The sequence below is a fragment of the Melopsittacus undulatus genome, chromosome 10 (assembly GCF_012275295.1).
Source record: "Melopsittacus undulatus isolate bMelUnd1 chromosome 10, bMelUnd1.mat.Z, whole genome shotgun sequence".
Taxonomy (NCBI): Eukaryota; Metazoa; Chordata; class Aves; order Psittaciformes; family Psittaculidae; genus Melopsittacus; species Melopsittacus undulatus.
The window spans coordinates 5976676-6233132 of record NC_047536.1 but is presented as its reverse complement, the minus strand read 5'-3'; the positions used below and the strand labels follow the sequence as shown (position 1 = coordinate 6233132).

At 47.8% G+C, this 256457-nt stretch overlaps 4 protein-coding genes across 4 annotated transcripts; 1 reads left to right on the top strand and 3 right to left on the bottom strand.

The window, feature by feature from the left end:
• Positions 1–14839: 14839 nt before the first annotated feature.
• On the bottom strand, positions 14840–34285 carry LOC115945823 (uncharacterized). The gene is made up of 5 exons (XM_034066602.1): positions 34203–34285; positions 17971–18036; positions 17826–17881; positions 15887–15968; positions 14840–15401 (listed from the first exon to the last, which is right to left on the bottom strand). Exons 1-5 carry the CDS (start codon positions 34232–34234, stop codon positions 15299–15301), a joined length of 339 nt encoding a protein of 112 aa, XP_033922493.1. The 5' UTR covers positions 34235–34285; the 3' UTR covers positions 14840–15298.
• Positions 29980–35375, bottom strand: PURA (purine rich element binding protein A). The gene has a single exon (XM_034066601.1). It carries the CDS (start codon positions 35373–35375, stop codon positions 34428–34430), a length of 948 nt encoding a protein of 315 aa, XP_033922492.1. The 3' UTR covers positions 29980–34427.
• A 9382-nt stretch (positions 35376–44757) lies between these two features.
• NRG2 (neuregulin 2) lies at positions 44758–201229 on the top strand. Its single transcript, XM_034066958.1, has 12 exons — positions 44758–44786; positions 49097–49650; positions 142477–142648; positions 154222–154340; positions 168350–168470; positions 177617–177693; positions 188235–188258; positions 192528–192630; positions 193551–193674; positions 195159–195286; positions 197638–197862; positions 198846–201229. Exons 1-12 carry the CDS (start codon positions 44758–44760, stop codon positions 199501–199503), a joined length of 2334 nt encoding a protein of 777 aa, XP_033922849.1. The 3' UTR covers positions 199504–201229.
• A 3857-nt stretch (positions 201230–205086) lies between these two features.
• On the bottom strand, positions 205087–237062 carry PSD2 (pleckstrin and Sec7 domain containing 2). Its single transcript, XM_034066977.1, has 13 exons — positions 237046–237062; positions 233515–233724; positions 231773–231853; positions 231120–231232; positions 229216–229274; positions 221823–221912; positions 221054–221097; positions 217830–218020; positions 216647–216717; positions 209524–209681; positions 208321–208465; positions 207273–207416; positions 205087–205790 (listed from the first exon to the last, which is right to left on the bottom strand). Exons 1-13 carry the CDS (start codon positions 237060–237062, stop codon positions 205584–205586), a joined length of 1530 nt encoding a protein of 509 aa, XP_033922868.1. The 3' UTR covers positions 205087–205583.
• Positions 237063–256457: the final 19395 nt, after the last annotated feature.

The following is a 256457-nucleotide window of genomic DNA, read 5'->3' as shown; positions in this document are numbered from 1 at the left end:
GACACTTGATACTGGAATCTCCTCATTGCCCAGTTCACACCTACTTTTATCGCTCTTATTTTCCCTCCAACAGCAATTATGTGTAAATTTCTAGGTGCAGAGATCTCCATGCTGGAAACAAGTCCGGGATGTAATTAATGCCATACAGCAAGCTGGGATTTAGCTCCTACAGAAAGAAGACAAGCCAGTTCTCCCCTGGGGGGAGCAGAGGCAGTCTCCCATGACTGGGAGAGCCTTGGTATGAGCAAGGGCACATGGAGGGTATGTTCAACCAGGTTCCATTAGGTGTGGTAGCACATCTCAGGGCATAGCTGAAGGGCAGTACATGTAATGTAGTACATGTACATGTAACACCTGGAGGTGTTACACATGTAGAGGTAACGGGTTCAGGCGAGCTCCTGCATGGGCTTCACTACACTCTTGTGTGTGAATGCAGTGGGGCCAGGGAACTCCTGAGATACACTAATGGGATCCCTGGAACACATTGTCTGAGATGCTGAAAGGCAGAGTGGCTTTTGCACCTATGAAACCAGTCCCCTTTGCACTTTTATTTTGCCGGTGATTTTCTCCCTTGCTTTCTTCTGTTCCCTAATGTGACCTACCATTACTAGCAGACATGGGAAGGGAGGTGGGAATCCTGTTCACAAGGAGATCTGTGCTGCCTGGAAACTGGTTTAGCAACATTTATCTCCCCTAGCCCTCCCCACACCTGGCAGACTCAATGACTCTATAATCACAGTTTTTGTCTTTGCTATTTACTTTATTTCATTCTGATTGCCTGAAAGACACAAATCAGTGGGAAGGACTTGACCTTGCAGAGGACAAAGGCAGAAGCTGGACCTACACAGCAGGTTAAGCTGAAGAGAAAAGGCGAAATGAATGCAGAGGAACAGCAGAGTGCAAGGCGATTGCCCAGAGGAGGTTTTGTGGTTGCTTGCCCCCATTCTTGCTACCTCTTTCCACACAGTCGTTGGGTTAAACCTGTTGCAAAAGCCTTGTGAAACATGCCACTGTCTTGCAGGATGGTTATGTGAGACTGCAGGTTGCAGGAGGGCTGGGTAGTTTTGCTGGCTATTGGTTTTGGCAGAGGTGTCTGTGGGATGGAAAGGATCCATGGAAGAGACATCCTTGTCCTCTTCTCTGCATCGGTTACAGTTGAGCAAATCCCAGTTCATCCTCACACTCCCACCAGCCGCATGTTGGTTCCTATCACATGCCAGTGCCCCTGCACAAAAATATCCTTTAGGACCTTGTGGGCAGATCGAGGATCAATACAACACCTCGACGTGAAAATGCTGCCTGGGAGGATGAAGTCAGCACTCTGCGTGCTGAAATCCTAACACCTCACGGGGTAAAAGATCTTTCCCACCCATCACAGTCAATGTCAGGGGTTTCTTCTGACTTGCTTGATGAAAATTAACAGTTTAAGAGGTTAGGTCTGTAGTTTCTTTCAGGGACACAGCTGGCTTTAGAAGGTACTTGTCTGCCCTGCCAGGGGCTGTGCTCAGGCATCTGATCCAAATCAAAGGAGCTCTGCTGGATCAGGGAGTGCATGGACTGGTGCTCCAGATGCAAACCACAGTCCTGTGAGCAGCAACCCATGCTGCCAAACCCTGTGAAGTAGGTCTCTGCTATGCTGACTGGTCCAGGATGTGTCACAGCCTTCTGGCATGATGCTGTTGAGCAGATCATAGAATGATAGAATGGTTTGTGTTGGAAGGGACCTCAAAACTTATCCAGTTCGAATCCCCTGCCACAGGCAGGGACACCTTCCACTGGAGCAGCTGCTCCAAGCCCCTGTGTCCAACCTGGCCTTGAGCACTGCCAGGGATGGGGCAGCCACAGCTTCTCTGGGCACCCTGTGCCAGCGCCTCAGCACCCTCACAGGGAAGAGCTTCTGCCTAAGAGCTCAGCTCAGTCTCCCCTGTTCTGGCAGGTTAAAGCCATTTCCCCTTGTTCTGTTCATATTCACATTTCTTGTCAGCCCTTTTAGGTATTGGAAGACTGTTATAATGTCTCCTCTGTGATGATGGAATGTCCCTTCATATCTTGCCAGCATAATCTAAGTGAATCTAAGCCCTGCACTCTAAAAACTGGCTCTGAGACGGGGCTTGTTCATCTGTCCTTCCTCAGGACAGGTTCTGGTGTGCCTCTGGCTGACTTATGAAATCCTCCAACTGCTCCTTGTCTCAGTGGCCCTTTCTGGTGATGAAATGAAGCATTACTGCCAGCATCTCATTCCCCTCTTCAAAGGGCTGGGAAGCACCACATCCTAGCACAGTGCAGAAGGGTTACATTGCTCACTGTAAAGATAGTCCTGAAGTTGATCTGCTCTTCTGCTCTCATGACCCTGGGCTCTGTGTCCTTCCCAAGCTGCTGTCTGGTGCTGGTCTCTGCACTCTATGACACTCATTGCCTTTTGATCTCTGCCTGCTTCGTGCTCACCTCTCACTCCCACCCAGTAAAGTAAGATTTATGCTGTAAGATAAGATATGAAGCATGTTATATTTGGGTATGTGAAAATAAAACATGATCAAGTGTCAGGCTGATCATTAATGGAAAGACAGCAGATGACTTGGCAAGGCCCTAGGCTCAAGGATCTCCATATGAAGGTGCCAACTGCAGGGCAACTAGAGCCACAGCTCTTCTACTGCACCAGGGCAAGAGGGGCACGGGATGTACCTCAAACACGATTGCTCCCTGCACTCCAGTGTGGCTGGTAGAAGTAGACTGTTTTGCTGTGCCTCAGTTTTCCTATCTGCAAGAAAAGGCTGAACCCAGTTCACCCCTGAAAGTGTGGATTTCAACTCACCATTGTTTGAAAATGACGTGAAGAAACTCAAGGCTGGTGCTGTTGAAGAGACAACATCATTTGTACAGGACAAAGCTCGCAGCAGGGAGCAGGACTGAGTTCCAAAGGCAGATGTGGTCACTTTGCTCTCCAGCTCCAAGGGCTGTCACTGAGGGGTTTGGGCAGACAGACCCTGGTTGCTTTCATGGGGATGATTTAGTCAATTGCTCCTACGGCCATCAGAGCTGAGGAATGATAAGGAAATACCATTACCTCTTTGATGGAGTGCTCCGCAGGAGCTGAGGCAAGGTACACTCCAGTTCTGCTGACTCTGCTTCACAGGTGTTAAAGCCCCAGGAAACCAAGACTGAGCAGCCACAAGCCAACAACAATACATCATTCCTGGGCTGGCCTGACTGTGATTCAGCAGGAGAGATCGATGGAAGCTTGGCAGAGTAGATGTGAGCTGCGGAAAGCTTACCTCTGCTTAGGCCACAGGGCCCCTGGGAGTGTTCTTCAGGAGCCCTGAGCAATGCTGGAGTCTTGAGGGATGCCAGAGCCCTGTATGGGGCTGCAGGGAGGCTGGAGCAGCAGCACTGCAAGCCTCAGATGCAAGAGTGGAGAAGGCATGGAAAGTGACCTATGCAGAGCCAGAGCAGCTCCCAGCTGGATAGCCAGGGGAATTCACCTGTGGACCTCTCGTATTTGCAGTACCTGCTGCCCACAATGCTGATGCTCTGCAGAACAGGAGGTCAGGCAGCAAATGCCATAATGTAGGGGGGAATTGTCCCTGAGAGGTGCTGTTTTAAGAGGGGCCTCACAGATGAGATGACCCATTCTTGCTGTAGCCCAGGCTCTCATGGCAGGGTCACATGGATCCTGGCCTCTAAAGGGGCAGGATTTTCATCTCCCATCAGGATCCGCTGATGGGATGCTGGCCCCTGCACAGGTAAGAGGCTGCACGCAGAGCCCTGCTGTTTTTGAGGCTGTTAGGGCAGACCAGCACTGCTCTTACTATAAACAAGATCTGCCAAGCTGAACTGGTGCAGAAGAGCTTCAAAGCAGCCATAAATCAGCCTCAGAGCAGCCACAGCTAGGTATGAACCCTCGCACAAACCTCTGCTGCCTCCTTGCACTGTAGAAGTGAGGAGTAGGGGCTGGAGATGACCCAATCCCTGCTCTGAAGAGACCTACCTGTGGGGACATTTAGTGCATTACTCAGGCGTAACCATGGCAGGAGTCTGGGTCAAACACGGTCTCTCTGGACCTTGATTTTGTGCAGTGTTTCTCTATCTGAAGCTGGAATGATGATGGGTTTTGGCTCTGGTCCTGGAAGAACCGGGTACAACACATACCTGGAGCACAGACCTCTGCCCAAGGGCTCTAAGCATTGTCTGTGTGAATTGCTTCAAGCCCTGTGCCCGGTGCTGGAAGCTCCCTAGGCCACCAACCAAAGGGGTTTGACTCGAGCAATATCAAACTTCACAGAACAGCCAGGTCATACCCACCTACAGCCCTTCAGCTGGCACTGCCCCATGGCCGACCCTGACACAGGACCTGCTGTAACAGGAGCCCTGCAGAACTGTACCCTGGTGCTGGAGGGGCCCTGCCTTCGCACTTGTGCATCTCATTCACACACTATTTATACTCCATGGGTCAGCACATAGCTGCTGCTCTCTATTAATAAAGGGCTATGCCAGCCCCCTTGGAGTCAGGTCGTCTGTTGCTGTGGACTGACCTTGCTTCCAGGTGTTTCAGCAGCAGCTTGAGGGCATAGGGAAAGCTTCTGTCTTTGTGCGTGTTCTGGTTTGCTTCTGACATTGTCTCTCTCTCCCAGCAGTGGACCCAGGTCATTCCAACCTTGTCTGTGCTGGAGGGACATGGCATGACAACTGCTGCACTTGAACTCCACTTTTCTGGTGTGAACAGCACCATTGCTATGTTGCCACAGAGCTCAGACCAGGAAAACCTCTTGCTGCTTAAGATGCTGGCACAGAAAGGTGATGGAGGGAGGGAGTTGAAGACTGAAATCCCTCTGGGAAGTACTGTGAGAAGCAGCTGAGCTGCTAAAAACCCCAGTTTTAGAACAGGCTCCATCTGAATGACATTCAATGCCGGATGAGCCTGTTCAGGTGTGAAGGGATTGACTGCCCCTGAGCAGCACAGAGTGTATTCACTCCAGTTGTGTGGCCTGGGTGTCTGGCCTCTCCTCTCCAAAAGAGCAGGCTGGGAAAGGACTTATTTCATTCACCTACTGTGGGAGTCCCTCTCCCTGCTCATGGCTCCCCCCTGATGGGACCCTGTGCTTCCCAGGCCATTTAGGGTGTCCCGTCCCCACTTCTGACACAAGTCTGGGAGGTTTCCTGCAGGAAGCCTGACTTGTGCAGCTCCATTCCTTGTTCTTACACCTGCATTTCTCTCTACTAAGATGCTTTACCCTTCACAGTGCCTGTCCTGTGTTGCACAGTCCCTTGTCTCACCTGAATTAATGAGATGGCTTTTAAGTCCTTAAACCTGTGCAGGGAGAGAGGGTGCATCAGCTAAAGCCAGCAATAGCAGCAAAGACCTTTATGGTGAAGATCTGTCTCCAGTAGCAAAGGGAACTGGAGTGAGGGTTTGTACCAGAGTCCCTCCAAGGTGTCTGATGTATATTGATTAGTGGAAATGGCAAAATCCTTCCTCCTCTGGTAGCAGGAGGCTTTTCATAGGGACATGGTCACAGGCACACATGGACTGGCACAGCCACAGGGATGTAGCTTCACAGGGTCCCCAGGCCTGCCTAGAGTGTCCCCACTACTCTGCACAGCAAGCCAAGCCCTGCAGCTCATTACAGGAGGTTTTGGACTGTCCTTCCAGGGGGACTGATGCAGATTTGTGTTTGCTCTTGCCTCTCAGTAGTCCTGACATTAAAACACTCAAAGAGAAAGCAAACCCTGGCTCCTCTCTTGCAGGACATGCGTAAGCCCTCGGCCACATCCAGGGGCCTGTTTGTGATGTCCTGGAGCCCCAAACCCAAGCACAGCTTTGGTTAAACCTTTTGCTTGTGGTTTATTGAGCTCATGAAGTCTGCACTGCCACAGGGAAACTCGGAGAGTACTGCAGGGCTGGGTAGGTCAGTTTTTAGTTGTTCTGTGCATGCTGTGAGCTCTCCTCCCAGCTGTGTGTGCCAATGGCCACAGCGGTGCAGGTGTCCTTGCACGCATGATACTAAGCAGCGTCTGCAATAGGAGCTGGAGCCATTGGCATAGCTCAGTGCACAGCCTTGTAGCTGCCACCGGCAGCATCCCCGTGTTGTACCGGGTTCCTCTCACCCATCGAGCCCTGTGGCTCCACCGCCGAGCTGTCTCTGGCAGCTCAGCTTCCGAAGGGGCTCAGGTCCGCAGCCTCCCGGTGTCACAGAGCCCCTCCTGCCCCTGCTGCCGCAGCCGGGAGCCATGGGGATGGGAGGGACAGGCTGGTGGTGCAGCGCAGTGCACTGGCGCCCTCTAACGGCACAGCTCTGTATGTTCAGGGGGTGCCCGGACGGCTACAGCGGTCATAGAAACAGAACCCCAGACTGGTTTGGGTTGGAAGGGACCTTAAAGCTCCTCCAGCTCCAACCCCTGCCACAGGCAGGGACACCTTCCACTGGAGCAGCTGCTCCAAGCCCCTGTGACCAACCTGGCCTTGAACACTGCCAGGGATGGGGCAGCCACAGCTTCCCTGGGCAGACTTTGCCTCACAGTAAAGAACTTCTTCCTTATATCTGATCTAAACTTCCCCTGTTTAAGTTTGAACCCGTTACCCCTTGTTCTATCACTACAGTCCCTAATGAAGAATCCCTCCCCAGCATCCTTACAGGCCCCCTTCAGACAGTGAAAGCTGCTCTGAGGTCTCCACACAGTCCTGTCTTTGCACGGGAGGTGCTCCAGTCCCCTGATCATCCTTATGGCCTCCTCTGGACTTGTTCCAACAGCTCCTGTCTGCCATGCTGGTGCTGACTGGTGCTCTTCTCACAGCTCTCTTCGAGGCTTCAGTGGGGCATTGCTTCTGCTGGATGTCAGCAAAGATGATGATCCCATCCCTCTCAGCCCCAGCTGTGCTTGTCCTTGCATATCTGGAATGAGAGAGCTGATGAGCCTGCTGCTGGGCTGTGTAACCACAGCTTTAGGCCAAGCTGTTCGTCTAGGTTAACTCAGGAGGCCCCTTTAATCTGACTTGTCCTGATGTGGAGACACCAGGAGAGTTTGGAGCTTGGTTCCTGCAGGCTCCAATCTCTTCTTCCCAGCCCATTTTGGGACAAAACCAGAGAGTGTGTGGCTCAAATGGGGTCTCTCAAATTCGTCCCAAACAGTACTGAGCCTAATGAGAAATAAGAGCAATAGGCAAGATTGCAACCCTGGACTTCAGGAGAGCTAGCTTTGGCCTCTTCAGGGACCTTCTTGGAAGAATCCTATGGGAATGAGCCCACGAGGGAAGAAGAGTCCAAGACAGCAGGTTAATATTCAAGGATCACTTCCTCTGGGCTCAAGAACAGTGCATCCCCTTGGGTAAGAAATCAAACAAAGGGGACAGAAGTCCTGCATGGATAGGAAGAGGATGTGGTAGAGGTTGGGAGGGAGAGGAGTGGGATAGGAGGGTAAGGAAAGGGGTTAAGATAGAGATGGGAAGAAAAAGGGGATGGGAAAGGGGATGGGAAGGAGTCAACTCTTGATAGAGAAGCACAGGTTCAGACAGCAGCTTGCAGTAGCCCAGCCACATTGGACACAAGCAGCCTTGAAAAGCACTGAATGTCTTTCTCCTCTGTTGTTATCCCAAGGGCTGTGCTGCTCAGGCAGCCAACTGTACCAGCAGGAGTTTAGTTTACATTCAGTTCCTAATGGTCTGGGTGGCCTGAAAACTTGAGCAGCAAATTGTGACTGCTTGAGACTGAATAGAAATCCCCACAATGGATGTGCACTGCAGTGTGGCACTGGGGTTGAGTCACTGCAATCACACTTAGGGAGTGACACTGCAGTGGGTTGAGAGCTTCGTTCCAGGAGCACTGTGTTTCTCCTGAATTACAGAGGTTTTTTAGGCTGGTTTATGAGACATTGCCCCATGTCAAAAGGTACAGAGAAATGGAAGGAGTGGTAGCTGATGTACAACAGTTTAACAATTAAAAGAGGAGTTAAAACCAGCATTGATTTTTACAGTGACAGCATTAGGTGCTCTGGGAGGGACATGTGGGGGTGAGCAGAGGAAACCATAGCAAAACCCAGGGATGTGGGACAGTGGAGTTGTGCCCTGGCATGGAGTGATGTAAGTAACCTGGGCAGAAGGGACACACAGGGAAGGAGTCTCCATGAGGGATGGGAGTCCCACGAGTGTCCCCTCCTCAGCTTCTTGCTGGAGAGAACGCCTGCAGAGGGTAGCAGTCAAGGAAGATGCATCACCCATAGCTTGCAGTGGGAGTCCTGGGAAGTGAAACTCCATCTTCTGATTGTCTTCCAGTAGCTTTATTTGACCTTTCTATCAAGGCACATGCTGCCGGGGTGCAGCTCACATGTGGTGGGAAGTGGAGAAGCTGGTGGGTCACTGGGAAGTGGCTGCAGCCCCATGGGCTCCTCCGCTTCAGAGCAAGAGGGAGCCCCTGGGACGCTGCATCCCACTGGCATGGGGGTGGCAGATGTGGGGTCCATGGGATCCCAGACTGGGGATTATTCCCCCTTAGACTTGCTGTTATTTGCAGTTCTATCCCTCTCAGGCGGCAGAGCACAGACAGTGTGTGTCCCTTGCCAGGGGAGCTGGGATGTCCTCATGGTTAATAATGCCTGTTCCTTGTGTAAGTTACTGGTCAGGCTGGATTTTGATCCCACTGTGGCACAGAACATGTTTTCTGTTACATCCCCCTTTCCCCCACAGTGGTCAAAGCTGTCGTGCAGGCATCTTTTGTGCTTTTATCTAAATCAAAATTAAAGGCTCCTTAAGACATGTAGTAGAAATTAAATAGAACAGTGATGTGCAAGAGGAGCTTTGGGGAAAGCACTGTTATAAAACCTGGCTCCCTGCAGTGTCTCTGAGGGCTTGTACTGCAGCTGAGCTCTCACTGCAGTCTCCATGCTGGAGGAGCAAGTTTAGGTTTTGCTCTCCTGCTTGGCCATCACTTTTCACTCCATTACCCTGATACCTCCTACATCCTGAGCCTTACTGAAATGGGCTGAAATGTTTGTTAGTGGGGAAGGAGCAGGGCTGGAAGGGAGGTACCACCGAGAGCATCCTCAGCTGAGGCAGCTCTGCTGCAGGATGGAGCTGTGGAGGATGAGCCAGCACGTGAGCACCAAACTAGGCCAAGTGCTCTGCTCCCAGGGCTGTCCTGGCCCCGAGCAGGAGCAGAATCAGGGACACGCTGATGAAGCTGCTGCAGACGCTGGCAGTGAAGTGGGACATGGAGTGCTCCGGGTGCACGGGGGCTTAGGAGAGCAGGAGCTGTCCTGCCACTGGTGCAGATATCCCAGCAAGATCCCAGGGGGATTTGGGCTGAAAGACGATGGGGAACCCCAGCAATGACATAGGGAATTACCACCAGAGGGCACTTAGATACTGCTCTTGCTGAACAAATGGTGTTTCCTAGCAAGAGGCCAGCTCTGGATTGCCTGACAATGCACATCCAAGCCTGACTCATCGCTGGCACAGAGAGCAAAGGAAAGCACTCACAAGGCATTAGAGAAATCATGCATAGATGGGAATTCACTAGCAAGATGCAGGGGATTGAGCTTTTCTTCCAGACTTCTTTAGAGAGGTCTGCCTGGTCCCTTAAGTGAGCAGCACATCATTAGACTGACCTGTGTGGTACCCAGCGGGCCTGGCACAGAGGAAAGGACACCTCCATCCTGCTCACAATGAAGATGTTCTGTCCGCTATCCCTAGTGCTGAGGATACAAGAGTCACAGACCCAGCAGGAATCTTGCTGTCATGCTCACCTGGGTGCATCAGTGCCCTGCTTTTTATTCCAGAGCTGGGCAGGGGTAGAATTATTATCATTCTTCTAGGAGAAATAGCAGGGAATGGGTAAGGAAGGAATTGGGTAGGATTTCAAACCCAATTCTGAGAGCTCCTTAATACCCATGAGGATGTGGGTGCCAAAGGAAGTCTGCAGGTGTGAGGACAGCCATATACCGCAGGTGAAATGTACTGCAGGGGTGACATAGGAAAACTTCCACCCTTGTTCAGAGCAAGGCACAGCACCCTGTTCATCACCAGCATGTCCCAGGGAGGCACCCTGGGGCTCAGCAGTGGGGTGTGATGGTTTGCTGGGGTCACAGGGCAGCTGCAGGTCTTGATGCCATGTGTGAAGATCTGCTCTGGGCACAGAGTATTGCGAGGACCAAAGAATCAGAAACTGACAGTGCTACAGGTGTAGGGGATGGGTATGTGAAGGGAGTGTGGTCTCTAGAGGTAAAAAGGGGAGGCCCTGTGGGTCCCATCCATGGGGCTCTCCCACCAAGGCCTGCCAAGCAAATGCCCTCGTTACCCCAGCTATTGGCTTTACCAGGACTAGGCCCCTTCATGCTCTTAGGTTTGGCTGATTACTTGCAATTAGCACTAATTACTGTCTCTTTTGACAGTGCCTTGTCTCTAAATCCCTGTGTCCTGTCCATGACATATCACACTGTGTGTTGGGCTTCATTGTGTCCTGAGGCACCTCTATCAGCCTTGGCAGCAAAGCCAGAGGGTTATTGTCGGGCTGCAATCTGTGGAGGGGCTGCCTGTAGGGGCTTCAGCTTTGGGGGCACCTCAGCTTTCTGAGGGCTCCATGATACCTTTTACTGTGTAAAGCTGTGGTGCTGCATTTGCTCTGCTGCTGCCAGAGAGTTCTGGCTCTTCTCCAGGACCAGGGTACCCAGAGTGATGTTACATGGTCTCCTTGACTGCTGGGGACAGAGTGGGACTGTGGGGCACTGCAGGGCACTGCTGGGGTGGCAGTGAGAGGTCGAAGATGGTGTTAGATGTTGCCACCAGCACTGCCACATCTAATGGCTGTGTGCCTGCAGGATGGGATAGGAAATCCCTCCCAGTCCCCAGAAAGCCATGGCTGGGATGCAGAGGCCATGCCAGGAATCTGTGTGTTCTAGCACTGTGCGCACGTGAACAGGGACACCATGGTGCAAGGTGGCATGCCTGGCTGTGACAGCAGCAGGACTCAAAGAGACATGTCCTGGCTCCAAACAGGGTCCTTCTCTGAGACTTCCCGGTGCTGTTGCCATCTGTAGCTCACCTTTCCCACCTATACTTTGCTATTGCTCAAATGATGGTGCTTCAGAAGCTTCTTTAGGTCTATTAATCTTTAGCACCTGGCAGAGTCACAGGTTTTTAAATCCCAAAAGGTCATTGAATAATTATTTGCTATTGCTGTACCCACTGTTACCAATCCTACCACAGAGAAATAGAGGCTTGCTGAGAAATCATCAAGCTGTGGGCTAAACTAAGGGAAGCCCACCACAGAAAATGTAGGAATTAAGGGCACTTAGTGCTATGGGGCACCATGAGGACTGGGAGGAGAAGCGTGGCCAGAGGACATCACAGCAGGGCACAGGGATTCCCTATGTCCCTACTGCTCTCCATGATGGGAGTCACAGCTCTTCCTGCATGTGTTACTTTTAGTGTTAAGATCCTCTAACACCAGGGACTGTTTGCTCTTGGGGTACAGCAGCTCCTGTTCTTAGGGGAGCCCAGCAACCATGTCAGGGCACACACTGCTCTTGCTGCCATCAGGAGGAATGATGGTGCTTTTCCATGGCCATTCCTGAAAGAAATACTTGGGCAGATTCTTCCCATGACCAAGGTGAATATCCTCAACTGGAAACACTCTGTGGGATGCAATGTGCAGTGAAGGTTATAGCTGCAGTTAGCTCGTCTCACCCGGCCGGGCAGGGAGATAGGGCCTGGGGGATCTCCAGCTTTCAGCTTTAGTGCAGTTCAGTTCTTGTGGTTGCTCCTCCGTGGGCAGCCACAGGTTCAGGCTAGATCAGGAGACACCTCCGGGAGGGAGGGCAAGGGGAGGTAAAGGGAAACCAAGTGTCTGCTGTACAGGCAGTAGCGCTGGGCAGGGCTCTGCTGTTCAGAACCAGCCCCATCCTCTTTCCCTCTGTTCACTGCTCTCTCAGGACACCCTTGCTGGGGGTCAAGCTGTTCTAGGCACCCATAGGTACTGAGTGCTCATTGTCAGTGCTAACAGGAGACACAACAGCTTCCCAGGAGCAGGCGGCTGCCTATAAACACCTTGATCAAACCTGCAGAGCAGCCAGAGGTGTTTGTGCATCAGCTCATCAGGAGGTGCAGAGCAGCTGCTCACCAAGAGTCACATCACCTCCCTCCTTCCACCTTCCTTCCACCTTCCTCCTGGCCCCACAGTGGACATCACCATCCCTCTCTGCCATGGCTTTTGATTCTCAGGCCCACTGAAGCACTGGGTGAATTATGAAATGAGATACAGTAGGAGATAAGCCTCTCCCACCCCTCCTGTGGGTGGCTTCAAATGATCAGGTTGGTTTCCCATCTGAACAACTATTTGATGCTACCATCAGTATTACTTCTCCCTTTTAAGCTCCTCTCTTTCCCCACTTTTAGCACTTCCATATGTTAAACTCGGAGAAACGAATCTGGGGTGAAATAATTCAAATTATGTCTTTACAGTTACCGTGCTCTGCTGGGTTGAAAGGCTGAAGGGAGAAAGGGTTTGGACATGGATCAAGTTCATGTCTATGCCTCCTCATTCCAATTATACATTTCTTGAAATCAAGAGCAGCCTCTACTCCCAACACCTCCATGGCAGTGCTGGGGAGCTTTCAGTTGGCTTTCAAGTCACCTTTCCATGCAAGCAGCCGTAGTGGTGACAGCAAAAGTACTTGCTCTGGTTTCCTATGCCAGAAAATGCCTCCCTGCGGCACTTCTTTCTTCTGGAGTAACCCACTTCAGCCGATGTCCAGAAAAGACAGCAGGTTCTCAGCAATGCCAAGCAAGCCAGTGTGGAAGGAATTGCCTTGTTTGGAAGCCATCACGTGAAGCAAAGCTGACTCAAGATGCTCTGTATCTGAGTTACTGGAGTGTCGCCCCATCAGTTACAAACAAATGGCACCGATTACTGAAAGCATCAATTCATAATCATTGTTCTTGTCCAATGCTTCAGTTTGCGTTTTAAGCACTGAAATGAAAAGAGTCAGCAGAGCAGCAGGATCAGAGCTGCAGGCACATCCCTGAGTGGGTCAGTTAGTCCACCTTGTCCTTTCCCAGCCCCATATTAAAGCATTGTTGAAGCTTGAGCATTGTTGAGGCTCAGCAGTGGGTTGAATAATTTCCTACACTATGGTTCCTACTTCCTGATGCTAAAAAGACACTGTGGGGGCTGGGATGGGAAATAAAGCTAATGAGGGAATATCTTCTTCCAAAATAAGGCTTTGCATGGCTCGGCAAGGTGCAGAGCTTCTGTTTCAGCTTCTTCTCAAGCACCAACCATTGGCTAGGGCTGGGAGGCATCAACATGGAGAAACATCTATCCCAAGTAAGTTCTTGATGTAACTCAGATAAGCATAGCTATTTTATCAGTGTGTTCAATTCAGAAAGCAAATTACTAGCAACATACTGCTCAGAACCACGTGCTTGCTCTTACAGTAGGAGATGATGCATATAAATACTCTATTCAGAAGAATAAGCAAGGGCAGAATTATTTGCAGTGAAAGCAGCATGGTGTGCAGTGTGCTGTGATCGGTGAGGTGAACGGCTTGGGGACAGCAGGGGCTGCACTGCAGGGCCAGGGATAGATACCTTAGGGTTTCCCAAGCAGTGAGGGTGAGAGGAGTGGGAAGCAGGAGCAGTTGGACTGGGGACACTGGCTGCGTGCACAGAGCAGGGTCTGGGCTCAACACTCCCCAGCAGCTTGGGGGGGTGGTGGTGGTGTGGGAATCCTGCCCTGAACGTGAAGTGTGAAATCCATGTCCAAAAATATTCCAAATGGTGCATAATGTAAGCATTTGTCGGGTTTCTAACCAGGCACTGAGCACTGAGAGCATTAAATTAAACATTAGGTGACTTGGCATGCTGTACCAGAACGCCTGGGAAATGAGGAATGCAGGATAGATTGCATTATTTATAGTTTCGTTTTTTCCCTAGTTTGAACGCCTCTGAAGGAACGAGCGTATGCAATGCTTAGAGGGGGACACAGTGTGGCCAGACCCTGCACTTGCAACGACTGCCTGCTATTCCTGCCTGGTCTTTTTCCATGGATTTCTCCATCCAGCCTCTCACTAACTGCACTCCTGCTGCTTTCCTCCCACGGCCAGAAGCTCCACAAGCCAGGCTGGAGCCCCAGTGCAGAACATCACCTACTCCATCCTCCACCCCGGAGCAGCAGAGTGCTTCAGGAGCTGTACAACCAGCTCCCACCTTGGGGAGCAGCCCCAGTGCTCTGGCTCTCAGAGGGGTGGAAACCCCCTGACTTCACCTTCAGCCTCGATGATGATCCAGAGCACTCGTCCGCTTCAGCTCCTCGTGACTGCCCGTGGACACGAGGGCCTTGAGCAAGGTCATGGGGCTGGGAGCACGGGGCTTTCCTGCAGCCTTGTGACAGCAGAAAGCACGACCAAGCAATGCTGGAACTGGGTTTGACAACTTGTTACCTTGAAGGATGATGTTTTACCTCTATCCCAGCACTTTCTGCTATAAAATATATATCTATCTATATGCATGCACCAGGACTCTGATGGGTGAAAACTGCAGCTAAGCAGTTCCATCTGCCGCAGGGCTTCCAGCTCAGAGCATCCTTCTCTGTCTCAGCACTGCAAGCAGTTGTCTGGAATATGAAGGGGCAGTCTCATGGCGTGGAGGGGGTTGCAGAACATTAGCTAGCACTCCTGCCAGACCTCACCGGGAGAAGCCCACTCTGCATCTTCCTCAGAACCTCGTTTAACCCACAAAGATGCACTGAGAGAAAAAAAATGCTTTGGGAGATTTTAAAGAACAGCATGAACTGAAAAAGCAGCTGCCGAAATTAATTTCCAGCATTAAAAATCAGCACTGATGAGAGCCATCTTAGATCAAATAATTTATTTAGTAATTCCATGTAAACACTTCAGATTTACTAGCAAATACAATGCTTGCTGTTCTTTTAAATAGATCATTCAAAAAATAAGAATCTAGTATTAATGGCAGGTTGACTAGAGATCTCCATACTACTGTACAATAAGGAATTGGTTTTCTAATGGATTTAACATCGTGATTTTTCTTGTTCTGCATCTGCTTTACACAAAGCCCAAAGGACACACGTTTGAACTGCTCCCTGACGATGCCACTGCGGACCGGGGTGTTTTGGGGAAGGTTCGCAGGCAAATCCTCCCATCCTGGCATTGGTATAAGCTGATGTGAGGGTGGGATGGCAGAACTTGCGTGAACACTGTTCACAAACACACACCTTTTCAGTCAGAAAACAGAGAAATGAACGGTGGAGAACTTCTCTTTGGGATGTATAAAAGCAACGAACTCCATCGTTGGCATTTACTTATCAACACAGCAGTACACATACACGTATCCACAGTCTCGGAAAAGCATCCTATGAGCTGGAGAGAGCAGTGGTTCTGAGGCTTGGTACACCAGTGCACTAAAACCAAAAGAATGATACCTTCTTACATAGTCAAATGAAAAATAAATATCTTTATTGTCTGCCTACTTTATTTCAGTTTTTCAAATAAATTTTAAATAAATCTGTACAAAGTATACTGTTACAGTATATATTTGTAAGTTAACTGAAAGGCCTAAGTGTAACAACACTACAATAAAGCAGTATAGATTGGCACATCTCTAATAAAGATTAACTTTTACACTCCAAAAATACCAGCTCCCGTGAAAAACCTTATATAATTTTGGTATTTTTTATGCAAAACATATTACAGTCCAATTCTGCCCTGCCTTAAAGAGAAAATAACTCCTAATGGTTCTTTGCAGAGAACGTGAACATCTTTATGCTGTTAAAGGGACACCATCAGAGTAAAAGAGAGAGAGAGAGAATGAAAGAAATAAAAAAAGGTAAAAACTTTGGTCAAAAATTGGCAGGTTTGAGACTTGGTGCTCATGTACCCATCTCACCGAGCGCTGGCTGCAGTTGGTGCCGCGGTGGCAGGACCTCTGGAGCCTCCTCGTAACAGGGATGCAAAGTGCTGCAGGAATGCTTCCAGCCAAAGAGCCAAACAAGAAAAGGATATTTTCTTTTACCCCTTGCAATTAGGAAAGCATTAACACACATGCACGGGGGCCAGTTTTGCTTCCCCTCCCCTCCAAAACCCCGAGAATCTACAATTGATCTGAGAGTGTCCCTTTGCTCAAAATAAAGACTTCCGTACTGTATAGACCAGATATTGAAGCAAACTCGTTCACAGGGTGAAAGAGCCACATTTCCAAATTCAAGTTTTCAAGTCCAACCACAGTTGTTAAGATTCCCGAGCTCTTGGAACCTCCTAATATCTCGTTAAAGAATTCCAAACTGGGAATTGGGGGATGAATACAGATTAAGAGCAAGTTTTCTCTCTTAATCTTTCCAGGGATAGATTAAATCAATGTTTACATGCTGAAAGTTAATCTTACATTAGAATGTAATGCAATATTGGCTGCAACATAAACCTATAAATAAATCAACTACCATAGATTAAACTCTGTTAAATATTTCTAAGTTAATAAAATATTGACAGTATTATAAAATTACAGTATTTACAATAAGAAAAAATCTAGACTAATATATACCTTTAACAGATCTCTTCTCCAATTTGGGATTGTAATGGAATTATGTATATATGAACAATGTATTAGAAAGTTGCATTGCAATTATCTTTTTTTCCATTAGAGCTAGAGAGGGTGATCTATCACTGCCTTGGACAAAAAAAAAGAGTAAGTGACTTCTGATGGTGGGGTGGAGCTTTTGAGTACCAAACTGGTAACAGGAGTCCTCCGCAAGACGTCTGAAGATAAGGTAGGACCAGCCTCAATTGCTCAGATTAAAGTTGTGTTACAGAACTGCCAGCAATCAGAACCACCCAGGCTGCAAAAGGGGAGGAAAGGTAGTGTTCAGCTCAAAGTGCACAGCTGGAAGGGCTCCCATCACTCTGGACTCCAACTAAGGCTGCAGGAGCTTCAGCCTGCATCTGAAACCTGCAAACCCCTCAGCTTTGGTGGTCATTAAGAGGAAAACAGACACTGGTGCTCCTTAAAGGGACATAGTTAGGTTGCAGCTAGGCCGAAAGAGCTCTCACCAACCACATACGATACAACCAGAGTAGGCGTTTGAGATCCTCTTTGGCTTGCTTTGTTGGGAGGTTGCATTTTGGAAGAAGGTTTTATTTGGGGTTTCTTTGGCATTTTGCTTACTTGGGAGAACAAAAATCGGCTGGGACCATGCAGACAACTCATTTTCTATCCCTCACCAGTTTCTATGTTTCTGGAGTATCAGCACAAGGTTCTTGTGTTTGGGTCGCAAACACTTGCACAGAAATACAGGAGGCTTCATGCTCCCAAGGGGATTTGTCTGGGAATAACCAAAACTGACAAAATGACCTAAAGTGCTTCCTGTCATTAAAAGTGCAGCTGCTTCTGGGGTCTCAGACACCTAGCAATGTCCTTTTAAGGATCAGACCTTGCACTTGCCCTTTCTCCCAGCCTTGGAGGAAGGGTTTACAACAAGTTCAGGAAGGGCAATGTTCAAACTCTCTCCCTCCTCCCCAAATACACTCTGCAGTAAATCAGAAAAAAATGGGGGGGGGGGGGTAAAATGATTTTTCCAACTCCTTTCCCACCCTTCCCTCCCCCAGTCCTGCTCCCTGCAAACCAGCAATGGCATTTCTCAGTGTATATTTTGGGATAACTTATTTCCTCAGCCCCAAGCCTGAAGATGCTTGTGAGAGACCTACCCACAGGCTTCAGAGAGGTGTTTCTACCTTTGTGGGGGTTCTACCCATTCCCGCAGCTGGGAACACCTCTGTCCTTCAAAGCAGGCTTTAAAATGGTAAAAGAATTTGTAAACTCAGGTCTACGTTACCAACAGAAGGCTCTAGGTCCTGCGGGCTCCATTCCCGGAGATGCAGAGCAGGAAAACTAGAAAGAAAACTTGGTACCTTTCAATCACCTGCCAGGTTGTACTGTGGGGGGGAGTGGGGAACGAGAGAGACAAAATGACAACTGACCTTATAAACAAAGGTATGTTTAGGGCTTCTGGTTTCAGGAATAAACCGATATTTACTGGTAAAAGTCTGCCAAAAAACAAAAACAGAAACACAGGATTACTGGTAAATATTGGTTTATATGGAGAAGTTTAAGAGAAAGAAAAGAAGTCATCATGCTCATGTTCTCCACGTGCTCCTGGGCAGTAGCCAAGAACTGCCCCACAGCATCCCTACACTCAGCAGCATCCTTGGCACCCAGACACCTCAAACCAGAAGCCTTGTGTTGAGGGGAAAGTTGTGTTTATTTCCTTTACTCTTCTTAAACTATGTGATTTTTTCTGGATCCCCCCCACCCTCCTCCTCCTCCAGACTGGTCCTATGGGGGTTTGGCTCAGGAGATGGAAAGTCTTCTTCTGAAACCACTTGGAAATGAATTTGTACATAATATGGTACCTCATCACCAAGGCTGCTGGTGCCTGAGCCTTGTCCCTCCCTGAGATACCATAAAATATACAAGACTGAGTGTATATTTTAAATAAAGCATTTTCTTGTAAGTGGCATAAACCCATTCATTTTATTTACATGCTTATTTATTTCCAAAAATAGAGTTGGTCCACATTGGACAAGAGAAATCAAGAAGCCATACAGTAGAAGAGTTAAAAGTCCAACATTTAACCAAAGTACAATGAAATTCCAGAACTCTGTGGCTGACTTGAACCACAGAAACATACACATGAGCCACACAGACATTTGTACATAGAGCATTATATTACCAATAATATTTGCAAACATGAGGTCAAGATGGCTAAAAACCCAGCAGAACCAAAGCAGGGGTCATGGCTGAACAGAAGCGGGTGGTGATCGGCGGTCACTACCACAGGTAACACCGCCCTCCAGAGGTTTTGCTTCACTTTTTTGTGGTTTTAATTTAACTGAGAAGAAAGTCCTAATTTTTCTGCCCTGGGGATCACAATTGAGGACACAGTGAAATCCAGCCACATGGAGCTCCCTAAACGCACACTGAGCAGCCGGGCAATCTGTGGGCACCATCACCCATGGAGATCTTGTACCCAAGAAGATGCAAGGAGCACCAAAGAGCCCTGGGGCTGGCTGTGCTGGAGCTGAGCTCTGCTTGGGGGACAAAATCCCAGCCTAAAACCGGCTGGGTCTGAGGCCGAAGCAGGGTAAATCTGCAGGGCAGGAGCCCTGTTCCGTCCGCCCAGACAGACTGACCCTGCCTGCTGCTGCCTGGCCTTAAAGATCACCTGGAAAAGAAAAAGTAGGTATTTATACCCTTGTGGGGTGCTCTGGGGTAACTGGAAAGGGTCTGAATGGGGTAAGGATTTCCCTCCCTTGCCATGGGCAAATTTTGGCATTAGTAATTCCAGTCCCATCTAGTTTTTCTGGAAGACCACAAATAATCCAGCCTGAACAGACCTATGGTGTCTTAGAAGATGTCACACCAGACATGGGGGAAGTGAATTGTTTAACTGTTTTAAATTAAAAATAATAATAATAAAAATGCTCAGAGGCCTGATTAACAGTAGAAGGAATTAAAAAAAAGGAAAAGATACATTTTCTGTGCAGTATGGCCTGGTTTGTCTATTGCCTCACTGAGATAATTCTCAGTGTCTCCAAAGGATGGAAAAATAGATTTAAATCTGTATGTTCTCCTGCAGAAAATTACAGCAAGTAAAAAGGGGGGGAGACAGTTGTAGCACTCCTGGTACTTCCACAAACAACCCCTTCTATGGGGTAGAACTGCACTAAAAGGGTATAAATGAATTTTCCTTTTTCAAGTCATCTTTGACACTCACAATATGAAGCCTAGTCCAATGTGAATGCTAGTATAGAGCTAATTTACAGAATACCAACAATAATTATCTGTACCTAACAGGATTTAAAGGCAAGTATACTCAATACATTTAGAAAATAAATACTATTACCAAAATGCCGGACCTTTGACAGCAGTTAGAACAGAAGCAGCCGTGCAGTTTGCTATGTGGACGGACAGCCTTTAGCACAAGTCGCTAATATCATCTGAGCCTGTAACAGACAACTTTATCTTCTGATTTGTCTCCTAGAATGTTTCTAATCTCAGATACGAAATACATTTTAAAAAAGATATGGGCCTGATCCCGTGCAGTTGGGTAAGTACAACGCTCCCCAATGAAACTCAAAGCCCAAATTCCTAAAGAGAGAGCACAAGAGGTTTTGTTCTTACATCAAATAGCTATCATGCAAGCATACCACGACGTTTTGATATTAAGTACTTCAAAGTCAGCTGGTACAATTTAACTAGAAGTGAGCAATCTCATTAAATTGGTATTTCTAAGGGGAGGGGACAAAGGTTGCATCAGTGACAAGCACCAGATTACCGAGGGAAAGGAGCACAGAGGCACCGCGAGGGTCTGATGAACCGTGTCACGGGAGAGTTCATGCACCGCAGCTTCTCAGACCTCAGCACCTACTGCTCTAATACACTTATTTTCTATGGCAGTTTATAAACCTCCACCTCATTTGCTTTTGCTACCCAGACTTTGATATTCTTCCTGAATGAGCAAATCACTTAAAGCCTAGCAATATTGTTGGAGCATTACAAATTGCCTTTTCCCCCCTGCCCATTGTCTTGCATTTGCCAGAGCTTGCACCTACTGCTGCATGCTCCCAGTACCAGACCTCATCATGATCTTCTCAACTTTCCAGTCATGGCCAGGCTGAAGTCACTTCTTTCATAGAAGTACAGGATGGTTTAGGTTGGAAGGGACCTTAAAGTCCACCTAGTTCCAACACCCTGCCATGGGCAGGGACACCTTCCACTAGAGCAGGTTGCTCCAAGCCCCGTCCAACCTGGCCTTGAACACTGCCAGGGATGGGGCAATTTCAATTGCTAGTTCTTTTATCTAAACACTAAGTCTAACTGAAAGCCTTGAGGTGGCTGAAGTTAACCTGCTCCCCTTGCAAAATCCAATGACTTATCAAAGCACTTACTCTTTGGTACCATAACCTACTAAAGACAGGGAAGGTGGGAGAAGTGAGTGTATTTGCCATGACTTCTAGACTTTTAAGGAGCCTAAAACCAAGCTAGAGCAGCAAAGGGTTGCTCTAGCTCACACCACTTAGCCATGGGTCCTTCTAGGTCTCTTGGGAAGAGAGATAACAGGTCTGCATGCACACATACACATGGACACTAATCCCTCAAGACCAGTGCCAAAATGAGACCTGAAGATGCTGACCAGTACTCTCTCCCTGCTCTTTCCCTTTCTGCCCATTGCCAAACACAAAACCTTTTAGGTTTTTCCTGATAAAACTAAAAGAAAACAGAACATATACCCCACATCATCTGTTGAGGAATGCTCTGGGATCTGGCAGACCTGCAAGTCAAGCTCAGGGTAGGAATCTGAACGGGAAGGTGTCACGTTCAAGCAGGAATCTAGATGCCATGCTACCCAGTATTGTGGGCTTGTTTCTCCTCTGTGGGCAATCGGACTTTGAGTCCTGGACCTAGATGGGCTCACCAGAAAAGTTCAGTGAAAATCAACCCTTCTCCACATGGCATCTTTGGTTTTAATGAATCGGTGGTTTCAACAGGAAACTCATTTGCTCAAAGGTTGAAGACCTACTCAAGATGCAGACCTGAAACCTTCAATCACCATCTCCAACTAGACTTCTGTCTACCTTTTACTGCCCAAGTGATCAACATCAGCTGCAAACAGAGAAGGACTCCATAGTATTACACTTCTCATGACCAGCATAATTTTTGAGTACCTTCTGGGGAAGACTTGATAAAACCTTTTAAATCAACCAAATAAAGATCAGTTGATTCTCTACCTCTGACTGTTTGTCAACACATTCAAAGATTCTGTTAGATTACTCAGAAAACAAGATTGATCATAGAATCACAGAATGGTTTGGGTTGGAAGGGACCTTCAAAGACCATACAGTCCAACCACCTTTCTTTACAGAAAGCATGTTGCTTTCAACCTATCACATACTGAAGAGTTAGAGCACTCCAGTTTCTCCTTCTCAAACCAGAGTGCTGGGTTGCTGATCTGCAATTCCCAGTGCCCTGTTTAATACTTTAATTAAAAAAATACTAATCTGACATTAGGATGTTAGCTACTTATGGAGAACTCCATAGTTTTTCTATGATAAAGCTAGTTTTAAACAGCCCTATTTTTGCTAGTACTGTTAGCATTTCAGTCTCAAGCTCTTTTACAATTCCTAGGTACATCTGTTGCTTTTCCACTTAAATTCGCTACTTTGCTCCAGCTTCTCTGCCTCAAACACTAGAGTTTATAGGGAGGTTCCTTATCTTTACCATCCAAAAGGACAAGGTGAAGCATAGGCAGGCTCTCAAACATGCCCTGTGCTCCAGAATGACATGGATAAGTCATTTAAGTACTATGAAGCAGTGCTGAAAATTAACTGTGCCTTCAGTCTCGCACATTCAAGGTTTTGTCCCCAGCCTTCTCTCTTACACACTTAAGGCAGCGTTTGCCCCCTTAAGACCCAGGCTCTTCAAAGCCCCTCTTAAACTGCTTAATGTCCAGTTCACAGGCTGCCTGCCACACAGCATTGCTTTTTCAGTCCACTGCAAGAGATGGACTTCTGTCTTTTGATGGAGTCTTGCTGGACTCCAGAAGTCCCTTCCTTTATAACTGATTTCTACTTCAGCTTTGCCTAACTGAAGCTATCTGTAAACTTTCCAGGTATCTATGGGGCTGCCTTGACAAGTCTAAGACTCTGTTTTTCTGATCTTTTCCCCTGCAATGTCTTATAACACAAGACTCATTTTTAGACCAACACCTTCCACCCCGAGGATGCTGAACCTGTAATTGTACTGTGGTCACTGACTGCTATTAAATGACTCAACAGTAATTATATCTCAAACCAGTTTTAGTCCTAAATCAAGGCTAAGACTATACCAGGCTGGTACAAGAAATGATCCCTCAAGTAAATCAAGATGCTTGTTCACCAAAATGTTAGCCAGCTTCTTCCTGAACAATCTGGCCAGATAGCATAGACATAATTGAATTTACTTGTTCATACAGGTTTATGAAGACACATGAGCCTCATTTTCTCCTCAGCCCCATAACCTTCTTCTTGTCTGGAATAGAAAATTTCCTAATACCTCCATGTCATTAAAATATGAGATTTATATCCAACATAAATTTGGCTGTGTGGTTGCCACTACTCCAATGTCCTCTCAGGTTTTACAGCAACCTGTCAGATATAGTGTTCCTTCACACCTTTATGACCTAGAGTGCCTATTTGGTATAGTTTGATGGCAGATAATGAAGTATCTTACTGATTTTCATCACACCCCCCCTCTTGTTTCAATCACACCAGCTATGCCAAGGTCATTCTACACCATTGAGTAGCCTACAACTACTTTTGTTTCATGTTTCCATACTGGTATACAGATACTTTAAGTGTTTGAACCACAAGCCCTGTTCTTATCCCAATCTGCAGCCCAGCAGCTGATTGTCCCTTCCAGTTGTACCCAACTCTGCTCTCAGCCTTCTTGTATCCTGTGCTGAGAAGCTGCTCCTTGTCCTTCAGGAGAAACAGACACACCGTTTGTTCCTGCACTCCCGTTTGGTACCTTCGCCTTCAGGAAAAGTTACCACTATGCCCTAAATTCTGTCTTCTTCCAGGCACCCAAATACCCAAGTATCCCAGCTTCAAGGATGACAGCCCAGCACTCTGGTATCATCCAGGATCTACTTGTCCACTCAACAGGAAACTCATCACAAGGACCTCCCAATCATCGGGAGCAGAGCCTGTATTTCCCAAAGCCAAATTCTTTGCCATCCTAATCTCTCAGAGCTACCGCCCCAGCTTCTGGAGGCATCTCCAACAGAGAGAACAACTCCTCAAGCAAGGCTTTAGCATTAAATTATATATTGCCCCTTTAATCCCGCCCAGTTGTGAGTCAAGTTTCCACAAATAAAAGGCAAGGCAGCCAGCGCCGAGGTGTGGATGGACCACAACCACCCGAGAAGAGATGATTTAATACCATCTCTTCTTTACCAGCTCAGCAACTTTAGCCTCAAGACACTTTCTGGAGCTTGGAGCACCTCCATTTGTTGCACTGTATTTTATCAGAACATAATCACTCGTAAAGTGTGTCCTCTCTGCACTCCTGTCTGCAGTTCCTAGTGCAATTAAGCCAATATTCTTTGATTCCCACAATCAAGCTAGGATCTTTACTTTATGACCACATAAAGTCTATCTTTAAACTAAAAATAGACTTAACAGATTCTTTTCTTTTAATTACTTTAAACCACCAATTAGAGACTTTCACTGGACAAGATAAGTTATATATAGCCACACAGAAGCCTGCAAGGACTCATTTACCAGGGCTTTTATTGACAGTTGCTTCTCAGAAGCCAACTTCTTTTAAAGATCGAATGAGCCTCTGAACATGGCAATGTCAAAAGATCCATCCACAAACCAAACTGTCTGCATGTATGAAAGCAGAGATGACATCTACATGAATTCTGAACTCAGAATTATTAATGCTAGAAAATAATTTAAAGCCTCTAGTTCCTATTTTGCTCAGAGACTTGCCTGCTTGCCCTTCAGCAGCCCCTGGCAATGGTGATCCTACTGCCATTTATTATTTAAATAACACAGTATCTTTAATAAAAGGAAATTTTGACCCCATTTATAACTCTGCACCTGACAAGACACCAGCTCCTTCACCTCTGCTGCTGCTCACATAACTTTATTCTTAAATTGCTCTGCCCACAGAGCTCCTGATGAGCCAATGTTATGTTGCCAGCTCTCCTCAGCATCACTCGAGTGGGAGGTTTAAACACCGTATCTCACTAAACCCTTTATCCATGCTTCCTTAGCCCCAGAATTTCTTGAAGTATCAACAGACCAACAAGCTTTCACAGTTCATCTACAATGAGACAGCTGGACCTGCTTCTGCTAGACCAATGCATTAGAGGTGGCCCACTGCCCACCTCTTGATCCCCAAGTTAGTTTTGAGGACCAGCTGATGCCATTGTGCTGATGAACACTCCCAAGGAGCTGCTGGTTTAAGCTCCTCTGCCCATACTAAATACTTGAGCAAACTGCAAGCCCAGGCAAGTTCTAAACCTCAGGAGACCATAGGTAATAAACCCAGCAACTAGCATTGTGCTCACAAACTGACGTGCAACCAGGACAGAGCATGGAGAAACAAAGCATACTGCATAGTAAGACAGCGCAGCAAGGCCAACCTGAGGGAGAGACATTCAAACCAAAGCAATGAACCTTCAAATATCAGGGCTGCTGCAAGATGTCCTATCCAGACAGGTCCTGGCCAAGATGTGCAGATGCTGTCCTGCACTCTGGCACATGCCTTTCTACCCAGAGTTAGAAGAACAAAACCTACTCCAGTCTTTAACCGGGGTTAATACAGCAACTGAAGGGCACTCTGGATGTGATGAGCACCCAGTGACTTGAGCTCAAGGTGCACATCAAGACATTCACTAGCAAAGTTAAAAACTGCCACTGCTCATCTTCTCCACCCCCAACTCCCAGCAACATAAATTACCCAAGAATATATCTGATAGAGACATAGCTCCTCCAAACACTGCATGAAGCCTACAGCTCCATCTTGGCACAGCTGATGACACAGAGGACCAGAAAACATGCCCATGGGGAGCAACCCTGCTGCAGAGACCCCACAGCTCACATGTCCTCACCTGCCAGCTCCGAAGCCTGTGGTGCCTCTGCTGGCCAACCCTAGAGCATCAGTCCAGTGGAGTGATGAGAGCCCAGGCTTGGCTCCCAGACCTTCCTGCAAGCCTGACAGTGCCATCTCACAGTCCAAACTGCTGACATGTGTCAGTGAGACACGATCTCCTGCAACAAGAGCTCATCCATGGGGCTGCCGCTCAGTCTCTGCGCCATGCCCAGTATAAAATCCAGACTCACTGGGGTCAACATGGTCACATTTGCCATTTGCAAGCCACTTTTATGAGCAGCTCTCTATAGAAATCAACATGCTGACCAGGATGACAGCTCAGCATCTAGAGGTTTTTCCCTTAAAAGCGGTCTAATCTCTCCAGGCATGCACTTTGGCTTCCTGGCAGCACGCAGCAGACCAGATCCTCCAAGGTCTCACAAGGCAAGAGGGACATACCCTTCCATGCTGCAGATGTAACTCCACACCTCTCACCTCTCCAGTCTACAAAAGAAAGAATGAAGCTTTTCTTTGCTTCCTGCATATTTCAAGATAGTGTTTCAAGAAAAAAACCCTTCTGTACCACAGCCAGGAAGGCTCAGCTCAAACTCCCACTGCCAGTGTTGCAGCAAGTCCTCTTTTCACTTCAGTCTCCTTTGTGAAAGAGACTCCTAAGGAAAGGTTAAGGTGCGTATTTTTGCAAAGCTAATGATAAGATGGACAGCAACCCAACTGATGACCAGCAAAGTCAAGGAATTATCTGAATTAAGACCAAGTTACCTACTGGCGAGATACAGAAGATGCCCATTCAAAGCAAGCACTCTCCCAGCTGATGGATGATCCAGAAAGGAGCAGAAGTATGCCATGTCTCGTGAACCTAAGCCTCAAGATAAGGAGGTGCAAAACCTGCCAGGCACCTCCACAGGCAGTTCTCCTGCTTTATCCAGGGCTACATCTACATGAGCAACTGGCATGGCCAGAGTCAAGCTCGACAGCAAAGGAGTCACACTCAGGACCTGACAGTCACATTATCTGTGTTTTGGGGATTGTACTTTCCCATTGCTTGGTCTGACCTAATGCCAGCTGTTGGCAGAGCTTGTCTTTAGGTTTATTTAAACCACAAACAAATCAGGCCATGTGCTCTAAGACAGCTCCACAGTAAAGCCAAGGTACATCACACAGAGACAGGACAGCACTCAGCAACTGAAGCTCACTCCTGATGTGAGCTGCAAAGCTACCGGAGACACCACCTCAGCCCCAGAGATGTATGGTGCAGGTCATGGGCACCCAAAATGAGACAATATCCAAATGCAGGCAAACCCTACAGCCAGACTGAGCTGACCTTCACCTTGGCTGGACATGGTGTCGTCCACAGCAAAAGGCTCAGGACCACATCCCCTCTCCAGGCAAAGGAGAGCCAGCAGTACTGATCTGCAAAGGGACAGTGATGTTTGCGGACATCCAGACATTTGCTGTGCCTTGTTTTAATCAGCCAACACTCAAAAGACAGACAGCAAGGCCATAAGCCCTATACCTTTACCTTTTTCCCCTTAATTTCCAGCTGACACTCTTCCATGAAAACATGCCTTGTTCCTCACTGTATAACTTCAACTTTCCTCCTTCAGTGATGTTTTCCCTCAAAGAGGCTACACAACTATTTACTACCTTTACAGTAACATGCTCTGACTCTCCCAATACATGTCTGTTTGTCTGGCTTCAGCCATGTACAGACACCATATTGCAGAGATGGAACCAGCAGAGATGGGACCAGGAGGGCTGCCCCAGCAGAGGAGCTCAGCCCCACAGCCCCTGGGATCAGCTGCATGACCCCCTATGGCTTCCTATGGCAAAAGTGCTGCGAGAGCTGCTGTCATCTGGCTCTGATGGGCTTCTCCACACCAACTACCACTCACCCTGAACACCAGTCCAGATGCTGCACCACCCAAAGAGCAGCCAAGGCACCCCTCAGCTGCCCACCCTCCTGTCCTGCTCTGACAGCTTCTTCCTATGCTTCAGACAGACAGCACCTCCTCTGCTGTGATTGCTGGGAGCTTCTACCCCAGGACAAACTTCTTTTACCAGGCTTGGTACGCCCCTGAGTCTGCTGGCTCAGGAGATGTCTCTGTTAGAGGGATGGCACCAAACCCATTCATCCTTTCTCCTCCAAGGTACTCCTCCAGCAGCAGCTTTTATGCCATCCAAATTGCAATATAATATCCAATGTACCATTGAGAAGTAACTCTGTGAACCCCTAAAAGTGGATGATTTGGTGTTTACTTCTCTCTGCTATCTTCAGTCTTGCATGGACAACCAATCCACAGCCCAGTAAAGCCTCATAGCCCACAAGTGGGATGCACTGCAGACCCCTGGGTAGGCTGACTTTCCCCCAGACTCTACTGCTGCTAAAACACGGTCCCACTGGGGACCAAAATGCATTGAAAAGAAGTTAAAAAGAAAGACAGGAGGCTAAGAGAAACTCCCAAAGCAGACCCGAGATCACCTGGCATGAGAGATATGGGAACAAGGATGCAGCACAGCTGATGGGAGCAGAGCAGGCAGCCCGACTCTGGCAGAGGAACTCCAGCTGCCACATGGAGGAGCATCCTTCCTGTGCCATCAGACCATCACCATCACAAGAGATCCCACTTAGACAAAAAGTGCCATGAACTTCAGGTCCAAAGATTAGGCTCTGGTTAAAATAGGCTTTTTAAAAAGGTTATAATTTTGAAAGTCCATTTGGATTAACCTTAACTAGCTTAACTATATATATTATTAACTATATATATATGTATCTCCTCGCCACGTTCACAACCCACACACAGCATTCTGTGGTGCCAGCGAGCTGCATCACGTGCAAGTGAGCGGAGTAAAAGGTACCACAGGCTTGGAAAAAAGCTCTGGGATGAAATTATCCTCCATTGTTGCAAGTGGCAACGGCAGAAGGAATCAAGAATAAAAATGGAACTCTCTTGTTTACCTTGTCGGCTTTGTCAAAACATTTTGACAATGCTTTGCATGCACCCGCTTCTCTGTTCTGCTACCAGAAATTCAGATCCTTTCACCTAGCTTCATATGTTACAGAAGAAAGCCGAGGAGAGTCAAACTTGTAGGGAGAGAAGTGCATGCGCAAAAATCTACAAAGCCCAGCACGAGATCTTAAAACTACACCAGACTCCTCTTCGAGAGAGTCCAAACACCCACATGGACAGTGACCCTTCAGTTACACAAACCGAGCTGTAACAAAGAACAGGCAGCCAGCGAAGAAGGATAGTAAAATAAAAGGGAAGTTTGGGTAAGCGTGACAAAAAGCAAAGGGAAGAGGGGGGAGAGAAAAAAAAGAAGAAAAAAAAAGGTGCAAATCAGTATTTTAAATTTGTGACTAAAAATAAACCCATTCTTGACAGAGTCGATTTAGCAGAGAAACTGCAGTGCTTTAGGAAGAGCCATGCCTCCCAGCAAGCAATCCCAGCCAGCAAGAAGCAGGTTTCTGAATGAGCAAACTGCACACTTAGGGAAAAGCTTGCTCTCACTGCCTTTCAACACACCTATGAGAGACTCGCTTCCTATCCGCTGGACCAGCAAAACCCAGGAAACTGGTTGGTCCTACAAAACACTTTGAGCTTTCGTGTTTCACAAGAGCCCCCTCCAAATGGAAATCTGTTTTAGCATTCTTGTACATTAATGTCATGATTCTCCAGTTGTAGCTCCCACAACTTCTGCCACGGACAAGTCAATCAGATTTGGTATATGCCCTGGAAGGGGAAATGGGAGGTCTGGTTTTAAAGCAAACAAAAAAGAGTTGTGCCAGTGCTCTGCAAGGTGTTGGATCCGACCTCGGTGGATCTGCTGAAGTCTTCAAACCAAAACATTTGATGATTTAAAGGTAAAAAAACCAGTTTAACCTATTGAACTTAAAGAAGGAAGTGGCAAACCTTTTAGGAAGAGAAATAACGTGTACAGGTGCAAAAACGTGATGTGCTGTAGTTCACCACCTTAGGAGTAATCAGAGTTTTGCTTGGTTTGGGTTTGGTTTTCTTAAGCACTTCCCAAAGGGTGGCTCGAGACTTTATGGGCACCAAGGTGGAAGCATGAAGTGAAGACATGCCAAAAACATCAGGTTTTCATAACCCCTTCTTGAAACAGTGCACCGTGCTTCTGGTAAAAACGCATATCTACCAAATCTCCACTGACCGCGGGCCGCTTGCCTACACAACATCAATTTGCAGCCTCAAAGCTGACTTTTTTGCCTTCTCCTTCCACCCACCTCCCCAATTTTTGTTCCTTGGGAGACATACAGCGCCACTGCATTAGAACGTACAAGAAATGAAAACAGTGAGTACGACTGATATAGATCCATTGACTTTTTATTACAAATGTAGTTGATCACTTGGCTTCAAAAAAGTTTAAATCAACCCCTGTTTTCTGTACGCCAGTACAAAGTAAAATCTATTTTACAAATTAAATACCTAAAAATTTGACAAAAATATTAAAGTTTGATGGAAAAAACAGTTATAAAAATCTTAAATCCCCCTTTAAGAAGGTAAGAGATAACATCCCCTCCCAACCCCCACAGTCCTGTTATACAATATTAATAATAATTTTTCTTTTTAGAATAGGTAGGTATATCTTGCTGTTAGCATACAAGTCACTCTAATAGCTTTATCTGTATATACTCCAGTTAGTGCATGAATGTCATCTGATTGAATATAATCAACTATCTTTAACTGATCCCTAATTTACATTTCATAGCTTGCATAGTTTGAAGGGACAAAGGTTATACTACAGCTAATCATAAAAAAAGGTGGTTACAGTGCTATTTGTAAAGGCAACAAAGTAATTGCTCCCCCCCCAAATAAAAGAAGATACCAGTCGGCTCTGGGCAGGGGTTCAAGTCACCGGCCGCTCTCTCCCTGCTGCACAGGACCACCTCTGCCTCGCATCCTGCCCACAAGGGCAGCCCCTCTGCACCTCACCACGGTCCCATGGCAGGTTGCGAACCGCGTTCCCACCGAGCACATTTCAACCCCTGCGAGGGATACGCAAGAAAGTGACACTGTCAAGTATTTATTTTGTCTTTTTTTTTTCTTTTTCCCGTTTTCCTGTTTTTATCAATTAGAATTTTCCAAAGAAGCTCTCCTGTCTGTTAGGGATACACCATGCTGGAAGCCCAGCATCCTGCCTGTTACCCCACTGCTGAGCTGCTGACCATGGGCATGAGACCCCTGGCCCCAGCACCAGGATGGGTCCCAAGAGGGAGCATGATGAAGAAGCAGGAACCAACAGGAGCTCATTTTGGTTCTTTATTATTTCAGTTCTCAGAGACAGAGCAATTTTCCTCTTTTTTTTTTGTTTTTTATTTTTTTTAACAACAACCAAAAAATACTTTAAATTCGGAGGACATTTCTCCATTAGCACAAAACCACTTACAGGGTGGTTGTATTTCAACTGTAAATTACTTGACAGTGTCCTTTTAACTTAAAAAAATAAAATAAAATAATGTCAGTATTGCAATGAATTTCAAGTTTTCTTGCACGTAGTCATTATAAAGTAGTTTTTATCATGCTCTTGGACCTATTCTACAAGACATTTAAAAGCATATCAGCAAGGAAAATATAAGGCATACTTCTCAGGAATTAGGTATCTTGGCACATTTGAGCATACTGTCTTATTTTAAAACAACACATATGATCAAATATACCTTTCTTCTTCTAACATTAAACAGGGTTTTCTGTACTTTGTTTTAAATACTGATATATCAGAGCCTTGGTAAAGTACCGAGCACCTCTGGGAAAAACAAATAAAAATACGAAAAAAAATCAAACCAAAACGAAAACCAGGAGCGAAATCCCACAAACCTTTACAGTCATTTTGTCTTTCAATTAGCATCATTCATCAAGTCCTAGAACATACATAATGTGCATTGAAAGAAGTAACAAAAAAACCCCTATGAAACACGCAGAAGAAACCCAAAACGACACAAAAACTGACCACGAGTTCTCAGACACTGTTCACAGAACTGTCAGGGGCTGTACTGATGGGACTGGTTGGACTGGAACCACGCGTCCCCTGCGCTGCTCGAGTCAGCCGGATCCCGGGCAGGATCCGGGCGGCACGGGTCAGAAGACCCCTCGTTGGCCATAGGAAGCTACAGGAGGACACTCGCTGCGCTCTCATCGCCTCCCGCTACTCATTGCTGGGCACACACCGCGGCGGCGTGGAACTAAGAGCACCGGCCCGTGTCCGTCTGCAGCGCAACAACTTTAGGGAGGGCAGTGAACAGCAAGACCGAGACAATCAATCAGTCAAGTAGCAAAACCAAAGCAATTCATGTCCTAACTACGTCTAGCAGCATGGAGAATGCAGTCCTGCACACATCACAGTTGAAATACAATAACCGATAGAACTGCCCATCCAGAGCCTCCGATTCAAAAGCAGGTTATCAGACAAATGTTTACATGTAATTGAGAACCATGTCAAATGTCACATTACGCACTCCAAAAGCTTATTTTACTACTGGGAAAGAGGAAAGTGCACATTAAAGCAATATTAAACATTTCCAGTGATTGTTTAAAAGAAACAGAAACACCTCGCTACCGGCAGCTTATAGTTAACTTTCTGTGAACACCAACAGCAAAACTTCTGTCAAGGGAAATAATGCAGGGTACAATGGAGACAGCTTGTTTGGACACTTACAGTACATCTCAAAAGGAAAAAGAGAAAGGGAATTATAAATTCAAATGGGAATAAAAGACAGCAGGAAATAAATTTCCTTATAACAAACTTCTTTCTTTTTGTTTTTCTCCCCACCCTTCCAACACTCCATCCTTGACCACCAGTAAAGCAGTGCAGCCGCCAGGTCTACCAGAGTCCAAAACCATTAAAAACGACTGCATCCCAAAAAAACTTTTGAATGGACCAAGATCCTAGTTTCTCTGAAACGCTGTCTACTGCATTCCAGCCAAGAAAAGGAAATAAAAGAAAATGAAAAAGAAAGAAAAAAAAGTTTTGTTTTCACTGTTTAAGGCATCTTTTTATAACATTTTTCTCTTCACTCATAACGATGATAGTCATGCAGCACTTTAATGATAAAAATATATTACTATTTTACTATACAGCAGCAAGTTAGTCAATTAAGCACACCGACTTTTTTAAAAGAAAAAAAAAGAAACAAAAACAACAAAAAAGAACAACCTGTAGAAGTCTATTATTATTATCATCATCATTATTATTACAAACAATTTCAATTTGGAGAACACACCTGGACAGCTCAGTGTTCTGACACATCTGCCTTTCCCTACCCTAGGCTTCGAGCAGAGCCCGCAAGCACGCATGGAGCTGCTGGGATAGGGGAGGGGAGGGCACAGTCAAGGCTCGCCAGGTATGTAGCCAGTAATAACTAGCACCAGAGCTACATGGAAATCCGTTACAGACACACACCGGCTTGGCTCCCACTTTCAAAACCCCGTGGCTCAGTGGGGTTACTCTGCGATGGCACCGCTCTGATTTCCACCAGCCTGCAGAAGTTAACGGCACTGGCAGGGGGGTCCCAGCATGGGTTCGGACCTCACACCACATTAGGAGATAAGAGACAGTGCTCGTGCCAGTGGCAACACAGAAAGACTTGCTACCTGCTGCCCAAAGACAGGTCGACTGGAAACCGCTGCACATCAGGTTAAGTACTTTTAAGTACACAGAATAAAAAAAATATATATTATGAACAATACAAGTACATCTCATATACACAGCAATGACAATAGGCCTACTCAGCTGTAAACCAAACAGGTGCAGAAAAAAATTAGTACGGGAGGAAATCCTTTCCTTTTTTTTTCTCTCTCTCTCTTTTTTGCCTTTTTTTCTTTTCCTTTTTTTTTTTTTTTTTACTATTTGAATAACTTTGGTTCAAACGTAAAAATCACAAGTTAGCAAATTTCATTTAAATGCCTTTTTTAATAATTTTTCTTCATGTTCACAGAAGTTTCACTGACCATTTTTATATGTTTAAGGTCCAGATGCAATGCATATTGTATAAAAGAGAGCACTTATTGTTTACCTTGCATGAATTAAACCTACGTACCTTTTAACTCTACAAACTTCTGCATAACATTTAGACAAAGCTCAGACACACAGCATGCCTAGCCCTCATATATATATACACATCTCTAATCACAGGTATATAGGGTGTCAAATATACTATAGTAACCTCCATGTAAGGTTCGAAATTTGGTAACAAAATGAGAAGAAAAAACTAAAAATATTATTTTACGTGTTCTAAAATATCTCTTTTTTTTTGTGCTAAAGTCAAATGTTAGCTCAACATGAAAAGGACTTTTTTTTATATAATTCAGCAATATTATAATCTTGACCATTTTTGCAAACACTTTTAATAATAATAGCTTAAACGTGTACAAAAGTTCTCGGTTAATTAGGGAAATAAACACTCAGTTCTTTATATTTTTAATCAAGTAGGAAACACAGTTCATATATAATGTTATTACTTTTTTTGACTCTTTTTTTGTGTGTTTTGTTTTGTAATTTTTTTTGTTTTTGTTTTGTTTTAGCAGCTGCTTACTGTTTGATACGGTGGGTAAAGTGGAGGAACATCCAGCGATGGGTGGCGGGTCGGAGGCGCTGCTGCCGGGCGGCGGGCGGGGGGCGCCGGGCGGGCGGCGCTGCCGGGGGGGGCTCCGGGCCGAGGGGAGGGCTTCTCGCCGCCGCCCCCCCCCCGCCCTCCCGCCGCCCCCCGCCCGCCCTCCCGCCGGCGGCGGGGCCAGTCCTCGTCCCGGGGGGCGGGCGGTCAGTCCTCCTCGGGCTCCTCGGCCTGCAGCAGGGCGCCGGGCGGCCCGGCAGCGGCGGCGGCGGCCTCGGCCTCGGGGGGCGGCTCGGCCCCGGCGCCCGCGGGGGGGGCGGCGGCGGCGGCGGCTCGCTTGTCCCGCTGCTTCTCCTGGATCTTCTTCATCTCGTCCGAGTACTTGCAGAAGGTGTGGCCGAACTTGGCCCAGACCTTGTAGGGGACGGTGATGGAGTTGCGGTATGTGGGCTTCACCTCGCTCACCCGCATGAAGACACCGTACTTGTTGGAACCCACGTCGAAGAAGAAGCGCTTGTTGTCCACAGTCAAGGAGGTGCCCTCGGGCAGCTCGGCCGGCTCCTCCTCCACCCCGTAGTCGTCGATGAGCTTGGCCAGGGCGTCGCGGAACTCGATGAGGCCCTGGGCCGGCAGGGCGATGGTCTGGCCCTGCGTGGAGCCCAGCCCCGGGCCGCGGTTGACGGTCTGGCGGACGCGGAGGAAGCGCCCGCGCTGGTTCTCCTTCAGATCCATGTAGTACTTGCGGTTCTCCCGCACCAGGAACTCGCTCTTGAGCGCCCGCCGGGGCTCGTCGGCCGCCTGCGCCAGCTCGGGGGGCTGGCTGGGCCCCAGCTGGGCGTAGTGCTCGATGAAGTCGCCCAGGTAGTCGCGGAACTCGACGGCCACCGACATGGAGAGGGTCAGGCGGCTCTTGTTGCCTCCCGCCCCCACCTCAGCGATCTTGAGGAAGCGGCCCTTGGCGTTCTGCTTCACGTCCAGGTAGAAGCGCTTGTTCTGGATGTCCACCCGCTTGGAGGCCAGCTCCTGCGTCTCATGCTGCAGGCCGCCGCCCGGGCCCCCGCCGCCGCCGCCGCCGCCCGAGCCCGGCCCCCCGGCGCCCACCGCGCCCCCGCCGCCGCCGCCGCCCTGCTCGCTGCCGCTGTCTCTGTCCGCCATGATGCCGCCGCCCGCCGCCGCCGCCGCCGCCGCTCGGCCTCGGCCGCCGCCGCTTCTCTCCCGGCGCCCCCCCCGCGCCGCCGCCCGCGCCGCCGCCTCCGCCGCCGCCTCCTCCTCCTCCTCCTCCTCGGCCGCCCCCGGCCGCCGCCCGCCGCCGCCGCCGCTCCGCCCGCCGCCGCCGCCGCTGCTGCAACAGCCCCCGCGGCCACCAGCCGGCCGCTCTCGCGAGATCTGCGGGAGCGAGGAGAGGGCGCGGGAAGGCGGCAGAGAGCGGCCCCCGCCGCCGGCCGCCCCGCCGAGCCGGGCAGCAGCGCCGCGCTCCGCCACCGCCACCGGCACCCGTGTCAGCGGCGGCGCCAGCGCCTCCCCCCTCCCGAGCTCCTTCGGGAGCGGTGCTCCCGGAGGAAACCGCACGGGAGATCGGGAGCGGTGGGGTCCGCAGCCCGCCCATCCCCGTGCAGCGGTGCCCGTGCCGGGGCAGCGCTCACATCGGGGTACCGGCTGGGAGCGTGGAGTGGGACGTGTATTTATTGGTGGCTGATAATTAAATACATTAATACATCCCCGGGGGGACCGGGAGCGCCGGACCTGCCGGAGCGGGGCGGGCATGGGGAGCGGGGTTAAAGGGACAGGTGCCGGCGGGCATCAGCATCACCTCGCAGGTCCCCCCAGTATTCCCTCGCAGCGACCAGTTGGCTTTTTATCCAAATGCTGCTCTCCGGCGGTTTGGACATATGTGAACTTCCTATTGCCAAACCCCGGATCCCAAAACCTGGATCCCAAGCCAGTGCCACCTGAAATGAGGATACTTCCTCTCGTCGTTGTGGGCCACCGAGCAAACGGGGTTTGGCTGAAAGCCCCTTCCCGGCCTGCTTCCTGGCCTGCTGCTCCCAGGACACCGGGTGCAGACTTGCGTGAAAGGCACCGATTTACCTCGAGCATCCCAAACTCGTGCAGGCACTACACAAGGCAGTCCTGCTGCCAGGCAGGTTTAGTGGTGGCCCGTGGAGGGCTCTGCACATTCATCCGGGAGAAAGACTTACACATCTCAGTGCCTTAGGTGTTGCTTAGGTATCATGGGAGGGACCCCCAGTCTGCCCCATCGTTATGATTGAAGCCTTGGTTATTATTGATTCCATGGGTAATAAAGGAAGCAAAGCATCTTTTTTTCCACCCGGAAGCCATGTTTCGGCGCTCCAGTGGGTTGCAGCTTGCAAGCTGTCAGCAGCTATATGTTGTCTGATAGAAATGCTCCAAACACCTGGGACACACTCTGCTTTTTTGTCTTTCATCTCACTCGGGCACAAGACCTCTCCCGGTGGGTCCCCGGTGTGAGAAAGGTGCAGCCAGGGCTGAGGGCTGGTGCTCTTGCAGTCCCTCACTCTTGATTTCATGCTGAAGACAAATGACATTAAAGCACCTTAACTGCAGCCTCTTGCTGACACCAGCAAGTATCCTTATGGAGCCCAGACCACTGCCTTATTTATACAGTAGAGCTGGGAAACGCGTAACTGCTGAGAAAGTGCATTTGGGAAAAAGCTGGCCCTTAGGAAGCACTGACTGGTCTGGCTCTGACTGCAGTGGGGTGAGGATTGCTGGTGGTGATGATGCTGGTCATGGGCAGCCAGCAGCAGAGGTTATCGCTCCCCTCCACAGCAATAACACAGGCCAGTGTTGCTAATTTCAGAAGGGGTGCACACCAGGTGAATGCTGGTGATTCCAGAAACAGACCTGCCAACATTTCACCTTTGGTGGAATAGTGCTGGTGGGACCCTACTTGTCCAGCATAATGCTGTATAGCAGCTACCCAATACCATGGGTTTGAGTCTGAATTTGGCTTGAATACAAGCATTTACTTATTTAGGTAAACAGAACAAGGCAAAAAATGCATTTTTTTCTTCCCAATAGGTAAAATCTTTTTCAATAGGCATATCCTGGGAATCTGGGCATGACTGTACTGCAATATTGGTCTGCTCAGTGCCAAAATTAGCTCATGTGGACAAGGGAAGCCTGGGATGACTGCTTGAATGAGGTGAGGGGCAAAACAGGATGGATGAAGGCAATGGACAAATTCAGGAGCCAATGGAATCTTTTCATACCTTGTACAGGTATAGCCAAAGGCTGGATAGGGATCTTGCAGGGACCTCCTGGGTCACACACTGCCCTCCCTTGCTTTTGCAGTCATATCAATACATCCCACATGTTTAGCAGGCTTCATACTAGGCTTCTTCTGTGGGTTCTTCTGAAACCCCTCCCAGACCTCTTTGCTCTGAAAATCAGGAATGTTTTCATCCCTAGCCTACATCTATCAAAGTCTTTCCAGCTTTCAGCTTGAAGCTTTCACAAGGTTTTCTAATGCTTTCTCCCCTTCCATGTGTCTCTCAGTAGCAATTATATCCCCTTCAGCCCTTGTTCTGGTAGTCTAAGTTTATCATAAGATAAATTCTCCTTTCTTTGACTGCTCTAGTCATCCTTTATCACACCAGTCTCAGTTCCTCTGAAAGACAAGGGAGAAGGTTTTCAGGGTAATGGCTGGGATTTCAGGCTTAGGATCAATGGACTTTTGTTTAGGAATCCAGTTTGGAAGGCTTTTAAGAACATATCTGATCGTCACAGTGAGCATCTCAGAGTTTGGAGCTCAAGCCTGTTATTCAGCTCCAAAACAACAACTGCTGACTCCAGGAACTTGTATGAACATTTATAATCACAGGAGGGAATCTAAGAGCCATTCAAACAACAGATACAATTAGTAACGAAAGTGGCCGGGATGCAATTGTTATTGTGCAAGTCAAAGAGAAGGCTGTCACACATGGAGGATGCTGCCAAGAAAGATGCATTCAAGTTGCAGAGCCATTCTTCTCCCATCTGCTGTCCGAATTCTCCTGCAGTCTCTCCAGATCTCTTCAGGCTAGTTGGGCGATCTGAGTTTAGACTTGCCATGGGACACAGCTTTTTGCCAGGATGTGTTAGATCTTTGCCTTGGTCCCGTTCTTGTTCAGTGCTCCCACCATGGAAAAGGGATTATATTTTGGTTCAGAGTGTTTCCTGAGTGATGATGGAGGTTAGGGCAACAAGGCAAAGCAAAGTTGTCATTACCATGTCTTGGAGCCAGAGAAATTAGAAGGCAGTTACAGCAGTGTGGAGATGTCTGAAGCTGTACAAAGGCTTAGACCAGCCCCCAAACTGGAGTGTGTAATCGGATGGTGAAATCTTCCTTTGCTTTCCATCTGAGTCCTCTTCAGAGCATGCCTTTGGAGAAGGGAGTCCAGCATGGCTTGTGCACTGTCTGTGGGGCATCGGCTGCCCCGTGAACAAGCCCCATAGTGTGCAGTGAACAAGAAACTAGCACATCACATCTGTAAGTCATTTACGAAGATGGGAACGATGAGCTGTGCACACAATAGAGTTGCTATTAGGCCTGTCGATCCTAATTAAAAAAATACTTCTCAATGAAAATTATTTATAAAAAGAAATCACAGTGACCCTAAATCAAATTATTTGTGAATGGTTTTTAGTCTCCCAGATCAGTTAAAACTCCTGTGTTAGTCACTGGATGTCATCCAAACTACATGCTGAATGAACAACATGTCTGCCAAATTCCATTTTTTTTCACCCTCGCCCAGTTTGGCACAGGACAGTTAAAGTCATTTTTATGAATATCTTTCAGAACTTCAAGCAACTGTGAAATAACAATGGAAGAGCTTGGCCACGGTTAACTACAGCCCTCCAGTTGTAACCGCCTCTCTCCAAAGAAGTCACTTCGGTTCCTTTGATGCTCCAGTTGAGCACTGAGGCTGCCTGCAGGGAGCCTGGCTTCCATATCTTCAGCAGTGGGGCACAGCTGGATCTAGGCTGACCTTGGGTACAGCCTAGATCCAAGGGTTTGTGTCTTTCTGGCCACCTGCTATAGACTGATATCCTGAGGACATATCAGCCATTCCCTTGTCCACAACAGCAGTTCCCATGCTGTACAGATGCTTCTTTTGCTTGCTCTTCAGGAAGAAAACAAGAGGAAAAAAAGGGAATCAGTGACTGCACAATGGTAGAACAAGTTCTTGCTTCTTGTGTCTGCAAAGATAAAGTGCTAATTCTTGTAAGCACCACATGAAATCCCATCCAAGTGAATTAAGTTTGGAACTGTTTTCATGATGGCTTGTTCCAATTATGCAGAGTGTTTTCTCTTTTCCCTTGACTGGCCTGCAAGTCTCCCTGCTACCCTTTTCTCAGCAAGCTGGCTTCCCCTTCATCAGTTCTTTCTCTTTTTGGCCATGGAAAACTCTGTGGTGTCATCACCTTCAGGGAGTGAGGATCCTGGCCAGTTCTTGGTTCTCCAGCTCCCCACATAATCCAGTGGTGCTGGCTGCTGTTTTGTTGAAAGCTAGCAACAAATGGCCACCAAATTCTAATCTTGCTGGTGTTCAGTGACAAAGATTTACAAAGCCAGGGCTCTCTGCTCCTTGCCTTCTAAGGAAGAGTAAGGAGTAGAGCCCAGCATCATGTACAGTAGTTAGCAAAGGTTATGCAACCCCTAAAAGTTACAGTGCCCTGGTCTAACACCAGAGACCTATCCCCAGATGGACTGGGCTACACTCACCCTGCTTTATAGCAGCTTACCTCCCAGATCCAGCTGGCTTGCTTTTCTCTAGTTGAAGCAGTGCAATGCCTGTTGCTGCCCTTTGCTCTTCCCATGCCCAAGGCTTTGGCTGGGAAGGTCCAGGAGAATGGGCATAGCTGGCTTTGGGGGAGAGCTGGCTCTGGCTCCTGGTGCACTACTTGGCCTTTTATTAGGATGAGGACACTCCTGTATTTTTGCTGTACGATTCACACTGTCCTCATGCTGCCTTTCTGGTTTCTCCAGAGCTGTGCTCCAATGGTCTTGGGATGCTGTTCCTACAGCCATGACTCAAGGTCCTTGACTTGTATAGCTGTGCAGCAAACCAACTGAGAGTCTTACTCTTCTTTCTGGGCTTATGGAGATGCTGGGGTCTGTGGGCTGTGAATCCATCCTCATCCACCCAGCTTCTTGCAGACTGGTGATTCTTTCCCACTGCTTTAAACCACATTTCCTTAAGAAGCATGGAAGGATGTTGGCAATTCCCAAATCATGGACTAGATATTATACAATCCTTTGAAATGATTTTGTGTGTCCTGGGGTCCAAATAGCCTTCTGCAGCATACAGACACCCTGCTGAGAGACATGCAAACCCATCATCTCACCCATCATTTCTTACCACTTTAATCTCAGAATGGTACCCAGGTGCCAGCCCAAAACTACTGATCACTTAGGGTTTCTTTCCCCCAATTTTTCTGTCTGCAGTGTTGTCTCAGTGGGAGCATTAACTTGTCACATGTGACAGAAGCTTCCTGTATCAGTTCATGACCCCACGTCCTTGCTCTTCTGTGTCCAGAGCAGGAAGGGACACCAAGGTGGCACATTTTATTTTGTAAGAACAGCTCGTGGATGAGCTTGTTTTTCAGCTTTCTGCCTGTGTGAGTGGAATTAGACAGGTGGCTGCCCTGTGAAGACTTCTGCCTCCTGGCCCATGGTCTGCTGCTGGTAAAGCCATCTCTTCAGGCTCTTTATTGCTGAACCTGTTGGATGCTTTGAGACAACCGGTGCTGGAGGACTGGTGTAGCTCTGCCACAGCTCCCGGTCAGAGCTGCCATGATTCATCATGGCCAGGGAGGTGTGTGGAAAGGACCTTTGTGCCCTGTGGCTTACAGCAGCCAAACTCCCCATGGGGCTACCTCATCCACCAGGAACACTGAAAAATAGATTTGTCCTTTTGGCGCTCTGTGACTGTAACGAATGTTCCAGGCACCATCTCTGCAGTGAGTTTGTGGTTTCATTGCTAACACTTTCCAGCCCTTATTACCTTATCCCAAGCAGTGGGGTGTTTCCAGTTCAGGAGTCAGTCTTCCTCATGAAGACTGCTGTCTCCACACACTGTTCCCCATTGTCCCACTGAGAAACTGCCTCTCCCAGCTCCTAGCCAGCATGTGTCCAATGTGATGCTGCTCTTGAGCAGGTAGAGAAGTAGAGGTTACAACCCTGGGAGGTCCAAAGCTGAGACAGGGCTGCCTCCCCACTTCCATCCCTCCTCACTTTTCAGCAGTGTGCTTGTATACACAGAAAATGCAGAAGCAAGCTGTCAATAAAGGCCATCATCTGGGGCCAATGTTGGTGCCATTGTCCAGGTCGTGCTGCTGTCCCGATCAGCAGCCCATCCATCCCTCATCCAATGTCTTCTCAAAGTACCAGACAAAACATTCCCTTAGGGCAGCTGGGATTTATGAGGGTACAGCAAGTACCTCCTCAAGTCCTTTACTACATGCAGCCCTGTTCACAGGGAGCAAGGTTGCTTATGGGGCTGGGGCAAACAGTTTTGAACTGAGATTTATTTTTGCAGTTTTCAGGAAAATAATGCTTTGGATTTTTTGTTTGGTTGTTTGGTTGTTTGTTTTTGTTGTGGTTTTTTTTTTTTGTCTTCCAAACCAGCACTTTAGCAGTTCTTCCCCCAGGTTCAACCAGGAGGGATGTTGCACAAATCTACAGGAGCACTGGGATCCACAGCACCACAACCCTCTCTGCAGAGGCCATGCAAAGTATGCTGTGAAACAGGATGCTAGTCCCAAAGGCTTTCTTTTTCCTTTTAAAACTATGACTTTTAATACAACTTTTTCTTTCCTGTGTAGCTTAGGGATATGCCCCTTGTGACATGCTCCACCAAGGAGACTTTGGCTCTGTTGCCTCTGTACCTGCCCTCCAGGGAGTTTTTGGCCACCATTAATTCACCCTTAGCATCCTCTCAGCCAGAATAAATTAGATCACCTCCATTATCCCCCTCTCTTAGTCCCTGTGTCCCCAGCCCAGCGAGCATGTATGTGTGTTCCTTTATTCCCAGCATTTCATGACAGGATAGAGTAGGCAATGACAGCATCACCTGGCCAGGTAAGCGGTACTGATGCTTGTACAGCATCACTCCTGCAGCAAGCAGAGACTCCCAAGGAAGCACCTCTCTTGGCAAAGCTGGCTGGGCAGCTTTCCCAGGCGATGAATTTTGGATGAGGAAACACAAATTGTTGTCCCTGACTTGCAGGGTTAATCTGTGTGTGGTGCTGCTGCCTATGTCCTCATCCTCGGCTCCAGCCAGGACGTGCACAGCAAAGGGCTGAGGAGGGAGCTACAGACCGGGAAAGAGCCCGTGGCCGTCGCTCCATGAATGTGTTGGGGAATGTCGTCAAGTGCCTGTGGAGGGAGGCTCTGGCACATGCACGTGTGTGCCCACGGATCACAGCAGATGAGCTGCTCTATTTGTAACCTCCCACTGCTGTTGAACAGACTTTGCAGGGAGGAGAGGGAGCTGAAAAGTGAAACTTGAGGCTCAGATGCTTGGAGGGGCTTAGGAGCCTGATTCAGCCCATCACTCCCCAGCACAGCAGCAGCTCATGCACCTCTTGGGCCGTAGTTTGCTTTCAAGCTCAGCACAGAGTGAGGCTTCCATGCTCCACCTTGGAGCCGAAACAATATTCATTAACTCATTGAGAAAAGGAGACATAAGGACACAGTTAAACTGCAGAGTGCAGGATTACACTGTGATATGAAGCAAAGAAAGAAAGAGGGAGGAGAAGGAAAAGCAATTTGGTCTTTGTTTTTTAATTTGCATCCCTTTTCCTGTGTGAGGACAGTGGCAGTGTCATGGTGTGCCCTGTGGGTAGGATCCAGCTACCTGGGTATCACAGCAAGGAGGGTGCATTCAGGACATTACTATCTAAAAGCCTGATGTCCTGGCTGGATAGTCCAAGGACTCCAGCAGACTCCAATGACTCCAGCGTGCCCTGGGAAGTGCAGGATGAGAGGATGGTATGCCAGGAACAATCAGATCTCATCTCCAGATTTTCCTGCCCCTTCCATGCACAGCCCACCTCTCTCCCAAACCCAGCTCTCCTTCCAAAGGGCAAGACGGCAAGCTGAGGAATGAGGCTCCAACACCCCTTCAGTCCTTCTGGCTTCCTGCCCAAATTGCTAATAAAAAAGCCACTTTCATCAAGTCTTTTTCCTAATGCAAAAACTTTTCCATAAGGAACTGGTCCTGAATTCACCAACTGGTGGTGTACACTGGTGTAAATGTGGTAGTTATTTAATACACGGGGTGGGTGTAAGGAGGTTATGCAGACAGAAGGGAAAAGAGGGAGAAATATCAGAAGCTGGCAGAAAAATCCAGTTCTAGGGGAGAGTCTGTGGTGGTGGCCTGGAGACTAGGGACTGTAGTGCCCAGGAGCTGAAGATGCACCCTCGTGCATCCCTGGCAGTGTTCAAGGCCAGGTTGGACACAGGGGCTTGGAGCAGCTGCTCCAGTGGAAGGTGTCCCTGTCTGTGGCAGGGGTTGGAACCGGGTGAGCTTTAAGTTCCCTTCCAACCCAAACCAGTCTGGGATTCTTTGCAGGGAGAACAGACAAGAAGTGGTGTCTCCTGTCCATAAGCTTTCTACTGGTGTCTGTATCTGTCTGTCTCACAAGAGGAGTCCTCTGGCCTGGAGAGTGGGCAGTGATGGCATGGCAATTGCTCTTCAGAGGCAGGCTCCCCTCTGTCTCCTCCATCCTGAGTGGTATGAAACCCCCCCAGAACTGGAGCTGCTGATAAATGTATTACATGCAGATGTACATATCTAAGAAACATAGTGTGTGAGAGGCACAGTGAGCTCAGGCTGCATAGGCATGCCATCAGGATGATCAAGAGGCTAAGTGAGGGTGCTAAGGTATGGACTGAAACATCTGATTAGAAAGTTGGGAGGAAAAAGACAAGGCTGAATTGTTTATATTTTGTTTTCATTCATCATTCCTACTGGTGTGGGTGGACAAGGAGTGAATGAGTTTCTCGTGGAGGGCAGCAAATAAGAAACACATAATTCCTCAACAGATAAGTGGGTTTTTAATTCCTTGCACTTAGGTTAATATGACACAAAGAGGCTTCAGGGAACCCTAATAGCTTCTCTGCCCTGGGAAACCATGTGCTCTTGACTTTCCTTCCCCTGGATTGCCATATGCCAAGAGAGAGCAGGTTTCTTGGGATAGGTTTCATCCCTCTAGTGAAGCACTGGGTTGTCTTCCAACAGCAAAGGTGCCCAGCTTTTCTTTGGACTCTTGAGTATCTCACAGCAAGCCAGTAGGACAATATTGTCAGAGCTCAGGGCAGGAGGGGTAGCCTCAGCAGGCCTCTATGCCATTATGGTCTCTTTCCGGGAGAGGCAGCACTGGTGACTACAGCTACATCCCTTGGTTCTGCCTTTCCCAGCTGGCACTGGTCCAGGAGGTGACATTTATAGGCAAGAGATATGAGAGCAGAGCAGGGAAGGGGTAAACTGAGGAAACCACTGAGACCATGGCATCACTGCTGGTGGGGGACTCCTGGTACGGGTCTTGCTTTCCTTTTCTGCTTGTTGGAGCCTATGACAGGCCAGTGGAATAGGTTTCAGAGGTCTCTCTCCATCCTAGTCCTTATCTACCTGGAAGGACTGCCAGATATGGTTTATTTTGATCATGGTCCTGCTTAGTCAGTCTGCAGATGCCGTTTTAGAAGAGCTTTAGGGTTTTCTGAGGTGGGAGGGATGCTGGGATCCTTTATGGCATCTCTTGGGACACTACCCTTTGTGACGTCTGTCACCAGGCAGAGCTCTGTGCCAGGAACTCATTTGGCAGAGAGAAAGAGACCTGAGAAGTGATTTGTCTTGCAAGCAACCCTGTGAAATTGGAGGAGCAAAACTAAAGGAGGTGAATGAAAAACCAGCCCCTGCAGCAGTCGTCTGAGGGGTATAAACCTCTTGAGGTCCTCCAGGCAGGGTGGAATCTGGGCTGAGCTCAGATGCTCCATCTTCCTTTCATGGTCCAAATATGACGGGTTTTCACAGCAGGGAGGTAGGGGAGAAACAGGCTTTGGAGAAATTAAAGCAGCCAGGGGATGAAACAGTTGTTTTCTGGAATAATGGCTCCTCATGAAGGATCCCAGCTGGTGCCTGAATGCAGAATGAGCTGACTTTGCCGGTTGACAAAGAGAAAATGTGGAAGATGAAGAAATAAAATCCCAGAAGGGAAGTAGTATGGATGGGCCAGAGACACAACTATTCAAGAACTGCATTGAGATGGTTTGGTGCAGAAAGGTCTGGCTTCTGGTTGATGACAGACACAAAGCCTCTTTACTGAAAGGCACAGTGGATTTTGCAGAATAGAAGCTGGAAAGTGTTTAAATTTGCCACAGTTTTGACCATCCTTACCCAGGGTGAAAATTTGAGAACATGTCAGCCTTGAGCCTAAGCAAGGATGATGTCAGATAACAACCATAGTGATGGGGCTGGAGAAGACTGAGACCAAATGCATAGCAGAAGAGGTCACAAAAATGTGAGAACTGGTGAGTCACAGTGAAATGGGGATAAGGGTCTCAACTCTGATGAGCAGATATGAGAGCTGCAGGAAATATATCAAGAAGCAAAGAGTGAGATTTAAGAAGTTCTATTTGGCAAAATGGTTGTGTAGCCCAAAGGTTTTTGTTCATCTGCCCATGCAGATAGAATCAGTGCAACAGGGCACAACGCTTGAGCCCCAACACTGTTGCACATCTGAGATCTTTCTAGAAAGCTTTGAAAGGAGAGGTGGCGGATGTGTCATCCCTGGAGACAGGCTGGACATGGTCCTGAGCAACCTGATCTAGTTGAAGATGTCCCTCATTGCAGGAGGGTTGGACTGGATGAGCTTTGAAGGTCTCTTCCAACCCAAACTACGATTCTGTGGTGATACAAAAGAAGACTCTGTCCTGATCACTGCCTATGCCACTAGGCAGTGCTAAGCCTGGGAGGGAGATATTAGGGAAGGATGTGACTCAGTATCATCAGCTATTGGGCATGCTAGATGTAAGCCATCACTCTTCCCTGTGCACTTTCCTATCAACAAAACCACAGCACCTCCTGCCTGGCTTTGCTGCCCTCACAGGGTAATGGCCAGCCTTGTCCCTGCACACTTTGGGCTGTCTCCCTGTGCATTCCCAGCATCCCCCAGGAAACACAGCCTCCAGTCCTGGAGGATGAATTAGGACCTTCTCCCTCCAGCTGTCTCTTTGGGACCCATAGTGAACTCAAGCATGACTTGCAGGTGAGCATAAACCACCTGAAAGCAGGATATTGAAGAAGTTCTTTGGCCCCTCACTGGTCTTCACCCTAATAAACAGAACCTATCCTAGAGCCCACAAAACCTGCTGTATAAGCAGGGCATGACAGGCAATGTGAGGGAAGGGATCCCTCTCTTCTATGTGGCATTTGGAAATCCCAGCTGGAGGTTGGGTTGAGTTGGGATTTTCCAGCTAGAAAGACATTGACAGACTAGAATGAGAGCTGCAGAGGTCAGGGGATGGGGGCTAGGAGATCTGGGAAAAGCCTCATTGAGCTGGCTTTGTTCAGCTTGGAAAGAAGGAGGTCTTGGAGCTGCTGGTGGCCACCTCAGAGAGGTGGTAGAGGGGCAAAGCCTCTTAGATGGAGGTGGGCAAGACATGACAGGCACAAGCTGAAGCACAGGAATTTCCCTTAAAGAGAAACATTTTTCACCATGAAGGTGGTCAAAATTGGAAGTTCACCAGGGAGGTTCAAGCCTGTGTTAGGTATGACCTAGAGTGACCTACCCCAGCTGGCCCTGCTATGAGCAGGGGCTTGGACCACACACCTCCTGAGGTTCCTTGTCAACCTCAGTTAACGTGTTACTCTGAACAGCATCAAGTCTTTGCAAGGCGGTTGAAGTGTATGTTCTTTAGGCTTCATTCTCTCAAACCAGTGTTCAGATTGGGCTGGTAACTGCACCCAGGGCCTCGCCTTATTAATTTCATATGCCAAAATACCCAAGGACCTACAGAAAATAATGATTTTCCATTTATATGGGAGAAGCAGCAGGGAATGGTAAAAGAAATTCAAGCATCTCTGGTGATGAAGACTAGTTATCTTCACAAGAGCTAGGCTGAACAGAAGGAAAAATACTGCTACAAAGAGATGTGGTCAGTGCTTTTTTATGAGGCCAAGTGTCCTCGACTCCAAAATGCCTCAAAGAAACTCCTCACTTTTCAGAATTGCCCCATAGGCTTCACAGGTGTTTTGTGATGAATTTCTCTCAGTGACTGAACCACTGTGGTCCCACTGGGTTTTCAGCCTGCAAGCAGGGAGAGGACAAGGATTAGCAACTCAAATGCCTGGGAATGCTTCTGGTGAGGGGCAGGGTAGAGTAGGAGAGCTCCAGATCCAGTCATGCTGTCCAGTATCTCCTTCCCTCTGAGGCAGAACCTGTGTTGCTGTCTGAGCTGTGTTAAGGAGAGGGGAATTTCCACAAGGATTTGTGTCAAAAGCAGAGGGATGTCTGGTGGTTTCCCTGCTCCTCCAAGCAGCTTCCTGAATCCGAAAGACTGTCCTTCCATCTGCCACTGGAAACACTCCTGGTCCCTTCTGCCTCCACCTGTGTTCCTCTGCAGTTTTGCACTGTCACCAAACAGGGTAAGAGAGAAAGCTTTCAAAAACATCTGAAAGCAGCCACAGAGAATCAGTCAGTGAGAGAAGAAGCACACAAGAAATGCTCCCCAACCCTTGCCATTAACACACTGTGCTGCTTCTGAAGCAACACGGTCCTGCAATGGCAGAACTGCTCAGAGAGCTGTTATCCCCCTTGGAGAGGAGGAAGAGCAGCTGGCTGGCAGCACCTGTGCTGGGCACAGAGCTCTGCTCCCTTCCCATTTTTCCTTATGATTCTGGCTGCACTATGTTAAATGGATCCTGCCTTCTGTGTTCCTCTGCTCTCCCTGATGCACTCCAAGAGCTGGTGCTTTTGGGGTGTGCTGAGGGATTCTCTTGAGGCTGTAAAGCCACTGGGGCAGGAGCCTTGTCCCTGCTCCAGGCTGTGTCCCAATCCTCTGCCTCAGGCTGAGCCCGGCCTTCTGCCTCCAGGTCACCTCCACCGCGGTGGGACTATGGCTGCTCTCTGCCAAGGCAAATCCTGTGCAACAACAACTGTGAAGTCCTCTGCTGCTAATTTAGCATCTCAGATCCCTTCCACACCGTAGCATCTGGGCAGTGAGGCTTTGTGAGTACAGATGCTTCAGGATCAGCTTGGAAAATACACTGAAATAAGCCACTTTTTGGAGATTAAACTGACTCCTCCTGGAAACCACTGCAGGGGAAGAGCACTTGTTTATTAAAAAGAGACAGCAGACATAGGGCATGAAAGGAGGCTTTGTCTCCTCAGCTATTACCTTACTCCATTTGTCTCTGTGTTAATGTCTTCTCTTCAGGTGCAGAGGGAATCTCAGGCACAAATCTCCCCGCTCCATAAAAACATCGGGAAAATAGGTACCCTCCCCCCCCCCCCAATCCTGATTCCTGGGCCCTGCAAATCACGCACCTGCAGCCGCCCCCAAAAGCGTGCATCTTTGATGGCATCTTGGGCAAGCGACTGGGGGCTTGGCAAGGGGCTGGCTCCACGGCTGAGATGGAGACAGCACCATCTGCCTCCATTCCCGGGACCCCCAACCCTGCAGGAGGCGGGATGCAGGGATGCAGGGATCCCCTCTGCTGCAGCGGGCATCCCCGAGGCAGGGGGAGTCCCGGCCGGGAAATCACCGTTTTAGGGGGCGGGTGGGGGTCAGCATCCCGGAGGAAGGGGCGGCGGTGAGCGCATCCCACCTCCCTCACTCGGAGGAGGATCCGCTCCGCGTCGTGCCGCTCCGCGTCGTGCCGCTCCGCTCCGCCCCGCCGCGCCCGCCGCGCCGCAGCCCCGCAGCCCGGCCGCCGCAGGGCCGGCGGGGAGCGAGCGGTAGCCGGCGGCATGAGGCGCGACCCGGCGCCCGGCTTCTCCATGCTGCTCTTCGGCGTTTCCCTCGCCTGCTACTCGCCCAGCCTCAAGTCGGTGCAGGACCAGGCGTACACGGCGGCGGTGGTGCTGGAGGGCAAGGTGCAGTCCGTGGGCCCCCCCGCCGGCGGCGGCAATGACAGCCGCGGAGCCGCCGGTCCTGCCGGGGGGGTTTTGGTCAAGGTTCTCGACCTGTGGCCCCTCAACAGCGGCGGGCTGCAGCGGGAGCAGCTCATCAGCGTGGGCTCCAAGGCGCCCTGCTTCAAAGTGAAGCGCAACCACCGCTACATCTTCTTCCTGGAGCCCACCGAGGAGCCGCTCGTTTTCCGCACCGCCTTCGCCCCGCTCGACACCAGCGGCAAGAACCTCAAGCGGGACGTGGCGCGGATTCTCTGCGCCGACTGCGGTACGGGCCTCGCCGCGGCTGCGGGGGGCGGCGGCCGGGGGACGCGGGGGAGCGGCGGCGAGGAGCGGCAGCGGGGCGACGGGTCCGTACCCCCGGGGCTGAAGGGGGGTGCCCAGTGAGCACCCCCCGCTTCACCGCCGGCCGGCACCGGGAGCCGAGCCTGCACCGGGAGCCGATGCGCTCCACCGGGCCCGGCCACCACGGCCGAGCTCCTTCCCCCGAGCTCCCGGCTCAAGGTCCTGCCCCGGCCCCCCGGCGCTGTGCCAGTAGCGCAGCCCCGAGTCCCGGGGACGGGCCCTCAGCCTCGCTGCCTCTGCGCCCGGGGCCGCCGGCTGTCCTTCGGGCGGTAGCGCGCTGGAGCCCTGGTTCTCGGCGCTTTTCCAGCGCCCTCCGCCCCGGGTGCCGTTTTCCCTGGTTCGCCCGGGTGAGGGCAGGCGCCTCCAGGTCGGGAGAGCCGGTACCGGCGTGCGGTGGTGGCTCCGTTCGCTCTGCGCGCATCGGTGCTGCCTGATGCGCTCCCCGCCCCGGGGCATGTTTACTGATGAGGAGAGGGGCCGTTTTGCGGGTTGCAGGACCTGGGGCTGATGCTGGCTCTCGAGGTGTGCCCTAAGTGCCGGGAAGTTTTGCCTCCTTCAAAATAACGGCCTCGCGGTGTGAAGTTGGGTTTCTTTTGTTCCTTCAGCGCGTTTAGATGTCTCCTGACAACGCACTGGCGCTGCTCTCCTGTTGTGTGCATGCTGTGTTCTGAGCCTCCACCACCTCCGTGAACGCGGTTATGAAATGATTTCCACCGGGAAGCGTTACTCTTTTTGTGCCTGGATTTCCCGTGCTGTCCTCTGGCAGGGCGAATACCTGCGATGGGCTGGGCTGTGGGGGACCAGGCAAAGACAATGACTGCATTTTCCCAGGGGTAGGATCTGAGCTGACAGAAATGCCAGGCTGGCCCTTGGTCCAGCTTGAACGCTCAGATACTGTGTCACAGAATCCGGAGAAGGCCGGTGTTAACCCGGGCACTTCCAAGTGCTGCACCATGCCATCAGAAATGGATTTGAATCTCTTGTTTTCAGTGGATTATGAGCATATGCCCCATCCCTGGCAGTGTTCAAGGCCAGGTTGGATGAGGCTTGGAGCAAGCTGCTCTAGTGGAAGGTGTCCCTGCCCATGGCACGGGGTTGGAGCTGGATGAGCTTTAAGGTCTCTTCCAACCCAAACCAGCCTGGGATTCTGGGATTCTATGATATACAGGGCATATCTCCAGGGAATCCAGGTCCCCCACTCAATGTCAGCATGCTGTACTTCCTCATGACGTTAATTGGCCTTTTGCCTCATTAAAAGCAAAGGGCCTCATCAAGTTATACTTAGCTCTGTAATGAACACACGTGTGTTGTAATTGTTGTGTTAGTAACTAGGTGTTTCTGGGATGAATACTTTGCCATTGGGACTGCTGATCCCACATTTTGAAAGCCGGACCTGTCTCTTCTAGTTATCCAAAAGATAAATTTAGAAGATATGTTTCCTGGGAGAAAGGTGGAACCTTGCATATCATAATATGTTGTTGAGGAAAATGGACTTGGACTGCATATGAGAAAACTAATTTGAGAGAAACTAATTTCATGTGCATCTGTATGTGGGGCATCGTGGACATAAGAGAATTTAGTGAAGTAGCTGTTGCAGAGTTACAAAAAGGGAAAATGGGGGAATTTGTTGGTTCTGTGGTCTCATCATCTGATGAAACCACAGCAAAAGGCACGTGGCTTTTATTGTTTGAGTTTCTTCAAGCAAGGATTCTGAACTTGCACATCTCTGAGCAGCAGGGTACGACTTTAAGAGGAACAGAGGCTGCTCCGTTGCTTCCTGGACCAGGCCCAAAGTGTTAACATGTAGGCTGATGTAACAACAAGTTAAGGGATGTCATTGTGCCTGTGACACCTGCTTGGAGCTGATGCTTTTGTCTCTGTATTTTTGATGGTCTGAGGATGGTTCTGGGCTGAGAGGCTCTTGCAGGTTGTTGGGAGCATTGTCTCAGCAGGGCTCTGTGGCAGATTGCAGAAGGAAAATAAGAGCTGGTGGTTGGGAACTGTCATAACTGTGGTTTGGTTCAGTGATGAAGATGAAACGGGAGCCTCAGCCTGCTGAACTTGTGGTTCCCTGAGCACTCCGTGCTCTTGGTTCAGCTGGGAGGTTACTGCTGAAGGTGACATTCCTGGCAGGAAGTTCTGATTCACAGCACCCAAGCCAATGGAAAGGTAGACTGGGAAACCAGGCCATGGTTGTCTTCTTGCTCCTTTGGTTCTGCTGGGAGGGGAGATCTGGAGGGGTGCAGGTGGCTGAGTACAACTCCAGAGTTGGGAGGGGGTGAAGTGTGCAGGCATGATGTGCACTCTGAAGCACAGCCAGGCTGCAGCCTTGTAAGGGATATTATGAAGCCAGGGGACCAGATGCTGGGTGGACTTCTGGGTGGGTGGAGAGGGACCTCATAGCTCTGATCACTCCAGTGCCCCCACTCCCAAAGATGGAGGCCTTTCAGGACCATCTTCTCCCTACTCTGGCTCTGTGCCTGGGTCTGTTTTCAGTGATTCATCCCCTTCTCACAGGCTAAGATGCTGTGTGTCCTCTGCTCTCACTGCTTGCTGAGTCCAGGATGCGTTGCAGGATTAGGTCTGTGATCAGAGCATCTCTGTGTCTGTCTCTCCAAGGAACAGTTTCTGCTGCTTGCACAGCTTCTTTGGAGGAGAGAAAGAGGGTGGTGATGCTCTGCATGGGATCCAGACCCTCGCTGGGCAGAGTTTGGAAGGCTGGAGGAGAGGGCAGGGCAGCATGGGAAGTGGGATGCAGAACAGGAAAACCAGTCTGTGCAGCTGGCCTATGCTGGTACCGCCTGGACCACTTTGTGTCTGTGCCCCCGTGCTGAGATCCAGGCAGGAAGATTCCCACTTTGGCCAGCCCACTGCTGCTGTGGAGGCTTGGGAGCCTGGAACTTCCCTACCTGCCACCTCCCGAGGCACCTCTGCTCAGCCATGGCATCCTGCTGGCACACAGGGAGCATCTGGGCCCTGGGACTAGGATCCTGTGGGTCTCACCTCCCACTTGCCCATCTTAAAACCTCTTCTGCACTGGGAGTATTACTGTTTTTTTTCTTACTGTTATATAATGATGCCTGTTATTGCTTCTCCTCCTGTCTCTTTTCTTTACATCTTTTAGCTCCCTAATTTTGGATTGTCTTTTATCTCTTGTGCCTACATGCACAGATCAAGGTGGAAGAAACAAGTCCAAGACATGGTGCTGACTCTCACTGGTGGGGTGGCTGTGTGATATCTGGTATCCCTGCTGGGGATCCTCCTGATTTGAGTCCAGAAAGGGAGTTATGGTCCTGACCCTCCTGGTCTTTAAAAGTTGCTTGTATCATCATCTGCTTTCTGTGAGTCAATGCTTCCTGTGTGGAACATATACTTGCACATGTTTTGTATACAGGAGGGGCTCTCAGTGGTGTGGATTTAACCTCTTTAGGCTTTGGTTTCTGCTTTCACAGAGGAGCAAATATCTTCTTGCCTCCATATGCAGGAAGTTGCAAAGTAGCTTTAATTAGAGCTTGTGCATCTCCTGGAGCACCTCACCAAAAACACTGTGCAGTTCCAGGATGAAGAATGCGACCTGCCTGTAAGATTAGCTAAGCTTAGACTGGGCATGTAATCTGCTAGTGGCAGATCCCTGGGAGGATTTGCAGGCAGAGGACCTGTTGTTGCAGCAGGTACTTCTTGGGAGATGAGGTGTTGGGGTTTGTTTCAGTCAGAAAGTGCTGTGCTCTTGGTGGGATCTAAGAAGATGCTGAGGCTGTGGCATTGGACCTAGTGACCATGAGATACTGGGGCTTGTTTATCTGTTGATTCTGGGAGGGAGACTGCTTACAGCTGGCCTGTGAGGGGGGGAGGGATGCCTGATTTGAAGTGCCCACTGGAAAATACAGCCCTCTGGAAGACAGTGTAGGTGTTGCTGCCTGAAATAGTGCTGGCAACTTTGGACCGGCAGCTCATGCAGAAATATCCCTCTCCACTGCCCTACACATCACCGGGCTTGCTCCAAGCCAGGCAGGCACAGGAGAAGGGTGTGTGTGAGCTTCAGCCACCCATGCTGGTGCTCTCCCTTCATCCCAGGACAGCTGTGGAGCAGGGAGCAGCAAAGCTGGGTTTTCTCATGTGCCACCCTGCTAATTGGAGATGTCTGAAGCTATTTCTCACCACCTTCAGAAAATCACACTTCTTTAGGTTCACAGAAGAGTGAAAACTGGCTTCCTTCTTGCCTTCAGTTCCTGCAGATGGGGAGCGAGTGGTCACTTTGCTTCAGAAAGCTTACACATCTGTACCTGAAACAACAGAGGTTGTCCACTCCGAGGCACGTGCTGTGCATGGAGCAAAGCCTGGCTAATTTCTCAGTTCCCCCTTTCAGCAATGTTTGACTAAATAAAGCATCTCCCCAAGGATCTCTATGAGTAAGAGGAGATGAAAAAGGCTTCTGTGTGATCCCAGCAGTGCTGATTTTTATATATAGGGACTCCCCATGCACTGTCTCTGGACAGCAGCTGCTACTCGGTCGCTGTCTTTGTGTTCTGTTAGTTAATAACCCTTAGATATGGGGTCTAAAGCATAATGCCCTTTCCAAATTAGAGGCAACACCTTGGCTTAGATTTAGATCTGGATCAGAAATTGGCACATGCTTGGGAGCATGGAGGCAATAAACAATGACAGGCAAAAAGGGAGCCACATTCTTCCACAGCTGAGCTCCACACCTAGTTTGGGCTGTGTTAAGGCAAAATGCACAATGGTCACTAGGGCCTTAAGCCTTAAAGCAGGCTCAGGGGAGACCTTATAACAGTCTTCCAGTACCTAAAGGGGACTGTAAAGAAATCTGGAGAGGGACTTTTTAGAAGGGCCTATAGGGATAGGGCAAGGGGGACTGTCTTTACACTGACAGATGGATGATTGAGATGAGATATTAGGAAGAAGTTCTTTATTATAAGGGTATAGTGAGGCCCTGGCACAGGTTGCCCAGAGATGCTGTGTTTGCCCCCATCTACTGCAAAGTCCTGCAAGGGATCACCTTTAATTTGGGCTGAGGATGCCTCTCCCAGCAAGATCCAATGGGTTTGCCAGTTCCCATGAGCAGTGTGGCATCCCATGAGGAGCAGCTGCTGCTTTGCAGGTTTAAGGTACTGGATGCTGGTGCTGGAGTTGCCTTGTCTCCATTTCCCCTCCTGAGTTATGGTGTGACACTGCTGAGAGCTGATGAGAGCTGTACTGCCTGGGAGCAGCGTGTAGGCTTCCCCAGTGAGCTGTGATGACCTTTGTCAGGCAAGAGTGTGGATGCAAGGAGCAGGGCAGAGGTGAGTGGTGTGTGCTTGGCTAGGAGGAACTGCAGGAGGTTGATTCTTGGTGGGCATCATGTCTGCAAGGCTGAGAGCCTGTGGTCATCTGGTCATCTGAGAAATCCTCACTGCAGAGGAGCTCGAGTGATGAAGTGCTGGGAAGTGATAAAGAGCCTCCTCTGAGCCAGGAGGTGCTGGGGATGTCTGGTAGCTTCTGTCAGTCCTCCTGCGCCCACTGGGTGCAGCAGCATGGTCAGTGCTGGTGGGAAGCTAGGCTGCGGGTAGCAAAGTGCCAGTAGGTCCTGTCTGATCCAAGGAGACTGCTGGGACGCTAGCACATCCCAAACTGCTGCACCCGTCTTTCATGTCCATGACTTCAGAGGGTCTGCCCTGCTCCCAGGGCAGGGGGGTGGGTGGGTGGTGGTGCTCTCTGCTCTATGCCGTGGTCTGTCCGGTGCAGATGGTGGAGGAGCTCAGGCGGGCGCATGCGGCGTGGGGAGCCCTGGAGGAAGCTCATCTCCCTGGCAACTTTGGCAGCCAGGCATCTGCTCGCCTACTGAACGGGGTGTGCAGCAGCCGAGCCCTAAAGGGTGCCAGCACCTCTCACTTGTCTTCTCAGGTCTGGGGGGGGTGTGGACAGGTCTGCCAGCTGCCAGAGGTTGTGGGGACAGAGCATTGGGTCTGCAAGGGTAGGCTAAAGATCAAAAGGAAGATGAATCACTGCTGCTCCTTCTCTGCCAAATGACCATGCTCCCAGGGCTGGCCTGCTGCAGCTCGGTGCTGGTTGTGTGCTGCAAAGCCAGACAGGTCAGTGAAAATGGCTTTCCTTTAATCCCCACCGTCCAGCTCCATTGTGGTTAGGAGGGTGACGGGTGTGGAGGACAAAAATGTTCCCCAGAGCATGAGGTACTATAGGGAAGCAGATGATTTGCAGCTTAAACAAAATGATTTGTGTAACTCCAGGAAGGGAAGCCTGGGATGTGGTCAGGTAGTGGGGGATCACCTCTGTGCTCTGAGGGTCTGGGGAGAAGTTCTGTATGGAAGTTGCAGCAGACAGCACTGAAGCTGCTCAGGGAAGGAGAGTTCATGTTAGGGAATTGAAAGGAAATGAGAAAATAAGAGATTTGGTGTGTCAGAGGGGGACATGAGATGCTGCCTTGGAGACACAGGGCACTGGTGGTCAGCTGAGCAGAGGTTTCTTGCCTCTGCTTTAGGGTCAATCAGCTCTTGACGTTGCTGGCTGATTGCCTGTGCCAGGGAATCCTCTACCATCTTCTTGTCTTGGCGTCTTTACCCCAAGCAATTGCTTCCCCAAGGTATCTCTGCAGTCCAAATCATGATCAAAGGGTGACCTCCTAGAAGGGATCCCCAACATGAATCAAGGTTTGGAACTGGGCTGGGCCTCATGTTGGTAGCATGGACTGAGCATGGTGCTGGTGTGGCACCTTGAATGGGCTGATGGGAAGAAGTTGTGTGCAAAAAGAGGCCAGAAGATGGCAATAGTCCTGGCAAGGAACAGCAAACGAGAGGTATCTGCCCTTCTGCAAAGGATTTATCCCCTTGTCCCTTGTAACCTTGCCTGGAGCTGACTGAGAGCTATCAGTAGAGAGAGTGTTTCAACAGAAGTTGAGCAGACACCCAGAGAAGGGAGTCCACCCAGACACCCATCAGAAGTGACCCTGGTAGAGGTGACCTCCACGCAGGCAGCAAGGTAGCCTGCTCAGAGGATCTGAGACTAGCAACTCTATGGGTACTCAAGTCTGTTCCCACTCTGTTGTCTGATATTGTAGCCCAGAGACCAGGTGCTTCTGCTCACAGCATCTTTCCCTGGTCTGGGCAGTGCTTCAAGGTCTCTGGGCTGGGGTTGGTGGCCACAGTGGTTCTCACTGGTCCCTCCACCTGCCTCATTCCCCATTTGCAGCAGGACAGTGCTATTCTTTCCTGTATTCCTGACACCGTTTGCTGGCCCATGGAGGGCAACTGAGTTTATCCTTTCAGGCTGGAGTGTGTGTCCTGGTTTTGCAGGAACACTTGATAATTGGTGGCCTCCTGGAGGAGAGCTGGCTCCTGTCGCTGGGCACATCTCTGTGGGGTGGGACACATGCTCAGTGAATGGGGATGTGTCATGCTCTTGACACTGCCCAGCTCCCACCCTGCAGACCCCCACTCTCATCCTGTCCTCATGTGAGGGTATTGTCCTTTGTGCTATCGAGGAAGTTGAGGATTCTGGGAAAGCCTTCCCAATGGCAGCAGGTGTTGGAAATGAGCCTGTGGGATCTATGGGTGGGAGCTGGGCCCTGGGGCTGATGGAGAGCAGATCTTGGATGTGACGGTTTTCTAGGGCAGGTCTGGATGGGCAGTGCAGTGTGTGGTGGCTTGTGAAAACGCTGGGGAGGATGGGAAGGTTTTGCAGAGGCTGTGGAAGGACATGCTGTACTACTTAGTGGGAGAGCTAGTCAGGTCCTGCCAATTTGGGGTCAGAAGGCAGGTATTTGCATTCATTATAATCAATCACTGCTCATCCACTTTTCATAATGGCTTGCTAGTGCTGAAGTGCTGTTCAGGATCCTCTCGGTGGTCTCAGGACAGGCAGATGGCTTGGCAGGAGGGTGGGCACTGGAATTAGGTCTTCGTTCTGGGCTGTCTCAAAGTTGGCAGCAATGCACCAGCCCTGGCTGCTGCACTTGCTGGAGCCTGTCCCCATCAGACCCCGGCTCCCTGCTGCGGCACAGCTTTAGCTGTGTAGGGTGGGCTGCACTGATGAGGTCAGGATCAGTCATGGCCTCTGTTAACATAATGTGGGCTTTCCCAGCATGCAGAGGTGTGTGTATATAACACATTCATTAGCCCTGGGAGTATGGCATGAAGTATGAGAGGGCTGTCAGGATGCCTTGCTTGAGAGCTGGATCTTCCTGATGAGATATTGCCTAGTAACTGCAATGATGGGAACTGGTGCCTCTGGGCCCTGTCTTGACCCCCTTGTCTGGGTGTTCCCATCTTCCCATTTCCACCCCTCTGGTCTTCCTCAGCTTCCCTTCTGCATGGCTTGGTACAGAAGAGAGAGGGAGTGGGAACTTCCAGGCTCCTCTAGGCTGCTGTCAGCCTCAAGCCAGGCTGGTGGTTGCTGCTGGTAGTCCAGTCATCAGCAAGTGGAGCCCAAGTCATCAGCATCTCTGAGATGATCCCTGTGTCCCTGCTGAGAGAAGGAGCTGTCTGCTCCTCCTGGCTGCTGGGCTGTTTCTTGTGCTGCTGGCCCTGTGATCAGATGGGAGCTGCCTGGTGAGACTGGTACAACCTTGGGCAGTTGCACATGTATGTCCTGTGCTGGAATGACGTGGATATGCCTGTCCTGGTGGGATCTGGTGTGGTGGGATGTTATCTGCTGGCTTTAAAGAGACCTGGAAACCCTTTCTTACAGTGCTGGAGAGCCTGAGTCCCACAGACACGTCCCCAGATCTGCAGAGCTGAGGCAGCAAGAAGAAGCTGGAGGAGTTTCCCTGCCAGGTCCTTCCTGCAGCTCATGGCTTGACTTGGCACACTTCATATACATGGCAGGAAGAGGCAGTGCACATCCCAGCCCTGCTCCTCTAGCCTCTGGCAGTGCTTCTGGGTCCCAAGCAGATGAGACAGACGTCAAATGGGTGTCCCACCACCCCAGTGCTGCCCTGATCTTGAACACTCCCAGAGAGATGCCTTGATGCCAGGAAATGGGGATGCAGCTGGTGTGGAGGTCTGTGGTATGGAGGGGTCTCTCTTCTCTGTCACACTTTCTTCCTAGGTTGGTGATTTAATCTGGTCTTCCTGGCATAGGGGGCACAGAGTCTGGGTCTGTAGGGTCTGTAGGATGACTGCTGTTTCTTGGATGCTCAGCTGCAGCAGCAACTGGAGGCCATGGCAAAAGCTGTGGGAGCCCCAGACCTGATGATGCCCTAGAGCCCAAATGGCCTCACAGGCAAGGAGGGGAAAACCTAGAGGAGATGAGGTGTTCTGGTGGGTTTGGGGGATCAGATGCAGGTGAGATACTGGAAAAGACCTGAGGTTTTGGGGCACTGGAGAGGATATAGCAGCAGAGGTAGGATGATTTGGATGGAAACTAGGAATTCTTCTCTACCTACAAGCACTAAGGTGATGGGAAGCAGCAGGAATGAGGTAACTCAAAGAAGGTCCCTTTTTACACACTTCCTTACTGCAGGGTCTGCTGGAGCCACAGGGAAGAAGGATCCCAGAGGCCATGCCTGTGTGTACAGTGTGGTTGGGGTGCACTTGCTGGTTTTGCATTTCCCCAGGTGCCTCATTGCCAGGAGTGGGGAGAGGCACTGTATGAAGCTGAGGCAGTGCTGTGGTTATAGCCCTGTCATGGTTTAAACCCAAATTGCACAGCTCATTCACTCACTCCCCCCCTTGCTCCCCCAACTCCCGGAGAGTTAGGAAGGAGAATCCAAAGAATGTAGCCCCCATGGGTTGAGATAAGAACGGTTTAATAACTAAGGTATAACACAAATCACTACTGCTACTACTACTACAAATAATAATGATAAAGCAAATAACAAGTGAAGAGAATACAACACCTCACCAGCCACCAACCCGTAACTCACCCCACCCTGCCCGACCGAGCATGGACCGATACCTCCTCCATCCCCCAGAGCTCCAGCCCTTCCGGGTCTCTCCCAGTTACATCCTGGGTATGACGTGCTATGGTATGGAATACCTCTTTGGCTAGCCTCGGTCAGGTGTCCTGCCTGTTGTTCCTCCCAGCCTCCCTCCTACCTGGCAGAGCATGAGGCTCAGAAAAGGCCTTGGACAAACCAAACATTTGAGCAGTAACTCAAAACATACTTGCTATCAGCAACTGTTCTCAGCCTGAAAGTCAAACCACAGCACTGCACCAGCTACCAAGAAGGAGAAAAATGACTGCTACTGCTGAACCCAGGACAAGCCCCAAGAGTCTGTTGCTCTGCAGGGAGGCAATGACATGTTCCCTTTCTATCGATCCTTAATTCCTCTGTGGATCCTGATCTCCATTGCCTGAAACATGCTCCAGAGGAGTTTTGTGGAGTATCTAAACTCACTTCTAGCATCCAGGCATTCAGCATACAAAGCCAGCTACATGGGTTGGTTTGAGCCCTGTCCTTGTACTGCTGTGCTGGGTGCATGCACTGTAGAGAGGTGTGTGTGGCTTCACGCTCTAGAGGGAACCGATGAAGGCAAGGGGGCTGTGCTTGGAGATTTGATTCAGCTCCCATCTGTGCCACTGACTGTAGGAAAGCTGCTTAGCATCCCCACACTGTGATTCCCTGCCTGGCAAGCAGGAAGGATGCTGCTTTGCATGCTTTGCTAGGGAGCAGGTAGTGTGCTGGGTTCGTATCAGTGTATCAGTGTCTGTAATCAGCAGAAATGGTGACAAAACCCTTCTTTCCAGCGCCTTCCGCTGATAGACCTCAATGGCAAGGGACCTGCCTGGTACTGGGCAGCAGCATGTGGAATCTCCTTTGGTGGCTGTCTAACTCTGAACATTTCCCAGCCAAGCTCCACTTACAGCAAAGGTGTTAGATCCAGAGACATAAACCTGTGGTCCCCAGACCTGCCTTTGGTCTGCAGTGCCATGCTCCATCTGCACTAGGGAGCTGTGACATGTGAAGAGATGATTTCTGTCAGTTCATTGACATGCAAGCTTGTGACATCCAGGCTGTTTTTCTGGTGCTCACAACCAGCTGGGTGTGCTGGGGGCAAGCACAGATCCCCAAGGGCACTCGATGCTGCATGATGGTGTGGAGAGAGGGTTTCCCAAGATGTTAGTAGGCTGAGCAGCTTTGTGGTTCACGCTCTGATGGAAGGATGCTCGAGTGAGTGAGCAGCTGGTCTGATGCTTACAAACTTCTTCAAATCTACAGCTGCTGCACTGAGCTGGGAGATCAGGGTTGTGTTTTGTGGCTTGAAATGACCCTGAGAGTGGCCATCAGGCCCATTCCCCAGCTCCTGGGGATGCTGCATGTCAGTGAATGTGACTGGAGGTGATGCAAACCCAGACAGGCAGGATCTGTGTGCATGTTTACTTCTGCAGACTCTTCCTGGTGAGAGGAAAGACAACTGCACTCTCTGCCTGTGCTGAGACAGCTAATCTGGGAGCCCTCCTGCCTCGGGTTGCAGACGGTTGCAGGCCTCTCCTTCCTTCCCAGGCACTGCAGCCTGAATTGCCTTCTGCTTTATGAGATCAGAGCAAAAGCACAGAGACCAGAGCAGTCACACCAGGGCAGTGCAGGTGCAAGGAACAGGAGGAAATCCTGTTGATATACCTATAGAAAAGCCAACTTAATTTACTAAGAAAGCCCGTGCTGTCACTGTCATCAGACTGGGAACTGTGGATAAAGCTATGGACATTGCTGGAAGGAGGCTCCACATGGTTCTTTGAGCAAGGAGAGAAAATACCTTTCCATGGTGAACTTTGAAACTGGCTGATGGGACGAGCAAACCTCGTATTTAGATATTAGTTGATCCAGGAGAGGAGCTGGTAACTGCCAAATCATAAAGATGTGAAGAAGCTTGTTCAGCCTGGAGAAGACTTAGGAAAGACATTATAACAGTTTTTCAATACCTAAAAGGGTGTCGTGGTTTAGAGAGCTATAGAAGGGGTTTTGACAAGGGCCTGTAGGGGCAGGACAAGGAGGAATGGCTTTCCTCCTTCCTGTGATTCTAAGGTTCTGACTTCAGAATGGCAGATAAGCACATTGGAAGGTGCCATTAGGCCTTTTGAAACCTTTCTGCTGGGAGAATGGCTCTGGTTTTCCTGCAGTGGCTGGTGCCACGGCAGCCCTGTGTGGCTGCAGGACTGCAGCTGCCTATTGCTGTTTTGGGTATTGGTTGGCTGCATGGGATGTGATTGTGAGATGCTGGTGCTGAGCGCTACCACCTTTGCCTGCAGGAGCTCCTGCGGCTGGAGGAGCTCCTCGAGTTATGGTGCTGGGCAGCTCTGCAGCTTGAGAGAGGTCTTGTTCTGTCCTTTGCTCCTGGCACACAGGGACATGTATGGCTGTGTGTGCTCTGGTGTGGGTAGGGGTCTGAGACAGGTCACTCAGCCCCTGTCCCTGCACAGATCCCTTCAGGGCTTGTGTCTGGGAGGAGGGATGCTGAGGCTTTGTGGATAGGGCTGATCTCCATCTGTGATGTTCCCTTGTGTTGCACAAGATTTACCAACAGCTTCATGTGAACCTGCTGGGAAGGGATTCAGTGTTCCTTTTCCCATCATCTCTTTTGTAATTCAGTGCCCTTTCCCATTACTCTGCCTTCAGGGAGTTTCCCACCCCTCGCGCTTGCATGGGGATCGGGCTGTGTCCCAAAGCCAAGAGAACAGCACTAGCCCTTTTCCTTCTCTGGGCAGGCAATAAAGTGCTTGGCACTTCCCTTCCCATGGAATGCCAGGTTAAACCTGACCTGAAGCACAGCACAGATGAGCTCTGCCAAGCCTCTGATTCTGGCCCAAAGAAGCCACAGAGTGCTCTAACTCAAGTATTTATTAAGCAGGCTGGTCCAGGGGCCTTTCCGGAGGTTCCAGCAGAGCTGCTCTCTGTCTCCCTTGGGCTGAGGGTGTGAGGAGCAGGGTCAGTGATGCCCCATCAGGCAGCAGCTCCTGCAGCTCTATTGCCTGTCGTTTCCAGAGGCTCAGATCCCCTGACACTGCACCCTAGCAGCCAGATTTGAGGTTAGAGTGGTCCTGGGAGAGCCATGCCCTGGGCTCCTCCTATTAAAAACTAAGCTTAGCAACCTGCCAGGCAAATGATGTTCCCAGGAGAGTTGTCAGATGGGTGGGAAGGGGGTGAGTGTGGAGCCTGTGGGAAACGCACCCATGTTCCTGCAGCAGAAACCTGCCCAGCAGTGGGGACTGGAGGTTTGGAGATCTTTGCTGTAACAGAAACATGCATTCCAGCAAGTGAGGCTAAGAACAGGATTGTATATGAAGCAGTTTTATGCTGGGTTAAACTCCTCTTTTGTTGAGAGTAGGGCAATGACATACATGGGGGCAAACTCTGGCTGCAGTATCTCAGGGAATCCCCCCTCGTTGGATTCCTACTTTCATGGCAGATATTCTTCAAGATAATGGAATTTTTTCTCTCCTCTGTGTAATGGATGACACGGGAAACTCTTCTGCAAGGAAATAATTCTGCCTGTCACAGTGGCTTTCACTTGGCAGTGTTGAATTTCCTTCCATGCTGCTCTGTCTTTCTCTTTTCCCCTTCTCCTCTCCTCCCTCCCACATACACTCTTCTCTATTGTACATCCTCAGCTTTCAGAGCAGTAATTGCAGCTGAGCTAAGAAAACCCGAACATGTTTTTAATGATGGCTTTGGCTCCTTTTTCTGCAGTATTCTCTGAGACTGCACCCTGTTTAAAAACCTGGAGGTGTTTCAATGACCTTTTTTAACATTTAGACCAATTTTTAAAGGAAATTTCCTGAAATTCAGTATTCAGATAAGAAGTGGGAATATGCAATTGTCTGGTGACATGAAATATACAGAATGTGCAGGCCAGACCTAAGTCCTGGGAAGGACTCACAGCATCCCTTCTGGTGCTAGGGAGGGGGGTGTACTTAATGGGAGAAATACCTTTGGGACAACCTGGGGAACAGAGAAGCCACTGCCAGGTACAACTCAACAATGCTGCACAACTGCTATTCTGCCTCGAGCAGTCTTGCTTAGGGCAAAGTGGAGGACCCTTATTCAGCCTGGAGAAGGGTCCAGGGAGACCTTAGAGCAGCTCCACTGCCTAAAGGGGCTACAGGAAACCTGGAGAGAGGCTTTGGACAAGGGCCTGTAGGGACAGGACAAGGGGAATGGCTTTAACCTGCCAGAGGGGAGACTGAGATGAGCTCTTAGGCAGAAGCTCTTCCCTGTGAGGGTGCTGAGGCGCTGGCACAGGGTGCCCAGAGAAGCTGTGGCTGCCCCATCCCTGGCAGTGTTCAAGGCCAGGTTGGACACACGGGCTTGGAGCAAACTGCTCCAGTGGAAGGTGTCCCTGCCTGTGGCAGCGGCTGGAACTGGATGAGCTTTAAGGTTCCTTCCAACCCAAACCATTCTATAAATCTATGATTCTACATAGGGTACTGCACTGAGACACTCAGCAGCATGTGTGCTGTGTGCCAGAAGCTGCATGCTGCATGTGTGGTTGTTTACAGCAGAGACACAAGGCAGCTTTGCCACTACCTGTTCCTAAACCATTTGTAGTTCCACCTGGCTGCTTACCCAGCCTGCAGTGAGGCAGAAACCGTGCCTCCTGCCTGTGGATGCTGGGATATTTCCCTCCCCTCCCCCTGCAATCAGATGCTTGCAGAGCAAAGCTTGCAGCAAGCCAAGTATCACTTGCACTTCATCAGACGTGGGTGTCTATAAAAAGCCTCTCTGGGGTTGCAATTGGGTGGGTTGGCTGAGCCACGTGGTCTCTCGTAAGGCCTGTGTTGCTGAGCAAGTGGCATCCCACTTATTTTTGGCACTAATAGTCTTTAGTTAATACATAAATTCAGCTTAAATTCTGGATGGAAGATAAATCCCAAGTGGAGGCTCTGCTAATAAGACGACAGACGCTTTGGGGAGCCTGGGACACCTGGCAGCGGAGTGCTCGTGGCTGCTGAGATGTGAGAGCAGCAACGTGCGCAGGCACAAGGTCCTTAAAAGTTACCATGAGTTGTATGACCACATTACAGAGACATTAGACAGATGGCCAAGGCCAGCTCTAGCTGGAACTGCTGGAGCTGAACTCATTGCCGCCAATGCCCCAGTGAGATGGCCAGTCCCATGCTGGCATGGTGAGAAAAGAGAGTTGAAGCATCAGTTTAGGTCTAACAACTGCAAAGCACTATCCTCGGACAGCCTGCCTAAAGGCAAGGCTGGTCTCAGGTCTTCTGTTCTGCTTCTTTCTTGCTAACTCACTGTCACCCCATAGTGCTTCCCCACATCCTGTTTCATCCCAGAGAACTCCAGATTTGGGTGTGCTGAGGGCTGCATCTGAATGCCTACATCTTTTCACTGCATATGTTCCTGTGAGCCTGGTTGGGGATACCCATCCATGGTGGCCGAGCCATGGAGAGTGTGAGACACTGGAGCTCTGAGCTCAGGCTTTGCTCTAAGGGTTGGTGCTGTTACCTGAAGGAGGGTCTGGCTGGGAGAAGAGATCCCAGCAGCCTCTCAGAGGGTTCTGTGGCACCACACTCTCCAGTGCTGTGCCATGGGAAGGTGTCCTGGTAACCAGGCAACGAACCCTATGGATAACGGATAGATGAGGTCCTGCTTGCCACCTCTTGACATGGTCTTCACTGGGTTCTCAAGAATTTCAGCTCTTCCCAGAGTTGGTAAGGGATTGGAGGTTAGCCAGGGTTTAGAAGAACACCAGTTCATCCCAGTCTGTCCTCTGCCATGCCTCACCTTAAGCATAAGGTCTGGCCCTGCGTGCTCAACGTATTAACCCTTGTCAGGCAGCAGGCAGAATTTTAAAGTCATTTAGGCTTTAGATCTTTCTGAGGAAGTTCAGGTCTCTCAGTCATAGTCAGAACCAATGGTACAGCACCAGCCTCATAAAGCAGGGATAGTCTGAGGTAATTTCTTCACTCAGGTTCCTTGCTGTGGATTTCCATTAGACCCTGCTTCTTTCCTCTGCAGTTCCCACCCAAAAGAGTGTCAAGGAAAGGCTCAGTTGTTTTGCTTTTGTGGGCAGTGTTTTGCAGTCGCATTGTTTTCCTGTGTTCTTGTTACAGGGAAGAGGGGACTCATTCTGGAGCCTCTTGGAGCTGTATTTGTTGCTGTAGTGAAAGCCCTGGCTAGCGTTATCAGTGGGTATCCCTGACTCACAACACAAGGTAGTGAAGTCTCAGCTGCAGTCTGTGGGTAAGCTGTAACAACCCTGAGGCTCTGTGTCGGAGCTGTAGGTGGATGCAGCTACACTTCTCCTCTCTGATCCCCCACGTCTGTGTATCTGTGTTCTCATCTGGGACCTGCCTTGGAGACACATCGTGCTGCGGTGGAAGCTGCAGCATGAGATGAGGTGGGTGAGGCCATGTGATGCTGCTGTCTTGGAGCAGGGGCCTTGGGGCAGGAACTGTGTGTATGTCCATGTGTTTGTGCCAGAGGCTTCCTTTGGAGACAGCAACGATCAGTGCAGGAGATTGGTAGGGAGGAGAAATCCCAGCGTCTTCCTATCCAGTATCCAGCAAATAACCTCTTGGGATTGGTCGTTGCTAAGTGCGGGGCTGTCCAATGAGTGAAGAGTGGTCCAGGCATGGGCCGGGACATCCCGGCTGAGACTTGCAGTGGGGCTGTGGCTATGTCCAGAGTGGATAAGCCATGGCAAAAGAGAGCAATACACTGGAATAAGCATTTCATATGCAGTGGTGAGTCCCAGCTGCCTGAGGCTGCAGAGATTCAGCCCTGCTCAAGGGCTGTGTCCCAGCCCTCTCCCTCAGCTGCTTCTTCCCTCAATACTTCCCCACTGTCCTTCTGGCCATTTGGTATTTCAGGTGCCTCCTGAGGGCCCCTGAACATAGGCCTCATGTGCCTTGAGCCATTGTCCTGCATGATGCCTGTGCTCATCAGGAAAGCTACCTGCCTCTATTCTGCACCAAGCAGGGGGGACCTGAGAGTGAGCCAGTGCTCAACAGCAAAAGCCCAACAACAACTGTCTCAGTGAAACAGCAGTTTTAATAAGACAGAATAAGTAGTATATATATATATATATATATATGTATAGTGAGTAGATCTTAAGTCCCTTCAGATGCTGGGCAGCCTGTGTTTGCACAGCAGCATCAGATAGACCCAGGACAGGTTTATCCCATGGCTCAGAGCAGATTGCATCCATGGAGAGAAGCTCTCCCCTTTGGTCATTAGAGACATTCTATGTCTTAAAGGAAAACAGCTGTATTACTAGAGGACGCTAGAGGACATTCCCACGGGAAGTCCTTGCTGTGGCTTGGGAAAGGCAGGGCTCCTCCGCTGCAATGAGCCGGTGGAGCTTTCCTTGTGGTGCAGGGATGTGTGCAACCTGGCCCAGCCTGAAGAACACCCTGCATCCAGCACAGTGCAGGTGTGAGGGTACTTGGGTTGCAGATGGATCACTAACTCCTCGTGGCACAGCTGTCTCCTGGTCAGTGTCAGTCCACTCCTGCTGCTGAAGCACTCCTGAAATGTGGGGTACCTTCCTCCAAGTGCCCCTGGTTGCCCTATTGGTGCTGCAGGCTCCAGCCCAATGTGATCCTCTGTTTGCCCATCATCAAACTTGGGGCTTGCCACATAGCTTGGGCTTATCCTGGCCTCAGCCTCAGCACCACAGTTATGTAATGCAGAGGTGGAACCCATGGGGTCTGTGTCCCATGTCCCAGCTGCTGAGCTGTGATGCACTGGCATCATTCCCTCATGCACAATAAGGGATGGAGTGGGGAAGGCTTAAAACCTGCTGTTGGGTGGAAAACCTTTCCTTGCTGCTATCCCCAGGCGTGTGGTGGTCATGTGGTCTGCTCTGAGCACTGAGAATGTCTCTGCTCTGCTTCCTGCTGCTTTTCAGGCAGGATCTTTGGGAGGAGATCACAAGATAGGAGGGAAGAGGACAGCACATGTGAGGAAGTAGCAGAAAGAGGAGTGTAGGAGAGCTGGTGGAGACATGGGGGGAAAAGACATGTGAACCCTTTGATTATCTTATTTATGCAAATGATTCCCCCTGATCCCACAGAATGATCAGCCAGGCAGTGGCTCCCCTCAAGGTCCTGAAGCAAAGGTTCCCTTGGAGGAAGGGCTGAAGCCACTGCAGTCCTAGTGTGCTTCTGGGCATCTTTGGCCAAGCATAGTGCAAAAGGTCCTTTGCTTCTCCATGCAGGCTCCACTGAAGACTTGTGTCCAGCACAGACTCTGACAAAGCTCCAAGGTGACAGAGCAATTTGTCAGTTGCCTTGTCAGATGCTGAGGTGTTGTTCCACTGAGTAAGGATTTTAGGCTGCGATGTACATTCAGATACACATTTAAGTGCCAGTTCCAGCTGGCTGTTGTTTTCCTGCTGTTGCGAGGGATGGGCTGACCTGGGTTTTAGTTGATCTACTGATATTTTTAATGCTTTATTTGTGGGAGATAGCACAGAGGCAAGAATGGGCTGCCCAGTTCCTTGTTTCTCTTGTCTGCAGCGCATGTGGTTCACAGCACTGTGGGAAGATGGGGAAAGCTTGGCTCTCTTTTCCCACTGGGTGCTGGACATCTCTTGCCAAGGCTCATCTCTAGATCCCTTGGCTGCATTGCTGTGAGGTTGTTCTCTGTCACAGATACCAACATGCAGCCTGTTTCTATGCTATTGAACACAACCACTGAAAAAGGGTTACTTATAGGGAAGCTCTTGAACTGTGACCAGGCACTGTTTTATCCCAGATAAAACAGTGTCAAGTAGTCTGTATCAGCATGAAAGTGCAGATGCTCCTGTTATCCTCATGCAGTTTAATATACTGATATTGCTATATTGTTGTGTCTGGTTTTCAAGAGATCCCCGCTAATAGCAGCAGCAAGACTCCATGGTGCTCAGTGATGTAACACCTCAGCCTTAGGACTTGGGTGAACATTATTTAATGGTCAACCTTTGCTGTCCTGTTGTGCTTGTAATCCAGCAAACCCCCCAGGACCCAGAAGTATTCTTCAGGAAGGCAGGGGCAGCCCACAGTGGGATGGCTGTCTCAGAAGGAGCGTTTATCAAACTGTGCTCTTCTAATCCTATCATAGGACATGATGGGTGCTGGGAAGGAGCAGCAGCCTCTACCACCACCACTCTTCTGAGCTTCCTGGGAGAGATGTGGGAAGGCTGTGGAAACTTCAGACTGGGTCTGCTCACTGCTCTTCATGTCACAGGGCTGCAGGAGGTTGGGAAGCCATGGCAGGTCAAGGTGCATAGAAGGGTTTTCATAAGATGACTCCTCTATGGTGAAGGCCTTCAGAGTCCTTCCCTTCAGGAGAAGCATTCCTGGGAGGGACCAAGCTCTGCCAGTGGTCTCTGCAGAAGCAACAGTTTGCTGTGGCCAAGGCAAAACAAGAGCCTAAACTTGCTTTTGGTGGTGCTACAAACTGCCCCCGGGCAGGAGCTGGCTCTCCATTGCGTTCAACAAGCTCTTTGGAGCTCACAACTGGAACATGCTGTCCTAGAAAACTGTGTGTGTTAGTCCCAGAGTCTCAAAGGCTCTCACTACCATACAGTGACATCCAGTCACAGGAAAGTGGGACAGGAGAGACCTAGTGACAGCTCTGACGTGGTGCCAGCTTGGCTGAGGAGGAAGTGACGAAGTCAGCCAGATCCCATGGAGTTGCTGGTCTGAGCCTGACATGGCTTTTCCCCATGGGCTTGGAAAAACATGGGAGGGAAACCAAGATACAGAGGATGTTAGGTATCTTCTAACAAAGTAACTCTAAACATAGACCTTTCCTTGGCAGCAACCAATGCATTACATTTGTGTTGTTTAATTAGGTACTTAAAAACTTTTTACATTCAGATGAGCTCTTAGGCAGAAGCTCTTCCCTGTGAGGGTGCTGAGGTGCTGGCACAGGGTGCCCAGAGAAGCTGTGGCTGCCCCATCCCTGGCAGTGTTCAAGGCCAGGTTGGACACAGGGGCTTGGAGCAGCTGCTCCAGTCGAAGGTGTCCCTGCCCGTGGCAGGGGTCGGAGTTGGATGAGCTTTAAGGTCCCTTCCAACCCAAACCGGTCTGTGATCCTATGCCTAAAATTTTTGCAGATCCTAATTAAGGACCTGTTAAGTGAAAGCATCACCCATGTCTTAATGAAGGTTAATAGGCAGCAACCATTACTAATGGTGGGCCATGATGGTCTTACTAAATGATCCACATCAGCTCTAACCTCCTTAGTGTGCAGCCTGTTCTTGTCACAGCACTGTGGATAAATCTCCCTGTGCTGAGATACTCTGCTGCAACACAGCTACCACTTTGCATTGAAAGGGACTCTTACATTAAAATATAATTAGAAATAATAATGCGTTCCCTTGCGTTTGTTTCTAATGGCACAGCTGATGAGTTGAAGTCAGGCAATGTTTAGAAATCAAGTGCACTTGTCCTTGTTTTCATTCCAGCCTCTGGTACTCCCTCATCTTCCAGTTCGGAGGAGGTGAGAGAAGCTGTCAGCTTTGGTGCTGTCCTGTTGGCTCCCTGCTGGTTCCTGGCTTCTGCAGAGCTGGCTGGGCATGCTGGTGCGGGATCTCCTGAGGCCCCACTTGCATCTAAAGAAACCAGACTGGGATGTAGGAGCAGCCTGGGAACAAGTCTGGGATCATTTACAAGTCCTGTTCTTACTCTGCAAGTTGAAACAACTGGGATACATTTAGGTTGTTATATACATCCCTAACTCCTCTGGTTATTAAAGGATTATTTAAATTTTACAAATAAAAGCAGCCCTTCAGCAATTTGGATGGTGTATTTATGCACAGTACTGTTCATTCCATCACTTTTAGCCCAGCTCTACTTTGGCAGAGCCGACACCAAGAAACCAAGGCTTTCGTTTTGGTTTGCCACAGAAAATGGCTGGACATCTAGATCTCTGTTTTGTGGTCATGCCTGGGTACACTCTCATGTGCAGACACCAGAAATATATATCTATTTTAATAATCATAAGCTATGTCTCCAGGGAAAGCTGCTGACACTTTCCTTCTAAAACTGTGTTTTTTGTTCCTTGTGTGATTCCTTGCTGCAACTTCCGGTTGATTTCTTGTATACCTACCATACAAAGTGGTCTTTTCTGTCTTGATCAGGGTGCAGAGATATCCCTGCAGTGTTGCTAATGAGTGGCTTGATAAAAGACAGTGCTCAGATAAGTTATGGCAACAGTGGGTCTGGGCACTTCTGACAAGGCTGTAGTGACAGAGAATGGCTTGAACCTGCCCGAGGGGAGACTGAGATGAGCTCTTAGGCAGAAGCTGTTCCCTGTGAGGGTGCTGAGGCGCTGGCACAGGGTGCCCAGAGAAGCTGTGGCTGCCCCATCCCTGGCAGTGTTCAAGGCCAGGTTGGACACAGGGGCTTGGAGCAACTGCTCCAGTGGAAGGTGTCCCTGCCTGTGGCAGGTGTTGGAACTGGATGAGCTTCAAGGTCCCTTCCAACCCAAACTATCCTGTGGTTCTATGGTCTGCTGTATCTTTCACAGAGGCCTTGAAGGAAGGCTGTCAAAAGGTCTCAGCTAACTGGAACTGTTTCTCCTGATGCTGGTGCTCTGTTCCAGATGTGTCCCAGTGAATGGGCTCCATCCTCCTTTCCCATCCCTGCTGGCAGTCCCTCTGTCAGAGTTCCCCTGCTCTGGCTGCTCAGCATAGTCAGGAATTGCCTGGGTTTCAGGCAGCAGGATGTGGCAGCTTTCCCTGCCCTTTTCCTGCCCAGAGTTGCCAGACACGGAGCAGATGGTTTTATCCACACCCAGACAAGGCTCTGTCTACTGGGCTGACATGGGATGCAGAAGAGATGTGTGAGCAGTTACACATTCCCCCTGCTTTCCCACTGCTGTACTGTGGCTACTTGAGACTTCTGAGGAATGAAGAGAGTGGTCAACCTGGGGGATGGCCGAACACATGGAGCCCCTTGGTCCTAGTCCAGGTCTGTGGAGGCCAAGTTCCATCAGAGGAAGAAGAGGGCTCAGCTGTTGTGTATGGGGACTCTTTTTGCAGGGGTTGCCAGTTACGCACTGACTGTGGTGTTCGCCAGCTTCCAAGGGAGGAAGCAATTTGTGTCATCTCACAGCGGGCTTCTTTAAATCTCGGCCTGATTAAGCAGTGGCAATATGGGCTGCCTGATATAAAGAGCCTTCCCTGAAAAGGGCCGATTGTTAGTGCAGAAATAGCCTGTTTGTTTGCATTGCCCTGCAGTTGGAGGCTGGTGGCACATGAAATCAGCAGGTTCTGACTCCAGCTGAGTGGGAATCTGGATATGAATAGTGTCCATCAGCTACTGGCGTTGGTTTTGGTACAGATTGTCTGTTTGCTGTACACCTGGGAAAGCTGTGTTTGAATACTCAGGATCCCTCAAGATGTCTGAGGGACTTTGGGAATATCCACTGGGCTTTTGACCTCTTGTCTGTCCTTGAAAAAGCAGCATTTTTGCTTTCCATGGTGAGGCTATGGGCTACCCACGGAGTGCACAGAGGGATGCTGAGGCTTGCAGGGTGGCATTGCTATAGGAAGAGGAGGTGGTGTGGCAGGTCCTTGGAACAGTTTCTGCTGGATTCATGTGCTAGATTTTAGACACGTTTGTGAATGCAGCCAGTGGTTTTCCATCAGCACAGTTGCCAAGAGCTGTATCAGGGTAGGTCTAGAAAGGGAGTTTGATACTCAGACATCTCATGAAAAATTGCTGTGTGTGGTTACGTCAGTTATTTATTCACTGCATAGAGATAAAAGCTTTTTTGATAGAGTGCAGTCATCTTAGCTTGTGGCTGTTGTTTTTCGTAGTTTTTTGTGTATTTTGGGGATCTAATTAATTACAGGGAGTGACTGATGCTGGGGAAAAAAAACAACATTTCAAGTTGAACTGCAGTTTTCTTCATGTTTCTTTGCCTTATTTGCCTTCCCAAGAAGCAGTGAGCTGGGACATACCAGGGTAGCAGGTCCTCAGTATTTAACAGGCAAGAATAAAATATGGTGAACTGCAAGCTGTCCAAGGTAGTGTGTTTGTGCTGATATACAGGCAAACATTGGTGCTTTTTGGATTTGTGGAGCAGAGAGCTATTAAGGAGGTGTGAAGGCCAGATACTCTGCTGCCCATCTGGAGGTGGTCTACTCTTCATTTGAGGGTTCCCAGGACTGCGGAGAGAAAGGTGAGACAGTCTGGCACCCTGGTTGATGCTGGTTAAAAGTAACATTAAACTTGGAGGTATTTATATGCAACTTCTGTTTGAAAAGCTTTTAAGGAGGTAAGGAGGGAATGCTCACTCCCTGTTGAAAGGTAGGAGTCAGAATGTGTCCTCTTGAGCAGTGCTGTTGGCCTTTGCCACGCTGCCTCCCACTGCTGGGGAAGAGCACTGCTCTTGGCAGGTTCCCATGTACAGGGCAGGTACAGATGTGTTCTGGCTTTGGCTGGGATAGAGTTGCTTTTCTTTCTAGCAGTGGGTGCTGTGTTTTGAATTCAGTATGCAAATAGTACTGATAACACACCGGTGTTTTAGTGGTGCTTACCCTGATAGAGGACTTTTCAGTCTCTCATCCTCTGCCAGTGAGAAGGGGCACAAGAAACCTGTAAGGAGCAGAGACAGGACACCTGACCCAAACTAGCCAAAGGGGCATTCCATACTGCAGCATGGTATGCCCAATATATATACAGGGGGGAGTCACCCAGAAGGGCAGATTGCCGCTCAGGTTGGGCTGGGCATCATTCAGCGAGTGGTGAGCGATCATGTTGTGCATCACTTGTGCTTCATGGGTTTTCTTATTCTCTCTCTTTTTCCTCATTGTTATATTTTGCATTATCTCAGTTATTGAACTGTTCTTAACTCAACTCATGCATTTTACCTTTTTCTGATTCTCCTCCTCATCACATGGGGTGGGCAGGGACTGAGTGACCTGCTGCCTGGTACTTAGTTGTTGGTTGGGTTAAACCACAGCAAGCTGCCTGAGCTTCCTCCAGTGGTGGGAACAGAGTTTCAGTATCTACTACCAAGGGATTTTGTTCTATGAACAGTGCTTGACTCTCATCCCACATGATGAAGAGTAGCTGAAGTCCACAGTGCTTGTGGCTAACCACTTACTCTCTATCCCAGCTATTTGTCTTGCCTCCATGATAAGCATTGCCCTGGACTGCTAGGGCAAGTCTGAGAAGACTGAGAAGTCCTCAGTTTCCATGGAGGGGTCTAGTTTTGAGACTCAAAGTTATTTTGTTGTAGGGTCTAGGATCTAGAGCCACTGTCTGGCAGGTGAGAAGCTCTTTGTCCTCTCTAGTCATGTTGGGGTTACCGGCTTCATTTCTCAAGACCCTTAAAGCCTCTCTAGAGTCAGCTGGCAATGTTAATACCTTTCTTGGGATTTAGATGATGATGTATCTTGCTGAGGGACCCTTTCCTAATGCAGATGCCAGCTGTCACATGTTGAGGAAAGCAGGACTTACCTGAGTGTTCAGCAGGTTTACCTGGCTGGGAGGTAGTGTAAAGCCACTCTGGCTTCATGCATTTAGCATCATGGGGACAGGCTTTGCCTCATCAGGGGTTTGATAGCTGTGATCATTTGGGCTGTGCAGAATCCAACAGGTCTGACTATCCCTGGGTTCTTCTAGGATCCGATAATCCCACCTGCAGACACACTTCTCCACAGTCTTCTCCCCTCTCCTGGTAACAGTGTTGGCCCTGCTAAGTTCATGTCTCTGTCTCCTCCTTCCTTCCCCATTCCTTCCCCACACTGTGCTGATCATTCTCTGCTGTGCTGAGCCTGGCTGCCTGCCCCAATCTCTGCAGATTGCCACCACTAGCATGTCCTGACAGGTTGGCAACATCTGCAAAACGAAAACATCATCTACCACGTGTTTCAGTTTTGCCACCAAATTTTGACAGAGCCAAGAGCCTGGAACTGCTTCTGCTGCCCTGCAAGTGCTCAGTGACCCAGGGGGGACCAAGCCAAGTCTCCTTTGCAGTTCTGAAGCTATTCTGTCTCTTATGTAAGTGCTCTTTAAATAATGATCTGGTCCTAAGCACCTAGAGCAGCTCAAACGGAGAGTGATGTTTGCCCCCATCTTTTTCTTTATTTCAGGCTGTGGTGCTCTGGGAGGAAAGGGCAGCTCTTGGAGGACACTAGTCATATGGAAGCCTTTTGCACCACCACAGCTCACTTGATTATGTTGATCCCAGATTCTGCTGGTTTTAAAATAGGCAATAGTCAGATGTGTGAGAGCAGAGGAGGTGAGTCCATGGGAAGAGGACAGCCTTCAGTTTATGTGCTTGGGGACCAGCAGGGGTTTCACTGGGATCCTGCACGGGTTCTGCTGTAGGTGAGAAGGGAATGTCCTAGGGAGCAGGGGCTCAGGAGGCTGGGACCTGTGGAGATGTCATTTTCCTTTCTGGACATACCTGAGCTGCTCAGCTGGCTTTGTACTGTGTTCATGTTTGGAGAGATATGCCCAGCCCATTAGCTTGGCTAGGACTTGGATTGTACTGATGGCTTCTTAATGACAGGACTGTGTTAGTTCCTTCCTCCCTGTTGCCTTGTACCATGTGGCCATCTCTTTCTGAATGTATTTCCTCTCTCCCCATTTGTCTCATGGCAGAAGTGTTTGGGATCCAGCCTAGTGAGATCCTCACCATGATGGGCCTGATTTTCTAGCCTCAGCCTTTGCCTTGATTTCAGGATGGATCATGAGGATAATAGAGCATCTTGCAGCTGATTGAATTTTTGCAGGGATTTGAGTTCCCTGGAAAAACTCCCTGGAGAGACGCTCAGCTTAATCATGATTAAGGCCAACAAAAATCTGGTAGCTGATCCTCTGAGCGAAGAGGGGCTGTGTTTGACCAGGAGATGAACCTGGGGCATCTATTGGAAACCAATAGGTTTTTTGGGCCCTACTTGGTCTGTTTTCACTGTCTGGGCTGTACTACACTTCCCCTTCATCTGGGGAAGGCTCCATCTGTTTCACAAAGTGTCATGGTTTTCTCTTTAATACCCTAAGGATTGTTTTCAGGCTGAGAATGTGTGAGGAAGGAAGAGGCTGAGGATGCAGATGGAATGGAGGAAAATGCCGAGTGATTAAACGGCTGTAGATGAGTGGAGATACGGCTTAAGAGATTGAAGGTTGCCTGCTGGGTGGAGAGATGGAAGGAGAGATTGCATTCATGTGCACCAGGATTGCAAATCCACTCCCTCCCCCCACGTTACATTGCACTTGTTACTCATTTTTAGGATTCTCATATGTGAACTTTCACGTAGCTCTGTACTGCACCTCTCTGGTCCTGTCTGCTCTTTCCATCTCTCAGAACTTCTGCTCTGATTTTGAGGAGAAAGCCTATAAAATAAAACTCATGCAGTCACACAAGCTGTTTGCTATGCCTGTGTTTCCTTTGGCTGAGGTGTCTGTGATGTGTTCTTGTACATGCATGACTGCGTTGGAGTTACTGTGCACAGATGAGGGATAATTCACAGGCAGCTGTGCAGATAAAAGGAAATGCATCTAGCATCAGTGTGTACCTTGGAAGATGTAATATTCTGGGGGGGTTTCTTGAAACAACTTCTTATTAGAGTGGCTCTGATGCTTTCTGGACACTACAGCTCATGGGCAGAAACTCTGGATCTCTGATCAGGTTTCTCTGTGCTCACTCCATGCAGGATGGACACTGCAGTCAATTCCTCTGTCCCTCCCATGGCAGTGCTTTAAACAACCTCCAGGACCCAGGATGAGGAATGGTGGGAGCAGAGCTGGCAGGACATGATGCTGTGTGAGGTCCCAGGCATGAAACTGGTGGCTGCTGGAGGCAGGTATATCTGTCCTGGCTGGGAAAGGTCCTGCTGCCACCCAGGTCCCGGGAATGTGTGGCCCCTGAGCCTTCCCTGTCCCCCACTAGGTGGCACTGGGAGCCCTGCTACGGTGTCCCGGTCCCCCCAGCCACACAGCCTGGCCAGCCCCTGCACCTCCCCGGTGCCAACGCAGCACCCATGGCTCTTCTGGAACTGGAGCAGTTGCAAACCATCTCCTTTCCACTGGGAGCTAGTGTCTCTCACATAGTGCCTGTTGCCCTAGGAGCTAGTGCTTTACACATTAGACAAGGATCTGTGCCTCACACAGTGATCTGGCCACATTGGGAGTTGTTGCATTGCATGCATCACATCAGGAACTGGTGCACTGTGAGAGAGTCCTGCATCATCAGGAGTCACTGCATCACAATGTCCTGCTGGGACCTGGTGCATCACCAGCAGGCTTTGCCCTGCTGGGAGTTGCACTACATGTGTCCTGATGGGAGCTGGTGCAGCACACATGCTCTGGTGAGACTCCTACAAATTGGCTCTGCCTTGCTGGGATATGGTGTGTTTTGCATCTATTCTGATGGTACCTGGTACCTTGCACATTGGCTCTGCACTGTCAGGAGTTGTGTTTCCTGTGTCCTGCTGGGAGTTGGTGTGCCACTGAGAGTCTTGGCATTGCACATTCCTGTTGGGAATCAGACTTCCTTGTATCCAGCTGAAGCTGGTGCATCTTATGGGGCTCAGTTGCACTCAGTGCTGCTGGGGGTCAGTTCATCACATGCATCTTGCTGGCAGTCAGGGCATCAGTGAGGAGCTGGTGCATCTCACATTAGCCCTGGCTGGCTGGAGTCAGTGTGTCACATGTGTCCTGCTGGGAGCTAATGGGTCCCACGTGTCCCTCCAGAAGTGTGTGCATGCCCTAGAGCTGTGTCCTGCTAGGAGCCAGAGCAGGGTATGCTTGACCTTTCCTCATTAGAAGTCAGGACTCTCACATGTCCTGCTGAGAGCTCGTGTGTGCGAGGACTGTTTCTTGCTCTGCTGCTCTGCCTTGCTAGGACTCAGCTATCACATGCTTTCCCTGTCACTATAGCAGCCAGCACATGGCACACAGTGTCCCCTCCTCATTTGGTCTCCTCTCACCTAGTCCAGTAGATGTGATCTCCTGCTCCCATGATGAGTATCAAGTACACCTGGCTACACTTTGCTCTGCTCAAGACTTCCTACCTGCAGTGGGCAGAGGGATGCTACAGCACTGTGATGGGTTTAATTAATTAATTTTAAACATCTGTTGTAGTGAGAATTGAATGGCATTAAATAAGCCCACCTAGCATTCCCTTATCCTTTGCTGCAGTTCCCAGGAGTGGTTGTGGGTAATAGAAGTGTCTCCCTCCCTGTCTCTGTGCTCTCTGGTCTGTCATGCAAGCCTTGCTGCCCCAGCCTTTGAGGTCCTCTTCACCTCCATTGGAGCTGTGGTCGGAATGGCTGTTGGTGGCACAGAGCTGCTGGTTTCTGCCTTGTCTGCTCAGTGGGGGGTGCACAGCAAAGTGAGGTCCTGGTTATGCTGTAAGGAGGGACTCAGTGGGACAGACCTGCTCAATCCAGGGTTGTTCACAGTGCTTGGTGGGGTTTTGTGGTGCTGTTATCCCCCTGTGTGTGTGCTGTTCCCTTACAGCTTCCCAGGCTCCATGCCTCAGGGCTGTGGGACCTTCCCACAGATTCATCCTCTTCAGCTACCTATTTGTTTCTTATTTATTGGAAAGCAGGTCTGAAGGCCTTGTTCAGAGCTGTTCTGCTGCCTGCATCAGGGCTTATAGAAGTGAAGTGGTTGTAGTCTTTGTGTACGTGCTTCTCCTGTTCAGCTGGAGCCTTAGGTCTTCATCTGTGCTGATAGTCTAGAATTAGTAGACAATCAATGGTTATAACTCCATCTTCCCTTCATTTGTTTCCTTTGCCCAGCTCAGTTTGCTTTATCCATGAAGGTGTCATATCTGGCTTTATTTCTAGTTTACAGTGACTGAACTTGGGTTTATCAACCTTCTGCTGTCCCTGGAATGAGTGCAGGGGCTGGAATGTGGCTTGAGCTGTGGCTGTTCTGTTGCGTAGCTGCTTCTAGTTCTAGAACTTGCCTTTATTTGATCAGCGGCTGCCAATGGCAACGTGCACATGGGATGACCCTGCCCGGGTGATCACAGCACCCAGTGCTTTTACCTTGCGGTCACACTCAGCTCAGACTAGACTTTAACTGAGGACCAGTGAAGCTCTGCAGATCCTGTTAGCAGCCTCTTGAGTTTGGAGAGACCTGTGCTTGCAGAGCAGCAGCCTCGGAGAGAGCAGCTAAGGTAGGTTCAGCTATGCCAAAGCCATGAGAGATAAACTATAAGTGACAGAGGGTTGGTCCTGTGTGAAAACGTTGCCTGTTGTGCCTAAGCCCAAGTATTGAAGTAGTGCTGTGAGCAGTGGCCAGGCTGCTTAAATGTGCGCAGGTTGTCACTAGAGGGAGCAGAGTGTGGGTTTTCTTAATCTTGTAAAAATGACACGATGCAGACTCAGCTGCTGGAGCGTTTTGGCAGGAGGGATGTAGGAGAGAAGCTGCAGTCTCTTTGGCTTCATAAACATAGGTGTTTAACTGCAAGGGAATCTCTTGTCCTGCTCAGCCAGTGAGGTCTGGGGGGAGAGGGAGGAGCTGAATACCTTAAAGAGATCAGCTTGCTAAGCAGGAATTATGTTCTTGACTCTCCTTTTGGCTCTTGGTAGTGCAAAGGTTTGAAAATGGACAGGGCTCTGCCTTGTGCAGGCACTGTATGCTCTGCAGGGGAGAGGGAGATGGCTGGAATGGAAGAGATGTTGGACTTGATTGGCTTTGCTGCTACTGAAATTAACTGGGCTTTCTCTGTCTATGATGGGCCTGGTTTGAGGCACGCAGCTGCTGGAGAGCTCATTCAAAAGCTCTGTTATCCAGACTCTGGTACCATTACCACTTGCATGGTTGGACTGAGTAGTGCTAAGTTGCATCTCTGTTCCATGCTGTGCTGCAGTGGACACGCTCAGAGGTACCCCTCCAGGCCTAGAATCTAAACACAAGATGAGGAGCAAGGGAATAGAGACAATGCAAGGAAACAAAGAGACCATAATGGTATCCTGCCTTGCCTTGAATTGGATAATTCCCCTATGACTAGTTGGTGGGCAGTGGATTACTCAGTGGGAGGAAAGGGGTCTGGAGTCAGTCCTGTGAACTTCGTTCCCTCATTTGTAAAATGATGTTGTGAACATCTGGCTCACACATGGAGTGTGACACTTGGCTCACAGAGGCATATAAATGTTTTCAGATCCTTGAATGGCTGTTGATGAAATGCGAAGGATCATCATTAATGAAGCCTGCAATAACACTGACGGAGCGTTTGTGTTTGCTGCAATTTGTAACTATGTTCTAACACTTGTTAACGAATGCTATTGTGGGTTGCAATGTGACCAAGAACACTTGAGGATAAACATGACCAAGTGGCTGTTCCTGGTTTGTGCTATTTATCACTGCAGGTGTTGAAACATACCATGTTGTGCAGCAAGTCTTTAAATGGGTGAACAGGGTAAGAGGGGAGTCTTAGCTACCACTACTTCCTTTGTGGTTTTTCCATCTGCTCCACTTACATAGCAAACATAGGCAAATGCCACAGTTTACTGGTATAAGAAGATATGTCATGATGCGAAGCTAAATATCCATGTGACATCAGAAAAATTTATCTGATGGGGTGGAGGTTGGTTTTAGACAGCATGGCTTAAAGTAACAAAGCTCTTCCCCATCAAGAAACCTAGGTGAGGACTTGAAGTAGTAAATGTTCATACGTAAACCAAAGTTGGAGAGAGAGAACTGAGAATAATTAAGCAAAGGCCCAAATGGATGGGCAAGGAGCTCATAACTGAACTCAGACATATAAAGGGGGTATACAAGAAGTGAAAGCAGGGGTAAGTGACCTAGGAGAAGTGTAGTATTGCTGTCTGGTCTTGCAGGGATAGGATGACCTGGAGTTGAATATGGTGAGGACTGTGAAGGGTGACAAGAAAAGATTTTGCAAATATACAAACAGCAAAAAGGCTGGGGAAATGTGACCTGTCCTGAATGGTGCTGAGGACCTGGTAATCAAACATAGGGAGAAGGCTGAGATACTTGGAGCCTTCTTTGCTTTGCTCTAAACAAAGCCCCCTTTTCTACTGTAAGAGCTATCAAACACTGGCACAAGTTGCCAAAAGGGGATGTGGAGTCATCTTCTATGGAGATATTTAAAACCCATGTCCCCCACCCCCCACCATGCCTATCAGTGTGCATGGGCTCCTGTGCAGGCTGTGACCCACAATACCTTCTAGATCCTTCTCTGCCCCTTCTGTGCCTGTGGGGCTGACTGCCCTGCTGAGCTCTGGCATGGTGTATTCACACTGACTCAGTTGTTTATTTCTTTTCTGACTGCATCTCCCAAGTTCTCAAGATTGGTTTGAATCCAAAGCCTGTCCTGTGATATACTGGCAACCTCTTCTGTGCTGGCATCATCTGCATGATGGATAAACCTGATTCTTTTTTCATTATCTGGCTCTAAGTAAAAAAGCTAATTAGGATTGACCCAAATGCCATTTCTGTGAATTCTCACTTGATGCATCTTCCATCAGACAATAAGCCATTTATGACTACCCTTTGAATATACTTTTTCTAGATGTTCTCCCATCATAGAGTCATTTGAAGCTCTCTTAACTTGCTTAGGAGGCTATTGGCAAGCAAATATCAAAAGTCTAACATCAGGAAGTGATCTCTCTTTCTCTGCATCTACAAAGGTCTTTTGCCTGGCTGTTTAGGGAAGCTGGGTTGGGCTGAAGAGGTTGTGTTAGTTCCTACACCTTTCCTTGCTTGCCTCCAGTACTTAATGGTAATGAAAACTAAGCTACTGGGTCTGTAATTTCCCATATTTTATTTTCTCCCATTTGTAAAACATCACTTCTTTTGCCCTCTCTGCAGCCTTCTGAGGGTATTTGATTCTATCTGGAGACCAGAACCCAGCAACCTACCCTGAGAGAAGGCTTAACAGGCATATCTCTTTGGAAACCCTCCATATAGAAAAGTACTCCTTAACTCTGCTCTTGTCTTACCAGGGGGTTAAATTTTATCCTTTCATATTTGGTAATAGCAGCGCTGCATCAGCTGCTGCTTTTCTCTCACACTGACCTTTGTGACCTTCAGCATGTAGCCAAGACAACTGACAGCTTTCAGGCTCTTAGTGGTGGATGTGCCATGTCTCCCTCTTAGAACTGATGGCTTAGAACAGTTTCTTGTCCTCACTGTTCCTGCAGAAGCTACTGTCTTGGCTTTTCAGCTTTGTCCTGTGCTGGTGAGATTGCTTTTACCTGCTCCCAGTGATAATCCAATCTAGCCTCAGTTCCTCCTTCTGAAGGCCACAAGAACATCACGGTTCAGCTACGCTGGTCCCTTCCCTTTCTTCCAGCCCTCTCCCTGGCAGCAACAGGGATTGCTCAGAGCCAGCTTCAGGAAACTAGCAGATCTGTTGCTGCTCTTTGTTTCTGTAGTTCAGCCTTCCAAGATATTCTTACCACAGCTCAGACTCTGGTGCTTTGACTTTCTGAACTCAGCATTTCAACCTTTCTGAAGACTTCCCAACCCTTTTGGGTCAGTCACCCTCACCCATGTCACCTGAAGACTTCCCAACCCTTTTGGGTCAGTCACCCTCACCCATGTCACCTGCCCTGTTCTCCCCAGTTTTTTCACACTGAATCACTCCTGAGAGTAAAACTATCACTTGCTGCCCTGTTCCTGTTCTCAGTATGTTCTGGTTTGCCCTTTTGTCCCTAGAGTTGCCTCTCTGCACTGCTGGGGCTTTCTGTAGCTCTGAGTTTTCAATTCTCCTTGCACCCTGTGTCCTTGAAACACACATTGTTGTTTGTCCTTCTGGAACAGGCTGATACTTTCCTGCCTTCAGTTTCAGTTCTCCCAGACAATCTGTTGCACCTAGTAAATCATAATTCTGGTGGTTTATAAAGCCTTCCTGTTTATTTTAAGCTAGCATCTCCAGGGCATTTGGCAAACTGATGCAGGGTTCCTTGTGCTCTTCATATGGCAACTGTGACTTAGCTCTATTAGCCTCTTCCTGGATACTGTTGTCTTGACCTGTTGTACTTCTGTAGTCACCCCTGCAAAATTACCAGGCTCTTTGAGAAAGAAGGTTTTTGATCTCTTTTTGTCTCCCACTTGAATATGGGATGCTGAAAGCTTTCTCCTTCCTGGTTTTACCCTGTGACATGTGGAGGCCAGCTCTATAGCTGATACACATCACAGAGCAAAGATGACCTTGCAAGTGTTCATTCCTATAGTATTGCTGGATCTTCCAGAAGCATGGTCAAAGTCGACAAAAATACGGTCCGTTTCCTGTGTTGATGAGATGACCCACAGGGTACTTTGGGCTCTTTGTATGCATCTTTTTACCACCCAAGAGGCTGTTGACATCTAGTTTGTGTCACTGAAGGCTTCTTAGGGTCCTAACTGAGCTGGAGATTGCAGAGCACTTGACGTGGAGATGTTTGGACCATGTAGCACAAGTACCTATTACCCCTGGCTGGCATGGAAGGGCTGTGGTGAAACCCTTTAGTTTGGAAATCTTTCTAAAGGCTTTTTTTGCACTGGTGCTCTTGTTTTACAGTCAGAGTAATGAGTATCGGGCTGGAATGAAATGGTGTGCAGCTCTGTAGGATAAGCAAAGACATTAGCTATTCTGCTGGTGTTAGTGGATCAGAAAGACTGCTTTATTATATGGGGAATGAGACAATCTTGTGCTGAAGGGCTGGATGAAATCTTTTGCTTTCTCCTGCCTCTATAGTTTTCTTTGAAAACCTGCTGGTGCTCAGCTGGGCCAGACCAGGATACACTGTGAGAGGATATCCAGGCCAATATCCTAGATGCAGTAGTGATTATAGGGCACCTGGTAATTTGCATTGTGAATACAGTGGAGACTGAAATAGTGGTGTGGACCCTTGTGCTATCAGGATGCTATTACATGCAGTTCTTGTGTGCCAGCAACTCATTTTGGCAGTCCAATATCCATTACCATAGGAAAAGACACACAGGAGCTGAAGCTGACTGTCCCAATATATCCATCTTCCTGCCACTACCTTGCTTTTGTGAGAGCTTTCCTTCCCTTGAAGTTCTTCTGCAGATCTTGTCTACTTGGTGTTGAGTTTCCTCTTACTTTATGATCACTCAGTATCATTCTTCCTTCTAGTATTCCAAGCAAGTTTCAAAGTATGCCCATTTTGCTTGCTATGATAACTCAATCCAGTATATTTTCCTTTAGAGCATTTTCCCCTTCAGGTGCCGCTTTGGCTGCATACAGTCACTAGCTTCATGGGTATATAGCTTCATGTAATGATGACAATGAATGTGTGAAAAAAGGACTAGTATTTTAGTGTTGGTGTAAGCAATGAGCAATTGTTTGGCTCTCAAGACTGTTAGGAGATGTAAAGTGCTGTTCTACAAGCCATAGAAGTCTACATAGAAAAAACTGCTCAAGGCCAGAGAGGAGACTATATCTGATGGAAAGAGACCACTGGCCTGTAAAGCCCAAGCTGGAATACAATAAAACAGGCACTCCCCAGCATGTCTCCAGCTCTTCACACTGTGTACTTAAGAGCAGATGCTCTTTGAGGCACATCTTGAGCCTGAGGGGTTAATATGTTAATGTGAGCTACCTTAAAGTATTATGCAGGGCAACACAGTCAGCTCTGCTCCTGATGTACATAACCATAGACCTGAGACTGGAGCACCTTCCCTTCAGTCAGACACAGGGATTGCTGGTACCAGTTACGTTATAAACTAATCTTGGCAGTTGGCCATAAAACTGCTTCTTTCAGTGAGACTCAGAGGCGTCTGGTGTCAGCCTGACACAAACCATTTGACCAGGGAAAGGCCCCTCTCCTGGTGGGATTGCAGAAGGGCTGATGCTGTTAGCAAAGGTAGAAGTACAGAGAGGGGCTCATAACCCTGCTCTAATAAATATTAAATGGCTGTTATCAGGACTGGCATTTGCTTTGTGGCCCCAGCTTTTTAGCCTGCTTTGGTGGTTATCCACTGAAGGCAACAGGTTTATCAGCAAGTTCAAGCATGTTTGGACTGCAAGGTCTCTCCTGGTGTCTGGCACGTGAAATTATCCTAATCTGCCTTTAATATCCCACTCTGTACTCAGGGTGCCATGACATGCAATCTCTGCACCTCTGGTTTGGGTTAGGAGCTGCTCACAAAGGGCTTTAATCCTCTCTCCATCTCTGTAAACACCACAGCATTCTTATTTTACCCCACCAATGCAAAAGCTTGGCAGGGTGCTGGAGCCTGTGGCAGAAGAAACTGGAGCAGCTTTCCTGGGAAGCAGGGCAGGCCATGCTTGTATGGTGACCAGCAGTCCAGCAGCGAGCATGGTGGTTGTTCATCCCTGTGCTGCCCAGGCTGCCATTCAGTGCTGGTGGCAGATATATGTGGAGCTGTGTCCCTTCAGCCTGAAGGCTCTGTATGCCTTTGTGTTTTTAATGCAGGAGGGTGGGTCACCAAGGAGGTGGGGGATCTCCATCATTGGAGATACCTGAGTAATTGGTGCAGGAGGGTGCAACAAAACCATTGCAATGGTGAGGAATTAGAATTAAGTGAGCAGTTCATAGAATCACAGACTTATAGAATAGTTTGTGCTGATAGGAACTTTAAAGCCCATCCAGTTCCAACCCCTGCCACGGGCAGGGACACCTTCCACTAGAGCAGCTTGCTTCAAGCCCCATCCAACCTGGCCTTGAACACTGTCAGGGATGTTGTAACAATCTTCTCTCAAATGGGTTCTTCATCCTTGAATCACTGTGTGTTTGTGGATGATAGCAGCTTTGCCAGGGGAGAAAGTGGAGGATCAACCTTCTGATCTCTTGGCTTTCACAAGATGAGTGCACACTCTGCTCAGGTGGTTAATATAACTGTGTGCTTCCAGGGAGTTCAACTTCACTTCCCATATCTGAACCAGGAATTAAGAACAGGGTGGTAATTGTTGCTGGTTCACCTCATTTCAGCAGACTTAGGAAGCCAGGGGAAGAACATAATCTATTCGATAAGACTTTTTTTCTCCCCTCTGGCTTGCTGGCACAGGAAGCCAAAACAAACCAGTTTGGAAAGAGGCAACGTGTTGTCTTAAAGAATCGAATCCCAGAATCCCACCAAAGCTAACAGGTTGATAATAAAGCTTCCTGTCTGAATGGGTTTGTTCTTGTCTAGTAGGACACCTGGAAAGTATTTTTGTTGTTTTTCCTTCTTCCCTCTGTCAAGTACATTTGTTTCTCTCCATCTTGGGGTGTGAAGCTCTAGGAATGCTTGGGAGAACTTTCCCCCTGCTGTGAATGCAATAGTGGCCATTTCCATCTTGGAGCTGCTGCTGGACTTGCTCTGTTGAGGGGATCAGTGGCTCCTAGGATACTTCACCAGAAACAAATGCTTCCAGATAGGGTCAGTAGCCCACTAGAAACAGACTGAGCCAGTTAAGAAATGATGCTGTTCAGTTTGGATAATTACAGCAGGTCATTAGGGAACAATAGGAGTGAAAAGCACAGATTAAGCCACTGCTGTTTCTACTGTATATACCTGAATATACAGTATATTTGGGGGGGGCATATAACGGTGCCACAGGGACTTGGGTGGAAAAGACATTTCAGACTGGCTGGGGGCAGCAGAAAACTTAGCACTTCTCAGATCCAGACTGGTCTGAGCCCAACAAAGGGTTATTTGGAGCTGGTAAGATTCTCTTCTCCCAAGACTGTCAGACTTTACCATTGCTGTTTATTCCAGGAGTCAAACTCAAGCTGTATGAAGGATTACAGATACAGTTATGTGGCTGTTCAGCTGTACATCCATTCCCAGTCTGGTAAAACAGTGTCATATGCCTACAAAGCTGGTTGTCACCGTGCTCTGAGTATTTGCTTTAGTCCTCTCTTGCCACCTTCTCTGCTGCAGCATGCTCTGGATCATGATTATGTGTTTGGGGATGTGAGAAGGGGCTTTGGGTCTTGTGACTTTCCCTGGGGTAAAACCTAAACTGTGTGGACTAAAGAAGGCTGTGGTTGTCTTGAACTGAAAACTGCAGGACCAGCATTAAGCCCTCCAGCAAGCCTTTTTGCAAGGAAGCTTAGGTTTATCCCAAGCTAAAATAGAGTTCAGCTGTTATATGTGAGAAACACAGCCAGAGGCCTGAGGAACATGTTAATATATGCTTTGATTGATGATATTGGTGCTTAGGTAAAAAACTTGGGGATGTAGGCTGCTGTGTGCTTCAACCCTACCAGCTCACCTTTATGCAAGACCCATGTACCTGCAATGGTGTAAAACACTATGGTGTCCTTAGTCCCTGTTTCCAGACCTGTCTTTCATTTCTGGCTCCTGTATCCAAGATCTTGGAGGAGAGCACCTATCTGTTTGCATGATGTGTTGATGTGCTGTTTCCAGGAGACCTTCCAAGAGACAGAATCATAGGCTTATGGAATGGTTTGTATTGGAAGGGACGTTAAAGCTCATCCAGTTCCAGTGCCCTGCCATGGGCCCGGACACCTTCCATGGAGCAGCTGCTCCAAGCCCCTGTGTCCAACCTGGCCTTGAACACTGCCAGGGATGGGACAGCCACAGCTTCTCTGGGCACCCTGTGCCAGCGCCTCAGCACCCTCACAGGGAAGAGCTTCTGCCTAAGAGCTCATCTCAGTCTCCCCTGTTCTGGCAGGTTAAAGCCGTTCCCCTTGCCCTGTCCTTACAGGCCCTTGGACAAAGCCCTTCTGCACATTTCTTGTTGGCATCTTTAGACACTGGGAGCTGCTTTAAGGTCTCCCTGGGGTTACTCTGAGTAGTAGGGTTTCTGCCTCCTTGTTAGACCTTCTGTTTCCAAAGTTGTCAGTTCCAGTTATCATCATCTCAATGTCTGTTAAGCCTTGTTTGCTGTCTGGGACTTTCTGAGCTTGTGGTGAGACACCTCCTGAGGCCAGTGCTGGCAGCCCATAGTGTTCAAGTTGCTCTTCTGTTGGAGTTCCCGGGCAGTCTGCAGGGGAGCTGTGCAGAGAATGAGTCTTAGTGCATTGGCAGAAATGTAAGTAGAAAGAAAACCATGTGCATGTTCTGAGCTGGGAGATGTCTTGGGGAGGGTCTGTTGTCTCAGATGCTGTGGCTCAGCGAGATGTATCAATTAGCACAAGAGTACACAGTTTGAAGGAGGACAGTGATAAAGCAGCACTATAGGATTTGTGCCTGTGGGCCAGCACAAAGGGCACAATTAGTTCCAGAAACTCCCAGGGCATTACAGTAAGGGGAATCTGTACTTCTCAGAGCTGGATAAATAAGTTCTACATTATCTCCTTTTGGGAGTCTTTTGCTCAGACCAGAAGAAGGCACTGCTTCCTGAACAAGTAAAGACCTTGATCAGTCTTTTATTCCAAAGCAAATCATAGGTTAGCTGGGAAGAGGCCATGTCTGTTGATTTGGAGTCTGGTACAACAGGGTGAACTGAGGCTTGGTTTGCCAGGAGGAGGAAGCACAGGGAGAAGTCACAGTAGTTTTCTAGGGCCAACTTCGATGCCAGTGAGAAGGTGATGAGAGAAAGGACACAGACTCACTCTGCAGACTCCTTGGTCCATTTTGTCCTGAGATTGTTACTTTCAATTGCTAAGAGTGTAAAAATGATATCATGGTAAAGGAATTGCAGAGCCAGAACTGCTGCCTCATGTGAAATTATTTAAGTGTATCTCATGATATATTTTTTATGTGTTGGTAATTATCACCTGAACTCAGATGGCCCTGCTTCTGCTTCCCTCTTGAGTTACTTGTTCATGCAGGAGTGCTTTTCCTGGAGGGCGTCATCAAATACATGATAAAAGCAGGAGACACTGAAGAATGTCATATACAACCTTTTAGGTTCTTCTTAATAAATGTCTTGTACACAGCGTAAAATACTTTAGCATCAGAAGCTTCCTAGAGGAAAAGATCAAGTATATTTGAACAGGCTCTGAGTCCCACTGTCCCAGGTAGAAATCTCACCAGGGGAGCTCACAGCTGCAGTGCAAGCAAGGCTGAACAAACAAATGGAGGAGGGCAAGCAGGGGAGTGTTGTAGCCACAGGGTGGATTGCACAGGTCCTTTCATATCACAATCATAGAACAGTTTATGTTGGAAGGGACCTTAAAGCTCATCCAGCTCCAGCCCCTGCTACAGGCAGGGACACCTTCCACTGGAGCAGCTGCTCCAAGCCCCTGTGTTCAACCTGGCTTTGAACACTGCCAGGGATGGGGCAGCCACAGCTTCTCTGGGCACCCTGTGCCAGCGCCTCAGCACCCTCACAGGGAAGAGCTTCTGCCTTTATATCTAACCTAAGTCTTTTCTGTTTTGGTTTGAAGCCATGACCCCTTGTCCTGTCACTGCAATCGCTGATGAAGAGTCACTCTCTGGCATCCTTACAGGCCCCCTTCAGACAGTGGAAGCTGCTCTGAGGTCTCCAAGCAGTTTCTCTTCTCCAGGCTGACCAGCCCCAAGTTTCTCAGCCTGTCTTTGTGTGGGAGACAGTAAGAGGCTGGTCAGTAGCCTTCTTTCTGAGCAGAGCTGTTGAATTCTTTCTGTTTTCTCAGAAATTGCCAGGTCCATACAGTCTCCTTCTGCACAAGCCTGGCTGTCTAGCAAGTGCACACACACAGGTGCCTTGCTCTAAAATGTTACCCAAGCTGGCTAGAGAATGCAGACATCAGAGGAGATGCTCCCATTGAGTCTAGAACCAGAAAGAAGCAGAAGACTATCCCCTTTGGGGATAGCAGGTATTCCCAGGTCTTTTAAGATGGGGTAGATGCTGTTACCTGTCCTGCAAGCCCTGTGAAGGCTCTCAGGAAGCAGGCATGGAGAGATGCTGTGATTGTGTAGGTTTCTACTGTCTAGATGGAGATCTGGCCACCAGTTCCCCAAACCATCAGCTTATTTGGGAAGAGCAATGGAGCTTGTGTGGGCTCTGCAGAGGCCACATAGACACTAGGTTAGTACTGAAGCAGGCAGCACAGTTGTGAGCTGCTCTGTGCAGTAGCAGGGTGGACTGTTTCATTCTGTTGCAGCTCTGGGCTGACAGGTTTGCACTGACCATGCTAATTTCTTTGCCATTCCAGCTGTGAGCCCAAAACAACATCTAAATGGCATCTCCCTTCCTTGCCTCTGCATCCCTCTCTCTGTGCCTGCAGATCTGTCTTGGTGCATTTTCCAGCTGGCTGCACAAGGTTGCAGTGGTTACACCAGCAGATCAGATTGCTGTGTAGGGCTGGGCGCGAGTCCCTTCACCTGTTGCTCTGACTTTGGTGTATTGTGTAGCTGATGGTGTGGGAAGAAAGTTACCCAGACAGTTGTCCAAGAAAAAGCTGTTCATGAGTGTCCTGTGGGCTCTGTATTTGAGGGATCATCTCTATAAGCTACTTCTGCAGCAGTGCATACCATGGTTGGGGTATAGGGTGCTGGCTGAATTTGGGGTGAGGAAGCTAGAGATGAATAGAGGTAGGTGCATCATCTCCAGGGAAAGCTCATAATTAACAGCAGATCCTACTGCTTTGATAAAATACAGCCTTTGCCTTCAGACACTCCAGTAGATGCCATGCCATGGTATGATTTGCAAAAGCTCTGATTTTTCTTAGTCCCTTTAAGGTATTAAATAACATCATAATGACTCAATGCAAACTTCCAGAAATGGGAGGAATGTTTACTGTTGGCTTTCCTGTAATGGTATCTGATAAGTGTTGTGAGTTCTCACCTGTAGGATGTACAGAGAGAACACCACTCCTTTGGCATCCTACACTATCTTAGAAGGTAAAAGATGGCAGGAAGGCTTTTGTCTGTGTTGCTGATTGCCTCCCAGGAGGTGAGCCTGGGTACGCCCCTTGTTTTGCTGTGTGAAGTGCCCTGAGTAGTCACTCAAGTGGTCCTTGCCCAAGTGGGCTAGTGATGCTTCAGCTCACTTCCCAGGTTTGCTCCCCTGGATGTGGGCTTTGGAGAACATGTGGAGCTGCAGAGGACGATAGGACCACAAGGTGGTTATCTGAATTTGGCCAGTAGAGCCACTTGTTAGAGTTCCCTGTGGGTGACCTCTGGGGGCTGTTAGAGGAAGACATGAGTAGGAAAAGAGACATGCTGGAAAATACTCTGAAGTAAACTGGTGCTTAGGGAAGAAGACCTCAACTGGACAGTGGGAAGCTCATGCTGTGTAGAAAGTGATGTGCCTGCAGTTTTCTCTGGTTTCTGGGCAGTAAATAGAGTCAACTGAAGTGGGCAAGCTTAGAGCTTGACTTCACAGTATGAAGAGAAAGCGAAGTCCTGGGTAGAGAAGGGCCTGGGAAAGAGCCTTCTAAGAAGAGGGGAAAACCTTGCCATGGTGAGTTGTGCTATAGAAGACAGCCAAGGTTTTGAGAAGTTCTTTTGGGAAGAGTTGCTAAGCAGAACTCATTTCCCATTTTATAATTCTGAATGTCTATCTCTTTTTTCCAATTTTAATTTTAAGCTGTCTGTATTTAAGTATCCAGGCTTTGCATCACCTCTTGCCTTAGTTTGGGCAGACACCAAGGCCTGTGCTGCTTTCATCAAATCTTCCTTTTATATCACTGTGGATGCTTTGCTTCACAGATCTCTAGACTTGTCTAGAGTCTAGAACATACCCAGAGTTCTAGAGCTTCTAGAGTCTAGAATATCTATATCCCTAGTGACCTGAAATCTGACATGCATGCTGCAGGGAAGACCTCTATTCACATCAGGGACTCACTAGCACTCTTGGGGTAACACTGAGATGGATTTTACTGCCATGCCTAATAATTTCAGTGATAGTCATTGATAGAGATTTCTCTTTGGGATGACCTGGTTCTGTTTTGCTGCTGTAGCTGCATGGATTCCTTGCCTGGGCTGCAGAGGTCCTGGCTGTCATGGTTCTGACACTGCCAACCCAGTGATAGGGAGTTCAGCAGTGCCAAGGTGCCTTGTTCCATCAGAGCAAGTGGCTGAAGCACTCTTGGAAGTCTTAACTGTGGATTAGACCTGTGGTTCTCCCCAGGATGGACCTACAGCTGTGGAAGGTCTGGGACCTGAGCAGAGATGCTGAGCAGAGTTTTGGGCCTACATCAGAGGATGTTGGTGTACCAAGCACAGCTGAGATCTGATGCAGAGCGGACTCATTTTGTGCCTAGGGCATCACATGAACCTTAATATTACAGTGCTGCAAGATGAAAGGGGCTAATCCTGCCACCCTCACTGCAGGAGCAGGATCTTGTCAGTATGGCTGTTGACCTGAAGGAAAGTTTTGCTGGTACCTCTATCTACCCTCATTTAGCACTGACCAGGCTTTTCAAGGCAGCTGTTAGAGAGGTTCTCTAACTCCTCACGAATTCCTTTTGTTCATAATCCTCTCCCAAAAGAGCCCATTAAAAAAGGAAGAAGCTACAAACAAGTAATTAGTGCTGCTGAGCAGAGGTGTTAAAAAGGTTGGGTCTAAGCTGAAGGGCTCCCATTGATACAGCAGAATTTTGTGCTGTCAACTGCTAAAAGTCTAGTACAAGATTCCCAAGCCTCTGCAGGAGTCTTAATGGCTAAGTAAAGCTGCTCATTTTCTGCACACAAATGCATTGATCTAAAGCAAGCAAGAGGCCGTGTTTTCATTAGATTATTTGGAAAATCCAGTCCTAAGCCCTTTGAGGGCTAGGAATTGATCTCATTTCTGCTCTCTGTATGCAGGTAACTGGGATAGAAGCAGAGGGACAATCTTGCAGAGGAAGGAGGCTTTGGTGTATGAATGACCAATGAGTGCATCATAGTGATAATGATGAATGCTTGTGTCTAACATCTCTGCACACCTGGATCATGTTCAGCAACATACTTCAGAGCAGTAAATGTATCTTGGCAACTTGCTTTATTTAGCTGCAGCATGCAAATGTGAGGCTGCTCCTACCTGTCACTCCTCATATGTCAGTGTGACTTTGAAGTGGCAGATTTCCCCAAGATATGAAAGTGTCAGCGTGCCATGAGCAAACAGCCCGGAGCTCAGATAGAGTTGGAGGTGGTGATTTTTCTCTGCATGTGTTTATCTTACTGCAGAGAAGCATGTTTTTACCCTGTTCAACATATGTTTTTGAAGCAGAGGTTGAATGGGATGCTTTGCGATATCCATCCTTAGACCTGCCTCTTCTATGGAGGTAACAGTTTCTGCCCCTTTTACTTCAAATCTCCTGTGTCAAAGCTTTCTTTGTATTTCAGTGTCTCCTAACAGTATTTCTTGCAGTTGTAAGTCATCACCTTTGCCAGATTCTGTGATTGAGGGTCTGACAAATGGAAGCAAAGAGATTTTTAGCCTTGATGCCCTGGCTGGAGGGGGAAAGGACCCAGACCTCCACCAGGTTTAGTCTTTGGGTGGCTTCACCCACCAGGATGGGAGCTGAAGTTCACCCAGCAGCACTGACACTCATGTTGCTAAGGTGGCTTGTACGGCAGCAGCAAGACACATGTGCTCTGCAATGTTAGCAAGGCAGGCTGGATGGGACATGCGCTTCTAGGCACAAGCTCCTGCTTGCTTCAAGGCACAGGAATGTTTCTCTGTGTGGAAATGGCCCTTCTTTGATTTTCCAGCCCTCCCCTGCTGCCTGTCACAGAGGCGGCCAGCTCCTCCAGTCTGTGTTGCTCCAAGGAGCCCGCTGGAGGAGGCAGCCCGGGTAGCTTGGCACCAAGGCAGTGGGGTTAGCAGTCGCCTTGCCAAGTGCTTTGCTTTGTCTCCATGGCTCGGGGAGGTGGTGTGATTTGTGCTCTCGGTCACTGACAGGTCTCAGCTGACAGCTCCCTCCTCCTTTTGTAAAAATTACTTGCAGAGCAGCTAGTTGAGACATGACAAAGTTTTGAAAGAGGGAATTTCGTTTCCCATACGGTTTCATGGGAAAGGTCATTGTTCCACCCCTAGTGCCACTCTGGGTAAACTAAACACACACAGCTGTGCTTGCTGCATGGGGTGAGACTGATGCTGGTTATGGATGCCAGGGAAGGGGTTGGTACCTAGAGCTGGGGAGAGCGACCTGGGGTTGGTGCTGCTGCTTTGCAGGGTGGCCTTGTGTAGCAGCTCTGGGCAGGACTGCAGCAAGACATCAGCTCTGCAGGCCATTGTGTATCTCTGGAAAGGCTCCAGGCTGTAGGCTGAATTGCACTAGGGCTGTTTGGTGCCCTGGCTGTGTGTGATGAAGACTTCACCTACTCAGTAGCTTAGTATCAGCAAAGAGTCTAGATGCTTCTCTCACCTGGTTGCTTCAGCATCACCCCTTAAGTTCTGTAAAAACATATCCATTATGAATGATTGCAACAAAAGAGAAGAAATAGGCTCATGTAATGATTCTTTACATCAGCAGATGTCAGTTAGTACAAATCAGAAAGTGCCTTCAGCTTATACATGCAAACAGTGCCACTTGTGGGGCTCTTAGAAGTCATCTGGTTCTGCTCTGTGCCACAGTAGCTCACAGTAAGCAGATCCTTGCCTTGTGCATAGCTGAAGTGGCTCCCAGAAGTCAATTTGCCATCAGTAGTGGTCACTCAGAATGACTCGGTTAGTCATGGAGTGAGTGATGGTAGAAGCTCTGGGCTAAGCAGCCATGTGGGAGGATTCCCATTCGCTAGCAGAAGTGGTCCCAGCAGCATGTATGCATGACATCTCCTGGGATGCAAGCAGGGCATCCATCCAAGGCAGCACAGAGGCTTCCAATCGAGGTGCTCTCTGGCCAGGAGGCCACTGCTACAAAGACCTCAGGGTTATGGCAGTGAAGTCTGATAACCTTGGGTCTGGGGAAGACCTGTGTTTCTTTGCTACCCTTTGAGGGAGGAGGGGATTTCTGTATCAAGTTGCTGCCTCCATTGCAAATCCCCAATGGCTGCAGTGCTCTGTGTTGGGTCTGGACTCATGCATGCTGATTTTCTTGGTGGTGGCACCAAGAATAGTCGTATTAACTCTAAAATGACTGCAGCGTGCCTGCCTGCCAAGCCCCATCCTCTAATACTTTGCTTACAAGCCTGTGGTCTCTGTGATGGTGTGGTTTTGGGCCTGTGGTGCTTTTGTGTTCATTGTGCTCAGAAGCATTTAGATTCTGTTTGGCTGGAACACGAGGAATAACATCACAGGCTCTGCTTGCGAATTTCATTAAAATGATGGTTCTCAGATGCTCATCTGTTCACCGCTGCTGCCTTCCTCTTGCTTCCAGTTGCTTGGTTGCCTTAAAAGGCAGAAGAAAATTCTCTCTGCTTTCCCAGTGGCACATTTTCCAGATAAAGTGTGCCCAGAGGGCTGTTAGCTTCCTGTGAATGAAAGCAAAGGGACCCACTCCAATAGGAAGCAGATACTCTCTGGGAAGTCCCTTTGATTCAAGAGAGGCTGACACGAGAACCAGTCACTGAATGCAAACATGTGTCTGTGCCTTTTGCATGGTTCACTCCATTGTTGAGGAGCAGAAGCTGAGATGAGCATCAAGGCTTTGACGCTTTGAGCATCAGTTCCACAGCTGGATACTAAGATGCTGTGATGAGAAATGTCATGTGTGCTTTGATCCACAGTCAGCTGAATGAAGTTATGTCTTGGTGGCTGATCCCAATCCAGATTACCCAAGGTAGTTTCTGCCTCTCAGTGCATGCAGCAGCTCAGCTTCTCTTTTGGGAAAATTCTTGTGAGGAGAGGATGAGGTGAAATGTGAACAAATTGTAGCTTGGTTCCTTAAGCAGGACTGGAGCTAAGGGATCACATTCAGTGACAGCAAATGGCATGCGTGTGAATCAGAGTGCTCTGCCCAGGATGTCAGGATTAGAAGTGTTTTTTATGCGAAGAAGATGACTCAGGTGTATTTGAACGAGCTCAAAATTGTTTTTCTTCCTTATTGAGTATAGGTGTTAAAATGTGGCATGACTTTTATGCTGTCACCCACCTGTGAGCTGTACAAGCGTGCAAACCCATACAACATTATTGTTGTCCTCACTGGAAAAGACTCTCTGGTTCTTAGAACCCCAAGGGTTGTTAGGATTCAGATGCAGGTCTGAGACTGATACTGGCTTCCTCCAGGAAGAAAAGTCTAGGTTAAGACTTCTGAGCTGAAGCAGCACAACTATGATGTCTCTGGGTTGGAAAGTCAAACATCTCCCCATTCAGAGGGGCTGCTGAGCTGCTCTGCGAGCTCTGCTGGGTGCTCTGTACTTGTGAAGCTGCTGCCATGGTGGCTAGACCTGGACAAATAAGATCAAAATCTGAGTGTCTGATTCTGTGTCTCCCCTTTCTCACTGAAGCAGCTCTGTTGAGTAAAGCCCTGGGAGGGTTCTCTGCTTTGGATGGTGGAAGAGAGTTTAGGCTGTACCAAAGGTACCAGCTCAGCTTTGCAGCACAGGTCTATGCCAGGTGTAGCTGATGCTAGCTGGGAAAGAGCAGGGCTTGACGTTGTGAACTGTGTGTTCTCCTCAAACACAACTAGTGGCCACACATGCCCACATGAACCTGGGTGCCGAGTCAAAGACCTGCTGACCGCTGCCAGCCAAGCAGAAGCAGGATGGGAGGTGGCTGGGCAGAGCTGTTGTCACTCAGGTGTGACGTTACGAGGATTATGTGGGCATCTTCGGCTCCTGCTGGGCATGTTTAGGCAGAGGGCAAAGTCAACTGAAGACAAATGGAATTCCACAAGAGTGTATAAATCACAGCACAATCCTCATAAAAAAGAGCTTGTCAGCAGTGCCCCTGGACCTGCTGCTGCATGGTTGGTGATGCTGAGGTTTAGCACTGGAAGCCTTGTGGAAGACATTGTCTTGGCGGAGTCAGTGATCTTGAACGTGCCATATACGCTTCATTGCGCCTCGTACTTGGGGCTCGGGAAGCCTGTATGTTATTAACGTAATCTGTAACTTATCATTCCTTTGGAAAGGAGAACTGTATGTGTGTCTAGGGGTGAATGCAGTGATCCTGATCAGGAGCCACTGAGCATGGAGAAGTCAGTGATCCACAACAAAGCCATCCTGAGTGACCCAGGTCTGTACTGGGCTGAGTGTCCAGCATGGCCTCCAGGCTGTACTGCAGAGATCCCATAGCTGCAGGACAGATTCTGACAGCTTCTGGTAGCAGCTCTCACTTGATACCATCAATGATGCCACCTCTGTGGCCTTGCCTTTAGCTATGCAGCAAGAAGTTCTTATGTGAACGTCCTTTCTGTTTGACAGTCTGCATGGTGAATAGAGTTCTTTTTTGGTAAGAGTACAATAGCTCAGATAACAAAAAAGGAGATTTTCTCCAGGGAGAAGATCTGTGCAGCCTTGTAGGAAAATTCATCTGGGGTCTGCCCGATGTTGCAGAAATGCAGGGCTCTCAGCATCTGAGGGATTTGCTTGCTATCAATATCTCTCTTCAATTCTATCTTACTCATGCAGCTGTTTAATTAAGGGATTTACTGTTGGGCTTCTCTTATTGAGATTAAGGAAGAGCCCTGGTCTAGTTCTCCCTCTCTCACCTCATCTGGTGCAGAACTGGTTTCGTAAAATCCCAAACAGGAACCTCATCTTTATATTTTCCTGTGTGATCTGAAATCTGTTTGTCAACAAGCTTAGGGGGTTAGCATGCACAAAGGCATTGGCAATGGCTCAGCTCTGGGTCTGGAAAGTATGTGTTAAGAGTCCTAGCTTTTCATAGGATTTGGTCGTGCAAATGGTGGAAAGAGAAACTAGGTGAGGTTGGGTGAATTTGGGCCTGATATTGCTCTTTGCATAGGGCATGCATGAACGTCATCTAGCTGGAAGAGCCTGTTAGGACCAAGTTGTGGTCCCCTGCAGGAGGGAGAGAAGATGTTTTAGCTGGCTGCTGAACTGAGTGGGAGCTTTAAAACCTGGTGGGAGGGCAGATGGGACCTTTGCTATCTCTAGGAAATTCTAATTGGAACAAGAAAGTGTCTCCGTTTCATTTAGTGAAAGGGGATGGCCTCAGGGTCTTTTTTCAAGCTGAAACCCATCTATGTCCATGGACCACCCAGCCTGCCCACTCTCCTGTCTGTACAAATCACTTGAGCCTCTTGTTGTGGTATCCAGAAATTCCACTGCCACTTACACAGCAAAAACTGTCCTGCCTCAGCTGACCAGGCTGGGGTTTTTCTCTCAGTCATTTGAACTGCAGAGTGGTCATAAACCTGCAGAGAGCTGTGATGATGATTCTGGAGGAGGTCTGATCACCAAACTCTCTCTAGCTGCTCCTTGCCCTGTCATTTACAAACTCCCTCTGTGTGCCTGGGGAAATAAGGCCGCGAGTGACATGGGTCCAAGGAAGCAGTCTCCCAGACAATACGTGATGGTCATACCTCCAACTCAGTACATGAATCAGAGTGTTTCAGACAGGCACCCTACAGTCTTTTCAGGCTCTAGAGAAATCAGCCTTCAAGACCACCTGAGTCACATTGCCTACTCAGCCCCATCTGGAGAAAAGCTTTGGGCACAGCTGCCTAGATGATGTGCTGGGGATGGAAACTTCCTGGGGCTGCTGGTGTGAGGTCCAATGCTGCTGTTGCTGGTTAGTTCGACTGGCTGGCTGCTCTGAGTGACTCTCCTGTTCGTTAGTGGTTGCATCTCTGTGGTGGCCAGATTTCTTTGTGGAGTTTGTAGGCTGCCCTACAGAGAGAAGGTACTGGCAGCACTTTTAAGCCGAACTTGATTTGATTTACACAGAGATCCAGATTGGGTCTGTAGCTGTTGGGGACTGAAAACTGATTGTGCTTCCCTCATGTGCTAAACACAGATCCTCATCCAAACTTTCTAGCTCCTCTTTTGATTTCCCTTCTACCTTCACTCAGTGCACTCATGCTTTCACTCTGGGGTGTGGATCCCAGCAGGTCTGCAACACACTTCCATTGTCAGGGCAGAAGACTTGGTAGGACTCAAGCATCCACACCCCATGCTGAAATATCACTGATGGCCTGGGACTAGGCATACCCTGCTGCCATTCCTCCCCTCCAAAGCACAGGCTAAATCCATCTTTCTTCTGCCTTGTCTGTACTGTAAGCATGTTGGATCTAAACAGCCCCACTTGAAATCAGACTTCCTTTGAAGCTAGATGCTCCCAAGTCAAACCAGTGCCCCAATAACAATATAGCTCTCCCCAGAAATTATTGCTGTGTCCTCAAGCTCTGTCCAGCAGATGTATTTCCAACCCCAGTGATCAATTAGCTTTAAATGTGTTTCTTAAGTTCAGGTTTCTGAGTCATCTTGTGTTGTAGTCAAATAGAAATCCAGGAAAGGCACCTTCTCACTGCAATGTTTAGACACATATGCTGCTCTGGGATCTGAGCAGGTGCTTAAACACAATGTGAATAGAGACTAAGGGCAGATAAAAAGGTGTTCTCAGTGGGTGCAGCCCTCAAAATCTGACCCCACATGGCAATATTTCAACTTGTACTGGTTGTTTTTATTTCTTTCTGTCGCAAAGAAATGCAATAGAAAAAACATCAGGTTTCTTCATAATTTCCTCTTCATAATGCTATTGTTAAAATTAAACCTGACAAATGGTCAGGGATAATGAAGGGGAGCTTTGCAATGGCTTGTTGCATCTGAAATTCATTAGAAGTTCTCATCTTTTTGCACAATAAAATCACCTTGGTCGCAAGGTGCTCCAAAAGAGACAAAACCCTTAAGACTTATGAGGCATGATACAGTCCTTAATTCCCAGTGTTTTTGGAGAGCTGGAAGCCATGCGATACTGGGGAAGGTAATGGTGAATTCCCTGTGCCAGTTGAAAATCATCTATTCAAACATTCCTGCTGCTGTTTGTCTGCCAGGTGGGGTGCTCCATAGGCTCTGCAGCCCTTGGCTTCATGCAGGGTGGTGAGACAGTGGGGGGAAAGGTTTTGCCGTTTTAGCACAGGGACTTGTATAACATATTCAAGTTCTTATGTGCTTCTCACCCTTTTCCCAAGTAACTGTGCTTAGAGAACAAGTGCACAAGTGCATAACCTCTAGGAAGATGCTCTGGAAGAGATCACTCTCTTTCAGGGTTGGTCTGCACTGGGGAGCAATTAGATGTGCTCTTTATTGGTCTTTATTTCATAACCTTTCCTGGGATCACTGTTTTTCAAGCTTATCCTTCTAGCATCCTGCAACTGGTGTTGCAGCAAGGAATTGTGGTGTGATTTGCAATTATCACTTTTCCTCATGTTTTTTCCCTGTTCCTGGGGTTGATGAGTTTGTGGAAGGATGGATCTTAGATCCTCATCCCAGGTGAATCTCAGCAACTCCCACAGTGCTGATTGAAAGGTGAAATCAAGTTGCATGACATTTTCTGGCAGAAAACTAGGTAGGCTTTTTTTCTTAATCTTGGCTGGAGCTAATCTTTGGCTTTGTAGGCTTAAAGCAGGAACTCAGCTTTCCAAAAGTGTTTATAAAGCACTAAATGAGCCCCACTGGGGTTTGCTTGCACTAGCCTTCCAGAATTACCCATGCCTCCTCATGGGGATTAATGGAGATGATTGAATGATGCAGTCAGTAATGGTTACAGTAGGACAATCTGGCTTAGCACCATCTGTGAGGAGACAAAGATGTAAGTCTCTGAATGCTTTTGCTAAAAGAGAAATAAATCAGCCTCTTGAATTGAGCATATGCACTTGCTGCTCTTTATTTTGTAATGCTCCATGTTTCTTTCTGTCTTCTATTCACTGATCCCAAGAGCTGAACTCAGCTTTCCACTTAGGAAAACTGTCTTGCTCTCATCCTAGATGATTAAACACATTAAACATTTGAATGTTTATTGTCAATATCTTAATATTTAACTATATAAATTGAAGTGGCCTGGCTGTCAAATGCTGAAAATGCTGGTTACAGCTACTGCAGTTCAACACCTCTAAGAACCAGGTTGTGTTGATGTATGTTAGAGTCAAATTGGCTTTAGATGCTTGGTCTGATGGAGACCAAACCCCAAGATGCTTGACCACTTTCAAGTTCTTTGGGCAGGTCTGGCAGAACTGGGAGTTGAATGCAGGCACCATGGTCCTGCTCCTCTCTGTGCTACTCCTGTGCAGTGAAGCTCTGGGGAAAGGAGGTAATGTTTACTCATGTTTAGATCTGCAGAACCCGTACACTTTTACGTAAGAATAAAATAAATACTGTTTGTTTGAACAAGGCAGAATGTCTGTTATTCCGGGAATTCTACTGGGAGGAGGGGAGTGAAAAGTGCTATGGTCAGTGTAAGTGGCTGAGGCCATTTCTTTCTATTTGTCATTGGACTGAAACACCTTGTGACACATTTTGGGATTACTTGTTTACCTGAATTAATTCCTGTAATTTGATTGTACTTTCTGATAAGGGCAGATTTGTAGATCTTCATCCTATCAGATCCCTTCTAGTGTTTTAGTGCTGGTCTGCTCATCTTAGCCTTGTCTCAGATCCTGTCCAGATGAGAGCATTAAGAAAGCAGCTGATCAAGCAATCCTTTGAGATCCATTTGTCATTGCTTCACGTTGCACAAGAATTTTGTGTAAGGGTGAATTTCCAGCACATTTTCCCCATAAAAACAGATGAAGGAGATCTTAAGCTCCAGTAATCAAAACCTTTCCCATAGAGTGAAGCAGCAAGGAAAGCCAAATTGGCTGGGGGAAAATAATGAAGTAGCTGGGCTGTGCAAGAGTCAAGTGACCATGAGCAATTTTAACCATACTTCTTCATATGTCATTTTTCTAGTCTAGGTTTCTTGGCTGAGATGCTCTGGAGATCCCCACAGTCCATTGAGAACTGATCTGGATTTGTTTGCATTACTCATTTTGCAAAGGTTCCTAAGGTAATACACCGTAACAAAGGAACTGAAAAATTACTAGTGATTTTTGGGTTGTCCTTCCCCAGCTTCAAGGGGAATCTGATTTCCATAAGTTGATGAGGCTGGAGCAGAACTCCTTCCAAAGCAGAGAGGTAGGATGGTGAATCTTTTTGGAAAGTCCAGCTCTAACACATAATGTAGACAAGGCTGACATGTGGATGAACACCTTTGCTTCTTTTTGTGGAACTGGCCACAGTGCTTGGGATGCTGATAAAACATCCCTCCCCCGTATGGTAAATGATCTCTGCTAATGGATTGCCTGCAGTTGATCTCAGCCCATGGAAACAGCTGCTTAGCACAAGGGGTTGAAGGATAAACTGGAAAGGACAGATGAGATGACAGCTTCTTACAGCCAGTACAGTGGCACTCTGGGTGCTTCTATAGATACTGAGAGGGAGTGAAGTGTAGGCAGAGAAAGGTGATTGCTCCAATCTTGTCCCGAGCTCACTGTGAGAAGGAAACCAGTAGTGCTTTGATAGGCAAGTGTGTGGAACCACCTGGGGAGCCCAACAGGGTACCAGGTTTATGTAGCATGTAGATCTGCTGAGGTCCTATTGTGTGGGTAGCTCTGAGGAGCAATGAGAAGACATTATTCGGTCATCAACATTGGTGTTTAGTTTCAGTGGGTTTGTCCTTTACTGATCACAGCTTAGTTCTCCATGGGGTGGATGTGACATCTGTGGGCAAGTGCATAATTTCATGCAGCCCTAAATGGCTCCCAAGGCCAAACTCTTTTCCTTGCTCATCTGCCTGCTTGCAGCACCATGGAAATGATAGCTATTTTCAGGCTTACAGAGATGAAGTTGGTGTCCAGGACTGCACATGGAGTACCTGTGCACCCTAGCATTCCTGGCCTCTCAAGGTAGTGCTGTTAAGGCTCATTCCCTGTTGGAGCTGCATATGAGGGCAGAGAAGGGCCAGCTGCCTCCTTGGGGCAGTGAAGCAAGTGTTAGGACTTCAGTGGAGAGACCAGATCAAGAGGAGGAGCTTTTATTGGCAGTCCTACCAGAAAGAGATGTGGGCTCAGCTTTTGAGTCGGGCATGACTGGATTGGAAATTCTGGTATATGTAAGAGCAAAAGAGCTATAAACCTAAGAGATTAGAGACATTGCAGAGATGCCAACACAGACCCAGGCCTTGTCTTGGTGTAAACTTGAGTGAATGCTAATTAGGCTAGACAGTAAAGTTGATTTAGAGGATGGGAGGGTGGGGTGGAAAGGGGCCCGCTTGTCTCGGGAAAGACAGTTTTTATGAAGACACCAGATTCCTACTTAATTACTCTCCCACACGTTTAAGGACTGGGTGTCCTGCAGAGTTTGGTGTAGCAGCAGGGTGGGAGTCGGTTGGCTAGGAGGGCAGTTGGGCATAGGAAATGCCCATTTTGCCTTAGGGACAGGCTGTTTACAAGCTGCCGGTGTTGGTGGATTGTTTCTTTAGGTCATGGCGTGCCAAGTATTGTTTAGTTTAATAGTCCTGTTAATAGGATTATATTTGCCTGGACTATTACGTGAAGAAAAATGATTCCTTCTTTGAAAGGAAAAGACACTTCAGTAGCGATGTTGCAAGACACACATCTGTCGTCAAATGCTGCTGCTAAGCTCAGATGTCTGTGGGCCAGTGCCAAGGTTTCTTCTCATGCTTTACCACTTGGACCAGGGAGGAACACACACGAGCATGCAGACTGTCAGTAGCTCTGCATGCAGGGCTGGTGCTAGGGGTGTTGAAGGTCTGCAACTCCATAGAGATGTCCTCAGGTAGGGGATATCAGATTGGCATAGCAAGGCTACAGTCCATCCAGATGGCACTGGTTGCTCAGGTAAAGCTGAGCCACCCTGCACTGGTGAGCTTTGTGCATCAGGGCTTGATTACAGTCTCTATCAGAGCTCCTTCAGGGCATGAATTTACTAGTCCTTTTGGGAGAGTCCAAGGAGCATAGCTGGGACCTTGGTGTAGTGCACAGCTCTCTAGCTTGAAGCTGCCAGTCTTGTGTTCTTTCCCCATCTCTGCCAAGAACATCTCTGGTCCTTTAGATGCTTGGCTCCACTTTTCCTCTGCTTTGCTCCTGCCACCACCCAAGCAGGGTCAGACAGCTGCTGGCAAGTGTGAATTGTGGCAACTTGACATATTGGGTAGAAAGTGCAGTTAGCAGAATTAGAGCCTGAGAGAAGTGGTTTTCAATTGTGGAGCTCTCAAAACTTGTTCCCAGTAGGACTGTAGACTGCTGAGCAGTTTAGCTGGTCAGCCATGGCGTCTGGCTTTCTGGGCTATCTGCAACAGTTCAGAAATCAAACATAGGTAATTCCCCAAGAAGCAGCTAGAAGAATAATGCATCCTGGGACTTTGACATTGGTTTATGCCTAACCTTTAGAGCCAGAGAATGTGCGGAAATCGTTACCGGGTCTTCAGCAGAGGAGAGCCATTGAGAAATGTGACTTCTCAGCATGAGGCTGACCTGTTACTGTCTCTGTTCAGGCAGGGAAATAAAAAAAACAGATAGGAAGCAATAATAATAATAAAATCCTACTGCAGGCTGCACTGTCCGGCCTTATTCTATAGAAAGGGACTGATGTGAAGCACTCTAAGGGCTGACAAGCAGCTGGTGTTTCTAGATGAGTCAGTTTGTCAGTTCCCAGAGAGGTATAGGATATGCAAATAAAGAATGAAGACATCCATGCCCTTTTTTTTTAACTGAAGGCTTTTCCTTCTGAGAACTGGAGAAGGGCAACCAGAAGGCACAGAGGGTTTTAAATCTAAGCCCATTCATCCTTCACAACTACCATGAAGAGTCTCAGATGGGATCACCACTGGGATGAGTGTTCAAACACAGCGCTGGTGGAAGAAGACCAGATGCCTGGTGTGGGCACCCAGGACTGGCTTCCACTCTTAAAAATACTGTAACTGGACTGTGGGCATAATCAAAAATACTTACGCCATGCATGAATTCTCCATCTAGGTTAACATGTGCATGGTTTCAACCTCTTCCCCACTGTCCTTCCCCACTCTGCCTGAGGCAGTGAACGAGATTGCTAGGTGGCTTGTGTTCCTCATGCCTGTGAAGGAGTGCTCCTGGCCCTGGTGGCCCTTTAGGTACTTCATTTTGCCATGTCATCCAAGAAGGTTGTGTCCTAGGCCCTTCCTACTGACACAAGTTTGTCCTGGGGATGATGTCTGGAGTGGGCTGACTTGCACTTTGGAGTGGCTAACATGGACTTTGTAATACATGTCTCTGAGCTCATCTGACCCAAGGATACTCATCATCCTTTAACTTCCCTACTGGTTTCCAGCTGCCATCCTGTGTGTCATATGGCTTTAGGTGGTAAAGGCTGTTGTGATTCAAGGTGAAAGTGCAAAGCACTCCTACACAAGATCTCCTCTCAGGAAAGTTCAATTGGGAAGCACAGGTCCTGGATGTAGGGAGCATTATGAGGGGACTCTGAGGTCTGAGTGCTGTGGTCCAGTCACCCTGTCCCAGGAAAAGCAGAGGCAGATGCTGGGGCTGAGAAAGAAGATAGACATGAAGAGTTGGTGATGTCTCCAAGACAGTGGTAGCTGGATTGTTTGTCAGATGTTTCTGAATGGAGTGCTGAGGAAAGGGAATGCCAAAGGGCTGAGGGATGCTGGAGCTGGTCTGTATGGCTCCACATACCTACCTTGATGTATGAGCTGTGTCCTGTCACCTTGTACCTCTGAACCATGGGAATCTCCTTCCTGGTTTGGGACACTGAGGGGAACACATGGGACTCTGATGTCTTGGAGCATGGTGAGGCCTTGGGTTGCCTGTGGACATTACAGACTCAGTCATCTGCACTGAATTTGCTTTTTAAATTAGAGTCTTACCTTTGGGAAACCCAAAGGACAGGACTGAGTGGTGGGGTCACTCTAAGTTTTATGCCTTAGCCGAAAAGAGAAGCAGAACATCTTGGCCATGCTCTAAACAGAGGCAGATGGGACAAGCATTTCCATTGCTTATGGATCAAATTATTCAGGCTCAAATAATTGCCAGAGAAGATCATTATCATTTCATTATGGCACAGGAGGCAGAAAAAACACTTCATTATGTTAGACCAAAGAATTGCAGACAGAGTCCTAAAGCAAAGACTGATTGGGAATGTTGGAAAGGGACAGAATTTTCTCTCCACAAGTGGGGGGAATGTATGTGATAAAAACTTGTTATTTTGCCAGAAATTCTGCCATGTCTGCTTTATAGAGGAAGATACTAATTTCTGTGTACACTTACCTGATTCAACAGAACTCTCAGATGAAGACTCTTTCATCGGGGTAAGGGGCATTCAACACCATATAAAGGTGCAATCACCTTTCAGTGTACCCTCTGAATCTTCAGTGTGCCAGTTTAAGGTCCTCACTTGTCCTTATGCAGCACTTTTCCAGTGCCTGAGCACTTGATTCATGCCTGTGGTGCATCGTAGGCTTTCACTTGAGACCCTGGCCCTTTCCCTAGGGTTCCCTCCAGCTTGCTTCAATTTTAGCTCAGCTGGAGGAGGCATATTGCAAAGGGCCTTCATCATGAAGCTTCCCTTGGGACTGAATGAGGCCACTGGAGATCAGTCAGACTTGTCAAGCGGCTCATTTTCTCTGCACTGCTACCAAAGGCTTGGTCTAAGGCAGTTTGTTGGCAAAGGCCAGACAAGGTTGGTTGGGCTCGAGGGTGCCTCCTCTGATTTCATTTGCCAGCTGTAGGTTATCATTAATGGGGCTGTGCTTGGTGTTTAGGAGAACTGCTGGGACTTGTGACCTCGCTTTGCCTAGCACACAGGCATCGTGAGCAGCAGAGATGCCAAAGCACTACGTCATATAATGCAAGTTTATATACATGAAAATGATAGCTTCAGGGGAGTCGGTGTGAGCCTGGGTAGCACAAAAGCGGATAACTATTGTGTACTTTTGCTTCTGGCTTGTCCTGAGCTCTTTTCACTGATTCACTTACCTGTGTTGGTCAGATAAAAGCCCACAGGCTTATGTGCGTGATTGCAGCAACTGTATCTTTGATTGCTGTGTGGACATAATGCAGATCATAAGGCATGACCTGCGTCAGCCTGACATTTCTTTCTGTAAACTATTCAGCAGATGTTTATAAATGTATTTGTAATCTTTAGCTGGTAAGATCATCTAAGAAACTTTTTACAAACAGGAAGGGCTATCTGGTTCTTCAGTGCATTTATTTGCAATGTATAATTCATCCAGGTGTATCTGTGAATCAACTCAAAGCCTTAGAAGCCTTAGAAGCCTAAGATACAGCCTTCAGACTTAGTTCTGAGAAGTTCCTCCTGTTAATTAACACAGCATTCCAGAAAAAATGTCTTCTCTTCTTGTGGTTTTCTATGAGAAGGATTTTTCTCAGCTTTAATATCTTCAGGGGGTAGTTACAAAAGCAGTTGGTTTGTCATTAAAAGAGGATGGAGGAATCTTGTCTGACTGAGCTGCATGTTCATGCTCCTCCATTAACTCTCTGCTGAGATCTACAACTGAGCTGACCAAATGGTGTTAAAATGGTTTTTTTTTTCATGTATTCTCCTCTTTTTTGTGAAGTCTTATCAACTTTTGGCTTACAATGAGGAAGCCAGGACAGTAAAAGGAGAGACTGCTTTATGAAATGTCTAGACTTAATGAAAGCAGAGAGCACCAGGCCTCTCATGGGAGACCCCCTTTCAGCAATATCTGGAGAAAGATGGTTAGAATTAAATTTTATAGGGAAATTTAAATTCTCCTGTGGATTACTATGACAGAGATAACCCTTAGTAACACACTTGGTCTATTGTTATGATCAACAGTTGTAGTAGTTCTTTTCCTGTTGTGCTGTGTCTGTGGCACAAGTCAAATAAACCAAAAACTGTACTGGAAATTCAAAATGGGAATTAAGCCTGACATAAGCTTCCTCTGAATATCACTGATGGTCAGACTGCCCAGAGCATCCAGCTCTGCAGTAAACCCCAATTTACTCTTGTAGAAACATCCCTTAGGTCTCCTCTGAGTCCTTTCTTTGGGTGGTTGCGCATAAGGGCAAGACTTGGGACTATTACCATGAGCTCTGGCCTGCATGGTCTGCTGCCTAACTCTCGGGAGAAAAGTACAGGACACATAGGCACTGTGTCTGGCAGAGAGGAAGAGATCAAAGATGTATTATGTATGTGCCTAATGATCACCTAAGATCATTAGAGCCTATCTCTTGCATGACCATCCCGGTATTGCTGTGCTTTGCTAATCCACTTGTGTGATGCACAGGATACAACACCTTTGCCTGTAGGTTTGCTCCCAGGGCCCTCCAAGGAAAGGAGGTTGTGTGGTGCAGAAGAAATGGAGGCATCTGTGGCATGATGGGTGAGGGATGTGAAATGAAGGAGTGGAGCAGCTGCGGGTTCACCTGATTTCATCTCTATGTGTCTGGGTGTCACTTGACATCTTCTGGCTGTGGCTTGCCAAGGGTCTATGACAGGACCACAGGTGCCTAGAGATAACTTAGGCATTGCTGTGGCAACTTCTGCACTGTGAGTCCCGATAGACAAGGTGCATGGTGTAGATGTACTCCTAGCAGGAGTGTGTTGGCCCTGTCTTGCCCAGCCCTCACAAGCTTTTCCAGAAGGGTGCATCAGTTCCTAACTGCATGGATGAGTCAGTCTCATCAGAGCTGTTCTGTGCTTCAGTCTCAGTGTGTGCTCAGGATATGGGTGTCACAGGACCAAGCTGGCTGCTTGGAGCTGGAAGGAAAATGCAAGGGAAAAGCACCAGCAAGTTGAACAGAAACTGAGGATCTCATGCTGGGAAAGGGCAGAGAGGATAGTCAGGGGCTGGGATAAGCCAGGAAAGGAAGCTGAGCAAACGGACCAAAATTAAAGACCAACCCAACTGTTACTACCAAGCCCAAGCATCCTTTTGCCCATCCTAAATGTTCCTTCACCTGCCAGTTGACCTACGGCCATTAGCCTTCCTTTAGCTCAGGGAGTCCAGACTGAGGACGTCTGGTGCTGAGCTTGTCCAGGCATGCTGGTAGCCACATCAGGCATATGAAAGCAGAGGATGGTGGTTGCATCCTAACGTGTGTGGGTTCCTTCTCTCTGAAGTGGGAATGTCCTGATCTCAGACCTCCTGCATGGTTGTGGCAGGAAACACTCTGAAGAATAGGACTTAGTTGGTGCTTAATTTTACTGACAGATGAGTTTGGGACCAGGCAGAAATCCTGCGTGATGCAAAGAGCCTGCTTATCTCCTCCGTGCAGGATGGACTGAGTAGCAAGGAGACAGCAGTACATACCTGTTGTAGAGGGCAAGATGTGTAGACCCTGCAGGCAGTCAGCATGGAACTGCACAGTTCCCTTTGCACATTGAGGTCCTGCATGGCCAAACTTCATGTATCTGAGCGCACTGTATGGGAGAGGGTCAAGAGCAAAGGCACCTTTGCTGAACTGAGGCAGCAGGGGAGCCTGAGCCAGCGCCAAGAGAGTGCTCCTGACCAGAAAGGAGGGAGCAGTTGAGAAAATGAATACAATGTTTGCAAGGACTTCAGGAATTGTTCCCTTGTTAATAGAACTGCAATTTGTGGAAATATGATGGAGGGTGAAGGCCTGCAAATACTTAGAGGAATAATGAGCATTGTAAGCAACAAGCACCACAGGGGAGTATGAGAAATAGATTGTACCAGACAGGCCATTTCTGTGTAATTACACAATTAGTGGACTGGGGAAGACAGTGGATAACCCTTCGCAGTGTGCTGTGGTGTGGCGTAGACCTTGGTGAAGACTGGAGTGCCAATTAGCTGGAATAGCTTGCAATATGGGGAAAGGATTGATGGAGGGAGGACTGGCTGTGACGAGCACTGGTGAGACAAGGGTGAAGGGGAGATGCTGCTGAGGCATATAGTCTGTGTGCTATGTAACGTGGTGGTGGTGACATGGGGGATTCAGTGTGGAAAACCCCCACACTGGATATTTGAAAGGGAGAATGCAAATGGGAGGAAGGGTCAGAGAATAAAAGGCGAGACGGAGGGTTTTGACAGTGAGCAGAAAAGGGTAATCGTGGTTATGATCTGTGAGAAACACAGCTAATACCTTTGGGCAAGAACAATCATAGGCAGAATTATGTAATGAGGAGGAGCTGTTTGGGAAGCAGCAGTTCTGAGACAGCCCTGGCTGCATGAGCAGATAACAACTTTGACACAGGCCGTAATACAAAGTGGTGCTGAGCTCTCCACTCTCGGGCACCTGCAGGAAGAGATGGCTGTAGGTGATACCTCCTTGGTATCAAGAGTTACTGAGCTGTGGCCTTGACTGTCCATTAGTGAGCAAGGCAGAGGTGAAGTGGCAGTGACTCATCGAAGAGCATGGGCTGGAGGGTGAATGGCAGGAAGCTTTCCTTGAGGCTGGAGAAGCCAAATAGAGTGGCTATGAGAAGAGGGAGTAAACTGGCGTCTGGAGATGGCTGCTCTTGTGGTTTGTGCCCTCACACCTGTACCAATGGCAGCCTGTTTGTGAGGACAAAAATAATATGGTTTTGCTGCTGCTTCTTTCCTTCTAAGAAGGGACAAGCCATTCCCCCAGGCTCTTCCGTCTCTGGATTAAAGAAGTTATGCAAAGGAAATGCTCATTGCATAGCCTTGATCCTAAGGCAACGTAGAGCAAGGCACAGATTAGCTCCCTCATGTCCCTGTGGGACAGAGAGCAGCCTAAAAGCCATGCAGGCTGATCTTACCTGGTTGAGTACCTGGTGTTGTCAATTCAGGTCTTTTCATGCTGGGAATCACTAGGGACACCCACACCCCCCACACATCCTGGAGGAATCCCCTCTGTTTTCTTAGCATCACCTGTCTGCTTGGGTCCCTGTGCAGGGAGAGTACAGTACTATTCTCAGGGCCTCCTGAGCTCCCTATTTCTTTTCTCCCATGTTCTGAGACAACAGCGGATGCTTCAATGGCCATCTTCTCCCTGCAGCAGAAGAGCAGAGCTGACAGCTGTGGCCTGGCTCCGTTGCTGTCCCCAAAGCATGTAACAGTGCAGATGGCTGTGGTGTCGGTGCCAGCAGACCCTGCCCAGGGGGATCATGATCCCAAGAGTTGCACTGGCACAGGGAGGTGACATGAAAACCAATACTCTCCCTGAATGGGCTCTTTGATTCTTTCGTGGCTAGGAAAGAGCTGATTTTCTTTGTAGCAGCTCATATGATGTGTTTTGGTGTTTTGACCAAAGCAATATTGATAACACACTAATGTTTGAAGTCTTGCTAATCAGCGTTTGTAGAGCATCAAAGTCACCTCTGATCCTCTCTGCCCCTCCAGCAAATAGACTGGGAGTGCGTGCAATAGATTGAGAGGAGACACAACCAGGCAAATGACCTGAACAAGTTGATATTCTGTACCACGTAATGTCATGTTCAGCAATGAAAGGGTTAGCCATCTTTTGCTTAGGAATTGGGTGGCCATCAGTCCGCTCGTGGGAAGTGATGACTGGTTGCCTTTGCATCAGTATTTTGTTTTGTCTCTTCTTGTTCTCATCCTTCACTTAGAAAGATGTCAATTTTTTCTAATTTTCACCCTAACCCCCAGTTTTTCTTGCTTTTATTCTTCCTTTCCTCTTTCCCCATCCCACTGGGGGTGGGACAGAATGAGCAAGTGGCTGTGTAGTCCTTTGCTGCCCACCTGGGTTAACCCACAGCATCTGCCCCATTGAATCAAATGCAGCAGATCCAATTACTCTGCTGCTTCAGGCATATTTTAACCAGGCAAATACAACACAGAACATCATCTGCCCTGCATGATGTACTTGTCCATCTGATCACACTCTCATTGCAATCAGTGATGCTGTATCTGCTGTTCTCGGTCTTTTAAGGTTCCAGAAGAGGTTTCTGGGGAAGAACCCTTTTATTTAGGTAGAGCTATATTCTCTAATTGCTTTTTTAAACATTTCTGTAAGGCAGAGTTTAGGTGTTCCAGTTGATATCCTCACAGAGCCTTTCTAAGTAGTGAGATCCAGTGGATATAATCACTGATAGGACCTTTCACCTGCACTCATAGGTGCTTGCACAGAACCAGAGGTAAGCTGGACCCATGGTGAGATGAGCCTTAGAATCCCTTTGCCTCAGGGAACCTTGTGAGCTTTTACACATCTGAGATGCCTCTCACCCAGGATCAGATCTCTAGAAACTACAAGAGCAGCTTCTGAGTATTCTTGCTCCAAGTGGTCTCAGTTTCTCGTGTCCAACCTTTCAGAAGAGAACTTGGACAGAGGAATGAGGGAACTAACATATCAAATGTGCCTTTTCTGTCCTTGGTCATGTGTCTGTGGCTTTGGATGCATTTCATCTTAGTAAAACAGCACCTGCGTCTGGGCAGCAGCCTTTAGGCTATAGATCTGAGGAACTAATGGATATATGGGTCTTGTGAGAGGGAGGGGTGATGATGGCTCAGGGGATGCACAAGTTAGAGTGATCACATGTAAGCAGTACTTCCTTTAGAATTCCCTAGGCTGTGCATGGGTCTGGCACGGTGCTTAGCCAAGGATCAGTCTTATATCCACTCAGATAAACAACTGAGGTGTTAGAGTGCCTCTCATTACAGGGTCCACATAGGCATGGGCTCTGCCTCTGCTTCCACTCCTCCAGTACAGATTGACCCTGTGTGCAGGTACAGGACCAAGGGGGAGAGGCTTTGTGCTATCACTTCTATATAAACATTCCTAAAAGCAGCCTCCTGATTTCTTTGTAGGAGGCTCTAACCTGCTGGGCCCTTCAGCACTTCAGCAGAGTTGCATCTAGAGAAAAGAAACCATAGGAATTCATGGAATTTTCCACAAATCTTCCTGGCCTTTTCTGGCCAGAGGTACTTGAAAGGCTTAGGATGTGAACAGAGGATGCTCTGTTCCTGGTTTCACGTGAAAAATGCTGTTGATTGCAGGAGGAGGGAATGGAAATAAAGAGGAAGTTTTGAACGAAATGACAGATGTCTAGCTGGTATGAAAAGTGTCCAGGAGGGTTTCAGAGACTCGGAGGGCAGCTGGCTCAGCACGGAGCTGATTCTGCTGCATCTGTAGACATGGACATGACAATTAACTGGAGCTGTCTGAGCCCAGTTACTGAGTTTGGGCTGGTTCACAGCAGGGTTGACTCTGACCAGCCTCAGAGGCTCAATTTGCAAGAAGCAAAGGATAAGTCTGTGATGTAATGCCAATCACTGAAGCCCATCAGCTGAGGCCTGTCACACAGAATCCCTCAGTGCTGCTGCTTCCAAAGCAAGGAGGAAACCTGCGTCCAAGTTCAGCACCATCGTGGCTGTGGTAGGCCAGGAGCACCCCTGGTCACGAGGTGGCTGATGTGCCTGCTGTGTGAGGGCACCCAAACATCAAAGGGCACCAGCGTGAGGCGTGCAGAGGCACCCCATAACACCCCTCATCTCAGCAATGGAACCTTGTCCCAGTTGGACCCCCATGGCACAGTTGCAAACAAGGGCTGTGGTTTATCAAAGCTGGCAGTGCCTCTGCTGTCATCAGAGTCCAAGAGATGGGCTTGCGGAATGTGTCAGGACTGCAGAGACCATCTTCAGGATGCAAATCAGTGGTGGCTTCCCTGTCTTCCTGCCTGCTTTCAGAAGCTAATCTAGCTGGGTTTCAATGAGAGTTGATAACATAAGCTCACTTCTGTAAGCAAAAATGTATATGGTTATTAGACATAACAGCTATGCGATGAATCACGTCAAGGTGGGGATTTTATTCCATAAGGATGTAAAGGAAAAGAAGCTGCAATGTGAAATATCCGACTGGGGCTGGTGGGGTCAGGTGTCTATCAATCATCCACAGAACCTGTCCCATTTTGGAGCTGTGTTTGAAGTGCAGTGGGAGATAAGGCTGGACTTTGGGAGGGTGCAGATGTGAAACATGAGCATGGCAACATGCCATGTGTGCAACAGAAGAACATCAGGTGATGTAGCTTATCCAGCCCATACTGGACAAATAAATAGCTGTACTCGTGTGGTTTTTCTGTTTTCCAACAAAGGGAAGAGCAAAGATGCAAAAGAAGGATGGTGTTTCGAGTTTAAAAATACCTTTCCTAGCTTTCCAGTTCCAGCAGGCAAACCTGTTGTTGAGCTGATGATCCAGTAAGTGCCAGCATCTTTTCTTCTGGCACAAGATGCTTGTTGTGAGGAGATAACACCAAGGACCTGTTTTTTATCCTGGCTGTGAAGGGGCTGTCTGAACAGCAGTGACAGGAAGGCTGCTTTACAATAGTTTTGCTTCAGAGAACCTGCTGGTAGGATTCTGCGTATCTCGAACTTGTGGTGGGTCAGGAGCCTGAGCTTTGCTGCTTTCACAATGCTGTAGTTTTCCTGTCAAATCTGCAGTGTTTTGTAGGAGCAGGGTCATGGAGAAATGGTGCCTAGTGGATTGCTTTGATAAGCAAAAGGAATACTGACAGGTACAGTCCTGCTGTGTTGTCTTTTATTCTACCTCTCCAGAAATAACATGCAAGTATTTCTTGCTGCCACCAATTTTGGGTCGACTCCACTGTTAAAGAGGAGCTTGACAGTTCTAGGACAGACCATGCAACATGACAGAGAGGTTCCCAGAAGCTGATGGCCACCTCCTGGCGATGGCAGTGAGAGCAGAGTTAAGCCAGTATCAAGAGCTTTTGAAAACACCACGATTTAAAATGGGCCATTGTGCTCCCAAGATTGCTGCCATAAATACAGCCTCGGAAGCTCGCGGAGCATGCGCGCCTGCCTCTGCTTCTGAAATTTGGAGGCTGGAGGAGCTGGAGTGGGCTCGCCGTCTGGGTTTCAGCGGATATCAAGTAGCACTCATAGGTCAGCGCTGGTTTTTAATCTCCATCAGGCCGGGGGATGTTGTATTAATAATTCTTTTCCAGACGCAGACCTTGCCGTTGCAAGCTACCCTGCTTTCCCCTGGCGAGTGCACTGCTCTTCTGCATGGGAGCGGTGCCTTATATCCTCCCAGACAAGAAGCCAGGATGCGATGCAGCAGTGTGACTCTTAGCTGCGGACTCCGTTCTCTACCGAGCCGACCTGGGATTTTTGTTTGAAGAAGTAATTTTACAGCTGCTGACTGCAATGGATACTGTGTGGGGGAAGAGGTAGGGAGGTTCTCCTTCACCTGATCTTGGTTCTGACCTCCTGGGCATTGATTATTAAGGAGCCCAACTTGCTAGGTTGGCATATAGGCAAATCCTAACAATGGGTAAGGACACTGCCTGGTAAACTCGCCCTGCTGCTCTCAGGGTGTTGTAAAATCAGTGTGCTGGGTTTCATGCAAGAATTAGCTGTGCTTATGGTATGGCTCTGTCTCTTAAATAATCACATGCCTCCTTTTCTTTAAGCTTAAAGCTGCACAGGAATTGTAAGACTAGAAAAAAACACAGGTTGGTATTGTTTCAGGTTATAACTCTCCGTAAGACTGTTTAAAGCAATGAGCATTAAAAACTATTTCAGAATGAAGTATGAAGTGGCTTGTGAGAGCACAGCCTTTAAAATACATGTGTCACCAGATGAGGCACCTGGGACACCAAACTGGAATATCCTTCCCATTGGTAGGTTTTATTATATCAGTATTATTAGCTCCTGTGTTTGCGTGTCGGGATTGTTCAGGAAAGAGCATATTACATACATCTGTGATGCTAAAGCTGGATCTAGAGGGGCGGATCCCTGCCCTGGATAGGGGCCAGCCAGTTGGAAAAGATATCAAGATGCATGAGATGTACACCTGCCAAGGCAAAAAATAATTTGCATATAATATTCCTCATCTGCCACAGGTGAGACTGTGATTGCTGCCAAGGTACAAAAATACACACATCCTGTATTGCTGATGCTGGTTCTTCCCATCACATGCTCCAGCCTGGTTAGGACAGTGTGGCCGAGTCAGACACTGCACTTTTGCTCCTATGACTTGGTAATTTTCATTTTGTGATGCTGAAGCTGAGCTGTGCTTTGCTGTGCAGAGTTTTCACCCTCTGAGCACTGTTCAGCGATAGGGAATCTTGGTTATTTGTTAGTGGGGAAAAAAGGTAGGGCACCATCTGAGGTGCACTTGTTAACACTAACGAATCTTCACTAAAGTCAAGCACTTTAGAAAGATGATCCCAAGAAAACACAGACTATGCCTTTAACAGGAACAAAGGCACTGATTTGCTGGAGTGGAGGACAAGCTATCGTTCAGAAATGGGATGGGGGGGGAGCAAAATTACTGCAGCCTTCATATGAAGATACCCATGACAAAGATATTTCAGATGAAAATAAAATTACAAAAGAAAAAGGAAGGAGAGAAATGTGTTTTTCATGACACATCCATTTGGGAGACATGTGCTGGCAAGGGAGCTATGGCTGGCAGTAAAACATCAAAGGCCCTCAAAACTCTGTAGATCTAACATTAAGTTATCATACTAAAGCAAGAGAACTCCATTCAGGCCTCAGTATTGATTTGGATTGCTGAATTAATCACTGGTGGTTGACATGGGGCTAGTGACCATGAAGAGTTTTCATTCATATGGGCTAGCAGATGAGATTCCTAATCATAAATAAGACACTCCTGAGGATTCAAAGGAACTGATTTCCCAAGGCTGAGGAAAACTGAATGAAGTTGATTGGGTGTTAAAGTATTCACAGGAAAATATGAGTAAGAACCGGGAGCTCTTTGAGCAGAGGCCAAGAAAGTTGAGATTTCACTCAAGAAAGAGGACAAAGTTTAGCTAATATTCATCGTAGCTTGGTAGTAATGAAAGCAACAACTGGAACCAATAATAAGGTTAACAGATTTAGAAAAGAGAAAAATAGGTAGCAATCTATGTGCAGCTGGAGTTATGGTGTGTAGACAACAAGCTGAAGACATCTGGAGGGAAATTGCCTATCAAGTACAGCTCAAGTACAGAATTAAGAGGCTCTAGAAAGATACTATCAAAGAGGACTATGGTTATGAGCCAAGTAGTGAAATAACCATATGGAAATTGTCATTCATAATGACTTAGAAGGCACTAACTGGTCAGTAATTGCTATTATCGTGCATTTGGAAAAGAAACAGAATGATGGGCTAGTACTGTACACAGAGGGTATTAAAGCAATGTATATTAGGCTCAAACACCAAATCAGCAGGCTTGGTAACTTTTATCTAATAAACTGAAAGCAAGTTTGCTTAAGTGCTCTCCAGTGCGTGCCTCTTAGCCTTTTGTAAGGCTATATACAAGTTATGCAGTGTGCTAATGTCCTCTGGAACTGCCCTTAACCTGGAAAATAAGTGTTGTAAGCTCTCCAGTGTATCTCACATGCAAGCAAAGAAGTGAGTGAGTAGCATATACCAAAAAGTCATTGCTGGCAGGCAGGCAGTAGTCTCTAGTGAGACTGTTGTCACCAGAAACCTGGAGGTGAATGAACACGCTCATAAAATTAACAAGGTGACACAGAGGCTGATGGAGCTTTAAGCATCAGTGGGAAGAAAGAAGCTGGATAATCTGAGTGGCTTGGCACTGTGGTTCTTTTGAAACAAAACGAAGCTTCACCACAGAGTGGTACTGTGAAGGAGCAAGAAATTCTGACTAGTTAGAGAGCAGGGGATAATGTCTGGCAAAGCAGGGACTTGATAGAAGCTGCAGTAGCAACACAAAAGAACAGATTTTCCTCATGAAGCCCAGTGGCTGCATGTCACTCTTGGGGGTTAAAAGGCTGGGAATGGGTGGCAGTAGGGATTTTGCTTCTGTGTTTGCCTCTGTATGCAAAAGACAATGGAATACTGCCTGGGTTTTATATTCCTAGCTTAAGTAGGATATTGCAAAACGGGACAGCCACAGATAGGATCCCTGAGCCAGAGAAAATGCTATACAGCAAGAAGCAGAAAAAAGCTTCATCTGTTTAGCTTATCAAAAAAGAAAAAGGCTGAGGGATAACTTGATTACAGTGTGTAAGTACTTCCATGGCAGAAAATAACAGTTGCTGAAGGGCTTTTTAATCTAGGGGAGAAAACAAGAGTAAGAAACAATGGCTGGACAGTGAAGCCAGAGACTACTTCAGAGCAGGCAGGCATTTTTAACAATGAGGGTGATTAACCACTGGGAGAAGATCCCAAGGGGGCTGATAGCTTGTTCATTTCTGGATGTCCATACAGCAGGCGGGAGTGCTGCTCTGGAGGATGTGCTTTACTCACGGCCCTGGACTTGGATTTGATTCATGGATAAGTGGATCAAATGCTCTAGCCAGTGCCTTATGGCTTATGGCCCCTTTGGGCCTCTGAAGCCCTTAGCTGCATCTGGGAATGATTTGGCAGAACTCTGGGGCTTTCCAGCTGGGGATCCTGATGGACTTTGGGCATGGCTTGCCCTACAGAAGGAGATTGGGCTGAGTCACTCATCACATGTTGGACCTGTGGAAAAGGGCCTTGTTAACCCCCAGGCATATGAGACATGGGCTTAATCAACCACCTAGAGCTCCCAGAGATGGAGGACAGATACGAGAATTGCAGGTAAGGGCTCTCCAGCTATTCCTAGCTTTTGGAAAGACCTCCTGAGACAGCAAAGAGTTGGGTGCAAGGGCAGGTGAAGTCACTCTTATTTATGGTGGGAACAACAGCATGAGAAGAAAGGCCAACTTAATCCCTCTGCAGGGTCAAAGCAGAGTAAGAATGGGTTGCAAGCCTCTAGCTTTTTCTTTAGACTCCACTGCTTCCCGTGTATCACTGAGATGTGAGCCTCAGCAGGTCCCCAAAACCCCTATTTCTGTGATGCTCCAGAACTTCAAAGCTTACTTGCAGCCAGAGTCAGAATCAGCAAGTGGAAAACCATCTCTAGACTTCATGTGTCCAAGACACTCTTGGGAGAGCTACTCCCACCCTGTAGCACTGCTCACCTTGTCCTTCCACTGTAACCCAGTGCATCTTTTCAGCCAACTGGGAGCAGGGAGCAAATGGTTAAAGTTTTGCTTCTCCACCCAGTGGTGGGTGTTGTCTGTGTCAGAAACAATATAAGAACAGTCGGAAGTTGCAGCTGGCAAGTAACATTTGGAGTAGCAGTCGTGGGGCATATAGATCTGGTGTGGACTGTCTTTTCCTGAGACTGTAAACACTTGTGCAGAATGTCCGAGAGCAAGAAAAAAGGGAAAGGAAAGAGCAAAAAGAACAAAGAAGGGAAAAAAGGGGAAAGAGAACCTGAACCAGGAAAAGGTACTTCCCATTTTTTAATGAATTTTACTTAAAGGAAGAAGAGAGAAGCCAGAAAGCCAGCAGGAAAGTACTTGTGGGTTGCATGAGGGTGCAAATGACAGGGAGTGTTTGCTAGGCAAGTGTGCAAATCTCTGCGTCTCATTCATATTTCATGCTGCTATAGGTCTGCTTGCCTTCTGATCTTCTCTATTTTATTTTATTCCTTTTTAAATACCCAAAGCCTCAATAATTCAGGGCAATGTACTCTCAAAAAGCAGCAGCACTTGGTTCCTGTCACGGTGATATGGTAATTGTAGGGGATTTGTGCTAATTCTTGGGGGGGTTCTGGTGTGTTGTGTTTTGACATTTGGTTGGTTGTTTTCTTGCTTTTTCCTGAGATAAATATCAAAAGCCATGATTTTGGAGGATCACAGGGGCTGTTCCTTGGGAAAGCCCATCTCCCAGAGATTAGATATAAGTTACAGTCTCTCTTTCTGAGGTAACTGCATTGAGTTGTAGTTAAAAGACACGAGGACTGTAAACCTTCACTCTCTGCTGATACACTTATTAGTGAAATCAGGCTGTTCCTTAGAGGAGATCTGACTGTTCCTTGCAAAATGAGCAAGGCAATATTTCATATGTTACCAGGATAAAATGTTTACATTGCCTTTAACTGATGAAGGTTAATTGCTGAGTAAACGGGGAGTATGGGTTGGGGCAATATGAGAACTGCCTTGGAAAGTTACAGAAGGATTGGTAATGCAGCACAGTGGTATTTCTTTCTCTGTCATGGTATCAGAGAGGGATTATCCCTGGCTGTTTCTTATCTATGGTTTATCTGGCAATGCATTTGGAGAGAGAGGCAAGTCTCTCAGACTTTGTGTTTTATCAATGCTAAGAGATGCTACAAGCTGGACCTGTCCTGGAGGAGTCTGTCAGTTTACCTCTTCACTTGCCTGGATGCAGTTCTGCTACCTGATACCATGACAGCAGTGATTGCTTTTGACCTGAACAGCTTTGTTTTGGTTTCATACGGCATCAGTGGTGGCAGGATTTGCCCCTATCCTTTTCCATGCCTTTACTCTGAATAGAAACCCACCACCCTGCAGTGCCTGGAGCTGTGGGGTGGCAGTGGGTGCTGATGCCTTGGCAGGCTCACCTCACGCATGGTCTCCTGCTTATGACATCAGAACACAGCTGTTGCTGTGGGATCTGGGAGGAGACTTTTGGGATAGCTTCAGGACAGGGAGCTTGAAACCATCAAACAGAGACAGCAGCTGCTTGAAGATGACCAGATCTGTCCAAGGGGCTCTGGAGTGTGCTGGAGCTGGGGGCTGTCTCATTGCATTTACCCTGTCTGTGTCTCAACCAAAGAAAAGAAGGGTTCTGGGTTTGGCTTGCACAGCATGAGCATGGTCCTTTTATTGCATTAATTACTAACTAGATTACTTAGATCCAGGTCACTTGTTTGTCCTGTATTGCTGCAGAGGTTGCCCGTCGTTAGCTCTGTGGGTCCATCAGAGGAAGACATTTGGTTGTCTGTGCTGCCTCTGAACGAAGTCCCACTTTGGGTTGTTTGGGATCAGTGGAATCTGTGAATACCTTTCCCATCATAGGTCAGCTTTGCTGTGTGGTTTAAGGGGCACAGCAATGCTTCCCCAAAGGGATTTTTAGAAGAGAAGAGTTCTTCCTCCAGTCACTTATAAGCAGATGCCCCAGTCCTGGCACACAGACACTCACTTCAGGCAGTGGACTCTTCAGCTTGTGGCTGGACCTCAGACTGCCTCTCTGGCATGATCTGGCTGATGCAAAATGGAGCCCTGGCATAAATCAGGTAACTTGCAGGGCACTGCAAGGGGAATTTGTGTGATTTCTTCCAGGTTGAAATATCTCCATGCAAGTGGGATGTGCTGACCCCTCTGAAACCAGGAGGCAGAAGAGAAACCTACAGAAATCTTACACAGACTCCAAGGAGGTCCAGGCAGGAACATTTGCTTGATTGGCAGCACAAGGGAGATTCAGGGGATGATAACAGTGTGGAAAGCCTCCTTCTTCACACTGCATCCCTGAGCACTCTCTGGCTCCTGAGGGTCAAACTTTGTTACCTATGATACTCTGACAGTCTTGATCTACCCTTGTGTATGAGAACTTACTCTTAAACACCCACTCCTGGTGTGCTCTGTAGAGAGCCCTGGACAGCTCTGTCATGGGATAACACTTCCTGGCTCCCAGAGGTGATCTCCCAGCCCTACCCACTGATCTGGGGAATTGCCCTGTGTAGTAAAGCTATAGACTGCCAGTGAATCAGAGCAGCAGAAAAACCTCTTGCAGGAAGAATGAGCTGAAACAGGAGTTTCAGGAAAGAGCACTGATGTGCTGAGGCAACGGCAACCTCCCCTGAGGTCTCTCAAACTTAGGGGAGGAGAAGGTTCTTCCACTGTGGCTTCTAACACAATTGTTTTGGCTTCTGTGAATATGTAAAAGAGGATTGCTGATCTCATGTGAAGTGCTAGCTTTGTCCTGAGGACGAGGGCTATCTTTAACCTAAACACATGTTTATGCCACTGTGCAGCTGACATAAAGCGAGTGCCTTGGCTAGAGATCTAGGCAGTGGAACAGCCTGTGAAGGCCTCCAGAGGGAGATGGTGTCCACTTATGAAGAAGCACCATCAGGATCCCTCTTACAGACATTTGTAACGCGCATTGGAAGGTAGACTGTCCCCCACCCAACACACATAGAAGGCACACCCTGTAGGGACTACGTGAGCTGCAGAATGTAGCAACAAACCAGCAAATACGTGTATAATACTCCCACAATGCTGGCAAAGGTCAGGTCTGGAAGTGAGCTTCCTCACTGCAAGAGGAGATGGTACTTTATCAGACAGTGGGTGGCCTGGGGCAGTCAAAGGCTTGACACTCAGGCAAGACCATGGGTATAAAGGAAGCTGCCCTTTCACACAGAAAGGTTTAGGGTAGACTTTGGAGAAGTGGAACAAATGGATTGAGAGCAGAGCAGGATGAGCACTTGCCAGGGCTATGGCAGTGGATTAGGAAGCCAGTGCACCAGCCTCATGGGGAGAGGGGCAGGAGAAGAAGAAAAAGGACTGGAGGAAACCTTGATAGTGAGGTAGGCAAGGAGGGAATTGGAAAGGGAAGGGCAATGGGACTGGGACAGGCTGCATTTCCTATGTACTTCCATGAGGTCACTTGGGGAGAGAAGACCAGGGAAATGTAAAGCATTTACTTGATCAAATTCCCCAGCAATTCCAAGCATTCTCTCTTATTTTGACTTGGCGGTAAGGAAAACATTGCGTGTGCTTAAGGGTTGTGTTGTCTGTGCTAATAACACTGGCAATGCGGGAGCGGTACCTTTCTCTTGAACTGCCTGTGGCAAATGCTAATGCTGGAGAGCTCTTTGGAGAGCATGTGAGGAGTCTCCATAGAGGGTATCATGCTTTGGTAGGAACCAGCTTGACCCCAGTTCATAGACGAGTCAGGCTTTGGTGGAAGGGTTGTGCAGAAAGGTATTACAACTGAAACTTGAGGTCTTTCAGAAGGAAGGTGCCTCTGGACACAAGCCAGTGGTGGAATTGCAGCAGTATGTTAGCCAGGATCTACCAGCCTGGGATACTTTAGGGTGCTGCCACATTAACACAGAGATGGCGAGGGATGTGGAAGTCCCTTGCAGATGCTAGGTGCAAGCTTTGTGATGGAAGCTCATGCTAGTGGACACACTCAACAGTAATGCAATCAAAACAGTTCACTGCTGCCTAAGTTACTCTGTGTGAGCTATGTCCACATTGCAGGGTGAAAGGTTTTTTCTTAGTCTTCTGTTCATAGGAAAAACTCCAGTTCTAAGGAGCTCACAGAAGCATTAACCAAAAAGTTTGTTTACCAGAGGAATAACCCACAGCGGATCTCCTGCAGTAGCAGTTTTGTTCCCTATAAACACCCAGACACACAAGGTACCAGATGTCAGCTGTGCTCCAGGATCTGTCCACATGCATGGTTTCACTAGATCATGTTCTGTGGCTAAACTCAGCCTACTGCTGCCATAGCCATGTGGCTGAGAGCACACATGCAGCCTGTTACTACGGATCAGCCAACGTGCAGTAACTTGCTCAGCATGGGAATGGGGGGGGTCTGACTCACAAGCTCCAGTGATTCATGCTGGGGTAAAGGAAAAGGTTATATGTCCCAGCTGCTTTCTGGTGTTTTTGCTGGAGCTCACTAGCTGTGCAGAAGGAAGGATGGATAAATGAGCATGCAGCTCTGTTCCTCCACTTTAAGTGGCTCATATCTCAGGTGTTAATACAAACAGAAGGTTATGGGAGAGAGACCCATCAGGGCTGAGGAATAGCCCATCTCTCCATTCAGGCAGACTAGGGGCTGGGAATTGCCAGGGCATAGAATGGATCAGAATGGTACATTAGTAAGTAATCCTACTATGGAGCTGGTGATTCAGAGCCCTTGGCATCCCATTTTCAATCCCTTTCTGCAGGTGGGTGTAAATGCCCTGGGAAAAGCAGTCTCTGGTGAGAGAAGGAACGTGTAGAGGGGCTGAGCACAGCCTGGCTGGTGGCCTTTGTAGTCATGCCTTTGGCTCACTCTCTTGCCTTGGTTAATGTTATGGGCTCTAGCTGCAAAGCCATGTTGCCATGAACAGCATGGCTCTGTCATCCTTCTACCTGTATCTGTATTGCCAGCCTCCTGCTCTGAGTGCCACTGATCTCGTGTCTTGGTTCAGCACTGAGCTCTGGTGGGACTGCAGCAGTGCTTGAACTCTGACTGGAGAAGATGGGATAAGACTAGTGTGTGGACCTACATCTCACTTCCAGAGGCAGTGAGAGGAGGGGAAAGGAGGCTTTTGTTCCCTTGATCTCTCCATTCTTTTCCCCTTTGATTCCAGTGAACACTTTCAGGTGCATGAGAAGGGTTCAGCATGGGGGTGGTATGACCATGTGCCTTCCTTAGTGCTGGGAACTTTGTTACAGTGAGGTCATTCTCTTGCGATAATCAGTGTGTGGAGCCATGTGTGGGTCATGCATGGCTCCTGGTTGGATGTGCTTGTTTTATTCTGGGAGCAAAGCTCCATAAAAACAAAGTGTCTCTTGAAGAGAACTTGAAGGATGTAAGTTCAAGAGCAGCTGTGCTTGCAGCTCATGACTAGGACTATCAATTCAGGTCATTTTCTTTGGCTGAGAAGTTGCAGGACTGCGATGCCCCAGCAAAGGCTGGCCATCCACTGTGGTCAAGCCATGGTTGGGGCTGCTTTACTGTGGTCAAGCCATGGCTGGGGCTCCTGTTCTATGCTCCAGACAGAAAGCTGTGTTTTAAACTGATGTGACCTTGAGCTGTCTCATCTCTGACAAGAGCAGTGTTATGTTGCTGCATTTTTGAGATTTTCCAAATTGCAGTAACAAACACAAGTAATAGTAGTAAAAATTAAACACTTAGGTAATTAATAACTGGTAATTAGGCTTAGCAGACTCAGTCATAATGGATTTTAGTTAGGCATGTCTGGAAGGTAAGAGCTCCTGAGTATAAGGAAGAGCTGCTTTGCAGAGAGTAGCACTAAGCCACACAAGTTTGTCTCCACGCAGTAGGGGTGATGATCAACCTTTTGTGGTTGTTTCCAGTGTTCTGGAACTTTTCTACAGCTTGTTGCATCCTTACTAACCCTGTAAACTTCTGACTACACATACATGTCAGAGCCCAGTTTTTCTTGCTGAATTTTCATGCCTGGTGAGGATGGGGAGGTGAAAGGAACCACATTTACTCTCCAAGTTTGAGACTCAGAGCATGCCAGCTCAGAAAGACTGCTACAGGTATGTGAGATGGGCAGAAAAGTGTTCTTTAGGGAAGCAGTAAAACTTCAGTTTAATTCAAAACTACACAAAACTCAGGTGGTTTAGTGGTTTGGGTTGGTTTTTTTCTGATGGTTTATTTATTTTTTTTAAACTCCAAAATTTGAAGCAGATTTCCTACATCATTGGCTCATGTTTGGAAGCCCTTCAGAGAAACATCTTTTTTTGGTGTCAGAATTTGCACATTTGCTTAATTTGAGGGTAAAATCAGGTTAAAATCCATCAGCCAGGTTCTCAGCAGATGTTTCTCTGACCTACCTCTTCTGGCTTTGTTGAGGGGTGTGTATGTGATCTCTCCCAGCTGAGCACCCAAACCTCTTGCTTTCAGCAGCTTTTTGATTTGAAGGCTGGGTCTTTATTCCCACTCCCAAAGCTGTGTGTGTGTGCATGGGTACATATGTTTGTGCTCATGTGAACTTCTTTTTCCACTTTGAAGTCCATGGCACTTTGCAGGAGTCCCCTGGTTCCTGGTGCACTCCAACCCTCTGGGGGGTGTGAGTACACAGTTTTGGCCTGCACACTACTCTGTAATTGCCTGTACTGATCCTGTTGCTCCTTGTACGCCTCTTGCACATCTCTTCCTCTACTCAAACCATTGAAAAAACACCCATGCTCTGTAGCTGTCTCTGCTTCAAAGCACCTGAGTGCTCCTGGAGAGAAGCCTCTTTGCGCTGGGGGCAAACTGGTCATGCTCCAGGAGTGGTGCATGAGCAATGTGGGCTTGTGAAGCCTTTACAGAGCAGCTAGTGTTGGCCAGATTATTGATAGCACTCCCAGATTCATGATGCGACAAGTCAGATCAGCAAGTGAGCTCAGGTCCCAGCATGGAATGGGCTATTGATGCTCTTGGGAGAAGACTGGCCAGGAAGCTGAAGTAAAGGCGCTGCCTTGAGCCTGGCCATGTCCTGTGTGTATACTGCATGGGTGTTCAGATGCCTGTCTCCTGTGCCATTTTCAAAGCTCTGGCAAGTGGGACAGGACTGGCAGAGAGCAATGCTTAGTTTGGAGCAGGCAGAGGGAGAATGCTTCAGCTGGTAGCACAGTTGTTCTGCGCAGCAGGGAAACCAGCTTCAGCTGTGCCCATGCTAACTTGCTGCTCTCTGCAGGGGAAAAGCCTCAGCTGCACTACAAAGACGAAAAGGGAAATGACCTGCCTTCCATTGCAGGGTTTGTAAGCAAGAGAAATGTTGATGGGGTTAAGAGTGGGAGACACTCCAGTGGTTACTGCTGCTGCTACATTGCTCCCGTTTGGGTAGACAATGCAAGCAAGGCTTTCTCAGACAGCAGGTCTCCAGAACCAGCCTGTACTGCTGCTATGCCTGCTCCACAGTGCAATCACTTGATGAACACAGCAGCTTGTGCAGCAGCATCAGTTCTCCATTACACAGTATCCCAGTGCTAGGCTGTGTGACTTCCGCCATGAGCAGAGCAAATTGCAGATCTCATGAATCTTGGTTGCCTGAAAATGACTGAGGTGTTAAAGTGATTCAGGTCCAGAAAGTCTTGCTAACAGGTCCTGGATCCATAGGTCAAGCTGCTGGAGCTGGGCAAGCTGGCTTTCCAAAAGGGCAGGAGCATGCCTGATTGCTGCTACCCAAGCAGCAGTTTGTTTCTCTTGCAGAGATCATGCATGTTTCATCAGCTCATTCAGGCTTTTGCCTGAAGGGCAAGGACAAGGAATGCGATGAACTCCTCTTTGGCATGGCAGTGTATTTTGCTTCACATTTGTCAATAAATGAGATTAGGTTTCTGTATTTGTGCTGAGAGTTGCGTGAGAGGCACGTTTAATGAATGCTAAAATAAACTCTCTGGCTAGCTGTTGGGTAACAAACACAGCTAAGATTTACATTGTAGAAGAGGTACGAACATTGCAGAGATGCCAGTTATATGACCAAAGAAAAGCGATTCAGCCCGAAACAGAAATTATCCTGGATCTTACCTGAAATGATGACTCAGTACAAAAAGCAGCATGTGTATAATAATATCTATGCTTCTCCTCTACTTGCAAAAACATTTCCCACTCAGTCCTTGGTTACCTCTCCCTCTTCCAGGTATGAATACCCTTTTTCCAGAATCTGAAACTTTTCCCCTAAAAACATCATCTCAGGATTATAGAAAGCAGCATGAATTACCCACTTGTGGATGTCCTTCCCATTGCCCTCTCATGATGATGGTACCACCTTTTTGTCCAGCTGGGCTAGTGAGACTGTTTAGGAATAAGGAGACCTTTCTGCTGTTTGAAATGGACACATTTACATCAAGGGAGAGATGTGATAAACTCCTGGGTAACTTGGTTCGGGACCTCCTGAAGACATGTTAGTGGGTGGACTTCAGGAGGGACATCTTGGCAAATAATGCTGGTATTTGGGGGAGATAATGGTAAAAATCTGGAGGAATGGTTGTGGATGATGGTTAAATGAGCACTTGAGTTTCCTGCAGGGGGTGGACAGTGCCCATCCTATGCTGTGACAGTGGCTTGTAGGTATCCATGCTGCACTGCAGCAGCCCATTTCTTGACAAGGCTGAGGATCTGACTCAGCTTTCCTGATTCACAGTTGTGCACTTTCAAACATGAGATGAAGAGATTTGTTGATAACCAAAGAAGAGCTGTCAAGGAAAAAGGTTGCCATGGGCGAACAGTCCTTGCCCAGCCAGCACAATGTCTGCAGTGCAGTCAGGAAAGAACATTGTTATGTGAAGACATTCTGAGCAACCTTTTCTGTTGCTTCCTTGGGTACCAGTATTGGTAAAGCAGCAGTAAAGGCATGATGCAACTTTGGGCTCTGTAGGCCTAGCACTTAGCCTGTATGTACTGGGTATAGTGCATGCTTCTGCCTCTTCAGTGCTCCTCTATCTCAGCTGATTTGTGAAGGCAGGGTCGTGGGTCCTGCTGCTGCTGCTGTAGGTGCTGCAGACCCTTCCCAGGGCAGGTGATCTCAGCTTCCACAGACCTCTCAAGCTTTAATTTCTTTCACTTCTAGCTCTTCTGCTCTCAGACTTCTAGGCATAGGACTCCTGATTCTGCAGAAAGCAGCTGCAATGCTGCTGTTATTCCTTACGGCTTTTCCTAAGCTGAATTCCAGGGAACTGCTCCTTTCTGTGGCTGAGCTTATCCATTCTACCTGCTGCTGATGGGGCTGAAGAGAAAGCAGAAGTGGCAAAGAAACGTTGTGCAATGGAAATATGTTGATAACAGCTTTCTTATCCACCTCTGTCCACATAGCATGTCTTGGGTTGGTTGTTTGAATTATTAGTGCTTCTGGAGAGGTTTCCTTGTCTATCCTATATTTAGAAAATGTGGGCAGGCCATGAATTTTAAGAACAAACCTTATGTTAACAGGGCCATTGCTCATTTCATGTGTTGTAACATTTTGTGTTGGTAATGTTTTGAGGCGGTGATTGAGAGAGATGGCATGAGTCACAGCTCTGGTTTTCTTACGGGGTTAGGTAGGTGTCTTGTTCATTTTTAGGGGGTTGGAAAGGAGAAAAAGCAGCAGTAGTAATCTAAAGCACTGACAACAGCTTTGGTTTTAGTGCCGGAACTGTGATAATCTGGTATTTCCCGTGAAGCCCCAGGTGTTGTGCTTGCTTTATTTTCTGGGTCTCTCCGATTTCTCTTGTCCTTTGTCATCGCAGGGCAAAGCTTAAACATTCACAATATGAAAGACAATAACAGGCCTCCAATACATCTCTAGGTGGATAGCTCATTACATTTAATCCAATATCACCATTTTTGAGGAGTAGCAGCCCAGTTCATGATTTCCAGGTGAGCTGAGCTGAGTGTGAGCATCTCTCTGTCCACTCCTCCATTCTCCCTCTTCTCTTTGGGGACACCAAATGCCTCTTGTACATACTTACTGTCTGCTCACACTCATGGAGAACCACACGTCTCTGAGGCTGCCCCATCTCTTCTGCCACGTGCAGGCTCAACAGCAGCCTCATTGTAATAGTCAGGGCCCTGGCCTCCAAATGTCTTGGGTGATTCCCCCAGCAGGAGTTTTATGCACTGAAGCCTCAGGGCTTGTCTGCACAGGGAGGCTCTTGCAAAACATGCTTGGCCTAGGGTGTGAATTTAAAGGGAAAGAACTATTCTGCACCAGATTCCTGCCTTAAACCCTCTTATTCTGCAGAAAAAGGCTGTTATTTGTACCATGCTGCTGGCTGGAACTGGTTGATCCACTGCACCTGACCTCAGCAACCAAAGGCTCTTGGGGGGCAGCTCTGATCTGAGCTTGGGTTCTCAGTTCTGGCTCCAGTTAGCACTGTGGAGGAGACATGGAGGTGGCAGGGAAGAGGATGGTGCCCTCAGGCTCTCTGTCTACCCAGAAAGTGGGACCACATCAGAGCAGAGCCTACTTGAGGAGTTCTTGGTACCCTCTGGAGAAGCCACCCTGAACAGGGAGGCCATAGAGACCAACCCGAGTTGACGGTCCCCCTTCCTCAGGATTGGGCTTGGATTATCTGCTCGAGTCCAAACCTGTCAGAGCAGCCTGGGACTCAACCTGATGAATTACCCTGAGTCAGCAGCCCTTCATGTTGCATTCTAAGTCCACGTGAGCTGGCTGAGTTGCTGGGGCAGTGTGCTGCAGGAGTTCTGTGTAGGTATGGGATTTTGCTGTGTAGACTGAGAATATGGTCCTCACCAAGAGCTGTCAGACTGGCCATCCTAGCTGCCATCTGTGGGCTTCATGTGCCACAGCATGAAACTTCCTGAAGCCTTCTCCTAAAACCAGCCCCTCCGGTGCTGTCTCAGCCCCACCATGACCGACCTGGGATGCTGGGTGAATGGTTCTATGGGGAGCTGACTGTGGTCCATGGGTGAACTATACCTGCTAAGCTAGGGTCAGAGGCATGGTGGTGGTCCCCAGCCTGACTCCTGGTGGTCGATGGAGGTCCCATGCACCAGTCACACTGGTGCAAGGCTGCTAGAGCTTTCTGTGTGAATCATTACAGCGTCTTTTGCAAGGTTGGTATGAGTAGGGAAGAACCTTGGCATTTAGGAGTGAGAGAAGAGACCCTGGAAACAGCTTTCACCCCACAAGAACACCATGACAGCACAGAAGGTCACATAAATGAAGCACTCTGTATCTCTACTGAGGCCAAAAGTGGAAGTCCAGACATCCCTGGCTGCTCCCGGCCAGTTTTCACTTGGTACATCTGTACTCCCTAGAAGTTGTCACTGCAGTCACTGAAGACAAGAGCATAGCAGGACTGGCAGAAAGGGAGAGACATTGATGTGAAGCATAGGCCTGCTGTCAGCTGGATTAATGATGGTAAAAATGCACGCGGGAGTTACAAGCCTCTGGGCATTAGGGTAGAAAAACAGCTCTGTCCTTGAGAGAATGCAGAAGACTTCCCTACTGGGAAGTTATTCACAAGGAGTAAGTGATACTTGCTGCCATGAAGTGGAGGTCCCTGTCTAGCAAAGAGCATGATCTAACCCAACATGGTACCTCTCTGCAGCATGGTGGTCTTTTCTGGCTGCTCTCTGTGCCTGTCACAAGTCCCCATGCATCACCGAAGCCTTCTCCTGTTCTTCACTGCTGGAGCTGCCCTGCTAACTGAGTTGGCTGCTTGAGGACTCATCAGAGCTGAAATGATTTATTCCTCAGCAGTTTATTGCAAATGAGCCATTGGAAGTCTTTCAAAAGCCATCTTATCTTGACCTAAGCTCAGCTAAATGTTTTAGCAGCATCAGCTTTACATAACAAGTTAGAGGTAGGGGAGAATTCTGGGAGGATAAAGCTTATGTTGATAAATGGTCCTTGCTGACCAGGATCTCCCCCTCAGAGTTACCTGGTTATCAGAGCATCACTAAGACAGGAATTGCAAGCAAGCTGCCCCAGAAAAATATGATGGCTTGCTTGTTTAGTCTGGGTGTCTGATAAAAGGCCAAGCTATCTGTATGAAATCAGGTAATGCTTTGCCAGTATTTAGATTGCAGAAAAGCCTCTTGATAGAGACCTAGCACTCCAAATTAATTCCAGTTGGGAGGGACAGGGGAGTATCACATGGGCCGAAAGCTGGGTGGGGAGGACCATGAACAATGGATAAGGATAAACAGCAGTGTGTCAAATTGTCAGGGGAGTGAAGGGGAGCGGAGTGTTGGGAGCGAGAGTCTTGCCAACTGCTGCCCTTTGTGGTGAGCCACTCGTAGTTAACCTCTGCTGTGGTTGCTGGGGGCTCCTGCAGGAGTGTGTGAGGGTCGTTGGGAAGTTGGATCTGTTTGTCTTTAGTTACCTGGGGAGGTGTTTGAGGGGATCCTTCAGATGGCAGAGCTGATGTGTGATTGTCTGAGGTGTCTGTTCAGCTTTTGTTTGTGTTCACAAAGACTCTCCCAGTTAATTATCTGATATTTTGACCAGACATTTATTTACTACTTAATTACAAAGGGAGGGGTGCAAGCTGAGAAATGGCATGAAAAGCATAATAGGGTAGGCTGCGTTTGACTGTGATGTTTAGTCTTTATGATCCCTTGGCTTTGGGTGAGACCCAGGTGTCCTTGCTCATTAAAAAAGCAGATGTGGGATTGGATCCTTCCTCTGTACACATTCAGGGATCCTGTAGCTGCAAACAGAAGCACTTGGTTGAGCAGGAAGGCTTTCTTCTCTTGGTGTTTTAAGCTTGGCCGTTGCATAGAGGAACTGTCGCTGCAGGGACAGACAGGGCATGAGGGTGAAGAGCCTTGCACAGTGTTGAGTACAAGTGGAAGCTCAACTTCTACATCCTGCAGCCAGGGGGAGAATGTGACCAGAGAGTGACACAGCCTTGAAGCAGCACTGAAGTATTTCTGAGCTGTTTATGACAGTGGAGCTCCTTATGCACCATCCCAAACTGGCAGAAAACCAGTATTCAGGTGCCTGTCTGAGAGGATGATTCAGGCCCTCTCGGTTTCATGATGAGAAGGCTGCCTGGAGCTCTTCAGTGAGATGTGGGAGGTAGGCAGCATCTCCAGAAATGAAAGGAAGATGAGGCTGGGGCTTAAGAGCGATGTTCAAGGTTTCAAGATCATTGGTTTTTGCAAAGGAAAGAAAAAACATGCATCTCACAGCCAAGGTGAATTGAGAGAAGGACAAAGATGAGTAATTTTGTTTGTTTGTGACTGGTGGCAGCTGGTCTGGGCAAGGAGAAGAAAACAGAAGGGGCAGTGTAAAGAACTGGAAGACAAAAGGAGGGATGAGCTTTATCTTTGGGAATAGGTGGAACATCTCTTGCACCTGGGGACCAAAAGAACCTCACAGGTCTCAATAGCTGATAATGTTGCTAGGTTCCCCATCACCTGCTAACTATTGTGCCCTTGTGCTGATGGCCTTCCTTGCAGTGACCTGGGCATTTACCCAGAGGGGATTTAGCGCTGCCTGTTGGAAAGGATGGGATCAGGTATATGCTTGAAGTTAGCCAGGTCCTGGGGCACTCTGTGGGATGCAGAGTAGATGTGTAGGTTGTTTGTGGGTCTGGATCCTGCTGAATTGGATGGATGTTGCAGGGCTGATCCCATCTTAGGGCAGGGATGTGGTCAGCTCAACTTCTGAAAGGTTATTCCAAGCTTACTCTTGTAATCCTGTGATGTGTTGTCCCCCTGAACCTTCTCTTTGGGCCTTTCAAGGTTGATTTTGTAGGTGTTGAAGATGGTAGAGGTCTAGCCAGGCTGTTCCAGGTCAACTCCTCTGCACCACTGCACCTTCTACGTGTTGATCAGAAACTAAGTCAGACACACAGGGTACTTAGACTGAAAGTTTCCTACAGAAATGTTCCCCAGCAGAGGAGTTCCCACTCTTTCCATCAGGTTTTCCATACTGTGTCTCAGACCCCTGAGCATCCGTTCCTTGGGTTTCTAGATGGTTGGTGGCATTTTCCTTAAGCTGGAGTGTCTGGACAGAGAGGCGCCTTCTTTCTTGTCTAGCTCAACTGCCTTCTTGCTTTTCCATGTCACTCTTGCATAGAGATGAGAACCATCCATGCTTATAATAGAATATGAATCCCACATTGTGCCCTGTCTTTTCTCAGGTCTTCCTTGGATCCCAAACTCCTTCCGCTTGTTGTCACTGCAGCTTGAAATTGGCATCTGTGGTGGCATCCAGAGGTCCTGGCTGCAGCATTGTTCCCCTTGTGCTATTCACAGCACAGAGTCATAACAAGAGACAGTCCCTGCCCCAAGTATATTAAGTGGGATCTTTGAGAGAGGAAATGGAAGCGCAGAGAAGGGTTGTGAATTGTCCCACTTTGCGCAACATTTCTGGGATAAAACCCAACACTATTAATAGCTTTTTGCTCAATAACCATCCTTTGTTCAGAACTCTGGTTTTCACCTTAAGTTGTTTGTGTTGTGCAGGATCTGTTGGCCAGTTTGGCTGAAGTTCCTACCTTGTGATCTACAGCTAGACATAAAGCAGGTCTAATAAACCCCCGTTAATGCTGAACTCAGAATAGTGTTTCTGCTCAGGCCACCACTATGATGCCCATTGTCTTTTCTTCACCCACATTTTGCTGCCGCATCACTGGTCTTTGTTTCTGGTTACTTGCATTCTGCAGTGTCACCTACAAGATTACTCATGTCACACCTTCCTTTGTTGCTCTTCCTCAAGTCCTTTGGTGGAGTAGCTGGAAAACCAGCAAGTTTGCTCACATTAAAACCTCAAATTTGCTTTACCTTCATTCTTACTTGTTGCCCATGAATGTTCTATAAGGTGAACTTTGTGCCAGAAATGTTTGTGGAAGCAGAAACTGATTATTAAATTTAAACAAAGAGTCACAGGAAGCAAATCTTAAAATTGCAACTGTATGTTTGTGATAATAAGAGCTCTGTCACTGCTGTCAGGGACCAGAATTGATGGAGGCCACAAAATCTCTTTATCCAACCAAAATGTGCCAGAATTGCTTGATTTTTTTTTTCTTTTAAACACAAGCCACAAACTGCTCATGAGCAATTTACAAGCCAAAAATTAGCCAGGATGGCTTTCCAGAGAATAGTTCTGGAGAATATTGCAATAAGCAGTACTCAAGTATAAAATGGGGGAAAATAAGGATAAAAAAATTAATCAGGAAGAGCTGACATCCTTGAGACTCCTGGCAGCCGTAAAGCAGTCTGGTTGGGGGACATTTCAGTGTGAGCCACCCATCGCTGCGCTTCAGTGGGGGTCCAGAGCTATTCAGAACAATGCTGGGAAGCCGCACTCTGGACAAGGCAGGAGACACGCTGTGTTAGTGTCTCCACTGGGCAGTGCCCAGAGTCCCAAATGGAATTTACAGCTAGCTGCTTCCCTGCAGCCCATGGAGGAGGGTGGCCCCTTCTCTGCAGGGCTCAGGCGCTCCGTGGGCTCGGCCAGTGCTGTCGGCCCCCTCTCTGCAGACAGTGTTCTGTCATGTGCAAAGGCTTCTGCTGGTTTTAATGGAGAGGTCAATGTGTGGGAAGAGAGCAGAACTTGGCCTGATGTGGGTCATCACTCCAGCAGCAGCAGAGACCCAGGGCATCCTGTGCATTGGGAGCTCATTACAGTATAGGGTGGTAATTCCATCCTCACTCAGTGGGGTTTGGGCACGTATGTATCTGGGTGTCTTGGAAAAGTTGTCTCAGGGATGAACTTTATTTTCTTTCCTTTTTCCTGTGTTAGGATGAAAACCAGACCTGCGGTCACTGTCTGAGGCTCTTTTGGTACCAGTGCTTTAAAGCATTTCTTGAGTTAACAGAAAAAAAACCCCAAACTTTTAATCTTTCTAATATAACATTACAGAGAACAAACAAGTATTTAATGCAAGCCCCAGGGTCTCTTGTGGGGAGATCCTGATAAAAACACAGCTTTCTGTTTTGGAAATACCCTCTGGTGGATTTGTCAAAACCCTACCAGAGACAATGGTGAACTTTCAAAGTTAAGCAGAGACATGGAAAAAAAACTCTTGTAATTAAGACTGCAAGTGGTTGGCTTTTGTCACGGAATGCTGGAGAACATGATTTTATAGGTTAAAAATCCTCCCACCTCAGTGTTAGAGACTACTAATCGAATTTAATTGTCCGGCTATTAAAGTGTTTTCTTCTTTGGATGGATGCCTGCTTTGTGTAGTGTTTCCACCTGGTTATGTATGAAACACTTGGATGTGTCTGGCCCAGGACTTCATGGAATATCAGAATGGTTGCAAGCTGGACTGTTGCATCTGGCATTAACTTGGCCTCTGCCTGCCCCAAATTAACATCTTCCTAACTGATCCCAATGTTTGCTGACTGTTCTCTACCTGACGATGTTTAGGCATGTTTAAAAACACTTGTTAAAAGTGACTTTACTCTGCTGGGGCAGAAAAAGGAGGCAGATCCTGCACTGGGATTCTGCCGATACAGGCTGGGTTTGAATGGAGCTGTGAGGTGCTGCAGGTGGTGTTTATGGTCTTCCTGACCTTAGACCTCACCTCTGGGACCTCATTCTATTTAAATACAATATATTGAGAAAGGAGGACAGGGATGTCCAGAAGTGTTGTGCTAAGAGTGAATCCCTGGTCCTTTGCTTTCGCACCTAACTTAAATGGGCAAGAGACAGATGAGCTAGACAGGGAGAGAAAGACTGACTTGCTCATGTGCCTCACACAGACTTGGTTGCATTTATGTTTGTATCCCTTGGTTTTGCAAGTGTGTCTTCTGTCCTCTTGTCACTGGGAGAACCCAGGCAGTGCACGCAGTCTCTGTTAAACTTCAGCTCCCATTTAACTGAGTGGGTTTTTCTTACCCATGTTTTTAGAAATACTCCTGTGGTTGATAGAGCTGTAGAACACTAAATAGTTTTTTCATCCCTTTTTGGAACTGGTGATGTTCCACTGATGGCCATTGTACATCAGAAATCCTTCCCCATAACCTGAAAATTGCATTTATCTTTGCCATGGCCTTAGGGGTCTGTATATGGTTTCATGTACAGATTTCATGAGAAAGTTGTAATGAAACAAGGGGGTTTGCTATCTTAGATTGTTTTATTTCCTGGGGTGAGGGTTACACTTTCCTTTGGTGATTGAAAGATAATGGATGCCACCCTGGTCTTTACCAGGATACTAGGACAAGCAATTTGTGCTTCGTGTTCAGTGGCTAAAACAAAGAATAGATGTATTTTGAAGTTTTGTATGTTCTGGGTAATCTGTTTGTTGGCTGGGTCTTGACTGGCCATCCACAGAGTATGGGTGGGCCATTTTCCTAGCTGATTGTGAAGATAGAGATAAAGCTATATTTTATGAATTGCTGTTTTCAAGGTCATGTGGAAATTGAGCAGTTCATAAAATATATCTTTGAACAAAGATATATTTGATTATAGAAAATATGATCCCAGAATCAATTTGGTATAAACAAGATGTTGCCTTTAGGGTTGAAAACACATTGTTAGAGGCATGAAGAGCAGAAATTGTCGCTGCTGTCTTTGTGTGGCTATTGTTTTTGGTTTTAATAGGAACAGAATGAATGACATTTTTCCACCAGAGCACTTATGCTCAACTATACCTCCAGGACAACTTCCTGGCCAAAAATATTCAAAACAAACAAACACAATAGCAATTCTACTCCAATTACATTGTTTGCAAACCAGCTAGTGTTCATAGAGTACTAGGTTTGGCAAATCCAAGCATTTCAGTCCTGGATTTTAATATTAGATATTTGTATGTGAATTACTTGTAGCTGTTGTGCTATTCAGGTAACTGTTGGAGTGGCCACAGGGATGGGCACCTCTAGCATCTCTTCCCAATCTGGGATAAAAGCATGCCCTAGCTGTCTTAGCTGAAAAGCCTGGATATTGAGAAGACATCCTTGCCCAGTGGCCAGATGCTCATTGATTTCACTGGAGCTGAGATTTCAGCCTAGGGCTCTGGACCAAATCATACACCAATTTAAAAACTTTCCCTTGAAAGAAGAATAACTAAATATTAAGTGTGGGAAAGAGAAAGACAGAGGAGGAGGAATTTATCAATTGCTTTTTTATGTAAGTGGAGACAGTAATTCTAAGAGGAGAGTGAACTCGTTGGCTTTGTGGAACTTTTTTCTGTGCTTTGAGCTGCCAGAGGGATCCTATAGAGGGCAAGCCTAAATCAGCAAAGCTGTTTGTGACTTTTCAGTCAGTTTTCTTTGGCTGGTGGGAATTATCATGGAAATAGTGATTGCTGTAACTCAGAGTTTTAAATATACATACTGCTGTGGATTGGTATTGTAGTCATTACTCCTCCCTGACTTAGAAGGCTTACAGAATCCTAGCTAAGGGAAAAGAACTTGTATGGTAGAGATGCTATGGGACATGAAGGGAAGAATAATGTGGTCATTCTGGCTCCAGCAAGGTTTCCAAGCTTCATTACAACCCCAAGTCTGCTGGTATCAGTCTTTTCAGAATCTTCAGACTTCCAGTCACTTGGGTCCTCTCCACATCTCTGTCTGTGAGTCAGCTGGGTGGGTGTCCTCAGCAGACCCTCTAGGACCTGGGACAGTGGCTCCTTCATCATCATACCTCATCATCATACTCCATCATATACATCATCATCATACTCCAGCTGTCAGAGTAAGGCATCTCCAGGAACACAAAGCTATGCCTCTGACTCCTGCTGGTGTACCTCTGCAGGAAGGGCACAGCAGCATGGTGCATGCTAGGCACAGAGCACATCTCCTGTGTCCTTGGAGAGCTTTGGGTTATTAAGCCTATGCCCTTGCTGAAGCCTATGCCCTTGCGGCTACTGCACAGATAGACCCATGGACATCGGAGGCAAGGCATATATGCCCCAAAGTGAGCCACGTCATCTAGTGCTTGCTTGCACAGTGGTGTCCCTACCATCACAGTTTGTAGTAAGAGAAATATGTCTGTGTGTTAATTAAAAGGCCTAGCAGTGACCATAATAGAATGCTGCCCCTTGGAAATTTAAGTTTGACATTGTGCCTTTCTTGGCAGGATGCAGAGATCTGACTGAGATGCTGCAGTGTGCGAAGTCAGAACTGTGAGAAAGTCTGACCATCCTTTTTTGCATTAACTGGAAATGCAAATCGCCTAAAGCATATTACAGATAATCTGTTCTATTTTATATTCTTAATTTGAAGCCTGTAGTTAATCCCTAGTGAGTTGTGGCAGAAGTTGATGTGGGGTGATACGTCAGTGTGACGTCAAGGTTCTCTTTGATAGGTTCTGGGCTGTGTATGGTTTGTGGAAGTTGCGTCTATCCATTGAATAAAGCTGGGGTCTGTCATATTTCAGATATGTCTTTAGTCAAATACAACCCTGTTGCCTTCAGGAACATTGTAGGTCTCAGAGGAGCTCCTGTGACCCTGCCACTAAAGAGCTGAACTCCATTCAGAGTCCCAGCTGCAGAAAGCATTTTTCAGCCTCTTTTCCATGGCCATGGAAATTCAATCTAAGTTGCCTTCTTCCTCAGTGGCTCAGAAAGACACAGAAGGATCCTGTTCTCCCAGTTCTCCAGATCCACCTACCTAATTTGCCACCTGCTGTGTGCAACACAGTGTGGAGCCGCCTCCAATGGTTGTCATTTCATCCTCTGGAGCAGGCGAAGAAGATAAGTCATGTCTACTCGTGACATCCATTGCCCAGAGGTCCCACATGTGTCTGTAGATTGTCCACTCTGGAGGATCTCCCACAGCGAGCAAGACACTACAGTGTTTGTGGCTATTAAAGAGTTCACTGAGCACCTTTTCCAAGATGACTTGCTTCTGTTTTATGCTGCCAAGGGGTTGTTTATGTATGATGCTGTGTGGGTGGGATGTGGTTTTGTTACTGTTCTGTTGTTGGACTCTGTTTGGGCACTTTGCCTGTTCATGATTAATGATGTTTTGAGTTGAGGCTTTAAGGTGCTTTCAGGCATACTTCAGGTACCAGAAGTAAAAGAGGTGTTGTTATCTTCAAGGTATTTCAATGTAATATCAAATGTAATCAGAAGTGAATTAGTTAAAGCAGCGTGTACATTAAGTGCTCTTATGGTGGATGTTCAGGCAACTTGTATGGTGTAATTTAGAGCTCAGTTTTTTAGACTTTTGTAAGCCTCTTGTCTCCATGAGATGGTGGTAACTTGGCAGTAGATGTCAGGACTGCTGTCAGAGGGCAAACCTCTCCTGCAAAGGCCTCTTAGTGAAACATAACTCTTGAAACAGATTAGGGAATTGTGAGCATTTGTTGATCCTGGCTTTAGGGTTGATTCTTACGGCTAGCTGAACTGATGTAGACTGGGATCTAGTGGTTTCCTGGATTTCATCTGACCTTGGAGTGAGCAAAAACCTGCAGAAAATCTGTATTTCTTGTTGGTCTTGGCTCTACCAGGCTGTGCTGCTGTTTCCTTTCTGCAGCACAGCATACCCTTGGCATAGTCATCTGCTAGAAGAATTGCCTGGAGAGATGCAGCCTCTTTTCTCCATCACCTCAGGCTTTTTGGGGCTGGTGGTTCTGCAACTCCGTGGAGAGGAGACTCAAATTCAGATAGAGGAGTGGTTGACAGGTGACTTGGGTGGCCTTGGTTAGGTGTTTTGGCTTGACATAAGATGTACTGGCCACATCCAAGCAGCAGTAACTCGTGTGGATGAGGCTGGGAAGCTGAGAACTGGTGGAAACATGGGAAAATGGGACCAGAACTCCAGCTGGTATACAACTGAGTCTGTTTGCCACCGATAGTATGTTATCTTGGTATGTATGAAGCTAATGACTTTGTTTCCCCATCTTGTTTGAAAAAGTACTAAACGGGCAGGAGATTAAAATGACCAAAAATGGTCAGAGCATAAAGAAAGGAACACGTTTAAAATCCTTGTGTCTGAGCTAAGCTCACTACTTTCTGAGCTACAACTCTGTGATTTAGACAGGGCAGAGATAGGAAATGGGACAACGATGAAGCTGAAAATGAACCAAAATGTAAAACTTTCTTTGACATACTCCATTAGCACTCCATGCGCCGCTTTGGTCTCTCAAGCTACTTTAGTTTACTGCTGGAGGAGGTTGAAAGGTGATTCATTCATAGTTTACAAGTACCTAAAAAGGGAAGAGGTTTCTGGCTGCTAGATGGGATTCAAATCTATCAGAGAAAAGCAGAGAGTTCTCTTGGCTGGAAGCCAAAGCCAGAGAAATTCAGGCTGGGAAAAAGGGCTGCAGTTTAAATGATACAAATACAAATCAGTGGAAGGTCTTGGGCTGGCATTAAGCAGGCTCAGCAGCAGCTAATGGCTCTGAATGAGCGTTCTGTGTCTAAGAGGTGCAGGAAGTAGAAAGAGAGACTTTCCAGCTTAGAGCAGCTGTTGCAGGAGACCAAGGCTGGGGGTGCCTTTCAACTGGAGCAGCCTGTGCATGGCTCTGGATGCTGCATCCCAGGCTTGGGGCTCTGCCTGCTCTTCCTATGCTGCCATCCAAGCACAAGCCACTCTTACAGGGCAGCAATAAGGCACACAGATGTGCTGGTGTCAGGCAGCACAGCTCTTTCTTTGTGCTCAATGCTTTTCACAGAGTCCAAAATATTTCTGGATTGGATTCCCCTTTCACTGGCTGTATTCAAGAGGGAACTACAGTCCATGAAGTGTGGCTTGTGAGCTGAGCATACAGTCCCTTTTCCTGCTGTTGTGAGACAGACAAAGACATGCAGGGAAGCATTTCTCCTTCCTTTTTCTGAGCAGGCTCAGCTGGAGGGGTGCAATGCTGGCAGAGCCCCTGCTCTGGCTGAGTGTCCACTCCATCTCTGGTATGTGTCTCTTTGGGCCTGCCTGTTGAGGAGTGTCACATAATTTATCACAGAAGCACTAGGCATGAAAGGTAAATAGGTATGAGTGAGATGTGACTCATGTTGGTAGGGAGAAATAGGGGAACACAGACCTTGGAAGGTTCCTTGGTTGTCCTTGGCCCTCTGCCTTCAATCTTCTCGAGGTTTCTGGGCTTTGCTGTGCTCTTACCAGCATTTTCTGGGCAGAGGGGCAAGACTGACACATCTTTCTCCTAAGCCATGCTACCTGCTTCATAATTCTGCAGACTGCAAACCTGGAAATAATATGAAGCAGATGCACCAGTGCCAAGGTTAGGACCTTCCTAGTATTTGAGGCACATGTATACTGTTGGCATGGTACAGGGTGACCTCAGTGCACAATAGGAACCAACCGACACACACATTCAGACAGAATAAATATTTGACAGTCTATTTCTCTATTCCCCAAAATGACCTCTATAAAAGCAAGGTCCTGTTTACCTTCCTGGCTCTCTGGGCACAGTGTTCTGAGAAGAGACAAGCCCTCTTCTCCATTCATTGCCCTGCTGCTCTTCTGGGTGACCATTTCCAGGCAAGGATCAGGAATATTGGCTTCACAAAACCCAGGACACTTTGATCTTCACAGAACTAATGAAATTTGGGCAAAACTGAGATAATTTTGTTCAGAAGTACCAAAGCACAGAGACCTGGGAAGCAGTGCAAGATGCCAATGTGAGCCTGAAGCAATCATCTGCATTTGTCCAAGCTGGTTTTTGTGCTGTTCCTACCACATTAGCACATCTGAAGCCCTCCCCGTCTTGACTGCAGCAGGCTTCAGTGTGCAAAAATACGTCAGGAAGAATATTTGATGGGGTTTATTCTTTTTCCCTTGGTGTGCTAAATATCTTTCCTTTGCACCCCTAGGTCTTGTTTGCTTCTATGCTGTGGTGCCAAAGTAGCTGCGTCAGTGAGAGACCTGGTGTGGTTGGAGCCAGAGCTGCTGTGTAAGCCACCCATGTGCTGCCAGGCACCTCTCCTCTCATGGTCTGGGTTTGCCTTTCAGTCACTGGGAGCTGTGCCCGGCCAACCCGTGTTAGCCCAGACTGTACATTTCTGTCCATATCTGGTGAATCGAGGACAGTTTAGATTTGCATGCCCTTGCACATAAACCAAACCAGTATGAGAGTCCTCAGAGCCTCCTGACACAGTAGCATACACATGATGACTGCTGTGCTTCTTATTACATATAAGATCACTTGCAGTGAAAAACTTTTAAATACAACCTGTGATGTCTTAGCTTGGCATGAAGAATGAGTGGAGACATGCAAAGGTCTATAAAATAGTGATTGCTCTAACAAAACCCATCCAGTTTCTCCTCCTTTGATCTTGCGATATGGAAGAGCAATCAGAATGCAGTAGGCAATTAAAAGATGGCTTGTGCATATTAGAGAGAGGAAATACTTTATCTGTAACACATCTTAGACAAGTAGAAATCATTGTTATGAATATTCTTCAGCCAAACCCAGCAATTTGCTATATATTTTTTAAGGTTAATGCTGAAAAGGAAAAGAGAGCTGCCAGTTGAATGAAAAATCACAAGCCTGCTAATGCTTCTTGTCAGGTTTAATATAAAGCCTGGTAGGGATTGATAAGAAGTGTTTCCCTCTCTTCCTGATGTTCCACCTGTCTGAAACACCCAGGCAAGCTCATGTGCAGAACCAGGCTTCAGACTGGAAAGCTTGACATTGCAGGTCCTAAGACCATTTTAAATAGAATCACAAAATCACAGACTGGTTTGGGTTGGAAGGGACCTTAAAGCTCATCCAGTTCCAACCTTTCTCAACCTTCATTTGTGCAGGTTTCCACTGCAGCCCCCTCAATAGCTATTGCTGTGCTGCTGATGTAGTCAAGCTGAATGACCACCCTCTTTAGCAGCAGGCATAGAACATCCATGTCATACACTACTGGGGGACTGGGGACTGCACCCCATGACCTGCCTCTGCTCCATCTGCAGTGAAACCCTCCAGCTGTGGCTGGTGTGGTGTGGGACTGGCAACTGCCTGCTGGCAGTGGTAGAGGTCATGTTGGTGTTGGTAATCATCAGCAGTGACAGGATGCAGGGAAAACAGTCTCCAAAGAGCTTGAGCCTCCTGCATCCTGGCTCTGGGCTGGTGGGAGAGCCTGGAGAGCAGAGCAAACCCCTGTGCTAGCAGGAAGACACATGGGTCCTGTCTATGTAAGGACAGCTATGGAGCAGAGGAGTCTGGAGCAAGCCAGACCTGGGGAGCTCCTCCTGTTCTCCACATGGACATTTTTACTCCATGCCTATGTGCTGGTAAAGCCTGGGGAGCTGAGCTGGTGTGCAGCCCCTCTCCAGGCATCCCAGGTCAGTGGCCAGCAGTGCTTTTGCCAAGGAGGGCGCTTTGTGGGCTTACATTGCTGTGTGCAGCCTCTGAAAGAGGCAGGTTTCACATTGTCTGGTTTCTGTTTTTGTAGCTGTCCCTCCCAAGCTGAAGAAACTGAAAAGCCCAAACGTTCATGTTGGTGAGAAGATTTCACTGAAATGTGAGGCGACTGCTGGAAACCCTCAGCCATCCTACAAGTGGTTTAAAGATGGCAAAGAGCTGAAGAAGAGCAAAGACATCCGGATCAAGTATGGGAATGGGAAGTAAGTATGCCATGGGGCTGTTCTGCCTCTGCTCACTAACTCTGTCTGGGTCTGTGGGACCATCTGGGTAGAAGTGATGCTGTGCTCTCCATGTCACAGATGAAGGATACTGTGGCACTTCCTTGGAGTCACAGGACCATGCCCAACCTATTTACCATGCCTGGGAGAGTGAGCAAGATTCCCAGTTTCCTAAGAAAGCAGCAGAAAGAGAGGAGCAAGGCACACACAGGATAGCTGTTGGGTTTGTAGATGGGGTTCTCCTCGGGTAACTGTGTCATTGGATATCTGAGGTGAGAGATAACTCTTCACCTGCTAGCTGTAGACTGGTTGCAGGCAGCTCAGGTTACCTGGGGTGAATTCTGCTTTGTTACTATGGATTTGAATGCAGAAGCTGCACAAACCCAGCAGTCACCCCACCAGCCCACAGCAGACCTGCCTAAATGTGCGAGGAATCACTGTTATCCCAAACTTAGGTGGACTCAAAGCCATCTAAACTGCAAGGATGCTAGAGCACATCATGATAGTGTCTGATTAGGACTTGTAGTCGCCATATCTCATGCAAGACCTTGTGTTGTTACACCCAGGGCAAGCTCCATCGTGGCTGCCCCCAACCTCCCCTTGAAGTGCAGCCCTCAGGTAGGTGCTCTCAGTGAGTGTCATCCTAGGGACCACCTCACTGGGGCAGAGCAAAAACACCAGGAGAAATAGGCCTCAGTGACTAGCTGTAGGCTTCTCACTTGGAACTGATTTAAGTGAATCCATGTTGATATTTTTCAAGGCCAGCTACTTACATCTGATATAGCTTAAAATAATTCCATCATTGTGACTATGCTTACATTCATACATCCTGACCCAGCCAGCAACAGTCAGCTTGCAACTACCCAAGCCCTTGGACAACTTGTTAATTCTTTGTTCACATATGTTATGTCTGAGTGTGTGAAAAATAGCTCGTCTCTTCCCATTATGGACTTCAAAGAGTATTAACTTTAAAATTAGAAGCCATTAAACAATCACTTAGATCAGTTAGTGCTGGAATGAGTCATTATCAATGGCTCTAATTTAACATTGGTCCTGTTGGCTCTGATTTCAAAGTCACATGTAGAATGGTTGATCTCCATTATAGTAACTGTAGGGTTTGTGGCTGTTCTGGAAAAGGTAGTGAGGTGGTCAGTATAAGGTTTAGGCTAGAAACACCAGGGAATCCAGAATAACTGGCTTGTTATTGATGCTGTCTGCTCTGGTAGGGCTGTCTGGGCTTGCAGGCAGCAGAGGAAGGGCAGAACTGTGCCTGTCTCTTTGCTCTGTTGTTGTCAATATTTCTGTGGGCCTTGTCAGCCCCGTGGCCTCAGTTGTTTACTGGTGGGTACTGGAGCTGCGATGCCCTGGAGTGATGTCTGCACCACCCACTGCAGCCATGCGTGGGAATCCTGCTGGTCCACCCATGTGGACACTGCATCCTGCTGGCAGGCAGTCTGTGGGACCCTGAGCTCAGTGGTGCTACGTCTCACAGGGATGTTGGGGTGCTATTTCCCTCAGAGCTAGAGAGCAATCAGCACCAGACTAAACACCCATCAAGTCTCTCTGGTGATAACAACAAGCGCCTCTTGCAGCATTTCCCTGCTGTGCTCCCAGACATTGTAGTCCCTCTTGCCTCCTGGCACCCTGTGTCCAGCGCAGAGCTGTGACAGGGTGGCATCCCACCCATGGTGGTGCAGGAGTTCATGCACTCCCTGTGTCAGGAACATAAACATATGGAAGAAGGTTGATCCTCTTTCCTCAGGACACTGCTGTCAAGTAATAATTTTGCATTTACCAGTTTCCATGGCAATGCGTTGGCTGCCAGCCTGCCGGTGACAGGCCAGAGACACACTGTGCATGCTAGAAGTGCTTCTTGCTGGCAAAATAAGCCCAAGGATAAACATTTTAAAGAAAGCTGAGCACCTGCCTCCTCCAGTGCCTGAGGCTCCCTCAGCAGCAAAGGTGTAAGCCCAAAGCCCTCACTGTTCTTCCCCCAGAATCGCAGAATCCCAGACTGGTTTGGGTTAGAAAGGACCTTGAAGCTCATCCAGCTCCAACCCCTGCCATGAGCAGGGACACCTTCCACTAGAGCAGCTTGCTCCAAGCCCCTGTGTCCAACCTGGCCTTAAACACTGCCAGGGATGGGGCAGCCACAGCTTCTCTGGGCACCCTGTGCCAGCGCCTCAGCACCCTCACAGGGAAGAGCTTCTTCCTCAGAGCTCATCTCAGTTCCCCCTCTGACAGATTAAAGCCATTCACCCTTGTCCTGCACTACATACCCTTGTAAAAGATCCCTCTTCAGGTCTCTTGCAGACCCCCTTCAGGTACTGGAGGAGCTTCCCATCACTCCCTTTGCTCCCTGCTGTCATTAAAACATGCCCTTAAGTGGAGAGCTTGCCTATGTGGGGCTGGAGCCTGGCTACAGATATTAGACTCAAGCAGTTGTTGATCTGGGACAGCTCTGTTGTCAGAATAGCAAAAAAGGTCAACCCCTTGTTGACCATTTGCCCCTTGTTGAGCAGTCAACAGTAAAGGAGCACCCTAAGCAGATCTGGATGGGTCTGTGCACACTCAGTCTGGCATCCTCATCTTTCAGGCTCTTCTCTCCATGGAGTTTGCTAGGTCCCAGTGCTTGAAAACACCTACAGGGCAGAGTCCTTACTGGCATTGGACCTGTTTCTTTCTGGTCTTGATACCATGCAGTGAACACTAAAAATTGCTCTGTGCAGGGAGTGTGAGGATCGAGGGAGCCTTCTTGGTTTTGCATATCTGTGTTAAGTATCTGAGTTTAGCAGTGGGACCCAACAGTGGATATGGGATATGGGTGTACATAATTATTTCCAGCATGTTGTTAGGAGGACGCTCCAGGGAAGGGTAAGTATCCTAAACTGTAAAACTCAGAAGGGAAGTCCTACTCTATGATGATTAATTCAAGAATAATGGGGTTTATACATCTGGCTCCACTTAGAGATAACACTGGTCTCCAGATAATCCCTGCTCTTTCTTTCAGTTCAGAGCAGAGTGGGGTTTCCAGAGGGCTGGAAATAGAGCACTGGGGAGGGGCTTCCATAGGGAAAGTACACAAAAAGCTCCACAGCATCTGGCCAGGTGTGCAGGATCCCTAGCTGTCTGCTGGAGCCAGGCAAATGAACCCAGCCAGGATGGGGAGGTGTTTTCCATACTGTTTCTCTTGGCCCAGTGAATCCCAAGCAGAGTGTCAGACCATTTGTCTGCGACTCTGAGGTCCTTCAACAACACGCAGAGGGTTAGGATGGAAGGCAAGAACAGGGTTGCCCTCTGTGACTCATTCCTGCTCTGTGCCTGTCTTTCCTCCCTGTGTGTTTAAAGAGCCTTGAGATTTCTAACTACCACCTGTGACTGAAGACTCTTCTTTGTGATCAAGTTTTCATCTGATCCCACTAGAGCAGATCTCTTTTAAAATAAGGGCAGTATATGTTTGTAAGGAGGAGAGGGGCAGTTAACTGCAGCTCAACTCTTCAGCTTCTCCATCAGTCCTCTTCCCTCTTGTGTTTTAAACTTACTGGCAAAACATCTGGTACCATCAGCCAAAGGAGTCAGGTTTGGTTTTTTTTTCGATGGAGATTTGCTGAAGGGAGGGGAACAATCCTGATTCCTCCTTTCTGAACTGCATGTTCCATCTGTAATTAGTAACAGGCAGGGGCAAGCCTGGCTTGCACAAAATGGAAACTTCTCTTTAAGGTAGAAGAAAAATTATTGGCTGGAGTTTTATCTCTGCCTCCATTTAAATAAAACACAGTTGATGGGGAACCTAGAGGAATTACCCACAAAGAATTGCCTGCAGTAGTGGAAGTACAGCACAGTGAGTGGCTCTCCGTCTGAGCTGCCAAAGCGATGCTGTTCTCTGCTGAGTGCATCTGAGACGGGACTGAGGTTGGGTTCTGACACTCCGGATGTCTGGCAAATGGTCAAATGCCAACTGTGGAGAAAGCCAGGAGAGTTTCTGCTTGTGGAGGTGTAGAGAACCTGACTCAGTTCAGGCTGTGCTCAGGGCTCAGCCCTGAGACATGTAGATTCCCAGCTGGAGTCAGAGGGGGCTCAGGAGCCTGGTAGTCTCCTCACTGTTGCTGTCCTTAAAGCCTCTTCTCTTTGTGTGCTCTTTTACCAAGGGAGATTGCTGTGGTGATGAAGTAGGCACATCATTAGATTGGAGAGGGTTGTGGCAGTTCAGTTTGGGACAGGCTGACCATATGACATCCCTTGGGAGTAGTGTCCTACTTTCAGTATCACCAGGAATCCCTATTGTTAGCCTGTAAGTGGAGCCAAGGGATACCCTCCTCTCCTGTTTCTGTACAGTAGTCCCTCAGGCGTTCCTAGCTGGGGCAGATTCATTGCTGGGGTCTTCCTTGTAATGCTCCCTGCTGTAGATTATTCCCCACCCACAATGAATGGGGCTGTGGTCTCCCCTGTACAGCTCACTGCTCTGGAATGAAGGCAAAAAAAAAGAGATCATAATGCCAAAGCAGCAGGGGAAAGAGAGTGCCAATAGAGATAAATGATTTCCTAATTAAGCCTGGAGACAAGGAGGGGCAAAGAGAGCTGTTGAAGCCTTGTGGGAGCCAGAGTGAACCCAAGCAGGCTATACCACCACTCTGGCAGGGGTCTTCAGGCTGACATTTTTAAACAAAGGAAAAGGCTCATTTGACAATGGATCTTGCAAGAGCAATTCCAGATGCCTCGAAGCTAAGACTCTTCTCAAGCACCGGTGTTGTTATAATCACCAGGGGAGCTTCTGCTTTGCTAACTCTCACGATGTCATTATAAGTCTCTGATACTTGGGATTTGGATTTAGCTGCTGAAGGCACTTTGTTGGAGGGGGCTGTGAAGGAGAGCATCTCCTTTGTTTGCCTGTCTGTTGTTTTAAAGGAGATGATGGACGTCATCTTGGCCAATGCACCTGGGACTGAACCAGGGAATTTGAGAACTGAAAGGAGAAGCAGTTGGGTCTTGAGCTAGAACAATCCACAAGCCTTGCAAGTTGGAGCTCCTAGGAGATTCAGGGAATGGGTATTTAATGAAACGTGTCTGAGTTACAGTGGCTAACAAGTTACGGTCAGATGCTGGGTTGCTTCAACTGACGGTGTGTGCAGAGTTAGAAGTGGAAGGAGTTTTATGTGCCTGCAGTGTTGTGTGGTTTTTCCAGTGATGTTGGTTGCTAAAAAAACAATGGGGAAGGATAAAATTTCTTCCTACAGACCTTAGCCCACTGTGGCTGCAGAATGTCACAGATAGGTTGAAGCACTCATTGAGACGTGAGCTGAAATCCTATTCATCCAGTGTGAGTTAAAACGCTTTGCCATGGGGAAGGAAGACTGGGGGTGAGGGCTGAGGCTGCAGGCAGCTCACCTGGGACACAGCACATTATATATCTATAAGCATGAATTTTCCAGGTTCCCCTGGAGTCCTAGGTTTGGAAGAATCTCACAAATGAAGACTGATATGCAACCTGCTCTAGTGAAAGGTGTCCCTGCCTGTGGCAGCGGGTTGGAACTGGATGAGCTTTAAGGTCCCTTACAAACCCAAACTATGCTGTGATTCTATGGTTCTATGACAACACAAGGGACCCTGCACTGACATCTGACCTGTGCATCAGCCTTAACCCTAAGCTCAGCTTTTACGTAGGTATTGATTTCACACCCTGGCAGCTGCTGCAGACTGGCCTGCCACAAAGAGCCGCAGCACACACGGGTTTGCCTCTCAACAGAGCAGTCACAAAGTCCACTCCAGGGACTTGTGTATGGTTGCATTACGCTGCCGCTCTCGCCCTACACCTCTTCCCATTGCAGGAACATCTGTGGCAACTCAGCAATGTGGCCCCAGGCTGAATTTCGGGATGGAGAGGGGTTGCACAAGTGACCCTGCTCTTTGGAGTGTACTTATTGATCTTGTTCCCTTCTGTTGACGTTGCATGACCCAGAAGGGACTCCAGCTCTCACTCTGAGACCAGTGTCAGTGTCAGCTCTACAGAGTGAGGACTGGTTGAGTCTTCAATTTAAAATCAGCCTGTCCCAAGCCTGGGCACAAAGAGACAACAGCACTGCTGAGCAGAGAAGGGGCAAATCTGCTTTTCAGGTTAGAACAGCACTTTAATGTTGGGGGACAAGGGTAGGAGACAGCAGGCAGAGGGGATCCAGGGATAGAACCCCGGTCCGGATGGACTGGCAATGGTCCTGTCCTGGGCACCTGCAAGGACTCTAACTGTGTCCCATGCCTGCTTCTCCCACAGTTCCTGCAGCTCAGACACTGAGTGGGGCAGATGATGGTGTGAGGGGAGGAAGAAGGAGGACTTCTCTGGCAGAAGGGATGGTGGCAGAGCTGCAAAGTCTGAACCTTCCTGTCCTTACCCCTCTTATGTGATTGCTTTGCTTGAGGCAATTTATTTTCCCCTTTCCCATTTGCTATTTCTGTAGCTAATTCCTAGCTAGCCAGATCATGCCCTAGAGTGCCTAGCAGCCAGCACAGAGCCACTTGTTTTCCTTAAGCACTCCAAGGCACCATTGGCTTGCCTGGCTCTGTTGTGATGCCAGCTCTGTGTAACTGCCTCCGAAGGGCAGGAAAGACATTGGGGTGGTTTCCATCTGGCTGTGCAAGGGAGAGGATGCTCCTGGCTGCCACCTCTGTCCTGCCAGACAGAGGTGCTTTTCCACAGCCATCCCCACTCTGCTTTGCATTGCAGTGATCCCTTCTACCTGATTTTATGCTGCTGTGTGCTGAGGAAGATGAATGTGATAGCCCTGCTCCAGCCAGTGGGGCTGCCTCAGATTTGATGGTTGCTGGACCCCACTTCTTACTTCAAACTGAAGAATTAGGTTTTCTGAATCTTCTTGCCAATCATTAATCTGCTCTCTCAGGGCAAATGCAGCACCGTGAAAAGTGCCAGGACAGCACATAGGCTCCAATTAAATCTTTGGCAGGAGTGTGAGCAGTAGACATTACAGCAATTATTGGCCTTTCTGTTCTCTGCAGTATTGGTGTGCTTCCTGCTACCGGCTCTGTGCAAACAGAGAGGAATGGAGTTAATAGATAACCACAGCAGTGTATTCAGTGTGTCCTTTGCAAGGGTCATGTTTGGGAATTTCCTTTTTCTGGGATCTTGGGTGTGTTTACCATGTACAGTGTCTTCATTGACAATTTAGGGGCTACATATAGCGTAGTCTTCAAATTCTTTTCATCAGCCAATTACTCGACTTTACTACTTACATGTTAGCTACCCTATTTTTAGAAGACTAATAAAATACTATAACAGTAGTAATCCTAGAGCTGTTTGTGTCCTGAATGATGCAGAAGAGGCTGAACTCACACAGGGAGTGCCAAGTTCACAGTGAAATATAGGTGTCTTGGTAGCAGCTTTTGGCAGCTGCATTCTCGCTCAGAGATGAATGGCTTTGCAAGGAGATGACCTGGGAAGACAGTCGCATTTTCACTTGGCAGTAGGTAAGGGGATGAAAATGATTCAAGCTTGACCAAAGTGGAGGTGAGAACATGACTTCTGTCATGAGCAGTTTCTCCTTGGCTGAGATGAAGTGCTTGTTTTCTTTTCCTCTGACTATACCAAAGGCCCAGCCTCACATTTAGATGAGATGTGTAAATTACAGCAGATGAGGCAACCCTTCCCAGCCAGAATTTACCAGGGTCTCTGCGTAGGTTGCAGCCAAGGGCTAATCTCCCTGCTTCCCATTGTGATCTGGTATTGACACTGCAGAGGGTGATTTACTCATTCCTCCAAACTGCCCTCTGGGGGACTCTTTTCTCATGGCCAGAAAGGTGTTTTGGGGGATCTTCTTCTGGCCAGGCTGAAGGTATCCTCATGAATTCTATCCCCCATAGCTTGCAGACAACATATTCCCCATGGCTTATTCCTCCATTGGCACTACAGGAGATAATTAGTGCGTGGCTAAGTCATATGTGCTGAGGGTCAGAAAAGACAATGAGGCAGATTTTCCCCTGGAGTAAAGAAATGTCAACAGAGTTGCACTGCAGTGAAATGATGGGATCTGTCAGTGACCCTGGCCCTTTCACTGAACAAACAGCCTGGGGTAGAGCCTTCCTCCAGAAGAATGGCATCCTCTAGCAGCAAGGCACTCTTGTGAACCAACAGTTTAGGGCTTTCCCAGGGGCTGGTGTCCCCAGGAGACACACTGCCCACAAGGGCAGCAGGAGACTTGATGCAAAACTCCTGTGCACAGCTTAATTCCTTGTATGCTGCTACTTGGTATTGCTGTAAAACCACTCCTCAGCCTTCAAATGAACAAAGTACCTGCCTGGGGGCAGCAGGAGGAAGAATACAGACTTGAAAAATGACCATTTCCTAACCAGTTTTGAGGTATTTCAGTAGCCCTTGGAGATAGTAGAATATAACAGAAACAAAGTGGTCATCTTTGCCACACACAGACCAAGGTCTAGTCTCTTTTACATCCTTCGGTTCAGTTCTTCAGTGCACAGGCATTATCCATGTGAATTAAAAGACACATGACTAATGCTATGAAACAAGTTATCTCTGGCTATTTCAGTGCTGTCTGGACAGGGAAATTGTCTTTACTGTGGCCATGCTGAATATTAAAACTAATCTTCATCTGCACCCTTCGTCTCTCTCCTCCAAGTCTGTTACTTTACATTATATAGCATTATATTATATAGTGAGGGCCACAAGTAGCTACACCATCAGTCTGGAGTGTGAAAAGCAAGGAAAATGATCGTGATTCTTTCAAGGGGATTTTGCAATCCAGGAGATCTTCAAACTGTGCTGAAAAAAATAAGCACTTTGGATAGTACAACAGTCTTGTGCATTAAACCAAATTAATCCTCTTTGGTTTCACCTTGAATCTGATATGCTATAAATGCCAACATTGCTTTTTATTCTGCTCACATTCCTCTCCAGTTCCAGGTGAAAGACCAAATGCCTCTCATTCTGTTCTTGGAGAGAAATCTGTCAAGTGTGCCCCCTTTTATTACTCTTTTGTGTTACTAATAACTTCCTGATTTCTATCTTTGGGGCTTAAACCCCTTTATCAGTAGAAGATCATGTACGCAGGTGATATTCTAATGCTGTAGTGGATTTTTCCAGTTCCTACACCTGGTGAAACATGCTGTGCGACTGAGATTGCAACACAGCCAGTTATCATTAGGGTATCTGTCCTCCAGCAGCTGAAGGCAGCGTGTTGGTTAATGCTTTCAGCTCTGCTCCAGCAGATAGCTTCAGCATGGTGTTAGAGGGTTGTATGTTCTACAGGACTTGGAGTTAGAGCTCTTCCAAACTGCTTTCAACACATGCTGCCTGCTTTTCTGCTCTGCATTGCAGCAATAGCTACCAGCCTGTCGTAGGGGTAGTTTATGAAACAGATGGTGTAGTCTGTCAGGGAGGGTTGAGACAGCTAACGGTTGGATGTGCTGGGACAGTGTTGTCAGAGTTGCATTACAGCCCAACAGAGCCAACCAGTTCATCGGGCACCCATTGTACCCTCCCAGCAAGATACATGGGAAAGCTTTAGCTCAAAGGCAGACAAATTTGAGCTACTTTACCTGGGAAGTTTATGTGAGGGCCTTAAATACTGTTGAGTTTTTCTGTTGTGGTTTGTTTTTAAGGGGGCACACGTTGCCCAATAAGTGGTAAATGCTCCATCCCCAGCAGTGTTCAAGGTCAGGTTGGACAAAGCCTTGGGCAGCATGGTCTAGTGTGAGGTATCCGTGCCCATGGCAGGGGGTTGGAACTATGTGATCGTAAGGTCCTTTCTAACACAAACCGTTCTATGAATCTATGCACAACCCAACTGTCACCAGGCAGCAACAGGTCCTGGAGGTCTATAAATTCTTCACTGTCTCTTGTTGCTTGACTCCTAAGGCACCACAGCAGTGAGGACCACAGTGCCCAGGGACTGTCACAGGTTGCTCTAAGAGAGCACAACACAGAGTCAAGGCAGCTTTGTACCACTCTGCTTCTTCAGGCTGCTGTGTTGGAACATGTTGGTCCACATAACTGGCTTGGCACAGTGGCTTGGAGGGGGAGACCTAGGGATTTAGAGATCTTTGCATACTGTCAACATTCATTTAAAAATTGCACCACATGGGGCCTAAACTTGTGCAACTGAACACTTGACCGCATCCTGTAAAACAGGGCAGAGCCCATATCCTGGGAGCTCTACCAAGCTGTCTCCAAGTGCATTTAATTTACTAATATAACTAGTGAGATGTTCATGCTGAGTCCTTGCACTATGCCTCCCCTGAGAACAGGATGTCAGGGTATTAAAAAGATGACTGTGCTTCTGTGAAGGACTTCCTATGGATGATGATTTGCAGAGCCCAAAGAAAAGTCCTTCTCAGATGACACGTTAACATTGTAAATATGTCCAAAGCTAATGATTATTTTCTACATGTCAGAGCCATAGGCCACTGGGACCTCTTTCTACACCTGGCAGTGTTTCCAAGTCTCTAAATAAAGTGACTATATGACAGAACTGAGATAAAAGCTTGGGGTAGAAAGCGGAGAGATGTTCTCATGAGAAGAGACTACAGGGTGTTTTTTGATAAGCTGGCTAACATGAAAGGAGATGTAGTAAAACAGAGGGCCTAATGTGGGAGTCCCACTGTTGGCTCATGAGTGTTACTCAGTGTGTGTTGAAGACTCCTGTAGATCTTTATTAAAGTAGGCAACAAAAGGTTTTGGCTATTAGTCAGAGAGGCATCCCAGAGAATGAGACATCTGCCATAGGTGGGTGATGCTCGTCTTCTCCATAGCACCTAAGAACTCTGCTGCTGAGCTGCTCCCTGTCCCATGTAGCATGCAGCACAGGTCGTAAGCTGACACAGGCAATCACTCCATACATCATCTGCTCTTTCTAGGTGCTTCTGACTGGTTTAATGATCGTGTGCAGTTCAGTCCCACATATCTGTAGTACATTGGAGTGTGTGTAATTGGGCGACACAAAGTGCTTCCCCTATTAGTTGACCTGGATGAAGCTACATGCTAGCTGTCCGAATCAAACCACAGGGTTTGATTTTCAGGCTGGAAAGGGATGAATCCCCTCAGACACTGTGGATGTTTGTGTTTGAGTGTGTGGCTCTCAGTGCAGTCACTGAAGCACTGGACCGCTCAGCCTCCTGGCTGAGGAAGGTGCAGAACACACAATTCCACATTTCCATCCCACAGGCAGATCCCGCTGTCCGTCAATAAAATGGCTTTTCTCTAGCATAGAAAGTCTGTGTGCTGGGATGCTGGGGCTGTTGGGCTCAACCCCTAGCAAGAGGGGGAGCAGATCTCAGACCAAACTATGGCAACATGCTAAGAGCAGTGGGTTCAAAGGGAGATGTTCATTTAGGAAATAAGGGTGGTTGTGATTCCTGGGAAGGGTCTCATCTGAATTCTGACCAGGCTTGGGTGCCTGTTCAGCTTGTGAGTTCAGGCAGGCCATCGTCTCAAGAAGGGGTGATGACCCAGGTAGTGTACCAGGGCCAGGAATGGTTATCAGTTCATGAGGGTGGTTAGCAATCTAGTAAGAAATATCTGCTGTACTTTTCAACAGAAAGATTTCCAGACTGCAGTTCAACAAGGTGAAGCTGGAAGATGCTGGGGAGTACAGCTGCGAAGCGGAGAACGTTTTAGGGAAAGACACCGCAAAAGGCAGCCTGAATGTGAAAAGTGGTAAGTGAAGAAGCCAGCAAATGTCTTGTCTGCCATTCACGCAGAAAGTGGGAGGTTCTGCACATGATCTGTCTTTTATTGTGTTTCATGCTTTTAGGATATTGAGTAAAACAGTCTTGAGAGATAAGAAAAATGCAGCTTAGCATAAATGTTTATCTTTATTATCTGTCAGTGGCAATGTGGTTAATTTACATTTTAGATAAACTTACAGTGTATGTATTTTATTAAAGGGGTAAAGAGGAAAGAAAGCTGGTGGGCTTGATGTTTTCTTTTTCTAAACGAATTTCTGAGCAGCAAAACTCACCAGAAGACAAGTAATTAAACCATAGCTTTGTGATGAGTGAAGTTGCTTCTGGTTTTCATCCTAGAATGTGTGCTCCATCTCTTAGAGCTCAGCAGATGGAGTCTGAGGTTAGGTGGTTTTATTATTATCTTGGTTATAATAATTATATTGCTTAACATGATGGTTTGGTTGCACCCTCCAGCTCAGAAAGCCTCTACAGTGGTTGCCAGAAGCCAGGAGGGTGCAACTGGGGAAGGGATGACTGTGTTCCTAAGCTCTTCCTTCTGCCATTCACAATGGGCCACTGCGGAAGCCTGGGCTCTGTGTTCCGCAGCCCTTCTCAGTGTGATCCAGTTTCTCTGTTGTGGTCTTATTAGCATCAGTCAAATACAAAGGAAGGTAGCTTTTTCTTGCTTCTTTCTGGCATTATTTTATCTATTAACCTCTGCCTCAGCAGTGTTTGAAGTCCTGAATCTTCTATTCTGTGAAGCTGCAATATCATATAGCCTCCCCCTCAGTTACTGTGCCTGTAAAAACCCAGTGCTTGCAAAGCCTGCAGAAAGGCTATCCATGTTCAGACCTCCATGCCTTCATGCTTCATGTCTATGAAGTTAGAACAGCTGCTCTGCTGTGTTTCTATCCAGTCATGGTAGGAAAGGTGTCCAGAATAAGGTAGCTGAAGCAGTGGAACTTCCTTCTTTTCTGGCTTGCACTCTGACTGTTCCACCACAATGTAAACTGTTCCTGGGGGCTACATGTGCAAATCTAATTTCCATGTGCAACATGCTCAGGCAGCATGTGCCAGCCATTAGACCCACATCTGCCTCCTCCATGCCTCCTCTTCCCAGGCACTAGTAATCCCCTTTCACGAGAGGAGGAGTGTGATTGAGCAGTGTCTGCTGCAAGACTCCCATCCTGCAAGCTATTTATGGCACCAGGGACTGCACTTCAGGCCACTACAGCTTCAATCAGCCCCATCCCACATAGAATCATAGGCTGGTTTGGGTTGGAAAGGACCTTAAGATTGTCTTTTTCCAACACCCTGCTATGGGCAGGGACACCTTCCACTAGAACAAGTTGCTCCAAGTCCTGTGCAGCCTGGCCTTGAACACTGGATGGTAATGACAGTATTTGACAGTATTGAACTCCTCCTCTGCAGGAAGGCATGCTATCTGACAAGGTCAAATTCTCTTTGCGGTCCCTTCCAACCTGGTATTGTATGATTCTATAATAGATAGCTGCTTTCACTTAGGTCACAGGGAGTATGAGGACATGCCGGAGTTGCTGGAGTTGTTGACCTGAAAAACTACCAAAGACACACAAAGATCTGTCCTGTACCTTTTCCTACTGGGAGCTGCAGGCTGCAAGGTGCTGCAGATCCAGTCAGTTGCCTGCTGCACCCTGCTGGGGCAGTGCCTTGATTAATCCACTTTCTAAGCTCCCTGCAAATCTGCCTTTGGCTTGCCACTTTCAATTGCATGCACCCCTTGCTGCTGCTGCTTCTTGCAGGTCACCTGGCAGGACAGCAGCTAACTGCTAGTGATAGTCCCTTGTAAACAAGTGATGCTGTTCACTGTAGGCTTTTGCAGCTCTGTCACCCTCTTTGCACTCTTTTTTCTCTTCCTCCTTGAGCTACCCAGAGCCAAGCAGCTTTCACCTGTGCCCAACACTTGCTGTTCTGGAGTCTCCATCTTTCCTTTCTGCTGGACCTTGATATCTTTTCTCACTTCTGCAAGCTCCCTTCTTCTGTGGTATCTTTCAGTAGAAAACTCCTCAGAGCATCTGCTTGTCCCTGAATCCACATGTGTCCTGTCTTCTGTCCCTGCCTGCATTCTTCTCCAGGCCCCTTAGCACTGATCCTGTTGTGGCTAAGCCTCAACACAGTGCTCTGCGAAGTTTTAGCAGTTTATAACAATTGATCAGAACAGATGTGCAAGCTGGCCTGCCCTTGGAGCCCTTCCCAGAAGCTCACTCCAGCTATTGCTGGTTTTAATGTTCTGGTGCTTAATATTCTGCTTCTTAAGTGCTTGCCTTTCATTTGGATCTTGGTGCATTTGCCTGTCCCGGGCAGGCTGGCTGGTACCGATGCTTTGGGACCATCTGCAGGAATTACACCTTCAGGTCTGACATTTAGCAGTATTGTTGGAGGACCTGTGATGTTGCTGTGATACAGGCATGTGAATCTAGGACTGGGATGAGGTCCTGAGCTAATACTGCATCTTGTGTATAGAGAAATGAGGTCTGCAGACTCCTCTGGGTGCCCCTGCAGAGAGGTGCCATTGCAAGAGGTAATCTGCAGCTTGAAATGAGCATTGTGGAGGAGTCCTCAAACCAACATGCCATTGCCCTCCAGGGATGCAGAGGCCAGAGAAAGAGGCTCCTGAAACCATTTGGATCCTGACTGGCCGAGAGGGGGCTCACACATGATACCTTCAGGCACATGGATATGAAGATCTGAGATGCAGTCTCTGCTGGCAAAAGTTTCTCAGGCCGATGAGGCAGTGTTGCTGTTGCAAAGTACCCTTTGCTCTCTTCCACTGCCACTTTCCAGTGTACACCAGTCTCTAAAGAGCACCATTTCCGCCATGCAGATCTGTTGTGAATCACCAAAACCCCCACACTGAAGAGAGATCTTCTGTAGAAAGAGAGTGGCTGCAGTGCAGTCACCCCTTGTCACTTAGAAAATGTCCCTCAGCCAGACCCATCACCTCATGTCTGCTCTGCAATTCTGGTATTGCCACAAAATGCCTTGCTCAGAGATAAATGCTTTTGCCTTGAAAAGCTTTGGGAGGGTGTCAGTTTCTGAGGAAATGCTTCTGGGTTTAGCCAAAACATACTGAGCTTTGGTGCTATTTTCAGATTTTTACTACTTTGAGGTAAATTAGATGCTTTATTAGAAAAATGTCTGATTTCACAGCTCTCTTCATTGAGTATTGGAGCATTAGTATCACATGGGCACAAGGGCACAGCTGAAATGTGCCTGTTTCAGGCTCTTTGTTTTTTCCTCAGAAAACTTCAAGACTCCTCCTGAGCTGACATCTTCCCCTCCCCTTTTTGTTTAACACTGCAGGAAAAAGCAAACTTGTCTGAAAGTTCTTTCTACTTCTACCTTTCCATGGAGGTCTCAGCACCCATCTGTGACAGGGAACTGCCTGCACAGTGTAGGCTCCTGGTGCTTTCTCCTTTGTGAATCTAGAGGTGGTGAGGGACTTTGATCCGGAAAGAGCTGTTGCTGCCAGCAAGCTTGAGTAGAGCTTGTGACTGTGGACCTTTGACTTCCCCAGTATCCTGGTTTATAAAGAGGAAATTGCTGGATGTGCTTGGCTCTCCTATTGTCTCAGGCCATGGGCTTCACCTGCTTCATGTACCTCCATCTCTTATACAAGCATTACATTGTGCTGTAGAACTGCACTTACATGTGGGATGGAGGCTCTTCAGATGGTCTCACCTTCTCTTTAACTCCACATTTTTCTCACTGTCATGTTCTGTGATCCCATCTTTACACTCCCATAGCCACCACAGCTAAGAAAACCTCCCACAACAATAGTTCATCACCTGCCAGGTGAATCCTGAGTCCTTTTATCATGACAGAGATCCTAATGGCATGAAGCCCTCTACAGCAAGGGGACCGATGTGCCCTGTGCCATCCCCTGCAGGGGCACTCCTTTACCTGCCTCTGATACCCACCCATCTGAGCGTCCTCTAACCAGTACTAACATGTTGACAGCCATGGCAGCCTGTGCCACCCAGCAGCACCTCCGCTTGTCCTCCCCCCTGCAATAGCTAAGCCCACCCTTCTCTGCTCAAAATAGATATTTTGTTCACTACTTTCTTACCTTAATTTCCCCAGGAACAACGAAAGCACCACAAGTCTTACCAGCCTCAGAAACTAAAATAGTTGTTATGGAAGAAGAGTGTAAGTACCTCTCCCCACTCCCCCCATATAGCTCCTTTCCCCTTACTTGCTTTGTTTTTATTACACATTTTGCATAAATGCTTTATTGCCTCCTGGAATCTTCTTTAATCACCACTTCTCTTTGATTTCTCCCAAAGCCACTGATCTTTCCCTGGATCTTTCAAAGAATATGATTTATACTGCTGGTGCCTATACTAGAGAGGGAGAGGCTGATAACTATTGCAATGGGAACTTGAAGAACATGCTTCTTAAAATTACAGCAGGTTTTTAAGTGTTCACAGCTCTTGCAATATAGTCCCTGCCCATGGCAGCGGGTTGGAACTAGGTGATCTTAAGATCCTTTCCAACCCTAACTATTCTATGATTTATTGGTACTTGTAAGGTGTGCTTTGATTTAGCAGGGATTTTTTGTTGGTTTAATTTTAAGGTTGAGTTTGTTGTTTGGGTTTTGGGTATTTTTTTGAGGATAGGTGAGAAAACCAAAGGAGGCTTTAGGAAATACAAGAAAAAGTACATGAGTGTTCTAAACATACGTCATAAGAAAATTGCAGAAACACATCTGTGTTCTGCCTTCACATTTTTTCCTAGAGTGTCCAGAAAGTAAGAACAGATTACCCCGAATGTTTCATTTGATTTAATGTAGTAGAAGTGCTTTTTAGCATTCCCTCCTATTCAGTTGTCATGAATGCAGTAGACAATGGGCACTCAAAAATACAAATCAAACCATATCTACAGGGGCATATCTAGAAGGCAGGAGCCTGATCACTGGTTTGGCTCTTCCTAGTGGAGGCACTATTCCTGTGTGTGACACTGTCTCTGTGCTGGGGAACACTGAAGAGCCCAGCAGGGTCCCCTCTAAATGAGCAGGCACCCAGAGGGCTGAGGACCATGCAGTTATTTGAGGTCTGTGCTGTGTTAACATTCCAGCTGCTCACAACCTGACCTGGCAGCACAGCTGGCTCTGACTCTGTTGATTCTGCTTTGCAGAGTTCATGGGGATGTTTCCTCCTTGGAAAGCTCAATTGTTGATGATTTTAAAGGAAATGTGATTGCAGCCACAGCAGGGACTGGCCAAGTATCTTTTAAAAGATTCTGATTAGGAAACTATACTTGTGTTGTGCTCTTATGTCGTGTTTAGCCTTCCACTGCACTGAAGGCGTCAAGCTGAGACACAACACCATTAACACAAAGACCATACTGTCCTTCCCCAGGATTTTTCCATTGTGTTCACCAGCATAGATCCATGCTGCTGACTTGCATCACATTAGATATATGCTATTTTTGATAGAAGCCAAATTTCAACAACAGAAAGGAAACTGTCAAAATACCATGTGGCTTGCACAGAACTTTCTCCTTTTGAAACACTTCTTTCCTCTGGAGGAACATCATCCTTGACTGTGGGTTTTTTTTCGTTAATGATGTGAAGAGATGGTAAAGTCTCCAGAATTAAAGCTGTAATTGACTTTTTCCCTCACATTCCTTTTTCATGATCTCTTTCAGTTGTTACCTAAATAACACATAGTCCTTCTGATTTTTATGGTTACTGATGATCTATCATAGAATTGCACATCTGTATAACATATGGGAAGGTAACGAAGATATTGTGAGGTGTGATGCTTTGGAAAGCTGGCAAATACCTCATTCTTGTCAAATTCTTGCATATCTTTTAAATATCTGTAGCCAAAAGCTTGTCTGGCACCTGTAGGTTGTCCAACCCCTCATTGTTTCACTGAAAGCCTGTAAATGATCCACTGGATTTTAAACACCACATTGAGAAAGCACCATGCAGACTTGGTGGTAGCTGCAGTTCCCTGGTAAAGGAGAGACTGCCTCTCACAGGCAGCTTGGTCATGATATTGGTCATTTCTGCTTGGCCTGTGGCTTGAGGCAGGCATCTTACCAGGTATGCTTGGCAAGGGTGTTAGACTCTACACCCCAAGAAGCTCACTGTGTTCTCCCCATGGCCCAGACAGCCCTTATGGGCAAGAGGGTAGAAGCCCATCACTCCATGCAGCCCCACGTGCCTTGCCCTCTGTAGCCGTGTTGCTCCTGGTGTATACGCTTTTAACTAGTCTTTTTCCCAGACATCCCAGCTCCTTCCTCAGTGGTTTGAGCTTCCTTTCTACCCTTGCCTTGGGGAAAAGAGTGTGATATCAAGTATTCCCCTCTGGAGCATTGTTACAGCCCTTCTTACCACCTCTGAGTGTGCTATGTTCTGAGTCACCCCTGCCTTCCTCAGTCTGAGGGCCAGATTCAGAAAGGAACTCTGGTGTCTGGGAAAGTCTTTCCATGATGCTGTGTACCACAGTCTTACACCTTCCTCTGAGTATATATTGGTTTGAGCATTGTCAGACTAGAGCAGCCCTAGAAATGCTTTCTTCAGAAAGCACTGGTGCCCAAAAGAGAAGAAATGCCTACTACTCTTATGAAGTCTTTCTGTTGAGCCCAGTAAGCATAACACAGTTGTGGTAGCCCCATACATAGTGAAAAACTATTAAATAAGACATGCTGTCTTGTGTTTGTCAGAGGCTAAGATTGTGCAGTTGGGTGGTCACAGTGGCTCAGCTCACAGGCAGAGACTTGCAGGAATGGGGTAACTTGATCACATGCAGAAAGAAACATCCTTTATGCTCATTTCAACATCCAGAGAGCTCAAAATGGTAAAGTGATCCTGTCAGTGTGCAGCTTGGAGCAGCTAAACAAGGTTTGGAGGTCTGTGGCTACAGACCTGCTTGGTAAATGGAATAGGAATTAGTGTCAAACCTTAGAAACATTTAGATGGAGGCAGAAAGGGAAGAAAGTTGAGAGCAATCTGAGACATCAGGTATATACAGGACAAAGATACTAAAATCTTATCAAAGTTTTCTTTCTAAATGGTATTTAGAGATAATGTTTGAAATCTCTTAAAAGGTCAGGTAATCTCTTTTGCTTGTTTTCTGCTGAGTTCCCCTCTAGTTTATTTCCTTGATTTTAACAAACAGCTGAAGTCTTGAGGGTAAAAAGTTATTACAGGCTGGGTGGACAAAGCATGGTTTGGGTACTGTCAAGATAGAAGAGGATCCATCAGTGATGAGCAGATGCTCTAAACCAACATGTGGATCATTGCAGCTGCTTATCCTATTCATGCCCTTTGGCTGGGTAACACTCTAGCTAATCTGGTTGAGTGCCTTTACTAATGGCACGTAAGGTGACATTGCTGGCCAGGCTACAGGCGCTCTGCAGCAGAGAGAGGTTTTGGATCAAATGAGAGATGAAAAAGGGAGAAAGAGGAGAAGAGGCAGTGCTGAGCTTTGCTGGGAACATGAGGATTGGGGGATAATGTGAGGATGAATGAAAGCTGGTCTCTTCAGATTGATTTTGGGGAGGTTTATTTCAAACTGCTGAGGATCACAAGCCCTCCCTGAAGTCCCTTTATAGGTCCTCATGGGAAGGTAGGTGAAACAGCACTTCTTTCTCCAGTTACATCTAACTTTCCACACATCAGTTTGGGTCCACAGGTTTCATAGCTGTCATCTTGGTGATAAAATTGGTGGACTTGGTGGACTAAATCTGTAAACTTATCGGTTTAGACTTATTCAGTTTCTCTCCCATTTAATACCTTCCCCAGTTCTTAGCATGGCTGGGTTGGAAATGTTTTCCTTACTGTCTTTCTCCCAGGTGAGATAGGCTTGGTGGACTTACATGAATGCAATGGCTCAATGATGTCTTTACTGTGATGTGGTTTCCAAGTCACATCTAGTTGAAGCTTGTACTTCAGGCTCAGGCAATTCTTCCAAACCTTGTCTCAAGTGCAGTCTGGTATACTTTTACTGGATAACCATGGCAGACCTGAATGTCATTCTCTGGTCTCTTAGTCAGAAGCCACTGTGCTGGAGCCAGCAATGCTACAAACATGAGCATGGTGCTGTTTTGGAGTTGAAGGGTGTCCAGCTACCTCCAAGCACAGGTAGAACAGACGGAAGTCAGTCCACCAAGGGCCATGTGGACAGACCAGTTTTCAACATTAGACTAAATATAAGTCCTGGTGTGGTCTGTGCTCAGATGATTCAAACCTCATGGCTGGAGGTGTGGTTGATAATGGAGTGGTGCCTGCATGCATGCACGCATGGGACCCTGAGGTGTACATGCTGCACATCTCGCTGTCAGGCTGCAGGGAGAGCTGTGTTTTGCCTGTCTGCTGTCAGGTTCCACACTGTGTATTTTTAAGTAGTCATCAGATCCACTACTCTAAAGACAGGGTGTTGTGACTCTAAGGCAAAGATGGGCAGTATGGAATGAAGTGTAGGATGGAAGCTTATGTCCCATGGAAGAACTGCGACTGTAAACCCAGCATTCAGAGTAGGAGCCTGTGTATCAGATCTGCTCTGTAAGAACCCATCTTGTGATCCTGGCATGTTGCTTCACTTCCTTGGCTTCAACTGTCCCACCTGCAAAAGGCTTTTTAGTTCAGTTGCCACTGACCCTGCCCCTGCAAAAGGCTTTTTAGGTTGTTGAGCAAAATCCTTCATTGGAGTATCATGTTGCTGCTATTACATTTGGTGATGGGGATTTGGGAAAAAAAGATGCTGCAGCACTAACACATGCATTCTGGGACCCTTGTGGTAGAGAAAAGCATAGGAAGTGCTGGAGAGATCAGCCTGGAAGAGCAACTAGAAGCTTTATAATAACACAGGACTTTGTCCCTGCAGTAACTTCCTGTCCTATGGAAGCAAGCAGTCCCTTGGCACTTGGAAACCTTTAAACTCCCTTCTCAGTGGAACACCTGAACAGTGCAGATGGGAGATGTGGGCAGCGCTGCCTGTGTTGTTTTGATCAGCACTATCTGATGCTCTTGAAATGAGTGTCCTGCAGTCTGGCATTTGTATTTTGGGATGAACTTCAAATCTGCAGCTATTGATCCTCATGGTCCCCTGGGAACATAATTCCAGCAGGATCTGTTTCAGTAAAATGCAGGGGTAAATATTGGGTCGTTTCCAAATGAATAAACACACAGGCGCAGAATTTTTATGAGCTCCAAGGTCCCCAGACTGTTGCCAGGTGAGCCCCAGTCTCCACAGACACTTCTGATTCTGTGTGCAGAGAGCAGTGAGCCTCTGTTCAGGTTTATTAAGAGAAGAGGGTGTCATGCCAGACGTACAGAAACCTGCCACAGGAAGAATGGTTAGGATCAGCAGCTCCTCCATGCATTAATCAGTGTAAATTGTGGATTTAGTGTGGTTCATGCCAGGATTACAGTGCTACAACTAAGGAATAGCTTGGCCAGACACCTTCTCATCCATGTTCTTCTGACAAGCTGTTGGATGAACTCGGTGGAGAGGAACCTCAGCAATTCTGTGTTTTATCAGTATGTACATGAGGCATATACAGAGCAGGCAATCTGTATACACTCTCCAACCAGCTGAGTTCATCTGTCTAACTGAATGTCTAAATATTGAGAGAATGAAGTGTCTGTACTCTATGAACCCCCCAGTCAAAGTTAGTTATAACACAAAGGAGCAGCGAACCTATCGCCGTTTCCCTGCTCTCCTCGACAGTAGCTGTAGTTTGTGAAAAACCAACTGTAATTTATAGTCCAAGCTGCATTAAGTAACTCTTTGCAGGGCGAGTATTTCACCAGATCTCAGGGAGTGGGCTGCTGAGCTGCCTGTAAAAGCTAAATGACATGCATGGTAGGAATTTTGTAAGGATCCGTGCACAATCATTAATGGCCTTTCTGTGCATATGGATTGTATGAAGGGAAGTCTGCATGGCAATGTCAGTGTCTGCGGCTCTCCTCTCTTGCCCTGTCATTGATGTTAATCCCAGATAACCTTGATGTGGGATGGAAAATAGATGCTCTGAATGACTACAGTGCTTTGAATCTCTCTTGTGTTTACGCTGCGCTATGCTCACTGTCTGGAACAGCAGCAACAAAACGTGGCTTCCGGTTGTTCTCAATCACATCCATCAAGAGGCAGCCCTATTTTCCCCATCCTCACCTCCTTACTCCCTCCTGCTTTGTTCTCAGCCCTGGGACTTTCCAGATAGGAAAGGAGCTGCTGGCTGTGCCTGTAAAGCCACTGACAGCTCAGGGAAATGAGAGGGGATGATGACTATTTTTTCTAATATAAGATCCAGGAAAAGGCAGATTTAAAATCAATAGCTGGAGATGTGTCTTTGCACACTGTGTGTGTAACACTGGAACTCTTGTCACAAATAGTGTGGATGTTACAAGATTTGTTCAAACAGCAACACATGCTCATGGAAGAGAAACCCATCAAAGGCTATTAAACGTAAAGATACGGTGGCTGACTTAGGTTGTCTCAGCAGCTCATCCTAGATGTCCAGAAGAAAATGATCATTGCATGCTTCTGCTTGTCTTCTTCCTTAAGCATTGACTGTAGGCCACTGTCAGAATCAAGACTGGGCTTCGGTTTGACCAGTACTGCACAGCTTATAGTCTTATGAAGGTCTGTATTTCATGATGCTCTCTTCTCAGGAGGGAGCTGGGCTGACTGCCTCTTTTTGTAGCCTTTGCTACATCTCTGCTGCTAACAAATGGACCATGGTAATACGAATCTGTGACTCAGCTTTAAAACACTTTGTGCTTCTTTGGGAGAAAAGGCACAGTACTTGCAGAAAACAGGATTTAAAAGATGACAACAAGATGCTGCTAGGAGAACTGATGAACCATGTATTTTTATGACAGGCATAGCTCTGTTGACAGCTTTCTTTCTAGCAGTACACAACATGCATGTTCCAAGCCCCATTCATGTTAGAATCTTTTGTATTTGTTTAAAAGGAACAGAATTGTTCATGTGAGATGAAAATCCCATGCAACCTCTAGCTGGTCAGCACTGTAATCCACTCTGGTATCACAACATCACACAGCACTGCATCTTACTGTCCACCTTTTCTGGTGGAAATGGTACCTTTTTATCTGAGGTGCTTTTTATGTGCAAGTTTCTGGCCTGTTTTTATTTCTCCTTCTCTGTTTCCCCCTTACTGTGGGAAGGCTTGCTCCAGAATCTTTTCCTGTAGGATTTATGATGTGAGACTGCCAGATGGATTGTTTTGCTTGCTAGCAACCAGTACATTTGATGGTTGTAGGGGTGACGGTTTCCTGCAGGCTGTGCTTGTTCTTCATCCATGTGCCTTTCAGTTTGCACCAGTGCTTTTGTTCATGAAGCTTCAGTGCTCCCTGATCTGATGGCACACTTGCAGCTGTAGCAGAGACCTGTTCATTGTGCAGTTATAAGGTACATCACCAAAAGCATGCACTCCAAACCAAAGCTTTACAGCTCCCACACTGAGTGCTGGCCCAGCAGCACTCAGGGACCCTTCAAAGGGACAGTGTCTGTCTCCTGTTTTCCTGTTCCCCTGCAAGTTTCACACTTCCCTGATAGGCTCCTGCTTGCTCTGTCACTGGTTTCAGCCCAGCCAACTCCAAGGGAGATGCAGGACAAGAAGGGAAGCTCCTACTGGTGTGGTAGCACAACCTGCAGCTTCCCATGAGTATGCACAGTGAAGCCCATGCACAGCCTGGCTCTGACGGCCTTTTGAAATACAGCTGCGTACTACCAGGCTTGGTTTTATCTTCATGCTCATTTTTAAAATGAGCTTTGTTGTTAAGGCTTGGTTTAAGTGGCTGGATCAAGTAATAGCTAAAGGAGAGGCCTTGCAAAGAAAGTCCAGCTGCTAGCACACCCCATTAGAGCTCTTCTGTCCTGAACCCACAGTTCCTCACTGACCTTAGAGGAAATGTGCTACAATCTCATACAGGTATAAATTACACAGACTTGTTACAAAGCCATTACGATGGCTTTGGGTTCTAGTTCGCATTAATATTATCTGAAACTGAGCACTGAATTTCCCTACTAAAGTTTGGAAGTTTTCATACTTGAAGAGTTTTTGCAAGGCCTTCTTTGGTGGCTTGGCCAAATCAGGATCTGTTCTAAAACCCAGATACACTCCAGTATGTGTACCCTGCTCTGCACATTTGGCTCCTAGCTGACTGGCATCCCCTAGGAGAGAAGCAGCTATTTGTTGTCCCAGTGCCATGTGCATTTTCAGTCTTTACTGAAGTATTTGCCCTGTCTTCTTTGCAGAGCACTTTGGGACAACTTGCTCTGCCCTGGATAGCTGTGAAAAGACAACCCCAGAGGCAATGGTTATTCAAGGCAAAGCATAGAAATAGCTCTGTTTGGTGCACAACTCTGTCTCTGTCAGACAGTGGAAGGCGTTGACTTCCCTGTGGGGACAGAAGACAATGGGGTTGGGCAATGCGTTGGTTCAAGCAAAATGAACAGTAAGCTTGGTTCTGTCTTGAGCTGTGTGCAGGTAGCAGCTTGGGCTGTGCACAGCCTGGTGAGCAAACTCCTCATTCAGAGAGGAGCGGGCTCCATGGGGTCTTACTAAAAGTAAGAGAGACAGAACACCCTTGTTTGGTTGCTATATGCCAAGCATTTCCCAAATGTGAGGCTTCACAGTGTGCTGGGAGCCCTCTTTTAGCCGTGAGTGCTGGTGCTGGGATGGAGCTTGAAGTGTGAGAACAGAGACTGTGGCCCTGGTGATGTGAGCTCCAGCCTTCTTCCTGAGACAATGGGGTGTTCAGTCTGCAGTGACTGGTCTGAAGGCACCAGCCTCTCCATGAGGTTTGTTCATGCTTTGGAAAACAGGGTTCAGGGGGGTATCTCCTCAGAAACCTTGAGTGCAGCATAAAAGGCACTGGAAAGTGGGTAGCAACCACACCACTGGAGATGTAACTGTGTTAGGATATAAGCAAGGTGGGTAGTCAGGAAGAAGAACTATCTTTAATGAGATTAAGTATTCAGTTGGAAAAAGCAGGTGCTTTTGAATGCCAGTCCCTTCTTTCAGTTGTGTGAAGATGGTTCTGCATTCCCCAAAGCTGGTCTGCTTTTGCAGCTTTTATCATTTGCTTTAACAAAAGGTTTTGCTTCTAGCCTTTGTTTTCCCATGCAGAATCTGTGTTCTGGGCTGTAAATTTGTCTGAATCGTTCAGATAGGAATTGCAGTGAAATTCTTCAGAGTCCTGTCATCTTTGTTTGTAGCTTACATGGCTGGAAAGCTTTTCTCCAGAAAGCAAGCTGGATTTGGAAAAGCCTTTGTATCCCCAGGAAACTTGCTGGCTGCCTCCCTCTTAGCATAGGCTGGGGCTGACTGACTTCTACTGCTGAACTTCTGCTTGATCTGTTGAGGCAGCCCCACTGGGGCATGATAAAGAAATGCTCAGATGCGGGGGGGAGAGTTGGAGCTGTTCTTGCTTGAGCTGGACCTGTTTCGGTTACAATGAAGGCGCTTGCTTCTGGCTTATTTCCTCCCAGAGATGTGGAGCAATGAAATGTTCCCTGTCATATCTCCGGATCTTGGTCCAGTATCATGGCACAAATCAGGCTTCAGCAGCATTTCACCATGATTCTGTGAGCCTGCAGCACATTTCTTCTTAACCTGCTGCCTGCTGGTGCAGGGTTGCATGTATGGGTAAGGGGAGGGCAAGAAGAGATGGGAAAGGGGAGCTTGTAACTACAGCTTGCCAAAAGGATGATCTTGTCCTGACATGCTGGCTGCTTAGAGGAAGGCATGTCCTCAATTCCTCACTCAGTTGGCCACTGCAGTGGGAAAGGGAAGGTCAAGTAGCAGCTCCAGGACCTGGTGAGGTGAAGGCTGGTCTAAAAGCATAGGCTAAGGTTTGTATCTCTGGGGTTTTCACTTTGGCAAGTGAACTAATTGAACATTGTCTAAGAAAACAGAATTGCCCAACAAAGGAAATAATATATCTTTTTGTGTGTGTGTTTATTTTTGTCCCTGCAGTAACCACAACTCTCTCCTCCTGGTCTGGGCATGCTAGAAAATGCAACGAAACAGCCAAGTCCTATTGTGTCAATGGTGGGGTATGCTACTACATCGAGGGGATTAATCAACTGTCTTGCAAGTAAGTGAGTGTAGTTCTTGTGTCAATATGGAAATTACTTCACTGGGGGAGAGGAAACTGCAACTGTTCGGGAATTCCTCTGGCAGTGGCAGTTTGAGCTGTACAAGTTCAGAAAGGGAGATCAAAGTGGGGAGGAGGGGTCATAGTTCCTTTTTGTGTGTGTGCTACTGTTCACTTTTCCTGACTTTTTCTCCAAGAATGTGTTTGTCTCAGCTCTTTCCTTTCCCTTTCCTCCCTTTCTCCTCTGCAGCTTCAGGGAAGGTCAGGTCCCTTTTGCTTTCCCTGAGCTAGGTCAAAGCTGACACATCCTCCCATCTGAGCTGGAGGGCTTTGCCCAGGGCATAGCCACCTCCATCCTCCATGGTTGGAGGGGTTCCTTGCTGAGATCTGCCTATGGCCTCTCCTGTCTGTGCTTTGTGGGCCCAGAATTGGGTTTAGCACATAGCTGTTCACCACACTGTGCCACTGTGGGTTGTTTATTTCTCCCTTTCAAATGTTAAAACCTGAAAAACAAACATAAAAACCCAAAACCCAACCAGGGTGACATACCAACTTATCCTTAAAACGCAATTTCATGGGGAGTTTGAAGTGGGGCTGCATAGCCTGAGAGATGTGGAATAGGATGTGAGACATTTTCACCTCTGGTTCAAACCTATCACAGCCAGCAAGCCTAATAGCATCTCACAGCTCACCCTGCAAGCCTAATGGGGACTGTGAATGACAAGTGCAGTCTGATTGTCCATGCTGGAGATGTAGGTACCTAAAGCATATTTGTATGTGCTGCTGAACTCCTGTGGAGTGAGCATGAGGTGGTGCCCTGTGTGTGCTGAGCAGATGCAGTCAGCTCCTGAGCTCACCAGGGGATCCAGGATCACTGTGCCAGCTTGGAGAAGCCCAGGGCTGACTATTTTCTCCCTGCACGGCCCAAAGACCTCTGCGTGGAGATGTACAGCCAAAGGTATTTACATTTGTATATGTATGTCAAGCTAGTACCACTGGTGCTGCATGGTGTGGTGCTCACCAGACACCTCAGGCCTTGAAGAGCACATCTGAAGAGAACCATCACCCCTTTGGAAGGGTTGTGAGCTGGGTTATGCTTAGAACAACTCCTCCCTTCTCCCAGCTCTTGTTTTGGCAGGGAGCAGTAGGAAAGGCCATGTGGAAATGCACTCTGCTGAGCTCCTGTGCTCTTACTTTCCAATGCAGGATCAGCTGTGGTGGGAAGGACATAGGATGAGCAGCATCTTCCAGTTCTGCCAGGCTTGCCCCTTCACACATGAAAAGAGACAGGTAGGACAGAAATCACATGCTGTGGTCCTCCACACTTCCCATGTGTGTGAAGCCAGAGCAGCCTTTGCACACCACAGACTTGTGTTTTAGGGTAGCTGTCTCTGCCATTGGCTTCTTGATGGCACTGTAAGTTCATCTTGCCAGATTTCCCTGTAGGAAATGTGGGAAACCTCTGTATGGTGAATCAGTCACATCCATTGTTCTGGTGTAGCTGTAGCCTTGGGAATCCCCAGCAGTTCCAGTCCTTCATGCTGGGAAGAGCCAACCCTTGAAGACCAGAGGAATGTATGAATCAGTATCTCTGCCCCTTAAGCAATGCAGTGATGCCAAAAGCATATGTCTCAAGACTATTTCTTTTGAGAAGAACTTGAATCCAAATCAAGACTTTTCAAATTGGACCAATTTCTAATTACAGCAAAAGTTACCTGAACTCCTCAGCTATGATGGTAAAGCTCCATTTTTCTTAACAAAGAATATATGTGGTAATTATCAAGTGTCTTCGGCAGACTGGCTGTTTTAACCGATGTAATTCCAGCCTTGCAACGAAACAGTCTACCTTCAAAACAGGCTGCTACGATAGCTGATGAACAGAGGGGAAGATCAGTGATGGATTCCATTAAGATTTTATGTGCCCTACAATCCAGACCTAATTATGTCATATAATTTGAAAGCCTTAATTCCTTACTTGAAATTATTTCCTTTCTGATAAGTCCCAAGGTACCAATTGCTAAAATCTGATGATAATCAAATGGGTGTGTGTGGAAGGGCAGTAAAGTGTTAACCAAAACGAGGTGCTTTGAAAGTCTGCACTGTCACTACTCATCTGCCAGAAAAGACACTTCTGTCTTAACAGGAACTCAGGGCATCCAAATGCCTTCCATACAGTACAGAAACTTCTGATCTTACTGCTTGAGGAGATATCTGGATGCTCAGTCTCCTTGAGTGTTTTTATCATCAAATCATAGACTGAAGATAAGAAATCCTGGCTTTTAAAGTTGGTGAATTTTAGAGTTTCCAGATTCTAGAAGATAATAGTTACTAAGGAATATAGAAGCATTTGAACTGGACATAGTATTTCTCATAAAATGGCTTTTCCAGTAACATAGATGATCTTGGGGAAGGCTGACAATGAATAAACAGACTTTGCATTTGTCTGCCTGCAAACTAGCAGAATGCTGCAATGTTTCACAGCTGCTTTGTTGCAGCAAGACAGGAGATCTGCTGTTGTGGTTTGCAAAAGGTACAATGGTACAAATTCTGAGGAGAAACTACCTCAGGGGAGGCAGAGTCAGGCTTTGACCTGCGTTTCTGACCTCTGTAACGTGGGAGCTAACCTTGGTGCTCCAGCCCCACCATGTCTCTGAGAGATGAGCATGGAGATCAATAGGTTCTTCTGCACACAACCTCTTCAAGTGTCTGAGAGATCAAACAAGAGCCGCATGAGCATCTAGAACTAGGAACAACATGTATGTCCATGCAATGTTCCCACTTTCCTGTTCTGATTAGAGACAGTAGGGCTTGGGATGGGGTGTCTTCTGACACCAAGTGCCAGCTTGTAGTCCTGCTTCACTGGGTGCTTAGTTTATTCTAGCACTGGGCACCCATTCATGTTACCAGCCTTTATAGTAGTGGCTATCAGAAACTTTTAGTGTTCTTTCCTACCTGTTGCCATCCTGTATCACCTTCCTGGGCTGGATTTCATGGTCTGCAGCTGCCCACAAACATCGGAGATCCTTCCTGTGCCTCTCCTTGGCACTCCGGAGCAAAATGAGCAGCTAGGTTCTCCAATGATTTCTCCTCCTGAAGTGGCTCATGCTTGATTTGGTACAGATATCCCCTGAACTGGCATGTGGCCTCTTTTTTTTAGCAGGCTTCCCAGAAATATGTTCTTCCTGGTCTTTTAAATTCTGGGGAACAAACTGTTTTCCTGTAAAGCCACTTTCTCCATCCTCTTTCAATACTCTTCAGCTGGACTTTGAATGTTTTCTTCACAGGGGAAAGCCCAAACAGACTTGCAGCTCTTCCAGAAATTGTCTTTTTTGGATTGTGTGCTTCCATAATTTTGTCCTTAATTTAAAGTAAATTCTACACATGCTAGTGTCAAAGGAAACCTGAACATGATACAATCTGTGCTGTTATCCCAACTCTGCAAACAGACCAGCTGCAAGTTAGATGGGAGAAGTGTGATTTGCCTCAGATATCCTGCAAATTGTCAGCATAAACCCAGGAAACGACTGAGCTACACACATACAGAATTCACTCAACAGTAAATTAAAAGGCTCCAGCCTCTTGTTGACAAGAAGAATTTCTCGATCCTTCTCCACACCATTTTGCTCAGATAGACCTTACGAGCTCACCTTGTTTCTCACCATGACTGTGGGGAAGTGGTGAGGCTGAGTAGAACAAATTCCAGTGTCTGCAGAAGGGATTCTCACAAGCATGTCTCGAGGTCTTCAGCTGGTCTGGGACACAGGAGAACAGTGGCTGGTTTGTTGTGTCTACCTCAGTGTAGTTCTTGGGATGGCAAGCAGCCTGGGATCTTTGGTCTGCCTTGGTCCTGCAGCCCATTGGGTTTTGGCACAACCTAGATCAGTTTGAGGCTGTTCTCATCTTTTATTCCTGGATGTCATGCAAAATTACTCCTTTTTCCAGTTAGGTCTTGGGACATGTTATCTACAGTTGGGTTTTCTCAACCAAACAAAGAAGCAAAACCAAGTCTCATCACTGCACAGTCCTTTCTGCCCACTTAAAATGCGCTTCATGGTTCATTTGTGTGGTGGATGCAGTCAAAGTGGCTGGTACCATGGGCCAGGATCTTCCTAAGCTGCATGGAATCAGAAGACATAGAGCTTTATAGAACAGCATCTGCTCTTTGTGTTGGACTAGTTGTGCTTGCAAGAGTGAGGTTGAAGGATTTACAAATGCTGACAGATAAACACTGTCTGGGTTTGAGCTGACAGCATTGCATTACATCAGAGAGTGAGGTCAGGGGCCTGGAGGACCTCAGACAAAAAGTGAAAGTCAAGGAGAGAATAACAAGCAAAACAAAGTGAAGGAGAAAAGGTCAAATAATTTTTAAACCAGTTGATGTATGCAAATCACCACTTTACAAAACTACACGTTCACCTCCCAGAAGCCTCCTCCATGTATGTTGTTTCCTGCAGGTTTTCCCAGGAGATAGGAAAGATTATTCGGAAGAGTTAGCCACATTGCCAGGCTGCCTATGCTGTCCAGAGCACCATTCAAAGGGGTAAACAGGCTGATCCTGTCCTCCCTGCAGCACAGGTTGCTCAGCTCCCCTGTAATGCCAGGAGCCACGCCACCCCTCTTGATGATAGGTCAGCACAAGCTGTACATTGCACAGACACAAGGAAATCTCTTTGTCATTGATATATAAGCAGTTCTGTGGGGAGGTGTTGCAATGTCCTTGGAAATGAAGAGCCCACAGTGTTTGAGCTAGGGGTGAAAATTTCCACATCCTGTTCCAAACCTCCTGAACTAGCCAGAACTCATTCATTGAGTCCTGCACGCTGTTTATCATGGGTAATGTGATTAGCTACCTTTTCAGGTTCAAGTAGCCCACCTATGAATCCCGTTCAATGTATCTTTTTTAGTGCACATAACTATAGCAGGCCCTTGAGCACCATCAGTGTGAAAACTGATCCTGCAACAGTGAGGCTCAGAAAAGACAACAGCACAGATCCTGCTGAGTTCTCACAGCTTGTCTGGAGCTGCACTATTGTCTTCACTGAGCTCATAGGTGGGTGCCCCTGCAGTTTGGACTCTACTGTACAGCAAACATGCCTTGATTAGCTGCTCTGGATAAGGCCTCTGAATTTATTCTGATTGCCTTCTTTTCTTCCCATCAGTGATTTTGTGGAGTTCAGCCTTTTGTGGCTCTCCAGAACGTGATCATCTGGGACTGGTCAGGGGACAATGACAGAACTGTCTTCTTTTTCAGCCCTTCACACAACTAAGCAACATGCATGAAACATTTCTTCACTTGCTATATCAGTGCATTGTGTCTTTTTTGCTGCAGCTTCTCCTTAGCCTGTTATTTTGAAGCACCTGCTCCTTCACATTCTTCTGTAACATGGATTGCATTATGAGAGCTACCAAATTTGGCACACTTTAATTAAGATCTTGGGGAGCAAAGGAAATGTGCCAACCCTTGCAAGATTTAGATCAACTGCTGGGCAGAAAGAGTGTTGCTTCCAGCAGGAAACATTATGATAATGGTGTTATTAATTAATAGTAGCAAATAACAATTAACAATGATTCTTGCTCTGCCCAGATACGGGACAAAAGGTCAAAGCTGCTCAATTTTCATAAAGAAGTGCTCTGCAAACACCACAGAAATGGGTCATTCAAACCATTTTGGTTTGTACTTTTCAAGGTGCTTTATTTGACTGATCATCTTACTGCAGATTTCTTTACCATGTAAATAAATTCATCCTGAAAGCAAGAACAGAACTTTGTGGATGTTTTTGATATGGAGTTAAAAAAAAAACAAACCAAAAAAACTTAAGCAGTTGATCAAAACTGAAAGATTTGGACATTTTCCAGCAACAACAGAATCTGGACATAAAAATCTTGTCAGTCTTGGGGTTGTCCACACAGACTAGAGAGGGGACAAGGTGCTGTCTGCAAGAGGTTGGTGCAGCCTTGTACTTCCCCAAGATGGGTCTTACAGGTCCAGCTTTGTCTGCTTCCCTTGGCCTTTGAGGAAAGACATGTTTGGCCTCCAACACACCACTGAGCTGACCAGGAAAAGGTCTTCCTTTGGAACAGTCCCATCTGTGTAGTCTCTGCAAGAGCTTTCAAAAGTAGGAGGGACCCTGTTTTGATGGGATAGCCATCCAAAAACCTCTTGACTAGGGTCAAATGTGCAGGAAGAAGGATGCCATGATCAAAGACCATCTCATGCCTCTCGAACTTGGTGAGCCTTAACTTTCAGGTATGTTTCTCAGGGCATGTGCTTGGCCACTGAAGAGCTGCCCAGAAGCCCTTACCACAGGTTGCAGATCCTGCGTGCAGAAGGGGTCCTTTCCATTGTTCTTCCTGTCCTGACAAGGAGACTCATGTGCCATGTGCACTGGAAATTTCATGTCTAGAGCCATAGTAATGAATAACAAACCATCTTCACCAGCCTACAACTATGAGACAGCTATAAAAAAGGAACCATGAGCATTGCAGCCTTTCAAAGGTCTGCTGGTCACTGTTGATGCCAGCAACTTTGTTTATGAGGAATCAGGACCCAGGGATGTCAGAGTGTTTTGACAGCTTGTATACTAGCTTGGGAGGTGACAGAAGGTGCTCGTGTTCGTGAGGGTTTATTTTCTGTTACTTTTCCCACTGCTGATTCACTAGTAGCTAAAGATGAAAAGCCTGAGTTGTCCTACACACAGACAAGACTGTTGTCTACTGCCTTCTGTCTAGCAAGATCTTCTCCCCACCCACACTAGGCTGACTGCAGCAATATGATAAAGGACTATATGGTAGCTGTCACGGCATCAAAGCTTCTTTGACATTCTTCTGTTTTGCTTTTACACTTCTCACCAGTTTCTTTCTCCAGGTTTTTATTTCCTTCCACCATTTTCACATGATTTTCAGTCTTTCCTTAATGGCATGCAGCTTCAGTCACAGTGAAGTTCCAGCCTTGGCTGACCTCTTGCAGATGTGCACCTGAGATAGTTTAAACTATTTTTAGACAAAGTGCCCTTTGTGAGGTGGATAGGACATTTGCTTCATTCAGCAGCACCAGAGACCCTTCAGAGCTCTCCCAATATATATGAAATCTCAGATCCCAGACAAATGGACAGCACATTGCAAGCTAGACTGCATACCTTTGAATATCTGTGGATAAATCCATGACTCTCCCAGTTGTGATGAATAAACTTCAAAAAAGATTGGGAAGACGCCTTCTATTTTGGATGCCTCATTCAAAACCCGATGGAATCTCTTGAAGGTTGCTCCAGAGTTGTGCTTCCCTAGGGATGTCCTTGTGAGTCTGCATCACCCAGCTGCCTCAGGTTTGTGCTCTTTGATTGCCAACAAGGCATCCTCTTCAATCCACTCCCCAGCACCAGCATCCTCTGTTTCATCGTGGGGAAGGTCAACAGGTCTCATTCATGTCTGATGGTAACCCCTTGGGCTGGGCTTTCCTTGGGAGCTGTCTGGGCTCCCTGGTACTGAAATCATGTTGCTGGTATGTCTCCCTTCCCTGTGCTCCAAAATGAATGTCCAGGAATGAGAAAAGAGGGTGAATTTTCCAAGGATATCTGCCTGACCAGGGAGTGATGTTTCCAGTTTCAAAAGTTACTTGGATACCAAAAACCTGAAGTGGATGACTGGGGAGTTTATTGAAGCCTCATGCAGAGCCATGCCTTTAAGTTGTCCCCAAGCAGTTCAGGGTGCACAAATAGTCCATCACACTCCCATATGGAAGTGTTAGCACAGGTCCCAGAAACCAAATGCTATGTAGCATGGAAAACAGGTTTAGTCTTCAGCACTGAGGGTGCACCAGCTTTTTTTCTCAGTGCAGACCTACCAAAACTGCAGTGAAAACCAGCAAGAAACCAAATTCCAAAGTCATGTCAGTCATGGAGTGTCTTGCAAAGCTTTCTTCTGTGAGAGGGACAGCAGGTGATATGTCCCTCTGAACCCTGACTTGAAGAACTGGAAAATGCATTCTTTAGGGGAAAGATGGACAGGTTTGGAGCTGTGGAGGTGATGAGGTGGAGAAGGACAGTAGATGGGATGAAGAGATTTTGCAGCTTTTTATTGGCTGTATCTTCTCCTTGGATCATGCTGGATTCAGAGCTGTGTCTTAAGCTCAGAAGAGGGAGAGTTCAGTTGGGGAGGGAGGCAGTTAAGAGACAAGCACATAAGAGCTGCAACTTTAAGAAACCTAGGGATAACTTTGATTGACTATTCAAGGAGGCCAGAAGATGTGAAGGGAGGAAGAGAGATAAGTTTCTGATGGAGAAGTGTTTGACCACCTCTGGCTGAGCTCCCATTGCCTCTCAGGCTCACCCTTTGTTGCTGGTGTGTCACAGTGCAGAGGGTGCAAGTGCTGCTGCACTGAGTGTGGTCCAGCACCTCCTGCTGCACCCCTGCCTTGTCCCCCTGCTCCCCAGACCTGGCTCAGCCTGCAGGCTGCTCTGAATAGCACATGCCTGGCAGCCCTCATCCATAGGGCACCATCTCCACCACTACAGTGTCATGCTGAGGTACAACTGGTGCCCCATGAGCTGTCGCATCTCCGTCCATCACATAACTTCAGGAATACCCTGAGACAGCCTTTCAGCTGGGCAGCAAATGAGACCTGTCAGGTTCAGCTTTCTTCTCTGTCCCTTTCTCTCTGTTAACACAGAGACTTTGCACATGCTTCCTCTCTAATGGCAACCTTTTTCCCTGGAGCATCCTGTGGGTACTTCTGGGGTAATGATGGGAAGGTGCTTGCCACACACAATGCTCACTGTCGCCTGAGCAGCTACTCACCACTCTGTGGTGCCTCTTGCCAGTCTTGTCTAGGCAGCAGCTCCAAGGAGAGCCTCTGAAAGTAGCATCCAGCCCATCTCAATCTTCCTGCCAGTGGGTGCTTCTAGCAGGTGAGAAGGAAGGAGGCAGGCAGAGGAGGAAAGAAGGGGTTTGGCTGGCTGCTTGAAGACCCAGGCCAAAGAATAGAGCTGGAATGCTGATGTTGCAGGTGCCTGGTTAAAGCAAAGTGAAGAATAAATGTGCTCATAAAGCCTTTATTTTTTCCATTCATCACAATGCACTTTTTATTTCTGACCTTAGCCTCGAGAATGGTGCCAGACATGTTCTGTGATTTCTCCCCTTTTCCCCTCCAGATGTCCAAACGGATTCTTCGGACAGAGATGTTTGGAGAAACTGCCTTTGCGATTGTACATGCCAGATCCTAAGCAAAGTATGTTTGAAGACAAAAAATACACCACACTACTTAAAACCTCCCGGGCACAGCGGTGGATGTAGAGTGATCTAGTCAGGGATGGCTCTTGGTGTCAGCTTTGGGTTAGGGTTTAGGGATGCAGGTAAGGGTGAAGGCTGAGAGCAGATGGATAGGAGTCATGGCAAGGATCAGAAGGGGCCTCAGTGTGGTCTGTTTGGGTGTCATTTTGCTATCTTGTTTCTCTCTTTCTGGTTTTCTTTCTTTCGGTAGGTGTCCAATCGAATTCACAGGAGACCGGTGTCAGCATTTCGCAATGGTCAGCTTCTCCAGTATGTCTCTTTCTACTTCTCTCTCTGCCTGGTTGTTGTAGCTCTGTGTTGTGTCCTTAAAGCAGGTTCTTCTGTTCTCCAAGAGCCCTCTTTCTGTCTTGTGCACTCCCAGCTCTGCTTGGCCGTAAGAGGAGCTGCGATCATGTCCAAGAGGAGAATCAGGGCTCATTGTTACCTCCTATTTGTTAGAATGGGTTCTGCTTTCATTTTTGATTAAACTGACTATTGCTTGCTCTTTTCATGCAAAATGCAAATAAGGCACAAGTTCATATGGTGTGCTGTGTGAGAACAGTCTGTGTGATAAGCTGTATCTGGTGGCATTACTGCCTCAAGATGGACTGTTGTGCAGTGGAAAAGAACATTTTCCCATGACTTGAGAGGGGTTGTGTGAGTCTAATTTGTACCAATTGTGGAAATCACAGCGAGGGCTGTAATGAAATATCCCCTGAGGTGAGGTTGCATTTCTGTCTCCAGAAGCTAAACCAAGCATCAGTTGCTGTTCAGGTGAGATGGTTGGAGACTGGATCCTGGAGCACACCCAAAGGTCTGGACAGGGCACATATGCACACCTGGAACCCCAGAGGTCATGTTAGTGGCTGCCACTGTCTCAGGGCTTCCCACACCTCAGTGCCACGCAGCATATGGGCTTAATCTGCTGACTGGGCATCTCAGATTATATCCCTCCCAGACACAGAAATGTTCTTTTCTCTCCTAGAGGCCTGGACAGTTTTGCATATGAATTATGTCTATCTACAGTGATTCATCCTTTAACCTCGTATTCAGTGGGTGTAAATACTATAAAGCCCTTGCACTTAGTCTTTCCCAGTATCTAGTTTTCAGTTCCTATAGGGTCTAGGTGTCCACAAATGCCTCACCTGTAGACATTCATTCCATTCAAGACAGGTAATTTTCCTGGGTCAGTATTCATACAGTGTCCCAGCATCAGTGGGACCTGGTCTGGGTAACAACTGACCTGAAAGGATGTGCAGCTAAAGGGCAGGGAATCAGACACAGTGACCCTTTGTCTGCCCTATCCTGACTCCATACTGGCTGTTTGGGCCACCACAGATGGTGGTTTTGAAGATGCTTTTTTAAAAGAGCCACAAATGAGGCTCTAATTAATGAGAACCAGACAAAAAATGCTTTTCCATGATGTCTCCTTGATTGCCACTACCCCCTCTCCCATGCTATGTAAGAAAACCTGCAGTCCTCACCCTGAACTGACAATAGCAGGCGTCACAGTAGCACATGCTAATAGCTGGTACGTGCTGGCATTAGACTTCTTCTACTAGAGAGTATACAGACAAGATGCAAATGGCCTTTGCGAGGCCCCTGGGACAGCTTGATGGTTTTGCATTGCCTTTTGTTCCAAATTGGCTTCCAAAGTTGAAACCTCCATTGATGTATTCTTTCAGACTGAAACATCCAAGTAAGCTCTTTTTAAAATGACAAAACAGGATGTTCTCTTTTGATCTTTAACCTAGTGCAAAAAGGTTTCCTTCCAGACAGCAGTGGGGTTCTTGCCCAATGAAGCTGATCAGTTTCATGAGATGGTGTCCAACAAGCTTAAACATTATTGCTACCATGCTGCAAAACCAAAATGGGTGAAAATCACTTTTATGTCAGGAAAATCACTTTTCAGAACATTAATGGCAAGAGTAATCAGCTTGTGTCTCTTCCCCAGCCTGCGGAATCCAGCTTTTTATGGGAATGAGATGTGTTTAAATTTTATTTGTGTGTTAGAGGAACAATGCCAGCTTTGAAACAGATACATGTACTTTTCCTTACCTAAATTCTGCTTTAACCACAGGATAGTAAGGTAAAAACAGCTTAACAATCCAGGGTACCTGTCTGAACTTGGATAAGCATCATCTAAGAAGATGATTCATATGTTTTTATAGCTGTTTTCACTTTCAGGTCACAGTTGGGTAACATACATAGCAGCAGCACCACAGAAAAGCATGCACTGAACTTGCTGTTCTTCTGAATAGGGGAGGCATTTCACTTGAGTCTGGACTGTGCAAATGCTTACTTTCTACTTTAATCAATAATTAGGGCACAGTAGAAGTTGCTGTTGCTCTATAATTCACTCAGTGCTTAATTCTAAATGGGTTCTGACAGGTCAAAAGCTGAAATAGATTAAATGAGGTTCAGGCATTTCCACTGAAAATAAATAGCTCTGTCCTGATTCATGTTTTGAGATCATTGCCAGCACTTGACAGATACTTAAATAGTAAATAATGACACCTTGTTTTAAATGCATTTTGGGTATTTTAGGTTTTAAAGCCTAGATTTGAGCCTTCTGATTCTTTAACATAAATATTAAATATTACAATATGACTTTCAGTAGGTACATCCCACGGCTGAGCAAGAGTCTCTGCAGAGTGAACTAAATTTAAGATGTTTTTCTGTAAAGATATGGCAGATGATTTGCTGAATTTGGGCCACAGATGGAGATGGTGCAGCATCCCAGCATCATGCCAGATGTTGTGCATCTTCCTTCTGGGAGCAGCTTCCTATCTCACTGATTTAAATCCTTATTCAGGTTTTGCTGAGGTAAAGCTCCCCATGTTCCCTAGGAGTTCAGGCTGTCTTTGTCTGGTTGATCTGGAGGTTTAATTTAATCAAATTTTCCGAAATACCTGTTACACCACTGCAAATATGAATATGAAAATCAGATGTATTTAAATAGGTTTTCTTGCATGTGATGTTTCTCTATGTTGTTGTTACAACCGTATGACCATCCAGCAACCAGTCACTGATTGTACCTGCCAGACATTCTGGATATATAGAGAGAAACTCACTAGGAATTCTATCATTGGGCTTATTACTGTATTATTGAAGACCTCCCAACCTGTCCCATCTCAGCCCTTATTAGGTGGTCGGTTCCTATCTGCTTATAAAGACTTTACATTTTATTTTGCTCACACTGTAATACAAATGTGATGGGAAATGTGCTGAAATACTGCAGAGAACAAAAACGAAGCATGCTAAAACTTATGTAAGAAAATACATGCAAGCAACATTGCTCTGGCCTAACAAGGTGCCACTTCTGAGCAGAGCTCTGATACCTGTGTCAGTTCTCTAAGCCTGCCTTTACACTAAGCCTGCATTAGTCTAAGCCACCCTGATGGTCTGTTTTCTAGCATGACTCATACCATAAAGAGATCTAAGGCAGCACATTTCTTCTGCTCAGCCCTGACGAGGTATGTGTAGACAGTTGGCTACCATCAGTCAGCAGATAGACAATAACGTGGTAAGTAGCAGCAGCAGCACAGATGAAGGGGTTGTCAACACTGGTGCATAGTAATCCCCATCCCAAAAGTATGGGCAAAGTCTCAGGGAAACTTAAAAGCTCTGTCCTGTTTCTCATAGGTCAGTTTTAGGACACAATATGACAAATGGCATTCCCACATTCATGAAACCTAAAAGCTACTTCTCCAGAGGTACTGGAGGTGATGAGTACAAACTTGTAAGTTTAGCTGCCAGATGTAACTCCCAGAGCCCTGGCACCTGCCGTCACAGATTACTGGCTGTCCATGCACTAGTGAGAACAGAAGTTGAAAACATCAGACTGTTGATCCACAGCCTGATTAATCTATAGCATTAGTACCTTGGGACCATTTTGCCTTTGCAGTCAGATCTTCGTGTCTGCTGGCATACATGGGTGAAAAGTTCAGCAATATCAGAAGAGCCAGGAACTCTAATATGAGACCCTCTAGTGGGCATTACAGGCTCAGTTGACAGTTGTCTCCTGAGTTCAGCATCAGAGGCACATGTATGGCTTGCAGTGCTTTCCAGAAAACAGAAGCATGTCCAAAATCATCCTTCCTTGTCAGAAACCTTGTTTTTAAACCTGTGCTGGCACCTGTATTTCATAGCTGCCTGTTCTACCTCTAGCTCTATCTTCTCTCTTCTACAAGGAAGTTTTCAGTCTTTGTAAAACCCTGCTGGAAGTTTACGAATAAACCACCCAGCTTTGGGCTGGTTGTAAAGGTTTTGTAAACCATGTTAGCAGCTATTTCACTCTTGGTGGTGCTGAAATACTGCAAGTTAAACATTGTGAGTGAGAACATTTATTCCTTGCCTAAGTCTGCACATTTGGATTCTTTCCACTTGCAGTTTATGGAACAATTTAGAAATTTGGGATGAATTTTTATGTTCATACTTGCCTCTTGTCTGTGGAATCTGAAATTTCATCTTAACTTTGCTATTTATTCATCTCCCAAAATAATTGTCACTGATCTGGAGGACAAATGTCATAATCATTTATCTTCTTGTTTAGTGAAACGTTTTAATTTTCTACTGTGTGACCTCATTACAGTTGAAGTCTGCAGCCTGCCTGTAAATGTCCTGGAACAGAGCTGGCATTCTTATACAATGATTTCTAGCATATTCTGCATTTTTACCCCATATTAAATTCTTGCTTTCTTTACAAATTGAATTTTAATTTGGAGATGGAGTCTTTCTACTGGCCTATTTTGGAAGCACAGAGCAGCATTTTCTGCTGTGTATTGGGAGATCAGCCTTTGTCTTCAACTTTGGGATCTCCTAAGAGTCTGCTATTTAGGCATCAAATCCCTTTCTCAAAGGGGACATAAAAAGCCCATTTTGTTGCAGGGTACTCAGTGTAGTCATCTGGAGACATGGAAGAGAAGAGCTTGAGCTGAGAAATCAGTCTTGTAGTTGCAGACTATCCGGTCAGTTCTGCTTGCAGCAGACACTGATATGAAAGCAGATCCCAAGTTCCCAGCTTGATATGTCTCCCAGGACTCTCTAACTGAAGCCATCAAAAGCTGAGTGTGATGGGTCTGGCTCCTGATCCGTTTGCTGTGTGGCACGACATTTGCCTTGCATAGGCGTTACAGATTCTTTCCAGCAACAGATGATGAGCACAGGTATTTCTGAGATGAGAATCACCATCTGTTCTTGAGCATCCACCACATTGTCAATAGCATGATGTGTGTAATGATCTCAGCAGCATGATTCCTGCCCTACCATAGCACATTTTGTGTAGATTGGACATCTGAGTCTTCCCACCAGTCATTCTTTCCAAGAAAATAGCTCTCATGGAGCTTATCTAACCAGAAAAACATGAGCTTTTTCTGCTTGCAATGTCTGTATCAGGCTCACTGGGCTGGAAACAGAATTGCATGTTCCCACAGAGGCTCACAAACTGGCTCCAGTGCTGCTGACTAAACCACTGTGGAAGCAGAGCAGTGGAGGTTTATTGGGTGAGAGGCTTCTTGTTTTTCTGAGGGATGGTCCCATTCACTCTGAAGTCACCAGCATGCAGCGGAGGAGTGTTGGTCTGTTGGTCATCACCCTGACATGTAAAAGTGACCTTATTGACAGGTAGGATTTGGACATTTGCTTCTCATACTGAGGCAAAGATCCCTGTTGGACCTTCATCCCTGTGGGATCATTTATCCAGAGGGATAAATGTACCACTTCAAGCTCTACTGGAAAGGTCTAGATCTCAATTTCAGCTTTACTGTTCATTTCAATTCACTTATTCAGCAGCAGTTTCCTGCCTGTTGTGATGTGACAACAAGTGGAAGAATACTTCTTTTTTTACCTACTTTCTGTTTCCTCCTCCACCTTTTGTTCCTCTGACCCCTGAAACAATATTTAGCAGCTTTTTAAATTCCACAAACATTCTGCAGCTTCTTTTCAATGACACGGTAACTGCTGACCACTTAATTACAGGGCAATGGCTATGCTGTGGCGTGGCTGTGTAATTACAGGGCTTTTGTGGTTTATCATAACAGGGTTATTCCTCTCCCCTCGATGGCAGAACAGGTTACCCTTTAGGATCTTCTGAAGTTAATTGCATGCTAATCCACCTCAGGTTACTAACACTCTACTGTTACGTGTCTGGACCCTTGAGGCCTACAGATTTCTCTATTTGTTTATTTTTATTATACAGTACTGGACAAGCTAAATGGCTGTGCAGTTTATGGAAAGTTTACTAACTTTCTGTACGTGGAGATCCCATGCGTGAGCATAATGTCCTTAACATGAGCATAATGTCCTCTGTCCCCAGCATCACAGGACTGTCTTGCATTGCTCCCTGTACCCCCTGGGGGAAGCCTGGAGCAGTGTACTACAAGTATTACTCTTGTCAGTACAATTTATTATCCAATAGTCTGTCTTGATGGTCTTCAGATGTTAATTCTCCACTTTGCTTCATGCCTTGGAACATGATCTGTGACCCAGAGAGCTCTCTGGAGGAATCAAGTGTGCTTGCAGGGAATAATGCATGCACTAACTAAACATCTTAACAACTTCTTGGGCAATTTCAAGTCAGTGTGAGCATGGGACCAGTTTTCACAACTGTTTACTAAGGCTTTTATCCTTCTTAATCATCCCTTAAATCTACAGTCCAGTGCAAGCCATCTTGTGTTGAGGTGTTACTCATAGAATATTATTTTAGATTAAATGTGTTTGTTCATCTTTTGAAACAGGTTATATAGAAAAACATAGATAGGGATTAAGTAAGTGTAGGACTTTGTCTTCTGTCTGACAATGAGAAAAAGAATCCACCACAAGGTTTGTGACAGTGCGTCCACAGAGAACCCACCCTACTGTAGCTGCTAAATCCAATTGGGTTTTCTCTTTCACTCCACTTCATCTGACTGTCAACCTCTGGGGGACTTGGGTGAAGGTCCATGCATCACTTGCCTCTTCAGCAAGCCCTGCTCTGAGCAGCTGGGTGGTACCAATATGGGTGATGGTGTCTGACCTGAATCCCACACAGATGTACTGCAGCTGAGATGAAGAGTGTGAAAATGAATATTTTTTGTCATATTTTTCACATTTTTCCCATTTTCCCTTCCTCACCTCTCCCATGCACGCTGCCTTTCTCTTTTGAACAGCTTTCTGTCATACATGCAGTATTTAGGTGTTTGAACAGTTCCAAACTATGGTCCAGTCTCCTGTTAGATCAGCACAGAAAAGACTATCTTACCTTTTAGGTACAAGTAATGATGTAAACACTGCAAAATAATGCATTAAAGAAGCCTGTAGGTACTGATTCCTTAACACTGATGGCTACATTAGGAAGAATGGGTTCTATTTAAGTCCAACTTTTTCAGAAAGGTTCAGCAGGCACATTTGACATGAAATTTTCCAGAAAACATCCTCACTGCAAATAGTTTAGGGATTCTGACAGCAGTTCAGGGTGCTCAGCCCTTGCTCCTTGCCATGACCAGGGAGCATGTGTGGAGTTCAGGCAGAGGCTGATGATGTGAGAAGAATAATACACCCATATCCTCAGCCTAGTGCTGCCTCACTGTAGTTTATTTGTGTGATAGCCTCTAAATTTATTGCTTCCAATGGAGTTTGTCTATGAAAGTTGGAGTACCCTGCACTTTGTCTCTACAGATGGGATTAATCCATTTAATTTTAGTTATCCCAAAGGTTCCTTCTGCCATGAGACTCAGATGCAATACACCTCCACATTGCAACCACCTCTGTCAATGTGCAGCAAATCACTGCCTGGAGGAGCTGGAGGACTTACCTAGATCTTATGCTTCCTTCTGTATAATTAAAGGTCACAGCATGGACTGTTGCTCAAAGGTTTCTAGGCATCCCCAGCAGCCAAACAGACTGCCAGTCTTACTGGGAGGGTGAGTAAAATGCAGGTTGACCGAGCTGTTGCAGGACACAATGGAGGTGCTACATGTCATGCTGAGTATCTTCTCCACATAGGAGCAAATACAACCCAAAGCTTTTAAAAATGTATTACTTTTCCTGATCAACCTCTTAAAAAGCAAAGAACACTTCTTTCAAACATGGTAGTCAGAAGTATCTCCAGACCAAAATAAAACTGTTGTCGCTAGGAGAAAATTTGATTTCTCAGACATGTTTGCTACCAAGCAGTGTACTGTTGACATAAAATAAGCACACTCTATGTGGTAAGCCACCTTTGTGAAGGTGATACCCTTCTGCTGGTTGCAGAATGATTACCCTTTGAAGCAATGTTTTACCAGAGCTGAGGTCATCTCATTAGCCTCGTGATGGTAAATTATTGACTAATTTTGAACAGACTCTTTAGAGAAGAGTCAAAGCCTCCAGATGCCAGTGTGCTCTTGAAGTGTCTCCTCTTTCACTGTCCCAGCACAGAAGGCCCATGCTGGGAAGAACTCCTGAGAAGGGAAGGGGAGAATGGCTCAATGTGTTCAGTTATGAGTAATAGAGAAGCAATGTCCATAGCTTGAAATTATAACAGCCGTGGGCATCAGATGCAGAAGCTTAGGCTGGGTAAGAATTCCTCTATCCGTAAAGCTACTGTTTTCTTCCCTACTCAGGGAAACTATAGCTAAGATCCAATGAGCCAACTGTCTGTATCTGCTCCATGGGGCTGGGGAGCCAAAAGAAACTGCAGCTGTAATGTGAGAGTGACAGTGGGAAGGTGAAAGTCCCTCAGGTTCTTCCCACCACCTCTGTTTGCATTGGCAATTCTGAGTTTGCAAAGAAAACCATGGAAGTGTTTTGAATTGCATCCATTTGTATCTGCAGACGTTGCAGTAAATCCTGGAACAGGGAGGAAATGTGGCAGTATAAGCAGTGTGTGGCTTAAGGTGGATCAATAGTGTAGCCATACTGATGAAATTTAACGTATCTTTGCATGCATTTGTCATAGTGTCAGATGAAACTCTGTGTGTGTAATGGCAGCATGACTTGGGAATAGGTCAAGGCTAGATGTGACAATCAAGAGGTTTAGGCTGAGTGTGTTCTGTCCAGTTCTCTGCTGCCCACCGCATTGTGTCCTGTCACTGCAGCTTGTACAAAGTGACTGTGAAATGCATGATTGACTTTGCCATTCCTTTTGCACAACTGTGAGATGTGAAGCAGAGACCAGCCAGGTTTTGTGGCCTTGAAATTACACAAAATTTGAACAAAACCCAACTGCAACCAACTTCCAACCCCTCAGAACCCTCAAGCATCAGCATTGATCTGAAGAGAAGAACCTGCTTTAGAAAATGTGTTTATGTGTTCCCTAACAATTAGTGCTCATTTCCCCCTGCCTAAATTCTGAACAGCATTGCAAAAGAAAGACAGTATTTCTGTGCAGCAAAAAAAAAAGCAGTTCCAATGGAAAATATAGTTAATAAATCTGGACATCTCCAAGCTGCAAATAATCTTGTGTGTATGGTGATTGGTAACAGCAATGGTAAGTACGGAGAACTTTCATGTTTATGTAAGAAAAACTGTCTTGAGTTGAGGCTTGTAGAAGGACAATTAGTAAAATTTAGGATACCTGTTCTGGATGACTGTATGTTGATTCATTATGTAAACTACTTTGCTTAGCACTGTCTCTGCAAGACAAACTGCAATCTTGTAATGAATATTAATCTGAAAGCAGATGCTCCTGTTTGTGCTTTTTTCAGCATGTTTGTTGTTTCCAAAACAATGCAGAACCACAGCAGAAGTGAAATGTGGAAGATCACAGACTTGAGGGAAACTTCCAGTGCAATTTGCACTTTTAGATCTGCAAGGGATTTGTTGCCTGCGCCAGGCGATGAGTCACTTGCAGCATCAGTGGTTCAGCTGCAGAACTGTACCATCAAGAACAGTGCTCACACAACTGACAGGCCATCAGGTGATTCACAGGCACTGCTGCCAGATGATGCTGTGCATCCGAGACCAGACTTGAGGTGATGGGCAGCAGAAATGTGCTGGCAGGTCTCAGAGCCTGTACAAATGCCCACACATCTGTCTGCCCAGCACCCTGCTTTGATGCACAGGTCCCAGGCAGAGATGGGCATGTGAAACCACACAGGGTTTATTTTGCCTGTAGAAAGTGAGTGAATGATTTGTACCAGGTTCATGCAGTTGCTGTGTATTTTGACCTCTCAGGAGTTGTTTCAGAACAAGTGTACCTTTTGTTTTTCTTTCAATTTTTTTTCCCCTGCCTAAATTGTGAATTCCATATCAGGTACTAACAAACATGGCTCATCTCAGAAGGATTCATAATTAACTAAAAGAATTCATAATTAACTTCCACTGCAATTTGTTTGGGTCTTCCTTTACATTAGATATAAGCTCTGGTGGGAATTTGAAATGCTCTGAAGCATACACTGTCTTTCGTGTAACTGCTGCTGAGCCTACAGAAAAGCTAACCTGCTGTAACTGCACAGTGTGTGTGTTTGTATATTAGAGTTCTCTGACAGACCTGTTTTTCTTTTTCTCTTTCTCTTCCTTGTCTTCTTTCTGCATTGGCAGAGCATCTTGGATTTGAATTAAAGGGTATGGACCAACCATTCATTTATTAATCAGAAGCCATTAAAAGCTGCCCACATTATATTTATGGCTTTAATGGGATGATTGAAAAATCAGCTGTTCTGTTCTCTTCCCTGGCACCAAGAGAGATGTTTGGATTAAAAAAAAACAAAACCAAAACAACAAATGAACCAAAACCAAACACAAAATCTAAATGTAAACCTGTAAAAATACACGTGTATCTTTAGCAGCACTCTTTTCTTTGTTTCAAGCGGCAGGCTGGTGGGTGTGCCAGGACTGGGATGGTATAATGGCCATACATCTCCCCATTCAACATGCTTTTGTGTATTTAACTGAAGAGCTGGAGTTTGTGACCATCCCAGAGGTTGCCAGCAGGCACCACTTGGGAATGGGCAGGCATTCCAGGAAGGTGGGGTTTAGAAAGCTCAAGGTTTCTATAGAAATTACCACCCTGGATGCACTAACCTTCACTGGATCCTATGAGGGTCAGAATGAGTTTTGCTGTTCCTTCTCCCAAAGGTTAGTGGCTTATTTTGGTTCTTGGCCAGGAGAAAATTATTCCAAGAAAGATGGCATGAGATGGGTTAGTATAGAAAACAGTGAGGTCAGTAGTGTCCCATGAGAATGGAGGGTGTCATTCTCAGCATCACAGGGGCAAGCTGATGTTTGGAAAAACATTGCAGTGTTTTAAAGGCTTTTAAAAATATCCCCTTTGGGCAATTACCTGCTCAAGTGCTCATAATTATATTGTTTTTCTTTCATTCTCCTTAGTCTGTTTTTAGAAGCACATCAAGAATCTCTTGAGTAAGCACCTGGGAAATCAGATTATTGAGGGTAGGCTTCCCTTGAGTGTACAAGCCAATCATGTGGAGGCTGGTCAAATGAGAGCAGAGAGATTTTTCGTTATCATTTAACTTTAAAACACTGACCTGGCAGTGTCAGCTGAAGCTGATCTTCACGTGCAGATGCTACAGTTCCATTTACTAGAGGTATGGGGACACCAGCCTTTCATTTCTGAATCCTAAACTGTCTTCCTGGATCCCCAGGGTGCAGGGACATGCACTAGCTGAATTTAGCTGGAGAAACTTGTCTCCTCTGTTTCTTGCGTGCCTGATCCACCAGGATGGGCAGATTCACCAGGATGGGGTGGACCCACCAGAAGGGGTTTCTATCCCCCAGCAGCTCTTCCCTGCTGCAGAAAACATTCATTTTGTAGTCAGGTGTTTCAGAGAAAGCGGTGCTGCTAATGCCAATACACTGAAATTAGCTTCAAAATTGAGGATTTTTGACATCCCTTTTTTGTTGACCTCTTGTCCTTTTCTTCATCCATTCTCAATGTCATCACAGAGCCGCACACATCCTGTTCCCAGCCTGTAGTTGTCTCTTCTCTGTCATTTGTCTGTCACTTTCATGCGTTGCTGTGACACCCATGGCTGGACTGTGATTCTGTTGGCATTATGTGGCACCACATGGTTTGTTCATAGTGTTTGCTGCTTAGAGTGATGCTGCTGCTGCTGCTGAAGTTGTGGTGTTTGTAGAACATAGAGGCACAAATGGACAAGTTCTGCTCCAGGACCTTCTCAAATACAGAATTGTAGTGTGCATTCTCTTATTTTCTGTCATTGTTGAGATGGTTTTGTGCAACAGGAAGATACTGTGTTATGGAGCTTTATCAGCTTTAATGAGATGTGAGGAACTAAGCTAAATTACTATCAGCAGGTCATTTAACTTGTAGTTTTGCAGCACAGCCTCGCACGTCACTGCTTCACATAGCAGAGCTGTCAGCTTAAGACAGAGAGGCTAAATCTGCAGTTCTGATGAACTGAAACATTCCCCGTGCAATTGAGGTGAAGGTTTGGAACAGTCAGACATGCCAGAGCCAGATGACATGATCATCACAACAGCGGCTGCGATTTGAGCCTGGGGCAAAAGATTGTGTTATTTAGCTAATAGCTTTGCTTTTTGCTTTTTCTCCCTCCTCCCTGATTCAAAGGGAACAATTTATGCTTGGAACAGAAGTCTTTGTAGCAAAAAACATAGCTGGTGAAGGACACTGCGTTTGGAAAAATTAGCTTGATGGATGAGTCCATGTGGAAACTGACCTGCTCAGGCTTTATTTTTTTGTAAAAGTAGTTTTTTCTGGGTAGTACCAAAACTCTCACCCGGTGCCATCTGTAACCAGGATATGAACCTGGCTGGTTTTCCTGACTCTGACACTCCTGCCTGAAGGAAAGAGCTGGAATCCAGGTCCCAGAGATGTGCAAGAGTGAGAAAACTTGTCTGCCATGGTTGTAGATGCCTGGAATAGGGCATCCGTGCAATGGGAACATGTCACTGGGGGAGGTGTCTCACATCAGAGTGAGCTCTTTCCCCATGCCAGCTCCACGTGGTTCCTTGTAGTAAAGCACAAGGAGTATAAGTCAGCCAGCACGCACTGCTCCTCTAGGAGCAGGTCCCAGACCATACAGGCTTTGGCTCTGAGGAGATGCTGCTAGCTGGTGAAGCTGACAGAGAGCAGCTTTCAGGCCACAGGAGACCCATGATCCACACCCTCATGAGTGTGGGAGAGTCTCAGCTGCCTGCAGTGAATGGTGGCACGTTGCCTTCCTGGAGTCCCACCAGCAGCACCCTGAGTGCCTCATGAAGCCGGAGGCCAGGGATCAAATAAAATGGATCGAAATGTGTTGTTTTATACTGAGATTTTGCAGCACAGGCATGAAGAAAGCTCTGCTGATTATGTTTTACATCTCCATGCCAGGGCTATCATTCTCAACCCTTGTTTAGCAAATCTTTCTTCATTCTCATTTTAAAAGTTAGAAAGATATAAACATTTTTCCTAGCACTTTTTTTTTTCTTTTTGAATTTCCCAAAAATGCCTTTTCCTTCCCAAAACAGAAAGGTGAAATTCATCTAAATATCCAGTTATCTGGAATGCTTCATTGCTTGCACCATGCTTTTTTGCTGAAGTCCAGGGTTTCTGACACCAGACCTGTTTCTCTTCTGGCTTTGTATTTCATTGTCTGGGGCTATCATGTAGTCCATTCAAGGATATTTAGTGTGGCATGGTCAGCACAGCAGCCATGGCATGAGTTTTATTGCCTGATCTATATGAAAAAATATTTAAGTGAATATTAAAGAAGGCACAAATCCCATTAACATTAACACATAACTATGCAGGCATCAGGACATCTCTCATAGATGTTGAACTAAAATGCTCATGGCAAGTGTGCACTGAATCCTTCTCAGTCCTCCAGCCGCAGAGCCAAATTGCTTCTGCTGATCTCATTGGAGACTGCTGGATGTTGCCGTGAAGAGCATCTGCTCTGGTGTAGCCACAGAGGAAGAGGTGCCCTTGCCATGTGATTGCTGCCTAGGTGTAGTTACCCAGCAAGCGGCATCCGAGTGTTCCCTTGAAGCCTTGATTAATGCGAACAATTACCTCACTTCAGCATGGTTTGGATTTTGATGCAAGTGACTGACTTTCCTGGTTTGAAAGGCGATCCGTGACAAATGTGGTGTTTGAGAGAAGCAGCAGCATGCTGCTTGAATCCTGCGCATGCATCTCAGTTATCTGGTGCAATGAAATTCCTAGGGCTTCATTAAAGATCCATAACAATAACCAGTTACTGTATTTTAATTGCTCCACTCCCTTTTCTTTGTCTTACACGCTATCACTTTTCCATCCTCATTCTGCTTTTGGACTGTTTTAGGATGTCCTCTTCAGCACCTACATGCTTTGGAGCCTGTTTCTTGGTGGTTTCTAGCCACACCGCAGAGCTCCAGGGCATGCAGCTGCTGCAAGGAAAAGGCATTCTAAGTCAGAGCAGAGAACCTGTGGTGGGAGAGGGCATCACAGGGCATGGGTGTATGTGGTGAGTGGGGGTTGCTCGGGGGCTTCTTTGTAGGCTATTGAGTTACTGAGAAGGGGGATCTGCTGGAAGGGAGAAGAGAGCTGTGGGGCTGTTTGAGACTAGTCACTGAGTTATGTTGTGGGCAAGGAAAGCAAGCAGTGTGTTTGAGCACAGAAGGGGTGAGTGAAAGAGGGCAAAGGTACAGAGAGGCAAAAGCAGTGAAGGTCTCCTGTGGGGTGAGCAAGGTTGGACCAGCTGGTCTCAGGTTTGAGGCAGCTATTGGAGACAGGCAGTGGATTGGCAGGAGGTCTGGCCGAGCCCTGTTCTCCATCTCACCCACACACAGTGCTGGTTCCTGTGCAGCCAGGCGCATCCCTGGTGCTGGAGCCCATTTGTCATTGTGGTTTCTTCTCTCCATTTGCAGAAGCGGAAGAGCTCTACCAGAAGAGAGTTTTAACCATCACGGGAATCTGCGTTGCCTTGCTTGTGGTGGGCATCGTCTGTGTGGTAGCTTACTGTAAAACCAAGTGAGTATGGGTGTTTAGCAGACAGCACTGGCTAGAGGTTACGGAGTGGCCGTGATCATGCTTTGTGCTTTCGTGCTTTTCACCCAAATGCTGCTTTAAGGAGATGCTGTGCTGTGGTGTTCCCAGGAAGGTCCATGAAGGAGAACAGTGAAGCCACTTAGCAGACAGTGCCTGAGCAGGATGTTTTCCTGGGACCACTTGCTTATCCCCTGAATCAGCATCATTTCCTCCAGCCAGGTGATGCTCTGTTACTGGGAAAAGCTGGTCCTTAAGACAGCAGCTCATCTCCTGACAGCAGGAGCACACTGGGCTGTTGTGCAGGGGCTGTGGGCTCAGCTATGTACATTTCAGGGACTTTCAGTTATCTTAATGGAACAAGATGCTTGGGGACATCTTTTATGGCCAGCTTTCCCTGCCTGGGCAGCACATTTTTCCCTACTTCATTTGCGCCTCACCTCAGTTCAGGGTGCTCTGGGACATGACGGGTCTTGCAGAGTGGATGCCCTGCAATAGTAGGCTTTACCACTTTGTGCTTAATGCAGGACAGGTTGAGTGCCTTGCCACCAAGGCCAAGCCAGGATTTGTATCCCATTTTCCATGTCCCTGCTTTTCTCCTCTGCTTCCAGCACCATGGTACCCCTGGCTCCACTGCCTTGTGCTGAGCCTTGTCTTGCAAGAGGAGACCTTGGACCCAGCTTTCCAAATTGCCTGTGATAAGAAATGTTCATCTTTTATGGCAGAAGCAGCAGAAGGTGGCAAACGTTGAAGGCATTGTTTCCTCTTGTTTGCAGCTTTCACAAACACCATTGAAACAAGCATGTCTGATACTTGCCTTCTCTGTCATCTGCATCTCCCAGGTGTCTCTGGGGCAGGGAGCCCCATGAGTCTTCCTTATGGATTTTTTCCTTTCTGTTTTAAAGGAAACAAAGAAAACAAATGCACAATCATTTACGTCAGAACATGTGCCCTGCCCATCAGAACAGGAGCCTTGCGAACGGGCCAAGCCATCCACGTTTGGATCCCGAGGAAATCCAAATGGCTGATGTAAGACCTTTTGTCTCCATCTCGTTGCATGTTACTGAGTTCCTGTTTTCTGCCAGGGATTTGACATGGGTGTGTGTGCTTGCACACCTGTGGGCATGTGTGTGAAGACTGAAACACTGACAAACTTGAACCAAAAGATGAGATTCTGTATAGAAACATTTCCAGAAAAGATATCTGAAGTGAAAAGCGATTTTACTTTGAAGCACAGGATGAAAATAGGGCACTTGGAACAGACTTTGATGAAGAAAATGTGATCCTGTTTTTTTGAGAGAGGTTTTCCTGATGCTGCCTGTTTGTTGAGCTATTGTGGCTTCACCCCCAGAGCATGAGCAGCAGCTCAGGGAGGGGATCCTGCCCCTCTGCTGTGCTCTGGGGAGACCCCCCCTGCAGCCCTGATCCAGCTCTGGGGCAGCAGCACAAGAGGGACCTGGAGCTGTTGGAGCGAGGCCAGAGGAGGCCATGGAGATGCTGCAAGGGCTGGAGCAGCTCTGCTCTGGAGCCAGGCTGAGAGAGCTGGGCTGGGGCAGCCTGGACAAGAGAAGGCTCCTGAAGGAGAGACCTGAGAGCAGCTCCAGTGCCTGAAGGGGCTGCAGGAAACCTGGAGAGGGGCTTGGGACAAGGGACTGTAGGGACAGGCCAAGGGGAATGGCTTGAACCTGCCAGAGGGGAGATTAAATGAGCTCTTAGGCAGAAGCTCTTCACTGTGAGGGTGCTGAGGCGCTGGCACAGGGTGCCCAGAGAAGCTGTGGCTGCCCCATCCCTGGCAGTGTTCAAGGCCAGGTTGGACACAGGGGCTTGGAGCAGCTGCTCTAGTGGAAGGTGTCTCTGCCCGTGGCAGGGGTTGGAGCTGGATGAGCTTTAAGGTCCCTTCCAACCCAAACCAGTCTGGGACTCTGTGATTCTATGATCAAATGACTACAGTGACTCAGTTACAAGCTTTGCTTGGTCACCCTTTGGATGTTAAAATTTAGCTTGCTTGAATCCCAGCCATGAAGGAAGAGGGAAAGTGGATTTCTAAAAACCACATCCCTCTGCCCCCGAGGTACTGACTCCCACAGAGATCTCAGTGTACCTGTGAAAAGCAGTGTTTGTTGGTGGATGGAGCAATATCTCAGCATAAATATTTGTCTGACACCTGGCATCTCTGTGGGACTCGAATGTCTCTGATCTCATGTGGTCGTCTTTTTGTTGGTACTCTGTCGGGTGCATAACCTCTGTGAGCAGAGATGTTTTTCTGCTCAATAGCTACATGTGGTACCACTGTCCTCTGGAGAGCCCCTTGGCTCTTCTTACCCTTCTACGGTCCCCATGACACTGTGTAAAGTGCAGGGGCAGAGCTCTAGCCTCCTTGTCTCTTTCTATGGTGTGCAAATCTATTGGGTTCACTCAGTCCTCATCTGACTGCACCAGAAATAATTAAGCCAGCCAAATTTGGCAGTGGCAGCATGGCCGAGCTGATGTGTGTGGTTCTTCGTGTTTTACAGTATATCTCTAAGAATGTTTCTGCTACTGAGCATGTGATCCGAAGGGAAACAGAGACAACCTTTTCAGGAAGTCACTCCTGCTCTCCATCTCATCACTGCTCCACAGCCACTCCAACGTCCAGCCAGAGGTGATGTATATACTGTTTTCCCCTGAACCTTCTCCCCCTCTTTGCCTTAGGATGTTATGAGACTCAAAGCCAGCAACAGCTTTTTCTTTCACCTCCCTTTCTTATTTTCACTTGCTGCTTGGCACTATGCTGGCATGCAGGCCATGGTGACACTGCTGGTCTTTGCTGGCACAGCTAGTTAGTGAGGGTGTGGAAAGGTGTGATACTTGACCTGCAGCGTGGTGCCAGCAGGAGCCTGCAGCACTGACATAACCGTGAACCAGGAGGAAATGAAGTTGTGCTTTCATGCTTTGCACAGACATGAATGGGAGGCTGCATCTAGGAAGGGTTTCGCAAGCCGGGTTTGCAGCCACACTGATACCCTCAATAATTCATTAAGCACACACCGGTTGTTTCATGCTTGATGTGTTTGGAATGTATGTGCCTTGTGGAAGGCAAAGTACACAAAACATCACAAATATTCTGGGCAGTTCCTCCAAGTTAGGGTCTGAGGTGGGAGCCACAGTTTATCACCAGGAAAAAAACCCACTCCTATGGAATTTATCACAGTCCAGAAAGTTACATCAGAATCACAACCTAGAGATCACCCTAGAGAAAGTCCTGGACTGGTTTGAATTTGGATGTTCAGGTTCTTCCTCTTACACATCTCTTGTGCTTCTTCCAGTAAGTGACAGTGTTTCCCTAGGAGAGCACTTGCCTTTGACAAGTGACTGTGGGTGCAGGGGGGTCTGTGATGTACAGATCACATTGCATTGACTTTTTATGAAGCAAAACATGTCCTGGCTTGTTTACTGCTTTAGCCCGATGTGTTTGTCTCTGTTTTCCAGGAAGCAATGAATCCTTTCAGCTAAAGCTCAAAGATAGCTCCCAGCAGGTTTCTTCAGGGTTCAGTCATTCATCAGGGATGAGCAAGTACTCTCAGGGTGCAACGTGTCAGATCAATTTCAGATATTGAACTTAGGTTTTCAGGTGAATTCCTCTGCAGAATCCTTTGGCTAGACCTCCAGCAAGCAGAAAGGGAACCAAGAATGACTTGGTGGGCTGGAAATGGCTGCCTTTGTCCACAGAAATCCTATTCCTGGTGTGTTTTCACAATTTGTATGCTGCACTCTGGCTAGGTGTGTGCAAGCTTGAGCCAGTTGCACAGAGGCCCCTGTGCCTGCAGAGCTGCACCTTGCTGGCTTCCCATGCTCACTTCAAAGCCCTGGGACCCTGGGGCCACCTCTGGGAACCTCCTGAAGATGCAAAGGTGTGTCCGGAGGGCAGCATTAACCCATCACAGCTATGGGGAGGCACCTACTTCGCATAGCCTCTGGTCCTGGCTACCTGCCACCTAATCTTCCTGAGTCAAGTGCAGCGAGCAGGTGTTTCTTGAAGTCATGCCAGAGGCAAAATACTGGCATAATCAGGCTCTGGTTTACTCAATGTGTGCCTCTAATGAGGACGCTGTTTGAAGTTATAAATGATGTGGTGGTTGCAGCCAAGCATGTGCCTGGAGCCATCAATAATTAACAAGTTCTTGGGAAGTCTTAATGAGGGCTGCTGTCCTCTGCAACCCCCCACCCCAAATCCTCTGCCAGCACAGCTCCATCTGCTGCAGTTAGGGAGCTCAGAGATTCTGCTGTAACAGACAACATATTTCTGCTATGGAGCAGGATCAGCCTGTGGCCATAGTGTGCACGTGGCCCCTTGCATCCTCACAGAACCCTTGTGAGATGTCTTCTTTGCATCAGGACATGTGGAGCTCCAAGTGCTCAGGAAGGTCTATCCAATGTATCATAGTTTTTGTTTAGCACCTTGTGTTTTGCTGCCAAAGTCTTTTATAAACCAGTGGAAACTGAACATCCTGACCTACCTTTGGGATGCTTTTCTCTGCTGATGGAGAAGCAGAGTGGGGTTTCTGTTTTTTATTGTCTCCTTTCTGGTATCATTTCTAAAGGGGCTGTCACTTGGCAATGCAGATGGCACATCTGAAGATCCTTTGCAGACTTGCCTTGGCACAGCCAGTGCATTGCTCCACACCCACAACACTTCACAAGCACGAAGCAGAATTGCCCTGGCCTCTCTCCAGAGGCTGCCCCATCCTATCAGCAGCTGTCAGGAGGTGGTGTGATAAATACCTGGAATGCACTGATTTGCCTTTAAGCTCTGATCATATCTTCAAGAAGTAGCAAAAGCAACACAAAGGCAGGGTTGGGAAGCTGGGCATCCCAGGCCAGATGTATCCTGGTGAGAGAGAGAAAGGGGATGCCAGTGCAGAGCAGAGTGTGAGCTGTACCTGCATGCAGTTCTTTGGAGAAGACCTTGGTGGGGCTTCCTTGCTCACTGTCCATTTGGGGTTTGGTCCACAGACATGAAAGCCACACCTGGAGCTTGGAGCGGACAGAGAGTCTGACTTCAGATTCCCAGTCTGGGATAATGCTGTCCTCTGTGGGAACCAGTAAATGTAACAGCCCTGCATGTGTGGAGGCACGGGCTCGCCGCGGGGCCACCTTCTGCATCGAGGACTCACGGAGGCCCATGACACAGTATCGTGACTCGGTGGATTCTCTGCGGGACTCACCACACAGCGAGAGGTCAGACCCCACTGCTTGGTGCTGCTCTGGTGCAGCACAGGAGAGCCATCCCTCTGGGCCAGACACAGATGACTGCCCAGCAGTCCTGGGGTAGCACTGGAGAAACTCCAGCTCTGGTCCTGCCAAAGAAAGCCACTGTCCCAGGATGCCACTCTGGTAGTGCAGCAAGCACTGAACCCTGCCCACATGGTGACAATGTAGGTTTGGAACACAGGGGTGCAGTCGGCAACTGATTAAGAAAACCTGGCTGAGAATACACCCCGGGCAGCTTGGTAGGCTGGCAGCTCAAGCAGGATCTGGCCCTCAGGTGTATGGGGGAGAGATGTGCATCCTCAGTGTAGTCCTGAATTGCCTGATGAGCAGGAGTACTGAATAAGCAGACACCCTCATCGGCGCTACAGAGAGGAAATGAAACGTGCTCCTTAGAAAGAGGTGATGCCGAGGGAAGGGCTGTTTGGAGAGGCTGGACCAGACCCGAGTTGCCACACTGAGGTTCTCACTAGAGTAGAAGAAAGCAGTAGATGCCTTTTAGAGACACAAGGTTAAGACACTGTTAAGCTAGAGGAAGCAATGCCCATGCTTTCCCCATGTGTGGCTTGAGCAGGGGGAGGGCATTTTGGGCAGCTTCCTCAGATGCCAGCCATGCAGCTCCAGGGGGAACAGAAAACAGCTGTCAGACAGATGAGAAGCAGGGAAGTCTGCTGGGAGATGGTAAAGGGCTTGCAGCAGCTCAGAGTGGAATTCCCAAGCACACCAAGTCCTTTGGGAGAGGCAGTCCTGGGATGCATGGTGCGCAAGCATCCACTGAAGCCAGCAGCTCATCCTCCCTCAGCACAGCAGTGCAAGGTCTCTCTGGTTCTGCAGGAGATGCTGAGCTCCAGGACCATGTGTGTTGGAGCCCACATGGGTGTTCAGCAGAGCAGAGGCTCAGCTGGAGGTTTGGGAGTTGTCTGGTGTCTAAACAGATGTGTTACTTCTCCCAGGTACGTGTCGGCACTGACCACACCAGCACGACTGTCGCCTGTTGACTTCCACTACTCAATGGCTGCGCAGGTGCCCACCTTCGAGATCACGTCCCCCAACTCAGCGCACGCTGTCTCCCTGCCACCGGCGGCCCCCATCAGCTTCCGCGTGGAGGAGCAGCAGCCCCTGCTGCGGCGGTACCAGCTCCCCTTCCAGGACACGCAGCGGTACGACAGCTACTACCAAAGGAAGACCTACCTAAACGACAGCATGGGGAGCCTGCCCTCCAGCCCCTTCCGCATCACGGAGGACGACGAGTACGAGACGACGCAGGAGTACGTCACAGCGCTAGAGCAGCCAAAGAAAACAGCCAGCAGCAACAGGCGGTGGAAAAAATCCAAACTGAACGGGCACATCCCTCACAGAGCCAGAGCCGTCCGGGACTCCTTCTCCTTGAGCAGCGCCTCTTACAGTGAGTCTGACGAGGAGCTGGTGGCCGAGAGCACGCCGTTCCTCAGCACTCAGAACAATGAGGTGGTGCACACAGGCTCGCCGCCGCTGCACCGGCCGGGTGACAGCCGGACTCACTACTCCTGCAGCAGGCACAGCGCGCCTGGGGAGAGCGGGCGCAGCAGCCTGGCGCACACGACGCCCAAACCCGACCCGGATCCTCTCTAGGCACCTCCCAGACTTGTGCGCCCACAGACATGAGCTGCACGGAGGAGGCCGAGGAGGGGAGATGAGACAAGACAAAGATAAATATTTTTATTTTATATAAAAGAAGGGGGGGGGGAAATTATAACAAATAAAATGTTTTATTTTCATTTTAGCAAAGTTGTCTTATAATAGCTAACGACAATGACTTTTTTATAAGGAATCTCTATTTATATGTAATGTCTTGATTTACAGCTTCCGAGAAAAAAAAAAAAAGTTTAAGAAAAAAAAAAGAAAACAATAAAGTTAAAAAAAAAGTGGGCCAATTTTTGACTACTTAAAAAATAGAAAAACAAAACTATCGTGGTGCCTTTTGCTGTACGCTAGTGCTGGGATTCATGCCGAGGAGTCTGTTTCAGTAGCATTTTTTAAGATCATAGATTTTTGTTTGGGAGACAACCTGTCACAAGGGCGCTCCTCCGTTGGAAGAAAACAGCCTTGCCACTTTGTCCCGTACCCTGCTATTAATGATCTTATTCTTTAAGGTATTGTTTAAACACACATCAAGGACAGGAGTGGGAGCATTACCATTATCATGTCTAATGGGGATCTGTCTTGCCCTGTAAGATACTTGTATTTTCGCTTAAATCAGAAGAAAAAAGAAACCCAACAGCACCATACTGGAATGGAGAAGTGATGCTTCTTTTGCCACACAGGTAGGAAGAGAAAACGCAGTCGTAGCAAGGAGCAGCCCTTACAGAATAGCTCTCAACCTTTGGCCGTTTCACCTGTGGGTCTCAAGTTGGGTTGGCACAGGCTTGTCAGACAAGGCAGATGCCCATATGAACATGATGAGATAATGCCCCATCACATAGGGTTGAGCCCAGCGCACTGCCCTGGCAGGCAGATGGCACGGTGTGGTGGTCCCAACAGAGCTGTGGTGCTGCACCAGTGCCATGCCAACTGCAGCATCCCCTTCACAGAGCAGTGTAGCTGCAGCGTGGTGTTGCCATAGAGCTGCTGGGGCTGTGGTGTGCCACACACTATGGTTCAGGTGATTCTGGGAGGACACACGGAGGTGGCCCCATGGCGCAGCACGGTCAAGGCTTGCCCTGGTTGCTGTGCCAGCCATCTGCCAGCCATGCTGTCTGGGGTTTGGTAGGAGCCAAAGCTCTGCTTGTCACTCCTGTGTTGGCCAGACAGGCCCCACTTGGGGCAGCCCCAGCAAGCGGATTCCTCTGTGCCATGTGTTGTAAAAACAGTTGTTACCGTCACATCTTGCCACCGGTGATGGACGTCATGTTTCCAAGCTTGGAGCAGCTCTGGCCATCGGCTCTGTGGTGCAAAGAGACAGTCCTGTGTGTCCAGGCAGCAGAGCACCCCTGTGGAAGTGCCCCTCTCTCCTCAGTTCTCTGCAGCAAACCTGTTTACATTGTAGCCTGACTTTTTTCTTTTTATATTTTTACTTCTGCATGTCCTTTGCATTTCAGATACTGTAGATTGGATGCATGGTGAAGCTGTGACTGAGAAGATAATACAACAATTGACAGTGTATTATTTCATTTAACTTTTAGCAATAAAGTAACTAAACCCTCTATTCCTCACCCATGATGGGGTCAGATAGAAAACTCTGCTAATTTGTCATAAGACGATAGTCAAAGTTTGCTCTGGATTGTCTGAATGTCAGAACTCTCGACTGTTTAACACTTGAACATTTTTTATATCATAAATAAAATAAGAAATAACAAGCTGTGGGCTGCATTAATCTCAGGCAATTTGGGGAGCAAAGGGGAGCTGGTACCACACATAGAATCACAGGCTGGTTGAGGATGGAAGGGACTTCTGGAGGTCATCTGCTCTAGTTCACCTTCTCAACCAGCTCACTCAGACAGCTGCCCAGGACTGTGCCCATCAGGTTTTGAATATCTCCAGGGATGGTGACACCACAACTATGGGAAACCTCTGCCAGTGCTTGGTAACCCTCAAAGCAAAAATGTGCGTTCTTATGTTCAGACTGAATTTCCTGGGTTTTAATTGTGTGCCCATTGCCTCTGGTCTTGGTACTGGATACTACTGAGAAGAGCCCAGCTCCTTCTTCTTCACTGCCTTCCATCAGGTATTTATACACATGGATAGCACCCCCCTCCCTGAGCCTCCTCCAGGCTGAGCAGTCCCAGCTTTCTCAGCCTCTCCCCACATAAACATATAGAGACACTGAGGTGGGTGTTCTACCCGGTGTGGACATTTGACTTGTGTGTGCTCTGGAGACAGGTTGAGAGAGCCAGGCATGTTCAGCCTGGAGAAGAGGAGGCTCCAGGGAGACCTTAGTGTGGCCTTTCAGTACTTTAAGGGGGCTTATAAGAAAGCAGGGACAGACTTTTTGGTAGTGCCTGTTGCAATAGGACAGGGGCAATGGTCTTAAACTAGGTTCAGACTAGATACATGTGGAAGAAATGTTTTTTTACAGTAAGGGTGTAGAAACACTGGTACAGGGTTCCCAGAGAGGTGAGAGATGTGCCATCCCCATCAGTGTTCAAGGCCAGATTAGATGGGGCTCAGAGCAGCCTGATCTAGTCCAACCCACGGGGGGTTGGACTAGATGAGCTTTAAAGGTCCCTTCCCACCCACACCATTCTCTAAGTCTACCTGGGGCTGGCACAGCAGCATCTGCATTACAAGAAGGCTGCAGCTCCTGCTGGGGTGCAGCACTTTGGGGTGTGCTCAGTGCTCGGTGCAGCTGATCCACACCAGGCATCACCATCACAATCTGCTCCCTGAGCCCTTTGGGAGGGAGCTGTGGGTTTGCCCAGTGGTGTCGCATGCAGAGGGATGTTTTACTGCTCAGTGGGATTTGTGATGCTTTGCACCTGCTGAGACACAGCGAGCTTTGAGCCATGGCATGATTTCTTATAGTGATTTTTTGCTCAACACGCCCCTTGATTCCCATAATGGTGTTCTATATTTGGAGGGACTTACACTACTTCAGTTTTCTCTCCAATTGCCTCTAAAGGAAGCTTGTATCTCTCTCGCTTGTATCTCTCTCTTTTTTCCCTGACTGGTTTATTTTTAGACCCCTCATTTCCATCCATGCGTATTTCTAGGGTTTGGCTGTAAACATTTTACAACAATTTTCACGGGTGGGGGCAGCCTCCTGCCAGCTCTATTCCACATGTATGATGCCTTTGCCACCCTTCCCAGAGGGGAAGGCACAGAGGGGGTGATGCAAGCAGGAGAGGAGCATCAGATCCTGGCTTTGGGATTGGAGAGCCTACAAAATGTACCTGTAAATTGAATTTGATGTCGGGTTGTGTCTGGGAGAAGGGACCTGGCAGGAAGGTCAGGCTGCACCAGCACTGCCAGGGCATGCTGTCCAAGTGCCAGCACTGCCTGCTGGAGGGGCTGGCACAGGTGGGGCTGTGCTAGGAAGTGCATTTGGGTACCTCAGTGAGAAAAAGATGTGGCTGCTTAATTCCTCTCAGATGCTGCTCTTCTCTCTTGGTGAATGGCTGAATCCTTCACCTCCAAGGAGGGAAAGAGGGAGAAGGAAAGCATTCTCTTCCTGGTCACAATCTGAGGCTTCAGGTCAAACAAGGCAATTTGGCTGCTCAACACATCTCACACGTGCACATGCATCCAGATCAGCACTTGCACATCAGGGCAAACTGCTGGTTGTCAAAAAGTGCCAGTTTAACCCTCCTAGATGCCTTGCCAAGGGCTGTTTAACACCATCTGCCACCCTTTCCGATTCCATTAGGTGGTGAGTCTCATGGCTCTGAGACCCTCTCCTGGTGCCCACAGGAGGGTTCACAAGATCCTGCTTTTCCCTGGAGCTTACTCCCAGCTGAGAATGGCTGCCTGGCACCTTCAGCATGAAGAACTGAGCTGCCCTTGGTGGTTTCTTCAAACACACTGGAGATATCACTGCCTGCTGGAGGGGGCAGTCAGAAAGGACAGGCTGAAGTACAACATATGGCCTGGTGAAGATTTGGCTTTCCCCCAGGTTTTCACAGTGTGAGTCTGGGCACCAGATGCTTCGTGTGAGTAGCAGCATCTTGGAGGTCTTCAGTGAAAGGGATGCCTGTACAGTGCCTGACACAGCAAAGCAAATGATGCCTCAGAAACAGCCATGACACTCATTTTAGTCCTGGGCTCCTCTGGGAACAGTTCCCAGGACATCTCCAGCCACCAGTGCAGATACTGGTATTTTTCTCCTCCCATGAACCTCCAAGTTGCATATGGACAGACAGATGTGGGATGCACCAGGCGGAGGGAACAGCTTCCTGAATGAGTTCCCAAAGCAGCTCATCTGTCCACACTTGCTCCATGGGTGAGCTACCCACCAAGAGCACAGGCAGGCCAGTGCTTTCGGCACCCAGGAGGATGGACAGGCTGGTACTCACTCATGGAAAGGCATTGTGATTTTCCAGCATTGTCAGTCCATAGGAACCTGATTTCCATGTGGCACTGGTGGAGGTCTGTGTCAGCCCAGCCATTCAGTGCTGTGAAGCCTGGACCAATATAGTGCATGGTGGAACTGTACTTCAGACCAGTTCTCTTTAACAACAGATTCAGCTTTATTGTTATTCTTTTTTACATGGTTATTAGTGCATCATTTCAAATAAACTATCAAACTGTACAAAGAAACAGAGATAAAAGAAGAGGTGACAAAGCTGGGCAGAGGTTTTTAGTGTCATGAACCATCATGGAAAACAGTAGTCCATAGGTTCTCAAACGTTGAAGGTCCAAATAAACCATATTTGTTTAAAAAAAGCTGCAAAATATAAACCATAAATGACTGTAATTAGCAGCTACAAGATCCTTCAAAACTGGAACTTGATTACTGTGAATGCACCTAGGGGAAAGAAAAGCAATCTGAGATAAAGGACCAAAGCAAACAGTGAAATAAATAAATAAAGTGTGGGAGGACAGTCATGGCGTGGAAATGCAGAGAAATCACTTCTAGCACAACAGTAAATCATTAGACCACAGACAGCAGAAAGGAACAGAAACACAATTCCCCGCTTAAAAGAGTATAGCATGTGCATCGCAAATGTAGGCAGTACGACAGTGATGGGCAGGTGGAATCACTCCTGCACATGAAGGTTCAGCTGGATTCGAAGCACGGCTCCGGTCGTGTCTCGAACCCCAAGTGGCAGATGCTATGGATGCTAAATAAGCAGCCACTTGGGCAGTCTGTCTGAAGGAGCAGGAACAGGAGAGTGATGTTTCACAGCAAAGCCAGGTGAGATTTCCATTCCAGTAAAAAAAGGAGGGGAAAAAAGGAAAAAGGACACATAGGCTACTGCATTTCTTAAAACATCTTGGTGGGCTGGTCAGACCCTCCACGGTCTCTTGTGTCTTCCCCAGGCAGCTAGCCTTCACTGACACACTGAGGTTAAAAACCCACATTAAAGTTTCCTTATATATATATATATATTTATTTATATATATTCATATGTATATATATTTATATATATATATATATATAAAAAAAAGGATAAGGTGATAGAGGGCACTTCAGGCCTCTCCTGCTGTGGGCAGATGATGTGCCCACACGCTGTGCTAAAGACGCCTCTCGCTTGGTCATTGAGTGGCTCATGACACTCGTGCTGTCACCCTGCTGACCGGTGCTCCTCTCATGGGAGGGACCTGCTCCCCACCATGCTGTGCCCTTCTCTGGGAGCGCTGCTGGTGCCACAGACCAACATCTCGGCTCAGTTTCCTGCACTGCCGAGCGCTGTGGACATGAACTGGAGGGGACTCCAGGGAGAGAAGGAGGAGGAGAGAGGGCTGGTGGAGAAAAGAGCAACCTGGCCCTTAGAGAACCAGCACATCCATTTGTTGTACAGGCTGTGGTAGGAGGGAAATAAAAGCCACTGGTGCTGTTGGAGATGAGGAAGAGATGGTGTGTCTATGATGCTGAAATGCCAGAGCATTGCCAGAGAGTGTCAACTAAAGCTTCTTTGATTTCTTTCACTAGAGCAATCACCGTGTCATACACGTCTATGGTTTTGCTCATGTAATTTCCTAGGTAAAATTGTGCTCATCAATCTGTTCTAGGAGCAAAACATCGTCGGTTCATCCCACTGTGCGCGCATTCCTTGTTAAGTTTTCTGCTCTAAAATGTCCTTTTCCACCTTACAGCTGATGGACATGTGCCCTTGGCTCAAGGAAGGGCTGGAATGTGTCTTCCGCAAAGCAATGTCGTCAGCTTCCACCTTAAAGAAACTGGTTTCAATCCTCTCCAGGTCATCTGTCCCAACTTTTATCTTCATGCACAGCAGGTTGATGTATGTCTCATAGCGGCTCTTCTGCAGGGAAAGAGGGTACAGAAAGCCTGGGAACAGGGACAAGCTATGACGTATGTGGAAAGCAGATGCAGTGCATGTGCTACTGTAGGAAAACCCATTCTATATCATCAGGATCCCATTATTCACACATAACAAATACTGTTTAACCACAGCACGATGCCTGGTCTACGAAAAGGCTGCAAAGAAGGATCAACACATTATTGAAAGGGTTGAGGAGAAAGGGGAAGATTATGCAAGCCTCTGCAGCTGCTTGTAGGGGTCTTGACTGCCACTCTGATTGTATAAGGTAGGTACTGATGCCAAAATGAAATTAACAGATCTACTCCTTCCTTATTTAGGAGCTCCCCTCAATTGATTCAAATACTTCTGCTTGCCATTGTTTCCATCTGGTGATCCACTTATTACTGATGAGTTCTGTCCCCATTGCTCTTCATAGAGCACACACAAAGGGAGGCATCTCATCTTTATTCCAAGGCAAGATGGGACCTCTTTTCATAGACTTGTATAACATTCCTCTTTCCCCTAACCTCTCTGAGGCAGTCTATACTCAGTTCTTTGTCTGCACAGAAAAACAAGCATTTCTAGAGCACATCTCATAAGAGAGATGAGATGAATTATGCTCTGGAAGTGCCAGCTTCTCCTTGCAGACTGAAAAGGCAGCTCAGATAGAGACTGCTCTGCAGGCATCCAAAACAAGATGTCTGTAACATGTGAGACAGCAACAAGCAACTGTTTGAAAGACTGCTACTAAGACAAGGGAACCAGCATCCAGAAACTGGCTTTGGAGAGTTAGGCTGGGTGTTATATAAAACAGTGGTACAGCCCCAGTATGAGGGAGGTGGAACACTCAGCCTGAGCTAATAGTGGCAATAATCTAAGCTGCTGCTGGAAGTAGGATTAGAGGCTTCCAGAAGTCCCTTCCCACTGACATCTTTGTGGCAGGAATCATACCTTCTGCTCACTGGAACAAAATATCCCATTTCTCCCCCATTTAAATGCTTGTTAAACATCTCAGAGAGTCTCAACTTAGCTACATGCATCCTCAAAGGGAGGGCAATCAGCTGTAATGCTGGGTTTGGCTTTATTTACAGAAATGATTGCAGCAAACCAAGATTAATTCTCCCAGGGATTCCCTGAGCTTTTCATTAATGCTGCTGAAAAAGACTGATTCACACTGAGAACTGAACCACTTTATTACTTGGGACCTGAGGAAATGTCAAGTTTCACACAGTAAAGGAAGATTTTCTTTCTCTCATCAGTTTCCCTCTCCTCTGCTTAGAGATGACAGAGGGTAGGAAATGTCTGTTATTTCTTTTTTTAGCTTCAGTGCAAAACAGTGATGCTGCTGTTGCCTCAAGACACCCATCCAGCTTGTGAGCCCTCATCCTTCTCCCTCCTTTCACAGCATCCACTCTGGAGTTCTTAGCTCTCCTCAATCAGTCAAGGTATCATTTATCACAGAAAAGATGAAAGTTCTTTTACCTCGAATATTAGGTAATGTTCTTTGAGTCTGTATTCCTCAGCCTCCTTTGACTTAAGGCTCTTCTCTACAGGATGTAATTTATGCTCTGCTAATTCGTCTGCAATCTGCTTCATTTTATTTTCATGAGACCTCAGCTGTTCCTCCTGCCGAGAGAAGCGTGTCAGGTATTAAAACACAGGAGAGCAACACCCAAGTGCACCGCCTGCCTATTGATGTCGGATCTGTCTCTGCAAGGACAGAAGCTCAGCTACCACACTGGAGCCAAAGGTGTGCAGTACATTTGCAAATATATCTGATAAGGAGCAGCTGAAACACAGGTATTTGAGTGCGATCAAACCTCAGGTGCTGCAAGTGCCAAGAGTGGATTTCTCTGGAACCTGTGTTTCTTTAGCATCATAAACACGAATTGCTCTACATCCTTTAACACCCAGACAGAACCAGCTGTGACCCGAGAACTGCTCATTCTGCTCTTTTTGCAGATAAAAGTGGACTGGACTCTCAGAAAGGCAGCATCTGGCCACATGTGGTCTAGCAAATAGGAGCTGTGCCTCTGCCCTGACATTTCAGGCTCTTCTCCCTTTTGCTAGGGACAAGTGACAGTGTGTCCCTACTTTTTGGAGGTGCTAAGGCATGTTGCGCTTTCCTTGGACAGTGCAAACAAAAGCTACTCTTTGCATGGCAGATGCCATCCAAAATAAACCAGGGCTATAACCAGCTGTTGGGCTGAGCAGCACCAGCTTCATCAGCTCCAGCAAGAGAAAGGTGCTGGGATATGATGGGTGAAGAGTAATAAGCAGGAATCAACAGCCATACGGGCATGTGTGTATGCATAGGACAGTTCTATAGCCACTGCATAGGAAGCATTGGCCAGACACCAGGATTTATCATGGTCTGTCCAAACTTCCCACTCCACTTCCCTGTTCCTGCCCTGAGCACCTGAATCAGGCAGGAGTTGGGGATGCTGCAGACAGGCACAGACTGAGCTGTGTGCTGAAGGGCTGGCTGAGCTCTGGGCACCTTTCCATCACTCCTTCACTCACACCTTACCTGGCACAGCTTGGTCATGGATGAAGGCAGGAGTGGGCGGCAGAACTTCTTCATGGAGCAGATAGCAGCTGGGAAGGCTGGGGCAGAGAAAATGGCAGCAACAAGGTTGATTCTCAGGATCCAGGAGAGCATTTCTTCCTTACTTCTGTTTATGGAGGAGGGGAGAAGAGAGAGGGGTTTTGTAAATGCTCCTGACCCAGCACCAGCCAGCTCAGAACAGCCCTGGAGCTCCACCTGCTTTCAGGAGTGCCATTGGTAGCCTTGCTTCGAAGGCATTCCTGTGCCACCCTGGGTTGTGAACAGAGGAAAACACCAGCTAACTGGCTCCTCTACAGTGCCCAAATGATTTCAGGGCTCTTGTGGGCTTCTTGAAGCCCTGGGAGGCCTCTCTTCCTCCTCAACTGATTGCATTTCCTGAGGACCTGGGGAGAGGTAGCATGGTGTTCATGACCAAGGACATCCTGCTCTTCGGAGAGTTAGAGCCACATAGCAGAGGTCCCACAGAGCAGTGTGGACCCCTCATTTGTGTCATTTGTGGGACACTGCCAAGGATCACTCATCAGATGTGTTCAGGCACTGCCACTCCAGCCCTCCAGTGGGCTTTCACTGCACAAATCCAGATGTCAAGCTTTAGCCTGACATTAGTACCTCAGCCCAACTTACAGGCAATGTCACCTATCTCAGTATAGGACAAAAAAAACCAACCCATCAGGCAGAAGATAACTCAATCACACTTGACACTTCCTAGCAGAGCAATTTTCCTCTGCAATGGACTAAAGAAGAAAAAGATATAGCCTGGCTGGGGAGACTCCTTTAACGAGCTTTCCCCATCAAAAGCTGACAAGGGGAACCATCAGCTCCTTAGTTCAGTGCCCCATATAGATTTTCTTCCTTCCACAGACTGATACCAGAAGTTAGGTAAGGGGAGTCCTTTACTCGGCCCTTTACATCCCAGCCCATCCTGCTCCGCACAGCTTGGTGACACATGAGAAACGACCTCCAGGACTGACAAACAAGCTGTCAGGAGCAACAAGTCCTCTGCACAGCCCTACAGACCTCACCTTCATCTCTCCTGCTCAGCACCTTTCTCCCCACAGGTTTGTCCCCTAATGCATGTGTTCATATGGCCAGGTCAGAGGGAGTCTGGTGGTGCCTGGAGGTCAGGCTGCCCATCCAGATTCTGTGGGAAGAGCTGGTACTTACGGGGCCTGGAAGAGGAAGACTCTCCAGTCAGCTGTCTTCAGCTTGAGCACGTTGGACTTCTTGCTGTAGTCAGAGGCTTTGGTGGCTAAGGCGTGGTGCACACGGATGGCATTTTTCAGATCCACTTCAGAGAGGTCTTTGTCAGGTTTGTATTCATCCTGCAGAGAGGAACGTTAATTGGATAATGACAACACTACCATTTGTGGGCTACTTTAATGAACCTGCCTTTCTCTGTGTGTTATAATCACAGAGTGCCAAGAGCAGGAAAAGCGCTGCTTTGTACCATAACTGCGAGGAGCTGATAATGATAATAATTAACATCTGGCAAATTCTTCTGTCATTAAGTTCACTGGGAAGATGTGAAGAAAGAGATGAAACTTCTAAATGTAATTATCAATAGTTCTCTCTAACACAGCACATGCCTGAGGCTTTGGGGGAAGGTTTCTGCAGAGCTTCCCACAGTGCAGCCTGTATCAGTGACCTGCCCCAGTGCTGCAGCTGTGTGGTAGAGCATCTGGCTTTGGGTTCTGCATCATCTCAGGCAGGTCTGAAGCCAGTTCACCTCCTTGCAGGTCAGGGGATGAGCCTGGTTTGCCCTGCTGATTACAGTGCAAACCTACAAGACTAATTTGCTCTTATGTTTTGCTTCCCTTGACTGTCCTTGGCTGTCAGCACAGGAATGGCTCTGTCCGATGGTGACGGTCACTATGTCCCAGCCCTTCCTTAGCTTTCAAGCTCAGCCTTGGTCTGTTCTGCAGATCCATGAAAAAGATGCTTTTTTCCCTGTGTCCTGCTGGTACAAATCCAGGGAAAAGTCATGCTACAGTTTCCTGGTTGTCAGCCCTGGTCAGTAAGGCTGTTCTCTGGCCAGAAAGGTCTCCTCTCTGCTGCTCTTCAAAGCACCAGGAACCAGCACTCCCTAGCCCATGGATGTGGCTCACCCAGATCCTTGCTTCTGATGAGAAATAAGTTTCTGAAGCCTTTCCTTCTTTCCTTTTTAGAAGCAATCATCCCAGGTGATTGGTGTGGTTGCCATACTCCGTTCACTCGCACATGATACTTGCCCATGTGCAAAGAAATGTCATGGGACCCAGAGCCCAGAGATGTCTGGTATGGGCTCCCGGCTCAAGCAACTGCCTTCTTAAGTGTGAACCCCAAAGAAAAGCCCTGGATTTCTTGTTCAGGATGACATCCAGAAGGGCTGCACTGCAGGGCACTATAGATGACCTTTCCACAGTGGGGATTTCAGAAGCCAGAGGAAAGGGCTATTAACTTTTTAACAATGAAAACCAAATGCTTTGCCCTATGATGACCTAATATACTACCCCACTTGGAGAGAAATAGTTGCTGCTCAGGCCTCATGTATTGTAAAGAGATTTCCAATTCTGGATGTTTTTCCAAGGCTGAAGCTCTCTGGATCTGAATAAATCTGACTGTGATACCCATGATCTCTCATTTCAAGATAAGCTTTCTGAAAATACAAGTGCAAATTGCTAGGTTTAATGGCATGTGACAAAGAGAAACTGCCACCACTGCCAACTGGTTTGACTAATGCAGATCTTCACCTCGAATGGTATCATCATGTATTGCCTTTACTTATTTCAGGTTCAGAGACATCAATGTAGATGTAAGGAAAAGCCAACTCTTTTTTTCTAACACTTGGCCTAGTAAACCAGCATAAGGCTGAATCAAGCAGGTTTTTCTGCCTTCTGCCTCCCTGCTGGTGGAAACAGGCTGTGTTTGCAGGACATGATGCTGGAGGCTCACTTAGGCACTTAATGCCCATGCCGCAATAGTTGTAATTCTATGTATGGGTGTTGCTGCTGGGAGACCTCTCTGTGCTCTTAAACAGGTACCCTCCACACACGGCTCCAATGCTGCACGATGCCTCACACACACAGCTGGAGCCCACCACAGTGCTCAGCACTGACACCATAGTGTAGGCTCCACCATGTAGCTCTTCCCTGGAGAATAATCCCATGCCCTCCAGCAAAGCATGTCAGCTCTGCTCCGAAGCCTCAAGCAGCTTCTCTACATTTTGCTCACTCCCTTTCTGGGCTTTGATGTCAGTTTAAGTGCATGCACAAACTGCTGCTGAGGAAGAGACATGTCCAAAACCATAGCAGTAACTGAGATGCTTTCAGTGAAGGGATTAAAGCTCAAATAAACCAATACATACTAAAACACAGGCAGTATCACATTTGGAGTAACTTCAGGCAATGTCTTGCCCATGCTATAGTGCCGCTAACCTCACTCTCACCTTTTTCTTGATGCTATTATCCTGCCATAGAATTCGTGGCAAAGAAGTTAATTTGGTATCACAGGGATGTTGAATTTCTCTCTTACATGTCCTGCACTGTTCATACAGATAGTTCCCACTAGGAAATGGGCAAGGTATGCTGTGCCACACCATTCCAGTTACCCTTAGCCCCCAGCCCTTGAATGGTGACATGTTTATTTCCCCATAGAAGCAACAATTTTCAGGGTCTGTTTTGGTGATACCTGATGCAGGAATTGAGCCCAGATGTGGAAGCTTTGTTTTTTGGAATCCTCTAAATTAATCCCTTTCTCTTTCAGCTTTTAATGTTGATGGTGTAGACAGACTGCCTTCATGTGCCTCTCTTGCCTTCACAAAGGCTCTGCTTAAACATGCATGATCACCCCCTTGCCTGGGATTAGTTTCTGCCATGGCAGTCCTCCATGGTGTCTTCAGTTCACTTTTCTCATGCCAGCTCTTCCCTGTTGCCAACTCCTGCGAGTGGAAGATCCATAACTAACATGAATTCCCCAGCTTAAAACTTGTTTTTCCAAGAAAATGTGCCTATCTTTTGTGCCTGACTCCATAGGGAACCCGGATGGGGCAAGAGAGCCCAGTGTCTTGGTCCTGCTGCCCCTTCCTCTGCACTCAGCACTACTCAACACTAGCCCTGGGCAGTGACTGGAATAGGCACATGGAATTACAGGGATTTCTCATGCTCTGGCTTGTGAGTGGGTTTTCCTCCTTTTCCTTTTCCTCAGCTCACATCTACCACCTTAAACAAACCATGTAATGAGGAAAACCAACCACTGGGCCCTTTTCAGTCTGGTCATGAAATTGGCTCTCGAAGTAGCACTACCATGTCAAGGGCCTGCTTGCATGGGACAGCATCTGTGGCTCAGGCCTGCAGTGGGAACTCCTTCATGGTTGGGGGCTGGAAGACCTGCACCCTTTCCAGTACTTCCATATAAAAGCACTTCATGATTTATAGCTCTCCATCATGCCTCTCAATACCCCTCTATGTGTGGTGATTAAGGGTTATTATCCCCATTTCACAAAGGTGAAGTAAGTTGCCAAAGAACATGGAGTGAGTCAGTGCCCAGTGCAGATTAGAGCACAGGAGAGGTGCACTCTGCTCCCTGCATTTCTTCCCCCATATTGTGCTGCATCCCTTTAGGGGATCATGCAATTGCTTCAATGGACTATGCCAGAACATGCTAATCCAGCAATTAGCACTGGCGAGTCAGTGATATGTGACATCTCCCCATCAGCAGGTTTATGGCTGCTGCCCGAATTGCTGCAAACAAACTTATACCTGTCCACCCACCCACTCTTCTGCCTATGCTATGTGCACCTCTCTTTGCATCTGCCTATTCCTTCCTTCTATATATCTATCACTCCAGGCCCTTCTTCCCTCTCTCTCTTACTCTTATTTCTACTCAACTTGCTTTCCAAAACCAAACTGAGAAGAGCTTCCTATTAAACTTCTGTGAATTTCCCGTTAAAGCCTAGATCCTTAGTTTGATCAATGAAAAACTGGAATAGGCTGAACCTGTGCTCCATGGCATCAAGTGGGTCTGGAAGCAGGTACTTTCTCCTCTATCTTCACATCAGAAAAGCTTTTCCCAGTGATTTGTGATAAAGCCATGTTCTACTCATGTTTATTTGCAGGTATCTTCCACTGAGAGCCTGGGAGGCTGGCACACTTTTCCTTCCTGCATTGTGCAACTCTTCTGTTCTGCAGACTATCCCATAGGCAAGAAATTGCACTAAGGATCCACAGGGCAGGTGGGTGTTTAACATCCTCTTGTGGTGCTGGGAATGCTTCAAAGTGGCAGGGCGAGGACTTTGTCTTCATGGTGTGCCCTCAGCAAGTTTGCTGATGACACCAAGCTGTGTGGTTCGGTTGATACACTGGAGGGAAGGAATGCCATCCAGAGGGACCTTGACACACTTGTGAGGTGGGCTGATGGCAACCTCATGAAGTTTAACCATGACAAGTGCAAGGTCCTACACCTGGGTCGGAGCAATCCCAGGCACAGCTACAGGTTGGGCAGAGAAAAGATTCAGAGCAGCCCTGCGGAGAAGGACTTGGGGGTGTTGGTCAATGAGAAAATGAACATGAGCCAGCTTCAGTGTGCGCTTACAGCCCAGAAAGCAACCGTATCCTGGGCTGCATCAAAAGGAGCGTGACCAGCAGGTCAAAGGAGGTGATCCTGCCCCTCTACTCTGCTCTCATGAGACCTCACCTGGAGCATTGTGTGCAGTTCTGGTGTCCTCAACATAAAAAGGACATGGAACTGTTAGAACAAGTCCAGAGGAGGCCACGAGGATGATCAGGGGACTGGAGCACCTCCCGTATGAAGACAGGCTGAGAAAGTTGGGGCTGTTCAGCCTGGAGAAGAGAAGGCTGCGTGGAGACCTCATAGCAGCCTTCCGGTATCTGAAGGGGGCCTACAGAGATGCTGGTGAGGGACTCTTCATTAGGGACTGTAGTGATAGGACAAGGAGTAACGGGTTGAAACTTAAACAGCAGAGGTTTAGACTGGATATAAGGAAGAAATTCTTTACTGTGAGGGTGGTGAGGTACTGGAATGGATTGCCCAGGGAGGTTGTGAATGTTCCATCCCTGACAGTGTTCAAGGCCAGGTTGGATGAAGCCTTGGGTGATACGGTTTAATGTGAGGTGTCCCTGCCCATGGCAGGGGGGTTGGAATTGGATGATCTTAAGGTCCTTTCCAACCCAAACTATTCTATGATTCTTCCCAGTCTCTGCGAAGCCTGATAGACACTGTCTACAGCCCAGCCCAAGGAATCCTTTGAAAGAGGCCACATAGTCTGGCAGCATCTCAAGACTAAGAAACCCCTCTTTGCCCAAATCCTTTGTCCAAATATTCATCAGGTTAATTTTTGTTGTTGTTCCAAATTGTGCTTCCTTAGGGCACCCTTGACAATTCTGGTTTCTCGTGCTGATTACATACCTGTCACAGCTGTTATTTATCAGACAGTTTCATAATCCAGCCATATCTCATGTGTTCTGCTTCTTCAGGCCTTGCCCTCAATCAAGAAAGCCCTCAATCTCTTAACCCAAAGGTTATCTAGATAAGAGCATTGGTCTTCTAACTGACATGTCAGTCTCATCCTCACTCTCTTTTTAAATTTTAAACCTAGTACTAACATAAGGAACTGTGTTAATACAACAGTCTGCATGGTCATGCTCCTAGCCTTGCACAGCCAAGAAAATCCAACCCCTCTGCCCCATCAGCAACAATGGCACTCAGTGCTGGCTTCATGGCTCTTTCTACTGCTAAGCAGTCAAGAAAACCTTCAGTAAACTGAAGTAAACAGCATGGCAAGAAAATCCTGTCCTGAAAGTGCATTTCATTCTGAATATACCCCCTCAACAGACTCATGCCAAGAGACAGGAGTCTTGGTGAAAATTCATTTAGTTCTAAATGGTTCCTGTGATTCTGGTGAAATTGCATTCCCTTCCCCCCCCCCCCGAAAAGCTGTCATAAAGTTAAATGTCAATGGTAAATCCTCATGGTCAGAATGAGAACCTCTTTGGTGAACTCCGTGTGGAGGCTTGTAACAAGACAAGAGACTGGGATGTAAGAAGAGTGCTACTGACTTGAAGTGCCATGCTTTGAGAGATGGAGAAAATCTGGGCTCTCCTGTATGCTGCAGCTTCCCCCAGCTGCAGGAGACAGCAGCAAGACTGTAAAAACACCACTTGGCTAAGAGCAGCCCATACTGTAAATTACAACTGGCTGCTGCCAGACGTCTGTTGGCTTTGAGACATGTGCCATAGGATCTGGCAAAACATGAGAACCACTGGGGTGTGCTACGAGCTCTGAGTCATAATTCCATGCTGCCCTGAGGATCTTTCTGCCTTCCTTATATAATCCAATGTTTGTTTACTCTCATTGCTCTGGATATAATGCTGCAATGCCTAGGAACATCTACCCACAGGGAGAGCTGTTCCAGCAAGGTGAGTTCAATGGGTTACTGCATAGCGTGAGCTACCTACTAAAGGTAGTTCAGTCTTAGTTCAGTGGGTTATGCCATGCATGAACATACATTTGGCATCCCTGGCTGGCTCACACTGACATTCAAGTAAGCCCCTATCCAGGCTTCTTGGATTTTCCCACAGAAAAGACTGTCTATGCAAATCCTCCTAGCATCCAAATGTCTTGAAAGGCAGACAGGAATGCTATAGCACGCAAGGAAGCTCATCCATAGTGACTTTGCCTCCAGTGAGGACCTAAGATTTACACTTGCATTAACTAAAGGCTGCTACAGAACGAGCAGAGATGAAGAGAGGGAGAAAGTGTCACTTGTCAGCCCATGGATGGACCCAGTTCAGCAAGGTCCTGATGGAGAAGATAAACTTTTAGCATGGTCTATACCAGACTCAGTGAAGCTGCTCATAATCAGATCTGTGCCAGCAAATAAAACAATAGGCAGGATAAGACTGGTCTGATGCTTCGCCTCTTCAGCTTCCTATTGCGTGTCTCACCTTATTTCACCAACTCCCTAGGCCATCTGTTCATTCATCCTCCCCAACAACTCCTACTTGCTGGGACATCTCTGCAGAAATCTTGCTTCAGTGTTCCCTCTTTCACACTTATTCCTGTATTGCCCTCTTCTGAGGCTGTGAATAGTGCCTTTAGCATGAATATCACCACCAAGATGACAGCATCCTCCAGTTCAGTACAGTGGTCTCTGGAGGAGCTCTGTAGATGCCCATGCATGCATTAGGACATGGATTCACCTCTACTTGCATCTGTGGGTCTCCTTTTTAGGACAGTATGACTGTTTTGGAGACAGCATGAAACATCAAATGGGATAATCCACCACAGTTACCTTTTGTAAATAAAGGACGGTCCCTTTAAGCACAGCATAAAATTTCTTCCAGCCTCTTCTTCCTCTGGGAGCTAAAACAGGAAGAACATTGAATTATACATGTCTGCTTCTGCCAGTGCTGTTTGACCTCCACATTTCTGACAAAACAAACCCTTCTCCTGACCTACCACCGGCATGCATTGATGCCCAGACATTATATACCTCCAAGCTATTGATTATGAGTTGCTTGTCTCCAGGGACACACGATTGAGAGACATGGGCTGGGATATACAGCCTTCCAGCAGGAACACAAACAGGTCAAAACGTGAGATGACCACAGTGGACATGTGCAGGAAGCCTCTGCTGGTTCATGTTCTTTGGACTAAGTGCTTGAGGGGCAGAGACATTCCTTGAGCTTTTCTGCTTCACGTAAGTTAGGCAGATATAGCCCAGACAAGGCAGCTTCTGCTCCACTGACTAAGGAACATTACCATCAGCTGTCTTGATGGACATGGGGACAGAAAGCTTGCTGGAAGCTGGAAAGGGACAGGAGGGGAGCCGTTTACATCACCACAAGACAGCTGATCCTCCAAGCACAGGCTATTAAGAAAGTGATGGAAGCTAGGGAGGTCTTTGGTGGTAACCTCTACTCAAGACTGCAGTGATTGGGCCAATCATATTGTCAGCAAAAGGGGTTATTAAAGGTTTTATTAATCCCTGATCAGTTCCCAAATATATTTTCCTTTACCTTTCCTGTCATTCCACATGCTGTCAGCAGAGCTGTGATGCATCCCCCTGCCCAGGCAGCACACAGCAGCTGTTCCCAGCACATGGCAGGGTATGGACAGAAACAAAGCTTCAAAAACCAGACCAACACCAAGGTTGGGGTTGAGATGGGCAACTGCTGTGGAACCAGCTTAGAAAGTGGGATTCAGGGTTATGCTCATGAACAGGGTGGAAGACTAGGTCTATCTATGTGGGACAGGCACAGTTAGGTTCTTTGGAAGGCTGAGGCCTCCTGAAAACATGCCTACAAATGCCTCAGGAGACCCTCCTGTCCGTGTGCCTTGGCACTCAAGGATCTGGGGATCTCTCATGTGTTCCCTGGGAAGGGGTGAGTTGATGCAGAAGAGACAGGGAAGAGGCTAGGGCAAGGCTCTGCTGCTCCCTGGGGCACATCTCCTCCCATCCCATTAACACGTACTTCTCTTCCCATCCATGTCTGCATGGGTTTTCCGCGTGAGGACACCATGTTTGTAGGTGACTGCGTTCAGCGCTTGGGGGATGTCCAGGAAGGGGTTGCTGCTGTCAACAATCCTTGTCACTTTCTTGGCGCTGGCTCCGAATTTGTCATCTACCAGCTCCGAGAGCGACTTCCTCAACTCGTCCTCATCACTTGGAAGCAAAGAGAACAGTTTGAGTGGAGGACATGCTGGTTGGGTCACAGTGTGTCCCATCTCATTTGGTTTTAAAGAGAGCTCTTTATTACAAGTCTGGTCAGAGAAATAAGATAGAGGGACTGTAGCACTCAGTGTGCCAATGGTGGTGATCAGGACATAGCTGGGAGGAGTGTGGGTGGCAGGTACCTGTCCCAGTGAGGCTACTCAGAGCAGGTGAGGGAATGAGTGCTTGTCTGAACACCAGGAAACTGCAGATGCACCATTGCTGAGGGCTGCAAGCATCCCACAGGGAAAGCCTCATAAAATGAGAGGTCTTTGCTGAAGATTAGCTGTCACTGGGGTTTCTCAGCCTTCGAGAGGCAGCCCCTAGGGCCTCCTAGATACTGAAGGAGCTTGAGGGATATCCTCTGCATCTCTAAGGAACAAAAGCCCTGCAGACATCAGGGAGATGGACCACTCGATCAAAACCCCACAAACCATGGAATGGGTTATACATCAGCTCCCCATTTGTGTCCTCAGCGTGAGCCAGCAGAGAGCAAGAAATACTGGTCATTTCCATAAAACCTGCTTCTCCTCATGGATATCCTGGTCCTGGACCCTGGACAGCATAGGCTGAACAGCTTAGGGAAGTGTCCAGTGACTCCACCATGCCTGTTTGAAGTAAAATCTACTCTGGTGCTTAGAAACTAGAATCTGTATAGAAAGTGATATTTTCCAGTGTTGCTGGGACACTAAGGAGGGAGAGCAAGCAGGGAATTTCTGTTCTGTGTGATACATGTCAGTGTCTAAATGGTATCTGCAAACTTGGGTTGCAGATTAGATTGGGACCAAACCTCAACTGAGGGGATGAACCCACTATCTGGGATGAAGAGAAGGATGATTTCTCAGCCCTCAGCACCCACAGGAGCCCTGGCACATAGGCAGAACCCAGGCAGAGTGCCCCAGGGATTCAGTGGGGCTCAGCACTCTGAGCTGCACCAGAGGGACCACTCTGAGCATAGGCTTTCTGCTGGGATGACAGCCATATACCTGCCTGTCTGATTGGGTTTTGTGAGCAAGGGCATTTCATTCTTCGGGATGACAAGGACAGAAGACAGAGGGAAACCTGTGCAAGGTTACAACTCAGTGCCACGTCCCTGAAAGAAAACGAGGTACCCATGTCCAGGAGCATCTGTCCCACAGCAGAGGAGCTGAGTGGTCTCTTATGTTGCATCCTGTCCGTCTGCAACCAAGCAGGACACCCTGCAACAAGGCAGGCCCCAGGCCAGTGTGGGGTGAATGATGGGGTGGAAGGATACAAGCAGGGTGGGTAGGGGAGGGCAGGAGTGGGGCAGATGCTGCTGAGTGGAGCTGCAGCACTGCAGGAGGATCCCGGGGTGCTGACACCCCTCGGATGTGCCCAGCCATGCAGCGTGGGTTGGCAGGCGTTGTGTAACCACTGCCTGCATCCAGCGAGCAGATGCACTCCTGCTGAACTCCCCTTACATAAACCATCCCACCAGCACCTTCTGCGGAGCTGCAGAGCTCCCTCTCGTGACCACGTCCACCATCCGACCCTGCCGCTGCTGCAGAGCTGGCACCGCTGCTTTCCTCTCGCACAGATAGCACCAAGATGACATTTCTGAACTGAAATTGGTGTTATGTCACCTGCTAAGAAACCACTGCCCCTTCAGGTACACTGCTGGCTGTGGCCCTCCCAGAGGAGACACCAGCCCACAGCGATCACTGCTGCCATCAGGGCATGGCTGGCAGTGGCGGCTTCTGCTCTGCAAAGCTTGACCCGGGTAGCTGGGGAGGGACGTGGGTTCAAACCACTTTTCTGGCCTGAACAATGAAAAGAGCAGGTGATGGAGCTAATGCCCTACAAGGTCCTGCTCAGTCCTATGACCCTCTGTAGTCAGAGTGGTCTGAGGATAAGGAGGAGAGGGAAGATGCCCACAGTGTTAGCTTGAACCCCCAGGTCTGTCATGGGCTTCCCCATGGCAGTGGTGGGGAGGCATCTGGGCTGGGAGCACAGTGCACTCCTTTCTGAGGGTCCTGGCCTTTCCACTAGCAGGGGGTGTATAGCAGAGCAGGAGAAGCAGGGCTGAGGAAGATGCTGTGTGAACCTCTCTTAGAGGCCATCATGCTAGCTGTTCCCAAACTTGTTTCAGGGTAACAAATGATGATATGGAGGAGCAGACAGTGCATCTCATTGAGTGTGTGGACAACATAAAGTGAGAGGTATGGAGCCACCACCCAGAGGGACAAGAGCCTCACTACAGGCAGCACACCAGTACGGCACAGGGGTGGAGGGGCTGGCTGACTGGGCAGCAGCTCTGCAGAAATAGCCCTCACTGAACAGCGGGATGAACAGGAGCAGTCAGTCAGCTGTGTAACAGCGGCACTCTGAGGAGGCGAAGAGAAGTGATCCTTCTCTACCATGCACTCATCGCACCTTGACACAGCAAACAGTACTGGGCCTCCAGTACAGGAAAGGGCATCAAGGTGGAGAGAGTTCAGCTGAGGTTCTCTGTCCTTGAGCATTTTCAGGATCAAACTGAACAAAGCCCTTAGCATCCTGGTCTTAACTCGATGTTGACCATATTTTGAGGAGGAAGCTGGACTGGACATCTCACAAGGTCTCTTCCTGCCTGAGTGATTGATTCTTTGATACCATTTCCAAAAGAAAGTATGTGGAAGAGATGGAAAGTCTCAGTGACCAAAAGAACACCAGATCTCAAGCTCCTTGAGCAAAGACCTCTAAGGCACCTGAAGGGGGACCAGCATTCATAAGTGTAACAGTAAACAAAGAGGGAATTCCCTTCATTTAGATTGTGCCTGTGGACCCTGCATCCACAGACTGCCACCAGCCTCCCCGTCTGCTTTGTGCCTAAGCCATAAATAAACCCAGCTTACCTACAGGAGGGACATCAGTGTTTATAGGCTTGGAAACGTTCCGGGAGCTTCTGGGGCTAAAACTGTGACTCAAAACCTGTCAGCTACTTTGAAAGACACACTATCTCTCAAATGCTTAACATATACTTACATGGCCCACTCCAGCTTCTCATTCTTGATGGAGTTATATAGTGTCTGAAACAAAAACATGGTGTTAGCTGTGTCTCTCATGGAGAGAGAGTTGTGGAGTTGTGGAGACCATCTCCTCCATACCCTGTTTATGTTCTTGGAGAGATACCTTCCTTGCTGAACTGTCCTGGAGAAGTATTCACCAGTGAGCAGCACAACTGCTGTCCTGCTAGACCCCTTTTTGTCTGTGTGCCATGCTAGGTATTGGGCTGCACACATCAGCAGCAAAGGGGTCTGACAGCCCAGCTTAGAGGTTTGTACATGGTATTTTGGACAAATTCTGGGTGCTGCATCTAGTCCTGAGTGAATCCTGACCTACACAAGTTACAGTAGAAGACTCCGGGGTATGCACTGACACATCTGATGTCTTAGTTAGGGGAAAGGGACAGAGGAAAGTATCAGTGCCAGATGGTCATATTTGGGGGGGGGGGGGGGGGTGTACCTTGTTCTGTGCATGGTCTGGTGCATCACAGAGCCACCATGGGGAAGAGGGACTCTGGTATGTTCTAAGGGCAGATATGCCACAAATCTGGATAAAAGACCACCAGGGAACAGATGTCTGATGGCTCACTGCTTGGCAAAGCTATCCACGTGGGTTATATCCTTTTAACAAAACAACTGTGCACTGGAAAATGCTGATTCAAGGGCTCAGTGTCCCAGTGTCTCAGCAGGACTTAGGTGGCACTACAGTAACAATGACAGCATCCCACTGTCTATTTATATCACGTTACCTTCAGCAAATCCTTTGCAAAGTCTTTCCCATCATTCAGCCCATCCAGATTTGCTATGAACTGTTGACACGACATCTTCTTGCCAATATTCTGTAAGGCAAAGAAGCAGCTCATTAAACTTCTGCAGAGGTGTGACTTTAACCAGAGTGTCTGTTAAAGCACAGTTATGTATGTAGCGGTGATGCCTGGGTTTGCCCCAGGAGCTCAAAGCTGAAAGGTCTGATTTTCTGATTCTGATACTCTGATTTTCTATTGGGATGATTTTCTGTGTTGCTAATGACAGCATCAGGCATTTCAAATGACCTCTTTTTTAATGGTGAAGATGAAACAGATGAAAATAACCTCTCCAGCTCTTGCTCCAAACTTTCTAAGTGATCTCATCTCTGGTCTCCAGGTTAGTCCTGACACAGTCTGTGCCTCAAAACTCAAACCACTCAGACTGCCTTGAAACTGCAACGCTTGATGGGTATCCAAGCCTGCCATGTGAGGAACTGCGTGAGCCTGCAGTATGAGCATCGGAAGACAGCCAGCACTGGACAATGACTTTTCCTTCATAGAAACTACTGGTAGCCATTACGAAAAGAGATGATCCAGCTACTGGTACTGTGTGAATTTGAGTGCTGTGGCATGTGAGGGCAATACACGTACACTGGGAGAAACTCACAACCTGGAACACACCCATCACTAACTAATGCCAAGACCATTTGGTGCTGATGTTGCCAGGTTGTCTGGCACCCCTGATATCAGTCTGTGTCATTTGTCTTCCCAAACCCCTGAGCATAGGCAGGGAAGTCACTTTGTCAGCCTTCACGGGCCAAGGGCTGGAGGCAGCCTTTTTTCCAAGCCTCCTCCTGAACTCCTACCTCTCCAAAGGACTTTAGATGAGTCAGTGGGAATTGTAGGGGAGTCTAATACCACAAAGGAAAGATAGGTGTATCCTTGTCATATTGCAGTCTTCATGCCCTGAGATCCCCAAGGATAGACCCTGTGATGACAGCACATAGAGCAGACACTGGAGTTAGCGAGGAGAGAGCATAAGCTGCCACCAGCAGTTCTAAGAGGATCCTGACACTGAGTGGGCTTTGCTCCAAGGTATTGACAGGATGCCCATCAAGGAGGACCTGGGAGGTTGGCCAAGAACAACAGAGCCAGGATCCTGCTTAGGGATTCAGTGAGGAAGAAGAGCCTCACTGAGTCACTGGAAGGGGATGAAGCTGCAGCAGATCATTTAGGACATGCCAAGATGTGTCCTCTGTGCAAGAAAATAACCTCTCAAAACAGAGTGACACCAGAAACCCCCTGCCCACAAATATGCACAACAGCTCACCTGGAGGCTTCTCCCCAAGAGAAAGCATCAGCAAAGAGTGAGGCCTTGGGATTAGCCCACAAGGCTAATCTGTGTGCAGACACACTCTTCGGCTACATGGGGAGCCAGCACTGCATCTGAGCACCTCTGTCTCATAATTATGCCTCCTGTCAATGCCAGCTCCAGATGAGCTGGCACCCTTGAGAGAGAAGGGAAAAGAGGACTAATGCACTGCTACAAACCTGCAGTGCCTGGGGACATGGTGCAGCAGAAATCAAGACTCGTCCATCTCTGTTTCCTCACAGGGGAGCCCCATGGCTGATGCCCATAACTGCACCCCATAGCTAGAGACTACTGCCAGCTCAGAGAGCTGCAGGGAAACCTGCAGACATGCTAAGTTTTCAGCAGAAGGGAGATAGATTTGTGTACATGATGGCTAGTAAATAACAGAAAGAAAGCCAGCAGCACAATGCACATGAAGGAAGGAAGGAGGGTGAGAGAGCAGGTACAAAATGCAGTAATGAGCATCCATGAGGGCAGGAGTTTGGAGGTCAGGCAGGTACGGGACCTGGGACCTTGAGGCACCACATTACTTTGCACAGAGAGGTGACTACTTCTACCCCTGCCTGGAGGCAGGAGAGCAGAGTGCACAGCACAGCTCTTTCTGCCTGCAGAGATCCTTCTGCAGTGAGCCAGCAGCAAATGCAGAGGCCAACACATTTTAGGAATGAGTGGATACAGTGAGATAGAGTGGCACAAGTTACCAGCATTGAGGCCTTTTCTTGCATTTCTCACACACTGCATCCAGGGTATATATCAATCCTAACTGATGTAGCTTCTTTTTTATCCTGTAATCTGTCTCCTTCTCTTGCACACAAGATCTCTGAGCTCAAACTGAAACAGCAGCCACACTGTGGAGAACTGGCTAATTGGTGAGCAATTGAGAAGGATGAAAACACACCCTTTGTCTGACAACCAGAAGAGGTGATGAGAAAGCTCCAGCAAGGATGCTAATACTGTGAATCAGCTTGTTGGACAAGGTTGTCAAACACCGCAGAGTCAGGGGCAGGATTCAGGCTGGCTGTCAGTAGGATTGATAACAGGATGCTGGGGTGGCTCAGATGAAGTGCAACTTCAAGTCAACAATATCTTAATACTTCAGCTTTCTGCTTTGAGAAATGGGCTGCAACCAGCCATGCAAATACAAAGCCCTGCAAATGCCTCCAAATCAACACCAGCTGAATAGAGAAAACAAAGAACCACCTTAGGTCACACTGCAGCTTCACTTGACCAACACTTGCAATGAAATAGTTCTGTGATCATGAGTGACTCAGGAACCAGGCACTGCCTGAGCTTCCACTCAGTATTTAGCCAGTATAGGGAAACCTGGAATAACTCTGGAAAGGGGCACTCTGAGGGCGGAGGAGGATGCCCTGTTAGACCTCTGGTCATCTTGCTGGTTCACATGCGGACATAACCTTCAGGGGAATGTATCTGCACACCTCAAAGCTCAGAGTTCAGATGTTCTCTGTCCCCTGCTGAACTGGGACCTGTTGGTAGGGAGATGCACCCTCATTTATGGCCGGCCACACAGATAAAGATACTTTGCTTATTTTCTGGTGCATCAGTCACTTACCAGCAATAGAAAAAGCCAGTGAGGCTGTTTCACAGCCACACAGAGCTGCTATTCCTGGTATGTCCCCCCTGGCAGAAAAGAACTTCATCCCATCTTGCTCCAGGCCATACAGCAAAGCATGAGAAATCACTATCCAACAACCAGCTGGCACCATGGTGTGCTTGGATGGAAAGCAAGTGAGCGAGCAGTGAATTAAATAGATGAGAAGGAATGGATAGTTAGATAAATGGGTAGGCAGAGTAAGGGAATGGATGGACAGAGGTGAATGGACATAGAGAATGTATGAGAATGAAGAGATGCAGAGATAAGGTGTATGACAGCAGTTAGAGTGTATTAGAATACATTAGGAAGGATGAGATTAATCTGATGGTGGATAGAGGGCTGATCCTGCCATCCCATTATTTCAACCCAGTGTAACTCCCCTGTTTACATTTCCTGGGGTCCTTGCTTCCTCTGAGCCTCAGCAGCTGCACTGACTCACCCAAGATGATTGTAGAGCATCTCCTGAAGTGTGCAGGTTGGCTCTGTCCACCTCCAGAAGACTCTGGGCAGTAGCCTGGCATTCCTTGGCTGTTGCCAAGTCCCAGCATTAGGAGGCTGGACAGGTAAGTATGGAGCTGGGTGCTCAGTGGGAAAAGCAGGTACCATGTGAAAGCCCAAGGAGGAACTCTCCTGGGGCCCAGAGCCTGTGAAGTGTGGCTATCTGGGGTGCTCTCCCCAGCATCCCCTCTGCCAGGTGTTGAACCACTTCAGCTTCTTGACTGGAGGCCCCAGGCATCAAACAGCTCAGCTGCAAAGTGCACATCTCCTCTGAGCCCCCTAGCACAAGCATCTTGCCCTAGGAAGCTCTGCTTTTACCCAGGTTCTTCTGATCTCTCCCAAATACTAATCTTCAGGAGAAAATACCCTACAACTACATTTATGCATCAGCATGAAGTGATAATTGTTGGTGTGACTGGACCAAGGGATCTGGTAGTAGATGTGATGTAGGGTGTAGGAAAGGAACTACCCAGCTGCAGGGAACAAAGCTGCAAACGTGGGGTACCAGTGGCCCCTCAGCCAGGCAAAGCTGCTGTGGGCAGACTGCTGTCACTCTGCAGAATATGCAAGCCATTGCTTGCATCTCAAGACTCTTCAGCTGTCCAAATGCTATTTACACAGCAGTGCTAACACCAAACCATATGCTTGGCTTAAGAACAATATGAGAGGGTTTGTAAGATTAACAGGAATGGACATGTAGAGTCAGGAGCTGTCAGGGCTCCCAGCTCAGGCTTTGTTTAGTGGCCACGAGAGCTGCTGGCCTGCTTTGGAACAAAAGCTAAAGCTTGTCACATTTCAAAGTGATTCCAGAAGCTGGGCTTTCTTGAAGTACCAAAACACAACTACAAGTGCTGGTGATGCCTTGGTGTTGATCTGTCACAGTCGTTCCATGGCCAGCAGTTCTGAACAAGGAGGGATAACACTGACAGCTGAGAACGAAACACCCCAAAGCTTTGTCTCCAAGGGGCAGAGATGGAGCAGAGGAGCACCTACTTTGCCATATCTCCTGGAGCTCAAAGAGCACCAGCAGAGCATGTAGAGAATTGCAACAACATGGATTATACTACAAGGCTTGTAATGTTTGATGGTGACTGCTGGCTTTTAAACACCAACTCTAGGTGGTACTATGAAAATGAAAATCATTTAAAGACAGTAAGTTTTCTGGACAGTTTGGACAAAGAGTTTGAGTCTACCTGCTGTAGAAAAATCAACAGTACTAAGGTAATACTCCAGTGTGGCCAGTATCATGTTTTAAGTATCATGTTTTAAAGCCATCTTACCACTTTTAAGTCTGTACTCAGTATATCTTGAATGCTGCTGGAATGGTCAACTAGCCCATTCTAAAGACACTGCTGTAGGGAACTGTCCCTTTACAGAAACGCTCAACCACCCTTTCCTAACCAAAGGAATTTCCCACTCCATGGCAATGCACACTAAAACAGAGACACACACACAATATCAAATCAGGAAATCAAATAAATAGTGATGTACAATATCACGACAGCATCTTTAACAAAAAGGGGTGAGAGATCAAGTGACATAATCCCAGGTACACTGCAGTTTATGGAGGTTTCTTTACAGAAGTTCATGTGATGCATATCAGCTGCTAATGGATTGCTAAGTAGTGAAGGACACTGCACAACCACTGAGGGATCCAGACAAACAAAAGTCTTTCTTTAACACAGAAATAATAAGTCAAATGCCAGGGCTTTAAAGCAAAACACCAGAATGACTGCACTTACCACCTGGTAAAGGGTTAAAGAGCAGAAAGAGAGGTTCCAGGAGCAGAAGGAAGAAAACAAAAAAGGAGGAGAAGGAGAAGAAGAAATTAATATTATACATGAGGAAAAATAAAGAGAAGGTTTTTTATAGAAACACTCAGGCATTTCTACACCTGCCCAAAAGAAAGCTGCTTTTCCTTTGCCTAGATAGCATGAGATCATTTCTTCTTACCAGGGCTCTTAGCCAGCTTCTCAATGAAAAATAGAGACGAGGTTTTAGAGGTTGAGGTCTGGGGTGTTTTGGCTTTTGGGTTTTTTTGTGCCTTTTCAATGATTTCTGTCTTCCCAGAGACATATTTGGGATTTTTCAACTAAAAATCTAGACAAAATAAGATTATTTTGGAATCAAGTTACATACTTTGCCTTCTGCCATAATCCCGCTTGCTGCAGCAAGTGCTTTGCTGAAAATATTTTCTCAGCTCCAACCATTCCTGATGAAGGATGAATGCTTTGTGAGACCTTCCCAGGATCCAGCCCCACCGATATCCCACCACATACAGAGGCAGTTTGCCTAGACACATCACTGACAGCCATGTGAGTGGGAATGGACCCAGTGGCCACTGCACCACTGATCACAGGGTGTCAGGTCCCCAAAGGATGAGATCACAGCAGCTGTAGCCAGCTTGGTGCAGGCCACAGTGCACATCTGGAAAAGATGCTCTTGCACAGACCAGTAATACCCTTCACTGACTGCTGCGTCAAAGCCCTGCCAATGTCATGAAGGCTGTGTCTGTGCTATAATGATGGGGAGGATCTCCCCAGCTGAACTGTCAGGATGAAACTGGTGGCCTTTGCATCATCATCATTATAGGCAAAGAGCACTCCTGTAGTGTTCTCTTCTCACCCCCTACAGAAGGCTCCTGTCAAAGGTGATTGTAAACCAGTATACAAAAAAGGAGCTGGGCTACGACCTACTGTCCCCTCCTTATCTGGCAAAATCAGGGCAAGCCTCTGCAGACACACAACCAATTGTTACCAGCTGGAGACAGAAGAGGATACTGATAGTACAGCCTGGAAATCATGGGCTTATGGAGCAGAAAGATAGTGTGCGAGTTTCACATGCACAGGGTGCAATAAAGAGACACATGCACTCCACCCCATCCAGTGCCATTCCTCCTCCAACTTCACGTAACTTCCGGGGAGTCTGTGGCTCCAGGTCAGAGCTCCTACAGAGGCTATGAAAGAAGGTACTTCTCAGTGACCTGAGACGTGATGAGCCCCTCTCCCCTGGGAAGGGGCTCCCTGAGGCTCACAGTCCTGCAGTTAGCTTTCTGAATTTTCATTTCTCTTTTTCTGCTGTTCCCCATTATCAGTATTGTTACTGTTGGTGTTATTTCTATTATCACTACATTTCAGTTATTTAACTGCTCTTATATCAACCTGAGAGGTTTACATTCTTCTAAGGGTACACAGTGTTCCAGTGCCGTCCCCTTTGCTGAGGCACATCTTCCCGCTGCAGTTTTCTTCCCACTCTGCTCTGTTCTCTACACCCTGCTTGACCTTTTAAGGAAAGAAACCACCTGTGCACATGGAAGAGCCTCTAAAAGGTGGTGAGAGGTCTTCTGACAGCCTCTGCTGTCCTCCAACCATACCTTTGGGCACTGAGCTCTGCTCATCCTGCCCTTTGTCCAGAGGCCTCTCTGATACGAAACTCTCCAGTGGCTGTTATGTCTTAAGGAAAATGAACATATGAGACTTACTTCACGTTTTGGGAAGAAAAGATCAAACCCAGACCTGTAAGAAGCCATTTTGTCCCTTGAAGTAGCTTCTGTGATGAGGGGGGACTTCTGGTGTTTGCACTGCAAGAAACTGCAGCACAACTGGTGCTGCTGTTTGCCAGCCTCACAGGGACTGGTAGTGAAGAGCTCTCCCCAAGAGCTCCTGGGACAGGACTGATGCATGCAACAGGTCCTGGGAAGAAAGCTGCATTGCCTGTGCCTGTATAATATAGCTGATGTCAGCAGGAGATGTGCCTTTGACTGTCCCCATGTCTGGAGCTGTCATCCAAAACTCCCCTTGTGGAGCTCATCAGAGTATTGACAATATCTCAGTTTGCACAGCCTGCATAACAGGACACACCTCTATACCAGGAAGGAAAATGGAAAGGAGGAATCTTCAAGCGCTACTTACATGGCCGTGGAGGTCTGTGTTTAGCAGCATCAGGGCACAAGTGAGCGTATGAATCCCATCTGAAACACACAACAGTCAGATAACAAGGATTACCCCCTTCCTGTGTGATTTTGGTGTTTGCTGTCTTGACAGCCCACCCATTGCTAAACCAAGGGTAACTGTTACATCTGGGGACCTTGAAGAATACCTGTCTCCTTCAACTGCATAAGACAGTTGTCAGTGTGCTCACAGAGGTGGGCTGCTCTACTGAACCAAGCCAGACATGACATGATGCTCCTGGCTTATTTCCCTTGTGCATGCTGCTCTGTGAATTGCTGCCCAAGGGATCAGGCTGTGACTTCCCCCAGGTCCAGATGGGGAAGTAGCACTGGTTGCTTCTACTGGAGGTAGATGTGCAGCCACAGAGAGCCAGCCATAGCCTCTTCCTGTCCAGGTCAGCCACCAAGCTCTAAACACTGCTAGCTAAAGGCAACAAAGCTCACAAGCCCAGGATGAAGATAACTGAGCACATGAGCTTCTCTCTTTCTCGGAAGACCTTCTCCAAGGAAGAGTTTCTTATGGGAATATAATGTATTTCTCTATGAGGGCTTACAGTCCTGGGGAGATGGCACGATGGACATTGACCTTCAACAGAATCACTTCCTAAGAAAGAGTCTTCCTTCACTTTCACAAGGAGCAGCTTTAGGCTTAGGACAAAATGCCTTCCCAGGGTGTATATTTTAGTCTCTGCCTGAGGTTCTGGGCTGACATCTTCACCTGGCTTTTTTGTATCACTTTGGTCAGGTAGATCACGTCCCACATGGTCCCAAGGTGGAGTTGGTGTCCCAAACCCTGCTATTCTTTTCACTCTTGCTCAGTTTCATTCACTTTTTCTTCTGCTCAGTGTCACAACACAACCACATAGTTCCTCCATGTCTGGGATGCACCAGTACAGGAAAGCATTAACAATGTGCCCAAGACATCACTTTCTGGGAATGAAACCAGTCACCCCACTCAGCTTCTGCCACTTTTGTTTGCAGCATCCCAGCATTCAAGGCTGAAGTGACCCTCAGTGCTGCAACAGCCATATCTCTATCAGTGGAAGAGTTACTGAATGAACATGTAGCAACACCCTGAAATATCTTAGAGGGTTGCAGAACCTTCTCAGCTGCCTGATCATCTCCAGACAAAACTGTCCTGACTCTTCCATGTCTCCATGCCAATAGACCATCACAGCCAGAGGTGATTCTTTAGAAATCTGGATAATACACAGTGGCTCAAACTTCTTGTTGCTAGAACAATCTTTGCAAGTTTAGGCTGGAGGCAACAAGGAACTGCTTCCTGAAGGAAGAACCTGCAATAGTGTTGTCAGGTTACCATGCATCTAGTGCCTGCTTTTGCAGTATCTGGTTAATGACATGCAGCAAAGGTTAATGGTCATAGCAGCAGCAGCAGCAGTAATGTGTTTCAGATCCTCTTTTCCTTATTCTCATTAGTTTTGTGCTATTTGGAAGTATAACATTTTCAAAACAGATCCCACCAGCAGCAGTGACATCTCCACTGAGGGCCATGCAATATGAAAGAGTTTAACTCAGTTTTGAACCATTGCCGGAGTGTGGCTCCATCCCCAGCTATGTAACTTATGCTACCCACATGGCAAAGCTTGCATTTTGCTTGACCAGTCACTGCCCTCCAAACACCCTGAAGGGTCAAATCCTGATATGGCTCCCTTGGGGGGGTCTGTACAGTACCCAGTGCCCCCAGTCCCTGACAGTGCAAGGGGCATCAGCAGGGATGGATCAGCCTCACCTGACCAATGGGTGCTACTCAGGCCTGGCTGTGGATGCGTAGTTTCACACTCAGGCTGTGACAAACATGCACTGTGAGTGCAATGGGCACTAGAGCCAAGGAAAGAAAAGGGCTACCTTCGGATGTGCTCTCCTCTGGGTTGCACTGGCAGTACCGCCGGGAGAAATGGATGAGCACACGCTCCCGCTCCTGTGTCTCTCCCATCAGTGGGAATGCTTTCAAGAATGTCCTGCAAAGAGAAAGGGATACTTAAAAATGTGACGGATCAATCTGCTGGGCAGCATCCTAAGGCAGGAGTTGAAAGGGGGTCCTCAGAGCAGCTAGGAAGGCTTTTGTCATCCCTCCAGCCTGTGCAGCCCTGGACCCTTGCAGGTACAATACAAAGGGTTTCTATGGAGCCAGATCTGGGCTGTGTAGGGAAACATGGTGCCAGCTGAGATCTGACCCACCTCTGGCTTGATGGCACCAGGATGGGTTGTCCATCCCCAGGGAAGAAGTTGTTCCCACTTGCTCTGATTTTGTACGGGATGGGATTCCTGGGAAAGCTGCTCTCCACCATGGGGAAGCAGGCTGTGGGCCCTCCTGTCGAAGCCCACTTTTGGTGGCAGTACCTTGTGCCAAATGTGACACCAAAGCAAAGATTAAATGACAACCTGGAGCTCCCCCAGTCCCTGCTCCTATCACACGGACAGCCTCCATGGCATCAGGAAGCCTGGAGGAGAAACCCACCGCGCTGCTCTGTCCACCCCAGCATCAGAGACCAGCTCACCTGAGTGCTTTGTCAAGGGTCAGGCCAGTGAAGTCAAAGAAGCTGAGGTACTCCTCTGCTACCAACTTGCTAAACTCGTTACTGTAATTAAAGAGGGAGCAGTCAGCCCTTTCATCAGGGAAGAAGACACTGTTTACAAGAGGAACAGCAGACTGCTGCCACCCAGCCAGCCCAGCGCCCAGTGAGACACTGCAGATGTGATCGCAGACCCAGGGAGACTTTCTCCTAGCCTGAAATGCTGCTGAAGACCTCCAAAAGGCCCTGACATGCCCACAGCCTAGCACTGCAGCTGCTAGTGCTAGACAGCTCACAGGGAGAGATGCCTGTACCCACTGCACCCCTCTGCCATGCTGCTGGCCGGGCAGTCTCCTCCCAGAGCAGCCAGAAGAAGGAGGCTGTAAGGATGTGCTGTGCTAAGCAGGCACCTTCTCTCCTAACTAGTCCTGTCCCACTGCTGGATGTGTCCCCTCCTCCTACTGCAGTACTCCTGCTCTGCACCCCACATCAGCTCCTATCTCACCCTCTCAACCCCGCGCGCTGCTCACATGTCAGACGGATGCTGTTGGGAATGGAGCAGGAGAGCTCAGCTGAGATCCTGACCCTGCTCATCCCTGATTGCTTCTCCAGAAACCGTTCCCCTGCCATGTTTTTGGGGGATGCTTGGGGACATGTTGGCTTTAAAGCCAACTCAGGTAGTGCAAGTGCAAGAATAATCAATGAATTCTGGCAGGAAATGGAAGATTATCTCACTATGCTCAGGCTTTGCCATATACAATTTCTTTCCCTTCTCCCTACAAAATGAAAAGCATATTGCTAAGCATACTGTATAACACATAATATTGAAAACATTATGTGGTATAATTATACGACAGTAAGCTGTGATGTCAAATTTGAAAGGAGGTTAGACCTCAGCAGCAACCAGCAACACACCTGCTACAAGAACCACAGCAAAAGAGAACAGGGATGCTGCCAGTGATGCAAAGAGCCTCTAGAAGATCATTTATGGGCTCCTTTTTCCCAGGACTGAGCTGGGAGTCACAGCTGATCTCTGGTACTGAAAACTTGGGTATTTGCCGAGGGACACTTGTGTTCTGCTGATGTGGACAGGACTGAGGCATTTCAAAGACATAAGAAACCACCCCAGCAACATAGATTATATCTGATCCAGGAGAAGGATGATGGGGATTGGTGTCTTCACACCCACTGGCATCCTAAAATAATCTGTTACTGCTACACTCGGTACTGTTACTCTGTCTTTTAGAAATCTCTGTAACTCTCCCACTTGCCCAGGCAAATCTACCAGCTTAGACCCCAGTGTGTACCTGGCTCTCCATCAAACCCTTCAGGCCATCTATAGACTGGCTCAGCTGATGTTGGGGTATAGATATGAAAAACCGAGTGACTGGCAGGGAGCCCAGTGCAACCCAGGTCTGGATCCCAAATCCTTCAGCCTGGGGATTCCTTTAGGGGCAGTCTTGCTGGGCCCTTTCCCAGTGCAGGAAGCTCTTGGTTCTGGTGGACAGCAGCTTGTGGCATTTGATTCCCAATACACACAGGCAACTTGTAGGATTCAGATTACCAGGGCATTGTGCTTGGACCAGTTTCAACTGGCAGGATCTCCAACTGCCCCACCTCCATCCAACAAGCCCTTGTAACAACAGCTGCAAGTCCCTTCCTGCTTTGTCCCATCCTCCCAGCACGACCAATGCTCCCCAGACCCTCCCCACCACATCCCCACTTACTTCTTCCCGAGCTGACGTGCCACATCGCAGCGCTTGAACCCTTCGAGGTTGTAAAGGCGCTTGGCCAACCTCTTGGCAGCCTCGCTATCTGCCCTGCAGCCGTTGGCCAAGGTGTCCGTGCTGCCCTGGTCAAGCTGCTCCGTGCTGCCCAAGTCAGAGTCGGAATCTGACAGCGCATCTTTCAAGCTGGCATCACTACACAGAAACAAGAAACAATTCAAGGAGCAGCAAAGTGACTTGAGGAAACCCACAGAAAAGAACACATTTTGAGTTCTTGTCCTAACCAAAATATAGGAAAGAACAAGAATACCTCTGTGAATCTGGCATTGGACAAACCCTTTTATTGCAGGTCAGAGGAAACAGGACAATTTAATTTCAAATTTGTAGAAAATAATTGAAGGGAAGGTGACATCTCCCTGAGAAATAAGGATGTACCCATTCAGAACAAGCAGCCCCAACACCTTATTAGGCTTCCTCTCTCTCCACTGGGGTGGAAAGGGATACCAAGCTCTTTCAGAGCTCTGGGCTTTCAGGGAATCTTAGGGATAGATGATATGCTTTCCAGTTCAGGTTATTTGCTGAGGATGAGAAACTGCCCTTGTACAAATCATGCCACAGTCCCAGACCTGCTGTCAGTGGTGGACTGCTCCTCTTTGAGCTGCTTGTTGGTGTTGTGGCCAGATGTTTCCACAGACAAAATACTGAGCAGCCCCCTGGCACCATGTAGATGGGGCTGCATCCAATTATTTTCTTGCTCAAGGCCACTTCTGGCACCTATTCATACGTTTTTGGGCAGTGTGACTCACTGAAGGCTGATAAGCTAGCTGGACATCCAGCTCCTGTTCTCTCATGACCTGCCTACTCATCGCCAGCCTTCCTCATGCAAGGAAGTGCCCTGCAGATAAGCTGCTGCCTCCCAGGGATGAACATTTGTGTCTGAGCTGGTCCAGAGGATGAAGTCTCTGCTGATATCCCTGCCTGCAGAAGAACCTTTGGAAAGGCCTCTACAGGGGCACCCAGTCCTGTCTGAAACCCTGAAGTGTCCCTGCCCTTCAGTGCACATTTGCAAGTGTGCTTGACTGCCTCCAACATGCCAAGGGCTTTTACAGATGTCAGGTAGACCAGGCAGTGGTGTACCCAGAGGAGTCCCAGCTTTGCCTGCTGCAAGAACAGACAGGATATGCAAGCAGCCAGATGAATAGTGGTGAGCTCCAGAGGAAGCATCAACATCAAGTGCAGAGCCTTGTTTTTTTCTGGGCTTGCAGGGCTCCTACAGGACCCTGTAGCTCACTGCAGTTTGGGGTCCTGGGTTCGAGAACAGTGAGGACTCAGACACAGGTCTGCTGGTGACTTCCTGGTCCAATGCCATGAGACCTTGGACCCCAGCTGCAGTCCTAACTTATGGGTAGGAAAGGTTTTCCCATTGGCATTTGGCCTCTCTGCTATGACAACACACAAAAGGAAGCACAAAGGGGAAAAAGGCAGCTCCATCTCTATCATGTCCTCTGCATCTTGCTCCTAGACTGAGGCCCCATAAGACAAAGAAGCATTGCCCAAGGAATTTCCATCTTGTCTTACCTGATGGAGTTAATGATCTTGGTGCCATCTTCCTCTGACCCTTCCATGTGGAACCCGTTTGGGATACTCTTCAAGGACAATCGGCTTAGCACATTCTCTGACCTGCTGCTGGTGATTGAGTGTCTGAGAGGGCTCCCAAAATCCCCCTCCACTGGCTTTGCTGCCGCCTGCTCTTGCTTATCAGCAGCTGTGTGGTGAAGAGCTTCCCTCTGCTGGGCTACCAGTTTCTGCTCCAGGAGCTCTGGGCTGTCCTTGACTCTTTGCTGGATCAATGGGGTGAGTGGAGCCTCAAAACTGACACAGCTGTCTGTCTCATCCGTGAGAGAGAGGACATCCAAAGAGTCCAAGCTGCTGTAGTATGTACCCTTCATAAGGTCAGACTCGACGATCTTCTCGAAAGTTGAGCTGAACCCATCCCTGATGTCTTTGAATTGAAAATGTTCCTTGTCATCCTCACTGCAGCTCAGCTTGGCATCTCCAGAAGCAAACCTGGACCAAAAAGGAAAAAAGTAGAAAACACTGTCAAGGCAATTGCTTGCACTGTTCCACCTCAAAAGTGTGAAGACCCTTAAGATCAAGGCAATTTCATCTAACTTTGAATGTGGGCAGCAAATGTCCTTGATCCCTTTTATAGCAGAGAAAAAGCAGAAGCTTTTAGGGAGCAATTCATATGTTGCAACTTAAGCCTTTTTTCTTGGGTAAGTCACTCTAGAAGTGCAACGCACCCTACAAATACTTTTCTCTCCACTAGGAGAGATGTAAAAGGTGATGAACACATATCCAGGCAAGGGAAGCTCCATGTTGCTTCACAGCTAGCCTGTGGGATTCAGGCACAGCATTACAGCTATGAACCTACAAGTAGGCTGGGGGTATGCAAGAGGCTAGGAGGGGACACAGCTGGTACAGCTGACCTGAACTGACCAAAGACATATTTCATGCCATATAATGTCATCCTCAGAAAAAAAGAAGGGAAAAATGGAGGGGGTGATGGGTGGTTTTTCAAAGGAGCCATTGCTCAGAGGCTGGCTGGGCATTGGTCTGCTGGTGGCAGATGTTGAGTACTTGCTTTTGCATCACTTTTCCCCACCTTTCACTTGCTCAACTGCTTTTATCTCAACCCACAAGTCTGCTCACTTTCCTTTTCTGATCCTCTCCCCAGCCAACAATGACGAGTGAAGAGCAAGTGGCTGGATAAGTGCTTAGTTGCTGGTTGGAGTCAACACACTGCACCTCTTCAGTGATTGTCTCAGTTTGGAAACCCTGTGTCAGCACCATGGCTGTGCCCAGTGTCCCTGCTCATGAGCATGGTCTCACTTAGCAGCAGAACATGCTGCCCTGATGAATTCTGGGGGTGGATCAGGGATGAGCAGGTTTCCTGTCCCAGTGAACAAGATGCTGAATCTGTGTCTGCCCAAACCAGCTCCTGTTAGTAATGCTTCTCCTTGCACACCATTTTCAAACCTAGCTCTGCACCCACATGGGTAAAACTTACATGAATCTGTAGATTCACGTAATTCCTTGATTCCAGGAGCACCTGGTTCATCAGATCCAGCCATGCAGCAAACCAGACATAAGCAGAAATGAGACAGCAGCTGCAGCCCAAAGAGCCCTCATCCTCAGGACTCCTTGTCTTCACAAACCCATCCATCCCTGCAGGGTGAGCTGCAGTTGCTGGCCATGATGTGTACAGAAAAGATTGGCTTTCACAAAGCAGGTGGAACTTCACAAGTTTCATCCCCTTGTGACAGGAAGGACTTTGCAGCCTCCATTACACCCAGCAGTGGCAATTACAGACCTGCCTTGGCAGCTCATCATGGTGCCAAACTTCTTGCAACAGCCTCTGTCTCCAGTGAACTTCCACCTCCCCTCCCCTACAGAGGGTATACATCCTCCCGACTCCAAGGGAAAAAACCCTTTTTAGTGTCCCCAGGTCCTCCAAGACAGCCATCACACCACCATGAACTGTCCATATCACAGCGCTTGTACTCTCCAGACCTTTCGTTATCTCTTGAACCCAAATTCAAGAGACAGGAAAAAAAGCAGGCAAAAATGTGGGAAAGGCTGCACAGGGCAGACTGCAGAGACCAGGGCAGGAGCCATGGCCCTGAATGGGTCAGTGCGCACCAGTAAGTCAGGCACATCACATCTCTCCTTGTGTGGTTCCAGAGAAGACAAAGAGACTTTCTAGAGCTTTCACCAGTTCAGAAGTACTGTCTGCATTTAATCCAAGCAAAGTCAGGCTAAGGTGGGAGACAGTGAACGACCTCACTTGTGTGAATGAACCTGACACAGCCTCCCCACAGAGAAGTGTGCCTGCTTATTACACAGCAGGGAAGGCAATTGCTTTCCTTAAATAAGGAGCTGTATATTTATTTGCATTGTAATCACAACCTTTTGTCAGTGTATTGAAGTAATGCTGTATCTAATTGCCTGTGCTGCCTTTCCCAGTCAGCTCTGAAGTGCTGTTTTATTGCTCATAGAAAGGCATGCAGAGCAATGCACTGCGTTCCTATTGCAGCCAAACTGTACTGGGTTTTTATGCACTGAGCTGTTTACATGTCATTTCTCACTGGTTAATTAGTTGTAATAAAGTACAACCTACCTCACTGTGCTGGTGGAGTGGGGAGTCCTGTCAGAGCAGGACATGATGGAATCAGCACTTTCCCAGCCATGTGCTGCAGGCTTTCTGCAAAGCTTTCCTGTAACCTAATGGAACTTGACTTGCCCAATGCTATAGGACACCATGGGAGGAGACGTGTGGGCAAAGGCAGAAGTCCCAAACCTGCGGGTACTAAATGCATCTACAAGCCAAAGGTGGGGATTCTTCTATTAAAAAGTTTTACCTTTGTATGAGTTCATGGGGCTGAAAGCAGAGAATATCATTCCCTGGTGAAGCTCACGGTTTGGCTGCAGAGCTGAGACCTCCCTGATCAACAAGGCCAATGCTAGAGGCTTCTAGGAAGATGTAAGACCTCTAGGCAACAAAGCCACAATGATAGGAAAACAGGGCTTTGACAACTGATGTATTGGCATGCTAATGGATGCCATGGGATAAACTAGAAAGGGGTAAAGGGGATCCAGCTAATGCAAACTGCAGCACAAGCAGTTTAGCTTTAGCTGTGCTTTAGCTTTAGTACTAACTTTAACTTTATTTCCTTGACTTCTTTAGCAACCATTTCCTGCATAGCTGCACTAACCTACCTTCAGTGGGGCAATCATGGTTTCTTCCTCCAGCTCCGCCATGGAGTCAGTGACCCTGGATGAATTTTCTCCCCTTTAATCCTCAATTGGTTCAGTGGGAAAATCAAGACTCAATTTCTTCTTGTAAAGTACTTCAGGATTCAGGGGGAAAACGCATCATAGGACACCAACATATGGATGCTGCAGCATCTCGCCTGTGCCAGGGTAGGTACACAGGCAGGGCCAAGAGAGTCACAGAAGCATCGACCTCAGGTGACTACAACACAGACCCCTGGATGATTTCTGTTGGCAAAGGGAAGCATCCATACTCCTCCCAGGATTCTATGGTAAGTTATATCAGGTAACTGCTGTAAGGGCTGCAGCTGAATCTCCAACTTGCAAGTAGGATATCCCAAAGTGAGCACAACCTGTACCTTTGAGACCCTTAAACCTTCTCCTTCACTTTAGTGACTCCATGGGCAGACACTGGCTCTAATCACAGCTTCTCTGCATTTGTAACAGGGAAAAGCAGCACAAGAGGCCCAGAGAGAAAAAGAGTGAAAAGCCACATTCAGCCATGAGAGCAGCTGCAGCTTTTAAAGCTGATGGGTTACACATGGAGCAGGGTAACCCAAACCAGGGAGGCCTGAGAACCAGCGCATGTAAACCAGCCCTGAGCCAGCATTAGGATCACTTCACACTCACCCAAGCTCCTCCTCCTGCTCATCAATGCTCAGAGCTCCAGAGGACCCCAGGATGCTGTGCCACCGCTCCTTGCTGAGGGTCTCACCAGGCTCCTCCTGCCTAGGGGAGCCCCTGTGCTCCGGACCCATGCTGCTGGGGCTGCCTGTGCCGCCGTCCTGCTCCGCACCATTCGCCAGGCTCTGCTCCCCATCTGGCTCCGGTGGTGGCTCATCCCCATTGCTGCAGGCTGGGGAATGCTGCTCGCAGCCTTCTGCAGCCGGCCATGGGACGTGGCTGTTCTCGCTCATATTCCACTCGTCCCAGCGCTTACGGGCTCCCTCCCCACGCTCAGCTCAGGCTCGGCACCACCTACAGCAGAGAAACACATTATGAAAGGCACAGGCTTACTGATCACAGCCCAGAAGGGCAGCAGTTTGAAGCAGAGCACAGGAAAATGGCCCCCATTGCTCTTGACTCCTCAGAGCAAAAGCAAAAACCCGAAACTCAGGTTTGCCATTTTGGCAAAGACCGGTGCTCATTGCTCAGCACAGTGAGAGCCAGAGAGGAAAGCCTGCCAGCATGGTCCTGAGCCATCAGGGGCCCAGGCACCTTCTCCTGCTGCTCCCATGACCCCCAAACAGTCCCACCATCAAGCACAGGTGACTTGCACCATGCAGACTGTTAATACTCCAGGTATGGCAGGGCTGGGAACAGGAATGTGGCACCTCTGTTTTTTCCCCTGCTGGCTACCATGGTGCTATTCCCAACTATTCCCTACCCACCAGAAATAGGAGAGATAGGGGAAGTAGGAGATAGGTGTGATTTATTCTTTTTGAACACATCTAAGCAGCTGGGATGTGATTCAGCCTGTGCAATCCTCCCTGCTGATTCTGCATTTCTGCAGAGCCTGCCAGAGTAACACTTCTCCTTTCCCAACACACAAGTACTGCTGAAAGGTGTCATGAGTTGCCAGCTAAGACTGGCAAAAGAATCCGTACTGAATATACCCCAGAATGCTCTCTAGAGGGCAAGGGAAGGATGCTGTACTGCAACAAATGAGACATCCTTATTGGCAAACATGCCCATTGACACTAAGTTTGCAGGTCTTACAAGCACTGTCCTTTGTCATGGGCTGTAGCCCCACAGTGCCATGCAGGGGGGGGGGAACTAGATGACCTTTGAAGGCCCCTTCCAACCCAAACTATTCTATGATTTTCCATTGCAACCCCTGCAGCTGCAATCAAGTGCCACCAGAAATGATTGTTTGTAGGAGCAGGAGTTTCTGTGTGGTGCTCAGGCTGACCATGATAACAGCTGATTTTGCAAACATGATCTGTCTCCCCCTGCACAGGCTAATCAATTACAGCAGGCAGATGGAACCCCTGGATTCTCCCCCAGTTCTGTTACTAACTCACATCTCAAGCAGATCATTTCAGCTTCCAGCCTCAGCTTCCCTCTCTGTAAACCAGGGATTATACATCACCTCTAAGAAGCCACAAGGGTGCTCAGATGCCAGCAATGGGTTCTGGGTGCTTCAACTTCCTGAGCTGCAGCTCTTGTTGGTGGTAAAATCACTAATTGCTTGGCCAGTGCAGGGCTTTTAGTTTCTGGTAACAAGAGGTGCTGGTTGACGGCTTCCTCTGCTCTTTCAACCCATCACCCTGGAGATGTCAGCAGCCTCCCCCCACTGATGCTTCCTCTGCACTTGGGCAAGGAGAGAGGTGGAATTCAACCTTAAATCCCCCTCAACAGCCTGGGTACAGGCAGATCCACACAGGTGGGTGCTGACTTTGCTCCAGTCCCACAACCCAGGCAAAAGAGGACCCAGGATCTGGCCTGCCCTTCATGTCCTGCTCCCCACAGTTAGAGACATGGTGGGCTGGGGAGCTCAGAGCCCCATAGAGGGTGGGTTTGGGGAGAAGCATTCCTCAAGGGTAGCACATTCCACAGTCATGAGATGGGGCAGGTCCCGTCTTAAGGTAACACTGGCAGCTTTACCTTTTCTTCAGGTGCATCCGTGTACATCCCCTGCTGTCACAGCATCACTGCTCCTGTCACACTGGGCACAGCCAGGAGCTTCCAGTTCCTGCAGGATCACTGCCTGTAACCAGGGATCAGAAAGTGAGACCCAGATCAGAGAATAGAATCCCACTGACCTCCTGCACCCTCCCACTGCTCCATAGCCTGTTCTTTGCAAAGCACTGCAGGTATTCTTCCCTCTGCACTCCCTGGCTCTCAGGAGCAACCAAGTGCAGGAACAATCCTTAGAAAGGACCTCTCTCTTCTTTCCTTATAAAGTCTCCCTGACCAATTAAAGCAGAGGAAATTAAAGCAGAGCAGAGCAACCTGTGCTTGGAGGTCACAGGAAGAAACTTGGTGAGTCCATAGAATATCTGATTTCACCCACCAGATCTGTAGAGAAAGATGCCAGTCTCACAGATGGATCCCCCCAACAGTCCTCCCTAGCCCCACCAACAAACCAAGACCCAGGTTAGACGTCTTTGAGCTAATGGTTAACAAATCTGACCTATCAACTTCACAGATGTAGTGACATTTCTCTTGCAGAGCATATTGTAACATGCAGACTGGCAGGGACAGTGATGCCATTCCATGAGGTGACCCCAGGCTGGGGGAGCAGGTCTGGTCACCAACGATGGTGTGTCATAGAATCTTAGAATAGTTCGGATTGGAAAGGACCTTAAGATCATCCAGTTCCAACCCCCTGCCATGGGCAGGGACACCTCACACTAAACCATATCACCCAAGGCTTCATCCAGCCTGGCCTTGAACACTGCCAGGGATGGAACATTCACAACTTACCTGGGAAACCCATTCCAGTGCCTCAGCACCCTAACAGTAAAGAATTTCTTCCTTATATCCAATCTAAACTTCCCCTGTTTAAGTTTTAACCCATTACCCCTTGTCTTGTCACTACAGTCGCTAATGGAGAGTCCATCCTCAGTATTCCTATGGCCCCCCTTCAGATACTGGAAGGCTGCTATGAGGTCTCCACGCAGCCTTCTCTTCTCCAGGCTGAACAGCCCCAACTTCCTCAGCCTGTCTTCATATGGGAGGTGCTCCAGCCCCTGATCAGCCTCGTGGCCTCCTCTGGACTTGTTCCAACAGCTCCATATCTTTTTTATGCTGAGGACACCAGAACTGCACACAGTGCACCAAGTGAGGTCTCATGAGAGCAGAGCAGAGGGGCACGATCACCTCCTTCAACCTGCTGGTCACGTTCCTTCTGATGCAGCCCAGGACATCTATAGACAATTGCCTGAGCTGGCAGCCAGGCCTGCTAGAGTTGATAGAGACAGACAGACAAGGATACCATGGCCTGTGAGCTGTTATGGGTCGAGGCTGGGTAGATCAGCCCCTAAAAGTGACACCTGCTATCCAATGGCTGGAAAGAGCCCATGGAGGAGCTTGGCAGCAGATATCTGTGTCAAGTCCCTGTGGAGGGACCTGCTTTCACCCTCTGTTGGGTTTGTCCTTGTGAGCCTTCAGCCTCTCTCTCAGCCAGCCCACTTCTCCCTGACACAACATAGGCCAGCCTAGACATCTTGGGACACCAGCACACTGGCCTTTTGTGGCCCAGAATCCCACCTACAGGACCTGTAGGTCCTCCAAAGGAGGTCAACCTGGGACATTCCTCAGGTTTCACACATGTGGGCCAGGCCTCCTCTACCTTCCTCTTCTGCCATCCCAAATGAAGATGAAAGATCTGCAAATCTCTGTCCCACCAAATCCAGGACAGAAAATCAGTCCCAGGCACTTGGTGTTCCCATGCACTGACAGCAGGGCTGAGCCAATGCAGCATCTTCAAGGAATCCATCTGCCAAACCTCCAAGACTTTCTTGAGCATGGCCACACTGACTTCTCCAGTAGTACTGAAAACCTAACATGGGACAGATTTTGACTTTCCCACAGTGCAGGTATAATACCGACATGCAGCACAGAGCCAGTGCTCAAATCTTGCAGGAACCTTCCCAGCAAAGCTTTGCTGGCCTTTTTCTTAACATGAGATGAGTAATGCATCTTTTTTGAGTCCAGTGTTCTAAAACCAGCCAAAGGGTTTGGGCTGAAATTCCCTACCCCCTCCCCCCCATCCAGACACTGCTGAAGCTAAATTCCAGTCGAATAGCTAAAGCTTGGCACAGGAAAACAGGAAGCTAAATGTGGTTAGGAGACGGACCTGAGTAAGAAATGTTGGCAAACCTTAGGGAGAGCAACGGCCCATCCAGCCCTCCTAACTTTAACCAATTTATATGATTAATATATATTAAAAAATTATGTTTCTGTTATTGTGTATACACTACCGTATTGTGCCTGCTCTGGTTTACCCTCTGTCAAGTCCAACTGGGGTGTTCATAGTCCAGAAAAAGGGCTGAGGAGTCAACAGTTAACCCTTAGGCATGCTTTTCTTTGGCCTGGCTTCCTGCTGGAGAAGAGGCACCAGGAAAGCCCAGGGAGGATGCAAGCACAGACTATTGCTGAGCCAGGAACACCAACAGCTCCCAGCCTCCAGCTGCTCTGAGTAGACTGAGCAGAGTCTCCTGACCCCTTTGAGATCTGCACATCTCTTGTTGGATCCACGTTCCATTGCTCACACACGTGGACAGAGGCTGTGATGTGCACCTGAAGCCTGCAGCCAAACTGAGTGTCTATCAGCCCATGACAGATTACCCAGCAGGTCACTAGCTACTTGATTCCTTCTTGTGGTGACAGTCACTTGAAGCACACTCAGTTATGGGTGGCTGAGGCTTCCCAGAAGCTCCAGAGGAACTGGGAGGTTGGGGGTACATGGACAAAGGGAAGAGGACATAGGCTGTGATTGCATAAATTGGATTCAAAGGAAGACAGCCCAGGATGGAACAGCTGGTTGCAACTGTCCACATCTGCCTCCAGCAAATATCTGGAAGGTCACCAATGCTGGACAGAGCCCAGAGAGGGATTTTCAGTGCCCTTCTGTTAGCTTTGAGTAAGCAGTGCAGCTTCAGCAGCCACAGCTTCTACCAGGTCACTGGGAGAGGACACACTGCAGCACTGAGGGTAGGGACAAGGGGGGAGCTGGGGTTCAGAGGTCCCCCTCTGGGGCTCCCTTGCATTGCCCCAGGGCAGTACAGCCTGACAGACAGGAGGCTGAGCTGGACTGCAGGTTGATAGTCCCCATGTCCCTGCTGGTTTCTTTTTGTTTCTTTTTGCAAAGTGCTCTCCAGCTGCAGGACTGGGGTTGGTATCTGGGCTCCTACCGATGGGTTTTCACACAGCCACAGAGTCTTGCCCTTTCTGCAGGCTCAGGCATCCTCTCAAGTCACTGCTGCTCCTCTAGGTCCTATGGGCAGGGTGGGCATCCCTTGCATGTCCACTGCTCCCAGCCTCCTGCAGATGTAACATGGGTTAGCATATGAAAAAGGGTCTGGCAAGAAAAAGGACAGACTTGGTACATGTCCTGGCTGGGATGGTTCATACTGATGGCTGCTGTGGCCCTGCTGAGCTGTAGACAGTTGTGAAGCTGCAGTTACGTCAGTTTGAGCCAGACCAGCTCTATAAGGCCCGCATGAGTAGAATAACATGGATTCATGCTGGCAAAAAGATATTGGTGCTGTAGGAAAGACTAAGGGAAGCCAAGGTATCCATGATCCAGTGCTAACCAAAGCCTTTCCATGTCCTCCTTATTTCTGGGACTTGGTGCTTCCACTTCAAGGTGGGAGAGAGGCAGAAGGGACTGATGATCCCATTCCTTGTGGACCTCTGATGCTGATGTTTCCTGAAGGCCAGACCCAAGAAAGCCAACTGCTATTAACGTCCATTATCAGAATCCCAGTGACACCAGCCCACCCCTGTGACGTGCCCAGTGCCACATAATAGCAACACAGGACAGCCACCAACTTCCACTCCAGCCCTGCTCTGCCCCTAGGGTCATATTCTGCCCCTGGATCATGAGAAGGAGGGGCAGGGATGGTTAGAGGGGAAGAAGGGCAGAAATGCCCACCATTTACTCTGGGATGATGGCTGGATTTACAATGGGGACAGCAAAGCAGGGCTGTCATCCACTGCAGGGAACCTTCAGTCCCAAAGAGGCTGGGCAAAGACGCAGCAAAGTTTGCCTTGATTGTGTGAGGGGTTGGAAACCACACAGCAGCTCTTTCAGGGCCTGGCTCTGGAAGAATCCCAGCTTTTGTTGAAGCTGAATGGCTGGTGGGAAATGATTTATTTTTAATTTTCTTCCCTGTGTTAGGAACTGGAAAGGTTCCCACTTCGGTTTTGTGTAACCACTTGGCTGCTGCAACACAGGAAAGCGAAGGATCCTGCTGCTTAGTCGAGCATGAGCTTTTCCTCAAGCTCATGCTGAGCTGGGCTGCTTCTTGCTGCAGCCTTACTTTGCCTTGCTGCTCCGCATCCCGTTTCCTCAGCCTTGAGATGAGGCAGAAGCTCCTTCATGAGGGCTCTGTCCTCACCCTGGCACTGCAAGGGTGTCCAGGGGTGAGCAGGAGGTACAGGGATAACAGACGAGAAAGGTGCACTGGGATGTGGATCCCCTGGAGATGAAGAAGAAAGCAGATCCTGTGCTCATCTGACAACCTCAGAGTGAAGCTCAGGAAGTGGGGAGGTGGGGGGATGCCTGCAAGAAGGGGTGCAAGGCTGCCCTGCTCTGGGGTATGCTGGGTGCAGACCCCAGGGGAAGGATGGTGCTGGGACCTTCCACCCCTTGTGTGCAGCTGGGCCGTGTCCCCATCTGCTTTACAGCCAGCCTGCTCTGCCTGCCTTCTGCTTCACTTGGAGCAGGAAGCACTAATGGGCCAAACCTGGTTTTCTGGGCACCTGGCTTGGGTTTTGTAACAGCTTAAAAATTCCCTTGGTCACTCCTGTTGGAGAGAGCCCTTGAACTCCTTGGGCTAAAACACCTGCAGTAACATCCTCTGCTGTGATAAACCATGTGCTCTGAGCTCCCATCCCCTTGGAGCAGGAATGAAACATGTTGTATGGCTATTTGATCTACATGCGGTTGATCCCACCCGTGATGTGGCTGGTGAGCAGGACGAGATGTGCTTTTATGACCCAGCTCACCAGTGAATTTACACAATACAGGTGCAACACATCACCCTGGGCAGAAGCTGTGTGCATGAGCGCAACAGGACTTCTTTGAGGAGGCAAACCCATAGAGAGATGGAAAGATCATAGCCATGGTACTTCCTTTTGAAGTACATCTTCTTCTTATGTCTCTGCTTTGACCTCTGCCCTTTCAACACAGCTGAAACTAAAAAGCTTTTACCATTCTTATTGTGAAAATCCTCATTTATTTATTCCATGGGCTGGAGGCCTGGTTTTATCTGACTTCTAAGACCTCAATCATATCACCTCTCACCTCTTCTCTCCAGATTGAAGTCCCTACCTTCTTAGCCTGTTCTCATATGACAGCTGCTCCACCCCCTTGAGCATTTTGACTACCTTTCTTTGGATTTCTCTAAGTGTATTACTCCTATTGCTCTATTACAGTCTTTAGATGGGGAAAGCATACTGCCCAGTGAACTCAAGATGTGGACACAGCAAAGATTTGTACAGCACCAGTTTGGTTACTTGTGACTTGAAAAACTCATCCCATCCTTCAGTTCCCTGCTTTGCAACAGCCTTTCTGAGACAAGGCAAACCACTCAACCTCTTGCTCCAGAAACCTGTTAGAGGAGCACTGCTCTGTGCCCTGGGAGGGCTGTAAGGAGTCAGAGATGCTCTCTAGATGGGGAGGGATTGGACACCCACCAGGGGGTCAGGTCTGTGTACTCACCACTCCTAATCCACCTTAGGTTAGGGCTTAGGATGAACAAGGGCCAGTGCAGTGCTGTGGGAGCCCCAGACTGGGTTTCTGGGACCCAACAGGATGAGGGTCACCAGGGCCAGCCTGGGTACTGCTGCATGCCAGCACTCACCTGGGCTGAAAGGAAACGTGGTTCAGCAAAGAAATATGAGCATTCACTGATGCTACCCTTATGGTTCCCAGAGCCCCTGTGGTACTGTGGGTCAGTGCTCATGGGCACTATACTGTCCCATGAGTATAAACTACCCATCGCTGACAGTTTAAACTGCAGGTCCTACATCCTTTGCTTGCAGTGCAGAAAAGAGGCCATGGATAAAACATATCCCACAGACTAAAATAAACCAGCTACATGCTAAAAAAAGGAGCCTTTGGGTAATCAGAAATCACTGTGCATGGAACATACTTTTTCTTGAAGCCAAATCCTACAGCTCCTTAGTTTGAATTTTTATTAAGAGCCCCCAGAGCAATTAGTTCACTTCCAGAGCCAAACGACTCCTGCAAAACTTCAGCTTGGGGAAAAAAAGGCAGGTTTTTGCTTATAGAAAACAATAAAACTGAGTCTTAAAATCCTTAACGGCTTTCCTGTTTGCATTCTTCTGCAGCTACTCAAAGGGGGGACATAAAAGAATACACTGAGTATTTTTCACATGTCCTTTTCTTTGTGCTACACAGCACTTTGTGCACTGAGCCTTCCTCCAGCCCTGTGCATGCATCTTTCAAACCTGACTGTTCTTTGCAGAGGGGAAACACAGTCACTGTCTCCAGCCTATGGTGAAAGCCTGGACTACAGCATCACTTTGCATCCTGGTGAGCTGGTAGGAGCTGCTTAAGCTGCAAAAAATAAATGGGCCAAAGCATAAGGACAGTGAACTTATGTATCCCACAGGAGAACCTAACTTGAGATGGAAGATCCAGGCAGCTGATGAACAGGGACCTGAATTGTTCCTCTATTCTAGAGAGTGTGTTTGGTCAGTTATCTTCCTGGAACAGGCTCCTCTAAAACCCCATCCAGGACTTCTAGCTTTGACTATGGGAGGACAAAGGTCCTATCAGGGATAAAGCAGCTAGTGGGGTCTGTCTGACCCTTAGATCCCCACTCCTGCAAAAGCAATCCTTGACTGCTTTGAAGACCTTGCAGGGCTCCCCATGGGCAGAAAGCTGCTGTGATTCACTCGAATCCTCCTGTGGCTCAGAGAGAAGCAGGAATCCAGAGAGGGAGCAGCAAAGGAGGGCAAACTTCTATTGCACCCTGGGGGGAGGAGAAGAGCAGCTCCCTATATAGATAGGAAGCTCCCTATATAAACAGGGAGCTGGTCTTATAGCAGCCCTTATAACAGCTCCCTATCTATATAGCAGCAGCTATTGCTCCTGCCTCCCCAAGACCATGCTCCCCTTAAGTGGATCTGGCCAAGGTGGCTGGTTGCTGCAGGAGCTGAAGGCCATAAGCTTGCAGTGCAGGTATAAAGCCTTTAGCTGTAAAGGCAGGTCACAGGGACACTAAAAGACTCCCAATGTGCAAGGATCCCTACCACCCCTCCCCTGGTGTACAGGCAAAGGAAGGGGGAAAGGGGCAGAGGTTTTCTGTGCCTTTGCACCCCATCTTCAGGCAGCACTCAAGCTAAGAAAAGAGCTTGAGAGCAGGGTGCCTGCCTGTCTGAGCAGCAGGTGGGTCCCAGTGACTTACATCCTGTGTTGGTGCAGAGCAAACAGCTCATAATCAGCCCATGCTGTTCAAGATATGAGTTTTCAAAGGGGACTTCCAGAATAACCTTATCCCTCTTTGGCTGTGAGTAGCAGGGTTCCTTAGCTCAGCTCAGAGCTGGTTCCATCCTCACCTTTGTCTATTTGCTCTGGTGCTCACCTTCTCTTGATGTGGGGCTTTACAGTTCAGGTGGCTGTAAACTGGGCTTCTGTCCTGGTTGTCAGTATGTTTTATTATGGAAACACGCTGTTTATGGGACCTTTCCATCCAGTTCCGTGCAGCACTGTAATTGAATGCATTAAACCCAGCCTTCCCCACAGCCAGGGTTACCTTCCATAAAAGACCACAAGAGCTCTAACTGCTTCTCATAACCCTAAATGGAAACAGCCTTCTTCCCCCTTTTTATCCTCCTTTTGCTTTGATCCTCCCTCCCCACATTCTTCCTGTACCCAAATTCATAAAACAGGGCTGACAGCTGACTCAGACCCAGAAAATGACATTTCTGCCATGCCACTGACACTAAACCTATGCAATGCCTCGCTGCAAGACCTTATAGCAAGGTTGCAGGAGGCAGCCCATCCTTCTTGCCCACTAGAAGAAACATCCAGCATGATGGAGACTAGTAATACAGAATGAAATGAAATGGAACTTCCCTTCATATTCTAGCATATCAATAAATCCCTCATTTGGGGATGAGAAGAAACCCTTTCCTCATAGAGGCCTAGTAAGACACCAGATCTTTACAGAGATGCTCTGTTGGTAGACAAGCTGTTTGAAGACAAATGGACCCCAGCCCAAGGGACATGGAGTCCAGCAGTATAGAAACCTGCAGAGATGGCTGGGTGCTGGCTTTGGGCTGCTTGGGAGCTCAGTGATCTAGAGAGCACTGCAGGGAGCAAGGTCTTCCTGAGCACCTCACAAACCTGCCAGGAAAGCTGGAAGAGAGCAGTCAGGCTTTTGTGGGTGCTAACATCAGAGACAGCTACATTGAACCCAGCTGCTGCTGCCCAAAGCTCATGTGCAGCACCCTGGAAGACCAGATGACTCCTCACTTATTCATGAGAGCATGAAATCTCCCTTCTCTCCACGCAGAACTCATCTGTTAAGGCCAAGGTCTGTATTCATTCAAGCAGACTGTCAAGTCCTTCGTCTATAGGGAGCCAACAGGAACAACCTGATGACATGAATGGGACAGCCACTCTGAAAACTGGAGGAGCAAGGAGAGAATCCTCCTTTCAGGAAGCGAACAGCAAGTATTGGGGATTATATACATCTACAGACATCCCAAAAGGTCTGCCTTTCCATCCGGGACCATCTTCAGTGAAAAAGGAATAACTTCCAGTCTCCTGTACATGAGGAGGAGAACTAGGGCTCCTTCAGCAGAGAAGAACAGTCCTTGTTTCACCCAGCAGAGACTCAGCCCTGCTCTGTCCATCAGGTGTGTTTTCATCTTTCAGTCTCCAGGACACAGCAGCACATCACTTTGGTCCTCATGTCCTTGGGATTCCCATGTAGACAAACAACTGCTTCAAGACTCTTGGATACTACTGAGTGACACCTTGTCAACCTGGCCAACTTGTATTTCCAGCTGGCCTCCAAGCCAAAAGCATTGATGCCAAGGCATCCATGACCAGGTAACACATACCTTGACTGCTGAAGATGTTCAGGCCTAGAAATCATTGAGTCTAGAAAAGACTGCTGGAGATGGCCGAGATTGTCCAGATAGGACTAAGCCCTCCAGCAAGCAAAACCTAAGATAGGATTAACTAGTGTCCACTTTGGATGTAAGGTGAGACAACCAAGCCCAAATGTAAGGGAAACAGTTGGGTATCTCTCTCACAAGTGGGAATTTTCTAGTTGCATCCCTGTGAAGGAAAGGCAGATCAGCCTCCCTCTCCCAAATCAGACTGAGATGCACTTCATTTGGCCTGAGAACATGGGCTTGTCCAGGATTTGCTGACAGGGAACAGGGCTAAAACTTCACTACCCAACATTGCAGAGTGTCAGGGCATGAAACGTGGCATTTCCACTGAAATCAGGAGCATAAAGCTGTTTGCCCAGAGGCCCTCAGGAGCAGCCTGAGAAAATACAACCTAATATGAAGGGATTTTATGCATCATCAAGACCAAATCAAGACATCTGGGAAGCAAACTGAAGAGAGCAAGCCTCTACAGAGGAACAGATAGGGCAGTGGTCTAGGAAAATCACCTACATCCTTGCTTGGTCCATCACACCTCTGTAGTAATGGGAGCTCAGGCTCCCAGACTGCAGCCTGCAGGGTGCAGAGAGTCAACAAAATGACCAAAAAGGTAATTGCATCTTTATTTACAGAACTTACAGACTGGGATGGAGCCACTGAGAGTAAAGCAGGATTTCACTGCTCCATTAGGATACGGTACATTATCATTGTCTTTCACATGGCGACAGGAACTTGACTATATCAGAACTTGCTTTAACACATGGGAAAGCACTTTGACCAGGACTCATCTCCCTCAAATGCAGACACCTCCAGCTGAGCTCAGCCCCCAGGCTCTCTTAGGAGTCAGCAGAAAGACTTCATCTGAGATGTATTAGGAGTCTGAGTTACAATCAGAAAAACACACTTTGTTTTTCTGCTTCAGTGTTCCCTGTGAGAGCTCCACAGCCTGGGATTGCTGAGGTTTATGATCCAGACACCTACTCTTAGACAACAGGCCTCCTGCCCAGCACTGCTGGCCACATTCAAGCTGCAAACGCTTCCTCTGTACACAGACAGGCTTCTGCTTTCACCGCACAGCTAATGAGTACAGAACAGCCCTTTCTGAGACCTGCAAGTGTTTTTTCTTCCCGCAGGCAGATGAAAGGGGCTCCAGCTTGCATTGCTGTGTGCTCCATTTGAGAAAACAGATGCTTCACAAAGAACCGGTGAGGTTTTCTGAGGAGGTTTCTCCATTCTGGAAGGGCTGCTGTCACGAGGACCCTGTGAGCAACACCCCCCAGAACATCAGTTTCTGACACGACTAAAACTTCCTTCTCTAAGCATGGATCTCCTTGATCAGCAGCAACTGTTGAAGCTGACTTGCTCTGAAATCCGAGCAAGTTGCCCAGAAGGAACTGCAAACCTGATGGAGCCATTTTGCAGCTCCTGTGCAGAGCCTTGGTCTGCCCTTAATGGATGTGCTGGATAACCACGCCAATAGGAGTGTGATTTTCCTGATAAAGGAATACAGGTCTAACAGGCATGCTCCTACACTGATATAAAGCTTCTTTATAGAGACAGGGCCATTTCTTCTCCTTGAGGGAATTATAAGAGCAAAAAGCATCATCACGTTGACATAACTGCGTCAGGGCAGTGCACTGCTTAAACTACACCTGCTCTGGGACCCTGAAGCTCTCCCAGTCTCCCAGCATGAGAAATGCCTTGCACCAGATCTTGTGACAAGGCTACAGAGGAGTTGCTATCCCAGCCTGCAGTATGTCATTTTGCCCCTTAGCAGGCTTTCTTTAAAGCACAGAGCTCTCAGAGCTTTTCTCCTGCTCCTTAGATTCATTACATTTAGGCATCAGACAACAGCTTTAGGAACTGATATATTACATCCTGACTGAGTCTTCACTGATGCAGAGAGGCCAGAGCGGTCTGCCAGAAATAAGTGTGTTGTAAAGATGAAATAAAGGTTCAGGAGATGAATGCCATTCAGCCTGGTTCATCCGGTGACCCAATGACACAGTGGCACAGGAGGAGTGGCACCTGGTCTTGCTGTGAGAGCATGCAGTCTGAGACAATGGTGCAAGCTGCGCATCCTACAGCTGACACTGGCAATCTGACTTCTACAGCATGCAAAACTAAAGGTACAGGGCCACCAAGGTGCACTCCTTAACAGTCTGCTGCTACCTGGAGAGCGATGGGTCCCCTATCATTCTGTTTGTGCTTGCAGAAAGCATCAAGGTTAAAGCACAAGTTTCTGCTACAGGATCATTCCCTACATCTATCAGGAGGTGCTATAATTTGTGGCCACTTCTTTCCTGGCAATACTAACACATCTGCGTTTTAGGTGTTGCTATCATGCTGTGATTGTGCTGTGATGCTGCACATCCAGGTCTTGTGTGTTTCACCTGGAGCTGTTACTCTGCTGCTGGTCCCCAGGCAGCTCTGCTCCAACACTCCCACCAGGCACTCAACTCTCCCCTTTCTTCGATGCAAAAGTGAAATGACTGCAGAGGAACCATGGAGAATACCAGAGCTCCAAGTGGCAAAGGCAGCTCCAAAAGCTTGGGATAATAAAAATCTCTTACTCTTTAAAGACAGTGTTATGGTTTGGGGATGAGGGATAATGACCATCCTAGTATGCCATGCCTCACACTGCCAGGTGCCATGCCAGAGGCAGGTGCTAGTATCAAACACCCTTGCACAACGCATGGTGTGGACACTGGGAAGCAGCTGCAGGAGCAGGCACCATCCCAGACAGAAGTGGTACAAGACAGGCTCCATGGCTGCAGTGGTCATGGATGCTGCACCTGGGTCTGGCAGCTGCCTGTGAGAAACAGCCCACAGCAAGGACCACCCAAGGAAGAGTAGGGATAGGGTGCAAATAAGAAGGCCATGCTTTATTATAAAACATAAAAGTATATAGTTTAAAAAGGGTTAATATATGATGAGCAGAGGCTTTTGTCTCCTTGCAGACAGGCACTTCTGAGCACCTCGAATACTGCCTGTAACACAGGGTGAGCTGAAATGCTCATTACCTGCCTTAATCCTTTCAAAACAACTCCTAATTAGATGGAGCCTAAAACCAAGGGCTGGCCTGACAGACAGGCAGGATGCTTTTCTGTTCTGAAATACAGTTGCCAGCTCTCCTATTCTGCACTGCTGGGATCAAGACATCACAGGTGAGAGCATCTGTGTGTCCCAGCTCCAGACAGGCTTCTTGGCTGGGATAAGCCTGCTGGTTTAATGACAAGTGGAGACAGCAGGACTGGAAGAGGGAAGGCTTCAATTCTCAGGGTCAGAAGGAGCAGAGACCAGGTCACACAGCAATCCAAAGTCGAGGCAAGGGGGTGGCTGAGGGCTTCTCAGCCCAACATCCTATCTCGGTTCAGGGAATCAGGCCAGATGGGGGCCAGGACCACATCATTTCTACTGCCATGTGTGTGACAGGCTCTGGGTGGCTGTCTGGGGTGAAGACAACCAGGCAGATCTAGGCAGGGGTCAAGGCAGCACGGGGCCAGCCAGGCTGTCCCTCTGCAAATCCATCCAGCAAAGGCCACAGCAATGCTGTGGTCCAACAGTGCCATGCACCCACCATACCTAGGAAGGAGCTATGTAAGGGAACTTCATCAGCTGCTGCAGCAAATCAATTCTCTCTACTTCTGGGAGGAAAACAAACCCTGTGGTTATCTGCTGCCTCAGTTTCCACACCTAAGCAATAGAGAAAGCTGCCTCCTGGGACCTGCGGAAGAAAGTGAGCTTTAGTGGTAAGAGAATACCAAGGGTCCTGGATGAAGACCCTTGAAAGAACACAGGATGCCCTTTCCACTCCCAGCTGCAGGCACCCAGCTCCTGCTGCAGCAAGCTCAGGGCTCTGGTGAGGGGTAGCTCAAATAGCTGCCCTTGCCTGGTGTTGCTAACTTATGAGATGAAACCTAAATACTCATTAAAACAGCACTTGGCAAAAACTCCATCCTCAATTACAAAAATAATTTCATTTTTTATGAGTCTGAAGCCTTTGGGGCCTCATAATCTAATTAAATAAAGCTTCCTCACTTTCCTTTCGCCTGCTCCCCTCACTTCTCTGGTACCAGCAAAGACAAATATGTGGTTTCAATTTAGCAGAATCCCCCTGCATTGTGTATCCCCTTCTGGCCAGAAACCACCTCTGCTCCCCACCATGCCCATGTGCTGCTTGGGCAAGCTGTGTCCATAGCTCAGGTGCTTTTGTTCCTAGAGCATGTCTGAAATACCAGGGTCTCAGTCTGTCTCCATCCACTTCTGCTGCATGGTTATAGCCAGTGCCCTTTTGAGGACCAAACATGTAGAGCTTGGCAGGAGCAGAGCCCCATCTCAGGGGAGATCTGCCTTGGGAGCCTCATGCATCTCATCCAGCTCTGCAGCATTCATCTGCTGGGAAGCACAGTGGGAAAAAGTTGCTGCTTCAGGACATGCAATAGGGAAAGGCTGCAGTGAACTGGTGAAGGTGCAGTCTCCTTCTGTATGTGACCAACATCAAGTGGCCATGCATAGAGTGGACAGAGGCCTCTGCACAGGGCTTGCTGTGGATGATGCTACTGTCAGTCCTGCTTTGCATAGAGCAGCACACGGATGTTCCTCTGAGCTGGCCTCTACCCATCCAGCTCCAGGGAGGTGGGGAAGGTACCACAGGGAACTCCCTCTCCATTCCCATAAGGCTCTTTCCCAGAACCACGTGTAATTTTTTGGAAAAATTATTCATTGCCCAAAAATTGCAATTTTAGCTCAGCTGAATCACACCTACATTTGTGTGCTCTTGTGCTGAGGCCACGGAAGAGCTGGATTTAAGTAAGCATCCCCAAAATGTTAAGAAGAAAAAAGGTCACAAGAACTGAGCTCTATGCTTTGACTTTGGAGCATGTAGGCAAATACAGATAACCAAAACTGGAAACCAGAGTAGAAACCCCTCCATTTAGTTTGTTATTACAGCACTTCCCTACAAACTTCCCAGTTTTTGAGCACTTAAAAGAAAAAAATATTTGGGTCAAATTTGGGTTTTTTGCATATCAAGAAAATAACAGAAAGTGACACAGAGAGAAGGAGAACTGAGAGAGGCAGCTGAGCTCACATAAGTTTCTCTGGGGGTTTCACTGTGGTTGGTGAACCGTAAGTGTATCAGTCATCTGGGTCTCATGTAAGTTTTCCTGCTCCATGCAGATCAGGAGAGCTCAGAGGAACATGTTCCAGCCCCCCAAAAGGGAACAGCTCTGAGATTTACTCTCTTAATGCAGACCTTCAGGTTTTGTCTGCTGAGGAAGCATTCAGTTGCCCATCACAGAGCCACAGAAAGGCCACAGAGAGATGAGGAGCTCAGCTGCACTGCCTGGAAGGGGGATGCAGGATGGGAAGTGACTGCACAAGGCACCACATCCAGCTGTAAGCCTCCTCTCAGTTGAGAAAACACTTCATGCAGAAGATCACGGAGTGGTCCTGTCCCCAACATGCTCCCTGCCACCCTCACAACATGCTTAAAGCTCCAGCAGGAGATACAAAACCAGTGGACTACAGCTCTGCCATAGTAGGGCCTTGGGAGATGACCCTAGGAACCAAGCCATGTCCCATGCTGTATAGGAAGGCAGAACATACTGGGACAAATCCCTTGCCCATCATGCTTGAAAGGAAACATTGCCCCTTTCCTGATCCCTCAAGGCTTTCTCTCAAGGCAAAGAGCAACAACAGGGCATCCCACCAATATTACCTTTATTGAGAGCTCCTTAGAATGCCTTGGAGAAGACTAGGACCTAGGAGATGAAGCAAGGCACTTCAAGAATGGTTCAAATACCCCAGAGCTCAAAAACCATGAGGCAAGGGTGTGGGGAGATGAGAAGGAAGAAGAGGAAGGAGTGGAGAACATGTAAGCAGTGGTGGTGAAGAGGCAGGTGACAAATCACGTGCCCAGAGCCAGACTGAAACCCAGAGCCCAGAAAAAGCATGTAAGGCACAAGGAGGAGCTTGGGTTCAGCTGCATTGTCTCTGTTCAGGCTGCCTGCAGCTCCTTATGTTCTCTGGCCCTGCCTGGTCCAAGTGAGGGAGCACTGAGGCTGCTCCAGTGACAGAGGCAGGGTTTGCTCTACATAAGGAATCACTAGTGTCCCTGCCTGGGACTTGAGCAGACCTAGGTGCTGCCCAGTCAGGAAAGGCAGGTTATGGATTGCAGAGGACTTCCCTGAGCATCTCAGCCACCCACCTCCTGGAGCTCCTGCAGGAAGACAAAGGGACAACGGTGAGGATGAAGGGTGAGGTGGTTACTGTCCAGATGG

Bases quoted from the DNA above. Each gene is read 5' to 3' on its own strand.
- PSD2 (XM_034066977.1), bottom strand. The intron at 229,275-231,119 runs GTAGCCCTTTTC...TGTGTGTTTCAG, and splicing joins AGAGGAGAGCACATCCGAAG to ATGGGATTCATACGCTCACT. The intron at 209,682-216,646 runs GTAACTGTGGTG...TCCTCTCTGCAG, and splicing joins CCGTCCTTTATTTACAAAAG to GATGAATACAAACCTGACAA.
- NRG2 (XM_034066958.1), top strand. From the start codon at position 44,758: ATGGCATCACTGCTGGTGGGGGACTCCTG. The intron at 154,341-168,349 runs GTAAGTGAAGAA...TTGTCCCTGCAG, and splicing joins CAGCCTGAATGTGAAAAGTG to TAACCACAACTCTCTCCTCC. The intron at 192,631-193,550 runs GTGAGTATGGGT...TCTGTTTTAAAG, and splicing joins GTAGCTTACTGTAAAACCAA to GAAACAAAGAAAACAAATGC.
- LOC115945823 (XM_034066602.1), bottom strand. From the start codon at position 34,234: ATGTTCCTCCACTTTACCCACCGTATCAAACA. The intron at 15,969-17,825 runs GTAACGTAGACC...TTTGGCTGGAAG, and splicing joins GGACCTAGAGCCTTCTGTTG to CATTCCTGCAGCACTTTGCA. The intron at 15,402-15,886 runs GTGAGATGGGTA...TTTTGGTTTTAG, and splicing joins CCAACTGCAGCCAGCGCTCG to TGCACTGGTGTACCAAGCCT.
- PURA (XM_034066601.1), bottom strand. From the start codon at position 35,375: ATGGCGGACAGAGACAGCGGCAGCGAGCAGGGCGGCGGCGGCGGCGGG.